This window comes from Myodes glareolus, chromosome 15, assembly GCF_982192425.1.
Source record: "Myodes glareolus chromosome 15, mMyoGla1.1, whole genome shotgun sequence".
NCBI classification, from domain to species: domain Eukaryota; kingdom Metazoa; phylum Chordata; class Mammalia; order Rodentia; family Cricetidae; genus Myodes; species Myodes glareolus.
In genome coordinates, this window is record NC_142040.1 from 43,474,575 (window position 1) to 43,762,932 (window position 288,358).

General features: G+C 41.1%; 1 protein-coding gene across 1 annotated transcript; it reads right to left on the reverse strand.

The window, feature by feature from the left end:
• Nucleotides 1–26,919: 26,919 nt before the first annotated feature.
• Nucleotides 26,920–196,622, reverse strand: Parp8 (poly(ADP-ribose) polymerase family member 8). The gene is made up of 27 exons (XM_085676702.2): nucleotides 196,285–196,622; nucleotides 196,096–196,197; nucleotides 195,132–195,186; nucleotides 107,704–107,741; nucleotides 98,503–98,592; nucleotides 97,969–98,039; nucleotides 95,924–96,001; nucleotides 93,163–93,257; nucleotides 81,766–81,826; nucleotides 81,270–81,360; nucleotides 76,375–76,441; nucleotides 67,891–68,016; nucleotides 66,865–67,423; nucleotides 65,437–65,487; nucleotides 65,239–65,334; nucleotides 51,644–51,736; nucleotides 50,034–50,159; nucleotides 49,061–49,126; nucleotides 44,778–44,845; nucleotides 42,495–42,543; nucleotides 41,433–41,545; nucleotides 41,130–41,202; nucleotides 39,907–39,976; nucleotides 37,022–37,095; nucleotides 35,880–35,949; nucleotides 35,150–35,234; nucleotides 26,920–27,294 (listed from the first exon to the last, which is right to left on the reverse strand). The coding sequence occupies exons 1-27, from the start codon at nucleotides 196,388–196,390 to the stop codon at nucleotides 27,192–27,194; spliced, it is 2,676 nt and encodes an 891-aa protein (XP_085532828.1). The 5' UTR covers nucleotides 196,391–196,622; the 3' UTR covers nucleotides 26,920–27,191.
• Nucleotides 196,623–288,358: the final 91,736 nt, after the last annotated feature.

A 288,358-nucleotide genomic window follows, 5' to 3' on the forward strand; every position in this document is an offset into this window, starting at 1 on the left:
CCCCAAAAGTTCTACCAAGGAACTTCTACAACTCATAAACATTTTCAGTAACATAGTAGAATACAAGATGAACTAAAAAAATCAGTAGCCCTCCTGTACATAGATTATAAATGGGCTGATAAAGAAATCAGAGAAATATCACCCTTCACAATAGCCACAAATAGCATAAAATATCCTGGAGTAACTCTAACCAAACAAGTGGAAGACTTGTATGACAAGAACTTTAAATCTTTGAAGAAAAAAATTGAAGAAGACACCAAAAATTGGAAAGATCTCCCATGCTCTTTGGTAGGTAGAATTAACATAGTAAAAATGGCAATCTTACCAAAACCAATCTACAGATTCAACGCAATGCCCATCAAAATCCCAGCAAACTTCTTCACAGACCTCAAAGGAACGATACTCAACTTCATATGGAAAAGCAAAAAATCCAGGATAGCCAAAACAATCCTGTACCATAAAAGAATATCTGGAGGCATCACAATCCCTGACTTCAAACTCTACTATAAAGTTACAGTACTGAAAACAGTCTGGTATTGGCATACAAACAAACAGGAGGACAAATGGAACTGAATTGAAGACCTGGATATTAATTCACACACCTTTGAACACCTATTTTTGACAAAGAAGCAAAAGTATCAAATGGGAAAAAAAAGCATATTTAACAAATGGTGCTGACATAACTGGATATCAACATGTAGAAGAATGAAAATAGATTATATCTATCACCATGCATAAAATTCAAGTCCAAATGGATCAAAGACCTCAACATAAAGCCAGACACACTGAACCTCATAGAAGAGAAAGTGGGAAGTACACTTGAATGCATTGGCACAGGAGACCACTTCCTAAAATATAACCCCACTAGCACAAACACAGAGAAAAAATTACTACATAGGACCTCCTGAACCTGAAAAGCTTCTGTAAAGCAAAGGACGCAGTAAATAAGACAAAATGACAGCCTACAGAATGGGAAAAGATCTTCACCAACCCCACATCAGACAGAGGTCTGTTCTCCAAAATATGCAAAGAACTCAAGAAATTGGTCATCAACAGAAAAAATAATCCAACAAAAATATGGAGTACAGACCTAACTCTCAACAGAGAAATCTAAAATGGCTGAAAGACACTTAAGGAAATGTTAACATCCTTGGTCATCAGAGAAATTAAAATCAAAACAACTCTGAGCTTCCAACTTACACATGTAAGAATAGCCAAGATCAAAAACACTGATGACAACTTATGCTGGAGAGGTTGTGAGGTAAAGGGAACACTTATGCATTGCTGGTGGAAGTGTAAGCTGGTACATTTACACAGTGGAGTACTACACAGCAGAAAAAAAATGACACCTTGAATTTTGCAGGTAAATGTATGAAGCTAGAAAACACCATTTTTAGTGAAGTAACCCAGACTCAGAAATATATCATATATGCTCATATATGCTCACTCATAAGTTGTTTTTAAATATAAAGCAAAGAAAACCAGTCTACAAATCACAATCCCAGAGAACCTAGACAACAATGAGGACTCTAAGAGAGAGATACATGGATCTAATCTATATGGGAAGTAGAAAAAGACAAGATCTCCTGAGTAAATTGGGAGCATGGGGACCTTGGGAGAAGGTTGAAAGGGGAGGGGAGAGGCAGGAAGGGGAGCAGAGAAAAATGTAGAGCTCAATAAAAATCAATAAAAAAGTAATATTCCACAACACACACACACACATATGTGTATATATATAACTTTTTGAGAATTTCACATATTGTATTTGTATCATATTCATCCTCTCTCCTAATTCCATATCTGTTATCATTCCATACTTACCCATTAGTTCTAGCTATACACTCTTGGGTATGTGATCATCCCCAGGAAAATGGTCAGTTTACCAGGGAACATAACATTAAAGAAAATTTAGCTTCCCCTCTCCCCACAGCTGTTAGTCACCAGTAGCTTCTCATCCAGGGGTGGGGCCACCTCCCCTTCTCTGCTGGGTTTTTTCCTGACTGGGGTTCACACAGCCCTTGTCCGCTGCCACAGTTGCTGTGACTTCATTTGTGCAGCTGCCCTGACTTGTCTGGAGAACACCATTTGGTTCTAGTCTTTGTTCAACTCTTCCTTGACTCTAGAGCACTACCCATTTCTCCTTGTCAAATATTTGTTTTTAACTTCCACGACCGTTCAGCTTTAAGAGCGCCCACCATAACCCACAGCCTCTGTGTGTGTATTTGCATCTCTCTGTGTGTATTTGGTGTGGTGTAGTGTGGTGTGGTGTGGTGTGTGTGTTTGTTTGCAATAGCACCCACGTTCTCGCTTATTTCTCTGCGTTGCTTAGAAAGTTTCTCATTTATGTCTTGCAGCTATTAGACTTCCGTTCCCAACATACCAAGAGAAATCAAGCTCCCTGTTTCTGTGGTGAAGAAACTCATTTGCCCTGGAGTCACACATGTATGGCCATAGATCAGCCCTCTGTCCCTCTGTCCGGACCAAAATCCATCTTTTGAAGGATGCAACTCTCCTGGGAATTTTCATCTCAACAAATTCTTGGCATGGCTGAAGGTGATAGCTGGCACTAAATAAGCTCTGCCGCCTGTGTTTCTGGCACGGTGCCTCTGTGAAAATTACACCACAAGGAAATTGCTAGTACTTTCTGGTTTCATTGGGCTTTAGCAACCCTCTCCAGTCCAGAGACCAGCAACAGGCTGCGGAAGCATCCTTCATCTGGTGCCATCTTCTCTCTGGGAATTTCTTATTAGGCAGCCCTGGTATTTATAAAGCATTGTAATATTTGACTTGTTTCTCTAAATCCACATTTGGGTTGTGCAACAATAAACATGCCGACAATGACAAGGCAAGTTTCAATAAACAGTATTTTATTGCCTTAGAAGTAGCCCATATGAACTCTACTCTAAATTCAGTGTGTCTATAACTCTAGGGAACTAACAATAAAGGGTATCAGATAACTTCTTTTATGCAGCTCTCTTCCCTAACTCATAAATGCTGCAAAATATGACTTTCAGATATTTCCTAAAGTTGCATTATTATATAAAGTTTAGAAATAAAGATGGCTAAAAACTGATTGAAAGCTTTTAATGTCATTTTTGTTTATTTCCTGAGAGTGAAAGCATTATTTTTCACATTTATTCTGTGAAATTATTTGTAATTATTTCACTTAAGCAATAAGATTCTATTCTGAGATTTTGTGAAATGTTTTGCTGTTATATTTGTTTGTTTTCTTTTGTTTAGAGATAGACTATAGCACAGACTGGTGTCAAACTCATGACCTTTTTGTCTCCCCTTTCTGATTTTGCTTCCATTTCTTATATAATTGATTAAAAAGAGTTCTTACTACATTTCATCAAGAATGAAAGAGAGGGAGCCGGCAGTGATGATGCATGCCTTTAATTCCAGCACCCAGGAGGCAGGGAAAGATGGATTGCTGTTCAAGGCCAGCCTGGTCTACAGAGTGAGTTCCAGCACAGCCAGGACTGTTTCACAGCAAAACCCTGACTCGGAAACAAAGCAAAACAAAAAGAACAAAAGAGAAAGCGCATGCTGTTTGTTTGGGTCTTTGGTTTTGAAGATTTAGAATCTTAAGGAGAAGAGAAGTAGAGGTAGGCAGTTTAGGACTTGTGTTCTGTGCTATGTCAACTGCCAAGAATTGCTACCAGGTGTCCAAAGATAGCAACACTACTCTGGTTCATTTATATCAGAAGGACCGTCATATAGAAAAACTTGGTGTCCAAATAAGTTGAAATAATGGCATTGGCCCAGCACTAGAGTACCTAGAAAAGACTATCCCTTGAGAAGCAGGGTGGAGGGAATAAATTAAAAGAGTTACAATGCACCCTTGTTTGTCTTTCAAATCTTACCTAAATCTGAATCAAAATGATTTAAGCAAATCACTTCATTAATATTTCAACAGTGTCGACTTGCATTTCTGACCTTGGAAGAGCATGCTGAATGACAGGAGACTTGGCAAGGGGCCTCAGCAGTACTCTTTGACACTCCAACCAAAGGCAACCTTCTTCATCATAATGGGCTTTCATTTTTACTCTTGGGGCATTGAAAAGCATGACTGAAGGTTTGTACCTGTGGCCTTCCCATCATCTTCATCTGGGATTGAGAGAAAAAGCAGACACATTCCCAGGAAGGACCTGACACGGCTGACTCACGTGGCCCGAGGAAGGTGCACTTCTAGTGGCAGGATCAGCATTTTAAAATGCACCGAGGATACTTGTGTACGTTTTCAGGTTTTGAATGAGACCAAGAATCCCTGCCCTGAAACCATAGGTCAACAAACAAGCAAACATAAATTTCTCTTCCCTGATATCACAGAACACACCCATTTTAAGTGGATGAAGCACTGAAAGTGGAAGAAATGGCATCACTGAAAACGTAAACAACCTGGACAATATTTTTCTCATATGTGAACAGGAAGAACTTTTTTTTTTCAGTTTTTAAGGGAGGAATTGCAAAGATTTTGAGTATATAAATGCTGAAAGTTCTTATAGGTGTGGTGGCATATATCTATAACCCCAGCAAGTGGATAAGGAGTTTCAAGGTCATAGCTACATAGTGAGTTCCAGTCCAGTCTGAACTACATAAAGGAAAGGAGGGAGGGAAGGAGGGATGAAGATAGGAAAGGAGGGATGGAGAGATGGAAGGAGAGACAGAGAGAGGGAGGGAAGGAAGAAAGAAATCTCGAAAATGAAAACTTAACACCCCAAATTTCTAAGTTTCAAATGAAAATCACTTGTCATACAAGAACCAAAAACATCTGAAACACAATGAAAAGACAGTGGATGTCAACATTTAGGAGACATAGATGCTAGAATTCTTTGGCTAAGATGTTGCTGTATGTAGTCCTAACTGGATAGCCTGAAACACTCAGAGATCCCCCAGCCTCTGCTTCCCAAACGCTTGTATTAATGCTGTGTGCTGCCATACCTGGATTTTTTTCGTGTATGTACCTCCTGAAAGCTAGGATTGCAGAGAAACACCACCATGTCCATTTTATGTAGCATTGGGAATCAAACCCAGGGTCTTCTGCATGTCAGACAAGCAGTCTACCGATTGAACTGTATCTGTAGTTCCTGTTGTCAGCTTCCATGTCACCTTTTGTGATTGGCAGTATCCATCACATAAGCACTTCCATGGATATGCCAGAGACAAATGGAAAAAAAAGCAGACACCTTACACAGAGACTTCCTCAGCAAAGACAAAGAAAACATAAAGAAAGAAATGCAAGGACTTGACCCGGAAAACACAATGGTTGAAATAAGAATCTCAACTACAGAATGGAGACAGAGCAATCAGTGATCTGGGAGATCCATTCCACACTGGCAGGAAGCAGTCTGACTCTACAGCAAAAGGTTCTTCATTTATATCCTGAGGTCTCTGAAGGAAGGTAAGTGAAGGGCAGGCTTAGAAAACTACTCCAATACTTGGTGAAAATTTTTTAATCTTTTTCAATTGGGCTCCAAGCACAAAGGTACAGATTTGAATGAAGCAAACACAAGCAGGGTAACCTGAGAGAAATGTATGAAGAAGCAGGGCATGGTGGGTGTTGCCTGCTTTTCCTCTCAGTACACCAGACAAGGAGATCTTGAATTCAAAGCCAATCTAAGATACATAGGAGCAGGACATAGAAACCCTCACCATGACCCTGTATTCAAACCATGCTTCAGAAACAGAAAACCAAAAGGCCTCAAAAGTAATCGGGGAATGGCAGCATACACCTGCTTCTGAGAGCCATGGGAAGAGAGGCTTTCAGAGGAGGATCATTTTAGTTCAGGAGTTTGAGGCCATTCTGGGCAACACAGGGAACTGTCCACATACAATACAATACAACAGCAACAAAAGTAAGAAAACCAGTATCTTTACTGGTAGCTGTCTCTCCTTTTCCACACCTCCTCTACACTGCCATCCCATATTCGACCTCATTTAACCCTTCCTGTCCCATTCCTCCCCTCTGCCCCTTTATACCACCTGCATTCTACCATCCTCCCGCCCTTGAAGTCCTCTCAATACCCACCCTCTAAATTCTTGACATTATGAATATTCCACTTTAAGCACACATATTTAAAAGATTCAAAGCCGGGCTCCACACCTGAGAGTGAACCTGTTGCCTTTGTCTTTCTGAATCTGGGTTATCTTCACGTGGAGTGATTATTTCCAGATCCATCCATTTACCAGCAAATTTCATAATTTCACTTTCTTTACAGCTGAATAAAATCCCCTTTAGGCACATATGTCACATTGTCATTATTTGCTTATTAGCTGATGGGCAGTTAGTCTCTTTCCATTTCCTGTCTATTGTGATGCAACTAGAACAATAGTGAGCATAGATGGGCAAGTATCTTCATAGTCGAATACAAGGTCCTTTGTAAACATCCCTTCCATATAAGGCTCAGAGATCATTTCAGAAGATATGGTGGAAAGAATATAAGAGCCAGAGATAGCAGAAGGTTGTTCCAGAAGGTTGTTCCAAAACATTGCTTACCAGTTGTAACTGGGCCATAGCACACATGAACTCACAGCAGCTCTGATTGAATGCATAAGACCCACACAAGAAGAAGCCATCCAAAGTTCCAGCATGGACACAGGGGAGGCTCAGGGAAGCCCGCACTTAGCTCAGGAGCTAGTGGTGATGGATGAATGCTGGTGTATGTTCCAGGGGCCAATGACCCTATGTCTATGCACATACTGACTAAGTAGACTCAGTAGAGTACATGACACTGGGAGGCAAAGGTGGGAGAAAATGTTTAGCAGGAATTAGAGGGCAGAGAGTGGGACAGATTTCCTCAAAACACATTATATTTACACACAGAATTGTGAAACAATAAATTTAACAAAAAATCTGGGTATTTAAAAGAATTCAAGGGGGCCAACAAGATGTTGCTCAGTGGGGAAATAAACTTGCTGCCAAGCCTGGCAACCTTAGCTTCATAGCCTGATCTCCAGTACCCATATGATGGATTGAGAGGTCATATGCCATGTGGGCACACACAGAGACTAAAATATAAAAAAAAAACTTTTCTATAGAGGAAAAGTCATTCAGAGGACAGTAGAAGTTCTAAAATCGGACAGAAGTAGCAAACACCTTCAAGTTCTGAAAAGGAAAGAAAAGAAAACACTGAAATGAAATGGAAGGGAAGGAAAGGGAGAGGAGAGGAGAGGAGAGGAGAGGAGAGGAGAGGAGAGGAGAGGAGAGGAGAGGAGAGGAGAGGAGAGGAGAGGAGAGGAGAGGAGGAAAGGGGGAGAGGAGAGGAGGGAAGGGGGGACAAAGGAAAGGTCAGGAGGACAGAGGATGGAATGAAAAGGAGTATTATGTGTATTCATTAGGGTACAAGTCCTTTAAGAATGAAAAGGAAACCAAAGCATTCTCAAATGAAGAAAATGAGAGAATCTGTCACAAGCCAGAGTGTCCTTCAATAAAGAGATGCTTTCATAGCCTTTCCAAGAATAACAAACAAGCAGGGCCTACGTAGCAGTGCAACTTTTCTACCCAGAACGCCTTCATGAGCATTCTGAGGCTGATCTAAAATCAAATTTTAGAAAATCCTTTAACCGTTCAATATTATATGTATAGCCTTGTTCTGCAAGTTGACTGGCTTGATGGGACAGCACAGTGTTTCTATCACATTAGGAGGCCTTTGCCCCAAAGGGATCCAGGACCTAAAGATGCCCATATAATAGTACCATCTCCATGATGAGATCATGTGTGTTGAACCCTCATAGAGACTCAAGGTCTTTCCTCATTGATATATAAGGCATGTAAGATGGAAGAGATAGGTTTCCTTAGTCAACTAAGAATGTGAAATTTAATCTTTAAATTTCTGAAGTATAGAGGACTTAGAAAATACTGGCATATGTGTCTATAAAGAGCCAGGGAGGGGATTCCAGTGACAGGAGGCTGAAAAGACCTTAGAAAACATGCTTCAAAGAGAAGCAACTTGCTTGACATGTGTGCCTGAGTAATGATATGTTCTATGCTCCATAGAACCTCATAGGAACCAAAACAGCACATGTTGGAAGTCATATACTCTATACGAATATAATGTACAGAAACTTTGAATCAGCCTCTGAATTCTCTGATGACATACACTGAGGCATTTAAGTCAACCACAAAAAACCTCAAGAGGGAAAAAGAAGCAATGCAACTGCTTAAAAGAATCTTTTCAAGCAGATGTTGCAACATCCTCTCTGGGTGTCTAAGGCCCAAATGATCATGATTTGCTCTTACCCCTCAGCACAAGCAATAGTCTCAGCTTTTCTTCTAGCCATCAGAGATATAAGGCAGCCTTTGCAAGGATCCCAGAGTGACACTGTTGTAAAGCTCACATCTGCCCCACATCCCTGTGCATTCCTATTCTCTGTACAAATGTAGCCCCTCAGTTGGTTTATTGCTGAGTCTTAGGCAACTGTCACACAAAAGCCATCTGGTACCTGGGACGGGGGGAGCACACCTCTGACATTAGAAGACAAAGCACTGGTGGTTAGAAAGAAAACAAAAGGTGTCTCATGTTTACTGTAGTGAAGCAGCATAAATCCAGAGGGCGTTATCCAATTAGCATTCCTCAAAACACTCACGGTGAAGCATTGGTTGCCAGTGAAAGTCGTTTTTAACAAGATGAAGCATTACAGTGAGTTGGGATTTGTAACAAAATAAACAAAATTTTGACATTAAGAGATCATAAAAATGTGTGTTTTTCTTACAGAATGGCATGTTGCAGCTATCAGAAATTTTTATGTGCATTGAATTTCCTTGCTTGAAATTTTTAAATAATTCTGCAACATAAATCTAAATGCCTTGGTATAGATATGGACCCATTTTGTAGCTCAGACATTATGATCTTTTGTTGTAAACTTCACAGTCCTCAGACATCCAGTTTATACCATGTTTATGAAGAAACAGCATACAGTCCCTAAGCTCTTACACATTTCCCTTCCTCATCTTTGTCTCTATTTTCATTCATTCTGATAACTGGAAATCACATTGGCTACCATGTGCCTATCAATTTCTCCTCTGAATCTCAAATATCCCTGAAATATTTAAACATATCAAAATTATTTCCTTCAATGTCTCAGTAGTTTGTGTCCATCTTTTCATTGTAATGCATCGATGACAAGTCCTAGGCTACAAGGTGAGAGGATGATCTACCTTCTTTGCAAAGAAACAAACAAATAAGCGAAATGAAAATAAGAGAGAAAAAGAGGGAAGGAAAGAAAGAAAAGTAGGAAGAGAGGAAGGAAAAGAGAGTGGGGGATGGAGAGAGAGGGAAAGAGAGGAGGGAAGGAGGGAGGAAGTAAGGAAAATTTGACTCAAGGGGACACGTTGCACCTAGAGAAGATCTCTAATCCAAACTGGACATCAGAAGTCAGCCTACAAATTAGTGATTTCAGGAGAGTGCTTTCATGCAAGGAGAACTGAGGTTGGAGGGACAAGTATGACAAGAGACCAAGGGCAAGGGTCACCGATTAGAAACTGCAGCCATGGTGATCTGCTTCAAGACGCTGACTGGAGCCGCTAATGAGAAACTGCTCGTATTCTCCAGCTTGACAGAGAAATAGACGCCAGAAGGCAAGCTTAGTGTTATGCTCACCAAATGCTGAACTCTTCACCTTCAGGAAGAGGTCTTGGGAGAAGCTGCATCCTACAGAGGATGATGGCAGAACAGTCCGTGACAGCTGTCAAGATAATTTCCACCACCTAGGATGCAGAGATACCATAGAAATACCTTCTCCATTTCTGGATCTTCAGCCTGTAGTTCCTGCCTTCAACCATTTGAGTCCATTGGGAAGCTGGCCAATGTAAACACATTGTGCAATACAGTCTGCAGGTTCCATCTCCCCAGTTACACAGCAGAGCCGCTGTGAGGGTGAGAAGGGAGCTGGAGCAAATGTGTCAGAACTAGGGGAGTAAGAACCAAATCAGAAGAGCATTCTCTCTCCTAATGAATGCTATATGCATTCCCAAGTCCTATTTGGTGACTTATCTGATAAAAGAAGTAAGTCCCACTGTTGGGAGATAATCTTTTTGTGCACTGTGAAGATGTGTCTTTGCCTCGATGCCTTCTGATTGATTTGGTAAGGAGCTGAATGGTCAACAGAAAGGCAGGAGAGGGATTTCTGAGAAGAATGAAAAAGAATAGATGAATCTAGGCACATGGAGATGCCAGTGAGATGCAGAACAAGTCAGGCACACAGAATACATGAGAACTTTAAAAAAAAAAGACACATGGCAAAATGTAGATTAATAGAAGCAGGTCAGTTTAAGTTAAAAGAGCTTGTGGGGGCAAGATTAGGCCTAAAGACCAACGCTTCAAAATTAATAAGTCTCCAAGTGTCTATTTGGGGGCTGGAGATCCAAAGATAGTATGACAACAAAACTTGCTATATGATACAAGGTAAGCCACCTTTGTCATATACTGGTTCCCTCTACTGGACATAGTGTTTTCTGAGAGAATGGGGTGGTGGGTAGATTTAGAGCAGGGTAACAGATAACGAGTATAACTTCTGTTCACCCCAGGGTATGAGCTCGCTCTATGCACTGTGTTCTCAGTGGCATTTTGCTTTAGACCTTATCAATCTGGTATCTTTCCTAGGCTTCCCAGCTCTGAGGATGATCAGAATCCCTTAGCCCAGGGAACAAAAACAAGGACAACATCCAGGTTTTGTTCTATTATATTTCAAAGGTGACAGGGCTTCAAATCTGTCCTGCAGATGATATCCAGAGAACTGATTTGAAGCTTTTCTTTAAGACACTTCCAGGATTCTACTGAACTTGTTGGCCATGCTCAGCAAATGTGAGCAACATGTATATTGATAATCGCTTCCCTGTTTTCTGTCACTCTCCCACTGTAGAATGAGGGCTTGCTTTTTGGGGTTTTTGTCCTGCCCTGTTCCCGCAACTAGTAAGCACCCCCAAAAATCACACAGAGAGTCTATATTAATGATAAACTGATTGACCCATTAGCTCAGGCTTCATATTAGCTCTTATAACTTATGTTAGCCCATTATTCTAGTCTGTTAGCCACATGGCTCGGTACCTCTTTCAGCAGGGTAGGTCATATCTTGCTTCTTCTGTGATCTGGGACTGTGAGGAATGGGCTTCCTCCTTCCTTGAATTCTCCTGTTCTCATCGCCCCGCCTCTACTTCCTATCTGGTTGACCCGCCTATACTTCCTACCTGGCCAATCAGCATTTATTTAAAACATGATTGACAGAATACAGACAATTATTCTGCTCATCCCACTGACAAGGTCTTTCTCTGGGCCATTCTAAATGCCAAAAGAAATTCAGAAAGCTGCATACAAGCCATCTTATTTTGGGCACTTGGACTGTTCTGAGCTGAAGATGAGGAAGAGGAAATCACAGAGCAGTTTAGTATATAAACTTGGATTGGATAGCAATGAACTTATGACTCATTGAATATGTGACCTAAGGCAGGTCTCTGCATTTCCAGCCTTGGTTTGTTAATATATAGACTACAGGCAGTAATGGAATCAATCACAAAGAGTATTTGAATTAAGATATATGAAATAGTGAGAGGAATGCACTGCCCATGCCATAGTTACCATCATCCTCAATTTTACTCCTGAGCGCTCTAGACACAAGGCACTGCCAGCGCTCAAGGATACGATACCCCCGCCTTCCAATTCACTTGATGTCAGCTATAGTACCTGGGCCATGATAGTCATTTGATTCTGTTGTGAACACTATTCAGATGCAGCATAATTCCTCTGACTGCTTACAACAGCTGACTGCAAAATACCAAAGCTAATTTCAATCAAGGTACCAGGCATATTCAGGTGGAAGTGGAAAGTGGGGAAACTGAGACAAAAAAAAAAAACCCAGGCTCTAGAAAAGAATGAAGTAACAAAAAACAGCTCAATATTTCTACTTTCCTAGGGGTTCTCTTGAAGTTCTTGTCGCTTAAAAGATCCCTTTCTTTCCTCCATATGTCCAGATCCTAACCATCCTAGTTGGAAGAAGAGTATGTTTCTACAGGCACCCACAGGACATTGTCAGCATGATATATGATTAATTCCCAACAGGCCTCAGTAGATGTTGTTGACAGGCTCTAACTGTGATCTTGTTTTCACTAATTCATTTCCATGGTGTGTGACTAGCTCATTTAGAAGAGAACAAATATGTCGCAAGTATGACCCCAAGGCACATGATAAATATAAGGAACTCTGAGGGTTTGACCTCACAAGACCCAAAGAGGCATCAACATAAATAAGTAGATTGGCAAGATTGTTTATCAAAGCAGAAGTCAGTTTGGATGCTCTACAGACAAATGAGAAACAGCAAAATGACTTCAATGTGTTGTTGACCTTGAGCTTGTCTTCTTTAAACCTAAACTTTCTCACGCACTTGGCACTGATGTTCTGAGTACTTCAATTTACCTAATCAATAAGTACCTGTAGAGTGCTTGCTCTATGGTAACCTTTACAGGGGTGGAAAGGGTAAATACCTCTTTCCATCCGAGCGTATTTTTTTGTCCTCTCTTAATCTTTTATTGGCAAGGTGCCAAGAAACATGTTTATGTAATGCACACATTTTATATTTGCTAAGTGATATGGATGTATTTAAAGAGCAGTGTCGTGATCTACAATTTGTAATGTGTAGCACATATATGTGTATGTATGTATAGACAAATTGAAGGTTTAAAACTCAAGTATACAATTGTATGTCATTAAAATTTTTAAAAATCATAACATTAGAGAAAAAATTTCTCATCCTGAGACACTCTCTTGACTTTTCTTAGTAATTAAATGCCTTTTCTTCAATAATAACTGATATGCTGAGATCTAACTGTTTAAATTAGTTTCACATACATTAAACTGTACAGGAATAAATCATACAGTCTATATTAATTGATGTTTTGTTACATTCAGTTGTATTTTTGTTACAAAATCACGAGCTAAAAAAGTGAATTTGGTTACTCATGGTGAAAACTGCCTGGCTCACACTAAATTTTCGGGTTATAGCTTTTGCCTTAAAATTTAAATTTTTTCCTTAAATCAATATCATCTTAATTTGTATGTGAAGTCATATATGATATTTAATTGTTATTGGCAACACCCACGAACCTGGAACCATCTGATACACTCACAGAACAGATCTATCCAGTCTATCATTTTTAACAGAGCATTAAGAAGTGGAAGAAACCAAAACCTTTCAGAGCACTTGCTAACGACGCCAGCAAATCCAGAAGAGAACGAAAAGGAGACTGATCTTAGTGTGGACCCCCAAAGGATAGAACAGGTGATGGGGACAGGGAGGGCAAAGACTGGGAAGACTGTCTGAGCAGTGAGAACACAGGTACTTCATAAACACAAAAGGCCTGTTGGTGTGCTGATTGGACATGAGCAAAAAAAAAAAAAAAAAAAAAAAAAAAAAAAAAAAAAAGGAAAGTGGCTAAATTCAAGGTACCAGGAGGAGGAGAGGTGGTTGGATCGATGCCAGGTATCATGTTATAAAGGTCTAGAAATCCCATGGGGGTAGGAGACACAGCATTAATTAAGAGCCTACTATTACATACAGGGTATGCACCCCATTCTCCAAACTGTGTTCTGGGGAACATTAAAATGCTAACAAATTAACTGGAGGTTTTCTTTGACAAGCTGGATGCACAGGACATTTGTTCAGTTGTGAAGCGATGTCCCTATCTTGTAGTCTGAACTCAACATTTAACACTGAGTCTTTGCCAGTTATTTTTAGACACCGCTTGCTGTCAGTAACTTTAAACATTTCCGTTTGATCTCTCTGCTGCTGTCAGTGGTCCTGAAGAACAGAGTGCCGCTTACCTGCATTCCTAAACTCTGTTCACCTCGCTTTCCTATTGTCTGCAAACTCTTGGATGACAGAACCTTGTCAACGGTATCACACAGACTAACCCTTCACTTTGTCACCTACAGAATGCTGTTTGTAACAGTCAGTCAGCACACATCCTTGGAATGCAACTGTAGAGATGGGCTATGGACAAAAGTATGCTGGCAATCATACTTCAGCAACATATCACTATATAGATTATAAACAAAATGAGAAACAGAGACCAAATGTGCACTTATTCTGATGCCAATAGCCAGGTTATAGAAACACAAAATTATGGAGAAAATCAAAGAAGTTATTGAGTTTCAAAGTCAAAATGGTAGAAAAGTGGGGTACGTTTGGGTCCCTAGGGGCTTCTCTGCTACGAGGCTAAGAAGTAATGCCTCTTGGTACTCTTGCTAGTTGCAGAGGACTCCTCCATTATTCCACAACTCCTCATTTCCCTCATCCCCTGAGGACCTGGGTCCTTTTGTTTGCCTGTTGTGTCTGGAATGGAACGTAGTAGATTTTTAATATAATTACATCATTTTCCACTTCTTTTTTTTTCTCAGTGCCCCTCATATAGTCCCCCTCAAAGATTCCCTCTTTCAAATCCATAGCCTTTTTATCCATTGTTTTTTAGTGTATGTGCATGTGTGTGCACACGCATGTATCCAAACACGATTTGCTCCATTTACACAATGGTCCTTGCCTGTATGTTTTCAGGGCTGATCATTTGGTATTGGACAACCCATCCCTGTGCTCTTTCCTGAAGAAGGCAATTTCTTCAGCTCTCATCATTCCTCAGCTGCCTGTAGTTCTTTGGGTAGGGCTGAGGATTTATAAACCTCCCCCCATCTGCATTAACATGCCTACCGGTAATATTGCTCAGTTCGTGTTTAGGTGGTTATGTTGACAAACACTTATAGATGTAACTTCTGATGTTCAGAGGAGACAAAGTCTCACAGTCAACTCCTTGTTCCTCTGATTCCTACAATCTCTTAAGAACTGCTCTGGCTCTCTTGTGTTGTACATCTAGCATCCACTTATGAGTGAGTGCACACCATGTTTGTCTTTCACACACTTATAAGGGAGTACACACCATGTTTATCTTTCTGAGTCCGAGTTACTTCACTCAGGATGTTTCATTCTAGTCCCATACCTTTGCCACCAATTTTCATGATGTCACTGCTCTTCACAGCTGAGTAGTAATACTCCATCGTGTAAATGGACCACATTTTATGTATCCATTCTTTGGCTGACGGACATCTAGGTTGTTTCCAAATTCTGGCTGTTATGAAAAATGCTTCTATGAACATTGTTGATCAAGTGTCTTTGTTGTGTGATTGGGCATCCTTTGGTATATACCCAAGAGTGGTGTTGCTGGGTCTTGAGATAGGTTGATTCCCAATTCTCTGAGAAACTGCCATAATAATTTCCAAAGTGGCTGTGCAAGTTTACACTCCCACAAGCAGTGGAGGAACGTTACCCTGACTCCACATCTCCAACATAAACCTGTCCTCTGAATTTTTGATCTTAGCCATTCTGACAGGTGTAAGATGGTATCTCAGAGTCATTTTGATTTGCATTTCCCTGATGATTAAGGATGTTGAGCAATTCCTTAAATGTCTTTCGGCCATTTGAGATTCTTTTGTTGAGAATTCTCTGTTTAACTCTGTATCTCATTTTTAAATTGGACTATTTTGTATTTTGACATCTAGCTTCTTGAGTTCTTTATATATTTTGGAATTCAGCCCTCTTTCAGATGTGATATTGGTAAAGATCTTCTCCCATTCTGTAGGATCCTGTTTTGTCTTATTGACTGTGTCCTTTGCCTTACAGAAGTTTCTCAGTTTCAGGAAGTCCCATGTATTGATTGTCGCTCTCAGTGTCTGTGCTATTGGCATTATATTTAGCAAGTGGTCTCCCGTGCCAATGCATTCAAGGCTACTTCCCACTTCGTATTCTATCAGATTCAGTGTAACTGGATACTAGATGCAAAACAAAGTATAGCCAGGCTACAATTCACAGCTACAGAGAAGCTAGGTAACAAAAAGTACCTTAAGAGGGATGCATGGATTACCCTGGGAAGGGGAATTGGAAGGAATCTCCCAGGTAAACTGGGGGCAAGGTGCACAGTATAGGAGAAAGAATTGGGGGGGGGTGAGAATATGAGTGAACAGGATGGTTGGGGAGAAACAGAGTGGAAGACCAATGAAAGAGATATCTTGATAGAAAGAGCCATTGTGGGGATAGGGAGAAATCTGGTGATAGGGAAATTTCCAGGAATCCACAAGGATGGTCCCAGTTAAGACTCCTAGCATAGTGGAAAGAGTGCCTGAACTGGCCTTCCCCTGTATTCAGATTGGTGAATATCCCAACTGTCATCATAAAGTCTTCATCCAGTAACTGATTGAACCAGATGCAGAAATCCACAACCGAGCACCAGGTTGAGCTCCAGGAACACAGCCAAAAAGAGGGAGGAGAGGATATATGAGCAAGGAAGGTCAAGCTCAACGAGGAGAAATCTACAGAGATAGCTGAACTATGAACTCTAGACTGACCGCTGTGGAGCCACCAAAGGACTGAACTATGCCCTCTGCATGTGGGAGATAGTTGTGTAGCTTGGTCTTTCTGAGGGACCCCTGACAGTAGGACCAGGATCTATCCCTGGTGCATGAGCTAGCTTGTTGCAGCCCCTTCCCTAGTGTGGGATGCCATGCTCAGCCTTAATGCAGGAGGGAGGGGGATTGGTCCTACCTCAACTTAATGAGCCAGGCTTTGTTGACTCCCCTTGGGAGCCTTTACCCTTTGGGAGTAAAGGATGGGGGATGGGTTGTGGGGGAGGCAAAGAGAGGCAGGAGGAGGGGTGGGAGAACTGTGGTTGGAATATAAAATGAAAATAAATAAGTAAATGGAATTAATTAATTACTTTTTAAAAAAGAACTGCTCTCACTTCTCTCTTTCTACCATCTGGGGAGAGGGCACGGAGTAGCCCTTGGATGCCAAAGGTGTGTTGTAGCTTCATCTAATATCAAGATAAATTTGTCTTGATGAAGCTCTGGAGAATTCCATAACAGAAGCAGGAAGTTTTGCTTCCGCACGTGAGAAAGACCCATGACAGCAGACTCCAGGCTCCATAGCTGTAAGGTCAAGCAGTCAACAGGCTTGCTGCTAGCCTGGTGCATTTCACTGTGTAGCTAACAAACATGCTGATCCTCTCTGTAGTGCCCAGCATTTGGCATAGGAAAGAAGAGGTGCAGAGTCATCAGACAGCTGTAGATTCTAGGCTAAATAGGACAGAACCCCAAGGACCAAGTTGGGATTTAATTCAGAGGTTGTCGATTGTTACTAAACTCACCAAACAGAGTGGAGACAGATTACTTTGGCTTTACAGTTTACTAGTATTAGAGTAGAAGGGAATACATCACTTAAGAGAGATGCCTGAAGCACCTGGGTTGTGGCTGAGCAGTAGAATGCTTGTCTGTTATCCATGAGGTCGCTCTCATTCTTGGTACTGCAAAGGAAGAAACAACAACAGAAAGTGGCCAAAGCATACATCATCATCACCATCATCATCAACATCATCATTTTGCCCCGTTTTCAAATGATATTTGTTCTACTCTGTTTGAGAAGATTTACTGCTAACTTGCAGTGTTAGAAGTTACCAAGGAGATAAAAACATCCACAATTTTTTCTTCAGAAGAGTTCAACCTAGTGCAAGAAACAGACAAATTTGTTGCTGTCACTGGGGAAAAGTGTAATAGGGCATTTGTTTAGAACAGAACCCAAAGGTGGGCATGGGAAAATATTTGAAGAATTGGGGAGAGATGAATACTACCAAAACACACACTACCAAACTCTCAAAAAACTAATGAAAAAAGAGAAAGAAAAAAGATTAGGGTGAAGGGGAGGATAAAGGAAAGATAAAATTAGGATTACAGAGTTTGCTAGGCTCAGGAATTAATGATAATCCTAGCTTGGCTAAGACTGAAGGGTAAATCAGGTGATTTTTATCATACACGGACAGAGAGGGAGAACGGGGATCACAATACGCTCCATACAAAGCTGAGATGCTATGGAAGGTGTGACCCATTTGGGAATTAACCCACAGCATCTTCTGAGCAGAAGAGCACCTAGAGGTTTCCCATCCAGTGTCTCACCTGTAATAGCAGTCACGATACTAGAAGGCAACCACTTGTAGCAGGAAGCTTCTTCTGACCTCTAAACTCTAGAGTCTTTTCAAGCAAAAGCCTTGTCTTGAAGGTGAAAGACAATCTCCCAGAGAATACTTGTCATAACCCAGTACATTCCATAGATGAAAAACAGTGTTTTAGACAAATAACAAAATTTTAACAACAACAGTAGGAATCAGAAATTCTGAATTTAATCTTGTCAAGTTTGAGCTGACAGTGGCAAGAGACACACTTTCCATGGTGGCTTTGGGAAGGGAGTTGGCTTCAACAGAGATAAGGATTCAGGAGAAGACTCAAGTGGTATTTTAATGGGAAAATGTGCTGGCAGGCTTTTCTAAACTTTCATAACCAGAACAATGTGAGTGAACAGAGTACACTTGATCACAGTAAGCAGGTGATATCAAACTGATTCTAAACATCAACTCATATTTGTTTGTATGTGTGTTTTTCAACAATTTGTATTGAAAGGTGAGTTGTGCGGTGTTCAGATGCATTCTGATGTTAATGCACAGCTTCCTACCATGCGCCATGTTCAATGAATAAGCAATATCTTTCACACCCAACAAACTAAGCAAATGCTCATAAAATGGAAATCATGGATCAACTGTTATTCATTAAGTCGTTATGGTATATTACACAGTAGTGAGCCTCACCTCCTCTTCAGAGGTATTCTTATAGGAAAAAGAGAAGAAAGTATTCCTGAAAAGAAAGGAAAGAATCTGAGACTGGACTCAGTTTCTTGTCATGTTCCTCTCTAACATTAATGGAAATACAAAGCCATTGAACGGTGTTTAAAAATTAAACGCTCAACAGAGTAAATATACACAGTGGAGCATATTATGAACACAAAGACTCTATTGCAATTGATAAGTGATAGTATTTAGGGGTGCAGTTTAATGTTGATTTATTTGTTTGTTTTACAAAAGAGTCCTAGAAATGGTGATAATTCTAAGCTGAGACTCAATAAAAACTACAAAGTGTTATAGATGCAGAGTATGGAGAGTTTTTTTATGGTTGTATAAGCCAAGAAGCGTGCATGTACTTGAAGTAGTGGCATGAATTCAATCTTAAACTATGAGCATATTTGCACCAGGCAACAACTTAGAGAAAAACTTTTCAAGGAATAAACCACGGAAAGATAAATCACTCTGAGGCTGCTGTATAATTGAAGCAGAAAATTAGCTTTGCTGTAACTTACAACTATTAAATAGACATTGAGAAGTCAACCAGGAAACACATAAAGAATGGAAATGTTGCCAATTATATAGCTGCAAAATTAAGTTGGATGTCAGAGTACTATGTAATAAAATTCAGATTTGTTACAACTTATAGCTTGTCAGAAAAAAGCAGTTCCTTTGGAAGCACCCTTAATTACTCACTGACTTGTAATTACAGATGTGTTAATTCCATTACTCATTTATTTTTATTGATAGATTAGTGGTATAAAGTATCCAACTTTCTTGTATGTCCATCAGTTAATGACCTGTAAATGAACTCTTAAATATGTCAGGGATGGACATTATTTAAGGTGATTATTTAACAAAGCAATGATCCTTCCATTATGCAAATTACTATCATTAAATTATAAACGTGCAAGTATCTGATTTTATGTTTTGTTCTGGGTCCTCAAAATGACCTTTCAGTTTGGGTTTCTTTAATGTATAGTTAATATGAAAACATTTTCTTCAGGAATGACAGGGAGAGTTGATAGACACTTCCGGTTCTCAGATTCCTGTACTTTGAGCTGTAATAGAGCTGGAGGAGGATAATGGTGATGATGAGGATGATGATAATGACAGGTAACTTTGTTGTACTGTTCAAAGGGCAAATTTTTTAGACTTATAAATACAATAATTTATATCAACTATAATGTCTATTCTAAATACTTTTAATTCTGCTACTTGTTTTGAAAACTATTTCTAGCATATGGACATTTGTAATTATATACAGTATATATGTGGTCAAGTAGGAAAATGCTGTAAAAAATCTGATTCTGGGGCTGGAGCAATGACTCAAAGACAAAGAGCACTGGCTGTTCTTCTAGAGGTTCCCCAGGTTCAATTCCCAGTACCCTCAAGGTAGCACACAATGGTGTCACAATGAAGACAATTATTTTGTATATTAATGAAAATAATAAAGCAAAATAATTTGAGCCTGGTGATTACAGGGAAAGAAGCAGGTGTGCTTAGAAAGATGAACCGTGATAATACTGAATATGAAGGAAGACTTTGGAAAAAATGAAATGGCCAATAGATGTTGTAGATAAAAGTTGGGACTGGGAGAAAGAGTGTGTGTGAGGATGCTGAAAACAACAGGCTCTTCAAACTGTAAGTGAACCATGCAGTCCCATTGGGAAAGGGTGATAGGGAGCTGGAGGGAGGCTGGGGTCAGATCTTCAATGACCATATGTAGGAAGACAGTGAGAAATTTTTACATGAGAGAATAAGAGAGATCGAAGGTGTTTGGGCAGGGGACTCACAAAATCAGAGTTAGATTTTAGAAAATCATCCTGGTTTAGGTGTTGGGAAAAGCAGACAATTAGGAAGCTCTAGGTACCTATTATCTAGAATTCATACTGTGGCAGGAGGGTCTAATGTGTGCTATGTCAACTGTTCGGTTGCTTCATCCGAGTAATATGAGACTTCAGGGAGCATCTGCAGAATATGAATATTATTCATGAGTTGAGCCTATTCTGGCTAACGCTAGTGGGTTCTGTCATGCAGAGCAGTTTGGAGGACATCTGGATAACCCACATAAAACCTAACCAAGGAAGTTATAAATATGGCAGGATAATTGAGTACACAGTTAACACATAGAAGGGAAATTAACAGGGCATGAGAACTTATTAGATGGTAGAATGGAATAAAATAATAAGGAGTTGATTTCTCTTCAGACATAAGTCAAGAAGTAGGTAGTCAAACTATTTCTTGGTTCACTGGTAAGAACTTTGGTTACTGCCAAATGCCCTTGAACATTCAGTCAAAAAGAGATCTATGCTGGATGGTTTTTGAATCATATGATATAGAAGCTCGATGGGGACAGGGGAATAACATATTTGTCTTCTTAGACAAATTATAAGTATTTTGGTCCGGATTAAAGGACTAAACTATGGGAACAGAAGCAGAAGCCAAATAATATTCAGTTTTCAGTGAGTGAATCTTAAATAAACCATCCCATGTAAGTTTTTAAAAGCAAAGATGATTTTTCACTGAACTAGCCAGGGATCATTACATGAGCAGGGCAGCTGAGAACTAGGAAAAGTAAATGAAGCGACTCTAGAACTGAGAGCCACACTCTCGAATAACTCCTAAGAAGAGTAAGCCAAGCAGATGTTGGAGAGACTGAAAGACCCAGAAGTTACTCAGGGCTATCAAGTAAAAAAAAAAAAAAAAAAAAAAAACACCTTATTGAAAAGTTAAGGGCTCAACAAAATAGAAACGTAACTAACATGTGTCTTGTTTATCTCAAAAAAGGCAAAGGTGTCTTGATTTCATTTACCTAGGAATTTGTCAAAGTCTCAAGAACCTGAACAGCCCAAAGGCTAGAGTGAGTACGAGATTGTGGATGAGAACTGTGAAAGTATTTGATCAAACAAGTAGATAGAACTCTAATTCCTGTACCAAGTTAAAAGTTCAAAGCACCACTTGGAGTGCAGTTTTCTCTTCATTTGATGTAAACTTCTTTTCAAGACGTCTGTGGGGTCACCTAAGTCCTTTACAACTTTCGAACTATTTTCCCTGTGGTATAATATTTTTTTTTCTTCTGTCTCAGCCGTGAGTTGATCCAGCTAACCATGTGGGCATTTGGTGCTATTTTCCTCACTACTCTGATGTAGCTGATCTGTTCTTTCTCCAGCAGCACCATTATTTGACTTTTCATTTAGCATCATTAGGCTTATGTTATTCTTGAATTATTCCCAAACCTTCTATGGTTTCACAAGTATTCTGAAACTCATGAGCCCCAGATCAAATCCAACCCTTTCCCATTTTTCACTGAACACCAACCAGCATGTGGCATTCTTATCAGCTGTTTCTAGAGGTACTGAAACGAACTCTACTAAACAGAAGTTTGCTGCTTAAAATTCTCTCAATAATAAATGTACCACAAAAATTATTAGGAGAATATAAACAGGTAGTCATTATACTGTTACTGTCCAGAAGGTCATATTTATGCAAAGACTAATCTCTTATTCAGTTAATGAGGTGATATATTTAAAAAAGTGATGCTTTGAAAATCTGTGTGCTTACTTCTGCAGTACATATGCTAAAAATCTTCTTGTGTCTCACAGTCAGTAATTACAGTATTCAGAGGTTGGGGTAGAAGGACTGCTGTAAATCCTGGGCCACCCTGGGTTATATACCTGAGTCTTTGGCCAGCCTAGTTGAAGGAGGAAAACCCTATCTCACTGTCTTCCCATTCTCCCTCATAAAAAAACTTGCCATGATTAATCAGTCTACAAAAAAAAAAAATTCAGCTACATTCAGCTGAATTGCTTCTGATGATATTTACCCAGACACTATGAGCAGAAGCATATAGAATGTCTAAAAACCTCATTTCAACACAATACATCTGAATCAGAACTGCTAGAGAATCAGAAGCTGTCACAACAATCGCATCTCCAAGTATACCTATTGCAACCATATTGGGAATAATAGTAAGGGCTTCTTTGCCCTCCTTTTTTAAAAATAAATTTTTGGCCCAAAGGGTAACATCATGTTTAGAGTTTATTGAGAACCATCCTTTGAAGCAAGATGACTAACAGGAGTCATGAGTGTCTCCCTAAGTCTTGAAAACAGTGCCCACATATAGACTGGTTGAACAAATGTAGTTTTATTGAAAGTAAACATTTACATTGGCTACAATGTCAGAACTATTACAAAGCAGGATAAAAGAGGCTGAAGGAGCAATAGAAAGCAAGTGCAATAAAAAGGGAATAGAGAAAATATTTGGCCTTAGTGATCTCTTGGCAGTATTTACATTATGTACATATTGTTAAATAGTTATAATAACTCTAAGGCACCAAAGGCTAAATAGCAGGTTGCAATACTATTCTGTGCACAAAAGTCAAGAAATGTATTGTAAAGAAGGTTGTATAGTCAAAGAAACATAGGCATACCTTAATGTTTACATAAAGGAGTGGCTGCAGTTTTTAAAATCTCAAATGATACATTAAATATTGGGCAGATTGAAGAAATTGTTTTTAGAACATTAAATTATGTTGACTATGTAAATAAGCACTATTTTTTTATTGACTTGCTGGTAAATGTGTAATGCAATCTATTCTTCAACACAGCTTTTTCACACTCATGGATATGTTTTGACTACAAGCTACTTGAAATACTTTTGACCTACAAAAACTTAAGTCTATATTTCATAGTGTGTACAAAATTCCCAAGAAAAAACTACTGGGTAATAATATACACCAAATTCATATGTGAGCTGACAAAAATTTTGTAGGCATTAATTGTCAAAATATTTGAATATTCAGGTTGGAATTCTGGCACAGCAGTCGGGCTTATTTTGTGTTGTTTTGCTTTGACCTCTGTAGTGTGGGTAATTGTTTGTGACTCTTAAGTGAGTGGACATGAAATCAGCCCAGGTAGAAAACAAACTTTCCAGTGAACTAATTAACTTCTCATGCTACTAAATCCTTCAAATAACTCACCTCAGTGTTAACTATGTCGTTAATCACTGTTGCCTACATTCCAGAGTAGGGAAGCAGTTGGCAATGTCTGTGTCTACCATGGTCTTGATGTTGAATTATTTGAAGACTTGTGTTTGCAAAACTGTATTTGTTTCTTATTCTGGAAACCAAATTGCCTTGACAAGCAGTCTCTCTTTAGTGCTGAGGTAGTGTTAGAATGAAGAATACAGCGGGACAATAGACTATTATGTTTCTTTAATGTGCTTCAAAGGCTACTGTGAAACCTTTACTTGTTTGGGTGAGAGATGATCCAAGGTTGAGCGATTCTTTATGATATTAAATTACTATCTGATGAAAGTTGTGAGTGAGTTTTTCCTGAATGCTTTCTGAAATCTCATGTCCTGAAGCAAATTATGATTAATGAAATTATGATTAATGTTATAAGTACTGCTAAAATTCTTCAAGAGATATTAATTTTAAAATTATATACTTCCATATTAAATGCGTGCTTTCTTTCAGTAGAGGAGAGGAAAACTGGAGTATTTCTACTGCAAATTCTTGAAATTCCCAAGCAGAAACATTCATAGAAAATTGGATTCATGGCCTACAGTAGTTCACAGCAACTCCAAGGATATGGCACTCTTACAATTCAAGTTTAAAATGTAAAAAGCTTCAAACCCAACGTCTGCTGAGATTAACCAACAGCATCATTCACTCCTGGGCACACCAAAATGCTTCACTATGATACACTCTGCAGTAATGAATCAATTCTGTATTATTACATTTTCCTCCTCTTCCATTTCCAGATATTTCATCTATTTCATCTCTTTTGTAATGAAAGAGGAAGACTTTTTCCTAATGAAATGTTCCATAAAATCAGCCAGGCAGGAAAGAACGTCTTCACACTCTACTTCAAGAATGAAGCTTCCTTAATAAAGTAATGCTGAGTTTCAACAACAACAGAACTAATATTACTGTTATAAAAGGCAATGGGTAGATTCCAATAATTCTTACTATGTAATGCTATCTCAACTGTCTAGAATCATCAAATACTAATACCAGAATGGCGGCTGAGTCATAGGAATGATAGAGGTGGTTGAATCTCTTAGAGACCTGCTTGAGTTTTGGATGTAAGATATTCACATACTAGTGGTATTAGTAGAAATTAGATCCTTTAGAAATATAAGCATTTTCATTAGTGTATCATAGCAGTTCCAATTTCAAAATTTTAACAAAAGTTTATTCTTTTGAGAATATGTGCTTATAAAAGTTCTGATGCAATTTTTGGAAACTAATTCTGGGAAAGTAATACAACTTGATGATCATTATAAGACATCTCATTTAATTGTCATAAAAATGCCTATCACTATGTGTATTTAGTGGGTATTAAACTACCATTTACTCTTCTACTTGGATAGGGAAATTTTCCTGTACTCTTAAATTGGCAGTAGAAGTTCTTGATGCCAGTTTTCCCTCCTCTAGATTATCTCCCTTGAGTACAAGCACAGGTTACCCTTCAGATTCTAGTCCTCCACTCCCTACAGGTCGCTCACCTATTAAGCAAAGGCATAATTGATCAGGTCAGTAGTTTTCCAGTTAGGCTTGGAAGCATTCTATGGCCTTTCTGGAGGTTCCTCACAGATGGCCTAATAGGAGGGGATTCTAAGATATCCCCCCCTTTAAATTTAGGAGTTACATCTTTCTATTTTTATCATGTGTAGAATGTCCCATAAAATTATTTCTTTGTGTTGTTGTTGCCTAGAAAATATCTCAAAATATTGTTACAATGACTTAGGAGATCTGGTAGAAAGAAGCAATGGTATTTTCATCCCACAAAAGTCTTCCAATACCTGGTCACTGAACACTCAATACATGCTCTACCAAGGCTAATGTTACTCCATAGTTTAGAGGCACAAGTCAGAACAGGTTGATGCATCTTTAAGTAGACACTATTAAGCTGATTAGCATCTTAACCTCTTCAATTCTGTATTTTTGTAGAAGTAGTAGCATTTAAATTATTTACAATAGAAGAAAAACAAATGATCAGTAAAATCTTCCTAAACTGTAACCCCTGACAATAAGCATGGCCCGTCTCCCACCTTTTATGCCAAAGGAAATAAACACACAAGTTATCACACCGCACTTGCAAATGATGACACGCTTGTATTTTTTTCTGTCCACACAAATTAAAGTCAGATATAAGCCTTGATTCAGGATTTGAATAGAGTGGCAGACTCACTAATTAAACTGCTTTCACGAATGCCCTGATTCCAAAGGCCATCCATTGCGTAGCAAAATAAACACCGTCAGTTAAAACTTGAAATGCCTATGACCCTCAGACTCAACGTAACAGAGAGGGTTTTGATGAGCACATGAGTCAAAGGAGACCTGAAAGCTGGGGCGAGTTTCTTTCTGTACGCCTGTGTTCTTTTAATGTAAAAGAAGCTAGAAAGTTTATCTTCTTTCTCAATATGAAGAAAATAAGCAGAGGTAGCAGATGAAAAATATAAAAATACAGATATGGTACAAATGAACTCCACTGGAAGAAATAAAAAGTGTGCACTTTCTGTTTCTTAATTCTGTGCCCCCCACTTTTTTTTTTAATTATATGAGTGTGTAAACACAGATTTTAAACCACCAGGGACATTGCTTTTTCCGAGTTGAATTTCAGATAACATTTTAAATTAGTTATATTAACCAAATGGGATATTTCTTCAAACTAACTGAAAGAAAATTGGGTCTGCGAATATTTGTGTGTCTGTGTGTGTGTGTGTGTGTGTGTGTGTGTGTGTGTGTGTGTGTGAACTATAGCAACTTTGGCTCATATTGTGGTTTATGACCAAATTTACTGCTTATTGTTTGTGATTTTTGTTCATTACACGACAGCACGATGAAGCTATCCGTCCTTTGTCAAAGTGTATGTGTGAACAAGCATGCATATGCACAATCACACATTCTGACACGTGAAATCTGCAGACAAGTGTCCTGCATGCGTTCTGGCATGGCACTGCCTCTGACTCTAGTTGCTGCCTTAGAAGGGAAAACTTGAGAACAGGAATATCCTTCCCACAGCATTCAAATGCTTGTGTGACTCATTCTGAACACACCACAATGTGCAGACATTGTACTTATTGTGGACTGTCTGGTAGATTTAAAAGCCATTATAAAATGACCTTGATTCTATTTCAGTATCCTAAAATAGCAGTACATAATACCAAATGTCCAATTAAAGGATTTAATATAAAAATATCAGCACAAAACTGTTTTTTCAATCTGTTTATTGTATATGCAACCCAAACTTGAGTTTAAGTGCTGTTTAATGTTTATTACTAGATTTCATAACCCTACAATTGGTAAATCTTAAACCGTTTTAGGTATTTAATGAAATATTTAGAAATACTAAGAAAAGAAAAATTGGTATTCAAAGGGTTAATTTTGTTTATAATAACAATAAATTATTTTTCTCATCTTCTTCAGTTCAAAATCCAGCTCTGAACCCGAGGAAGCTTTCAAATTCTGCCCAGCGGTGTTCTCTAGCCAGTAGCCGTCTGATTACCAATTACTCGGAGGATCTCTTTGTGAATCCCTCCTTCCTGTGTGTTGATATTAGCATCTCCCACCTGGCCGTCTTCATAGCTACAAGAGAAAGCAGAAACGGGAAACATGGATAAAGATGGCAGTGTTTGTATGGCTTCAAAATGTTGTTTGATTCCTAGAAGCAACACAAGGAAACCAAAAACATAGTCATTTTTTTTTAAAGCAGTATCTAATGTGTGTTCAAGACGAAACTCGGCATAGTTGGTCCTTTACCACGATACCTTAATTTATTCCCTTCCTTCCATTTCAGAGTGAAGTCCTTCATCCCACCTAAAACATTGCCAGACTTGCAGGAGCACCCGTGTCTTTGTCAATGCGAGCATCTCTCCCAACAGCAGCCAGCTGCCGTGATGTCAACTGCAGAACAACCCACTGCCTTCACCTTTCTGTGCCTTGGGTTCTGGACATCTCCACTACGCTGCTCTCTCAGCCCTCCCGTCCCAACTGGCTGCACTGGCTTCACATTCTATCCCTGTGTCCTCGTCATGCCCGCCTTCTAACTGCTGCTTTGCATGACCAGCACTCCAGTGTTATTTCTTAACTGGTAACTCGTTCTCTTTCATCCGTAATATTATTTTATTTATGCTGCATAAGATTGCAAGCCTGTTAAGCTCAGCCTAGCAGCAAGAGTGAAGACATGATCCTAAAGGACAGCAATTGCTAAGTGCTTGAGAGAGAAATAATTACATCTTAGATGATTCATTTCCTCAAATAAGCTGACGTAGGCAATAAGAATTTCCAAAGAGCAAATTTTCAAACTTGAAACGATAATATTCAGAGTGAAATAGGTGATGAATTAATCTTGTGACTGAAAAATGCCTTCAAGAAAGAAGCTGCAGAGAAGTGGTAATTACTGCAAAATAGATAACCAGGGGCATAAGTACAGTGTCCCGGAGATTAATGCGTGCCTCTGTCTTTTCTTCACCGTACTTAAATTCTCCTGAGACAGCACGAGGTGGGGAAATAAAACACTGGCACACAGAACGAGAACTCAGCTCATTACACAATCCACCGCTTAAAGACCAAGAGATGATTCCACTTGAGTCCAGTCCAAGTTTCACGACTGGAGTTGTTCCAGGATATTGATAAATCTGTTTAATTCTCACCATACAATATTACTATTCTAGTTACAACATGCCCTTTTTCTTCTAATCAGCGTTGTAACATTATTGGAAGATTGGAGTTCTTAAAATATATGGTACATAGTCCAAACGCTAATATTTTCTCAGGAAATCAAACCGTAAATGCCACATTAAAATTTATTAAAGAACAAACACTGCTTTTGCTTAAGACTCAGGTGTGGTTCCCAGCGTCCACATCAAGTGGTTCACAAACAACCACCTGCATAAAACGTCACTTCCGGGATATTTGATGCCCTCTGGCCTATGAGAACACCTACATACACATGGTACACATACGTTCACATAAGAACATACATACATATATGTATATGTATATATGATAATTTTTTTAAAAAAGAAATTAGAAAATATGTTACAATTCTTCATACTAAATCAGATGTCTGGGGGCAGATGTTGTATCCTTTAAGCAAAACATAATGTCCTGTAATTAAGAAAAGAAAGGGGATTAATAGGATGGGGAGAGGATCTGAGAGTGCCAGGGTAGAATACAATTGAAATGCATTATTTACATGTAGGAAATGTTGTAATGAAATTTGTTACTCTAATAGAAACACTAAAAAACTATATTGACTTTGTTTTGGCATAAGTGAGGATGCTGTGTCCTTATTTCTTAAAAGAAGGAGGAGGTTGGCCTGGCATATAGATGGGTAACCATGCTTTATTGTGAACACACCAGACAAGCTCTCCAGACCTTGAATCTGAAGATTAGAGGCTGAGAGGAAGAGAGTTGAAAAGGCATAGAGAAAACCATCCTGCCAGGGGAGAGAAGCAGAGCAGCAGGTTTCAACTTTTCAGGCAGTTGTGACCTTCCAACTGCAGATCACTGCCTCCACGTGACTTTAAATTGTCTCATTCAAGTTGGTTTCCTTTCGGTTGCAGTTTTGGCCCACTCTCCACACCTACTGCACGTTATGCAAACTGGACGTTCAGCTTAAACACTATTATCTCTGCTCTCTGTGCAATGTGAAATTGACCTGTGAACAGGATTTGTCTATAAATCATGGTAATGTTCCATTTTTGGCTCTCCTTTCTACATTTTCTCTCCTGACCTGAATGTTCTACTTTCAGAGTCAGGAAAACTCTGCCCAGGCCTCCTGGTTGATGCATTCAGGGGATGTTATCTCCTCTGAGTATAACATGTGACATACAGCTCATCATCATACTGCTTGCTTGCATCTTTATCTGTCTCTGTCTCTCAGCTACATTGTTTCTTTCCTTAGCTACCTAGCTTCTGATTATGATTTTTAATCTCTTTGTCTCTTCTTCTTCCGTGTCCCAGCTTAATGATTTCCAGAACAAAATGAAGTACAGTTCCTTTTCTCCTGATTATATCAAACTTGCTCAACCCTTTCAGCCTCTCCCTAGTTTTAACTACCAATTCACGTGCTGATTTTTAAAACTTCATCTCCAGACTTCCAATTCTTGCATCTTTTTTCTGATATCATTTTCCATAAATGCCACCTATGTAATACATCTAAAACACATTATATTCACATATAATCTCTTCATTAAAATAGATCATTCTGTAGATTCTTCCAACCGATATGCACTCAATGCTTCTGTGTAAACCATCTGTGACGTGAGTGCCCAAGCATGAAGAAAACTTCGTGAGGGAACAGAATATCACTCACACACACACACACACACACACACACACACACACACACACACACACCCTACAGTGGCAAGGCAGGGGTGAGGCAGTCTAGGAGTACAGAGACAATTGCAAATCTAAAGGTTAATTTTGCATGTGATTTCTGACAAGGAAGTCAGAGAAGGTAAAAAAAAAAAACACTGTGTTTGAGTTTGCTCTGAAGAACAGGAACCAGGAATGTAGCTATGGGTTTGAGAAATTGCTTAGCATGCAAATGTCTTAGGGCTTCAACAGTAGACGAATGTTTCTCCTTTTTTCTCTTGTCTTACGTTTCTGCATATTAAACCTGCATCATCAGTCTAAGAAGTGCAATACTTAACAAATCTCTTGTTGCACAAAATTGGTTTTGAGAGCAATGAAATTAGAAGCAGGGGAAGAAGAGCTTTCTGATGAACCCTGTGGGAGACAGTGATAGATCTACAGGGATAAAGGTATTGATAGGAGAGAACAGTAAAAAGATAAAACTTCGGAAGGGAAAGAACATGAGAAACCACAGCTCAGCTTTTAGTGTTTGATATATGAAATTACTGCATAGACAGGAGTTATTGAGGAGTTACAAAGGCGGGGTTAAATAATGGGTTTCACTTTGTATATACTGATTTTTTAAAAGGTATTGTTAGGGTATTTGAGAATAAATAGTCACTGAGCCATTAAAATGCAGGTCTTCACTCTCCTCTACCAGATAAACACCAGGTACCAAAGACAAATGGACTCACATAGCTCGTGACTGCAAAGAAGCAGAGCAAGAAAGAAGGTCATGCTTAAAAATGGATAATACAACAGAAATATATCCTGGTCATTACCCAGTTCACACCGAACAGAAGCACTGTGAAGCTTCTGGAAGGAGGGAAGCATGAAAGAAGACTTGGATGAGGAGTGAGAATTGGGCACACGAATGTGAGTGTGGAGGACAGAATCAATGCTTCACAGGGGAAGAACAGAACCTCGACAGTGAGAATCACAGCGCACGGCTGCGGGAGTGAAGCTTGGCAACCCAAGGAGTGAAAGCAGCAGCAATGGTGGGTCAGAAACTGTACATCAGCCTCCTTTACCCTTACAGTGCATGGCATTGCAGAGACGAGAGGATGAAGGTATCAGTGTGTGAGTCACCGAGACTCTCACGGGTAAGCGGCAGCCGCAGTGGACAGTTTAGAGGGTGGAAAGTGAGCCTGGGTAGGGACAGACTGGGTTTCTGATACATCAGAGATCCAGCACAGTTCCTTGACCCTTTTCGTGTTTATGATTCACACACAGATGCCTTCACTGACAAAGGCGATGTTCTGTCTTCTAATTTTGTAACTTTCTATTTTTCCTGTAATGTCTACAGTTGAGCAATGTCTACCCCTTACAAACTCATAATTAAAGATGATGTTGATTTTACCTAATGGTCATTATAAATTTCTTATTTTATACATTCTTCTTGTATGTGCCTAAAACGTTTTCACTTTTTAAATGCTATGTCAATATAATATATAATCTCTGCATTTAAGAAGCTGAGGCATGAGGGCCATGGCTGAGTTCAAGGGGCACCATTGATCACATAATAAGACCCTGTCTCATGAAAAGACAAAAAGAAAAAAGGAAGAGTTACTGAAGAGTAGGTCTCAGACAGATACAAAATGCTGCAGGGATGGGTGTGGGGCAGAGAGAGACAAGTGAAGGAAACTCTATTTCAAGAATTTTCATTTCATCTGAAGAAGAATGAGCTAAATTTTAAGCGCAAGTCCTGTCATGAGCCACAGGACACCAAGACACCATAGTCATCTAGTCTAATTTTCTAGGCATTTTAGGGAAGAGGAACTACCCCTTAAAAGGTAAAATGAACTAAAGAGGAAACCCTGAAATTTATATAGAACTACATAGATCTGCTTGGTTCAAGGACCTGGCATGTCTGACCCTATTTTCTGCAGAGAAAATGTTTCATGTGATTCTTCCCACTGTTATGCTTTGTAAACTTGCTCAAGTGTTTTCAGAAATAGTAGTGGCTCCATACTCTACATTTATTTACTAACCAAAGTACATGGACCATTCACAATTGACTCGGCCAACTGTGGAGACGTTGGGAGCATTGGGGCCCCAAGCACGTAAGCTCTCATTGCCAGACCAAATCTCACCTTGGGCCCTGCACTGCCTAGAGACAGGGCATCCTCCCACCCTTCCTGGCATTTCCTGGGCAGTGATGGAAACTGGGGGAGCCCACACCTGACCATCTGCCAGGTCAATTAACCACCCTGATTTTATTAATTGATCCTAATTATGAAAAATTACAATTGCAAATTTTCAACTCTATCTTTAAAAATCATCTTGTTCATTGTGAAATAACTTACTAGGTCTGGAGTATAGATTTACTATCTTAGTACTCAGAGGGCTGAAGTAGGAGGATTGCTGGAAGCATGAGACAAGCCTGTGCTACACAGTGAGTGTGAGTCAGGACTGAGAGGGGGAAAAGGAAAGAGAGGAGGGGCTGACACTTCACTACGTGTGCCCTACAATTCTGTGTGCTTGGTCTTCTCTTTCAGCCCACCTTATGGCCCCTTGGAAATCAGCTCTCTCAGTTTTACACATAAAAGGTCCCAATATGTTCGCACACGGATCTCCAAGTTGGTGGGAAATCAAACTTTACAATTTTTCCTACTAGAAATGGCCTGGGGTCTGGTCATAATATCTGAAAGATTGACTACATTTTGCTTAAAATTTTTATTCATGGTCATTCAGGAATTTTCTGAAAAATAGTTTTCAAACTTTTATTTTTCCTCCCCAAAGCAGTCCCGTTCTTTTAGTGTTATTTTAATACCTTGTTACCCACTAGTCTGTTTCCTAGCGTGCCTCTCTGCTATGCACCTGTCTGTCCCCTAGGGTGTCCCTTTAGTTTTCTCTTCTATATTGCTGAGATGCTGGATGGATTTTTGAGTAAGACACTAAATGACTATCTTGCGATCACCATAGTTCTGGGAAATCAGAGTAGCGGGAAATTGAATTTTCAGCATTTTCATTGACTCCTTGTAAGAAATGCATATTAACTTACATCTGCATCGTCACGCAAAGCTCCTAATGTCAGCGGTCACAAAATGTAAACAAACAGAAAACTTTTGAAATAAAAATAACAGAGACTAAGCTTTTGCCTAACGGTTGCTTTCTTTCATTTTCATCCACTTACTCTTTTTTTAGATGCTACACTCCTAGGGGAGGTGCGCCCCACAGACCTGTGGCTGTGTCCTTTATGAAGAAAGAGACTAAAAGCTGTAATTAGAACGCAGAATAATGACTGAATATATTCTCGCTTTGGTGTGCTCTGAATTTATCAGTCTTATCTAATGAGTCTTGTCTACTGAGCTTGCAAAGAGAAAGGATGACATCTCATTTGTGTTGATAAAGCAATGAAAATGATCTTAATAAACCCCCCTTTGTGTCATTTTGAAAGCATATGGGTGCACCGTTTCCATTGGATGGTTTTTTTTCTCCCTCTCTTCGCTTCTTAGGAGAACAGGCGTTCTCTTCTCCCATAATTAGTACCTTACGTGTGATTTATGTATTGCTGATGAAAGTATAAAAAAGACATATTGGAAATTGAATGACTTAGGTATGCAAAGCTGTCATGCTCAGCAAATGTTCTGTATTTTTGTAAGTTAAAAAAAAAATCACACAAAAAGACCTGAAGTTATCTTCTTATCAACATCTCAAGTCTATTCAATGAGGTAATTTTGTAATTGAAGGCTGCTTTCCAGAGGGCCAAACTTCTAACAATGGATAATAACTAACTAGCCAAGATAAAGAGAGAGAGAGAAAGAGAGAGATAGATAGAGAGAGAGAGAGAGAGAGAGAGAGAGAGAGAGAGAGAGAGAGAAGAATGTTTTATGAGCTTTGCAGTGGAGACCTAATTTGGCTTAACTTAATCTCAGATTAACCATATAAGGTAATGTATACTGACAGCTTTCCTGGTAGTCACGGGTCCTCAGAACCCTTTTCTGATGTCGTTCGACCCTCAAGGATTGACCTGAGTGGCCTTTAGTCTTGTGCTCCACTGGCTTCCACTTTGAGTGGGGTTTGGTCAGGTGGATTTCGGCAGGATTGCTTCCTGTCTCGGCCACCTGGACCTGAGGATGTCTAAGACTTCTACTGCTATTAGATCCTGCTGCCCCACAGTTACACCTTTGCAAACCATCTAATTGTGGGTAATAAAAGCACCATGTTCTTTGGGAGCCATCTGCTTGCTGCTGTTGAGACTCTAATTGATGCAGGTAGGCACACTGTTCTCATTTTGTCAACGAAGCTTTGAGAGGTTATGCAGCCTGGTGAGATTGTTCTTCCTAATTTCTGTTACATTCTAATTCAAACTACCTGATTAAAAAAAAAACAGAGTTCTGGCTGCTATATCCATTGCTGTGAAATCTATAGTCAGTCAGTAAATGCCACAAGAAAATGATAGTTTCCATAGAATCTGTCCCAGTGAACAACCTGGCCACATGCTCATGGACCAGACACAAAGCACACAGGGTTCTGTGGACCTGTAAGGGTGACCGCAATTTTGATGCCTTCCCTTTGACATGTTTATCAAATAACTCACATTACTTTTCACCATGTTTCTAGAAACTCCATAAACGATAAAACCAATAACTCAGTTCTTTCCTGAAATCCCTTCTGTGCTAAGGTCAGGGAAGAGGTGTAGCCAGACGGGGGAGTGGGGCTGCAGAGGTGAAGACGGAATAAAAAGTTAGACTGGCTTACTGCAGCCGTTGATTTGGAATGAAAAAAAAACATTTGTCTTCTTGTGTGCCAACACATACCCTGGCCAACACGCAGCACCTTGCCAGCCCATAGTATGTGAAACGTACATCAGTTTTTATAGAACATTTTCATTATTGCCTTCTCTGTCCCCGGTTCTAAAATCTGTCATCATCAAAGCACATAATTCCAGATTAGCAGCATGCAGCCATCGCTCTCCTAAATAAGCTTATTGAAATGCTACAATCATTAGATTGATGAGAAGTTCAATTAGTTGTTTGTTCTATTTGGCAGTTAACGTGAGAAAATAATACTGCGACCACTGTTTCATTTGTAGAAGAGTAAGCAATTAATAAATGTGATCATTTAGACTTACACAAAAAAGAATCGTGTGCAGACATGATCCGTGTTTGGGACAACCCATATCTCTCCATGTTTGTGCAGGTCGGGTGATGTGATCACTGCAAGGCGAGATGAAATCACAGAGCTATTTAGTTCCAGAGGGATAGAAACCCATATTAAATAACTACCTTCCTTCTCTCTGCAATCTAAACACAAAAATAGTGGTCCAAATGAACATATAATGGATGCCTGACCATACCAGTTTTCAATAAATGTAAGTAAAATCAACCAAAGGCCACCGCTCAACTAAAGAAATCATTGGACTGTTATTAGAAACACACAGGTCCTGATGTAAGGCGGACAGCAACTTTGTGTCCCACGGAACAGCCTTCAGGTGTTGAAAATCAAGACACTAATGGCAGCTGACAGTCCTGACACAAAGAAAAGGCAACTGGTAGCCTTAGAACAAGAACAGAGAAAATACAATCTTGCAAACCACCTCTCAATCTGTCTGTACTGAGTTGGGAAGAATTATACCGTCTGAAAGTTGAATTACATTCAGGAAAACCACCAGGAACAACATGGCGCCTTCTGATCCAACCTAGTTCTGCACTTAGGTTTTAACCTCTGCAGTCCCAACTGCGCGCATTTTCCATAGTGCATGCTGGAATGGTCTTAAGGAACAATACCTCACTGACCCATCATGAGCACTCTGCCACTACACTTCAGTTCAGACACCTAGGGTCGAAGGCGCAGGCACTCACCTTCACATAAGGCTATGCATTTCAAGTTACGGCTTTGCAGGAACTGCGATTGCTGTCCCTTCTTCTGAGACTAAATCATAAAACAATTTAAAAACCACAGTAAACATGGGATACTCTAGCCAACATCAACAAGTGCTCATCATTAAAGGGCAAGAGCTACTAAGCTAGCTACAATACCTATTCATTCTTTTAATACCCAGCTATTTTTGTTGCATCCTTTCATTTCTGCAGCTAATCATTATCAAATCATGTATAAAGCCCGTGAATTTAAACAATGTTAAAATGAAGCTCAGTGGTCTCAGGACATATGACTAGAATTCAGAGCTTAGTTTACAGATGAGGCTGGCAAGCTTCTATCAAGACCAACAGAATGAAATTTGCGGGATCTTTTCATACATTAGAACTAATAAGCACTCCCGATTAGCCAACCACCAAAACAAGCCACATTCCCAGCAATATTTATGAAGGCATGGAGGTGTCGTAAGCACCTCATGTGGAAGCTGGTTTGTCATTCAGATATTTGATTAGCTAGATTCATTCATTATTCATCAGATGGGTTTTCATTCGCTCGGGGTATTCAGATTTAAGAACCTGAAATTTGCCTTCCTTCTTCTCGGCCTAGGACAATCTTTCTCTCAAGAGTCACATGGCGCCTGTCCTCTTCACCTCTGAGGCTATTCTCAAAGGTTAACTCCTCAGAGGACTTTCTCCTGACTGGGTCATTTAGCAACTGTCCAGTATTAACTTCCAGACTACAACACTGAACATCTCTTTCTGCAAGGTATTTTTCTTGTCATTTAGTACTCGCAGTAGAAGGTAATGTTAAAGAGGACAGAAATAGGAATCTGGAATTCCCTGGAATCTATGATAGACTCTGGTGACACAATGGGAGACCAGGATATGTATGTGTGTGCATGCACACGTGCATGTACGTGCACATGCATGCATACACATGAATGCATATTAATTACTACCTATAAGCTATGTAGTTTTTGCATTTAAAGTGAGTTTGATTCTTGATGGGAAATGACCACTTAAAGTTAATTTTTTGGCTTAATAATCCTGAGTATTTATTGACATCCTGTAGTCTAATGAGACTGCAATTCACTAATCACACACAGTCTTGCGAGCGGCCACGGCACCTGTGATGCATTGCTGCTTTTACTACTTGAAGCTGGCTCGTCCTTGGTTGACACCTTCTGCTTCTTGTTCATCCCTGAAAAACATCAGCACAGTTGGAACTCAGGGACACAGCTGATTGAAGCAAATGAAAGTACAATACATCTATGTCAAAAGTTGTACTGTAGGCAGAAGTCTAAGCATACCAAGCTAGACATGGTCATAACAGACTCCCAAGGGAGCAGCTGATTGGGTCCCAGAACTCTCAGGAGAGTAAGACCAGGAATTTCGGTTTGTTCTTGGCACTGAAAATGGGGATAGAAAATTTCCTGGTATACACTATAATTAGAAAATTCTAAAAAGTTTGTTTAAAAATGTTTAGCTAATTAGAAGTAATTTTCATCCTTGCTGTCTTCTGAGTACAAGCACAAGATAGAGAGTGAGAAATGCAGGTAGGAAGAAAGATATTTCACTGTGGTATTGTAAAGCACTAATATATACTCACTTCTGTGTAGAAATTACAGTTTCTAACTCAAAGCACTCTATGTTCTTTTGTCTATACTAAATCATAAATTTTAGATTCTGCTCTATTAAAGTCATGATATGATGTCCTATTGTGAAAGATTTTAGAAAAACCAAACAATATACATTTCACTGTACAATATGCAGAACTAAATCAATGGGAGTGTTCAATGTACTGTCACACCAGAAACTAAAACATTCTTTAGTTTCAATATATATCTTGGCGGCGGGAGCAAAGATGCTAGACAATTTGTAAAGTATGTTTGTCTAAACCTTTCCAATCCAGACATTCCTCAAAAATCACACAGTTAGATAGGTAGGAGCAGACATGACAACCGAGGAGTCGGCAGAGTACTGCATAAGACTGTTCCACCGTTCAAGTTCTACTGCATAGGGCTGTTCCACTGTCCAGGTTCTATGTTTTCAGACTTCAAATCCAACCTCAACTTCATATATCTGTGGAGATTTTTTTACACCCCTGCCTCCTGCACGAACCTGGGCTAGGCACAAAAACCAGGGCTTTTATCACCTAGCTACCTTCTGAGTCCTTGGTTTCTTTTATAAAATATCTCAAAAGCCCTTAAAATTCTGATACAAGTTGTAGACTTTCTCCAAGATAAATGCACACACAGAGACAGAATTTCCCACTCGTTCACAGTTTGTACACATTCCTCCTCCTAACCCTTTCCATGAACACATCTAAGGAATCTATGCACTGGCATAAAAGGTAGAAATCACAGGGCTTGACTTTTGTTGTCATTTTTATTATCCATGCTGATGATATATTATTTTTTCTAAAAAATATTTAGCTTTTTTTCTGTACAGTTTTAAGTCTCATTTTTATAATTTTACATAGCCCATCTCAATGTAATTTTTTCCTTCTGATATTTATCCTTAATGTTACATTGATATCTGACCATAACAGTACTTCTTAGTGTACATGCTCTGTTACAATGTAACCTGTCATTCCTTCCTTAACAGATAACATCAACGGAGATAGTAGGAGGTCTTGTGATGGCTTTGGCTAGGTGTACAGACAGGTATTGATCTCATGCGATTTGAGAAACAAGATTAGAAACGCTCACACACAAGCACCTGATGTCATTAGCACTCCAGAAAAGTCCAGGCCTAATGCTCTGGGGTTCACCAAACTGGATCAGCCACATCCAGGAGCTTGGGTGTCCGTTCCAACTCATTCCCACCTACCATGTGTCTGGCCTGAAGTCAGGCTGTCTTAGACCAACAGAACAACTCACCCACCAACTGTGTGCTACAGAGTGGATGCTTTGAGAATCAGAAAAAACATGTGGCAAACCGATTCACCAGATTCCTGATCCAAAGACATAATAAAGAGGTTGTTTTTCCTTTATATTTCAGTCAATTTGTGACAAAGTAGTAGTTATGTGATACCATCTCTGCCTACCTACTCTGCTTACTTAAAATTTTTCATTGTACATTTCTGTTTCTATTACCATTTTTTGCTATCTTGTAATCTTCTAAAATTGTGTAATCTTCTAAAATTGTACATTTTTCTTTCCTTTGTCTCCTTTTTTTTTTGATTTCTCAAAGACAGGGTTTTCTTGTCTTGGAACTCATTTTGTAAACCAGGCTGGCCTCGAACTCACAGAGATCCTCCTGCCTCTGCCTCACAAAGTGATTTTTTTTGGTTCTTCTTTCACTGATATTTCTAATTAAAATCTATTTTTAAATATTCCAATTATACTTCATCACTAAAAAGTTAACTTATTGTGGTTAAATATGCATAAACCTTGTTTAATGAACAGACAGATGGGCCAGGTTAATGGCCTCGCACTTAATGAGTTTATCTAAATATCATTTCTTGCTATGTAGAGATACTAAGATTTAGCATTCGGGAACCATGTGTATAACATCATCTGGAACTGTGCAGTGTGATCATGTAACGCACATGCACTCACACACACACACACACACACACACACACACACACACACACACATATATACACACCACCACCATAGAAGTTAAAAGTGAAATAAAAATGCATCAAACCTGAGATTTTAGGACTAGTGAGAAATTGTAATTTGCTTTTTAAAAATTCTGTTATTAGAATCTGTTTACGAAATATTTATTACTTTATAGTTGAAATTTTAAAATGCAAAGGAGTGCTAACCATAATTTCACTACTCAAAGAATGGGGGACCATTGTTTCTATATTTTGTTTCATAGACTCTGTACAGCATATGTTTTCATTTTACCTCCAACATCCCCCATCTCATTAAAATATTAGGAAGAAATTTCCTTTGGACATTATGACTAGTGCTAAATGAATTTAATACAAACATATCTAATCTATTCCAGTCATGAAAGTGGTAACATTGAGATTAAGAGTGAAATACAGGATTACCTGAGTAACCAAACGATATGCTTGACATTGGACTAAGGTAGATCCCGCTCCCATACATCGCACCGTGGAGCTAGGTCAGATGTAAGAGAGAGAAAAATGTCTGTCAATGGTCCGAATTAATATCATACAGAAGAGGGTAATTGGTTTCATGTTGGAACATTATGTCTTATAAAAATGATAGTTCACTTATGTCGGGTCTAATGTGAAAATATTGCTACTATCATATTTGGAATGAGTTGATAAAAAAAATCAGATGAAAAAGAGACAAAGACTGTTCTTCATTCTGCCAGTATAGAGTCTCTCATTACAAAGGACTATAGCGAGTTCTTCTTTTAATGGATCTAAAATTCTAACAACAAGCCTTGTTGAAGTGCATGGAAACGCATTTTTATGAAACCTCACAAGCCACAATATGAACGAAATATCAGCTCTGATTGGTTATATACTTCACCTGCCATTCCACTCTTCCCTTGGATTTTTCAAGTTAGGAGCTTTATTATTTGGAGCATTCAGAGTGGTCTAAAGAAACTACTCACAACATTTAAAGTTCTCTTTTTTCATTTCTAAGTTCTAGGGCCCTTACACACTAGTCGTAAAAACATGGTACCAAGTCAATGGGCTCATGCTGGCAGGCATGCATAGCTAATTCTGTCTGTCACCCTGTGGTTGCTGCACAGTGACAACTGCCTCAGGCAACTGGGGTGACTTGCTTTTTCACTGGTGTCTTTGTGCTGCCTAAGGAACAATTTTGGGGGGCGGTTGAAGAGAAACAAAATGAAGAGTATAGCAGAGTTCGGGGTTCCAACCATAATATACTGATAATACCAAACCCTGTGTCCATGGCTGAGAGACAGGCACCATGCATCTTTGGTAACCCACATCTCCTCTGCTTATGACTTCCTTTTTCCCTAGAGGGCCCATACTGAGGCACAACACCAAAGAAATGTACTTTGGAATAATGGATTGGATGCCTGGAGGGCTTTACTTCCTGCGGCCATATTTCAGTGCTTACTTTCAAAGTGTGGCTTTCACTTTCTCTCCTAGAGAATCCTTCATTGTCAAGCATAGATCAATTTGCTTCGGTTATTTTATGAAAATGTATTTATCTTTCTTAGAAATTCCCTCTACTACCTTAAATAAATGCCTTAAAGTTAACATCTCCACTTTAAGAAGAAATGTGCTCCTCCTATTAGGGGGGGAAAAATAGCATGCAAAAGTCTTACCTGCAGACGCGTATTAGAGGCAACCACCAGACCATTCCTCAGGATCGAGTGCCAGTTTTCAATGTGAGAGCCACTAAAACACAGATGCGGGGAGGGAAAGGGTAAGGCCAGAAAGTCGATGATCTTTAGAGCTGGGCTCAAATCTTAAGAAGTCGTGATACATGTGAAAGCTCTGAGCCTCCCAGTTAGATAATCCTACAGTTGATTCACTGAGGTCAGTGCCAGCTTCGGGGACAGTGCTTTCTTGCCCCACACCCTGGAAGGCGAACCGGAGCCCACCCTGTCCCTCCCAGCCGTACTCACTGAAATGCGAACGTGCTCCCGAAGAGCTTTTTAGCGGCTCGGAAGTTGGACTCTTTGGCTGGTGGGCTGCTGAGAAGGAGGAACTGGTGTGGGGTGTGCATGAACTTCAGTTGCTGTCATCCAAGGAGGTAACAAATAATAGTATGTCAGAATCTGACCAGCTTAAGACTCACCCAAGTTATCCAATTTCCAACACACTAATAACCTTTCCAGACTAGTTCAAAAGTTATGTGATTTTTAAAACCTTCCTTAAGCTATACCTCACGTGGAATTACCCGTAGAAAACAACTTCTTTAGGTTAGTGGGAAAGCAATAGCTAACAGGTAAACAGATGGATGTCGATATTCAGATTCGACTATGCTGTCCTAATTTTCTTGATTTTATTTCTTTGGGGGGGCTTTTATTAGACTTCCATGGGTAAGTATCTGCCACTCCACTGAGAAAATAGTCTGGAATTTGCTAAGCAGAAAACTTAATTCCCAGTCTTAAAATGAAAATCAGCCTTCCGCTTTATTTGCACGCTTTCGCTCTTTAACAGTGAAGAGTGATCAGGGAAACGGCTTGAGAAGACCCCCTCATCAGTTCCCTTTCACCTCCGCAGTCTCCCAGGCGGAGATTCGAAAACAGGGAGACAAGAGTTTTAAACGTTGCTCTTAGGCGCTGATGAGGACTGCAATCAGGACCCATTAGCTTCTTAAAAGCATTGTTTAAACACCACTTAGGCTGATAAGCAAGGTGTTTGATATTCCCTCTCAAATATGGGAAGGCAGACCGGTGATATCAAGCATTCTCCCCGTCTCTCCCTAGACACCACTCGACAGACTCTTGCAGGAAGGCTACACTCTCTCATGCTGATTTCTTTGTATTTATTTAAAAGGCAAGGTGCAGGCTGAATATGGGTTTGAGTCTTGGAAGGGTTTGCAGCTGATACACAAGCTGAAGCTGAAGAACGAAACTAGTCCTAGCCACCCTTGGACAGGCTGCCTGCAGGGCCACAGTGGTCAGCACTCTCAGCTAACACCTTCTCTCATTTCTGGGAGCATATAGGAAAATCAAACTTACCCTGTTAACCGGCAGTTTCACGATATGTGACCTATTACTTGAGATGACCCTGAAAAGGAAATGATCAGCCGGTCATGACTAGGTGGCAAACGTATTGACTGTTTTACAGGCTAGTCAGCAAGGGATTGAAATGTGGTTTGGCTGCACCACCGAACTTTCAGCCTCTCAGTCGATTACATAAGTGTGGTTTACTTACTAGCGCAATTTAAGGAGCTTACATAACAAAAAAGACACTTTCGTCTGAGAAAACTCACCGGGAAGCAGCTTCACAAAACTTGTGAATATGTCATTTTTAATAAGCACAATCCCAAATATTAGCAAAGTGAACATATTTAGATATTCGATACTTTCAAGTAATGATAGTTCAAATGAGAAGTACATTCAGGCACCTGGTTGCTTTGATTTCTACATCTCCTACATTAAAAATGTGTTTCCACAAAGATTCTGTTTGTTGAAACTCGTAAGGATATTTTTGAGTTGAAAGTGGCTTATACACAAAAGTCAACATACTTAGATACTGAAGTTGACCATTTAATCCAGGTATGTGAAAAAAAGTACAAAATAGCAGAGATGACTACAAAATGTTTGATTAAATTCTTCTCCCTGAACTGGAGAAAAAGATAAAAAATTAGTGAAAATTTGGAATTGGGCTGACTTTAAGGAGAAAAAAAAGAATTTCATATATGTGAAATTAGTAGATTAAAGAAAAAAAACAACCATCTAATTGAGAATATAATTCCTGGCCTGGGTTGAGAGCTTGTATTCCAGCTGGGCATAGTCATTCACTTGGCCAAGAGACCACTGTTAGGAGGGCAGGCTAAAATATTTCACAGACATAGGAATAACCAGTGTTTTAGTGAGATACTGCACTTTCATTCCCAGAATTCCTGACCCTAACGCAGTAGCTTTACTGGGCCTCAAGGCACTAAGATACAATTGTATCTCATTCAAAAAAGTGTAACTTCTTCCTGTCCCTTTCTGAAGCATGATTTCCTTAACATCTGTGCTTTCCCCCACACCATCTGAGCCTTCTTCATCTTTCTCTAAAGCCACCTGCCCATCATATGATTGCTTGTCTGCCATGTATGTGACATCAATGCCAATAGAAATAGCAAGGCCTTTTTTCATTTTGTCCTCCATCCCCATACCCGCACCCACCCAGGTTGCTGCTGAGTTTTACAGCTTCCCAGAGGTCCTGTTCTTTGCTTGTTTGTTTATAAGTTTTTGTTTGAGCCCCTTTTATTCCTTTATTAATGAGTCTAAGAACCCTAAGACAGTTACCAGATTTCCCTTGTACCAAGAGGACACCCCCAAATTTCTGTTGTTTATTTTCTCACTTTAACTCTAATATGATGAGAAAATGTGAGACTTTAAGAAAGAGTGTCATTTTTCTTATCTGTCAGGATTTTAGTAACAGATACTAATGGATACAAACAAGGCCAATCTCATTCCCTAAAGTTTGTCACAGTCTTATCAGACCATGTGTTTTATACAATTTTGACTAAGTAAAGGTAATCAGAAACCCAAGGATTCTGGGCTCTTTTCCCTTTAATAATATTTATAAAAACTTCCACTGCTTGTCACCTGCAGCGTTTATTTAGACCAATCTCTTGTAGTCTTTGCACTGGTACTGCTCTAAGATAACCATGGTACGTCTATGTAAGTGATTTCCAAGAGTCATGTACACAAAACCATTATAAACTCTTATTGTCTCCACTTTGCAAATGAAAGAGGACAAATTATTTGACACAGGCAGCAAAGCAAAGTGTGTGCTTAGGCTCCCTCTCCTGTCTGCTGTACAGTCCCCTACAATCCAGGCTGGATTGAATGCTGTGACCTCACTTCTTCAGTGACTCTTCAAGCAAAGAGCCAACTGAATTTTACTGGCCTTGTTAAGAATGCAACATACACAAAGCATACTTCAAGATCTTCACTGAAAAGGTTTAAATTTTATCATGGAGTCCTCACTGAACTAGGAAATTAAATGAACCAAAATGCTTTCCACACATCATGGAATGAAGCAGATCCTTGAAGACTGTAGACCAGCCGCTGTCAAGTGCATTTTATGCTCCTACTTGTGCACAAGGCTGCACCATCCTCCTCTTGTGATATACAAGTTTTAATTAAAGTGAGAGTCATTAAGAACTCGGGTGGAAAAAAAAATCACCAAGTTTCACAGGCTTGTAGAACTGTAGCTTTGCAGGCTTATGAAATACCCCCCCCCCCTTAAAAACACAGAAAATGCGGCTGATTTTTATGTAGAGGCAAAGAACAATTTTATACCATTGCAGAAGCGGATGAGCAAGGGGGTCCTGTTTATCCATCTGCTTCTTAATTTCCAGATAGGGTGCCTGCAAGACAAAATTACATCCCTTCATTTGTCTTTCAAACTCACTTTTTTTTTCAACAAAAAGAAAATCAGACTGAAAAGTCTCGTTTATCTAAAACAAAAACCATAAACATACAGCAGAGAATAGTAAATTTCCTTCTTCACACTAGGGGTAGGGAATGTATTTCAGGCAGCATGTGAAAGGTCTTGCCTGCCCGATTTAAGAGTCTTGACCAACAGGGGAGCCCAAGAGACTCCTAAAGCAATGCAGGCTATTACCGCTGTCCTTGGTTACTTCTTAGAAGTTGAAGGTTATTGCTGAAGACACGATGCACTTTGGACAAAGGACTCTGAGGACCTGAGCTGGATCTGACCTGAAAACCACCTCTCCGAGGACTGGCTCTCATAGTGCCAAACGGTGCAATTAAAATTGCCAAAGGAGAAGAGCAGTCAGTAGTCCTACACAGTTATGAAGCCTATGAACTACAACAATAGCCAGCAAGATAAGATATCCGTAACGGTGCAATGTCTTGATAACACCCAATAGCTGTCTAACTGGACTTAAACCCTCCTCAAAAAGAGGGAGGCCTAGTGAGGCCACGGACCTTAGAGGCAAAAGTACGACTGCCACCTTCCTAAACCTGTCTAATATTGTCTAATTGCATCATGAATACTTATACCCTTATGTAAGTGTAGCTCTCGCCAAAAAAGCTTTTCTTTGCAACAGATGGAGATCACTAAAGAAAACCACAATAGACCAAAATGCAGAGGATAACTGATCATGAGGACTCCAGCCCCAACTGATGAATCTACTACACAACCCCTACACCTAAGGCTCAGGGTACATGGTAGGAAAAAGCTCAGGAACCTGCTGAGAGATTGTGCCTCCAGAAATGGCGGCGAGGAAACTACATCCACGAAATCGCAACAATATGGCTGCCTAAACAAGCCAGTGTGGAAGAAGGAAATCTCATGGGATCCCACCCGTTGGTGGAAGAGCCTCAGGCAATTAATATTTACTGAGAGTGGGAGAATTAGTCTTTCTGGGGATGAGTCACCCAAGCAGTTTTCCAATACCAGTGGTCAATCCTACAAACATATACACAACACTAAACAGACTCAACAAGTTGTATTCATATATTTACATGTGTGTGTGGGGGGGGAGATGTGCATATAAAACAATGGTAATTGAAAAAGAGGTCATGATTTGAAAGGGAGCAAGGTTGGGGTGGGACATAGAAAAATTGGAGAGAGAAGGGAGAGTGGGTTATATGATGCAATTTTGTTTAAATTAAAAATAACAGAAGATTAAAAACAAAGACTCGATCCAATTTTAGCCTGGATTCCACCTTCACTAGAATACTAGAGGTGAATGAACCCCTGCCCCCAACGCCCGTGTGTGTACACACACACACACACACACACACACACACACACACTCCTCTGTCTCTCTTGAGGTGATGCAAAGCTACCACACAGCACACACTGTACCCTCCCACTTTGCCGTACTGTTTCCAGTGATTTCCCCCTTAGCCTCTTCCATGATCTTCCTTCTCCATCTCTGCCCTCACCCCACCCTTCTGTGCCCACAATTTTCTCTTCCTCGTGACTCCTTCAGTTCCTTTCATAAGCCTCGCTCCTCTTGGGGTTGAAGGATAATACTGAAGTTCAGCTTAGACTTCAGCTCCTTGCCTACTGTGGTGCTCAAAAGGGAAAGTACCCACTGCTCAGCACAGCACCCTGCAATGTTTCTTGTTGTTGTTGGACACTTTTAATTTTAATATTAAAGGAAAACGTACAGACCTCACGTATTTCTATAGGAAAACTGAGCACAATTTATGTAAGAACCTTCTCCAAGAGAAATTAAATGGAATTTACTATCAAATTAAACATTTTATTACAGAAAAAAGGAACAACTTCTTTACAACAGTTTAGAGCTAGCTAGGGCTTTAAAACACTGGTTAGTGTGTGACTGAGGAAAAGTATAAAGAATTTGATTCCATAAAATCTGACAGCATGCCGATGCGGTCACTTTGCAGGAGAAAATGCCGAGTGACTTTTCCTAACTGGATACTGAAGACATTGAGGCTCCAAGTAACTAAACAACTTGCTCAAGGTCATGGGCCACATCACACTGAGGCAGTTATGCAACTCTGGCCTCTAGCTTCCTAGGCTGATCCTTCAATTTCTCTATTGCCTTCTGCTAAAACAGCTTACACATGACCCAGAATAAAGAAAGCAATTTTGGGCCATGACAAGATTCTAGAGTCAGATTTTGTAGCCATGAAGCCCTGACTGCTCTTCGGGATGGAGAGGGAGGAGGAGGGGGAGTGGGGGGAGTGGGAGGGTGTTGGGAGGAGGGGCGGAAATGGAAACTTTTATAATTTAATAAACTTTGAATTTAAATATAAAAAAAAGACATTTTCAATTTTAAAAAAAAACCTAAGAATGATATATGGGTCTAGACACTAGAGTGTAGTACAAATACCCTATATCAAACTTTTATTATGACTTAAAATATTTATCTTCACATAAGATGTGGCATTATTTCTTGTTTCTTATCCCTGTGAAAAATGCACTTTATTCTTTTCTTTCCTCATAAAATAAGTGGGGTTTTTTTTTGTAAAATAATCCAGAGGATACTGCAAACTATGAGCCCAGAACAGTCACTAAAAGAAATGGGAGATTTAAAGCAAATATCACCCGTGAAGTAAGAATCCCATATGGGTCACTGTCTAACATAGACCGTTGAGTGAATGGAGAAAAGAACAGAAGAATGAACAACTTAATATATAAATAATGATCATCATGAATAAATAATGACCAAAGGAATCAAGGGCAAGAATCAGAAGTGTGAAATGTACATTTGAGAATGTCTCCAGTAGAGGACCAGAGAGGGGGTGAGGGGTAGAGCAGGGAGAAACTCAGGGAACCTGGCCAAGAGACGACTTCTTTCACAGGGAGAATAAATGACCCCAGGTTATTCTCATCATACACCTAAAGGTGTCTAGCACAAAGCATCCTAGAACGGACACATGTAAGCTGTGTACAACATGTACTATAAATTTTGGATTATTCATTTTGATTCATGATGATGATTTTTAAACGTCTTTCCAATGTTTGAACAGTGAAAAGGTCTCAGTACTTCAACAGTAAGAGTTTTTCCACATGCTAGGCTGTAGCACAAGGATGTGTAAGTTTTCATAACAAATCTACATCTTCATTGAGCACATCTTTCCACCAGAGCCTATCTGAGAACAAGAAACATAAGCTCATACTGCTACGCTGACTGTCAGTTCCAAAATGGCTATAGGTTCTGTGTTATACCTGTATTTGATAAAATTTTAATTTTTTAGTATAATTTTATGTCCCTTAATATTTGTTTTGCATTTATTCCCTGTGAGAGAGTCAGATCCACTGGACCTTGTATTACAGACAGTTATTAACTACAATATTGATCCTGAGAGTTGAATCCAGGTCCTCTGGAAGAGCAGTCAGTTCCCTTAACCACTGAGTCATCTCCCCAGCCCTGAAAAATGGATCTTAAAGAATAAGTCTAAGGACTGAAGAAATCACATGAACACACACAGGAGGGAGCAGGAAGAGAGAGAGAGAGAAAGGGACAGAGAGAGGAAATTTCTTGAGCTATTGTAGTGGCATGTCTATGTTGATAACCCCATCACTTAAGAGATAGACAAAACAAGATCAGTGTTCCAGGTATCCTTAGTTACAGAGCAAGTTCAAGGTCACACACACACACACACACACACACACACACCACCACCACCACCACCAACAACAACAACGAAAATTTGTAGGCTGATGTGATGATACACATGCAACACCAGCCTCTAGTGTCCCAAATCTCTGTCTATTTTAACACTCAAAATAATATGTGAAATTACTAGCATCGGCTAATACTTAAGGTGGTACTTATTAGATTTAGACACTGTTTTAAAAGATCCTGTTGAGTAACTTCAAACACTCAAGGCTTTTACTCAAATTTAAGAACAAAATATTAAGATTACAACTATGCATTTATTCTTTAAAACTCAGTGTTAGCACAACAAGACACTAACAGAATTGAATTAAACCATCCTAGCACATTTTTATGATTTTAATGTCTTGTAGAGGAGAAAATTGAACATTCTGTAACAGTGTTGTTCTGAAGATATTTTAAGATGAGATTTTGCTCATGTGGACTGAATGGCAGAGGAACGTAAGACCAGATTGTTACCTGTGTCATTTCTCTGATGGAAGTGATGCTGTCCAGAGCTTTCATTACTCGGTCATAGTTCTTCTTCTGTACGACAAAGGAAAAAGCATTCTTCACCTACAAGCCTTTGCAAGTTACATATCGCTAGAGAAAAATATTATTTCTATACACGCATTTTCCATCAAAGCCAGTGTGAAAGCAACAATGACACATAAAAGAAACCTGTGATAAGGAGAAGAGGGGTGATATCTAGAATCACTGGGAAGAAAAACTAAAGCGGTATGCCTTACATAAGGGCACAAAATCACGTTCACGTCCCTGGGACAAAAATCTTCAAATACAGAAAGATTTGGGGCCCTTGAGTCTGGCTTTCACCATGCCAAAGCAATAAGCAATAAAATAAGCCCAGAATCCTCTGAAAGAAGATATACTTCAAATCTCCCAAGTGCTTTAATCTTAGATTGGAACACTGTCACCCAAAGAGCAAGGTGACAATATGTGCTCAAATGATCCCTCATTTCTATTCAGAAAGCTAACAAGGGAGGGCAGGTCGGCTGAGGTACATTATACAGTCATTCACCTAAAAGAATTTCGAGATGAACAATAATATAAACTAAGCAATTTTGGCTCTCAATCAATTTGAAATTCTGTTATTTCAGAAACTCTCTGCCATAAGCATTCAGGAAATGGTTTTCTTAAGAAATGCGCGTCTTTTAACAGTATAGATTTAACTGTTGTTAACTTCTGAGGAGAAGGGTGGGAAGACCAGCAGGAGAGGTCGAGGAGATAAGGAAAAAAAGGGAAAGTGGTCCTCTGAATGATATTCCTTATATTCTGAGGAGATTACAGAATCCCCAAACATAGGATATGACCTTGAGCTTACCGTGGATACACTCAACAAGACAAACATTCAAAGGGAAGGCAGTTATGAGACTAAGGTCTCCATCCTGGTTCTCAGAAGCTCTGGGCTTGGTGGCTGGAGCTGCCCACTTACCCTGGGGTTGAAGGCCAACATCTGAGGGTCGTTAGGATCTACCACAGAAGGATATGGCTCGAAAATGACCACTTTTCTAGGAGATTCCAACGCAGATCTACACATGGACACCAATAAATCTACCACCTTGAAAAACACGGGAGATGAGTCACTGACAGATTCAAGTGGATGTCTGTCCTGCTCATGGTAACACGATATAATTAGGAAGTCCCAGGTCTGTCACCCTCCTTTCAAGTCTGTTCTTCATGACTTATACCAAACTTGGCCAAACGGGACCACTGATTCAAAGTGACAGGCATGTGTTGCTTCTGATTGCTCATAAGTATATCTGTTTCTGTCATGAGCACACAGTGTGTGACGGTATTGCTCTGGATTATATGGTAAAATGAACAAGCCAGGTCTGGAATAGGGTGCTGTGTATGGTCTAACGGACAAGACATATAAACACAGAGCAATTGAAGAAATGCATGCATCTTTGCAATCTCCGGCCTTATTAAATGGAATGATAGCAAAATTAGACCATAGTGAGTACGGCAGTTCTGGAGCTAACACAGAGATCTGAATATGAGGTTGGGGAGAGGCGCCTGGTTCTATAGGGGAGGATATTGCCCCATGTTAGAAAAAGCCAAATAGCCATGATGAGTTTGCCATATTCTAGGAAAAACAAATTGCTGGAAGTCACCTCGTCTCTCGTTTCTCTCCTCTGTCAAAAGCTATTAATGATCATTGTCAACTTCAATGGTTTGGCTGCTATGTATTCAATGATCCCTCTGCTGATTTACAAAGAGACAGTACTGTCTATGCTAAGCTGCCTTCCTTCTCCAATTCCCAGAAGAGCATGCTGTTTCTGGAAACGGAAATGTCTGGATAGAAAAAACTCATCGGAACAGATGAAACTCACTGTGGATATGAACAGGGAAAGCTATGTCCACAAAAGTTTTAGGCAGGCATTTTTAAATGCACAGTAAATGGAGCATGATGGTACGTGGCTATAATCCCTGCCCTGGAGACACCAAGGCAGTAGGTAGGTTTACAAGTTCAACTCAAGTCCAGTCTGGGGCATGGAGTAGGTTCCTGTCTCAATGAACATGGCCTCATGTAACCCTGTATTCAACAACAACAAACAACGAAAAGATGGGTCCAGTGGGGTACACCCTCAATACCAGCATTTGGGAGGCAGAGAAAGGTGAATCTCTGTGAGTTGGAGGCTAGCCGGTTCTACATAGCAAGTTCCAGAACACTCAGGGCTACATAGTGAAACCCTCCTGATAGAAAAATAAGTAGGATAAAATAAATAGACTTCTATTTTGTGGAAGTATAACTGTACTGAAAAACAAAACCAAACAAACAAAACTATAAAAAAAAAACCCACACACAAGGCTTTTTTTTCTATACAAGACAATTATTTTTAAAAGAAAACTGCTTAATTTCTCCCCCAGGCCACTGCAAAATGACAAAACACAGATTTCAAAGGGGAGAAAAAAAATCAAGTGACAGGTCTTTTTCAGCAAGAAGCTTTCGGGATTCTCCCCTGAAGAAGAGCATAGAGAAAACAGCAGTAGGCTGGACCAGCTTCTCACGTGAAGATAAGACTCAGTTAGCAGGCCTACCTGAGCTCCGGTCGCTATCTCATCGGCGGCTTCGTTCATCACCCCCAGGGTTTGAAAAGCAAATACACACAGCTCTCTCTCACACACCGTGGGCTAGGAAAGAACAGGAGGCAATTAGAGTGGATGTCTTCATCGTTCACGTCATAAACGGAAAGTCGTTCTATATAATACGTGGAAAGGACGGAGACGTAGAGCGCTTTAAGAGACGAAATCACATCATGTTCCTTAATAATAAACAAATTCTTACACTGAAGTAACAAGACTGTCTTTGCAGAGGCACAGCTATAAGGATAAATGATCCGTTTCAGCAAGTTGTAGACATTTCCATTCAGGACAATTTAGCAATCAATGAAAAGAATATTAAGTAGTAAGGTACATCTCTCTACCCAATATACAATGCATATTACGTATATTCATTTTAGAAAGTATAACCCCTAGTTGGGTATATAGTGAAGCTACACACAAAAACTACATTTAAAGAGATATAACGGGCAAATCTCACTTTTCCTTAGGAAATTCATTTAAAAGAAGCAAGCCTGACTCGACTTACTTGCTACCTAGCTCTTGAAAGATTGGTTATGTTGCTCAGACTCTTGACTTCAATAACCTCCTGAGGTCAACAGCGCTGAAATATACACTCTGCAATTACTCTGGAGGAGCTCTCATCGTTCACATCTAATATAGTGTCATCCCCTTGATTTATCTTATCTCCCCAGTTACATTGCATTAGGTAGCTGATGAAGCCTAACACGATGCAATCCACTGTGCCTCTGCACAGCAGACAAAAGGCATTTGTTAGCGCCACTGCTCCTGTGCTAGCTGCTGCCAGAAGATGACTTGGTCTGTTGCTTAGGCAGTGGGAAAGAATGGCTCCTTCTGCATTTCCTTTATGTTCCGACGCAGCCCATATGTGTGGCTTTTCGGATAGGAAGCCTGACTCATCACAATTTCTGGCAAAACCCTGGATGATGATGTAAAAAGAAAGGGGATTTGCTGTATTTCTTTTGTTGATCCTAACAGGGCAAGTCTGATTCTGTTTCAGAGATGTAGAAACTGTGGGAAGAGATTCAATGGAGAGGCTCTGCAGACACGGTCTACACGCAGGGCTCTGTGTCTGGAGAAGCACAGAGCAGGCTATTCAATTCTAACTGTCTTTCTTTTCCCTTGAAAGTTTGCCTTATTCTGAAATCTTCCTCAATCTTTTCTGAGTATCAATGGATATATGCCTCAATTTCCCCCCAAAGACATGAGTTATTTTCTTTTGTTCACCTTGTGGTACGTATAATATGCTGTGACCTGAAGTAATAGGAGCAATCATTATTACATATTAAGTATAAAATTCAAAATTACATCAACATCTGAATATTAAAAAATTGTACATGAACAAAAATGGAGGGAGAAAAAGCTTGAAGACCGTGAAGGACTGCGGGAACTCAGCTGTGTACCAGTCATTCACCCCAGTCAACAGCAGCATCGTAGAATAATACACTAGCCAAATAACTCACCACCCTTTTAACTACTAAAATAATCTCCAAGCTGAATAACAAAGTATGGCTTGTTTAGTTATTTCAATAATTATCAGATTTACCTGAATCTTTACAATTAAATACACATACTTAACATGTGTATATATGTGACACACGCATACACACATGACATATTTGTGTGTGTGTGAAATTTTTCATATGTATAGTATACTATATGAAAGGTTTCAGAATAAATCAGACAAGTAAAAGGAAAAAAGGTTATATAATATATATCATGATCAGAATATATTGCATGAAAACATTATTTTTAATTTAAAAAGGGAAAAAGGTAACAGAAAATATTTTTCTGTATTATACTACTGTTTTAAACAGAAATAAAATTTCACTACATCAGATTTAAGAGTTCTTCTAAAATTACAAGGAACATTTATAAAAATTTATGATAGATGACTATACATTGATATGCCTCATCATTGACAAACCGGAATTCATGAACTATTCTGACTTTGTCTAGCATGAATTTTGGTAATTTCACCCAGTGAAAAGTTTTTCTTAATGCTTTCTTCTGCATTCACTCTCCTGGCCTGCACCTAGAAAGTTCTGAACCCCATAGATTAGCAGTCTGATCTCCTCAAACAATAAACCTGCATTCTAATGAATGAAACCATGGCATCATTGCTTTATGGGCACGTTTCCCTATTTTGTACATGTTTATCTAAAAGTAACCCCTCTCTACCTACTCAACTGTGCAAAGCTCATTTCCCCAAACATCCTAGTGATCCATCAGCTAGAGAAGGGACTCAGGCAAGCTAAGAAATATGTTTTCTGAAAACAAAAACCAAAACAACTTTCCGTTATTCTTAAAATTTACAAGTAAAAGTGTAATTACATTCTTACAAGAACATATATCCCATTTTGTAACGTAGCAACTGGACAGTAAGTGTTGTTCCTGATCTATTATCTTACTAACACCACACTAAATAGGTACTAGTGAAGTGTCAAAACACTTCAAACTGGAAGATACAAAAACATTCAACTTTCGGGTAAATACTTCTACGTCTACATCTCTATTGTGTATAGTAATACCCTCTTCTTCATCTACATTATATTTGCAAATTCAAATTTTTAATACAAGATGAAACTAAAAGAAAAATTTTAAATTACATTAGGTTACTAAAATTAGGTATCTGTCCCACAAGTGGTCAGAACGCACAGACTGAGTAACTATGAAATGTCTATCCCAACATGACACTTCTATACCCCACTCCCTCCCAAATAGCGCAACAGACATTCCAGAAGAGGAAGGGGCAATATTTCCTTTCTTTTTACTTTTATTGAAAATAGACCTTTTTCTCAAGTAATATATCCTGGCTACAATTTCCCTCCCAGTTTCTTCACGCCTCCCCAGCCATATAGATTCACTCTCTTTCTGCCTCTGATTAGAAAACAAACAGGCACTAAAGGGATAATTAAAATAAAATGAAATGGAAAAATACAAAAACAAACACATTGGAGTTGACCAAGACAAACAAACAGAAGAAAAAAGAGCCCAAGAGACGGCAAAAGAATCAGAGGCCAACTTTTTCACATATTCAGGGTTCAATAAAAACACTAACCTGGAAGCTATAATATATACACAGAGACTGGTGAAGACCTGGGTGGGCCCTGTGTATGCTGCTTTGGTCTCTGTGAGTTCATAGGAGCTTTGCTCATGTTGATTTGGAGGGATTTGTTTTCTTGGTGTCCTCCCTCCCCTCTGGCTCTTACAGCCCCGAGGGCAGAAGGACTCTTAAGAGAAAGAGCTAGAGAAGGATTGCTAAGAAACTGTTTTCTGGACATGCCAGAGCCATGACACTCATGAACTTGCAACAAATATAGATGCTCACACAAGACCTGCACAAGATAAAACCAGCCAGAATCCCAGCACAGACGGAGGAGAGTGTGATGAACTCCCAGCCCCAGCTGAGGTGTTTGGACAACGGAAGACAGCTGGGGTAGCAAGGTCAGCGTTCTTCAGGGAAGCGGCCTCCGCTAGGATGCACATACCCTAGGGAATGGCTCTGCAGACACGCATATATAGACAACATGGATTGATCTTAGGGGCAATGGAAGGAGGACATGAAATTGGCAGTGGGATACGGGGGTATCATTGGAAGGAGTTGTATGAGGAGTATGGAATTGATATATGATCAAAGTACATTTTGTGCAGTCATGAAAATTCTAAAGCCATAAACAATAATATCAGACTTTTCTGCATCCAGAAAGAGTGTCATCCTCAAAGAAGAGAAATGGAGTCAATCTCCCTTGGCACCGTGCAAAGAGTCACACGGTAGACTACCTTCTTCCCAGTCTGAAGTGATTCTTGTGTACTCCTCATGAGAAAACTGTAATGATGGACAGTTACACAGAAAACACTGTTTCAATTCTAAACCCTATATAACCACTTAGCATTTATGAAGATTTTAGTGTTATAAGGAGTTTATCTCACATTCTTTCACAGAAATCATATACTAAAGTCTAATTATTAATTTTTTCATTTTTTGTTATAGTATGTGCTATTAAGATTTAGTAACTGTGTGTTGCCTTGGAGCAATCAACTCCCTCCAATTTAGATTATAAAACCATAGCAAGTCCCTCTATTGGCAAAATGTATTTATTTACTACATGATATCCATTATTTACCAACTTAAAGGCATGAAAAACTTTTATATGTGTCCTTAAAATAGGATTTATTGTAGATCTTTCAGCTAAGATGAATACATTTAAATTTTTTGAATCAAAAGAATTTAAATGTGAGCGATAAAAACATATTTGAAAAATTGTTTCTAAGCCTCAAAGAATATTTTAGAACCTAACTCTATTTTAAGAAATTTGAGTTTCCAATGAATTTAAATTACCCTTTACTGGGAATAGAAATGTTACAACTCTAGAGGATTTTGCTCTGCGTTTATGTAGAGAGTAAAGCGTGGTGTTGGGAATGGTTTCCAAACACGTCTGCTATGATCTTTTTGTTCAAACTAAATATTTCACGTAAGCCCAATGTATAAAACATACAACTGGATCTCATTGACCCTGGAGCTTATATGCAGCTGTTTTCAAATCTGGAAAACAGGAAAGAAAATAACACCCACCTCTGGAGTTGATAAGAAAGTTGGACAACACTATGAACATTTCCTTTAGGAATGGAGAGCTATATTACTGGTAAAGTAAATTAAATTACTCCACCTGTCCTCACCATAGCTTCATGTCAATGTATATAAAAGTACTGAATAATAATACTAAAATATTTAATAAGAACTGTTTGTAGTATGTCATATAGCAGTTTATACATTTAGTGAATCAAAAATGTTAAAATACTGCTGAAGTATTTCCAAATAAAAAGAGAAAGAAATCAGTTTAAATGTAAATTCTTGACTTAAAAATAGCGTTGAAAGAATGAGAATAAATGTTAACATGCTAAGAACGACATCCTTATGCTTTTATTCACTGTATTTCCTGTTTCACAGGCAAGGCTTGGAGTGTTTTGCAGTTGAGACAGATGTTCAAGTGGGGGAATTTTTACTCCCCATGAACAGAGACAGAAATGACACAGGGCTCAGGGCAAGGCAGGCTTGGCTGCTGGATGGATGCTTGGTCTCCGGAGCAGAAGTGGGGGGTGATTTGGAAGGCTTTTAAGAGGTGATTAGATGAAGGACGTACAACCAAATCAAAGGATTAATGAACTGAGTGGTTATAACTGACCAAACTGTTGAGAAGGACTGAAAACTAGGCGTCCTAACAGACTGGGAGAAGAGGGACTCCCGGCCTTGCCTTTGAAAAGTATGTCATATCCTCTCCCTCCGCCTCTCTCTGTTTCCTCTTCTGCCACATGCTGCTGCCCTATGAGGCTCTACCTCACTACGACCCCAATGCAGCAAAGGCCACCGACTGTGGCTATAACTCTTTACCAGCATGTACGGTAGTGTGGAAAATGGGAAATGTGCCTCTTAACCCAGACACAGAATGACAGCCAGTATCAGTGAGTATAACCACACTACCCCACACAGATGGACGGTTTTTTTTCCTGCAGAGGTCAGCAGCTTCCAAGGAAAGGTCAAGAAAGACACAAGAGCAAAGTAGCAAGGTGAAGGCACTAGAAAATAGAGACTTTCAGGCACCAACCCCTCACTTTCCTGTTTTCTGTAACACTTGAAGGCATCTCTAAAACGCATGCTATGCTGACACTCTAGTGCATGCAAGGAGGACAGATTTATCGGTAGCTTTGGGTTGGATTTCTGAGAGCAATCCACGTACTGTCAGGTTATCCCAGACTGTATGTGTGAACTCTTGGGTGTTATTGCAAGCCGTTATACAGATTCTGGTGTTTTTGCCAGGGCTTACCAGGAAGTGTCATTTAGAAACGTTGTGACAAAGAGAAAACTGGAGCGCTGGAACACTTCCAAATAGCTTCCACTGCATCTCAGAAAGTATGCAATGCACTACTAACCGAGTCCTCTGAGCAGAGTAACAAGAGTGCAAGTAGGGACCAACACTTCAGGACTCGGAAGGCAGATTCACAAAGGACATTTACAACGTCTTAAGAAAACCAGACAGACTTCAAGGAAAATATGAGAAATAATCTAAGCAGGGAAGGTAAAGATCTTAGGCTTGGAAATCCATGAAAGGCAAGTGTGGTTTAGTCTCCTAAATAGCCAGCTGTGTTATACTGCACCCATTTCGGGATTTATCACAGCTGGAAATATGTCAATGGTCAGTGAATCACGCTTTAAAATTCCTTAAGAAAATATATGTAACTCTTAAATTTACAGGAAAATGTACTGAAATGTAAATACAATAGAAATACAGAAAAAATCATAAGATTGCCTAAATTAAGAAAAGCAACTGTTAATGGGTTTAAGAAATGGTTCTTTCTATTTATCTCCCTTCAAACAGGAGAAATTTCATTGATTTTAATTACGTGATTTGATTTTATGTCATTTATATCATTATTTAAAAGGCCAAAGGCACTTGTCTGATTTCTTTAGGTTATGTCAGAGCAACATTAAACCACCTAATTACTAGCTACATAAAATATTTACTTAGAAGATGTTTCTTCTCTCCAACCTTCACTGATGCAGGAACAAATCAAACAAAATTTGGAATGCAATAGAAAGAATATTAAGAGTAACTGTGGTGTCTTCACCACTTATAGGACTGAACTGCCAGCCATTAAATCACAGAGTAGAGACTGCCAAGGATAAGCATGGTCCTCAACGTGTGCTGGGATTCTGTCCTGGAGTCACTCTACCTGGCTAGAGCCCTGTCTTTATCACTTACCAGCAGAGGAACACTGAGTAAAATGTCTCTTGCCTCACCTGTGAATTGGGGATAACTCACAGAGGGTTAAATACTGACAACCCACATAAAGTGCTTTGCACACATAAAAGGTACTTAAAGAGTGTCTGGTATTGATGAATTCCTGATGCTTTCTGCAGTGGAGCCAGCACTACTATGGATAAACTCAAGGTCAGAACATGGACGTTGGCAAAATAGGAATGCAGTTTCTAAGAGCTGCGTGTAGAGACAACAAGAGCCCTGATATTTAATGAGTCAAGTGGACATTCTTCTTTTATATCGCATAACAATTTAACAAACACATGCTGCTTCAGCTCCATATATTTTATTCTGAGGAAAAAATAAAGGTAGACTTTCAAAAAATAGTGTATGGCCCATAAGAATGATTTTTCATCTGTTTTCCTTGAATAAAGTTAAATAAATAAATCATAAGATCTGACAATTATGCTAATAGAATGGTTATTTACCCATGGGAATCTTGAGATATTAAAAACCTCTGATAACATCATTTATTTATGGGCTCGGTGGTTTATTTTTTTAAGCATATTCTGAAGAACAAGATGATCTTTTGTGATTCCCCGGAAAAAGTGGAACAGAATCTGCCACCGCACCTTCAACCCACCAATTCTTTAATTAATTTTTAAGATGGAGATCACAGAAGTCAAACAGAATCAGGTTCAAAGCTCAGCACACAAATACGCTATCTGAACAGTGTTTAACAAATTATTTAATCCCCATGAATAAAAAAGAAAAACCCTTATTTGACCCACAGGAGTAAATCACTAGAGTTTTGCATGAAAACATCAATTAAGGGTTCACTAAACAAACTATCCATACACAGTGCCTGTCCCACAATGGGAAACGACCTCCCCTCCTCAATGAATAATCAGGGCACACACTAGGTCAACTATTTTCTTCATATTTATCCACATTTAACTGTTTCTCAGGCTAAAACCAGTTTTACTACACAGATGTAGTAGAATGCATATTTTTAAACATTGAAATGTGGGCCGATATCAACAAAAATGGCTTAGTAATAACCCAACCATTTGTCTCCCTATAAAGCTTTAAAAAGGAAAACTAGCAAAGATTGCCTCAACCAACTGAATTAAACACTGTAGTGAGGCGAGAAGCACTTACTCCAAGTAGTTACACCTTGGTAAGAATGTAAGCCATGAGAAGCAGCTCACATTTCCTGAAACTGGAACAAGCAGGAGGGAAGTCATTCCCAAATGGCTATGATGGACCCCATCTGATGGCTCTCTGACGTCAAGCTCCGAACAATTGTCTGCTTCTGCCTGATGGAACTCAGCCAGTACTCAATCTAATCCCCGGGATTAGGACCTAACATTAATCAGTCTTTTGGTCATTACAGAGGCAGTAGGTAACAACCAGGGCAAACAAGAAGCTAACAAAACTGCTTTGGAGGAAAGACTAAGTAAGAAAAAGAAGCATGAGAACTATGAAAGGCTTCTAGGCATGCCTAGGAACACAGAAGGCCACATTCTTGGCCGGGACTCCATGTGCTGAAGAAAAACTTGTAGTTAGTCATGGTGGTGTATGCCAAGACTCAGCATTTGAGAGGCTCAGGCAGAAGAAGGATTGCCACTAGACTGAAGCCAGTTTAAATAGAAAACTCTTGGCTTTTCGAGGAAGAAGAGGAGGAGGAAAAAGAAGAAAAGGAGGAGTAGAAAAGAAAGCTAAGCAAAACTCAGGAGATGGCACTAAATATCATTTCAAGCTGGATTTGTTATTACAAAGAGGAAACACAGGCCAGTCTAAGCATTAAAGGAATGCTCAACAAATACCTTTGATGATAATTCATCACGAAATAAATCCTAGAAAGGACAGAGACCTGATTCCAAAGCTGCTGCATTAGTGTATTCAGGACGTCTAGCTTCCCATAGAAGAGAATGAGGCATGCAAAGAAACAATAAGGTAAGGACAAGGTACAGGAGATAGGCAACTGATACACAGCGTTCAGGAAAATGCACAGATGCTGGAGTGTGAAGCTTTTACAAAATGATTAAAGAACCAAAACAAACTCTAAATAAAATATTTCAAAAGAATAAATATATAGAATTTATAAAAAGAAATAAATTCTGGGGCTGGCAACATAAAAACCGAACTAAAATTCACTGAGGGACACAATAAATGCCTTTGAGGAGACACGAACGTTTGATTATAGGGCAAGTGAGAAGTGTAACTTCAGTAACAGAACAGTGAAGGAAGTAAACCAAGGCTAAGAGGTCTACTCAGCTATTTTATACAAATATATTAATGATGTCATCCCAAAAGAGAAGAAAAATATGTAGGAAGAATACTTAATGAAATATCCCCCAAAATAACAAATTTGTGAAAAAAATTATTAACCTACACATCAAGACAGTCCAATGAACTCCACTGGGATAAACACATCCCTTAATGAAAATACTGAAAGCCCTGGTGATGCACACTGTAATACCAGCACAGAAGAGGCTAACACAAGAAGCTCCAGGCTAGCCTAGATTCCACAGTAAGTTTCAGTCCCATCTGGGCTACAGTGAAAGCTCTTGTCTCAGAAAGCCAAAGATCAAAACAGAAGTACAGAAATTAGTGAAAAACAACGATGGAAGAAACATGCGAGCAGATGAGAAAACTTAGACACACACACAGACACACAAAATTAATTTTTCGGAGATCATCAACACTCAAAGAATGAAGGAAAAGAGTCAACAAATAACTCTATGTGCAACATTTCTGTCCTTCAAACTTGAAAACAAAATAAAAATACATTTAAACAAGATCTGAGAGTCCATCGTTAGTGCAATCCTCCCTCAGGAAATGATGGAGAACTTTAAGCTGAGACTCCAAGAGCCTTAGACAGGACATACAAAAACATGAGCATGGGTAAGAACAAGAAACGGCAAAACACAAACAAACAAACTGAACCAACTGTATGCATGTTCTAGCATTTTGATCAGTTTCTGTCTAGTTTAAAGGCAAACTAGATAAGATCATAATTTCTGCTCTATGTTGGCGGCACAGGATGTAGTGTCTTTGTGCTTAGTGGCATAAGGGAGAAAGACAAGACATGTGGAGCGAGACACACTGCCCAGTGCGGGGCTTCCCTCCAGCCTGATAACTTTCAACCCCGGACCTCACTGAAGGGGAAAGGAAAGGGAATGATACCGCAAAGCTGTCTTCTGATCTCCGCACATGCGCTATGACGTGTGTGTCATTCCCACACCGTAATGACATGCACAATGATAAATAATTTACTAAAATCAGGTTGGCATTCATCTAAAACAGATTTTTCAGTTATGGTTAGCATAGAAACAGATTACTATGTACTACTATAGGAATTAATATGAGATCCTAGCTAGTATCAAGGAAACAGATGAATTGGGAGAGACATAATGCACATGGATAATAAATAGCAAACCAACACCCTTTTCTTGTTAATAGAGATGGAGGAGAGAGGCAGAGGTACGAGGTGACTGAAGAGTTTTTAGAGATTACAATAAAGGGACAAAACTGCCAACAGAGGCAGCGGATACAAAATACCACGAATATGTAATATAATTGTATAAATGCATGCTAAACAATACATTCCTCCAAAATACACAATGGAAATCATGGCAGAATTGTAGGTAAAAATGAACAGCTCAACAGTAGAGAATCTGGTACTTATAATTTTAACAATAGTTAGAAAAAAGAAATGAAATAAAATAGGAATAAACAGGTCAATTTAATGAATGCCCTGCTATATTTTTTTAGATCCATACAACCAGAATACTCTTTCTTGAAAGAGACTGCTGTAGTTCAGATTTAAGAGCTGCTCAAAGCCCCATATGCTAAAGCCTTGCTCCCTAGAGAGGTCCTTTGGGAAGATAGTAAAGCTTTAAGAAGTGGGGCCTCGAGTGGAATTACTAGATCATTAGTATGTGTGTTTAAGAGGCAGTATGGGATCTCAGCCACTTCTGTTCTTTCTTGCTTCTGCGACAGGAGGTGTGCAGTTCTGCATCTCATTTGCCTGCAATCATACATTGCCACAGCATATGTCAAAATAATGTAACCAACTCATTATGGGCTAGCACCTCCCAGGTTATGTGCCAAAAATAAGTCACTTCTTTTTCCATGTTGATTATATCTTAACCACTGGGCTGATGAGCCAGTCTTCCTAAAGTACCTCTTAACCAATGGGCTGGTGACCCAGCCTTTCTTAAGTATCTCTGAACCAAGGAGTGGGCTCAATATTCTTTCTGGAGTATCTCTTGATCATGAGCTGGCTCATCAGCCACCATAAGTATCACAGCAACAGGAAAAAGAAGCTAAGAAATCTTCTATAGAGGGTCGTTAAACGAAACCAAAAATAAGTTACTAGAACTAATAAAAAAATTCAGCAAACTTACAGAATAATTCTCAAACTGATGCACAGGCTAAATGCAAACATATACAAATACCAACTGATTTTATGCTTTGATTTGCAACAATGGACAAGATGATTACAGTACTGGTAGAGCAAAGCCAGGGAGACCAACTCGCCAAAACTATCTTAGAAGAGGAGAACAAAGCTAATTATAATTTTTTGATTTCAGTCTTACTACAAATCTATCTATGTAAACCAAGACAGTGTATTCCTGGCATAACTGCAGACATTAAGGTCTGTGGAAATAAAATGCACAGTCCAGAAAAATCTTAATATATTTATGGCCAAATGATTTTCAAAGGACCACAATTAATAAATAATAGTTTTTCAAGAAATACATTAGAGAAATTGGGTTCATACCGGCAACACAACATATCTGAACCATAACCTCACGACTGTGACAAAAATTAACTTCAAAACAACAACTCACTTAAATGTGAGACCAGGTATAAGACTCGTAGAAAGGGCATGGAGCGGAGCAGAAAAAAAAATGTAGAGCTCAATAAAAATCAATAAAAAAAGACTCTATGAAAGAAGCATTTGTACTGTTGTGGCTTTTAATTAGGGGGTGGTTTCTTAGACACACATCAAAGTATAAAACTTCACTGAATCAATGATATTACCAAGGAAGTGGAAAAAAAGCACAAAAATAGGGTCTTAATAATTCATATATGATAAAGAGCTAGTAATGGAGATATGATATCCAGAAGAAAGAACAATTGCCACTCAGTAATAAAAATTAAAATAACTCAATATAAAAATAAGGAAAGGTTTGAACAGACATTTCTCTAGAGATATACAAATGGCCAAAAAGCATGAAAACATTCTCCAAGTTATCACTCATTATGACAGTTATTGCAAAAACCAAAGAGCTAAATTCATATACACTGGACTGTCTACACACACAAACCATTACACACTCCTTTGAAGAAGAAAGAAGAAGGAACAGAGATGTGGAGAAAGTGAACTGTTTCTGAAAGGAAGGAGGCAGTCAGTACACAGATGATTCAGTCATTCCTTAGAAAGACAGCAAACGTAGGTCCAGGAGATTCCATCAGCTGATGAATGGATAATCCTATCGGCAGTGTCCACCCATAAAATGGAATATTGGATGCTAAACGGGAACAAAGTATCAATCCACACTGCAAGGATGAAACTTGGAAGCATACAACCCCATGGAAAAGGAGACGAAACCAGTGGTTGCCAGGGAACCAGGAAAGGAAGAGAGCGCAGAGGCCTGTTAGCAGTTCAGGGTTCTTCTTTAGGTCATAAAAATATTATGGAATTAGTGATGATGGTTAAAACCATGATTATATCAAACATCACCTAACTGTGCACATTAGTGACTTAGAAATTGTATTGATTGCTTTCCTTCTGCTGAGATGAAATACCACTCCGGAAAGCTCCTTCGAGAAAGAAGAGTTGATTTTGCTCCAGGGGACTAGATGGGCAGGAAAGGCATGGCAACAGGGGCAGAAACAGGAGGCTAAGAGGCCACATCTCAACCCCACACAGGAAGCACAGAAAGACAGCAGTAAGCAGGGCAAAGTTCTATCTCCACAAAGGCCTTCCTTAGTGATGAAGTTCCTCCTGCAAGGCCCTGACTCCTAAAGTTCCGTAAGCTCCCCCAATTCCATGGCCAGCTGCAGACCAGGTGTACAAATACGAGAGCCTATGCCTAACAGTTCTCATTCCTACCACCCCAAGTATTACATAAACGTGAATTTAAAAACTGGCTTTTTTGGCAACTTTTTATTGATTAAAATTTTATTAAGTTATTATTGTGAAAAAAGCGAGTTTTAAAATTGGGTAATTCACCCTCCAAAGCATGCATGTCCCTTGATTTCCATTTCCATACTTCACTGGTGATTTGACAACTATGGCATTGACTTGGCAGTTTCAGATTTCCTTCTGACTTTCCCAGCGCTGCTGTGTGCCTGCTCACACTTGCATAAAACCTCTCTGTGTACTAACCACATCACTTAAACTTGGGGGTTTTGAACAAACACATCAAAGCATCTTAGTTTTCAAGCATTATTAAATGCTGTTTCCAGAAGCTACGTGTTATTAAATAAACATAAATACACAGTTTATGAGACTTGTCGCCAATATAGAAATAGATGCAAATGAACCCAGAGATGACAGACATAAGGAACCCGATCTTAATGAGAAATCACTTACTCTTTCACAGACACTTCCAGAAGCAATACTAACTCCGTTCCTTCCAAATGATACCACTTAGCATATATTAAAAGTTTGCCCGAGGGAGTATTTATTTTAAACTACATTTATTTGTGTTTTATATTGGGATGTTTTCACTTAACTTACATGTTAAGACAGGAATTCAATCAGTAGGTACTTACCCTCAGCATGGGGCCATTCTGAAACACATGTGGCTCGTCACAAACCACACAGTATTCATTCAACACAGGGATCCGCTGCTCGGCAAACTCAATCGTCTGAATAAAATGATACAAGGAAATAAGCCAGTAAGGTTCTTGAATGACGGGAAAACCCAGCCAGGACTAGGTGCTCCCACTGCGGGGGATCTTAACTCATACCTGCACCAAGAAGCCGCGGTCTCGGATTGGAATGCATTTTGCACCATTTGTCTATAAAAAGCAAAGTTTTTTAAAAAGTAATTTTTTATTAGGGACAATATGGAAATTATAGCTTCTTCCTTTATCAGAAGTGAATGCAGACGATCACGCGAGTATCGTCAGCTATTATGATTATTAAAATATTAGATTTCATTATGGACTAATTTTGTTATATTTGTATAATCAATTATATTTGTCTGAACAAAATGATATATTTAGTTTCTCATCCTTTAGTAAAAATACCTATCATCGTTACACGAAAAGAAAGTTAGTTTATTCTATTACTGATCAAAAAAGTCCATACCATCATTAGAATTTTCAAATACTATCAACTTCAATGATTCCTCCAAGGAAAATTAAACAGCGCTAGCAAAAGGCCCAGTACTAAATTGATTAGCAGGCTAAGTACATGGGGGAAAAGTCTGTTTTCTTTCACAAATTATCTGAAATTATTCTTCTGAGGTGAAACTATCATGGGAACCATTCCTTTATGGAACTGATAGGTATAACTTTCTTCATGTCATTAAGGCACACCTTTAAATGAGCGTCTAGTGTATTCATTAAAATTATAAAGACTGTCAAGTTTTCCTCAAGCAAGTATAATTCTACAGCAGTATTTGTAATCAATTGTAGAGAGAAATCTACGTAAGGATGACTAAAATCAGTCTCTTGTTTTGTCAACTAACATATGGCTGGGTTAGCATATGAATCATTAAATTGACGCTCACCACATGCACATATTTAAAACAGCAAACAAAACCTTTCGACCATATTTGAATATGTAACTGCATGTGTAAGTTAAGTCTGTCTGAAGCTGGCTGTGCCAATCATCCACACTCAATATCAACCGTACAGACACCAACTGGACCCACAGCCTCCCACTCCCCCCAAAAGGAACTGCTTTAGCATCAAATGGACACTGAGCAAATCTTCATGTGAAACTCTTGAACGCTATTGCCAACCAAATGTTCACAGACAACATTCTCTAATATATAACTAAAATATTATTCTTAACTATAAGACAAGTGGGGTCCTTCACTACTCATGTGGTTGAAGAAACGATAAGTAACCTACTGAACACAGATCAAAAACTTTGCAAATCTAACTGAATTCCTTCCATCCTTAATAGAATTCAGTGGTAGGAACACAAACCAGACGGCCAATCAGTGAGTACACTTTTCCCCGGAACCAATACTAACTGGTCTGTGCCAGCTGTAAATATCCCATACACAAAAAATATGCCCCCCCCCAAAATACCCAGCAAATTTAAAAACAAAACAAATAAAATGGATCTTGTGTTTTCCTCTCCCAGGTCTCATAAAAATGCATATAAATATCCTGCCCTTTAGCTACATTTAAGAAGGCAAGGTGAAAGAAGTGTTTACGCACAGGAGGCTGGGAAGAAGACGACGATGGTGTTAAAATACCAATAAGCCCTGAGGTAAGCGAGAGCCTCCTGCCCTCTGCGCTGGGTTCCTTGAAATGCTCGGTTTTCGATGACTTGGGAGCGCCGGAGTAAGACTTGCTGAGCAATTTGTGGTTTTTCAGCCCGTATAACTCTTCCATTCTGAGATTGCTGGAGTAAGACCTGCTTAGCAGTTTGTGGGGCTTCAAGTTGCTGCTGTGCTCACATCGCGGGTCTCCAGAACAAGAGCGAGTCAATAACTTATGCGACTTGAGCGTGAGGCAGTCCTCCTGCTTGCCCGCTGTGGGGCAGGGCCGGCCCAAGAGTTTGTGCGATTTGAGGGTGGACATCGCCTGCTCGGCCCTGGGGTCGCTGGACAGTGAGCGCCCGAAGGTCCTGTGCGACTTGGCGCACACGTCATCAGCTTTGACAGTGCTGGAGCAAGTCCTCCGCAACAGCTTGTGCGTTTTGGAGATGCCGTCTTGTTCAGATTTCAGTTTGGATTTGCTTTTGCCACAACCGGGGGGAGGATAGCTGGGCGACCTTGGAGATGAGCAACAATTAACACAGGACGAAACCGGACCTAACGTCAGTGCCCCAGTTCAACCAGGGTACATATGCTGTCACCTCATCAACAGCCCCCATTAGGACCCAAAACTAAAGACGGGAGGAGAAAGCGTCACTGGAATTAAACCACACCTCACAAACACAAGAAGATTCCGGCATGGTTCCTCCCCCTGACCTATCCCAGAACTCCATGAAAGACTGAAATTTGGAGGACTCTTTTGGTCATGTGCAAACAAAATCTAACTTTAGTAAACTTTACCAACACTGATTTAAAAAAATAAATAAGCACACCTATGTTTTTGACGGGACACCTGTAATTTTAGTCTTTTGTTGGAAATCATAACGAAAACAGACAGGTAGGCGAGAAAGAATCCTTCGCACTGGGTTTAGCGGGGCTCTAAGGGCTGAGCACTCAGACCAGGAAAAAGTCGCCTGTTACCAACCTGCGCAAGGTAGAAAACAAATGCAGAGGCGACTTCACCTTCTTCTCCGACAGCTTCTTACCATGCAGGCAACTGGACTTTTCCTTGCTCTGTTTCCACTGCTGAGTAACAAACGTCTGCATGATCCTGTCGAAGCAGAGGCGGCTCTGTTAGCACAGTCCCAACGCCATCTACACCAACACTTCCAGGCTTTGCTTGTTTGCCAGTTTGGGGAACCCGGGGTGCTGTTCTTGTTTTGCTTTGAAACCGAGGTCTCACTATGCAGCCCTGACCTAGAACTTGCTACGAAGACCAAGCTGGCCTCAAGCCCCCAGAGACCAGACAGCCTCTGTCTTCCTAGTACTGGGTTTACCACCCTGTCAATACTGTGCCCACCAATGCTTAGGTATTTATTGCGATAAGAACACAATACCAAAGGAAAATAATACAACCATTAGTAAGATGCTAAGTTAGGGTTGTGTAAGAATTTTCATATTAAAGGAGCCAGAATGTAAGAAATTGCCATGGCTTTTTATGACAAGTTACATCATAACAAGTGATCAAGAAACGTATTTATTAATAAATTCAAATAAAATAGTGACATATTCTAATTACCCAAATTATCAGAGAGTTTATGAAAGAATAGATTTAAAGAGAATCCTGGGAATAGCCTTCAGAAGCAGTAACTTTCACATGAATTTTTTAAGTGAAGCTAATTTTTCGCTTGGTTGTTCCATCTATGTTTTTTTCTTCATGAAATAAAAAACCAAATTGCAAAACTGTATGTAGAAATAATTGATGTAAAAATATATGGTCTTCAAGCACAGACCAATCACCTCTATACATGCTAGTCTGTTTTTTAAAAGTCTATATTCCTAAAATTTCTTAGTTATTATCATAAGATTGGAATGTGGTAACTTCTGGTGTCAGGATTTTCCAAAATATCTGCTTCCTTTGGTGCTTCGTGGAAAAGAATTCTGGAGAGCCAACTATGGACTATAAGAGCATGCTATCTGCAAAGGACCTTAGACTACAGGACAGAAGGATGCCTTAGTGCTGGTACCTCAGTAGATGTGAAATTTTACAACTACACATTATATGTATAATACATTCGACATTTTAACTTTCTTTCAAAAAATCCCTTTAAGTTTGCCTGGTTGTCCTGTTCTTTTGCAACTTCTGCAAACTGCTTCTGGGAGGGAAAACTGATACCAATATTTTATATTTCAGCTATACTATGCCAGGGAAAAAAATGCAGCTTTGTAAATGAAAATGAAGCAGATGGAGGGAGAGCGTGAGCAAGAAAGGCAGGACTAGAGGGAACCCTCATCTGACGATAGATGGAGATAGAGACGGAGACCCACATTAGAGCACTGGACTGAGCCCCCAAGGTCCAAATGAGGAGCAGAAGGAGAGAGAACATGAAAAAGGAAGTCAGGACCGCGAGGAGTGCGTTCACCCACTGATACAAGGGGACTGATCTAATGAGAGTTCACCAAGGCCAGCTGGACTGGGACTGAACAAGCATGTGATCAAACCGGATTCTCTGAATGTGGCTGACATGGGGGCTGACTGAGAAGCCATTGACAATGGCACTGGGTCTTGTTTCATCTGCATGTACTGGCTTTCTGGGATCCTAGTCTGTTTGGATACTCACCTTCCTAGACCTGGAGGGAGGGGGAGGAACTTGAACTTCCCACAGGGCAGGAAACCCTGACTGCTCTTAGGACTGGAGAGGGAGGAGGACAGGGAGTGGGGGGGGAGGAGGAGAGGGAGTGGGGAAAATGGGAGGGTATGGGGAGGAGGGGAGGAAGTGGAAATTTTTATAAACAAATAAATAAATTAATAAAAAAAATGTTCACCTCGGTTCTAGAAAATAGTTATCATCGCACACACTGAAATAAGGCATATGCCCAGGGGAGAAGGTGTGACTCTTAGCTAGAGGAGCAAACTCTTCAGCATCCTTCAGGGCTCCCCTAACTCAGCTCACCCTGCCTTTCCTGTCGGGCTCTCCTCTGATACCTTCCATGGACTCAGAAGTGTCAGGTCCGAATCATTTGTGGTCACTCGGGTAGAAGACGTTGTGGGGAGAAGGAAGATAGGCTCTGCATGGACGGATGCTGTGATTCCAAATTCACAGGAAATTTAACTTGGATCTTAAATACATGGGATTGCTTTATTTAATCTTTATTTCATGTCTGAAGACTTTATTTACTTGATATTTCAAGAAGATTTGAGTGTACTGGATCACATGAACATTATTTCTCCTTGTCGCTAATAAAAAAAAAACCTCATTGAAACCATTTTGCACTACTTAGACTTAGATTCCTTTTCTCCTATGATGGAAATGGTTCCTATTCCTGTCACCTGCCGCCTATGAACGCTACCAAATGTGTGCAGGAGAAGCTAACTGGAACCAAAGGACATAGCAGATTCACTTTCAGGTTATTCAGTGTTATTCAAAGTGTGGCTTTACCACACTTTACCACCTAACATCAGTAGCTCTCAAACAACTCCTGGTTGTCCTTGGTTGAAAAAAAAAAATTCAATGGTTTCATGCAAGACAATTAATGTCACTGCTGATCCAAAGTGTGTGCAAATGTATACATACACATGTATATATATATATGTATATATATGTGTGTGTGTGTGTATAATGATCATGGATATGCATGTTTATATATGTGATCATATTGTGCTACGATCACACGTGCTATAATGACCACTTTCTCATAACACAGAACCTCTAGAATATTTAAGTATTCGTTAAGAGAAGGAAATATAGGCAATTGGTGTGGCAGCCACTTTCTGATCAAGGGTTCAGGGGTCACCTGGACAAAAGAGTAAATAAAGGCAGCATCCCTTTCTCTGGATTTCAGAAGAACAACACCGAAAAGTAGTAACAGTTACATGTACTGGAGGCCAAAGAAGACTCACATTATTTTCTTACCATGGACAGAACTTAACTTTGATCAAGTAGGCATGAAGTCATACATGGCAGACACGTCATCATTTTGATTAAAACTCTGTGTCACATCAGCCATGGAAACTCATTTAAATATTTTCTCTTCAGCTTTTCTGTTCACTTGACATTCACACAACAGTCACTGGATGCCAAACACATTCCATAATACGGACATGACAAAAGGGTACACATGTTTATGTGACAGATAGACCAGCACATGGATCAAAAGGCTTGAACTAGAAACAGATTCAGACTCTAGCATTTTCTGGTTGGCTGGTAGTAAGGAAACTGTTATGTGCTTTGGACTTTGTGTTCATCAAGAGGACATATGAAAAATCCGTGTGCATCACAGAGGTACCATGAAGACGAAGACTAAGTAACTAAACATGTCACTCATCTGTCAGTATTTGGAATGGCAGCAAAACACACAAAGCACTCAGTCCTTGTACCCCAAAGCACCAGGAACGGATCACAGAACACACTGAATGTACTTATTTATGTAGTAAAGATTGCTCTAAGCAATAAGTAGCCTAGATTCCAAACGAGCATTCTTTCGTAAGCTTCAAGGAAGATAAGCTCTTTGCACCTGAATTTTTTCTTATGAATTATCATGGATATGAGATGAAAAATGTTAAATTATGCTATTTAGGCTAGATGGCACCTAAAGATCCCAGTCAAAAGCACGTATAAACAAAGAAATTTAATCATATACTTGACAGAAATTCATCAAAAACGTGAAAATAAGCTGGCTCTTATTAAAAAATTCCCTACATAACTAAAATTCGTTCATAAAAGCAACTAATGCTTTTGAAAACATTAATCACCAGGCTGGATCTATGAATAGAACATGGTACATATTATACTAGTCATCTAAGCGCAAACCCCAGCACACGCTTTCTTCAACTTCTCAGGCTTATGACTATAGATGCTGTTTCTTTGTCCAAACTCATGAGATATACTCACGGGCTACTACAGGCAGAAAGTTATTTATTCTAGGACATGATTTAAAAACAAAAAAAAAATTTGCCTTGTTTTGATCAACCCCATCCCCCTCCCCCCACACACACACAGAAGTTGCTTCAAAAGCAGTGTCACAATAGGGTGGTGGATGTGTGGGTGAACCAGCACCAAATTTGTGAGTCTGGGAAAGCTGTCCCCATTACTCATCCATCACATGCTGGCATGGGCAGGGGGGAGATGCGCATCCCCATCAATGCCTGAGGCAGGAAGGAGAGCTGCTTCTGCCTGCACCAGCTGCAACACTTGAGAGAGTAGGCCCTGCACCTTGCCTGGCAGCACAAGAGAGCCAACCCCATTGGCAGAGGCAAGGCGAACCAGCACCAATATGGTGAGCATGGAAGAACTGTCCCCTTGACTCACCTGTCACGTGCCAGCATGGGAGGGAAAGAGAGGTCGTTCCCTCACCCCCCCATACACACCCATATATGCCTGAGGCAGGTGAGAGATGAGGCACTGAGGTCATAAGGGCAGGAGAGCTGGTCCTTCCCCTCATTTGCTGCAGCTAATGGGAAAGTGGCCCCTAGGCCTCACCAGGGCAGTAGAGCCAGTCCAGAGGGACCAGGTGTGGGAGATCAACCCTGAGGACCTGGAAGCAGGAGACTTGGCCCCACCCCATGCTCATAGCCCCAAGCGGGTGAACTCCCGGGGCAATGCTGGAGAGCTTACCCTGATAGTGAGGACAAGGGAGAGCTGGCAGGCTGACCAGTTCTGCAACTATCCAGGCCCAGAACGAGTGTTACAGGTTGGCCCACCTCAATATCCATCCCATCTGTGATCTGCTTGCGGAGTCAAAGCTGCAGGATCTCTACCACACAGGGCAACCGCAGGATAATCAAGAGGGATCCTAGCGAGGGCCCAGCATCAATAGTGTAGTGGAAATTTAGAGGCCTCGAACCAGACCAACGACTCGCTGTAATGAACGCTTGCAAGTCAAGATGTATGGCTGAAGGGTTTACTGCATGATTCACTGTGTCACACTACAGCTTCCAAGGCGAGATTTTTCCCTTCCTTTTTTTTTTTCTTTCTTTTCTTAAATTTTATTGGGGGTGGGGTGCTGCAAGGGTAGAGGGTGCATACACAGGGACAGGAAATGAGTGGGATCGAGATGCGTGATGTGAAACACACAAACAATAAGTAAAAAGAAAGCTTAAAAAAAAAGAGAGAAAAAGCACTGCCAAAGTAACATAACATAAAGGTGCTGCCACACTCCTCTCCAAGATGGGTAAGCCATGGATTCACGTAAGAAACAAAGACTAACTGAAAGAAATAAAAGTAATTGTGTTGGAAAAGCCCCCTAAGTCTAAAACAGAAATTTAAAGATGGCCCATGTGAGTCTTTGAAAGAGAACATTGCATGGTACAATGTGCTAAACATTCCTTGTAAATTACATTTATCTTTCGAGCTACAGAATCCTAAATGCTAAGGGTGGATTATCTGATGCTGCATTTGTGTGCTGATCTAGACTCAACACTGAGCGCCTAAAAGAACAGTTTCCCCCACCACTTCGAATGCAATCGTCCGTAATTCATATCTGAGCAAAGTCACCTTCGTGTAGTGTCATAAAAATTGGGACAATCCTAGAGGTCTAAGGTATGGGCAAGCCCAGACATCGCATAAGGCCTCCGGCACCAGGGAGAAGAAAGCTGACACAGAAAATTTAAAATATTTTCTCTTAGAACATTACTCAATAAAGGCTGACATATGATGAAAATGAAAATTCATTAAACTGAAAGGGAAAGGCGTGGGCTGCATCCTGATCAAGTAACTAAACCACTGCATTAGCGCACAGGATCTGACAGGCTCTTGCTAAATCAAGTTTATGGATCTGGAAGAATAAATAATCCTTCAAGAAGTCTCACAAATTCTAAAAGCTGAAATTCTGACAAGTACAGCACTTATTAGTTCTCTCCCGACCATAGTGAACTGGGGTATATGTCAATATTTTCAGTCAGCTTTCTGGTCCTTATCAGAGAATAGAAAACAACAAGGAAGGATGAGAATGAACACAGAAGGGAGCCCATGATGCTGGTTAAACTAAGGCAGTCACTATGGGAAACAGTGAGATGGTTCAGCAGGTAAAAATGCTTGCTGTGAAGTCTGACAACCCCAGGACACACATGAAATTGTAAGAAGAGAACCAACTCCACAAAAATGCTCTCACACACATGCATAGAAAAATTTAAGAAAAAAAAGATGACAAATTGATAGATAGATGGATAGATTGGATGGATGGATGGATAGGCAGGTAGACGAACTATAGCATCCTCAAACTATTAAAATAGAACGAGCAGGTTATCTAGCAAGGGCACCCATTAGCATTTATTCAAACAAATGAAATCTGTAGAGAAGAGATTTCTGCATGCACATGTCTGCTGAAGCACTATTCAAATTAGACCTGAGCTAGAAATCAACTAAGGACCCATCAGAGATGAATATGTCCGCTGGGAGTGGTGGGGCAGACCCGCAACTCCAGCCCTTGGGAAGCTGACTGACGCTGGAGAAGTCAGCCTGGGCTACATAGCAGGCTCTACCTGAAAGAAACAAAACAATGAAGCACGGGCAAGGAAAAATGAAATCCGACTCCATAAAAAAAATCAGAATTCTGTCATTTGCAAAGTCAGGGATGGATCTGAGGGCCATACTAAGTGACAGAAGCCAAGCAGGGAAGAAAAGTCCCACACGCTCTCATTTATATGTGGGATCTAAAAATACTGATCTTATTCCTGAGCACAAACTAAACACACTGATATTACAGGTAAGCGTGGTAGTCAGATGGTGGAATAGGATAGAGGTGTGCAGTTGGGAGTTAGAGCAATCTGTGGTCACTTATAAAAAGATAGGAATTGGAAGTTCTGTGTGCCTCTGCCTAGCACTGTGACCATAGGTAAGGACTTTGTCTGTGTATTTCTAAAAGCTGATTTTGAATATTTTCATCACAGAGATGTGATGCTGAAGAAATAAATATGTTGAACTTGTGCAGAATCACCACGTGCTGTCAAAAGGCTGCATATAATTTTTATGTGCTGCTAAAGAGATAGATATCTTTAAAAGAAAACAATGAGGTTTACCAGACAGCGCCAATTTGCATTTTTGGTATTGTGAACAAAAGTTTTAATTTGTAAAGTGACCCATCCCACAATGTGTGTGTGTTTGTGAGTTTTTGAAATATCATGTTGTAGGTTTACATAATAAATACGTTATCTTTTGGCATGTTTTAGAGTTAAAAATCAATGGATAAGAAAAGAAAAGTTCTCTCCTATTTGATTGGAGTAGTCCTATATCCTTTTGGGAAGGCAGAGGCTCATCTAGATCCTGTCTGAAGATAGAACTGCGTTCCCTACGCAAGAAAGATCAGCAGAGGAGATCATGTGGACAGCATAGTTATTTTCCCCAGGGAAACCACAAGTACTTGGGATGCACACAGTCTCCCCAACCCAGCATCTCCATCCTCACATATATCAGCTTGCAACTGACTTCAGAGAAGCTGAAAAGTCAACTCCGACCTCTGTGATTCCCTACTGCACTTTTCTACTCAAAGACATAACGTGTGCTGCCCTTGTATTCAGCTCTATCAAGGATGATTCCTTTCCCACTTATTTTTTTTAAACCCAGAGTTTTAGGTAAATCAGACTTAAAAATCAGAAAACAAAAGTGAATTAAAGCTTTTATTAAAAAAGCTACTATCAATAAGCCCCCTTGAGATTTTACAAGTACAATAAACAAAAGCTAGGTTCATCTTTTCTCAGTACTTTCAAACCCACCATCATTTATTTCTACTTCATGTCTATTATACCAAAGTATGTCAGAATCTTAGTGACTATATAAATGATAAATCATAAATGCTAATGATAAGAGAGTAAAGAGCGTATCTGCTTACTGAAATGAATTCTAAGCACACTATGTTTTGGGGGAACCATGTCCATTTACAAAAAGATAAACAAAGATTAACAAAGTACCAAGAAATAAAGAGAACAAAAACTCATGAAGGAATGCTTCAAAGGCAAAGGCATGGGACATAGGACTGGCTCAGAGACAGTGGGGATAACCAGCTACCGTGTCCAGGACACATGAATAAGCAGTGGAAGCTGCCAGCTGAATATTGGGAAGGGGCAGATGTAAAAGGAGGTGGCTCAGCAGGACAGAAAAACAAACTTCAACAAACCAGTTCAAGATGAGTCCTGCAGGGGAAAGCTCGGTAATCACTGATCCATCTCCTGCCTTTGCTTTCTGCTGGGCACATTAAAGAGAAAGACTCCAGGTCCACAGGAGCAAGAAGGGCATAGTGCGGGGTGTGGAAGGGTGAGTGGATGTGGACAGGAAGAGGGAAATACCCGGGAATCCAGAAAGGGAGCTCTGTGGACTAAAACACAGATCCGGATCTTCGCACCAAGATGATGCCCTATCCCCAGGGACACGCTTGAAAAAGACGTGGGAGAATAGAAACTGAGCAAAAGAGCAAAATGAAAATTCAATTCCCTTGAAAAGCAATTCATTTTTGTTTAACTCTTCAGTAAACTTACTTCTTCAGCTGATGTCCCAATCCAAATCTCTCTTTTGTAGAAATCTGAAAGACGTCGACCGTGGGCACTGGAAAGAGGGGAAACAGAGTTCAATATTGACTTGAAACTCAGTCACAAAAGATGACTGAGTTATTAATTGTGTGCGTGGGCAGGTGCACCCACACACATCCAAAGTATGCACACTCCTCTTGGCAGCATTATTTAAATTGCACAAGGGTTAAATATAAGATCACAGCAGGTTGTGAATTAATGTAGATGTCTGCATATGTTAATAAATAGCACATATATGAAAAGTAATCTCAAAATAAGCAATTGTTCCAGCACCCAAACTTAGGACAGTTCAGACAACATTTTGAAATTAAAAATAAAACATGCTAGTATATGTCACAACTTTTTTAATCAGTGGGAGATAAGGATAAAGCATATACTTAATTTTCACTCTACATCCTCTTGATATGGTGCATATTTCACAAGATGCATGTGCAAATACATACATAGACACATACCTACATTCATGCATGCATCCATAATACATGCATCCATGGGTGTGTACATCTAAATACTTTTTGAAATTAGTGACATACCGTAAATAAATTATTTGGAGAAGTGGAATTCGTTTTTTAATTTTAAGGGTTTTAAATGTGAAATGCTTATTTGACATTCAAGTAGAAGATTGAAAATGACAATACAAAATAAAAGGCATTCAAGGAGAGGTACGCATCAAGCCTGTAAATCTGAAATAGCCATCATGTACACATATGTAAAATCATAACACCAAAACTACTCAGGGAGGAGAGAATGCTGGGAAAGAGGTTGTACATGCCTGGGTGTCAGGCATCCAGCAAGGACACCTGGTGAGGGACAGCCAAGAGGGTGGAGCCTCCAGAATGCATGCTCACTAAACGCTCTCATGGAAGGGAAATAGCAGACTAACAGTGAAGATGAGTTAAGATGAGTACTCAGAACTGGTCACGGGACTATTTAGTCATGTCACGGCCGTGATTGATTTGTCTGTGCAGTGATGGCCCCCTAATCCGGTCTGAGTGGATTTTAAGAGAGGAAAGGAAAGAAACGAAGGGAGCAGAGCAAACCCTCTAGTAATAAAATCTGACCAGAAAGAAAACAGTACTTCAGGGCCAGCTGAAAGGGAATTTGAGGTCAAGGGTTTTATTTAATTTTCCAAATTGAAAAAAAAAAATGTTTCTTGGTGAGACTCCTCTGGGAGGGGAGAAATGTTCTAGTGCAGAGAGGAAAGAGACAACTGAGGAGCAGTGTGATGACAAGACGGGGAAGGAAAATCAATGCACAAATCACAGTGACACCACACGGGCACCAGGTGTGCCAGGAACAATAAGGGTTGGGTTGACTGGAGCAAGTCCCCCCCTTCTAAAGGCCACACTCAGATGACATAGGTTTCACAGTCCTCAGCCACGCTGTCCTGCTCAGGGCTGGGAGCACTGAATTCCCAGGCACTCATCAGTTCTATCCTAAATATGGTCTGATCTTTCCATAAGACATCAGTCCAGTCCCCTGTGTCCAAACAAGACATCACTGTATTAAAAGAGAAATCCTGAAATTCAATGCAGGGTTTTTTTTTTTTTTTTTTTTTTCCCAAAGGAAAAGAACACGAGTAGCTAGAGAGATGGCTCAAGAGCAAAATGCGCTCACTGCTCCAACAAGGGACTCGGGTTCAGTTCCTCACACCCACATAGTGGCTCAGAAATGTCTGTAGCTCCAGCCGCAGGAGATCCAATGCTCTCTTCTGGCCTCTTAAGGCACCAGACACGCACACGGTGCTCAGATATGTATGCAGGCAAAACACTCATAAAATAAGAATAAATCTTTAAAAATTAAGAAAATCAGACACATGTGTCTCCCTGAGGTTTCAAAGGTATAATCTTCTCACAGGCAGATAAAAAGGGACTAAGAAGAGAAGGGAGAGAAACCTAAAGGGCATGGGCCTAGTTTTCAAGTGTAACAAGGTCCAAAGACACTAGAAGAATTAAAACACTTGTGGGTAGAAAGTGTGTAAACCACATAGAGAAAATGGCAACATTTGACGATGATGTTTATCCAGAATATATTATAGGTAATTCTAAAACAAAATAAACACAACGTTATAACCTAATTATTGCATAAAAACCAAGATGATAAATTTCAATACTTTATTAAAATATTTAATTTTAAGGAAACTATAGATAATAAATATTGACTCAGTCTCTAGCAATACAATCTAAATGGCCTAAAAATTTAGAGTATACGAAACAGCTCATAAAATGTTACTTTAAAAATATTTCAAAGTTCAAGAGATGAAATGACTAATACTGTTAAAATGAATGCTATTAACTGCACCTAATTCTATTTAATGCATTATATAAACAACAGTCAAGAAAATAGCATGGAGGACACAGAGAACCTCAATCCTATCTGCAATTTTCATTAACTCTAAAAGCATTTTATAAAACATTTTAACAATGTTTTAAAAACTTAATAGCTTTCTCAAAACCAGTAATAATGAGCTGAGAAAATATCGTGAACTCTAAAGTCGGACTAAGCAAGCCAGTACTTGTGGATGAACTCATCTGAAAGAGTTAAGCTTCATCAAAAGAGAAGGGGGAAGGAGGGCACACCCTCACTAATACATAAAACTAGAAACCATGACAAACATCCTTTTCTAAGAAAGGTAAATGTCACAACTTTAGAAATGCCTGTGACATGGTCATTCCTAAACAGAATTCCTACAGCAGTACACCAAAAGCTCAGGAATCATGACCAAAAAGGGATGGAAAGAACGCAATGGGGGAAGAGAGCCATAAGCAAGTATTCAGGACAAGACATGGTTGGCCACTGGTCTCGTGGACTCACTGCTAGCTGCAAAGGATCCTCGTAAGACTGAGACCCTGCTCAGAAGGCCTTCCCGTCACGGAGGGTCTACAACAGTGTTCTCAAGCAAGCGGGTCATGATCCCTTCAGACCTTTTGGGGTCCGAACAACTCTTCACCAAAGTTTGTCCAAAACCTTCTGCATATCATATATTTACATTATGATTCATAATAGTAGCAAAATTCCAGTTATAAAGTAGCAATGAAAATGATTTTATGGTTGGGGGGTCACCATACCATGAGAAGCTGTATTAAAGGATGGCAGTGTTGAGAAGGTTGCGAAGCACTGGTCCAGAGGCATGTTAATGTTTCCTTCAGTGTTGTAGCCACTGATAAGTTGCCTATGTTCCAGTAAATAACACTATACCCATGCTCATCCAAAGAACCATAATTAATCTCAGTGGGAGACATACACATACACACACACACACATGCACACACACATACATAGACACACATGGACACACACACATGGGACATCAAAGTAGGAAGGGTTTGTTGTCAGAAGAAGGGCTTCAGCAAAACAGTGAGGGAGGTGAGAGAGGATAATGGGAGTGAAAACTGCTGGAAAATTCATTCTACACACTCAGATCGTGTAAGCATCGGCGTAGAGACACCGATAATGAGATGCTTTAAACAAAAGAGCTTATTCATGACAACTGTTCAACCTTTTCAACAAAACAGGGTTTGTGTCTTTAATCAGGAACTGGACTTACAGATCAACAATTCTATGTAACACATATTATCATAACAAATGTATTCTTGTTTAAAGCACATACAATAAAAATTATTTCTCTTTAATTTCAAATGGTAAAACGCTTGTCTCTTTTCTTTTATTCACAGAAAGATTAGCCTCAACTAAATACTATACTTGAAATTAGTGCTGTTCGTACATTTCTAGAGCATAGAAGTAAATACTTTTCAAAAAAGAACTGCTAATTAGGTCAATCTAAATCTTGGATTAGTCACAAATTTTTACAGGTTTCTTTTACTATAAATATCGATATCTTCCACGAAAAGCTACAAAACACCCCTAAAGAAATAAAGTCTCATTTAATCACACTCCCACCTCCCAAGGCTCAGGATAATCTCATAAGAGTGGGCTGAAAAATTGTAAGAGACAGAGGTACTGGATGCAGACAGCAAGATGAAGATGGTGTTTTCTGGTCATGGCGGGCCTATTGCACACATGAATTCACAGTTGCTGTGACTAAATGCACGAAGTTAAGCAAACCAAAATCAAAATGGATGGGAGAGACTCACTCTGTCCCCCTTCTAGCTCAGGATCCTAGCAGTTGATGGCTACTGTCAGAGAGAAAGTGAGTTTTCTTCAGGGATTTGAGAAACTACTCAGTCTCCAGTTGATGGCCCATGCACCCAGCAACTAGCAACAGCATTGAGTGAATTCAGAAGATTTTAAAAGAGAGGAACAAAGAAGAGGAGGAAGGAGAGATTAAGAGGGAAACTTCATCAGGGGAGGAAAGGAAGGGATTAGAAGGGAGTAGATGTGACCAAAATACATTGCTTGCAAATATGAAATTCTGAAACAATAAATAAATAATGTAATTGTTGTCAGCAGTATAACATCACCTTCTGAATAAAATTTAATACAAAGTTTTTTCACCATTTTACCTGTTTGCAATAATTAAAATCATAAGTCAAGATAAAACCTAATTATTTGCCCTGGAATAATTGATTGCCTCCTTTCAAGCACAATATCTTTACTTCTACTCATATATTATACATAATAATCTCCTTTAAATCCAATTCATTCCCAGTTTTCAACAAGAAAGTTGTGACTGTTTTAGAAATTTACTATTAAGATAGATATGTAAGCAAAAATTCAACAAGCCCCCAATTTAACTAGTATAATTGAGAGAATTATAAGAAAATTAACCAAACCAGGCCTTTCTTATGTTAAATGGAGGAGCAGTAAAGAAGAGAATTTTACTATAAAACGAAGAGTATAGACTAATGTCCTACTCTCAAAAACAATGGAGAAATGAGACTAACCTGGGCCATTTAAATACTGTGTCAGTGAACAGTGCAATCGGACGATAATAGGTTCTGTTCGGATCACTTCCCAAGCCACAGCAATCTCCTCCTGCACACACACACACAAAAAAAAAAAATTGAAAAGATGAGTTTGGCATCTTTCAAGCCTTAAAATAAAAAACAAATCATGGCTTTTAAACTTAGGCTAATGGAATGCATAAATTGTAAGGGCCTATAAATTATTTTAAAAAAACAATGTTGTGTAGAAGGAGGTCAAAGTATTCTTTCATTTTTGCCTTTCTGTATGACAAATAAAAATGAGACCTTATATAATGAAGTACTATAACTTAAACACTGACGGTTCAGGACATATGGGAAAACAATGAGAACAACGTATGATCTCAGCTTCATTGATCAGTCTTCATAAATCACTTGAACAAAAACACAGCATGATGGTGCTAAAAAAAAAAACCCAAAGCTGAGCTTCTTATATATTATAGAAATTGACACTTACATCCAGAAAGCTGACATCAATGTGCAGATCAATATCTACGTCATCAATAGCTCCATATTCCCTGGAAGCAAAGATTAACATGAATGCTTTCATTTTCTTTAGTAGTTAGAATGCGGCTGGTTATTGTAATTAGAAATATAGTCACTAATTCAGATTGTTGACTTTTTTGTTTGTTTCGTTTTTTCGAGACAGTATTTCCCTGGTAACATCCCTAGCTGTCCTGGAACTAACTCTTATAGACCAGGCTGGCCTCGCACTCACAGAGATCGGCTTGCCTCTGCCTCCTGAGTGCAGGGATTAAAGGCGTGAGCAACCATGGCCCAGCTCTAATTGCTAACTTTTAAATTTAGAAATGACCTTGTATATGAATAAACTAACTCAGTCTACTTGGACTGTCATCCTTTTGTCTATTTTTACAATAAGACACACATATATATTATGTATGCATTTGCATACATAAATTCAAGAGTTGCTTGGTCCATGGTATCAAAGAGTCCCAGTTCCCTGAGCCACAATAGTGTCCCCATGTGACTGCTCCAGTATCCCCACCCACTCACTAGACAAGGGGCTGACTTTAAGGGAAGAAAGGAGCTTCTGATATGAACAAATAAGAGGGACATGCAATAAAATGCTAATGGATTCTTCTTCTGCCGTGGACATGGGTGGCTTGGAAACTGGTCCAGGTGCTTTTACAGGCACAGCTCCGTGTTCTTTGTATAGGTAACCCAAACTACGATGCAGCGACATGCAGCTAAATAACGACTACATGATCCTCATAAAGGCATTCCAGTCAATACCCAGCGTGGGATTTATTTTTCCCTTGTTTTTCTTTCTTTTTTTAATGCACATGTTAAAACAGCACGCTGCCTGCCTGTGCATTCTATCCCGGGGTTATATGAAGGCATTATGAAGGCCAACTTATGTACAGCATGGTTTTTAATTTATGTAATTTATTTAATTTATTGAAAAGAAAACAAAAATAATATTCTTAATATACGTGTCCATATTTTTATGTGCACATATAATTCTTATGAAGTTGTGAATAGAGAATCAGGGATAAAATAGAGAAATAACCAAAATTAAAGAAATTAATAGACAATACTTAAATTGAACTCATAGCTGGTAGAAAATATTCTCAGGATTTTATATATATTTGATAAATTAAGGTCCACAAAGCATGGCTAGAGATTTAGATCAACTGGGAGAGTGCTACATACATGAGACCTCAGGATTGATTTCCAGGTACTGCATAAATTCATGAATGGTGGTGCATACCTGAATCAACACTCTGGAGGCAAAGTCAGCAGGATGGTAAGTTCAAAGTTACCCTTAGCTACATAGTGAGATCAAGGCCACTCTGGATTATGTGAGAAATAAAGGAGGGAAAGAGAGACGGGGAGGGAAGATGGGGTCGACAGAGAGGAGGGATACATAAACATTACAGATACTATATACTATTTTCACTGTGTTTGAATATGACTTATAAAGCAATAAAGTGACATCCATCACAGCTCTGTGGCAGTAGTGGTACTTGAATAGAGGTACTTGTCGGTCGTTTATACAAGAATTAAACTGGCCCAATAGTCAATAACCACCATTATAATATAATGAATACCATTTTAAATAGCAACAAGCAATATCATTAGGTACTCATGATAAGTGTGTGAAACAAACACTTTAACATTAATATCAGGGAGGAAATTGACAAGCAGGGAAATTTAAAAAAAGGTTGGAAATGAAAAATTAAGGAGTCAGTGGTGCTACACTGCATAATCTGTCACCTCTGCTTGGGCAAGCAACTCTTACTGGACTTAGTGGGACACACACAAGAAGACATCAGTGCAGGAGGAGGGCTTGTTGCGAAGGGCTCCAGGAGGAGAGGGAGGGAATGAAGGAGGATGAAAATAACTAAGATTCATTGTATGAATATACGAGGCTACGAAACTACTTAAACAGTCAATGGGGAGTTTGCCCATATAGACCCAAACCAAAGCCTGTGTGAAGTAGTATGTAGACACAGAGAGATACTCGATGAAATTGCTGTGCATTGTACGCACTAATTAGTGCAAATACAGAAAATGACATGTTTGCAGGGTTCTAGGTATAAAATACAGAGAATAACTGTGGTATGTTTGTAGGGTTCTAGGTATGAAATTTTATGACTGGATGATCATATGGCTTAATTCACATAATTTGCATAGATTAATTAAGTAAAGAAATCTAGCAGGGTCTTTTGATATTTTTTGTTTCCGTGACCTAAGAGGTATAAAGGTAGAAGTAATAACTTAACCTCACCACTTTTTCCCTCAAAAACATGTCAGACCATGGAACAACACATCTTTATTTTTTAGGAAATATATTTCTCTTTTGGTTTTTCAAGACAGGGTTTTTCTATGTAGCTTTAAAACCTGCCCTGGAACTCGCTCTGTAGAACAGGCTGACCTCGAACTCACGTAGATCCTCCTGCCTTTGCCTCCTGAGTGTTGGGATTAAAGGTATGCATCACCACTGCACAGTTCATGCTAACATTTTAACAACTAATTATTTACATGGGAATTAACTTTTAAAAACAACAGCATCATCATATCATTGATGTTTTCCATAAAAGAAAATCATGAATTTTATATGAATTATACAACAAATATAACAAAAATAAGGACCAAAATAAATAAATTTTCTTTATGCTTCTGAGTTGCAGGTACAGAAAACTTTTTCTGTGAAGGCAGAAAACAAATATTCCAGGAACTTTCATGCACTCCCATTCTCCCCTGCACACTGTCCTGTGTGGTTTTGTTCATTCTCCTACCTCTCTGCAACTCCTTTGAAAAGTAAAATCCATTTTTATTCTGTTGGATGAGAAACAGGCTCAGTGGTCACAATTTAATGACCCTGGGCATAGGCAAATAGTTCATGAAAATCATAGGTTACCTAAGTCATACATGGAAAAAGCTGGTCAAGGCAGGTACAAGGTGTGTGTTGGTTTGAAGGGGATGTCCCCCATAGTCTAAGGTATTTGAATACTTGGTCCCCAGTTGGTGATGCTGTTTGGGGAAGCTTAGCCTTGTTAGAAAAAGCATGTTGTTGCTTGGACTTTCAACGCTTGAAGTGATTTCAAATTCACTCTCGGTCTCTTGCTTGTGGCTTGAGGTGTGAGTTGTCACAGCCTGCTGCCTCCATTCTACATCATGAACTCTGGAAAACTAAGCCCAAACACAGGGTTTAAATAATCGCCCTGGACACAGTGTTCTACCACAGCAATAGAAAATTAATTAATATATGATAATCGAGTATGTTCAAGAGAAGTTTCTGGGGAAGAATTGGCCTTGGCAATAACTATTCTACTGACAAGGGTTAATCTTATGAAAATAACAAGACATGGATGCAAAACCTTACTGGGATCAAGACATGAAGGGGAATTATTGGAAATAATTCAACTGAGTAACAAATAATAAAGAAATACTTACACAACAGTATGCTGATGTTAAAAACTTCCGTTGGGTGAGCAAGACAGCTCAGTGGGAAAAGATCCTTGCTAACAAGGCTGACCTGAGACTGTTCCCTTGGACACATGTGGGGGAAGAAAAGAATCGACTCCTCCAGCTGTCGCTTAGACTTCTACAGGGGAATGCTCACCAGCATACTCTCTTCTGTGTACACACACACACACACACACACACACACACACACACACACATACACACAGAGTTAAACAATGAAAAATAAGCACTCGACCTGCTTTTTTGATTGCCTCTTTTCTAGTTTTATTAAATCACCTTAATTTTCATGTTTTTTTTTTCAAATGCTCAGTAAAGAGTATATCTGGAAGACCACCTCTACCCCAACCTCACAAGCCTGCAAGGCTATTGTATAATAAATACAGTGTCCATTTTAAGTTGATTTTATAAAAACGTATGCCTAACCACAGACTAGAAAGGTGACACTAATCTACATTTTAGAAACAGAAAAAATGTACAAAACTCACTCTTAACAGCATCATTAGAGAGTATGCTTCTTGAGAGAAAGGGTCTTACTGTCACCACGGTTGGTTTCAAACCCCTGAGTCTTCTGGTTTAGCTTCCCAAGTGTGGGATTACAGGCGTGAGTCCCAGCGCCTGGCCAGACAGCATTAGTTTTGCCGCAGCCTCACTCTAGTCTTTCCCATATAAAGTACATTTCTTCTTGTTATTTCTCTGCTGCAATAAAATTAGTGCTCTTCTCTCTGTGGTGCTCTTCAAAATCAGACATCTACACGGCAAGAGTGAAGCCACTGTGAAATAGCCAAACCACTCCGATGCACTGGGTTCTTTTGCATCATAAATACTGACAAAATGCTTCCTCAGAAAGAAATCTCTACACACATGTCTTCTCATAACAATAGTTTCTGTAATGATGACGTCAAAGGCATGGAATGACTTATCTGAGACAGTCAACAGATCACTTAACTGTTACTCACAGGGTTGGAATGGCCTATAATCACAACAGCCAATTTATCAAGATTGCTACTTCCCTCTTCTTCGTCATGATGCCTTCTCTTTCTCTCCTGTTTATAATTGCATTAGTAGAACGTCTTAATTTGAAGCATGTGAGTAAGAGGCAGAGAGGAAGGATTCAGACATACACAAAATCCTAATTCTCTGTAAGTAGCTTAAAGGACCCAAAAGAAAGGGATGATCAGTATATGACATATTGTATTTCAAAACCATTCATTGTGAACATTAAAAGTATTAATAGTGCATGGATGATTTCTTTGAGTTTTTCCATCAATAGTTTCTTCCCTATTTCTAGTATGATATTTTTCTAAAGAAAGTGAGATGCTGGGTTACAGGCCCTCTTCTTCAACACGGTAGAGCATTGATACACCACTTTAAGGGGGCAATTAGCAGTGCACAGATCTGGAAACAGTTACACTCCTCTTTGTTTTTAATTCAGAGTTCACAAATGGCACTGTGCAGATACAAACTCATTTTGGTGGTGATGCCCATTTTACATAATGCCAGTAATTTCATGTTTCCCACTGAGAGACACAAAGCATGATTACAATTTGTCCAGATGGAGTGACCTAGTTATCAAGACCACTTCTGTATCCAAATAACTGTCCACGGCTCAGATCGGCCACAGAGACGCACTGAATGCTGATGGACCAAGGCAATTCGAACTGTGACTGTGATCTGGATGCAGGACTCGGTATATGACGAAACAATTTTGTGGACAGCCTCAATTTATTTGCTGTGACAAGACCACGCCAAATTGAAACTGAATACTCCCCCCTGAGTTTTGAGATGAGGGAAATTACAGAGAAATAATTTAATATGGTTGGTTTACCCTGCAATGGCGGGTCTAGGAAGACCTGCAATATAATGGTCCTCTCTACCCACAGCCTGGCTTCTGGCTCCTTAAAGAGCTTCTCCTTAAGTCGACATATTTTGAAAATTACGTGATTCTTAAGATAATGACAGGTGATAGTGATTACCCGAAAATATCTGCATACGCCAGGATCAATGACAGGAATGAAGAGTTGACGGCCCTGTCTGGGCTTCATAATGGGTTCAAGACACCTGCAGCGCCCCAGGACAAGGTAGGTGTAGCAGCTTAGTGATATGATGTATCCCAACATGCCCAGGACCCTGAGTCTAATCACTAGCATTTTAAAAGCAGAGATGTGTTTCCTTGTCAATAATCAGAAGTTTATGAAGACACTGTGAGAAACCGGTTAATGCCTTTTCTTGTTTTGAAGGGCACCAATCAGGAAATGCTCCTTAGCTGGGCAGGGGTGGCACATGTTTTTAATCCCAGCACGTGGGAAGCAGAGGCAGGTGGATCTCTGTGAGTCTGAGACCAGCCATGGCTACAGGGGAAAAACACACACACACACACACACACACACACACACACACACACAAAATGACAGGGGGGATAGAGGGACAGAGGGAGCCATGGGGAACAAATCAGTAGGTAGCATTCCTCCATGGTGTCAGCATCAGTCCCTGCCTCTAGGTTCCTGCTTTCCTGTCATGTTCTGGCGTCCTTCAGTGTTGGACTATAAAGTGGAAGCTAAAATAAGCTTCCCCCCAAAAAAATAAATGCTCATGAGACATTCAAATATTTATTAATATATTTAATGTGTATACTATACTGAATATTAGACTATTCTGGCTTTTCTTTCTCTACAGACCTCAGATTGTTCATTTTAGTGTTACTAGAGTTAAACAACTTGATCAAGATTATTTGTGAGCACACTTATTAACAAAACATTTTAAATATTTAATTTTCCCTTATCAACTGTCAAAAAGCTATAGATGTATATATACACAATTCTACCCAAGGTTCTTGAGAAATAAACATTTACCGTTATGTTTCTACTTTCAACCATGAGGCAGTGACACTTTGAGAGGATCCGTAGGAAGAGACACACACCTTGCTGTGACATCTGAAACTCCGCAGCTTGCCTGTCTATCTCTGCATGCCTACTCGGTGTGTGTTTCTGCCCAGTGTGGGAGAGATGTTTGTGAATGGGCCAAGAAATATGCAAACTCAGTCACCGGGAAGGAGTCTTGGCAAGATTAAAGCTTTTCCAAGACTGTTATCCAACACAGCTATAAATTGCTCAGAGAGAGGAGCTGAGAAGACTTTAGATGCAGACGAGAAGGCAATGCAGTCTTTTGTGAGACAAAACAATAGTGCAGAAGAGGACTAGAACAGAAAGTTGTTGGGATTTTATGGTCAGCTTCGAAACCGTTACTTTTGCCTGAACATAGTCCAGGCTTTGGGAGCAGGGATGAGCACGCAGGATCTGATGGACCAAAGCTTACAGCTCAATTACTTGTGTGTCTGGAAGACCCTTCCCCCCTTTGGATACTTTGCACTGTGCATGTCCTCTCAAGGCTTCCCTGATTTTGACTTACAGAATGTTTTTTTAATACCCTCAACTCAGAGAGACTATCGAGAATCAATATGCTAGATAGGACGCTACACACCTGCAGCTCAACACCTTCCTTTGATGAATAAGAGAATTCGTTGTGGGCTCCCTTGTGTGGTGAAGCAGCATCCTCACGATTGTAGTGGCTCAACACTAACGGTCTGTACGTCACCCTACAAGGGACTGAGGGAATGGGGGCTGGCCATGGTCATGACTGTGGTGCCAGGGGGACAGAATGCAGTGGGCACAGGACTAGAGATACTCTCCAGCACATATGTACATAATTCGCTGGCCAGGATTGCTGTATGTCTATGCCAAGTACCAAAGGGGCCAGGCAAAAAGAACACAATGGCATGACAGGACGGGGAGAAATGAGGAGAAGGCAGCGCTTCCTAGGAGTGGTGTAAATGGAAAGTTATAGGATCAGAAGAACGGACGTGGATGTCCTGAGTTAGACCTAAGGTTTTTTTTCCCCTTTGCTTTATGTTTATTTTTTTTCTCTTAGGAGGTGCTGGCCTCATGGTTATCAATCTAGTGCTATTCATTTGTTCTCCAAGTATAATATCTTCAGAATACTCTTGTTCTCCAAATGTCAAATCAGAAAGACTAATTCCGGCCATCCATCAGTAAAGACAATCAAAACCCGCCACTCCCATGAAGCTGGGAGCACCCTGCTGCATCAGGCCTTAGCTACAGTAAGAGGCTGGGTACTTCAACAATGCCAGTATTTTAAAAAATGAAAAAATGTCATCATAAACAAAGGATCAGTTATCTAAGATTGAAGTTTGACATTTCACAAGGTGACTACCAAAGCCATCTCATTCCAGGGGAATGAGAATTTCCTTCCATTTCTAAAATTCCTCAACTCAGATTGTTTCCAAATGACATTTATCTACACTAGTTTATGAACACATGGCTGGAGAACTATATTTACAAGAGAAACACGCGCATGTGCAAGATGAAACACATTTATTCCAACCAGCAGATATTTATCCTATAGGATCTAACTCACCTCCCATTCACAATATTCTGCATCAAAATTATCTTCAACCCTTACATGCATGGTTCCATGCAGCCACTGTTTTGTTTCTCATGTAAGGATGGATCGAGCTTCCATTATCAATTTTAGTAATCTATTACCACTTACTTTTTTCCATATCTACATTTAGACTGCAAAAAAGATTTGCTTCTGCCTAGGCAATCAGCTATTTCTATCTCCTATAAAGAACTCAGATGTGGTTAGCTGCCTTTCTCATTAGATGTCACATAAAAAAGAAAAAAAAATGACACCAAATAGCCTATTGTGCATATTAAGGTGCTTTTGCTCTTTAAACCCCATTAAGTTCCTTATAAGCCTCAATTAAGTGAAAGAACAGTTAATTAGAACATTCTGGTTTCAATAGACTTGGAACTCTGCAAGGAAGATTCCAAGGCCTTCTACCTAACTACCCATTTCCCAGTGTGTCTGGGGCCAGAAGAGTAGGCTAGGCTGTAAATTCATTTTATCTATTTAAAATAAATCGAACAAGTTTTGCTGTGGTTTACTTCATGTCAAGAGACTTCTAGAGATTATTTGTTCAGCAATCATCTTCTATATCTAGAAAACAATCTGAACAAGGCAAGACTACAGCGTATATTGAGATTTAAGTGGGATCAAAACAGTTGTAAGGGAAATAGACAAAGAGGAAAAGAATTCAAGTCACTTATGACTTTTAGGTATTTCATTTGGTTGGAACTCCAAGCACTTTTATGTAGCTGTAACACATAACTGTCAATATCATTGCTATTAATAGAAAATACTAATAGGGATCAGCAGACTTGCCAAATCATACTTATGAATATTTGGTGAGGAAACAACGCTTTCATAGTCTTATGACAACTCAGAAAATATGGAAACGTGTTTTAGAAAAATCTTAACTATAAAAGACATCTACTAAAGCAATCCTCTAAGCAACAATGTGCTTTAAGTGGAGGATGGAAAGCTGAATTCCAGATTCAATCATATTTATATTTCATAGCCTTCTTTTAGTGAGGGAGATTATTGCATTCAAAATTAAAATTTTAATCCTTAGCCATCAGAGAAGTACAAATCAAAAACAACTCTAAGATTCTATATTACACTTGTAAGAATGGCCAAGACCAAAAAGACTGATGACAATTTATGCTGGAGAGGTTGTGGGGTAAAGGGAACACTCCTGCATTGCTGGTGGGAATGCAGACTTGTTCAGCCACTTTGGATTTCAGTATGGTAATTTCTCAGAAAATTAGAAAGCAACCTACTTCAAGACCCAGCCACACCACTTCTAGGTATATACCCAAAGGATGCTCAATTGTACCACAAGGACATGTCCTCAACTATGTTCATGGCAGCATTGTTTGTCATAACTAGAACCTAGAAATAACCTAAATGTCCCTTGACTGAAGAATGGATAAGGAAAATGTGGTACATTTACAAGATGGACTACACACCAGAAAAAAATAACAACATCTTGAAATTTGCAGGCAAATGGATGGATCTAGAAAACAATATATTGAATAAGGTAACCCAGACCCAGAAAGACAAATATCATATGTACTCACTCCTGACTCATAAGTGACTTTTAGACATAAAGAAAACAAAAAACAGCCTACAAGTCACAATTCTAGAGAACCTAGACAACAAAGAGGCCCCTAATAGAAGCATACATGGATCTAATGTACATGGGAAGTAGAAAAAGACAAGATCTCCTGAGTAAATTGGAAGCATGGGGACCATGGGAAAGGGTACAGGAAAGGGAGAGGAACTGAGGGGAGTGGAGAAAAATATATAGCTCAATAAAAAAAAAAACAAGAAAAAAATTAAATTAAAGTTTTAAGTTTCCTAGAAAAGTTCTATTACTGTAGAAAAAAAGAAGCCATAGTTTTAAATAATTTGCAGATGGCCCCTATACCATCCTCATGTATACACTATGTAACACTGAATTCCACAGTGCTTAATCTGGACCATACAACAGACCAACTGTGGAATGATCACAGCTACTTAACTAAAATGTGAACAGCTGTAAAAACTTCATTTACTGAGTATAATCCCACCATTGTCAGCCTCATGCACCTCCAAAACTGAGAGAGATGCTCTGGGGACTCAGTCCTCACTTATTTAGGCTAGAGGTGGCAGTGAACTGTTATTTCCAAAATCGAAATGAAATATTTGACAATTACAAATTATTGATGTGAAGACTTCCAAGGTAAAAATATTTGTTCGTCTTCTCGAAATAGGGTACGTCCACTGAAGAGTGACAGCCGGATAGTGTGTCCTTTTCAGACTCGGCCACTGGAGACAGTCAAGAATCCACCATGAAATCTATCTTGTGCCATATACCTATATGATGTTGAGTTCCAGAATAATGATTTAAAAAACAAAGAGCAACTCTAAGATTAAAATAATAAATAAATAAAAAATAAAATAAATAAAAAACAAACCAAAGCAATACCACAAATAAAAGATGGTTCCACAACTATCACAAATCTCAGTACATTCAGTAAATTATTAATAAACTACAGAAATGTGATAGTGCTGGGTATACAGAACACAGACTGAGCCGTCTATGCTGAGATCTGAGGAGGGTTTAAGCAGCTGACCTTCTCAGCGGTGCACACAGGGAGTACTCCTCGACAAGAGGCAACCTGTGCAAGCGCTGGGTCACCTGGTCCAGCTGGGGTGTTTGGTAGGTAGGGCTGGAATTGAGGTCAGGCTGTTAAAGGAGCCTAGAATTCCATGGAGACCCAAGAGCCGACACTATATGCAAAGGAAGACTTTAAAATAAGCTAACCTGACTTCTGGTTGCCAGCGTAAGGACACAAACGACATCTTACACTAAACAGAAAAAGAGCATAGGGAGGGGAGTTCCCCAAAGCATTAAATATCATAAAAAGTAACTAGAAAGTTTGGTGCCATCTATTAATTACAAACTAAAGCACACTATCATTCAAACTATATGTATTAAGTCTCCCACCCATCCTTCAGTGGGCACGTAACCCGTGTCCCAGTAGTTCTGCATTATTTAATTTCATTGTTTACAATGACGCAGCCCAGACTTAGAGAAACGTCTAGTATAGTAAACAACAATGGCACTTTTTCTATTTTTGGTAAAGGATCTTGCTATACAGCCCCTCATGACATCAGACTGACAATCTTCCTAGTTCAGCTTTACAACTTGTGAAATGAGGAGTGTATGCTGCCATACCCAGATAATTATACATTCAAAGACTGCTGCTTTTTAAAACTCACCCTCAAAATGAATTATTTCTTTAAGGGACTAATTTAACTTTAAAATAATATGTAACAAAAAAAGTCAGAAAGCTGTCATTTTGCACCAGGAGAGACACAATACAACCCCTCAAACATTTCCAAATACAATCACAAAAAAGAATTTTCCTTGAAGTTACTCTAACAGAAAATGCCAGTGGCTTATGACACAGTGTAACACACTGAATCTGTTTACCTGAGAGAAACTGCATGTGGTCCATAGATCTCTCTCACTGCTGACAAATCAGCTTCCAGCTGAGGATGCTTATGTAGTTCACCATCATAGTTCACCTGCCGAAAAGGAAAATTCAGAACTAAGAGACCCGACAACCTGGGCAGGAGCCTCCTGGCCTTACAGGTAAGCTGACAGCATCAGCACAAAGTTCTTTGACCCACATTTGGCTAGGACAATTCGTTATGTTTTAAAGTTAGAATCAGAAGTTCTAAATTAACTTTAACAAGATTCTCCCTGTAATTACAGTCTCCTTTTTACTCGTTTATTTTATATTCACACATACAGGTGTTGTGTGTATGAATATATATACACATATTCTGAGCATGTCATGCTTTCCTATATAGCAATACATATGTATTATAGCATTAAAAATATAGATCTATTTGTTAACATAGATAGTTAGCATGCTGATTTCAATAGGAACTCAAACATTTTCTCCTTCATTTCTTCACAACTTTCTTGCTCCTTGTATACAAGCCAAGAGCCAAATCAGTATTTATCTTCCCTCTTATTCAAATATGTTAAGTAGGAAGCAATAGATCAACATAAACATCTTGAATAAGAACTCCAGAGAGTATGGTTGGTTGACCAGAACTCTCTTTTACCCAAGCATAGATCTAAAGTCCTAAAGTTGATGAATCACAAGAACAGTTCTATCATGGTCCGTAAGAGGTGATTTATCAAATTGAAAAACTTATTGTCAAACTGTGATGTCCTTCTTAATCTGTTACTCCAATTTGCTTTTCTTAAATATAGTCTTTTATCTCTTGCGGTGGTATTTAAGCTTGAAAGGACATCCTAAACACCAAAATGTGCATTTCAAAGGCTATGGCATACTAGCATATCCTACAATGGACACTGTGGCTTTTGTCTCTCCATTTCTCTTATTCTAGCCTATTTACTGTGCTGTGAAACAATCCTTTATATGACATTCATTTCTGCTCAGTATGACTTATATCTTCTGTTTCTATTTGCATTAGGTGTTTCAAATATCCATCTGCGTGATGGAGTATGCCAATACATAATGCCTTCCAATAGCGAGGAACCAGGGACCAGATTATTCCTTTGTACTTCCACTGCACAGTTACATCCCAGGAGATACATTCTTTCTACATCTAACCTTTTTGTGTGATCCGCCTTTCATTTTCTAAATTCATTTTATAAAGAATACAAATGTTTAACAGGAGAGAATGACTGGCAGATAGTCTAGAAACCTTTTAGAATGAACAGCTAGATGGAAGAAAAGCAGCAAATTCCCCTCTGGAAGAAAAAGTAGTGCAAACGAAAATCAGACTTGGAAGGACTCTTTCCCATACTAGATACAGTGCTCTCTAGCAAGGTAAGTGCCCAGGAGCTAGTAAGTTACTCTGTGGAAGAAAGCCTAATTTACTATGGCCACATTTCTATTGCCTTGTCCATGTCTGATTTAGCAAGTACTGATTTTTTTCTGAATATATGCCATATGAATTCTTTTCCATAATAAATTCATCTTTAAAGATCTACTTAATCATATTATGGTTCCATCATAGGACACAAACTACAATAGCATTTGATCAAAGAGGTTATAGAAACATAATAATATACTATATGCTTATATGCTAAAATCAAATGCTCAATTTTAAATTTAAACATTAGTCAGGAAAGGTCCTGTGACTTTTTATAACACATATACCTAACATAGACATGTTATGGGATATTCATACTGTGTGAAAATGTATTGCTGTGATTGGTGTAACAAAAGGTGAATGGCCAGTAGCTAGAGAGAGGTTAGGTGGTACTTCTGGGAACAGGGAGGATGCTGGCAAGGAGATGCAGGAGACATGGAGAGGATACGGGAGGTGCACTATGGCAGAGAGATAATGCCACGTGATAGAACGTAGATTAATATAATAGGTTAAAGTTACTATAAAAGGATTGGAAGGTGGCCAAGAGAGGGAGGAGGAACAAGAAGGTAAATGCGGGATTTACATCCTTCTGTATGCTGCAAATGTGTTGCTTTTATTAGTTGACGAATAAAGCTGCTTTGGCCTATGGTAAGGCAGAATGTAGCTAAGCAGGAAAGCCAAACTAACTACAGGGAGAAAGAAAGAGGGGTCAAAAGAGATAGCAGCAGCTGCTGGGAGGAGTAAGATGCCAGAGAATTATCGGTAAGCCACAGTCCACAGATTAATAGAAACGGGTTAATTTACATGTGAGAGCTAGCTAGCAATAAGCCTGAGCCATATGCCAAACAAATATAGTTAATATGAAGCCTCTGTGTGATTACTTTGTAAGTGGCTGCTGAACTGGGCAGGACACAGAAAAGCCTCCAACTATAAGGAGCAATGGAAAATACAGACTACGGTGAAAACGAAGGGGAACTATTTGAAGGAGGAAGAAGACCAGAAAAAGGGCAAGAAAGGGCACATAGCAACAGAGTAGAATGGTATCTATGTGTGAAAATGTCACAGCAAAGCCTGTTTTCTTGCATGCTAACCAAAAATGTAGTAATAAAGAAGGCAGGGTGAAAGCCCAAATGATAATCAAAATCAAAGTGCAAATGAGCGATCACAGTAGAAAGATCTGCAAAGGAAATCTCAATTTCTGAAAACGTGTAGAAAGTGAAAACCATTTATTCATGTTTTCCCCTTGCTTACTGCAGCCTGAACAACTGCTAGGCTGCCTCCTTCCACTAGGACCCTACAGCTGTGAAAAGGGGAGGCGGGGAGGCGGAGCGACGCACCTGCCCTCCATAATAAAACTCTTCAGAGTCGTTGTCGCCCTCCGAGTCCTCTTCCACCGTGCTGTTCTGCCGCGACTCCTTCAAGTGAAAAAAGAGACAATTCCAGTGGTCAGACAAACCAGGAAACAGTGGTAACAGACGCATCCTGGCAGACAAGGGTTGTAAATGTGGTACGCTGTTGGCGCCGTACAACTTCAAAACAGAAGGGAGTAAGAGAGCTAACCTTGTAGACGCACTTCGTTCCCTAAGAGAAGTTGACTAAAAGTGAACCTTCCCGCAGTTTGCTTCCAGGGAGGCAAATATTTGCAGCTTCACATTTAATGAACATCAAAAGCTCTGTAGAATCAGCTATGCTCTAGGCTTTTCTCTGATAGAATGCTTGACAGGCTCACACTAATTCAATGCTTATTAAAAAGCTTGTCAGCATTATTTATCCAAGATGGTTTCCACTTCCACTGCCAACACAAAGCAACAATATGAAAGAGGAAACTTGGAATGAAATAGTGGAAAAAAAAAATCAAATCACGCAACTGAATATGAATCATAATACAAAGAGAACTTCTAGCGTACTGAAATGATTTGTTGGGGAATTCAAATTTCACGAGGGTGTTTAATTTAATATGCTTTAACTGGATGTCTGAGTTTTTAATTAACTGAGCCGAACATCTGTCATATATCTGAAGCACAGTGAAAATCCACGGTGGTATTTCTATCACTGTAATGGTTAGCAAAATTTGTTTGTGTGCTTGTTTGGTTTTTAAGGAAAAATTTTGAGAAGAGAAAAAAAAGTAGCATTTCCTTCAGATTCAGATCTCTATTCATCCATGTCGCTAATAAAATGTAAACTTCAGTTGTTAAGGCAATATGACAATCAAGAAGAGGAGCTTTGAATGAGGTGGCATTATAACAGGTTTGGGTCAGTGACAGCTTTCTTCAAGCAGCAATTTTCAAGTGGCTGTAAGGGGGACTCTCAAAGAACGGTGTGACACTAACAGCAAGGAAGGGTCATATTGCAAACATGACTTTCTTTTTTACTTAAACAATATTTTTTCATTTATTTTGCATACCAATCAGTTTCTTCTTCTTCCTCTCCTGTCCCCTCTGCTTTCCCATCTACCTCCCTCCCCATCCACTCCGCCTCCATCTCCATTCAGAAAGGAGCAGGCCTCCCAAGGGCTTGAACAGAGCATGGCATGTGGAACTGAGTCAGGACCTAGCTTCTCCCTTTAGGTCGAGGTAATTGAAAGGTCAGGTAATCCAGCATGGGGAACAGGTTACTAAGCTAAGCTAAGCACCAGGAAAAGGTCCTGTTCTCACTGCTTGAAGCCTTACTAAGACACCAAGCCACATGATTATCACACATACAGAGGGCCTGGGTCAGTCCCATGTAGGTTCCCTGATTGTTGGTCCAGTATCCATGAGCTCCCATGAGCTCAGGCCATCTTGTGGGTTCCCCCATCATGACCTCCCTGGATGGTACAATCCCTCCTCCCTTTCTTCTGGAAGACTCTCAGCAGAGTGCTTGGCTGTGAATGAATCTCTGCCTCTGTGTCCATCGGTTACTGGGTAGAGTATCTCTGATCGCAATTAGAGAAGTTACCAATCTGGTAAGCATAACTTTCAATCCAGTAACTGCTGTCCCATTGTACTCTCTTTAATGTCCTGGTAGCTATTTGTATATATATCAACGTAAAAATATTTTTAAAACAAGGCTATGAGACAAACTTGTTTGAGCATTTTTGAAAACAATGAATAAATAATAAATAAATAAAACTACTGGAATATAATGTTCACCCTTGTGTCTATGCTACTTTGGCTTAAAAGATCACACCTTCTACAAACAGAATTGTAAAGATCTCATCAAAATTATGCATAGCGTTCCGTGGAGTTAATTCTAGGTCAGTCTTAGCACAATACAAAAAGTTGTGAGTCTCCCTTTCATTCACCATACATTGCTGTAGCAGAAACAAGACACTAAATGCAAACACCTGGTAAATTTCAAACACTGCCAAAATAAAAAGTCAAATGAAATGAAATTTACATACCTCCCCATTTTCCTTTTGGAGTTTGGATCTTATGGATAAACAACAGTTAATATCATTTGTTTTTCTTAATTCTGCAAGAAAGAGGTTTTTAAATTACTTTGGACTTTAGCATATTGTTTGCCAAACATTCATGAGTTTCTAGATAAAACCGGTGTAGGCCTTTCTCTCCTTTTGTGAAGGAATTGAGAGATATTTTGAAGACAGATCATGCAAGTGCTTCTGGTTTTTCGTTGTGCATACAAATGCTAGTAACTTAAAGAGCAAGCACACAGATTTTTTTCAACTCTTGCTTATTTCAAGGCAGCTTCAGTGCCCCAGGGTTTCTGTGTTCAGTTTGTCTGCAGTGCCATGACAGAAAAAAAAAAACACTTTCAAGAGTAATGTTGACATGATACATATAAACATTACTAAAAAACAAACATCCTTCAGATATAAAAATTATATGAACAGACTTATGAGAGGTAAAGACTTGTGTTTGCTACTGAAAATAAAGAGCATCAAAGTAACAAGTATAAAAAACAAAATTACTATTACCTGTTGCTATTCTATGGAAAATGACAGGAATTGGGTCTGTAGTAACTAGTACATCTTCATCATTTTCTGAACTTGACACATATGTATTGTCTGCAAAGAAATATGAAAAAGACACCATATATTGAGTATATATCCTCTATAAAAGCAGCATATCTTCACTTTAATCCAATTCTCAGAAGTAACACATACTGCTGTTCTCATTAACTCAGAGAAAAAGGAAGCAAACTTAATGTGTAAATTAAGCATAAAGTTGCAGCCTTCCAAAGGAGTCCACGGCTTTCAACAAGAATAAAGATTTTAGATAGAAAGTATTCAAAACCACGCTTTCCTTTTACTAGAGAGAGGGTTTTAAGATAGAGTTCCCCAAGTAGCCTCCAAATTCAGCATCCTCCTGCCTCTGTCTGTTCAGTGTCAAGTTTACGGAGGCCTCTCCACCAGACCTGGCTCCTCATACAGTTCTAATAAAGCCTAAGGCACCCCAATCATTTGGATGCAGGTGCTTGCCTCATGACGCAGGACAGAGCGCTGCTCAATATCAATCCATTTCAAAAGGTGGAGTACTCGGCTGAGGAGATAGCTAAGGGACGTTTGATAGTTTTTAATAACTGCAAACCCAAACATGCTGGCAAGTCACGTGCAATCCCAACACTTGGGAAGTTGACAGAGCAAGATCACTGAGTTTGAAGCCAGCCTTCTTTTGCTTAGTGTACTGGTTAGATTTGTCAACTTTACACAAATCAGGAGTCATGTGGGAAGAGAGGACCATATTTAAAGAACTTCCTTTATTAGATTCATCTGTGAACATATCTTTGGGCATTTTCTTGATGAATAATTTATGGGGGGGGACTCAGTTTAGTGTGGGCAGTACTACCTCCGGGCAGGTGGCCCCCGTGTTACATAAGCCAGCAGGCTGGGCAAGCCATGGGAAGCAATGCAGTAAACAGCTTCCTTCCACAAGCCCTGCTGCCTCTGCTCCTGCTGGAGTTTCTACCCTGCCTCCCCTCAGTGACAGACTGACGTGTGACATGGAAGACAAATAAACCTATTCCTCCCTGAGTTGCTGTTGTTTGCCACAGCAATAGAACACGAACTTGACACACGGGAAGAACCTATTTAAAATAAAACAAAACCAAAAATATTAGTGAGGAAAGGAGACAGAGGAGGGAGGACTGGAAACTCTGGGCTGTAATTCACCGGCATTGCACCCTCCAAATTGCTGCTAGGTAACCTGCCATTGAGTCTCACCAGAGTCATTCTTTACAAATTAATTTTAATTGAACTATACGCTGAATTATAATTTATACTTATATAAATTAAGTTTATATAAATATAAATTATGTTTTAAGTCCTCACATTTCTTATTCACTATTTTTATCTCTAGAAAAAAAGTAAATAAGCTTGCTAATTTCTCCAATAAGGATAGATTTTTACGTATGGTAAAATAATGTCATTTTATAATAATGTTAAACCCAGCTGTTTGTCTGCGTTTCTCATTAATAATTGAAGGGCATTTGGTAAACTGCCACCTCACTAACAAATGTCCCGGAGAACAGACCTTCAAGATGGCTCAGTGAGTAATGGGACTTGCCACCCAGCCTGATGCCCTGGGGTCAATCTCTCGGACATCCATGTTGGAAGCAGAGAACTGACTCCTACAAGTTGTCCTCTGACCTCCACATACATACACAGTGCATGTGTGCACACATACACACACACGAGAGAGAGAGAGAGAGAGAGAGAGAGAGAGAGAGAGAGAGAGAAATACATCTATACATAATACACACACACACACACACACACACACACACACACACGCTGGGTATAATGGTACATATCCTTAATATCAACAACCAAGAAACAGAGACAGGCCAATCTCTGTGAGTTTGAAGCCTGGATGTGGTAGCTTGTATAGGAATGGCCCCCATAGACTCATATGTTTAAATGTTTGGCTCATAGGGAATGGCACTATTAGGAGGTGGCCTTGTTGAAGGAACTGTGTCACTGTGGAGGTGGCCTTTAAGATCTCATATGCTCAAGTTATACCCAGTGTGACATATAGTCTCCTGCTGCTTGCAGATCAAGATATAGAACTCTTTTCCAGCCTCATGTCTGCTTACACATGGCCATGTCCCACTATGATGATAACAGACTAAATATCTGAAACTGTGAGCCAGCCCCCTTAAATATGTTCCTTTACCACAGTTGCCCTTGTCATGGTGTCTCTTCCCAGCAAGGGAAACCCTAACTAAGACACTGGGTGTACACAGTGAATTCCAGGGTAGCCAGGGAAGCACCACGAGACCATGCCTCAAAAAATAAACTGAAAACAAAAACATGAGGTAAATAATCTAAAGGCAAATTTCCTATAACACAACTACTGCTAACTTGCTAAATATAAAACACTCTCAATAAATAGAAACACAGATCAATTTCTGCTCCAATAACTGAAAGAAAACTATCTTAAAAAAATATAGAGACAGGTTGTAATAATATTATGTCAGTACCATGAGAATCTGACTTTTAATTCATAGACTTAAGACATTATGGTTCCCCTCTCGTTCAAATGCAGTATTTTTAAACCTTAAAATTAAAGGAAAATGTGTGTGTGTGTGTGTGTGTGTGTGTTCCACTGAGCAACAGAAGACTCTCTGAAAAGAAGAGGCTTTATTAAGTTATCAAGTGGGATGAGGGGGTGGTATATATGAGAGTGGAAACAAAGCGAGTCTGCCTCATCGCCCTTATTAGCACTAATCACAAGTTAGGTGTTTGTAATTTTCAGGCACCATTAGGGACAATGCAGCATAGTCACGTCTATGATGTGGCTTCACATCGCAGACCAAGAAGCAGACTGGGTGCAAATGAATTGTTCTTACATGAAGAATATTGACCACTTATCTGAATTTCCTTCTGTCAGTAGTTTCACGCATTCAGATCAGGAGTTTAAAAAGAGGGGGGATAGGAGGTGAACTCTATTATGACTGAAACTTTTGAATTTTTTGGTGGTGTTGTGTCTATTTTTGCTTTCAGACACAATCTCCCTGCATAGTCCAAGAAAACCAAGAACCCTTCGTGCCTGAGAACCCCCCACCAAGGATCAGGATGATAGGCAAAGGCTAGTATGGCCAACTTCAGAGCAGATACTTTTCTCTTCAACTTATTTAGTCTTTCTGATGTGAAGCTACTTGCTACCTAATAAAAGTAATTCTGTTTTCCTCATAAACAGGGAAGGAGAGGCTGTTTACGTAATGTGCCAGAGGTAGAGCAGAGAACTGGATCTCATCACAACCTGAGGAGAGCAGGCCTAATAAGACAGCATTTAAGAGTAAGGACAGTGGCAAAGGCATATACTCCCAGCACCTCAGAGATGGTGGCAGAAAGACAAATTGTAGGCCATCCTCAGCAACAGGAGAGACTGTCTCCACAATGTAAGAACAAGACAAAGGGAAGGAGGGAAGAAATAGCAGAGCAACAGAAGAAAGTGACGGCTACCAGGTAGAAGGAGAGAGAAAGAATCCACAAACTGGAGAGCATCACGTCAGCCACAGGCCACGGAACAGCAGTTTTACTCAAGTATCAGTAGTTGGCCCAATAAGACATTAGGCTAGGCAAACGAGGAAGGATACTATGTATAACTCAATTGGAAGGATTCTCTGTGGAAGTGGACCTTTCCATTAAATAATAGATAAAACTAGTCTCTAATTCTTTTTTAAGGAAACTGAAAAAAAATTGCTTTAAGGTTGGTAAAGTGTTCAAGTACCAGAAGACAATAAGATTTGATTCAAAAACTTAAATCTGTTTATTGTGTGTGGCATGACATTAGAGGGCAGGACTCCGCCTTCAAAGGATCTCTAAGAGATTTTCTACATATGTGAGCTTGGATTTGTCATACTTTCAAATTCTGCTTTAAATCAGTATACGCCAAACAGAATGTTCTTGAGTTTTAGAGCATTCGGTGTTAATTCTTTATTATGACGTAGTAGGCCAGACACATTTAATTCATGATCAGAAAAGAGGCAGAGTAAAGAGCCCCTCAAGTGTTGAACACCCCATTTGGGAGGTTAAGAAAGGACTAGCAGTAACGCTTCCTTGAAAGAATTATGTTCTCTGTTGAGAAGTTCATAATTATTGACTCAGTCTCTGTACTCTACCAGTCTGTTCAGAGTTCATCAGGATTCTGTCTGAGTGGCTGCATTGGTCCACTCCTTCTACGTTATCAAGCTTAGCCACCCGCTTCTGAGATGACATCAGAAAATCTGAATTCACCTGTACCTTGAAGCATTTATTCAACAAGATGTGGAAACAATGTAAGTATCCATCAACAACTGAATAAATGAGGAAACTGTCATAAATATGTATGAAGTTGTATTCTACCCGTTAAAAGAAGAAAAAAAGGAAGGAAGGAAGAACGAGAGGGAAGGAGAGATGGAGGGAGGGAGGGAGGGAGGGAGGGAAGGAAGGAGGGAGGGAGGGAAGGGAAAAAGGAGGAAAGAACCCTGCAATGAATTGAGTGGACCACATGGGCAAGCTACAGTAGTAGGCCCCTTGCATATGACATCTAAGGACATTGAAGAGAAAGAAGCTGAGAGCATTGTTGGAACGGTAGTTGCCAGGAGTTGTAGACAAAGAAGTGGAAAAGTCTTGGTTAAAGGGTCCAAACATAAAGATGCATGATGAGGAGGTTCTAGGGGATCTAACACACAGCATACAGCATAGGTGATGATATACATGTTAACTGATTGATTGTGGCAATCGATACACAATGTGTGTATGCATATATATGTAGCACAAATAAGAAAAACCCAGAGACGGATACTGGGGCTCAGACTGAAAGAATGGAGAAGCAGAATAGTCAACGACCAGAGAGCTCTTAGATCTATGAAATCTTCAGTCTGAAAATACAGCCAGTTCCTGTCTCATCCCACCTTATATTAAAGGTGTGCATCACCACCTCCCAACCTCTATGGCTAACTTGTATGGCTGATGGGGTTAAAAGTGTGTGCCACCACTGCCTGGCCTGTATGGATGACTAGCATGGCAAGCTTTACACTCTGATCTTCGGGGCAAGCTTTGTTTGTTAGATCATGAACAAAATATCACTATATACATACATATACATAAATATGTATGCATTCAGCAAACTACCACAACATACTATCTGAATATGTTTGAACTGGATCTGACAAATATTTTTAAAGTTTTAAAAAAATATAGATATTGAGACCAACCAACTATAGATTCCTTTTAACCTAAGTCGCTGTCTTAGATATAACATTAGGAAGCGTGCTGACAAGCACCGTGCTATCTGTCCATCGTCACTCTTGTTGTTTAAATGGCCACTTCTTCCCTAAGCTATGTCACATGGGTGCCAGCATCATTGTTTAGAGATGGAAAAGTCAAACATCAGTAGGACTAAAGGCTGCATTTAAAATGACAGACTCCTGGAGACAGAACAAGAGTGCGGAATCTTGAATTCCCTCATTGGACTCTTCCCCTTGAGCGCTGCACTTGGCTTTCCTTTTCTTTGACGGTTTAGGCTTTGTTTTGTCTTCCTCCTTCCTTCAACCTTGGAGGAAGGTTCTTTTCATTTTTTAATTCATCTATTTACATTCCGCTGCAGACCATCCCCCATCCTCCCCTCCCAGGCCCTCTCCCTCAGCCGCCCACTCCCCTGTTCCCTACTCTTCCATCTCCATCCAGGAAAGGACCAAATAATCCAGCAACTACCACCTCACTCCTCTAGATGCAACAGAGAAATGGAGAAGAGAGAGTTCAGTCACCACAGTGGCCAAGCCTCCTAATTTAGGTGAGGAAACCTGAGTAGAATGGATGAGCAGTTTGGTCTTAGCAAAGCCAACCTATGATTTGCTGTGTATATACCATTTCAAATCCATTACCAAAAATGAAATCTCAGTAAGACTTGTAGAAGACAGAAGATGACTGCACATTTTTCACTTGATTTTAAAGAGTGACCTTGTATCTATGGCATTACATGTGCTCGATTCCACGAAAGACTTCAAACCTTCATTGCACAGACACAGACTATGAAATGAGTGTTCATCAATGGCACGAGTTAATGGAACAACGCTGCAAACTGAAAACTGTTCCTAGGGAAGTGAGTGGGTGCAACACACTGTTCCTGACTGAGGGGGACAGTGAGGACACAAGCAGAATAAAGAAAGCCCTACACTAACAAGATTAGATGATCAGCTAATCCTGGGGTCACACCATTCTCAAAAAAGGGTTAAATAAACCCATAGCCTTTACCAGAAGGAATTAGTGAAGACAGTACCAAGATTATTGAATTTAGCAACTAAAAAACAGTAAAAGGAGCTATTTGTTTGAAATGATTTTTAAAACATAAGCAAAGGTTCTGTAAAATAAACCAAAGTGTAGAAAGAAAAGAGCAAAATATGAGCTACATAAATGAGAATGGAATACTTTACAAGACACCAAACAGTATAAAATTCTTTTTTTCTTAAAAGAAACAAAACACACATTTCATCAACATAGCAACTTTTCAAAAAGACATATAATAAAAAATATTGCGGAGACAAAACAAATCCAGAATTATGACAGGAAAACCATAAATGTCCTAAGCCTCTCTCACCACATCTAAAAAGACAGGCTCGGCAGGCTTGCTTGCTAGCTCTATGAACGCTCAAAGAGCCAGTCGGCTCCATTAGCATCTTGTAGTCTGTAATACCAAGTACAAAACAACAGGCACGCAGTTCCAGCAGATAACATCAAGATGCTTAGTGTCATAGTGTGGCACCTAATTACTTAAAGGAGGATGTGATTCCTCAGCAGTGGCCCGGCAAAAACTCAATTGGTTCAACAGTCCACATGGACTTTGACATGTTGACATGTCAAGCTTTTTTTGACAAGTAGAAACATGCTACTTTTGACACAAAGCTGCCAACTTTTCTATTATTAAAAACTATTCCAGAAAAGTAGGGGGAGGCAATGTTTATCAGAAAGGAAAAACAAACACATAATTTTATGCAATATTGTCAGTCTGGAAAAGTGAAACATAGCAACTAACAAACCTCACATTAATCTGGTTTTAAGTTTAATAAACGGGAAAGTACTATCACACTAATGGTTGGTCACTCTGAGGTCCCAGAAAAGCAAGGACGGCACTTACTCAGAGGCAAAAATTGTCAGAGGTGAGACACAGATTGTCACCAAGTGCCACGTCCGTACAGAACATCCTTTGGTTTTGTTAGCACATATTCTTTAAGGATGAAAATGGTTTTTAGTTGGGGGCTTCACCCCAGCCCCTTGGCATCCATTTTGGAATGTTGGGCGGAAAATTCCATTTTAAGTCATCTCCCCTGGAAGTTGCCTCAATCCAACTCCACCTCCAAGAAAGCCCACCAAACGGTAACCCCTCCCCAGGGAGAGTCAAGAAAGCCCACCAAATGGTGACCCTTCCCCAGGGAAGGTCAAGACCACTCACACAGGCTATTTAAACTGGCCCCCGGAGAACGAAAACATGGTCTCCAGTTTTCTGTGGTCCTTTGGTTCTCTGTTCCCCTCTCCGTGGTTTCCCTGGGGGAGCGCTGGCATCTATTAGACCTGGGTTTCTTCTAATTTGGTTTAGTTTGGTTTAATTTGAACTATTGCTTCGTCATGGAGACTTCCTGGGCCAAAGGTGTCAGCAGAGAGGTTTGTCAGTCTGAGAAATACTTAGCAATGATTGCCACTTTTTTTCCTGTCACCCACAACGACAGCGTTCGGGATTAGATTCAACTGTACAGCTGGAAGCAACTGGTACCTGTATTCGGCATGGTGTATTTGACGGACCAGATACATCAGCCAATTCAAACCTCAGCCTCAGCATTAAACCAGAATATGCAAAGCTGTTTCTCCCTCAGCAAAATAACACCTATCTAATCAAGTAAATCAAATATGTATTTAAATTCTATTATCTTAGGGAAATAAAACTATGTTGGAAATTTACTATAAACTCACTCCAAGGTGAGACTTTTGTAAATAAGACACGAAATTTGTATGGAAATTAAGAAATTTCAAATTTTAGGGGCTGGAGAGATGGCTGAGTGGTAATGAGCACTGGTTGCTCTTCCAGAAGACCTGGGTTCAATACCCAGCATCCACATGGTTACCCACAACCATATAAAACTCAGTTCCAAGGAAAATGACGCCTTCTTCTGGCATCTGCGGACGCTGCAGGCTCATGATGCTCAGATATGGATGCAGATAAAACAATCATACACATACATTTAATTTTTTTTTCCATTTTGACAGGTTAAGCATTTAACTCAGTGGCAGAGCACTGGTCTAACATGCTCAAAGACTGCGTTCAATCCCAAAACTGAAGAAAAAAAAAAGTAAAACTACATTTTAAGGGCCTGGAGAAATGACCCAATGGCAGCTCTTTTCATTCAGTCCCCAGCAAACAACCATCTGAACTTTAGTTTCCGGGGTTCTAACAAGCACACACACGGTGCGCATACATGCACACAGGCAAAATACCCATACACATAAAGTAAAATAGATATATCTTACACAGAACCAAGTTATATTTCCAAGCACCACTCCAATGAAGTGAAAGGATAAATAAATACATAAATACTACCTCTTCGCCACCAGAGGGAGCTAAGCATTGGGGCCACTTGATTTACTACCCTACACCACTACAAGTAATAAAAGATTGTCTGAACTGGTCTAGCTGTGCTTTCATCCAGAAAACATACCTAAGAGTTATTTCTTTAGTAATTTCTCTGCGGGTGTGCACATATGTGCCTGTGAGATATTTTTGTTTATTGCAAGAGGGTTTCTCTATAGCCTTGGCTGTTCTGGAACTCACTCTGTAGACCAAACTGGCCTCGAACTCAGACATCCACCTACCTCTGCCTCCCAAGTGTTAAAATCAAAGATGTAGGCCACCACATCCAGCCTGCATGAGTTTAGTTTAAAAAATAAGCAGTTCATAATTTGGCAGGAAGATATTGCCACATATTTCCTTAGAACTTAATTATTTTTGTGTTCGTTTGCAGTGAGTACTGAATTTGATTTTTGACCAGGTGTCCGAGGACCTCACGATGAAGAGGATTCTTCCCTGTCTTTACGCCTCCTCTGATAGAGTGTCACGGTTCCATGCGCACACACATATCTCAAATCTCCAGAGGATGAAGACAGTCAGAGGTGCTTAATAAAAACTTTAAAGGAAAGCCTTACCTGGATAATCTTCTGAGACGTGGACTGAGTAGGACACACTGTAAAGACACGAAGAAAAGAAACGGCTTAAGTTACTATGGAGAGAGCCATGCTTTTGCACAAGAAAAATCCAACCCACTGTTGCGCATCTATTGGTATAAGTGTAAGCACACAGCACATGCAGACCGGAAGGCTTATTTGAAAGTGGCAAAGGAAACGCGAGTCTGTGAATCTGGACTTCAGCAGGTCTTCCTGAGCCTTCCTGAAATAATCACTCTCCCAGAAGATACTTTGCCCTCGGCTTATCGGCAGGTCTTTTCATTTCAGCAATACATGAAGGCTCGCCACAATCGTTCAGATTGCCCAAAGCCTTCTTGCCATGTTAGCGAGGATGCTCTGTTGCTCAGACGGTACTCAAGAATTTAAGTTGCATGTGGATGTGTCTGGGAATGGGACTCAGGACCTTGTACACAGCAGACACTCTGCCTTCAGCTGTCCTCCCAAGCCCAACATCGATTCTCAATATTGCTTTTCCACAAGTGCTTTTTAAGAAGTGTCATTTTACTTAAAATTAATGAATGATGGATGCAGGTAACTAAGCTATTTCTCTTCATTCAGCCTTTAAAACCATTAGATATAACAAGCAAAATGTTTTCAGTTCTGAGAACTGCATTGCTTCAGATAAAATGTTTTGATTGAATGTCAACAATTTTTCAAATCCTTTCTCGGGGACCCTGATGCTTCTACAAACTTATTTCAGGTGATAGGAATTTAGATAACCTATTTGTTCATTTTTCTATCTCTGTCAACAAGACTGAACATCTCTTGAGATTCAAGCTCCGTGGCCATTGATATCTATAGCATGACCAACTGTCTTAGCACATGATAAACAAGACTCATATATTACTTATTTGAATGGGTTAGTGGAGTAGTACAGAAATTGTATGTCACTGTTTATAAAAGACATTTGCTGTTTCATTAGTAAGTCAAGAAACCAAACATGCTAAAGTGAAATCATATTTAAGCAGAACAATCAAAGCAGATAACGTGGATGGCTAATTCAGAGAGGTACAATACTAAGCAATGAACATGGTAGAAAAGAACCTGGGCAGTAGAAAGTTCAATCATTTACTTTTTAACATGGAAAAAATGATTCGCCTAAGACTGCAAAGAATGTCCAAAGATTCACATAGCGTCCATGACGTTTACCCTACTGCTTACAACTTACGTACACATAGCAGAACACGAAAACCAAGAAATAGAAGTTGTCATAGGCCGTTCTGTGTCATTTTGTCATGCATGAAACACATATGTACCACATACTCATGACCCAGAACTATTTACTCATGTTGTCTCATCAGGGTGACATTTGTCACCCCTCCATCTTAATGTTCCCAGCTCCATACGCCACCAATGCAACCGATGGAAAATCAGTTTTCCAGTGGGTCTCCAATTCTGTCATCTCAGGAGTGTGATATACGTGTGTGTGTGTGTGTGTGTGTGTGTGTGTGTGTGTGTGAGCGCGCATGCGCGCACGCGCTCAAGTGCACAAAACTATAGAGTAAGGATCACAGTGGTGACTTTGGAAGGCAAAACTATTATCTCAAAAATTACTCTAGTCATAGGTGATATTTAGGATGGAAATAGGAAAAAGCAACATAGGACCCTATCACAGCAGTAAATTGGGAGCATCTCTTAAGGGGGTGTATTGTGCAGGAAGGGAATGAGAAGACCCAAGCAAGTAGCTGATGCTGAACCCCAACCAAAACTCCAGCTTTGGGAATCAAATGCCAACAAGGCAAAATATCCACGTCACCAGTGCCTCAACCTTGAGAGGGGAATTAAACACTATAACTGAATGTGAATTTCCTTTCTCATGATTCACTTGCTTGTACAATGGGAAAATTATACATAGCAATAAAATTCTTGTTGATCAGTCCACCCTTTCTTATCCGGCAGTTCCTTATGACAGAAGCCAGGCACCTGGCCAAAGATTATATACAATTCCAAGATGAATCGATTTACAACGTGCTATGTTCTCTGACAACAGTATTCGGCCTCATTTTTCACTCAAATCAATGTCAAAATGTCAAATGAAGCCTTAATCTGTTTCTTTGTCTTCATCCAGGCAGGGAGTCTGCTATAGACTAGCAGAAGTCTTGGAGTTAATTTGGAGACTTACTAGCTGAGTAACAGTGAAAAAGTCACACATGCAGTTAGTTTCGGCCTCTTTCTAGAAAATCAGAGAATCCACATCTACGCCCTACAGGTCTTGTGTGATGGTTTGGTGAAAAGTTCCTGTGACACTACCAGTCACAAAGCAATCTTAGCCAAACTCCAGCTTTTTTGTTTGTTTGTTTGTTTGTTTTGTTTTGTTTTATTGAGACAGGATCTCAGGAAAGTCAAGCTAGCATAGAGATCACCATGTACCCCAATCAGACTTTTGACACTGACCCCGGTACTTGCCCCCATCTCCAGAATGCTAGGATTACATGTGCGCATCACCACACTGAGCCTCAAGCACAATTAACAGGAATTTCGCACGAACAAATGTGCTCTGGAGAACTCAGCTGCATTGATTAAAAAGATACAATCAATACCTCACATTCATCAGTACTCAACGCTAACTCTGACCATTTTCCTTTACGGAGCCTTATGTTCACGACCATACCTAATGTTTCTAGAATCAAACAGAAAACAAGAGCCCTGTGAAATGATTCCTTGACTCCCTGACCTAAAGTGTGTTTTGGGAGTGAGCAGCAGAGGAAAATCACCAGGCCTGTAAAATCTTAATCAGTCCCACTCTGAGGCTGGCAGAACACGAAGGGATGCAATCCAGTACAAGCAGACTTGGATGATTAAGCTCAAGGCTCTAAGTGGGTAGGGTCAAAAAGGGGGGGGCGGGGGCGGGGTGGGCAGAGAGCAAAGCGTAAGTAGCTTTCAGGGGAGGGTTGGGATGTGCTGCACATAATAACCACAACACAGCAGGCCAGTGACAAACTGGAGAACTGAAGATAAAAGAAGGGGACATGAGAAAAGCCTGAAGCTCTAGATCCTGTTCAGGAAGGAATGCCCTCATAATACTGGATGATGCCGCATTGTGAGTAGATTAACGAGCTTTAGAGAAAATGTCAGGGAAGTTGATACGTGTTTTGTGTATTCTATATGCGGACCATGGCATGGGGTACTTCTTTCTGGTCAGAAGTGTTAACTGGAATTCATAAAGCACTCCTATCACCTGTGGGATTCCTCCAATATGATTTGGCCTTAGGAAAGACCTCCCCACAACAGACCCAGAAGGCCATCCTAGAGGAGCCACCTGGCAAGCAGCCTATGCTGGCCTACAGCTGGACTTTACGGCAGACACTGGAATCATTCACAGGGCCATTCACCCTTTTAACCTCGTGCTTTGTACCTTAGACCCTTTTCCTCCCGAACCACGTAAACGAGAGCCAGATGAAACACATTTGTTCCTCCTTCCCAAGTCCTCAGCTTTAAGAAAACCATTTGAGAATGGTGGAAAAATGACAGAAGGTGGTGGGCAAATTCAAAGCCAGGCAGGAATACGTAGCAAGACCCTGTCTCAAAATAAAAGTAACTATAATAGCTTATAAAATTTAAAAGGATAGTAGAGAGGTATGAGGATTTGAATGAGCAATGTCCCCTGAAGTCTCAGGCATCTCAATACTTATTATCCAATAAATGGCACTGGGAAGGTTTGAGAGATGTATCCTTGTTGAAGGAAGAACACCACTGAGAATGGACTTTGAGTGTTGAAAGATTCGAATCAATTCAAGCTCTATCTCTCTCCTTTATGCTTACAGTTCAAGATATGAGCTGTGTGGAGCTGCTATGGCCACCGTGACTGCCACTTGTTTGTGTGCCCCCTTGCCATGATGAACTTTTATCTTTCTGGAACCATAAGGCAAACAAAACCTTTCTATTATAAGCTGTCTTGGTCGCAGTGTTTTATCACAGCAATGGAAAAGTAACTAATACAGGGGATAATGGAAGACTGCGTCTTAAAATAGAAGGGAGAATTCAGAAGACATTTCAGAAGAATTCGATACCTATATTTTATAATAGACCCCAAAGCACTGTGGCCAGCTGTGAAGCAAAACTCCCGGGTCCTGAGCTCCTTTCATTTTCCCATAACACCCAAGAATCTCACAGAACAAACGAAATCCGGTATTGTTCCATGTGATGCCTCTTTTGCTTCACTCCCTAAATTTTAAAACACGATTCCTAAGAGCAGCACCTTTAAATCCCGAGGCTTTCCTAGTTAAATTAGACTTTTAGAATTCACACAAGGAAAAGAAAAATACAGAAACTAATGCAGGCCCTCAGGTTCTTTGTTCACCCTCAAGTGAGACACTGAAAACTCCTTACAGAAAACTGCCCTGGTTGCCTCCATGCAGCCGGGAGCATCTGCCCCTCTGGAGTTGCGGAGGGAAAAGAAATTATCCTAGGACTCTGCCCTCGGGCTCATCTCCCGTGCCTTTGGGAGCATGAGGCGCTCAGTTTGCTAGTTTGGTCCCATTCAAGACCCACAACATTCACCTTTATGTTCACTATCATGTTTCATTTCCCAAAAACTATTTTCTAATTATCTGGGTCAACCAGCTAGTGTTCCCTCATTCTTCACTGATTATTAGCTGCAATCTCCGAGTCACTTCGGGATTGGAGGACTCTAGTGCCCTTTCCCGCTTCACTAAAATCCTTCCCTCACCCCCCATCAATATTGACAATGTTAAGCTCTGTAGAGTTCCAAGGCCTTGACCTGGGATAGAATCTGCATCTCTTGCAAAACTTGCAGCCTTTGTGTTATCCTCTTTAGCCCTGACTCTCCCAAAGCTTAAGTGTTTTCACTCCTTAGACCTTCACAGGTTCCTCCAGACACCAGTCCCTCCTCTTACTGGATCTAGAGAAATGCTCTCTCTCTCTCTTCAGCACCTGCACCTTCTTCACTGGGAAGCCTCAACCTTGCCCCTGGAGACTCGAAGAGCTCAAAATGGCAGATGCAGTCACGCTTGGCACTGCCCTCTAGATCTCTGAAAGTTGCTCAGAAGACAGTGAAGCTAAGAGTTCTAAGCACAGAAGGACACGCAGGGTCCTCGGCACCAGATATAAAAGACGCAGAACCTAAAGCTCAGATTCCTCTTGTTTTTCTTTTCTTTTATAAATCCTGACAGCTTTCCAAAACCTAATAACAATTTGTCCTCTGGCCATCAAATTCTTTTATTCCACAATAAGTTAAAGGAGATTGCCATTTGGCTCTCGGGCACTGAACCATTTCTCCCGCCAGCCACCCGCATATAGACTTACAGTACCGTCTTTCCTGCATCCACAGTAGAAAAGACAAACATCTGTCCTTTCTAGCAAGTCTACCGTACCAGTCTGCTGCACAGATTCCATAAACCCACACACCATTCAGGACTTTTGTTCTATTAGCCTCACAGTTCTACAGTTTATAGTATCTATGCCAATACTGAAACAGGAAAGTTTCACTACAAAGATATGGAAGAAAACATTATTTAAGATACACAAATGAGGGCGGAGAGAGCTCACAGGTAAAAGCACTTATCATCAAACAATACAAGCTTAAAAACCTGAGTTTGATCCCCAGAACCCACATGGGGGAGGAAGAAAAAAAAGTTCTGACACCATGCTGTTCTCTGAACACTATACTCATGCTGTGGTACATATATTCTCCTGCGCACTGATGATGAAATTTTACAGCAAAGGACCAACTCTCCTAAGTATTATATTGTTATATTGTTATGTTAAAGAGTAATGCAATAGAGTTTTTTTAAGGATGACCTTGAACTTCTTCTCTTTCAGCCTCTACCTCCCACATGCTGAGATTACAAACATGGGCCCATATTCAGTTTTATGTGATGCTAAGGATTAAACTCGGGGAATGCTAGGTAAACATCATCACCCCAAGAATAGTTTTAATCTGTAATCCCAGAATTTGACAGGCGGAGACCAGAGGGTCTGAGGTTCAAATTACCCTCAGGAAAATGGTGAATTTCAGGCCAGCCTAGGCTACATGAGACCCTGCCTCAAAACAAAAGAAGAACTTTAGAAACTAATAGCAAAAGGTGTTTCTGATACAGTAACGGAAACCCATTTTGTCTGATGAGACATGTTTCCTTTCATATCAATAAACACATACCAACTGCAGACATATAGCAATGCTGCATGTAAAGAGTGAATCCCTCTACTACTCCCTAGAATTCTGAATAAAATTAGTCTTCCTGTATATCTGAATTCTTTCGATCAGTATAGCTACGCCATGTACTGAGACGCTGTGCGGGTGCCGCTTATACACCCTATTTACACACTGCAGTCACGCTAGAAGACGGGGATTGTCCCATGGCAGGGGTAGCTGCAGGGACACCATGGACACCTCCCCCACCAGAAGCAGGACCCTTGACTTCACCAAGAAAGCAGTTCAGGATGAGTCCTTGTGAAGCAGAATTGGAGGTTACTAAAAGGGATTTAACATGAGTTTTGCGTGGGGTTCTGAAGAGCAGAGTCCTTCAGGAATGAGGCACCCAGGGCGCAAGTGTGGGCTTCGCAAAGGAGAACTGTATTTCATTGCCTTTATTTACAAGAACCAAAACCATGGTGTGTCTGGGTTTTAATGTTACCTTTAGAGAGCTGTTATGGAATTAAAAGATCTCATGGGGTTTGTGAGGTGCACCGAGTGAGATGACCGGAAACACCCTCTCCCACAAGAGTTCTATGCAGAGTAAAGATACCTTCACTGTGGAACAATCTTTTTGTACACTATGAGTATGTATTACTCTCATTGGCTAATAAAGAGCTGACTGATCTATAGTTAGGCAGGAGGTTAGGTGGAAAAAACAGACTAAGGATGCTGAAAAGAAGAAGGACTACACATTAAAGTTCTTATGTACACGACTCCTTTTGATAGTGTAAAAGACGGATTGTCAGTTTTCCAAAACAGAAGGGGCAGTAGGAAAAACCGCCAGTGCCAGGTGAGAACATTGGACAGTGAACTGTTGCAATACCACTTAGCATGCTACTCCAGCCCACTAATGGCAGCCCTAAACAAACGCCTGGCTAGCCCCTGAGCAAATGCCCGCCCAGCTGTTCCTCAGCATCCAGACCAGGGACACACACTCTCACTGTAGAAAACACAGCCAACTAGGAAAATTATCAGCCCCTGCAAACAACTGGAGATGCTGAGCAAACATTAAGGTAGTCAATTATATATGTTCCCATTTCCAGAACATTTTGATAATTTTTCAACCTATTATGCTTTGAACAGATAAAATAGCCATGACCAAAGGTTTTTTTAAAAATGTTATTTCTGTTTGTGTTTAAAGCCAGGGCCTAGTCGGCGGCTTCTATACCTCAGTTCTGCACCACAGGTCAATACTTAGACTTCTAAGTAAGCATCTTCTGAGCTGGCTTGAACTTGCAAGAGCCTTCTTCCTCAGAATGGTGACGCTACTGGAATTAAACATATTGCTTTTGTGAGGGCAGGTAGTTTCTTTCCTTTGCCATGGTTGCTGTCACAGGGAAGAGTCGCCAGGTGTAGGAATGGAGATGAAACAGACACAAACCCATACAAGCTTTCTGGTAATGGTTCAGTCTCTGTGAGCCCTGATGGACCCAGGTTACATAATTCTGTGGATTTTCTTGTGGTGTCCTTGGTTCCTCTGGCTCCCGCAATCCTTCCTCCCTGTCTTCCACAGGATTTCCTAAGGTCTACCTAATGTTTGGGTCGAGTCTCTGCATCTGGGTGAAGTCTCTCTGATGACAACTGGGCTAGAACATCGTTGGGAATCATTTCGTCGGCCATTTTGTCTTTTTTGCCAGTCATGTTTGGTTCTCTCCTAGGTCTCTGGGCTGTCCAGCCTCTGGGTCCTGACCCTCCAGACTGTGTCAAGGGTGGGCTCCCTCTCATACTATGGGTCTCAAACTTGACCAGTCATTTGTCGGTCACTCTCATGATTTCTGCACCACCTTTGTCCCAGCATATTGTGTAGGCAGGGCAAAGTCTAGGTCAGAAGTTATGTGGCTGGGTTGGGGTCCCAAATCCTCCACTGAAAATTTGTCTCGTTCCAGAAGATGGCTGGTTCAGGTTCTGTATTACCCATTGCTAGGGTCACCTTCATAGATTTCTGGGAGTTTTCATTGTGCTAGGTTTCTTGCTCATCCCAGAGGCGTTCCTGATGCCAGTTGTCTTTCTCAGAACCGCCAACCAGAGAGCTTGCATGGGATTGACCTAGGCCCTCTGCACACATATTACACTTGTGCAAGCTTGGTCTTCTTGTGGGACCCCTAACAGAGGGAGCAGGGGCTGTGCCTGTCTCTGTTACTTGCTTTTGGGACCCTTTCCACCTACTGCATTGCCTCGTTCAGGCTTAATAGAAGAGGACGTACCTAGTCTTCTTGATATACCATGGCTGGCTGATATACGTGGGAGGCCTGCCCTTTTCTAAACAGAAAAGAGGAGAAATAGATTGATGGGGAAGAAGGAAGGTTGAGGGGAGGGACGAAGAGGAGAGGAGGGAAGCAGGGGAGCTGTGACCGGGTTGGGGATAAATTAATTTCTTTTTTAAAATTAAAAACAAAGAAAGACACAAATATAATTTCATCAAGATAAATCTGTCTCAGCTGGGTGTGGTGGTTTACACTTTTAATCCCAGCACTCAGAGGCAGAGGCCTGGGCTACATAATGAGAGCCAGGACAGTCAGAGCTCGAGACCTTGCCTGGGAAAACAGAACAAAAACAACAAAAAACACAAAAACTAAACAAAGACAGATCTCTTCTGTGTGTGTGTGTGTGTGTGTGTGTGTGTGTGTGTGTGTGTGTGAAACACACACACAGAGAGAGAGAGAGAGAGAGAGAGAGAGAGAGAGAATATAGTTTTAAGATGCATGGATGCATGTAATATTCCTGTAATAAAAATTCACTGGTATTTACAAGTCTTTACCTTCACTGTTTTCCTCCTGAAATTTCAAGCGGATGTGAAAGCACAAGAGCCCCTACACACACAACACAGCAAGATTTAAAGACCGAATAGAAGAGAACAATTCCATAGCTGAAGTCCAGTGTTTGCATTGCGGGAAAAATTACTGGGAAAATACTATCAACACTCAAGAGAGAAAAACACCACAGGTAGTATAATACTGTCTTAGTCGGGGTTTCTATTGCTGGGAAGAGACACCATGACCACGGCAACACTTATAGAGAAAAACCTTTAGTTGGGGGTGCTTACAGTTCCAGGGGTTTAGTCCATTATCATCATGACAGGACATGCCAGCCTGCTGGCAGATGTGGTGCTGGAGAAGGGGCTGGGAGTAGAGAAGAAGCTACATCTTGATCCAACAGGCAACAGAAAGTCAACTGTCTCACTGGGTGTAACTTGAGTAAAGGAGTCCCCACTCAACAAGGAGGAGTCCCCTCCAACAAGGCCATATCTCCTGATAGCACTGCTCCCTTTGGGGACCATCTTCATTCAAACTACAATGTATATACCATCTGAGCAGATTCCTCAAAGAGTTAAGGCACATAAAGGGAGTACTTGCCACGTTCATTTCTTGTGGAAGAGCAAAACAATTCTATAGAGCAATTAGAGGGCCTGGGGAGCCCTGCCTACTAGTGTCCCCCTTAATTGTCCCACACCACTGCCCTGTGTTCTCTGTCTGTCCCAGTCAAATAAACAAAACAAAGCGGGGAGCTGGGAAGATGGCTTAGCAGTTAACGGCATGTACCACAGACTACTGACCCAGGCTTGGATCCAGTCCATAATCTTCTGTGACTCTAGTTTCAGAGATTTCAATGCCCCCTTTGGCTTCTACAGCCACCAGACATGCATGCCAAAAACATACATATGTGCAGACGAAACATTTATATACAGCAAAATAAATACACATAAAAAAATTCCATTCAAGTAGTTTATAAATTTTAATTTACTGTTGTTGACTGTCCATAATCAGGACCAAGGGGGAGGGGGCTGTACCCATCCCAAGGCATGCAAGGGAAAGCCAAGGACAACTGTGTGAAGCCCATTCTCTCCCTCCACCTCTATGTGGGTTCCAGGGATCAAGTTCAAGTCATCAGTCAGGTTCTCCAGGCAAGAGCTGACCTGCTGAGCCAGCTCTCCCCGACTCAGGTTGTGTTGGGTTTTTTTGTTTATTTGCTTGTTTGTTTCCCTAGGCAAGACCCAGCTCTTGAGGATGCCCTGTCCATGTCCGGAACTCTCTCTGCATTTTGTCTTCTTGACTTCCTTTTACCCCCTCAGATGCCAGCTCAAACGTGTCATTCTGGGGAACGCTTTCTGCTCTCCTCCCAGGCTGGTGGATCTCAGCCAGAGCAGTCAGAGTTTGAAATTACACACCCATCTGCAGAACTCACTCCCACCTGCTTCCCCGTAAGTCTATGAGTGCAGAAGGCCCTGCTTCCTTCCAGGTGATTAATACGACTGATGCATACTGTTCTGTTTTCAAACAGCCAATTTTTGTTTGGATTTTTTTTTTGGTTTGTTTGTTTTACACTATCTCTGTCCCATGCAAAAGTCAACAATATATTTAAGTTAAAGAGTACCATACACTTACCGCAGAGAGTGCTATATTTGTGGAATTAATGTCAGTTTCTAGCAAACAAATCCTTTGCTCCTTCCATGCTAAATAAACTTAGCACAAATGATTTCACAGGTAATAAAAACCATTTAACACTTGAAGAGACAAAGCAAGGGCTTTAGCATACGGTGAGCTGGAACAGCTCTCTGTGCTCCCTAGCTAGACCTGCCGCTGGTTATTTAGATAGGGAGAGACTATCTACCTACTGCTGAGTGTTGTCAAGGGGGTTGCGTGAAGACGGTGTGCAGAAGAAGGCTGCTGTGTGATGAGGCACGATCGTGAAATGATTTCTCCACGTCCTGCCCACACTCAAAGGGGAAGCAGAAACAAAATTCAACGGCAACAGCTAACACAAGGCCTCCTCAAAATTACTCTCCTCCTTTCCCTCCCCTGCTTCCCTTTAAATGGTATAAGAGAAAAATCCCCTCCAGAGGGAGGAGAGGAAAGCCGACTGAACAAGCCAACGGAAATAACAGACCACAAGGGCTGATGATGCGGTGGAGGTGCCAAGGCCCAGGTGTGATCCCCAGAACATCATGGATCAGGATGTGGCAGCAGTCTCTGGAAGAAGGGACAGAAGGATCACAAGTTCAAGGCCATGCTCTACTACATAGGGGTTTGGACTCAGTCTGGGCTATATGACACTCTAACTGGAAAAAAAAAAAATAAAGAAAGACAGGAAGAAGGAAGGGAGAAAGGGAGGGAGGGAGGGAGGGAACAACAAGATTGCTCAGCAGATAAAATTGCTTGCTGTTCAAGCTTGACAACTCAAGTTTAACCCCTTGAACCCATGGAAAGGTAGAAGAAAAGACTAGCTCCAGAAAGCTGTCCTCTGTATACACAAACTTTAAATTAAAAACATAAAGGAAAAAGAAAAGCATATTAGATCTCTTTCCCATGACAGAATTTTCCAGGCATTTGTTCCATGCCTCAGCCTCAATGGCTGGTTCAGGGTGGCTCACCCAGAGTACAGCTCGAACTTTTAGAGAGTGGTAATGAAAGAGTAACTCACTCCTCCTGCGTGAGAATGAGGAAGCCCTGTCTCGTCTAGTGACCTTAAGACACCCACGAGCAAGTTGATCTAAGGACACATTGGTTACATAAAAAAAAAAAATGTAGAAAAGTTCAAAGATGGACACAGATCCCTCCTCAAATCTCATTTTAAACCTTTATTACACGAACCCTGACTTTCATTTTACTGGGTTAATTCAGCATAAAATATTTTGGTTTAGTAGAACTGAAAGCTTCTTAATTTTACAGATTTACTAAACACAGACATTCCAATTTACATTGAATACTAAGTTTACTCTATAGTTTTAATATTATGTGTTATGATTAATGAATTTGATGTATGGAGTATAGCAGTGATTTGATTTAGAGACTCAAGTAATATTTTGAACTTTCATAGAAAGTTCATACATTCATAGAATATATTTCAAATTCTATAAAGTAGAATTATAAAAATTAGAATATACTTCTAATTTTGCAATTAGAGATAATTGTAAAAAAAAAAAAAGTAAGTACATATGTTACCAGGAAAAAAATGCAGAGGTACATATGTCAATGTCTTTCAGACTTTCTGTGTGTGTTGAGTAGGCTTTGGAAAGCATGGCCTCCTTGCCACTTCCCTGGCTTTTTTTTGAACCTTTGGGTAAGACATCAGATCAACAGGGGAGTGCCCCAAACTTTCAGACTCCAGATCAGTTATCAGCTCATTACTAAAATCAATTGTCCTTTTACTCGTGTTAAGACTTTGAAAAACATTTTATTCTCACAAGAGTAAGGCAGAAATGAGAACAATTACACTGACAGATTATGATCATGAAGTTAACTGATGAGTTTTCAATTAGTGAATGAAAGCCATTCTTGAGTTAACATACAAAGCCTCAAAGCCATAAACAACTAAGGCAGGCGGCTGTTTGGTTCCAGGAAGGAGAGGCAAGTTCCGACAATGCCCTGAGTATGTCAACAGTCGGGATATGCATCTCGGTGGAACCCGGACAGGTAGAGTTCTCAGGGTGGAAGCAGAAAATACAGGGACCTGTAGAGTTCTCAGGGTAGAAGCAGAAAATGTTCTGTTGATCCCAGAGCCAAGAAAACAAGGATGACACGGATAGAAGCAACTGGTGAGGGACATCCAGTTGTGGTTACTGGTTATTGTGTTGCTGCTTGAGCAATGCTGTCTGAAGCACAGTTGAGGAGGACCTAAGCTATCTCGAAGCTTCAGTGGGCACAGCCTTTGCACACGACTGTGAAACATTTTGAAGCAACACCTGACTCTCCCTGATCACACCAGAATTCACCAACTCCTAGTGATGGTTTTCTCCTCAGGCAACACGGTGAATATCACTGGCTCAGCCTTCCTTTTCTCTAAGAACATTATTGGTTATGTTGATTTTATAATTAAAGCTATCCTTATAGGATCTGAGGATAATTTTCAATTAATTAGGAATGATAAGCAATTATTAAAAAATAATGGCTGAATCTCTTAAAGCCATGTTTTCAAACTCTCCCAAGGAATCTGGCTACAGGTTCTCAGTTTGAGGAGGAAGGGGATGTCCTGTGAGCTCCAAAGGATGAAATATGTAGATACTGAAGGTGAGATGTGAATAATCCAGGCTTATGAAAGGCCCATGGCAGAACTCAGGAGGCTGAGACAGGAAGACCACAAGTTCAGGGCTAACCTGGGGTAAATTGTGAGGCAAGGCGTTATCTACAGAAAGACAGACAGAAACAGCAAATCCATCCAATATTTCCTTTAAAATCGTTGAAAAGTTAACTCTGTTGTGTTGTTCCATCATTGGTCCACAGTAGGTCTGCATACTCCAGACCTTGGTTCTAACACTCACTGTTTCTTTGGGTTAGTAATTGTTTGTTTCTTTGTTTGTTTGTTTGATGGTTGCCTTCATTTTCTGGAATAGTATCTAAGTAGCCTTGCTGGCCTGGATGTAGAGCTGGCTCGCCGTGAGCTCATAATGACCTGCTTGCTTCTACACTAGGATTTTGATTAGTGTTTGTTGTTCTTGTATCGACATAATGATTTTCGATATTTGGAAGGAGGGTCTTACTCTGTAGCCCAGGCTGGCCCTGAATTCAGCCTCCCAAGGGCTGGTATTATGAGTGTGCACCATCACTCCCTGTCCGACAACTACTGATCATCACAGAAGACAATCAATGGAAAAATTAAAAATTTGAAAATTGACAAAAATCTTTGTTTTTCTGTTGGAAAACTGGCCATAAGCTGTAAGAAACTGGTAACAGCATGAGTGAGTCTGTTAACGGCATTTCAAATGTATGTTAAAATATGCATCTCAGTAATTGCAGCTCCGATCCTCACATGAACCATGCAAACTGCACAAGCATTACAGCTGCGGCATTCAAAAGTCAGTGTCTCCTTATTTCAGGTGAACTTGGGTTGTAAACAATTAGGTCAACCACACAAACGCGGTAGGCACCACTTAAAATACTTCTGCTTCTTCTTAAAACTTTTTTTACGTGCGTGTGTGTGCACACACACACGCACACAAATGCACACACACGCACAAGCACAGATCTGAGGACAACTTGTGGGTTCTGCGGATTGAACGCAGGTCTTCAACTTGACAGCAAGCGCCCGCTGCGTCAAGGCCCACTTCTATTTTGAAAAGCAAAAGTAACTAAAATGTTCAGGAACAGAGCTGACTAAATAGTAGTATTCCACAACAAAAATGTTAATACCAACACAAGCTATGTTAATCTAATCCTATTCAGGTTACAATCCCATTTCTGTTCAAAATAAAACATAAAGAAATAAATGTCCTCTTGTACAAGAGGGTGTTATCCCAAGATTACCACTACGGCAGATGCCATGCTGTCTGGATTTAGGCTGTAACGAAGACTGGGGAGAAACTCTGAAGAATTTAATTGGTTGTTGCTAAAGAAGACAGTGTTTGCTTTCTTCCATTATTGAATGAATGATACATTATGATTACATTAACCTTTATTAGTAGTTATTAAACATTGTCATAAGGGAAACCACTAAATGTAACACTAAAGTTACATCCCATAGTTCAAGTGAGAATGTGTACCCTAATAAAATAGGGTCATCTTCTGGCTTCATGTGATTCAACCTTCAAGTATGAATTCACATTCCCTTTCTTGAGCATTCAGAACTTCCACTCTGCCTATCTGTCTCAATAAACTTTTCCAAAAATTTGAGGTGTCAAGCCTGCCTGAAACGCTCCCTTTTTATTTATTTATGTACAGATTGGCTTAAGTGTTTGTAAGATTTGGAGTGCACACTCATGGCGCACGTGCACCCCCGCCCCCAGCAAGAAACCAAGGAAGCCAAGAGTGATAAGCATTTGTGAGTCACCAGATGTGATGCTTGGAACTGAACATGGGTACTATGGGAGAATAAGGTGTGTGTGCATGTGTGTGTATGTGTGTGTGTGTGTGTGCATGTGTGATGTGTATGTGTGTGTGTGCATATGTGTACTTTTAACCACAAAATCATCTTCCCAGATCTCAGAAACTATTACACAGATTACTGTTTATTTCCCTGATGAAATCTCATTTCTCTATGTATCTCATTGTAGTCCAGAAATGTATGTGTGTACATGTGTATATATACACATCCTAAAAAGTGTTTAAAATATGAAAATGTATGGCTCCTTTGCCATGCCATTGAATGGTTCTTAAGTCAAAGTAGAAAAAAAAGATATTTTATGCCTTGCAGAAGATAAACAACCTAAATCCAATTATGTTCTGTATGTGTACTCTGATTTTAGATGATTTTAGATGCTGCTCACTCGTTTGAACAGATGAAGGGATATCATTTGGCTTCTAGTGTACATGAAATAAATCATGATAACAGAATTTTATTACACTCTATAATGTGAAATATGGACAAAGGAGTCATGTCATCTGTTTATAAATCTATATATCTATAATTCAACATCCTCAAAATCAGGAAAACACTACACTTGATATTTGCAGCAGTATAAAATCTTAACATACAGAAGGAGTACTTCAAAGCCATAATGGTCAATATTTGTAGGTCACACAAATTGCGGAAATCCTTTGTTCTAACAGGAGCCGAGCAGATGTACACTGGAATCTGATTACAGCACTGCCTCAGCAGAGAGACACCCAGCAATTCATCGTGCCTGTGAAAGCATTCTTGCAGCTGGGCATGTTGATGCTCACCTGGAATTTTGGCATTGGACAGACTAAGGCAGAAGGAGCCCAAGTTCATGAGGAACCTGGGTGGCACCGTCAGGCGGCAAGGGAAGAAAGGGGAGAAGGAAGGAATCCTCTCAACAGTCACATCTGTCTGCCCAAGATGAGTTTCTATTATAACAATCTACCATAGTGAGTATTGGTAACAGTGACACTTGAGACTCTAGATTAATAATAGCATTACCCTAGAATGGATTTATCTGGCAGTTAATTGTGCATTTAATTATCTTTGTTGTGGTCTGAATTTTAAGGTAAGCAATAATGTCCCACTGTCTCAGCTTCCATTTTTACGCACTGCAGGGTTAAAGAATGAACCCATGTGTTGGTGCCCTCGACTCTGGCAGCACAAACTCCTTCCTAAAACAGGGAATTCCAAAACCCATGCAAAGTCACCCTTGATTTCCAAAGACAGTGCTATCTCTAGCACCAGGAAACTTACTGAAGAAACTTCTCAGAATAGAGAATATCAAAAAAATCAAAGAATGAGAAAGCTAATACCCCTCTCTCCACAGGTGCCTAATATTTAGTTTTTCAGTTAATCTGAGACAGAAAACACACCCTAGCATCCCGGAGATGGGATCTGAGAACAAACCATGTCATTCTCATGCCATGGAATAGAACGGGATAACCAATGTGTGTAACAATAAGTACACTACTAAAAAAACTGATTTGTTTCAGCAAACCACCCTGTTAATCATGAAGAACCATGCAATGACCTCATGACTTAACATGCTGGAGGCAACCCAAAGGGAAGAACTGCAACTCCATGTCAGGCTGCGCAAGCTTTCCCTTCTGTTCCCAGCAGGGTCACTGAGCCTCAAAGACAATAGAAAGATGAATGTCCCCCATGAGGCTTCCCAGTCTCGGTCCCTATCCCAAAAAAAGATCTATGAGGAAACATGTTGAATTTCACATGAACCAAATGATAAGAAGATAAATATCCAAATGCGGTCAAAAATAAAATCTTCAGGGAAAACAGAAGCTGAAGTTTGAGGTTTAAAAACCTTCTGATCACATCTCACTATGCTTAGATTAAATACTATTTAAACCACAAACTCCTTTCAGACTTCTAAATACCTGCAACAGTATTTACATAATAAAGCAAATCACCTTCCCCTTCCTCCTTGGCAAAGGCTGCTAGTTACCCCTGAGACTATAAGGAAAGCAGGGAAAGGTCTATGTGGACAAAGACACTAACAGAAGGGAAGAGGGCGGCAGTGTCTGAGAACTCTTCAGACATTGGCAGCGAAGCAGATGGAAGGAAACAGTGAAAGAGCGTGGGAGCCACATCTGTATGGAATGTAGGGTCTCTGACCCGCTGAGAAAATAAGTAATCACACTGGATATTAAAAGAAGCCTCCTCTGATAAGAGATGGAGCAGGGGGATAAAGATATTACATTGTTAATGTGGTAACACACATGAACAGATTGCTCTTGTAGATTAAGCAAACTGTGAACGTATGTCAAAAAACATTTGTTGTAAATGATTCAACGACCACAATGCCTGTCCCTTAGTGTAGTCAGAAATGTAGCAATAAATCGTGCTTTCTACATCCGGGCACAGCTTTCAAAAGTTGACTTCGTGTGACAATGTCATTAAAGTCAACCAATCACAGAACAACTTCAGAGCTTTAAAGAAGACTCCCTATCCAGTATTTTAAAACGTGAAGTCTGTGGGTTTTCTTTTCTTTTTTGCTTTTCTTTTAAGTAAAGGAATATATTTTACAAAGTCCTCATAGTGAGCCAGGGGTGGTGGAGATGCCTAAAAATCTCAGCACTTGGGAAAGCTGAAGTAAGCTTGAATTTGAGGCCAACCTGAGCTACATAGCAAGTTGGAAGCCAGCCTGGAATATAGAGCGAGCTCTTGTCTCAAAAGGCAATTAGACAAAATGAAACAAAAGTGTTGGAATTAATACTCTGGATTTTCCTTTGCCCATCAGAGAGCTGAACTAACATGCCGGAAGCCAGCTTTCCACACATTGGGAGTCAGTCGTCTATGGCCACAGACCAAAAATAAGAAGGCATTGCTCTCCAAGAGCTATTCAGCTTCAGTCTCTACAGCTTCAATAACAACAAGAAAAAGTGGCCATAATCTGCTGACTCGGTGCAATTTTCTGTGATTTATGTTTGTCTATAAAATGACACCTTACACTGCTAGGTGTCCAAGGACAAATAATCTAGCCACATACTTAGTGACCCCAGCAGTGCTTTGATTAGTTCTTCATGCAAGCACTCGACTGGTTTCTACTCATAATTTTTTAAACCATTTCACTGAATGTTTACAGAATAGTACGTCCACTTATAGCTTCAGCAGAAACATCTTATAAAAATTACAAGCCATGTTCACTGACGTCTGTAAATAAGAGTTACTGCTTTGCGTTCGTCAGTTGGCCCTCACATGGAATGTGGTCACTTTCCTAGATTCTAATTTCAACCTTTCTTAGGAGTGATCCCTCAGTAGTTAGTCGTTTAATTGTGTGCCAAGCTTTGTTTTCACTGCTAGCAAGGGATAAGGAACATTCATACTAAGGAAGTCGATGCTGACGAAGATCATCATTGTGAACCACAAGAATCTCTTGGATGTGACATCTAGTAGCCAGATGCACTCAGAAGAAGCCAAAATTTTCATATTTTAGAAAATGAATAGAGTATCTCTGTTGCATTCAAGTCCCAGTGAGTCCTGGCAATTTCAACAAATGTGAATGGCAGTGATGCTGCAGGGGTGAGGCAGAAGAATTAAGAGTTCAGTGCAAGGGTGAGGCAGAAGGATTAAGAGTTCAGTGCAAGGGTGAGGCAGAATGGTCATGAGTTCAGTGCAGGGGTGAGGCAGAAGGATCATGAGTTCAGAGCAGGGGTGAGGCAGAAGGATCATGAGTTCAGTGCAGGGGTGAAGCAGAAGGATCATGAGTTCAGAGCAGGAGTGAGGCAGAAGGATCATGAGTTCAGTGCAGGGGTGAGGCAGAAGGGTCAAGAGTTCAGTGCAGGGGTGAGGCAGAAGCATCAACAGTCTGTGCTATCCTCTAGGACACATTGGATGTGGAGACATCAGGGTCTACATGAACCCTGTCTCAAAGGACAAAAACAAACAGACCAAAGCGAACTAAGATAGTAGGTGGTACATACTTACAATCTCAACACTTGAGAGGTCTAGACTGAAGAATCGGCACAGGTTTAACAGTGATCTGCTCTACATAGTGAGTTCGAGGCCAGCCACAGCTACACAGCCAGACCTTGACTCTAAAGAAAACAGGGATCCACAAGGAGATGTATGACTGATCACTTACAACAAACTTGGAATGACCTCGGGTTTTTTTTTTTTTAACACCTATTTGTCACTAAATATCTTCGGGCAAAACTTACAAAATAACTCTGTTTTAATTTTCAGAGATTTTCCAGTCAGAGATTCTAGAGGACAAAGTATGTGATCTGTATGTCAAAATTGTGGCTGATGAGGCCTACTAGTGTAATTAAGGGGAACTGTGTTCCTGGTTACAGTAAGAAAGCGATCAGTAAAACCCCGAGTTCAGAGTGCGGCAGCTGGGGCTTTCCAGCACCTACATCCACACACACGGGAAACATCTATGTGGAAAGTCATTATTAGATGACTCTGTCTTCACAGCGGCAACCACAAAGAGCTGTCTCCTGGCCCTTCCATTTAGGCTACAACAGAGCAGCTCATTTTTGCATGCACAAAGAGACTATCAAATTTTCCCAGCTACACAGGGTCCAGACAGTACACTGTACACTGCTGTGGATTCCTGCTTTACACTTTCATCAAACTCCAGCCCACCCGGCGATTCACTTATTGTTTTGGCCATAAGAGTAAAAACTAAATCATTGTGAGACAAGAAATCCAAACTGGAGTGACTCCATGTTCTGGTTTTGCTCTCTTGCAGTTCAACCAAAAAAGGTTTTATCAATGAAGGGCAGAAAGTCCACATTACAACCCTGATTTCAGAGGGTTGGGGCAGAAGAGAAGTCAGAGCCGCTATGCACCCTTCATTGTACAAATGTGAAATTTATTCTGTTTGGTTTTTGAGACATGCCTAAAAAATGTTGGCATTTCAAAAGTATGCCATCATGCCCACCATGAGCATGTAAAGAAACATCCAGTTCCATCGAGAAGTAGAACCAGGTCTCCTGGCATCATCCTAAATCACAAGGCTTCTTGTGATTTCTCATACTGATCTCAGTATGATCAAGAAACTTCTTTCCTACTGCTAGAGAATCTTAACATTTCTTGCTCAAAAAAAGTCCCTGCCCCAAATGATCAAAAGCCCATGGGGCAAACCTCCCTCAGGGTTACTATCCTACAAAATATCTAGGCAGATACAGTGATTTCTTTATCATTATTTTTACCTTTGATTAGTAAACAAAAAAAACAAAAAAGAAATTCTTGCTCATATTCTAAAGCACAATGCCATTTTTAATTCCTGTACTAAGGAGGTGGAGGTTTCCAGCCATCCTTGGCAACATCGTGAGTTCAAGACTAGCCTGGACTACTGAAGATCCTGCATCAAAAAGAGGGGGAAGCACACACAAATAAATTTTGTTCAGGAAATGTACATTCAGTAAAAGACAGGAGATGGTTAAAGGCCTGGCTTTCTTGTTGTAACACACACTCTTCTTTTTATGCTTAAAGTTTGCAAGCTACCAGGAAAACTAGAGTCGTCATCTGTCAAGAGGCATTCCGAGTCAATTGGTTAAAAAGTAAGCATTTGAGACAGCTAATGGGGAAGAGCTAAGATGAAAGAGGCATGTGAGCAAAATAATATCTAATTGAAAAGTATGTAGGAAAAGTCATCTACGCAAAAGCAAGGAGGAAAACATGCTTCTCTACCACTCAAAAAAATTATATTGCCAAAGGACCATTCATCTTTCGTGTCATCATCTAGTCAAGAAAATTAGAACCTGGAGGGGGCTATCACTGTGTCCTCCATCACCTTGCACTTGGTTCAGAGCTTAGATCTTTGTCCAGATGACCCCCATTCGTTTACCATGTACATCACTGTTTAGATTTGCACAGCACAGGTGAGCAGCAAGCAGCATCATTCCGTTTAAACCAATTGTGAAATATATATAAAAGCCAAATATGAAGAAAAAGGCTTTCCCCACTCTGCTTTATATCCTAATTAACTTTCATAAAAGGAGACGCCTGACTTCATTTGGTGCTAATTTTTCAAAGCAGCTAGTATCGAGGCCGAGTTCCTTCAAGAAGGAGACGATTCCGCTTAGTTTACAGTTCTCAAAACAGAAGGACAACAAAAATACATTGAAAAATATTTTGTCAATTAAATGAGACTGGGAATTTCATTTCAGAATATTTGTCAAGAATTAACAGAGCATTAATGTGTGACACAGACTGAATACTAAAATATCTGGTGTCTAGGATATATAGATATATGTGTGTGTGCTGTGTATATACGTATAAGTGTGTGTGCGTATAAATACATGACACATTTTCAGTGATGTGTGCAGGGCTGCATACTTGTGCATGCATGCTGGTGGAAGCCAGAGGATGGCTTCAGGAGTCCTTTACAAGCCACTGATTACCTTGGGGCAGGGTCTCTCATGGATCCAAACCTCACCAACTAGGTAAGGTCAGGGAGCCAGAGTCCTTGTCTCTGCTTACCCAGTATAGAGATTGCAAATGTGTCACTATGCCTGGCATATGCATGTATTCATATGTGCATATACAAATATTTTATGTGTGAATGTACACACATATATATGTATATCCATATACACATTTATATGGGCATGAGCATATACACACATATAAACACAAACAAGTATAAATGTTCTCAAGATTCAATTCAGGTCCTCAGCATTTACCAACTTACCTGTCTTCCCAGCCCTCATATTTAACTACATCTATGAGAAAAATCACTTAGCTTAAGGTAGTTCCAAGTAAGTTGAGCTGTTGCTTTGCCCTGTTCCACATCAATGAACACCTTGGACACTTCCAATCTATAACTGCAGTCCTAAGACATCCCATGCCCTCTTCTAACTTCTGGGGACACTACATATGCATGGGGCGCAGACACACATACAAACAGAGCACACACACATACAAACAGAACACACACACACACACACAAATTTTAAAACAAAGCAAAAGGAAAACAAGATCCTTCTGCCTCAGCCTTCTTAGTACGGGAATTATGGAGGTGTGCCACCACGTTCAGCTCATGATGTCATTTTGCAAAGCTCATATGAAAATGCCAAAATAAAATTATAAAGTCTCTGAAAAGTCAAAATGAGTCCGATGTTGTGGCAAACACCTGTGATCCCAGCACCATAGAGGCTGAAGCAAGAGACTCCTGAATTGGAAACCAGCATGGGGTGCACGGAAAGAGTCTACCTAAAATAAAATAAAAATAAATAAGAAATAAAACAATATATCATTGAAGCTTCTTTACCAAATGACATCATTTAAGAATGGAACCAGGATAATGGTTTAGAAGGATTCATTAGAAGTCAAAGGAAAATACTCAACTCATTTTTTTTTTCCACCTAGAGAAATGACCCAGAGCTAATTGATGCAGGCCCTGCTCCTACCTACTGCAGTCCAGACCCAGACTTTCCTCTTCAAATATGCCCCACCCAGCACGTCCCAAGAACAAACGAACAAGACTCTGGAGAAGCCTTCAAAGTCACTGGCCCGCTACTACTAAAAGCAATCCTTTAAAAAAAAATCCTTCAAAAACTAGGTAGGGTGTGCAAAAATGATAGAAACGGAGCCCTTGAGAGAAATGACACAAGACAAAAAGAAGTAACAAGACATTAGGTTGACTAATTGGTTTTCACCAGCCGTTAATGGCTGGGATTTATAAACTCATTGAAACAATCACTAAGGAAATATTTACGGAAGACCAACTCTGCACTAACAAAGAAGCTGGTAGATAAAATAAACAGGACAATAAGCTCAAAAAATTTGTAGTGCAAGTATGAAAATACAATTAAAATATCACCCGAGTAAGTGCAAGGTATAGTTGTGATAAATGCTCTGAAGGAAAACCACCAAGAATCTGCGCAAAATAAAGACACGAGACTTGTCAACGATGACGTATTCCCGGAAGTGGTGTGAACTGGATAGTTCATAGGTGAGTACAATAAAAAGACTGGAGATGGGGTCTGAATTCAGAACAACTCTTGTTCTTCAAATGTCCTCTCTTTAGCCTGATTTCCCAAATCAATGCAGAATCTGTCTTCTTGAAGACAGTGTGGACTAAACTGCTGATACCAGGAGGGACATGGAGCACAGATGGCCTTAACATATTTTGTTGAAATGCACTTAAAAACAAGCCTGGAAGGGACATGACTTGAACAATTTTACTTCACAAAAATACAGTTTCTATCTACCCTGACCAAAAGTCAGATTCAAACACTTGCCCCAGCTCTAAATGAAGCATGCTGTGGAAAGGGGCAGTGGCTAGAGTGCGGGAGCATCCCTTTTCCTCAAGCAGAGAGGAGCAGGAGCCAGGTTTGGGGGGACTGAACAGACTCAAGCCACAGAAAGCAGTGTCTGGCACTGGGAGCTGTCTGACTCCGGATACCTAAACGTGCCAGCAGTTCCTTGCACAAGGGAGGGTTTCAAATATTCACCTAGGAAAAGGGATGGAAGATCACAAAAATACTATACTCCTGACAGGCGAAAGCTAGGAGTAAAATGATTACCTGGAAAGTATCATAGCAGCACGCTCACATAGAATGCTACAACAGGAGAATCACCAGTTTCTTCACAAGCTCCAACGGCCCCCAAAAAACTAATCTGGGACTACAAATGCCATGTTTACCATACAACAATGAGAAAGTGACTTTTAATGACATTGGTTATTGCCACAGAAAGAAATGTTACAGGAAATAGCGAGAGGCATTATTCTGAAGCTCAGTTCTTCACCACCATCATACTCCCATACCAATAAGGGACTCGCTGCTAAGCAGAGGGGTCCTGCTTGCTGCCGGGAACAAACCAGAGCAGAGATGGAGATAACCTTCAACATCAAACAATGGCAGTGCCTTTGGCACTAGCAAGCACAGAATCTGCAGAACTTCTGGTGGTTCTGCCCATCTCAATAAACTTTCAGGAACCAACAAGCCTATGTGAGACAGCAACGTGCAAAGTTACTCCTTCTGGATGCTTCTGGGCCATGCTGAGGGAACTTCCTCAATCCACTGCGCCCAAGCCAGTTTTGTTAATGGAGCTTTCGTCCAGAGGATTTTTAATTGAGACACCATTGGCAATCTACAATACGCTTTACAGGGGTTAGCGATGCTAATCATTGTGGTTCAACAAGAAAAAGCAGCTTCCCTGCTCCATCAGATTAAATCTGAAGTTCTCTCAGTAAAATGTATTCATGAACTGTGCTTGGGGTGGGGCCGAACTTGCAAAGGAGTCGGGAAATGACTGCACACAAGTCTTTCAGTGAGTTTTATTTAGCATCTTTTATTGACATGGCACTTAATGATGTCATTCAATAAAACAACATAGTCTCTGCTGCTAGATAATCGAAGATATAGAGGTTCCCAGGTTTAGAGAAACCCTCATTCGTTGTACTCAATGAATTAAAGAGATGCTTTAGACCCACCCAGCAGGCCCAGGCCACAGTTAACTCCCGTTGAGTAGAGGGTGTAACTTGTAGCAGCCGGGGAGAGCCCCAGACTAGCCACAGGAAAAGCAATCCGGTTGTTGGTTTCGGAAAAGGAGTCATCCAAGCCCCAGAGAAGCATGCGGCAAAAACAAGCAGCTCAGGTGAGGGGCTCCTCCCTCGCCCTGATTTGCAGGAAATGTTGCATGTACCCTCCAATTACAGAAGTAACTGTGGACACTGTGTAGGCAGGACGGCTTCCCAACTGATAGAGCCAACAGAGGCAGCGCCATTTTGAAGCACAAAAACCAATACACAAAAGCTCACTGTTCATAACTTGGAAAAACCAGCAGAGATCTGGCAGACTGACTGCCGGCCAACTGAGGGAAGCCAAAGACGCCCGGGATGGAGTGTGGCAGAAAATATCATTTTGGTGGAAGGGGAATTTACTTTTTTAGGAAACTAATAATTTTTCAATGTATCTTTTAATCAACTAATTTTGTTTTAATTAACAGCCACATTAAAAGTGAGCACTTGAAATCATGCTTGGATTTCAAATACAACCAAGCATGTTAATATGTATTTGCGCTAGGGAGATATATTTAGCTAATACTTTCACAGATTAACAGTGAGAAGGCAAATACAAGATTTTTACTTCAATTTGTGCATCTCTTGTTAAATGTACAAACATGTGAAAATCACTGACTTTTATACATATCAACCAGTAATCAACGAGAGCTAGTACATACACAAACATCAGATTTCAGTTGTTAACAGACTACATCAAGTATAATTTATCATTGATGAAAACACCAAAGTCTGTTTGAAGGTCTCATAATATAGCTAGACTATATTGCTTCCAAAATTTTTGAGAGAAAACTAAGTTTTCTGTTAATAAAGAAGCGTAGACAGATGGGCAGAGGAGGGAAGAGCTGTTTTCCATGTCACCATGTGCTACAAGCAGAGCTTCTGACACACTGGGATTCTTACTCATCTACACATCAACTCATAATAGTGACAAGCTCTCTTTTGAACCAACCAACTTTAGTTTTCAGTGAAGGAAAAATATACTGGCCTTCCCCCTTTGCTGGGCTGGAATAAAGCAACCCCGTTGATTAGATCTAAGTGATGTCTCAGGCCTCTCCTTGGAAGCTCGCAATATGCGTTCTTAAAAGAAGGCGAGAGAAAAGAATCAGCGTTCCCACAGACAACATTTCACTGGATTGTATTTGTTCATCCCAGGGCCGAGAAAGAAAGGCGTGTAGTGTGACTAGACAGTCACCATTTCCAGAGTTTCTGCTGTTGACTCTGGCATTTACAGGCATATCATGTTACACAAATAGATGCTGGTCCCAAATTAAAAAAAAATCCTCAGGATACTTTGAACCATTGACTTAAGACTTAAAATGGAAACAAAATTCTTCAAAAGGAAATTTTAGAAAATGATAAATGTCTCAAGAATATAAATGCAAGGTGCGCTACCTTGCCGATGCGCACGGTAATCCCCGCACTCAGAGGGCTAAGGCGGGAGGATTGTAGTGTTCCACGGCATCTGGACCACACCGTAAACTTCAGACCCAGCAACGCTACTTAAGGAAAACTTTGACTTAAAAAGAAAGGAGGAAAAAAGAAAGAGAGGGAGGGGGAGGGAGGGAGGAGGGGAGGAAGGGAGGAAATGAAATGAATGGTATAAACAAAAGAAAAGATCTCCTCTGGACTCTGATACCTAAGAGTCGATAATATTGTATTATAATTATATCAAAGTCTTCAATTTAGTTTGTCATTTCTTCATTTCTTCATTGATTGTTATTTATTTTGAGACAGGGTCTTACGAAGCCAAGGCTAGCTATGAATTCGCTATGTAGCCAAGAGTGGCCTTGATCCTTTTGCCTTGGCTTCCCAAGTCTGAGACTGCAGGTCTGTTGTTGTGTAGGTCAGATCAAAGCCTTCTGAGAGAGGATGAATGGGTTCTCATTGTTTTCTGACTTTACTCCAGGACCCCAGGAAAGTAAGGCTTTTTTTTTTCTGTTTTTCTCTTTCATTTTTGATACAGTATCTACCATATAGCCCAGGATAGGTTGGAAGTTAGGATCCTTCTGCCACCATGGTGCTGGGATTGAAGGTTTGCCCAACTATGCCAGGTTGCAAAGTTGATAAAACATCGTATTTTCAAAGAGCTAACTGATAAAAATTAATTATTCATTAAACACATTTAAGTTGATTCTCTAATAAAAGGAATTGCAATCATAATATTTTAATATTTTCATGTAAAGGAAAAGCTATTACCATATTTAAAAGGCAAGAATAACATTTGAATATTGATCAACTAGAAGCTGGACAAGTATTAATAAGTTACTGCCTATTATCAGTAAACTATTCTAACTGGCATCTGATTATTGTCCACTGCTGCCAAGCTGCATTACAGATCATTTTAGTATACTGGCTATAAAACAATACAATCACCAAAGTTAATCATCTGCTACAGAAATAGTCACGATTTAGAGTTAACGAAAGTGCTCTCAGTCCGACTGCGCCAAGCCTTTCTGGTGAGTATGCATAGAGCTAATATCACACTGCGCTGTTAGGAAAGAGCTGGGGGAAAATCAATTGTATGGGGTTTGCACATAAATCCTTGTACTTAAAACTATTGACAAAGTCTCTCTGCTGGAGAAAATGCTCAGCATTAGCCGAGTCCCATTCCTGCTTCCTATAGAGCACGTACCTGGATTCCAAAGCCCCAAGGGGCCTGGAAAGAACAAGCCTCTAAGTGGTACCAGTTCTGTATGAAAGCAAGTAAATACCGTAGCAATCCAAATCTCAGGAGCTTAATATCATCAAGGCTGGCCTGTCACTCACATGGCAGCATTCAGAGATTTGGGGCTAGTGCTGCTCCACAGTTATTGGGTGAGCCAGGCTTACTGACTTGTCACCAAACATTTGCTAACGCGTGGTCCTCCTCAGCATGCAGTCACGTGCATGAAAACCTGACATAAACGATGCAAAGAAGGAAGTCAAGCACGCACCCTTTTCATCTTTATCCGACTGCCTGGAACACAGTCAGACCTACTAAGGTAGCTGGGAAACACAGGCTGTGTGTTTAGAGAAAACGAACTTGGTGATGAAGATAGCCCCACACCCATGAATACATGGGCAGCACAAAGTGAACTCAGTGGGTTGTTTTTAAAGAAGAGAAGGAAGAGGAGGAGGAGAAGACAAGGACATGAAGTTGGGACAAGGCTGGGGAGGGAAGAATGGATTTGGGAGCCATAGGGGAGGAAAAGGGGTGAATAGGATCAAGACACATATGCAGGTATGAAATTCTTGAAGATAATAAAACGATATTAGAGACAGAATTTGGTGAGTACACAGAAGCCTGTAGCAATAGTCATAACTGATTTATTGTAAAATCTAATTACTATGAAAACTCTTCCCTAAACTCCAGAAATTCAGTTTTGCTGGCAGTGCCAATAATTAGAAGTTAATGGAAGAGAAAAACCAAATATAGATCATATTAGAGCCGATTTCAGCAATTAGAAAATAAAAATGTTGTGAAAAACAGCTGCTCAGTCCAGTTAAGCCTCGTCATTCCAATGTTACACTGCAAGACTCGCCTGTGGAAGCTGTTGCGTGTTTTAATTGGCTGAAAAGAACAAGGAAACAGCTTAGATATGAAAACTAAAGTGGGCTCTGTGCTCTGCCACACACTTCTGCGCTGCTAGGAAGCTGTAGAACTTCAAGGCACAGGAGCCGTGCAAACCAGCAGAGCGGCAGAGCCTACCAGGAAAGGCTAGATAGAGTCCTCAGGCCCTGCTTCAGGGCAGGGAGAAGTTCACCAGGCGAAAGAGAAAGGAAAGAACAGACTCTGCAATCCACACATGTGTCCTGACATGTGCTCCATCAGCTCCGTCCTGAAATCCCCACCCTAGCACACACATGCAGTAAATTTTTAAAAAATGGTTTTTTTTATTTTAAATGCAGCTTGAGTATTTCCAAGGCATTGCATTTTTGCATCGTGGATGACGATATCTTATCAAATCGTAACTTTTCTTCACTAATGAGGGCTTTTCTATGGATGCCTCGTCCTTGTCTTTTGAAAAAAGACACCTGTGTTCCAAAGCCGACTAAAGAGTCACTAGACTCGGCGAGGGCCCCCGCCACACACAGCGATCCATCTCGGTGTCAGACGTGAACAGCTTGCTGTGGCCATATATCACTCAGCTCGGCTGAGCTACTGAGTCACAGGCCATGCAAGGCTCCAGCAATGCAACTGGAAACCACCCTCCCCTGGCCTTCGGGATTAAGTGGTAGGGGGAGAGATTAACTTAAATATCCTTTCTCAACTAAGCCAGTCTATATGCTGGGATAAATTACCAGTCGCTGTGCTACAATAAATGTCATAATTAACTCACTATTTCTTAAATACCAAGCCAGCTCTCCGGTTCCAATGAATCAAGTATCGCACGTTACATTACAAGTCCTGACTCTGCCTCTGCGGGGAGGGCAGTCCTGAGTCCTGCTATGGGACTTGTTTACTTTGGGGTTTGGTTTGATAGAAAGAAACAGGTGCTTGCTTTCATGGCCAGCCCTAAGGACGAAGGACATGGCCAACTCTCCCAGGGTCCAGAGTGTGGGAAGGGCATTCTTGAGGGCACAAAGGATGACTGGACACCACAGGTGGTAAATCCCAGGGGTGCTGAGCAGAGTTTTCTTCCCCAGTGATCCCCTCCTCCTCTCCCTCTTAAGCTGGTCTGAATCTCAGACTTCCTAGGCCAAGGCCTGCATTTTCTTCTTGGATATGCATGAGAAATCGGTATCAGAGAGAATACCAAGTGAAAAAAGCAAAATGTTAACAGATTATGGGGAATTATGGAAAGGAGACCAAAACCAAAATCCTAATACACCACCTCATCTCCTACTTCTCCAAAATAACCCTTTTCAGAAGTCTGTTGCTCCGGTTATTTTTCCAGAATTTTCACATTCTTTACACTATTGCTTCCACCTGCTTTGATCCGTTCCCACGGTCAGTCCATGACATGTCCATGGGTATGGAATGAAGGATTGATTCTGGCTGCGCCCTACCGAGTGGCAGCAAGGCTGGCGATGTCTGAATCGCAGTTCCTGACATAAAAGGATCCACCCAGGTCCACACAAATCTGAAAGGTGCCAGAACTGCATTCCCCTGGAGAATAAGCTCACAATGGCCTTTGCCTTCCCACCGCTGGTGTAGATTTCCCATCAGGAAAAGGTTCAGGGAGGGGCTGAAGACTGAGGGGAAACGGAGTAGCAGAGAATGGTTTCCAATGGCCCTCTGTCCGATTCCCGCTTTGTGTTCCTCCATTCCTCAGGCAGAGGATGCTGTGCTGCCTCACTAGCTTTCTATTGCTGGAATGGTGTGCAGACTGAAGAAAGGATGGCCACCTGAGAGAAAGGGAAATGGAGCGTAGAGGTGCCACCTCTGATTTCAGAGAAGAATTCGGACCTTTGTGGGAACATCATCTACTCCATTCTGGCTAGATTTGCCTCCCAGGTGTTCATGTCCAAGTATGAGGTCAAAAATTAACCCCTTTGTTCCCTACTGCTACTGCCAGTCAGGTCTCTTCAGGGGTTGCCCTCGGGGCCTTCAGAGACTTTGGTGCCTTTAGTCTCATCCTTCTCAACCAACTACCAACTGTGCCGTCTGGTAGGGTGGATGATAGTCTTGCTGAATGAACTCGTGTCTTCTCTGCTGTATCCCCTTTCTGCAAAACACAGTGACAGCCCAGTCTCTGGTACCCTCACAAACTCTCTGATCCAGAGGACAGTGACTGGCAGGAGCCCCCAGGATTATGTCGAGAGGGGTGCTGTCCCCTCATCACCTGGTTCCTGGCTGACCTTAGAAGAAAAGGGCCAAAATATTAGTTTGTCTTTCTTTGTTTTAACATCTAATCTTTGAGGTTCACCAACCTGAACCAGGAGTGGTAGATTTCAGTGTTATCTTTTATCAAACAGGAAGGTTATGACCAGGCTCAAAGGATACAGACATAAATTTTTGCATCTATTTAAGTCAATCTTTTTTTTCTAGCATGGTGGCTATTATGTTCACCTCACAGACTTAAACAGTCTGTCCTGTCCCTATAAAATACTGTTAATATTTTAAATTAACAGTAAACAGTAAATTTAAAATTACTGTTAATACTGAACTTAACAACAACAGATTATGTTTGTCCAATGACAAAATATTGAGTGGAAAAAAGAGGTCCCTAATTTTAATTTACATATAAGCTTCCTAAAGTGACTGTATTTTTTACTGTGCTTGTTGTTATAACAAAATACCTGACAGGGAGCAATTTACGAAAAGATGGATTTGTTCTGGCTCACAGTTCAAGGAGAAACATTCCTCCCCAGCAGGAGTGAAAGCCAGCTGGCCACATTTTACCCACAGTCAGGAAGCAGCCCTGGAGCAGCCTCCCCACCTCCACCCTGTGACCCACTTCTTCTAGAAGGGTTCCACCCCTAAAAAATGCACAAGTTCCCTGACAGTGCCACCAGCCAGGATCCAAGTGCTCAAACACAGGAGCCTTGTGGAACCATTTACATTCAAACCACAACAGTGATCGATGTCGCTGAGATGCCGGGTTCAGATGGGAGAGGAAATTTAGGTGACGTGGTCAGAACACCCGCTCTAAGCTTGAATACTGCCACCCTTACAGTATGAGAGACACAAGCTGGGGGAAGTGTCTCCTAAACAAATGACTTTAAGCCTCTTCCAAGTTCAAGTAATGGGGCTAATGACCGTAGGAGGAGGGCTACTTAATACATAAGCAACCTCACACACCAACTAAGATGCATGTCACTGGAACAGAGGCATCACAGAGCTGAATTGACAGGACTGACACAAAAGTGGTGAAGTTGTGTTTCTGTTTTTCCCTCTTCTGAAAAGCAATGAAAGGAAAGACCAGTCAATTATTTTATTGATCATTTGATATAATTAAGGTCTGGATATAGTTGGGTGTGGTTGCACAGGCCTTTACCCTCAGCTCCTCGGGAAGCTCAGGCAGCAGAATTGCACGTTCAAAGCCAGTGTAGCTACAGAGTGAGTTCAAGTCCAGCCTAGGCTATCAATATCAATGTATTTAGAAGAATAAGTAATAGAGGCCTGGAGGATATCGCGCACTGGAAGAGCACTTATTTAGCATCCCCCCCCAAAAGGAGCACAGCTACAATGCACCCTGTACAAGAGAGAGCACCCACTGTTTGTTGTGCATGCATCAAATCTTTGACAAGCAGTAACACCAGCCCTAGGCACAGATGCCCAGGATGTCAAATGTACTAAAATAACCTTAAAAGAGTTTAATGGCAGCGTTATTAGCAAAAACTAATTATGCATATTCCTGCAATCCGAGATTTTTGTTATATAGGCATCAGCTCATTTGGTCAGCAGGCAAAAATGTTCAGTGAATGGACACAGGTGTCCAGCCATGTCAAATAAAGCCCATGAACTGGTTTGGAACTAAACTCCTATATAGAGCCAAAGATTAGACCAAGGCAAAATGGAGCCGCTCACAATAAGTACCACATAGTCAAACTGAGTTTGAAACATAGAGTTTTCCGAAAGGCAGAAAACTGACACCAATACCCAGAAAGACACTTGTCTACCTAAAGGACTCCTCTGCTTGGCTCCCAGAGTGTCTTCCTGTCTCTTAGAGGGTAACCTGCCCAGCTCATGAATGCTAAGAAATGCCAATTACATTATTAAATGTAATTTGTCCAAACTGTGTCCTTTCACAATCAGGACTACCTTCAGTCATATAACTATTACTTCATCTGAAAAGCCCCATGCCAGCTTACCAAGCCATCTCCCTCGGCAAGCCTGTCTCCTTGGGACTGTAACCTAAGGAACAGCCAGTCTCTTGCTTTCTCTGCAGAAGGTGCCAAGATAACAATTCTTAGTCTCCATAGAGAAACACTGGGGTCTACTGATGAGATTTTCAAAGACAGGGAATTTTATTTCACTCTATTATTCATAACAAATTCAGGAATCCTGCAGCAGCAGCATTCTATCCATGCAGGTGTACTTTTGAGAGCTTGGGAGGATTTTGTTGTCGGGTTTGTTTTTGAGACAGGGTCTTGCTACTGATTTGAACCTCACTAGGTATTTTAGATTAGCCTTGAACTCATACAGATCCGATTGGGACTAAAAGTGTATACCACCATGCCTGGCTTAGGTGCAGTTTTTGCAAATGGGTATGAGAAATTGCGATTAGAGAGGTAGAAGTTGACTAGAGAAATCATTCCGTGGTTCAGAACACTTCCTGTTCTTTCATAGGACCAGAAATCCATTTGCAACATTCCTATCAGACTACTCACAGCTCTGAGGTATCCAATTTCCTGTTCTGGATTCATCAGGCAACAACACACAGTGCACATACACACATGCAAATACACACACACACACACACACACCATCAGGCATTTGCACCTGCACAGGCAAGTATGCACACATGTGTGCACATGCGCATACACACACACACACACACACACACACACACACACACACACACACAACCAGAAACAAATCCTGTTGTAAAAAGCTAAAAGCATTAGGAGCTAGAGAGCTGACTCAGTGGTTAAGATCATTGGCTGCTCTTCCAGATGTCCCAGGGTTTGATCCCAGCACTCACCTGGCAGCTCACAACTGCCCAACTCTAGTCCCAAAGTAGCCAATCCCCTTCTTTTGGTCTCCTCGGGCACCAGTAAAGAACCCATGCACATAAAACTAAATCAAAAGGGGGGAAGAGCTGAAAATAGAACGTGTAAACAAGAATCCAATGCAGTGTTTAATCTTTAAACCATAATAAATAACTATGGACCAGACAAGGGGAAGTTATTCTCTTTGGTTTAAGTATTTTTGTTTTTCAAAACATGCTACTCCAGAGAAGTCTCAGTCACATGATTCCTCACTCAGTCTCTGGAGTGTCGTGATTGCAAGTATGCCCTGCCAAAAAAATTCTGAGTTATCAATGTATAATAGAGAATAAGAGACTCTGGACATATGTCTGTCAAGATGTAGCAGTTGAGATTTCTACTTGAACAGAAACTTGCTCACATAATTTAAAAAAAAAACCATGGTGCATTGTAATTTTAATGCTAGTGTTTATACTCTTTGTGTGTTCTCTTGTCATTACTGCTAATAACAGGGAAACCTGAGAAACAACTTTGTAAAATCACAGCATTGGGGCCAAGGGTGTGGCTCAATAGTGGAGGGACCGCCTGGCATGTGAGAGGCCCTGGGCTCAAGCTCCCACTAGAGAGGAGAAAAACCAACTCAGGTCTTAAATTTCTGATGATATTAAGTATATTCCTTACTAAATGATCAATTTTCATACCCTTTATATGCAATAAAACGAAGCTTTTATAACAGTTCTGGAATTCATATCAGGATACTAGGGCATATATTGCCACTCTCGAATATTATACATTCCTTCATCAAATGTAGGGCAGGGGCTTGTGAGAGCAATAAATTCCTGGAAAGTTCATAGATGTGCATAGAAATTCACAGGAATTTCTCTAAACTATGAAACGCATTCATTAAGTCTGTCTTGGCAAAGCACATAGGAACATTTTGCCTCCTGCCTACTGCTCTACCATGATGGCCATAAGGGAAGAAGGGGAGAACTATAGAGGCTTTCATAACGACCTTGGGAGTGGTGCCTCTCACCAGCCATCCTGGATGAATTTCTTACTGTTTGCAGTCTTTTGAGGGCAGACATCAGAGGAGGCACTGTCCTGAGTCAAAAATTAGTATGCTGCTTGGGTGGTGAGTGGCTGAGAGAACACCGGTTGTGTTTCCTGATGAAATCCTACCGAGAGTAAGGGAGAGGAAAGGAGCACATAGATGCTCAAAATGAGGAACGGGAGAGTTCTAACTTCTAGTAGAACATAGTGGTAGGTTATCTTGCCAAGGCAGTCTGAAGGAGGAGAGAGTCGGCGTGTGGGCTTCAGCCCCGGAGAGGCTCAGCTCAGCACCCAGGATAATCCCAAGAAGCGGACCAACACCAGCAGCTGGTGCGAAGGTAGCACAGACCCACGAGGCTCCGAGTCCCTCCTTGGGGGACTGTTGGATCATAAAGCCGAAGATTTCCCAAGCCCCCCACTTCTCAGTGTCCAGTAATCCTGATTGTCACCCAGAACTTATTTCCTTCTCCGTGAGATTGGCATGCCTCCTTTCTGCTGCTGCTCCTGCTGGGAGAAGTCACCGTGAACTCAGTGGCAGAATTCCAAATGGATGTGACTAGGACTGAATGCTTCATTAGGAATACATTCCCCATCCCCACCCCCGATGCTCTATGAGAAAATCTTTGCTTTTCCCATTTCTAGAGTCCACCCATAACCCTTACCCCACCCCTTTCCATCTTCATAGATGGCAAAACAATATCCCTAAACCTTGGTCTGTCCCTTTCTGTAAGCATTACTCTGACTCACATGAACCTAGAGGAGGGTTCTATAATTCCCTCTGCTTGCCCTAAATCTCCAAGATAATCTTACCATTCGAGCACAATGGCGGACTTCTCTCAGCCTCACAGAGTAAGAACCTTTGTAGGATTAGGATGCGGCCATCCTTTGGCCTACCCCTCAACCTAATCCAATAAAAGCTTCAAGCGAGGTTATCCGAGCGTGTTTACTCAACGATCGACACATAGAAGCAACTAAATCCTTTAGAGAATTCACTAACACTGCCCTGCAGATCTGCAATTCACAATCATCCTTTCCATTTTATAGATAGAACAAATGCAGCATGATGGAGCCTACATGGAAGAGCACAGCAAGGACTGGGTGGAAGTGGGTTGAGAAGCCAAGCAATCCAGTTCCCTCCTAGCCTCTGCCTTAACAGCCAGGGGAAAACCAGAATGAGGTCTATCTGTCATTGTCATATCTCTAGGTTAAGTTTACTGATCTCAAAACATCAACATACAGAGTCGGGAAAGCTAAACACGATGATGATAGTCAAACCTAATATTAGGAACAGAACTTGGGAAAAGGATGGCCTCAAGTTCCTCCCACTTTGCTATTTTAAATATTCCCTACACCAAAATATCTTTCTTTTCCTTCCCACCAGATCTGAATTTGGTTCCCATCCGATGTGCGCTCACACCTCCCTGCGCCCATCTTTACTGTCACACCGGCGCTTACAATATTAGAACACACACAGTCTGCCCTGCATCCCTGGCCTGGGCTGCGCATGCATTTCTGGACTTGGGTGGTCGGCACAGCCTGGTTCCCAGGGTTTACTCAGTAACCAAGGAAATAGTGAAACACACAAAAAACCCATAAAGCCCTGTCAGGTTGTTCTGCCAAGACATTTCGAGAAATGTAACCACTAAATGTATATTTCTTAAAATAAAGTATTGCCTGATATTAGCAAAAAAAAAATGAGTCTGAGGTTGGAAAGACTCTAAACGTCTTATTTATTTTGGATGTAAAGCCATAATACAGTAACCAAAGTGAAACAGGATGACCCAGTGTGTTGCTTTCGAAGTGCTTTCCAACGTACTAGAAAAATGGAACACCACCCACAAGTGTGTTTGTTTGTTTTTTAAATATAGTATCAGACATCATTTTCCAAATATATGTAGCTGGAAGAAGCTACAAAATGACAGTCAACAGTCAGGTCAGTATATACTATCATTACTTTGAACATAACAAAATTTAGTTTCTGCCATATTCCTTTCAAATCGTATTTAATGAACTGAGGATTAACAGACATATCACTCTGCACAAAGGACACCTTTGGAGGTCAGGTCTACCCTCCCAACATGTGGGTTCCAGGTACTGAACTTAGGTCTTCAGGCTCAGCAAAAAGTCCGTTGACAACAGTAAAACCAGTGAGTCGTCCCAAGAATCCTTTAAATTTGTGTGTTTTCAAAGATTGTGTGTGTGTGAATGTATGCACATATATGTGCTTCCGTGTGTGTGTAGGTGCCCCAGGGGACCAGAAGGGGACAGAGAAACCCTGATGATGGAGTTCCAAGTGGTTATGAACAACCTTACATGAGTGCTGGGAAGGAAACTCCATTCCTCTGGAAGAGCAGGACACACTCTTAACATGGAATCAACTCCCTGTCCCCGAGAACACCAGTTTTTAAATAGGAATCAAAAGAATTACCTGCACAGCTGACCATGGGAAGACCATGTTCAGAGGTGGCCAAGTGTGTGGAAAGGTTCTGACGAATACAGTCACTGTCTACCAGAGGAACACCTGGACAGATGGGCAACAGCAACGAAAATGCACTTTCCAGAGCTTGGTTAAGCGCACCATATACACTGAAGCTAAGGGAGTATTCAAGTGCACACACCTGAGTAGAAACACACAAGGCTGTATATTTATGTATATAGACAATCCATGGAGAAAGAGAGAGAGAACAGACAGGTAGAGAGACGATAGGTGATAGAAAGGGGACAATAAGGCGAGAGGAAGGGAGGGGTTAACTTTATTGACAGAGGTGCAGCCCGGTGTAGCAGTTTAGATCAGTTGTCCTAGCACTTTGGAGGCTAAGGCGGGGCTGCCTTAAGTTCAAGGTGTCTGAGCTACAGAGTAGGTACCATCTGAAATCTGCTTACTTCCAAAAGTAAAATTCAAAACGTAATGATAAATAATAAAATTAAAGATATAAAAATTCAACAAAAGAAAAGACATTTAATGAAACCTTAAAAGAAATGAAATGAAGATTTTTTTTTTGGAACATAAAAAAAATCACAATGGTAGAGCCCAGAAGAAAGCATTAAAGGAGAATGATGTAGGTGTTGATTTCATTGGTTAATTAATAAAGAAGCTGCTTGGCCTGATAGGTTAGAACATAGGTAGGCGGGGAAGACAGAACAGAATTGTGGGAGAAAGAAAGCAGAGGCAGGCAGTCGCCATGACTCTCCTCTCCGAGACAGACACAGGTTAGGATCCTTCCTGGTAAGCCACCACCTCGTGGTGCTACACAGATTATTAGAAATGGGTTAGAACAATATGTAAGAGTTAGCTAATAAGAGGCTACAGATAATGGGCCAAGCAGTGTTTAAAAGAATACAGTTTCCGTGTAATTATTTTGGGTAAAGCTAGCCAGGTGGTGGGGCGCAGCCCCTCCCCACTCCTACTACAGAGGAAAAGAAATATTATCAAATATTCGATAAAATATTCCAAAAGCCAAACCTGAAGAATATTTCAAAGTCTACACCAAGGCATATCATTGTGAAATTTCAAAACTGCAGAGATAAAACAAAACTCTCAAACATTTCAAAAACACACAGACAAGATCCATATGTAGAAATCAGAGTCAGGAAGGAAACGGCGTAACACGGGACACTAGACTCTTGATTAGTGTCTTCAAAATTAGAAACACCAATGCACTCAACCCCAGAATTCCCTACCATCTCAATCTGGCAATTAGAGTGACGATCACAGTGGAATGGTATGTCCCTATAGTGCCAGCACTCAGGAAGCTGATGCGGGATGGCAAAGTCATGCTGGCAAGCTTCAGCCAACACCAGCTACACAGCAAGACACATCCTCAAAACAGATGCAAATTAAACTGAAGAAGAAATTGAAGATATTTTAGACATGCCCATATTATGGAGAAAAAGAAGGTCTTTGACAACATTTTTTTTATTGGTAGCACAAGTGCATCCTATCAACAAAATAAGCAGAACACAGCACTTAGAAAATAGAGCGTACAACTGGAGGCTACACTCAAGGATCAGACCTCCAGAGACATGGCTCAGCCTAGGGGGAAGGGGAAGCTCTAGAAACATCTTTAGCGTGGGAGAGAAAAAGAGAAGTAGCTCTGCTAAGTTATCTTGTGTATCTGGCCATATGGGAAAACTGACAAAAGTTTTTAAATTATTGGAAACAAACAAAAAGAGTTTCAGTAAAATTCAAAGCTAATGAGGAATTATGAGCAATTTCCAACGTTAGGGGGAAACCCAAAACTTATAGGAAGAAAATGTGCATAGTAAGGCTGTGATGCTGATTGCTGATGCAGCCAAAGGCACTATGTGAAAGCGGGAAAGGAGTTATGGAAGGGACGGAGACCAGCAAGACGGGAACTCAGCAAAAGCTAGCTAAGGTTGATGCCAATGAAAAGCAAAGTGAGTGTGTTGTGTTAAAACATGGCAAATACAGCTAAGTATAAGCCTCTCACTGCTGCCTGGTTTTCAAATACATATGCACACATTTGAATAAACAGCTCGCTACTGAGACTAAGCGAATACACTGAACAGAAGCTTTGCTAGTGTTCAGAGAAATCTGGTCGAGCATTCCTCAGCCTCCCTTACTCCCGCAGGAGCATCCTTCAAAACAACAAATCTTCAAACCATCCACATGATTATATTTGGATCTTAAAAGACAAGTTCTAATGATGTAACAACTTCAATCAAAGTTTCGCAATTTGTCATATTGTTTCCAAGAAAAGAATTACATGTTCTAGGTTGCTGTCAAATCTATTGAATTGTTACCATAAAGTCAGCATTAGGAAATCTAAGTTTAAGATGTCTAAAGAAACACAAATGCCTTCTGGGAGAAGCATCCAATAGGCGTCTACAATTTCCCCATATCAAAACTTCCCTTCCTGTGGGAGTCGGGCCTGAGAAGATAAACTCCTGACTGATTATATATTTATGGTAATTGAATGATGACTTATGGAGTCTGTCTAAAGAGCTATGCTTACATTACACACAAACAACAATTCACGCTGATGCATGCCTGACAAGTGCGTGATTTATTAAATCAATAACTGTTCTTACAAATGTGCACAGAAAAATTTGCCATCAGTTTCCAAAGAGCATAATGACTCGGTGAACTACATAAATAGATGCAAATCTAACATGGAGACAAGTCTACCAAACAAAAAAATAGCTATAATGATTTCTGTGTAAATTACAAAGCCCATGAGTAGCAATTTCATATGCAAAATATGACAACCAGTATGTGAAAATTACAGAAATCAGTCAATATATGCAAGAATTACAACGCACTGCCAAAAAAATAAATAAATAAAAGGTATAAATTAGGTAATGCTCAGATGAACCAGATTTCACTTAAGGAGAAGCATTCTGAAAATAGGAGACTTGGGGAAATGAGCATGGTTGGTACCGCTCTCTCAGTACTGGGTCTTCTCATTGCAAATGCACGCTGAGCCCTGTCACTCCCTGTGCGTGAGTGTGCAGGGGGCCAGGAGAGCACATCGTCTCACCCCCCCACTCTGCTCCCCATAGCAAATAACTACTGCGAGCCTAAATTCAAATAAAAATCTCTAAACTCTTAAATTTTTCATCTGAACCGCTAAAATTACCAAGCCAGCTTGATTCTGGTATTAACCATCACAAATGTTTAGAATCCAAAGGTTCTATGTGGATGGCCAGGTGTGGAAGCCTGGGACATCTGGGGCCTGCCAGGGCCACACAGTAAGAACCTGTCTCAAAAGAGAAAAGTGGAGAGGTGGAGAGAGGGGAACAGATACAGTCAAATGAGACATGGAGAAAAGTAAGCAATCTTTCATACAAATAAAATAAAATAAAATAAAGTCGAACCAGACACCAGAGGTTTTTGCATCAAAAAACAACCATCTAGAAGTAACTCCTAAAGTTTACTTCAAAATGTGTCCAGAGGATATACAATTTCCCAGAAACAAATTCTTTAAGAAAATGAACTAGTACCCGTGGGACACAGTTGCACATGACGAGTATACTAGTATTCAAGGGACTGATGCTAGATTACCCTGAATTCAAAGCCCCAAAGAAATGATGTTCAAAATCAAGCAAGTAGTAGAGACAAAATATCTAAAGCATATGACTTAGAGTCACAATACTGATATAAATTTTGAAATGTACAATCAATTACAAGGGAACACAGAGTATAGGACTAATTTAAGGAGTAAAGACATTTCTGCCTGGAGTATGAATTGGGAGAACCAAGTTAGGGAGCAATTGTTAATTGTGACAGCCCACAAAATGCACATGAGAAAAATCTAGAACACCTAGAACAAATGAAGACTCCAAGCAAAGGTCACACTGGAGGGTTTTGAGGAATCGTGGGGTGCATAAATGAACTCTGGCTTATTCTCACAATTAAACTTAATGGGCTAGATATATAAGAAAATTCTAGACAAGGAGGGTATGTCTGTAATCCCAGCACTCACGATGCTGAGGTTTGGAGACCACTGTGAGTTCTAGGGCAGCCTGGGCTACAGAGATAACTCCCAGGTCAAGCTTGGTTACAAAGTGAGATCTTACCTCAAAAAAGGGAAAAAGTGAGTTTTAACCAAATCTCAAAACTACTTAGGAAGAAAATGCATACAGCTGCGGGGCTGTCATTACACAAATGCAAGCGTAGAAGTTTGTGTTGTCTACTTAAAAGAACCTAGAGAAACATCAGAAAAACTCCATCTGAAGAATGGCCGCTATCAGACAGGCCTGCGGATATGCCTTTAAGAGACTGTCAGGATTAATAACTGATGTGCAAGGGCCCAGGCCACTGTGGACGGCAGCAGCTGGCACCTATTTTTATGACTGGTAATTACGTATCTAGGAGGGTAAGGGGTGTGTACACATGTGTGCTGGCGCCTGTGGCAGTCAGGGGCACCAACAAGGTTTCTGAGAACTGCATTTAGGTCCTCTAGAGGGGTGCGGAACATGCTCTCCACAGCTGAGCTGTCTCTCCAGCCCCCATGATAGTTAGTTTTAAATGTCAACTTGCCACAACTTAGTATCACATAGCAGGGGGCCTTCATGGGAGAACTGTCTTAACTGATGAGGGAGGACCCGCCTCCAATGTGTGGTGCCTCTGGTAGCAGGCAGAAGGTCCTAAATAAAAAGGGCGTGGAAAAGGAAGATTATCTCACCTGTGTTCACTTGGCTTCCCCTCTGGCTGTTGAGTTACGTACTCATTTGCTGCTGATGCTGCTGATGCTGCTTCCTATGCTAATATTAGAACCAGCTTATCCTCTTCCAATACAGACTGAGGGCCAGTGGTTCCCTGGGCATCCTCCAGGACATTGCGTCCCAACTGAGACTACAGAGCATGAAGTCTTGTGGACCAAGCAACCACTGGGTTCTTGGCTTCACAGGTGCAAGATAGCTGTTGTTGGACTATTTAAAGCATATTTACATAAATCAATCTAATAAATACTGTTGTTGTTCTACCAGTTCTGTTTACTCTAGAGAACCCTAATATTAATGGCCAATGTTAGCTGCCCTCGGTGTGCCTTTTTTATAGTCCTGAAAATCAAAATCTGGTTCCCTTACCCATCAAGGCTGCATTTCTTTCAAATCTTACAGTAAGATGACCTATCTCTAACTCCAAATTGACCTAATAACAATAATAGGGGAGATCCAGATCTGTGGCCTACTGTCAAGACAGATATCTCACTCTGACAAGAAAGCATTCATAATGCTAACTGTACATGGCAAACAACTTGCAAAATGGCCAGACAAAGATTTGGGACAAAGCCTGCATCACCAGGTTCTCGATGACACTTAACCTCTGACATATGCCCTTTTCTTGCTGTTGTTTTGTGTCTTTTTTCATTTGAGATAATAAATGCCCTCATATTTAAGCTGGTTTGAGTACTGGTTTTCTGATACTTATTGTCAAAGGGTCACCAATCAAGCAGTATATACCAGTGTTTCTCTATAACATATGTAACTTCACAGAGACAAGTCTGTCTGATGTGCCCACAGCAGACACATTACCATAAGGAAAAATATTTTGTTTAGCACATATGTTTTCCAAATTACAAATCCCAAGAAAACACCCCAGAAGCCAGGAAGGAGATCTCTCATGACATATTTTATTGACATAAAGCTGGGTATCAGTCAGCACTACCCAAAACTGTTATGAAACCATGTGTTACACTGGCGGTGGAGAGAGGAGGGGTTTGGGTAGACTTATATACTGAAAATCTTTCAGTGCCACTGTATTTCGACTGAAATGTTTTGCCTATAATTACATAGATCTTTATTGGGGTGGCTTGGTATCATGACTCTACTGAGGACAAGAGTTTGATCTTTTCAGAGGACCCACATGATGGAAGAACAGGACCAACTCCCTCAAGCTGTCTTCTGACCTCTACTCATGAGCTGCGACACAAACATACCTATAAATATATAAATATATACCTACCTATAAATATATGGATGGATGGATGGATGGATGGATGGATGGATGGATGGATGGATGGATGGATGAATGGATGGTTGGGTGGGTGGATGGATGAATGAATGGATGGATAAGTGGATCGCTGGATGGATCAATGGATGGAATGAATTTTTAAAATCTGGGTGTGATGACTGCAATCCTAGTTTCATCCTGAGTAATCCTACTCTGGAGACAAAGGCAAGAAAATCAACCAATGTTTATTGCCAGCATGGTGTACATAGTAAAGTTCCAGGCCAATCAAGACAACAAAAGAGAGCCCTGTCTCAAAGAAACAAAAAGCCAATGTGTAATGGTGGTCTTATTGTGAGGCCAGCACTAGACAACTATAAGTTGGAGGTCAGCCTGGACTACACTGAGAGACCTTGTCTAAAAAACAAAACTTTTAAAAAAAATGGTGAAAGAAAGGAAAAAAGGAAGGAAGGGAAGGAGGGAGAAAGTGACCCTTGCAGAAACTCTCACACCTATCTACAATCACAAGAAGGCAAGTGAAGTGACAATAGAGATTTCCAGGTGTCATACTCTGGGAAGGACATCCAGTTGTTCTGGGGTTAAAAGAAGAAATCTGCACTTCGCATGCACTTTAATACTTCTGATGTAAACCAAACCCTGACTAACACTTCACAAAACAAGACTCAAGCAAACTGAAGGTATTTATCAAATAAACACACAATACACCATAAATGGGGGACTAGAGAGATAGCTCAGTGGTTTAGGACACTTGCAGAGGAGCCAAATTCCATTCCTAGCACCTACATGGGGGCTCACAACCAGCATAACTTCCAATTCCACGATATTCAACACCCTTTTCTGACCTCTGAGGTCACCAGGCACTCATGCAATATGCATGCATACATGCAGGCAAAACACTCTTCCATATAAAGTAAGATAAACCTAAAATAATAATAAGGTAATAGATAATTTGTGCAGTTTTTGTACGGACTGACTACCATGCTTAGCTCCTAAGCTGATTTTGTACCTTGGTTTCTTGAAATCACATACCTCAAACTTATGTCTTACTCAGCCACTCTTGCTAATGACCTGACCTTTATCTGGGCCAGTTATTACTCATAGCAGTTCCCAGAAATCTAACGAGGCATCACCATGTTCATCTTTGACCTTAAAGTGACACACCTTTCTGATCCATAGTGCCTCGATAAAGCAACTGTCTTAATCAGTTATGTATTTTTAACAATAACCCAAGTGCTTGCTTTAGAAGTTTCATTGAGCATTTTTCTTCCATATAATTGTGTTCATGTTTTTAAATACTTTGTTATAATCTTTGTCAGATAGTCTTAGCAGATCAGTATTTTTTTTAATTTCTCCCTTGTGTATAAAGAAATAGAGATGTAAGGAGGAACAAGGGAATTGCTACTGTGATCGGTCTTCTTTACTCAAGTGAGGAAAACATAATTCCCAGGCAGAAAACCTCTCGACTATCTTTACGTAGGTCTGTGGAAATTCATCATCCACACAAAGCAAACCTCACTACAAGACCATTTGTGTCAACAGACAAAACTTTAGCGTAATGATTTTTTGATGTAAGGCAAATTACCACTAAAGCATAGTCACTGTTTACATGAATTCCACTTATACTAAGTAGGGAGGCAGACAATCAGGATAGCAATAAAGACATGGGTTTGGCCACGTTAAAGTTTCCCCATCTGGAAATGCTAAATCCCTTCTACATGCAATATTAATACTTTCATTGAGTCTACAAGGAAGCAAGTTATTGATCGTGAAAAAGGTCCAAATTTACACTTTACATTGCTCTCAAGTAATCTCACAGCTCCTCAAATAGACGAACAAATCCGGGCTTCTAAAACCATTTTGAACATACGGTACATATTTCTATTTTAAAAGCAGTGCTGTCCAAAAGGAGTATGCAGCAAGCCACATTTATAATTTGAAGCTGTCATATTAAAAAAGGTAAAATGAAATTGGCCATGGTGATTCATATCTGTAAGCCTAGCACTTGAGAGCTAGAGACAGAAGGATTGGAAATCCAAGGTCACCCCTGCTACATAGCAAACACTATGATCACCCAAATGTATTTCAATAATATATTTTATTATTTGGACATAGTAACACTTTGTAAATTGGTCATGGTAATACATACCAGTAACTCAAGCACTTAGGGGGGAAAGGTGGAGAGGAACATCATGAGTTGAATGTCAGCCTGGGCTACATGCTGAGTTCAAGGCCAACCTGAACATAGGAAGACCCTCCATCAAAAAGATAAATAATGACAATTTCATTTAGCCCAGTATATACAAAACTTATTGTTCTAATGTCATCAACATGGAAATTACTAATGAGATCCTACACTATTTTCCTTTTACTAAGTTTGTGAAATTTGGTGTAGTCTTTTATACTTATAGCATATCTCAACTGCATCACTGTTTCAAGCCTCAGTAACCCCTTTGACTAGTCAGGGGTTGCCACAAGCATGAAGGCAATTTAAAGGACTAACCTTCCAATGTGGAATGTTGAAATTACCACTCCAAGTTTTTAAGGGTAGCTAGCCAGGTATGGGTGGAACATAATTGTAATGCCAACATTCAGGAGACTGAGAAAGAAGAGTCTCAAGTTAAAGGCCAGCCAAGGGGAAAGAGAGATGGCTTAGTGGTCAAAAGCACTAACGGGTCTTCCAAGGACCAGGTTCAATTTCAAGCACCCATGCTGTGGCTCAAAAACATCTGCAAGCCCAGTCCCAGGACATCAGGAGGTACCAGGTATGCATGTGGTTGCTATACAGACACACATACAGACAAAACACCCATACACATTAGAGAAATAGATATATGATAGATAGATAGATAGATAGATAGATAGATAGATAGATAGATAGATAGATAGATAGATGATAGAGAGAAAGAGAGAGAGAGAGAGCAAATGAAATGGCCAGCCAGTCTGAATTACCTAAAAAGGACCCTGTCTTAAAAGAGTAGGTTTAGTGATAAAGCCTTGCCAGACATGTAAAAGAAACTGAGTTCCATTCCCAAAATTGAAAAATATAAAAATAAAAAAAAATGTCTTTAGATGTAACCACATAGGGAGTAAATAGTCAAATAAAGTCAATGGTTATGAACTCAAGCAAGTAATTAACTCTTCAAAGTCCACTTTCAAAGCAGCAGAACAATAAGCATGTCATCAAGTTGTGCACATTTCATCATGAAGAGTCACTGAGAGACGAGTAACCAGGAGTCGGTCATAGGAGGCCAATAAAGACCAAATCCCAGAGACAATAATAAGGACTTTGATGTGTCTCCAGTCTCAAAGGCTAAATAAAATAAAACCGCCTCTTCGGCCTACAGCAGATTTGGCAACCTCTGCACAGTGCTTGACAACTAACTGCAGGGAAGATTTAATGTGATTTAAGAAAACAAATTAAGCCAATGCTAAATACAGTTCAAAGGAACAACAAAACCTATCCTTTTAACACGTAGCGGATTAAACCTATTTTGCTTTATAATTAGGCATGCAGCATGCACCTGCAACTCCAGCATTGGGGAGGCTGAGACAGGAAGACCCCAGGTTTGAGCTAAGCCTAGCACACATAAGAAGACCCTGCCTCAGAAATAACAACAAACAAACAAACAATAAAACAAAAAATGACATAAAGCTTTAGATAGCGTTATATGATAAATACTTTCCCCTATGGTTCAGGATAAAAAATGGAAAGTAAATGTTCAAAGAGCAATACTTAGACTTTTCTACGGCAACTGGAAGGACGTGCTTTTAGTCACTTACTTTTTGTAGGCTTTAAAAGTGACTAATTTGGGAGCCAGGGAGGGCTTGGCAGCGGAAAGCCTCATAATCTGAGACGGACTCCTAGATCTCACAGTGGAAACAGAGAGTAATTCCCAAAAGCCGGCCTCTAGCTTTCACATGTGCTGTGGCGTATGCAGATCCATACTCACACACACAACATGCACACACAGTAACAATAGTAACTGAAAGACACTAATATTGGGGGTCAGACTGCTAAGCAATGTACTAAGCACCTATGAGTCTCTCTGCAGATCACACCTATCCTGTGGGTCCTGAGGACAGTCACTTTTCAGGAAGAGCACAAGTGTCTGATGGGTGACTCATTTCATAACCACATTTCTGACCATGCATTTCATTAAAAAATCCAAAGGCTAATCCTGCAGGCACAACCCATTATTGCATCTCCAATCACCTCTCTATGCTTTAAGACATCCTGCTCCTCTTTGCCCCAATATATCAAGTCCTGCCTTTAAGACTTAAGATCAGTACTCCAGTGTCCACACTTGGTTTCTTTTTCAATCAGCTCACTTTTGCAAAATCCAGCGCTGAGTGACAGGCATACAATTCAGTCAACAAGAGATACCAGAAGTTACAACGCACAGAGGCAACCATCCATGCACATAACAAACACTCTTTGGTTACTCCAAATAGTGGCTCGTTTCTTGCTGAGCTACATTCCAAGTACTGGGGAGAGGAAGCAGAAATGTACAGAAGAGGCTTGATCTGGCATGAGAACCATTGGACATAAATGACCAGAGCAAGTGCACCCTGTACCTGGTAACCACCCACCCAACCTGAAGACTGAGGACCTAAGAGCCATAAGGAGCCACCACTGCTCAAGAGTGAACTTGCAAATGTGACCTTAAAATCTAAGGATCAGTGAATGTTTGAGTCTTCCCTCTACTTCCCGGAATCTCACTTTACCAAGAAATTGAACTAATTTAAAATGACCTGAACTATGCTATTCACAAACGTTGGGATTTTTAAAAGGTTTGAGTAACGTGAGAACCAAAAAGACTATGATGAAATAATTAAGTCTCGATAGGGGCACACACAAGACAATTCAGTCAGACTCCCTATGTGGATGAGTGTGCTAAAAAAGACAGAGGGCCAAAGTTGATACAATACTTAATAGTAGGATGGTTCGGATGACATAGGGCTCAGTAAATGCCTTTTTGGTCCTAGACATTTGTGGAAACCATACAAAACCATGACTGGTTCAAATAAAATCTAAACAGAGAGGCCACATCGCTAAACAAACGTCTCCAAACTAGACATTTTCTGGAATTCAACAAGTTATTTTGAACAGGCTTCTGAATTTTCTCCAAGGCTCTGCAGCGCACCTTATTAGAACACTCTCTACTCTATTACAGAAAGGCCATCTTGACAAACCTGTCCGGGCAGCTGCAGATTTCGGTCACTCTCCAGAGAGAAACCTCAAGACCAAATGAAAGGAAAATGCAGTCCATTCCAGCTGAACAGAAACAGGTAGCGTGTCTACAGAGAGAGCTTCCGGAGACTTTAGGACCTGAAATTCAGTCCAAGCTTCCAAATACAGGCTCCTTACAAAGGGCTGTCTCATGCCTTTCAGATGCAAATGTCCACACTAAGAATTATCCCTGAGAGTGAAAATTTAGGGCTGTGGAGCTAACAATTGCTTAGGCAAATAGAGGAGGTAATTGAAAGGCCAATAGTCTAGAGAGAAGAGAAAACATTTGGAAATTGTATTAGTCAGACTTTGTGTTTCCGTGACAAAACGCTCTGCCTGGAGGACAGTTATGTTTGCTGTCTCTGTCAGCAGATACGCCAGGGAGACCAGGCCAGCTGACATCACAGTGGCTGGGGGCAGAGAGAACGCCAGCATTAGAGGGTTTCCTCTCTTGCATGCTAGCCACAGCCTACTGAACAGTACCACCCACACAGAGAGCGGGTCTCCCCCTTGGTTAAGGCTCTCTAGGAAATGCCTCATGATGCACAGAGACGTACTTCTCTCGGTTTCTACGTGGCTCTCCCCCTATCGAGTGGACAACCAAGGAAGGCTTCATCAGGTAGTCTCAATATACAGTCTAGGCCAGCCTGAAATTCACACCATCCTGCTTCAGCATCCTGAGAACGGGGATTTCCAGGTATGTGCTACTCTAGCTGGCTTCAAGTACAAAACAGTTCAATGAAAGCTAAAGAGTCTGCTCGTTTGTGGATGGCCACTTCTGTTACTTTACTTTGTATGATAGCTCATACCGCAAAAATAAAAATAAAAAATAAAAAAATAAAAATGGTGGCAACACATACTACTCCATTTAAATGGCGTGTGCATGTGAACGTAACACAACTTAACAAACTTTTTAATTTTTATGAATTTTCTCCCTCTCTTTCTGTGTATGAAGTGGGGGGTGTACATGTAGACATCTAGCGGCTGTAACTGTGCAATGAATGTGAATCACATTCAATGTTGTCATTGATGTCTGCCATGATGCTTCTAGGATTGGCCTCAATCTTTAAAATCCTTATACAACTGTCAATAATCTGTGTTCTCTCCCTTCTACCAACTATTTCAATGCAAGGAGTCAATAAAATAGAACTTACATTTGCTAAATACCTTTACTAAATTTAAGTGTTACCAACAGTCCCTCCTAAGTTTTCTTAGAAACAGAGTGCACAATTGTAGTTATTATATCACATTTTCTACAACAGGGCTGTAAACATTTCAATGTTTTTATTTTTCTTTCTTTATTCTGGACTGCATGCTGAAACCAGTGACATTTGCTAGGTTTGTAACGATACCCCAGAATCTTACTAAGTGCCTGCCATGGAACAAACGCAGTAAAATCCTACGGGATCAATAAATCAGAAACACAGTTCATTATTCTTTTCTGGAAAACTCTGCCAAATGTCTTCCCCCTCCTTAAATTGTAACTTAAATAAAAACAAACTAGAGTCCAAGTTCTAACTTTTACTTTGGTTTTTTGGCTTGCTATATAATCCGCACTGGCCATGAACACAAATCCAGCCCAGACTATCCTGAAGCTCGTGGTCCCTCGGCCTTAGCCTCCTATTCTAATTATTTTTCTGTTTCGGCTAATAAACACCATAACCAAAAGCAACTTGGGGAGGAGAGGATTTGTTTAATTCTACACCTTACAGTCTATCAACCAAGGAACTCAAAGCAGGAACATGAGGCAGGAGTTTGAAGCAAAACCACAGAAGAATGCTGATTACTGGCTCATTCCAGCCATGTTCCATGTTCTAGGTTCACCTTTGTCTACCTTTCTTACACATCCCACCAGGATGGGTTAAGGATGCCTCTATCAATTAGCAATAAAGAAATTTCCACACATACATATCCACAGGCCGATCTGTTGGAGGCAAGGCCTCAACTAAGGTTCCCTGTACCATGCATGTCAAAATGACAACCAAAATAAGCCACCACACCTTCCAAGAGCTGGGATTATAAGGATGCACAACTACTCCTAATCCAAGACTGTGACAAAAACTGTGTATTTGAGAAAAGGATTTTTCAGAATTGGTAAAAGGCCAGACAGAGTGGTGGTGCACACCTTTAATCCCAGCGCTTGGAAGGCAGAGGTAGGTGGGTCTCTAAATTCAAGGTTTCCCTAGGCTACTTAGTGAGTTGCAGGACAGACAAGGTTACAAGAAAGAAATCCAGTCTGAATAAAAGGGGAAAATATGAATAAGGCAGGCTGGGTGCAGTAATACAGACACATACACACACACAATCACAACTGTTCCTGTTCTCAAGATGAGAAGAGGCAGTGAATAGACACCGTCTGCCAAATGATTGGGTTTTCCAGTTCTCCACTGTGCTTCTCTTTAAAGAGTTAAAATCAGCGTGTTAACAATGCTTGTGACACTGAACCTGATACAAAAGGAAGTGGGGATGGTCTTGAACACATTGGCACAGGAGACCACTTCCTGAATAGAACATAGACGTTAAGATAGATAATAAACGGGACCTCATGAAACTGAAAAGTTTCTGTAAGGCAGGACGCTGTCAACAGGACAAAACAGCGGCAGACAGAACTGGAAAAGATCTTCACTAAGCCCACATCTACCAGAAGACTGAGCTCCAAAATAAATAAAGAACTCAAGAAACTAGACATAAAAAAACAAATAATCCCATTAAAAAATGGGATACTGACCTAAATAGAGAATTCTCAACAGAAGAATCTCAAATGACAGAGAAACACTTAAAGAAATGTTCCTCAACCTTAGCTATCAGGAAAATACAAATCAAAACAATTCTGAGATTCCATCTTATACCTGTCAGAATGGCTAAGATTAAAAACACAAATGAGAGTTTATACTGGAGAGGAAATGGAACAAAGGGAACATTCCTTCGTTGCTGATGAGAACGCAAAATTGTACAGTCACTCTGAAAAACAACATGGCACTTTCTCAGAAAATTGGGAATCAATCTACCTCAAGACCTAGCTATACCACTCTTGGGCATATATCCAAAGGATGCTCAATCATGCCACAAGGCCACTTGCTCAACTATGTTCATAGCAGCTTTATTTTTAATAGCCAGAACCTGGAAACAACCTATATATCCCTCAACAGAAAAATGGATAAAGAAATTGTTCATTTACACAGTAAAGTACTACTCAGCTATTAAAAATGATGACATCAGAAAATTTGAAAGCAAATGGATGAAACTAGAAAAAAATCATCCTGAGTGAGGTAATCCAGACCCAAAAATACATAGTATGTACTTATTCACAAGTGGATATTAGCTATAAAGTAGAGGATGACCATGCTACAGTCCACAGACCCAGAGGGGCTGGGTAACAAGGAAGGCCCAATGGGGGCAACACATGGATATCCCTGGAACAGGGAAATAGAGATCTCCTGGTTGGACTAGGGGCAGGTAGGCATGAATCTTGAGGGACTGGGCTGGGGGATGCTGAGAGATGACTGGGAAGGGGGCTTTACGGAGTTGGATAGAAACCTGATGCAAGGGAAACTTCCACAAGTCTACAATGATAGCTCTAGTTAAGACACTGGGCAGCAGTGGATGCCCACACAGCCTGAATTGGACATCCACTATGATTGGATTGGTGACTAACCCAGTGGTCACTGGAAATTCTTCACCCAGTGACTGATGGAGGCAGATTCAAAGATCAAACATTTAGCCAAGGTCAGGGAATCCTGATGAGGAGAGGAAGGAGTAACTGTTAGAAGCAGAGAGGTCAGGGACATCAGAGGAAAACTCACAGAAATGGCTAGCCTGGCTTATGGGATCTCACAGAACCAACAACCAGGGAGCCTGCACCAGACTGAGCTAGGCCCTCTGCATATAAGTGACAGCTGTGAAACTCAATCTATTTCTGGAACTCATAGCAATGGGAGCATGGGCTGTCCCTGGTGCTTTGGCTGGCTCTAGGGAACCTATTCTTCATGCTGGATCGCCTTGCCAGTCTGAATACAGGGGGAGGTGCTTGGTTTTAGGACAACTTGACATGTCATGCTTTGCTGATGTCCATGGGAGGCCTGCACCTTTCTGAGCGAATCCGAAAGAGGGGTGGGTTGAGGGGGGAGGGGAGAAGATGAATTGGGAGAGAAGTGAGAGGATGCAGTCGGGATGTAAGATAAATTAACTGATTAATTTTTAATAGTTACAAGAATAAAAAATTCTTATCAGCAATTCACCAAACACTCGTTTTTGCCATCATTATGAGTCATTTTCTCCTCCCACTAAGCTACCAAGAAGTTATTACTGCAATCATTTTATAGTCTAGACTTGATATTACTGTGGGGGAAATTAAGTGACATGTTAAGATCTAAAAGCTAAGATAAATATCAAGATAGACTTTAACATGCTTTTAATCCCAGTGCTATGCTTTGAACAGAGTCTGTAAGTCCATGTGTCAGATTCTTAATACCAAATTTATATGGTAGTGTGTAGCGCGAGGGGCCGGCTTGTTGGGGTTTCTGTTCCGCCCAGTATCCCACACAGGACTCCATAAGATTATAAACTGATTGGCCCATTAGGTCAGGCTACTTATTAGCTCTTATAACTTATGTTACCCCATTATCCTTATCTGCGTTAGCCACACAGCTCAGTACCTTTTCCAGTGGGGCAGCTTACATCTTTCCTCTCCTGTGGTCTGGGCAGAACTGCCAAAGGGAGCTTCCTGCTTTCCAGAATACTCCCAGTCTCTTTGCTCCACCTCTACTTTCTGTCTGGCTTTCCCGCCTATACTGCCTGCCTGGCCAATCAGCGTTTTATTAAAATATGATTGACAGAATACAGACAATTCTCCCGCACCAGTAGTGGTATTTAGATACTGGGCCTTTTGAGATCAATAGCATTAGATGAGGTGATAGCGTAGGATCCCAATATGTCATTAGCATATTCACTTAGGAGTCCTCATAAGAAGGTATTCAAGTCATTTCCTCTGACTCTCCATGTTATACCTTCTGCAATGATATGATTCAGCAAGGCCTGAGCAGGTACACAGTAGATGCAATGCTCTTGGGCTTCCCAACCTGCAGAATCATGAAGCCAAAAAGCTTCTATTGCTTACAGCTAATCTGTTATAGCAAAAAAAAAAAAAACCCAAAGATCTTAAACTCCAACCACTTCTCTTTGTCATTTTTAAACATAGAAAACTGCTGTACACATATAAAAATCAGTTCCTCACAGAGAGTGGCTCTAAGTATCCCACCCAAGGACATCTTCCCCTAATGGCTTTTCTTCTCCAAGGCAGAAGACTGGGAGGCACTTGTCTCCCTGGTAGGTTTTTCCAAAGGAATAGACCAGGTAGTGAACTCAATTAAGATCTCAGGTTCAAACAATTATGTTCTCCACGGTGAAGGATGCTGGGCATGCAACAAGCTCTCAATAAATACTTGGGGAACAAAGATGGATCTGTTGCTTTGGAAACATAAATCCTTAGATATATTATACATATTTATATAATGTATATCATACTATATTATATATATATATATGTTTATATATAAAATACAAATTCTTAGAAGGTCAAGTCAAGACCCCTTATCAACTTCATGAATGGAAGTCTAAGCTAGACAGTTCAAACACACGAAGCTGCTCCACTCCAAATAGCCGAAGACAGGAGCAGTGCTATGGACAGCCACATCCTGACAATCTGCTCTTACTTCGCTGCCCTCTTCAGCCACCTCCTCAATTTGTATGAACTTGTATCTGTCAATCTCACTCAGATGAGAAGCTCCTTGGCGAGTGGGTCTGGCTACCCCATCACCGACACAGCCGCTGTCTGGCAGGGAAACCTTCAGGGTACGAGTTCCATGAAGGAAAGCCACTGTGTATTACGTTTCTTCCTGTGATCGCCTAGTCCCACTGCCGCACTAAACACCACGCGAGCTAAAGAACTCCGGCACCGCATTCATTTAAAAGTCTTCCTGCTGCTGTTCTGGAAGTCAGAAAAACACTGCGTGGAAGGAGGGAATAGCACTGCAGCCACAGCTTTGGTTTTGGGTTTTCAATACTCCCTTGTGGGGTAAGATGTCAAAACCAGGAACCTAACTCCTAAGCACTTAGTTTACAATAAACCAGGGTTTCGCTGTTGTCTTGCTTGAAATGTTTTTAAAATATAAAAAAAATTCATTTAAAAATCATGTAATGAATTAAAAACTGTCCGTAGGGATTACTTTGTCTGAGTTGAAGTTCTAGAGAGCGTCACTAAACATATTACCCAACCAAAAACCATTAGTCTACTCTGATGCTTTATCAATGACCACAAGTCAAGTTGTTTATTGTTGTACAATAAATAGGTCTAATTATTGCAATGGTATAAACATGGATAGTATCACACTTAGTTTTAAAAATATCTATTGTCCTTTTAATAGGCAAAAAAAAAAAATTAAACAACATAAATCTAGGAAGTCAGGTATGGGGCCCCATGCCTTTAATCCCAATCATCTGGATGCAGATGCAAGAGGATCATGAGTTTCAGGTCAACATAAACTACACAGATCAACTGTCATTTAAAAAATAAAAGTGTAAAGATCCAGTGTGGGAGGAGTAGGAACTGAACAGCAAGGCACTTCCCTACACTTCCGACATGCCTGATGCCCTCGGTTCAGTCCCCATCACTGCGATGATAACAGTTAAGATGCAATTGATAGAAAATGTTACTTTTTAGGAGGTAAGAGAAGATAGGTCTTCATTTCTGGAAGGAGCTCATATATGAAAATGTACACGACTTACACAACCAAAGATGAATGTGTTGTCACCATGTTCCAAATTACCTGTTCTGCACACTGGAACAAAATGTATAAAAGCATGTTACTTCAGTTAAAAAGGTCACCTGTCAAAATAAGAAAAGTACAGTCACTTCTGTTCCCACAAAATAATCACAGCTCCGAAATTAAGCCCATTATTTCTGTGAGTCAATCCTGAAAGCACAAGGTCCACTCTTGCACCTGTTAAAATAATGACAGAAAAAATAAGTCCTAGCTGGTTTGTCTCTGGCCGCGTCACTGAGCAACAGCAAACCTTCCTCCTTGCTGGCTGAGCCCTGACGCGGAGGGCAATCTGTCAGAAGAATAAACAGCTTGTTTTGGAGTCATTAATCAACTTGTTCTTTCATGGTCTTCAAGCTAACTTTATCTCTTTGACAATCTCATAAACCATCTAAATTTAAAAGAACCAATCACACTGATGAAAGGCGCGGAGGAAAGGATGTTTCCAACTTTAAATAGAGCCACACAATTAGGATGCCATGCGTACTGCGCGACACTGATGAACCCGGAGCCAACAGGAGCAAATTAAGATTTAAGGGAAGACAAATAAGAAGCATATTGTATTTGCTAGGAGAATTAAACATGTTATCCTAGGTAGCAAATTCACTTGTGTACTGAACCACATGCCACATCCCCTGTGAAAGCAGCCTCGCAAACCCTGCTGGTTCTGCATTCTTCCTCATCTCCTCCACCAGATCCTGGATCCACAACAACCTCCTATGATTAAAGAGGGGACCTCTCTGCACTTCATCTTCTAAAAAAAAAAAAAAACATGGCATGACATAGACAGAAGCCCTTAGATCTTCAATCAGTATAAACTCTAAAATTAAAAATCCATACTGTGAATTCAGCAGGTTTTAAAAATAAATAATGGGAGCCCTACTGTAAATTAGTATTGGAACAAGGAAGACTTGAATAGCAATTCTTTTTTAATATAAATTGTAATATAAGAAAAAATTCTCCTTGGCACCAGCTGGGGGATTTCCACCGACTCCGAGACAGGAAAATTCACAAACTCTAACGACATCAAAAAGCGTTCCTGTGAGTGGTCAGAGAGACCGGGGGTGCTGCTGCAGGCTTGGGAGTGAGGATTATTAAGTGTAATGATTACCCAGAGGTTTTTACAGGAGAAATAAGGATCGCTAGACATGCAGAAGACGGTAGGCAAAGGAGCATTACCACTAACTACCACATCCATTTAACATCGCTCCCATCCAGAGGAAACCTAAAGTGTTAACAATGATGACAGACATCACGTCACTCAACATAAGAAACAGCCAAAAGATTTCAAACAGTTGAAAGAAAAGGAAAGTAAATATGAACTCCGCTTATTTCTCATTTAAATAATTGCCTTAAAGCTTTATTTGGTAAATTTACAGCTCAGTTGTTTACTTCTTTGTAGTGGATCCAATTAAGTCTCCAAACTCACTGCAATACAGGAGGGGGGGGGGGGAAGCAAACAAAAATTTAGGCTGGGAAATCATAGAGAGCTCAAGGAAAATGATTTTCATGTGTAAACTTACGGGGCCTCCAGCTGTCAAAGTCACCCACTGGGCTGTCAGGGGCCAGGTGGACCTGTAGAGACCTTGCCTCTTGCAGTTAGGTTTGAAGAGTTCAGTTGTCTTTGTCACTTAGAGACAACATATTTTAATGTTGGTTTTTGTCAGCCTGGACATGCAATTCCCTCTCCTAGAAGCCAATGCTGGTGCATGTGTGATTTCCTACGGCACAGGGAGGGTACATGATGTAAGACTTGAATAAAGCATCAAGTTATTTTTTCAAACCTTGAGCCACTGGCCGTAACTATAGGCATCCTTGTGACTGCTCTCACAAGGACGCCTGTAGTTGGACGTTTAGGAATTGATAGGCTTTTAGCTTGGTTTATTTCTTTAATTTTCAAAGCTGACAGATTCCAAGAGTATGCTGACGGCCTCCCAACACTTCTTTAATAAAACTTTTTGAAGCAAATGGTGACGTTATCCTATCAAGAAAACCAGTCCATGAAAGCTCAGTGTTTAGTCTGAGCTGCCTCTGAAGACTTTGCATCCCAAGAACTTAGCATCACCCAAACTATACTCTACAGTCTATCCAAGAGCTATCCAAAGTAAGTCCCCCCACCTCAGCCCATCACAGACACTCCACCCCCTGTACCCCCCCACCCCGCTAAGAATCTGAACCTGCATCCCAGTATCAGATGAGCTGACTCACAGGACACTTGAGTCTGAGATTCTATGCACAGTGTGCACGTGGCTTCTTGCGATGATAACGCTGCGGTAACCTGGGTGCCCACGTGTTCTCCAGGACTCCTAGCAGAGTCCCAAGTGGTGATGAATCTTAATGGATTAATGGGATACACGCTTTTCCTCATCTCGCTACCTCTGTGCTTTCCTCCGCTCAGACTAACTGGAAAACAGAGGCAGCTATGTGCATGAAGGACCTTGAAAACCCTACATGGCAACATTCTGAAATGGTAAAGTTTTAAATAACCATTGATTCTAGTGTTTCTGACGAAGCCAGTTCTGACAAGATACATATTCTTCAAGCAACTGCTGCGACTCACTCAGTTACTCCACTCGCACACAGTTCCTCTGTGCCATGCCCTGGAACAGATGAAGTCCATGCACAGCGAAACAGACAGGACTTAGCTACGACCCTCTTCCCAGGGGACACTCAAAATCCGAGGACATCTGTGCCCTGGTTTCCAAACCAAAAGAATATGGATAACCTTTTGAAGAGTGTGCAGAAGAGGCAAAGCTAAGTAAATTTCGGTTGTAATTCTTATCCAAGGCAAGGGAGAAAGGCTTGGAGAGATGCACTTGGTCTATGTGAACTCTAGTTAGAAGCTCTTCTTGGCTTCAACAACCTACAAAACCTTCCCTCTTAACCTTTTCCTTTCCCTGAACTTCCATGGAGGCCCTGGCCCCTAGAGATTTCAAGATCTTTTTGTTTTCTTTTGTACTATTGTCTAATGCGAGAGAGAGTGAGTGAGAGAGAGAGAGAGAGAGAGAGAATACTCTTTACTCTTACTGGGCACGGTGTCACACCACTGGAATCCCAGAACAGCAGAGTTGGAGGCAAGGGGAGCTTGGAAAGTCTGAGGCTAGTCTTGGCATACACCATGGGTTTGAGGTCAGCCTGGGCCCCATAACAAGACCCTGTCTCAAAATATAAACTAAAGAGAGAAAAAAGAAAAAAAGAAGATTAATTATTCTTGTGTCCTAGGCCTTTTTCTTTTTCTCCTTTGTGCCAGGAAAGGACAGATACTCAGTCTTTCCTCAACATTTTACTGTACCTGGTACTCCCTGGTCTAACTTCAAGCTTTAGGGACTGGAGAGATGGCTTCTCAGACAAAAACTTTTTCAGGAGTCTAGTTCAGTTCCCAGCACCCACAACAGCTGCCTCACAACCTCCCGTAACTCCAGCTCCAGAGGGCCCCACTCCCTCCTCAGACCTCTTTGGACTTCTATAATCATGTGCATTTGCCCACAAATACACACACACACACACACACACACACACACACACACATACAAACACACACACACTCGTTCTAAAAAACATATATTTTGTAAATATCTACCCTCAAATAAAACAGTGTCATTTATCCCAGTAGTTGAAGGGCTTTCTGACAATACTTCATTTACAGGTATCTTAATTCTAACATTCATGGGTCCTCCAGGATTCTTAGGAAGCCTGAGAACAGTACAGGGAAACTGAGATTAACACGGACAATCCCAGTGCAAAGATCAGGTTGATTCCACCAGCCTACTGAACAGGAGATATGGAAATTTTCAGATCCTCCACACATTCTGTACTCGGCATGTTCTTTATGTAAGCCTCTAACTGTGCAGCATCAAGGCATCCATGGACTTACTTGTGTATTCAGCTTAAATTAGTCCTTGAGGGCTGGAGAGATGGCCCAGTGGTTAAAAGCCACAGTGGCTTGCACAGACCCGAGTTTGGTTCCTGACTCCCCATGGGGCTCACAACAGTCCGTAGCTCTGGCTCCTTAGTGCCAAGTGCAGAGAAGCTGCAGTGGTGAGAAGATTTACTTCCTGTGTTTTCACACAGTGTCATTATAGGTTCACATGTAAAACTTAAATGCTTCAGACTTTAATGTGCATTCTTTTTACTCCCTTCATAGAGCAAGCGAAACGATCTACAAGATGACCACACCGAGATAAATGAGAGATGATCCCTCAGTCTGCTCTCCCGAGCCCTCAGCTCCATCGTGTATCTGAAGCCCATTAAATGCAGCTGTTTCTCACTTCACAGAATGTTTACTCCTCATCACAAGCATCAAGCCCTCCAAGGGCTGTTCTGCTGATTTAATGTATAAGATCTGCATAATTCACAACAATTAATAGCACACATTTTTCGTCTAAATCATACCTTCACTTAAAAATATAATTTAGCTAAAATATATCAATATAGCGCCACACTGAAAAATAATTATGAGTCCACCCAAGGGAAATTTTTTTGAAATCTATAATTCCCACGGCAACTCTAAATCACAAAATCTTTGCCCAAGCACACTGAAACTTGGATTTTTCATATCGAAAAGCAAATCAAATTGTGATTCGGGCAATAACAATATGCATGCAGAGTTACTTTTAAATCAAAATAATTTATGACTAAGGAAAAGATGTTTAGGGGACTGTCGAGATGGCTCAGCAGTTAAAGAGCACTGACTCTTGCAGAAGACCTGGGTTCAATTCCCAGCACCTACACGGCAGCTCACAGCTGCCTATAACTCCAGTTCAGAAGGAGGCTGTTGCCCTCTTCTGACCTACTCGGGGAGCCAGCATCCATACGGTGCACATAAGCACATGCAGGCCAAATACTCATATACATAAAATAAATAAATCTTTTTAAAAATTAAAAAAGAAAGAAAACATGTTTAGAAGTGGGGTGTGGCGGCAGATACCTGTAATCTCAGCACTTGGGAAGTTAAAGAGGGTCAGAGGTTCTAAGCTACTAGTGTAGACTTCATGAGAGTCTGTCTGGCAGAGAGGGGGACGCTTAGGGCTAGTGAGATAGCTCAGTGAGTAAAGCTCTGGCCAAGAAAGCCTGCTGATCTTAGCTTAAATTCCAGGAACCCATAGAAAAGGGAGAGAAGAGAACAGACTCCACAAAATTATCCTCTGGTCTACACACACACACACACACATACAACTACCCTTTGCATATTCATATGTGGGTGTGTATATGGAAACACACACACAAACACACACACACACACACACACACACCAAACTTCTTGAAACTTAAGTTTAGAAATAATACAGTGAGTCAGGAGGTGGTGGCGCACACCTTTAATCCCAGCACTTGGGAGGCAGAAGCAGGTGGATCTCTGTGAGTTCAAGGCCAGCCTGGTAAACAGAGTGAGCTCCAAGTCAGAGATGTTACACAAAGAAACCCTGTCTCAGGGGGAAGAAAGAAAGAAAGAAAGAAAGAAAGAAAGAAAGAAGGAAGGAAGGAAGGAAGGAAGGAAGGAAGGAAGGAAGGAAGGAAAGAAAGAAAGAAAGGAAGAAAGGAAGAAGGAAAAGAATGCAATGAAATAGACACAAACATTAAAAATAAAGTTGGGCAACCACCAATAAAAAGGTATAACCATATTTATTTGTTTAAAAAGCCATTCAGAGATTAGCTTATATAAATTTTGTCTCTCTTATAGAAAATAATAATCACTAATTAATTAGTGTACATTAAGAGCACTAGTTACAGACATACCCATTTGCTTTGATGAAATGCACCTAAAAAATACTCGATTTGCTGAGCTGCTCCAACCCCAGCGACCGCTTACAGCGGAGCTCATTCTGTCAGGAAACCTGGGTTACCACTATAGAATCAAATTACCTTTGGGGGTTTTGTTGTTGTTGTTCTTCCAAGTACAGGTGACACTGCCCCAAAATCATGTTCCCACCACTAATTCTGACCTTCCTGAGCACTTATGTTCTGTACCGTGGTCATTGTGGTGTGGAGATCACAATGTGATATGCTAACTCCACTTCTGTATGTGGGAGCTGATTTCTTCATGGATAGCATATACCCTGGTAAATGCGGTTCCAGTTTCCCACAAATCTCAAGTTATATTGTCAAGGCACGGTTAAAACCAAGGTTCCTGAAGCCACGTTAAGGAAACTCCTGAAGAACACAAAGTTTGATGCAAATGAATAAACACGAAGTTCCTCATTTGCTACAAGGCACTGCAAGCAGCAAAAATACATTTAAAAAAAAAAAAGATGTCAAACATAAAATGTGGTACACAGAAGATTCTAGGTAATTATTTACTAAGAAAGTGCTACTTGTAAAATGCCACTTCAGATTAGTGGTAATCCCTTTATGATTTCTTGTTGTGTCTTTGAGACTGGATCTTACAATACGGCCATAGTTGGCCCTGAAACCAAAGTAATCCTGCTTCAGATTCTCGGGTGCTAGGATTAGAGGTAAGAGTCACCACTCATTACACATAGCAAGTATAAGAATAATACTTTATACATGACAGGAAAACGCATGAGAGAGACTTGAGGGTATATGTGGGGGGGTCTGTGAGAAAATACTGAAAATATGCAGTCAACAGTCCATATATTACCTTTGGGTGCTAAAATCATAATAAATTTTACTTTCTTCATTTCCTTCTGAATTACCAAGACTTTTAAGAATAAGTATGGGTAACTGTAAAACCACAGACAACATAGACACAAATATAATAAACAAAAAAGTAGCTTAGAATTATTCTGAGATAGTTCTCTCGACACTGAAAGTATTCTCTATCTGTCAGCATAGTCATTATTACATGGAGAGACTGGATTGTCTACTGGCTTCCAAATAAAGCTAAGCTTCCAAATGAGGGCTAAGTGTAATCCATCCTGCGCCTGACTGGAGAATCTTGGGACTGCAGTGTTAAATTAATAAATAAAAGATGAGAAAGTTGCCTGTGGAAACTCAGGATTGTATCCCAGGGCTGAGAGGTCAAGGGAGAAGGATCACTGTAAGTTCCCAGGAAGCCTACACTTAATGGAAAACCTTCCCAGCACGCTCTACAGAGTGAAACACTGTCTTAACCCCCAAAAGTAATAGACGGTGGGGAAAGACTGAACCAAACTAGCCTTTCACTCATTCAAATCTTGACACACCTTTTAAAAATCAGTGAAAGGATCTATAGTTACTAGGAATAATTAGGATCACAACAACAGAGAGGCGTTTAAAATATGGTTCAATATGGTATGGCACCACCAGCCTCGGATCCAAGCACTTGAGAGGCTGAGGAAGGAGGATTAGGCAGACACAGCAAGGCACTATCATGAGAAACCAAAAGGAATTCAAATATTCCTTTCTAGACAGGTATGATGCTCACACCTGCAATTCCTGCACTTGGGAGGCAGAGGCAAGAAGGCGACATCAAGTTAAAGGTCAGCCTAGCCTACAGAGTTCCAGCCTTCCCTGTCTCAAAAGTGGGGATAAGGAACCTACGTCTAAGCACTTTAATTTGATAATCTCTTTAGGAGCATTGATGTTTAAAGTAAAGGAAGAATCTCTAACGGAGGTCCCAGACACCTTTAAACTAAAAAATCTTAGGCGCTCCTGATTCCTTCTGGGCTAGCAGTCCTGGGTCAGGCAAGTTACAGTCAAGATGAACCCAAACGGGAAAACAGCAATTTTAAATAACTGCTTTAAGTTCTGTGCTGGGGTGAAAAAGCTCCCAAGAAGGTGCCCAGTTGGTGTTTATAGGATAGGGGAACAACCAGTCAAGTTACACTGAGTTTTAAAAGACGTTAAGACATGGGTCAATTGATCACAGAGCTAGAGACGGTATTAATTTGTCCCCACCTGTCCTATCTCTGTGATAAAACACGATGACCAAAAGCAACTTGGAGAGGAAAGGGCTTGTTTGGCTTATTCTTTCATATCAATTTTCATTGCTGGAGAAAGTCAGGACAGGAATTCAAACAGGGAAGGGACCTGAAATCAGGAGCTGATGCAGAGGCCATGGAAGAGTGCTGCTTAATGACATGTTCCTCATGGCTTGCTCAACCTGCTTTCTTATAGAACCCAGGACCATGAGCCCAGGAGTGTCCCCACCCATAATGGACTGCCCCCACCACGTCCACCACTAAATAAGAAAATGCTCTACAGGCTTGCCTATAGCTTGAGCCTATGGAATCATTTTCTTAATTGAGATCTCTTCCACTCAGATGACTTTAGTTTGTGTCAAGTTGACATCAAACTACTCAACACACCATCTATGAGAGAACGGAAAGTAATCATGAGGTCAAAGAGAATCATGTCGGAGGGAGACTTGTCTACTGACGTCCCTCTTGTAAGAAGGCCACTAGTTAGTTCCCGGCCACTTAGCCCCGAAATAATCACACAGAAACTATTAATTAAATCACTGTTTGACCCATTAGCTCTAGCTTCTTATTGGCTAACTCTTGCACATTATTTAATGTAACCCATTTAACCCATTTCTTAATTAATTTAACCCATTTCTATTAGTCTGTGTATCGCCATGTGGCTGTGGCTTACCGGTTAAAGTTCCAGCGTCTGTCTTTGGCAGGGCTACATGGCTTCTCCCTGACTCCACCTTCTTCCTCCCAGCATTCAATTTAGTTTTCCCCACCTAGATAAGTTCTGCCTTGCTATAGGTCCAAAGTAGTTTCCTTATTATTTAGTGGTATTCACAACACACAGAGGAGAATCCCACATCACATCCCAAGACCACCGTGCCTTCAATAAAAGCTTTGATGAAATAAATATAGGATTTTGGTTTTCATTTCTCTCTTTATTTAATGCGTATAGATGTTTTGTTTGCTTGCAGAGTTGTGCACTTTGTGTGTGCCTGACATAAATGAAAGCCAGAAGAAGGTGCCAGATCCCTGGAACTGAAGTTATGGTGGTTAGGAACTACCATGTAGGTGCTGGGATTTGCACACAAGTCCTCTGGAAGAGCAGTCAGTGCTCTTAACCCCTAGGGCATCTCTCCAGCCTCTTTCTATTTTTTTTATAAAGAGGACACTGTGCAGAGAGAAAAGTGAAATCTTCCCTTCACAGATTGTTCCTGCCAGCTTTGTGTTACTGTTGCAGAGCATGTGAGACGGAAGAATCTATCTGTCTGGGGGATGTCACGACTGGTAAAATCAAGGTAAAGTGGGCATCTAGTGAGGGCATTCATGACACATCACCCCCTGTAAGGAAGAGAACGCAAGAGTCTTAAGAAAAAGCTCAACCTGCATTTGAGTAATTCTGTGCTCAGTAGTAACCCACTCTCGCACTGATGTTGGTCCCGTCGTGAAGATGAAGCCCTCACTTGCTACTCCTCAGCTCTGGTCTGCAATCACCAGCACTGTGGAACTCGGCACACAGCACACATTAGAACAACAGAGGTGACATCAAAAGCTGATAATCTTCTCATCAGGACTTCATCCCCAAAACCCTCATGGTAAAAGAGGAGAGCTTTTCCCTCAAGTTGGCCTCCACACGTGCACCATGGCAACGGCCCACATACATCAAAGGGGATGTATGGCTAAGCTGGACCACAAAGGCACATCTGAGCAGCATGACAAAGAATTTGGATTTGACTCTTCAGTTATAATCAACTGGGAAAAGTCTCAAGAGAAGGAAGTAACATGTATGTACCTAAGAAAGACTGTTCTCCCATGGCTGGACTGAAATGGAACGAAGCAAACCTGGATAAGGAGAGACTAATTTGAAAAGGACAATTAGACCAATCAATGCAAGAAGTGGTGGTGACGGTGAAGGACCTCTGTTACTGGTAGTTGGCTGTGATCAAGAAATTAAAACCAATAAGCATGTGATAATTATTTGTGCTTCTTTGGTGAGAAGGGCAGGCATCTTGGACAGCACCAGATTTTGATGTGGGTAAAGGTAGGTGAAGACTGGAGACATTCTCCACTCTGTTTCTTAAGACAGAAAAGAGCTAATAACAAGAAGCTGAGCAAAAGACGGATAAATCAGAGAACAGAGTCCAGGATTCAAAATCAGTTTCAGGCATTAGTTTCTCTATCACTCAGACCTGAAGGAAGAAAGAAAAGCTCACTGATGGGTCATCTGAGTTGTAAGTATCTGGCAAGAAGTCACCAACTTCTAGTAACGTATCAAGCTTCCGGCTTGGTGTACTTACCGAGGAGAAGGTAAAGGAACAAGAAATTTGAGAAACAGAGGAAGAAGAGACAGGGAAAAGATAGGACATTACATGCAGGGAGCTAAGTGGTACATGGTGCTTCTTTCTCATTGTTCCATATTCTCTCTTCAACTTAGTGTCTGATATGTGAGGGCCCCATTGGAGTTGCTTTATACATGGGAATATTAATTGTCAGGACTAAGCTTCTGTTTCCATCAATGTCAAGTAGCCTGGGCATTGGGAGTAGAAGATATGAATGGACCTGTGGATGCAGTTTTATGTCCCACCGCAAACAAGCAGCTGAGTGGATCATGACAAAATGATCCTCTAAAATGATGGAACACAGGGGGCTGGAGAGATGGCTCAGTGGTTAAGAGCATTGCCTGCTCTTCCAAAGGTCCTGAGTTCAATTCCCGGCAACCACATGGTGGCTCACAACCATCTGTTATGAGGTCTGGTGCCCTCTTCTGGCCTGCAGACATACACACAGACAGAATATTGTATACATAATAAATAAATAAATATAAAAAAAACTTGAAAAAAAATAAATAAAAATGATGGAACACAGCTTAAAAAAATAAAGAGGAAGGGTGAAACTAGACATTACTAAAAAGCAGAGGAGTAACAAGCACAGTGGCCTTGATGAAGCAGCAGTAACTATGTGCGTTGGCATTAAAGAACGGGATGGCCAGGTACTCAGGCTCACGGTGTAAGCTTTACTGTAGGTGAAGCAATTGCAGGGGACAGCGGGTTCCAGCGTGTGGTTACAGGGGAGTGGCTGGAATAGTAAGGCTGCAAAATGAGTAGCCTTGGGATAGACAAACAGTGAAGGAACACCTACCTACTAGCCTTTTCTAAGAGAACAGAAGGAAACAGATGATCAGAGCTGCCGATACAGAATGGAAACTAAGGATGAACTAGAAATGCCAGCACTTGCAGTCTTAAGCCAGAATCCTGCTTCCCAAAGACTCCTCCTATAGAGAGCACATGCAAGCTAGGTGCACCGTGTAAAGTATGCTCCAGGTGTTATCTGAATCTGTGGGCACTGAGCTCCTTCTAACACCTGAGGTATTAGGCAAAGAAATGAATTCTTCTTCACCAGCCTTACAAAGTATTCAAAAATTAGAAACTTTTTGGCTAGTATCAGATGGAAAAATGCTGACCACATGGTCTTCTGCTGTCTTTCCTACAACTCTTAGAGTTGCACACATCTACACGATAATGTCACCCCTTCGTCCAGAAATGGAAGAGGAAGTAGGGTCACTTCTAGACTGAAATCATAAAGGATGCACATGGAATTCTCTCATTTGTTTCCCTGATGGAGACCAAAGAGAGAACACGAGATTGTCAACTTGAGAGGATCTTAAGTCATCTACAAGACAAACCTCCAAGCAGGTCTGTAAGGGAGTTTCTCAACTAGGCTAAGAGATGTAGGAAAACCAACCCTAAACTGGGAGGTACAGCAGCATACTCTGGGGGCAGCATAAGCATTCCTCACATCTGTCACTCTCTCGCTGACTGCAGACATCTGCAGCTACCTCACATTCCTACCACCATGTCTTCACGCCATGATGACTGTATACTCAAACTACGAGTCAAAATACCTTCCCTTCCTGTGTTTCTTTGGTTGGGCGTTCTGTCGGTTTTGTCACACCGATCAGAAAAACAGCTAATGTGGTGTGGACGGATTAACACATAGGTGTTGCCTCAACTGACTCCATGGATGGCTAAATGGTATAGAGGCCCACACCTACATGGACAGAAAAGGGGGAAAAAAAGTAAAGCTCAGTTGACCTAAATGATTTAATTTTGGACTTGTTTGCTTGTCACAGCATAACCAAAGGTATGCTCACTAAATGCCAAGGAAATCAAATGCTCTGAGAGCTGACGACAGTGGACGGGGTAAGGAAAAAGAACAAGTAGCCAGAACACAGTTCAGAGAACACATTCCGGGAAGACGATGTTTCCCTCAAGAATAGCATAGCAACCCTGCAGAATAGCATAGTATCCCTCAAGCATAGCATCCCCGCAGAACTCATCAAGAAAACATGATTATATTCAAACATCTTTTCTACTTGTCACGAACAGGAACAAAGACACCTGAACCACCATTCTCTTGTCTGAGTACTTTTGCCCACAGTTCAACCGGTAATACATAATGAGATCCTTCATTTTCTTAACTGATTGCTACCATTTCCAGGCCAACCTGGGTCACTTAGTTACTCTGAGCCCATCTTGAACTACACAGCAAGATACTGTCTCTCCCACCATGCCCTCCTCCAACAAAAAGAAATAAATTATACAACTCAAGTTATGGTTATTCTCACAGCATTACATAAACTATAACTGAGAACTTTCATAACTTCACCTTACCCGAAAATGAGAATTATCTCATAATTTAATTCATATCACATCATCACACCCTTTAGAGTATGTAAATCTGTGGGTATGAAATCTAAGTCAAAGATACTATAGGAGTTTTATGTGATTTGTAGAATTATGCAAAATAAAACCTTTTCACATCATTATCCTTTAGACATGAGTTGGGAAGGGGTGGTTTGTTATGCTATTTCTGATGAAACTCCCTTATGAAGCTTGTTTTTTTTTAATGTAGTGTTCTGCCCACCACAGGCTTCTTTGAGACCTGCAGTAGACTCACTCACTGGTGCTGGTTACAAATGTCTCCTGAGCAAACTCTAATCAGGAAGCGGGCTTTATCTGAGTTGAGATATATTATGATGAACTATTCTCACACAGCACAGGATAAATCCCGTGGCTTTCTATTGTTCCCCAAACCAAGAAGAAATACTATAAACCAGAGACGAGGAAGCCCTCACTGTGGCTGGTGTTATATGGCTGCACCACCGATATCTACCCTTTAGAAGGATAGGAGCGTTCCTGCTAGTCTGAGCATACTAATCCCAGCAATTAGGAAAGTCAAACAAGAGGACTGGGAGGCAGGCATCAGCATGGGCTACACAGCAAGAGCCGGTCTCAACATGGGAAAGGCGAACTTAGGAATGGCTCGTTTCAGCCCTGACCTGATTCTAGGACTGGGACAGGGAGCATCTGGACGGGGAAAAGGGAGAGGTCTGAGGGCTGGAGGCAGCTGTTCTGCGGTCCCCCAGGGAAACAGCACTAGCTGACATGGGAGGAAAGAGCTAAATAAACTAACAAAAGCAAAATCCTTGAAGACAAGGGTAAGCCCCGAGCCAATCAACCCAGAAAGCCAACGAACTAGAGAAACTGGAGTCAGATAAACAAGAAACCTATTGCGCTTAAGACAGAGTGAGGTTGGATGCCCTGGCATTGGCTAAGGGAGGTGCTACTAGAGGCACATGATAGCACACACAAGCAGGCTGCTATCCCCCAAACCAGGGTCTTGTTCGCTAATTTACTCCAAATAATATGTTGACGCTAAACACAAAGAGACTGAAGGGGGCTATTATGAAATGCATATTTCTGAGGAAGGGGTCTGCAGTAACTGTAAGTGAGACACGGAGCTGAAACAGCAAAGACTACAACCATCAGGAGACAGAAATACGGCAGAACCAGTCACTGGGATGGCTGAAAGGCCTAGCACCCCCACAAAGAGACGGCATTCGCTCCTGTCCCACTTCCCATGTCAGAGACAGAACCAAGAGCAAGTCAAGCCATCTAGAGCATGGCCTATGTCCCTGCTTTCCCTAGAGCAGGCCTGATTAACAAGAATTTTCTTAAGGTCCCTGCAATGGCTACACAAGGAAAGCTGAGTTCTAGAGACTGGTTCATTAAAACCATGAGATTACGTCTAAAATAGTGCCCGAAGTTCTCTGCAGACCACACGATTTAAGCAGAAGTCAGATGCCAATGCTATCAAAACTAGACTGAGGCATTTTATCATTTTTTGTAACATTACCAAAGTTGAAAACAAATAGAATATATGAATACCTAGGAAGTCTTGGTTGTCGTTTACCGTTAGTCTCAATATAGTAATTTTGAGCCTGTAATTTTTATTTTGTTCCAGCATTATTAGACCTCCACAGTTATCTCTCTGTGACGAGAAGACCAAGAGTTGCTTTAGACACCCAGCACTCCCAGCCTCAGCCCAGTCTACTGGACGGTGAAGAGGTAACTGGCCTCAGAACCTCTGTTTCCATTTTCCAAAAGCACAAGTGGCAACGTACATCTCTGACTCCATTTTAAAGCCATCCCAGGCTATGTAGCAAGATCCTGTCTCAGTAATAAATAAATGAATAGCACAAACTAATAACTAATCAAGGAAAGAAATTCTCCTCCTTCCTCCTATACTTAATTCAGGGTATCTCTATGTCTTTTCAAAGCTATAAGGGAGACTCAGACATACCCTATCAACTTAGCTCCATGTGCTTAACGAAAATGAAAGACTCACATATTCAGGCCCATAGTCCAAGTCACTCATTCAAATGCTCATTTAATAAAGCCGAAGCCAGGTGCAGTGGCTCACACCTCTAAGCCCAGCTCCTCAGGAGGCTGGGAGAGGATGTCCGGCCCCCGGGAGTTCAAATCAGGCGGGGCTATACTGAAAGCAGCTTATTCCAAACAAACAATTAGACAAAGAAATAAGTAAAACTATTAAACTAACATAAGTCAAGTTCTAAGTACCAACTGAAAAGTCACCCACGCCTTCCTGGGAAATTGGATACATTCTTCTAAAATAGCTTATTGTTTATTGAAATAAAACCTTAGATAATTAACAAGTTTTAACTCAGTCTGTAGATTAGTATATGTCTACTTTAATGCTAAATTAGAGAGTTAGAGACTTCTTTTTCTCCAAATTTGTCCTAGTGATTTCTCAAAAAGCCTATGACTTGCTGGAGCGAGGCCTCAGCAGTTAAGAACACATACTTTTAGAAGACCTGGGTTTGGTTCCCAGTACCCATGTACAGCATCTCTCCACTGCCTAGAACTTCAGGTCCAGAGGATCCAACACCTTCTGACATCCGGTCACTGGAGCTCACATACATATATGCCCACACACAGATAAACATGCATGCCAATAATTAAAAATAAAATCTTTCTTTAAAAAAATTTAGGGTCATAGTGACCAAGCTTGGCAGTACAGTCCTGTAACCCAAGTGTTAGGAATAGGAAGGCAGAAGAATTAGTTCAGGGGCATCCTCAGCTACACAACAAATTCAAAGCTAGTGTTGGCAACATGAGATTCTACCTCACAAACTAAAGCCTAATGTGTCATGCAAAATAATACTAGATGTATCTTCATTGTTTTGGCAAGAAAAGGTTCATACAGCACTGACTAAAACACAGAAGAAAAAGAGCATAAGTTTATTCTATGCATATTTTATGGCCTGAAAGAACATTAAAATTTTAAAAGAAAATGTGAATATACAAAGTGTAGACATGTCACCACGATGTCAATCAAAGACCAACTCTTGCTGATACAAGCAAAGCTATAACCTTGTATACCCATGTCCTAGGGGCTTTAAAAATAAAATGAGGAAGGGCCAGCAAGGTGGCTCTGTTGGAAAAGGCACCTGCCACCATGCCTGACCATTTAAGCTTAAGATAGCTAGAACATGCACGAAGACAGAAGAAGAGAAATAATTGTCCAAGTTGTCCTCTGACCTCCACACACACGTGTCCCCACATTCTCACACACTTACACAAACAACAATAATGAAGTACAACTTGTAAAACTTTAAAATAAAAGAAGAACACATAAAGAGAGCAGAGGCCATCCTAGGCCTTCATCTTTGTATCTGCAGTTAGAGCATCCGGTGCCATTCCTTTATTACAATTTGAACTCAACACATATTTGTGAACTGGATGAATAAGGAAAGAATGATGAGAAAATGATAAACAGCCCTGCTGTCTCCCGGGTGTTCGCTGCACTAGTTTCTTTTAAATTTAATTAATCCTCAATGTCCTTGTGAAATAGCCAGAGGGAAAATGTATTTACAGTACTCAGAGATCGATGGGCCGTCGAAGAAGGGTTAAAGACTTCCTCGCAGTAAATGAGTGTTCCCAATCCAGGGCGACTCAGTGTAAGGCATTGCCTGTGTGGATGGACGGCTTTAATCTGAGGCCCTGCTGCATGAACCACAGAAACTCCCCAGGCTCGTCATAAGGGATTCGGCATTTTGCAGCCACTCTGCACTCGGTACCTTCCGGGGCATCCAGGATGCCCATGCAGCCCTTCCCCCTCCCAATCCACAGAAACTGGAACCAAAGCTTTTCCAGGTCAGTCCTGACTTGAAGCCTTCTATCTCGCTCTCCCCAATGTACACAGGCTTATTAGACCATATGTTCCAATATTCGTTCGGGAAGGGGGAAAAAGCAAGCTGCCATTCAGATGTAAGAAATGGCAGCGAAACAGTTTACTAACGTCAAAATGACATTATCACTCTGTGTTCACCTCTGGTCCACTAAACAATTAGTGGAATATAAATCTATCTCATCATTCACTCTTTGTGAGGAAGATTCTTCTAAATTCAAAGTCTGACAAAACATTTACATGACCTAATTTGAAATTTTAAATAGTATAAAGCCTCTGGGCTTAATTTTATACCAGCAAGCACATAACATCTCCATGTTTTTGAAGGCATTTTTTTTGCACGTGTGTCTTAGGGGAGTGTGCATGTGTGGGTACAATAGCTTGCACATGTCTGTGGAAGCAAAGGGGTGGCAATGGGTGTCTTTTTTCAATTGCTTTCCACCTTAATTTTATGTTTGAATTGGGGGCGTTCTGGGGGGGGGTTGTCAGTGCAGTGTTCACAAAGGACAGCGGAGGGCATCAGATCCGCTGACGCTGGGGTTAGGTAGCTGTAAGCACCAGACATGTGTTCTGGGAACCAATTCATGTCTGCAAGATCAGCACACGCCGTATCCCAGCCATGTCTGTGGCCTTCCACCTTATGTTTGGAGGCAGGGTCTCCCACACTGATAAAGTTCCGGAGACTAGTTTGTTTGTGACTCCTCTCCCCTACTTCCAGCACTGGGGTTACAGGTGTGTGTTCCTGTACCTGTGACTACTGGGATCTGAACTTAGCTCCTCAGCAGTTTACCGTTGAGCCACCTTCCCAGCCCCAACAAATGGTTACAAAGTTACAAAGCTTTTTAAAACTTAAAATGCACGCTATTTAAAACAATGGACTGAAGAGATGGCTCCGAACTTAGAAAGGTTTGTCTTGCGAATCTCACCAACTGAGCTTGATTTCCAAGTTCCATGGTGGAAATAGAGAACCAGTTCCCAAGAGTCACCTTCTGATGGTCACACTGTGCGCCCTACCCAAACACAGTGATACAAGTAAAGTTAGTGAAATGGCAAACCTCATTTCTACAGTAAGAAAGCCATTACCGCATTAGACACCAAGTCCCTTCTATCCAGAAGGGAAAGTATTAGCACAGAAATTGAAAATGGTAACAACGAAAACATGCAGAGGTGCTCATTAAAATTTAGCTTAGCAAAATGTTACTTTCCTATTCCTGGTGGAAGAGCTTTTAATTCATATTCAAATGAGATAAACAATTTACAAGTGAAGGATGTGACATCAAACTACACATACAACCACGGTCCTCTGTGTATTTCATCAAGTCCTATAATAGGTCCTGGTTTCTCCACTCTAGAAAAGTCTAGACGGTGAGTGGTGGCCAAGCCCGTGAACACTGAGGCAGAAAGAGTGTTATGAACTCAAGATAACCCTAGGCTATACACTGAATAAGGTATAGGGTGGCTGCAGCTACTAAATAAAACCCTCTCTCCAACAGCCATAAAGGCGAATAATGTAACCAGGGCTGGGGAAAAAAAAATGAGTTTCCAATGGCATAACCTTGATCACATGGCAAACTCTAGCCACCTAAGCACAGTCATCGGCCAAGATGACAGATGGCACTATGTGTGACACTTAGCTGCTTTGTCAGGACAGAGCCATCACTATAAATTAGGAACAGGAGAAAGAAATTAAGGTTTGAAGCTACCACATTTGTATATATGCATCACAAGGGCCAGCAAGATGGTTCAGCCAAAGGTAAAGGCTCTCGCCTCCAAACCTGATGACCTGAGGAGAGGAGAACTGATTCCCACAAGTTGTCTTTTAAATACACTTGCTGTGGCAGACGTAGACACACATGCATGGGATGGATGGATGGATAGATAGATAGATAGATAGATAGATAGATAGATAGATAGATAGACAGGTGACATTAGACAAATAATAGATAGATAATAAATAATTTTTAGAACAATCTCACAAAACTAAATCCTGTTAATTTAGAGCCATCAAGAAAATCTACCACTTCAAGGAACAATTCCACCAACCTGCTGTTCATTAACACTGCAATCAGCAGACTGGGCGAGCAGAGTGAAGGAAAGAAGGGAGAAGATGGGGCCCAAAGGCTGTGTGTCTTCAACCAGTAGGCATGGAAACTGTAAGAAATTGTTTCCAGTCAACAATCACAGAGCAGCTTCGGTTTTTTGTTTGCTTGCTTGCTTTTTGTGTTTGTTTTATCTGTTTTGGGTTTTTTTCTTTTCAACTTAGTCCTTTACCTCACAAAAGCGTAAAGGATCCGAGAGGGCTCTAGGTTGCAAGAGTAACCCTCACATAAGGGCAAGGGACACAGAAAGGGCGAGGGAGCCCAGACTTGCAATCTCAGTAATGGGGAGGCTGAGGCAGAACTGCCTTCAGATCCTTGGCACCTGGACTACATAGTGAGCTCTCAGTGAGCCATTATTAAATAGTATATTTCTTGCAGGTCAGCTGATAGTAAACATTCAGGAACAGATAAGATATTTAAGGTAAAATTCAATTCATTTTAAGCCAGATTTAAAAAAAAAAGATACGGGCAGGGAGAGATCTCAAGTGCTCTATTGTGTTTTAAGGGTTATTAAGTTATGATTAGTAAAAATATTAAGGAAAATATTTTATGTATAATGGGATCAGATATTCATGACTTGTTCATTTCCTCTCACAGCCGTAATACACAGTTACTTTTTTTTGTTTTGTTTTGTTTTTAAAGCTGGAAGTAGAACTTACTTCTGCTCTACTGTGGGGAATTACCTATAAAGTTAGTTTGCAGGATAAGTAGCCTAACTGTTTATTCTCTGGGTATTTTATTTCAGCCAGTGGTGACATTCCTAACACTCAAGATATCTGCATGCCTTTAAGCGGGCTACAAAAGTAACTCCTGCTTGTATTTTTACAGCAATGCATAGATCTTACGAAAAACCTGGCAGAGCTCAGTGCCAGCAGCGTTCAGGGCTGACTGGATTGGTGCCACAGCACATTTTACTTCTTTACTCAAATCCAATTTGATGACTCTGTCTTGTTTTGCTGAGATATAGTCTTAGTAAGATATAGTCTTACTAGGTAGCCCAGGCTGGTCTCAAACTCATCATTATCCAGGATTCAAGGTGTGAAGCATCGGGTCAGATTCATTCTGGTGTATTTCTTTCCCACATGGATTCCCTTTCCGCTTAGAAACTACCCCTGAAAGTCAAGCGCTGAGGCTGGGGGACAGCCATGGGTAAAACTCTTGCTGTGAAGGCATAAGGTGAGGACAGCCACCTGACACTGTCCCTGAAACCCAACACATATGCCTGTATTCACACACACACACACACACACACACACACGCACGCACGCACGCACGCGCGGTGAGGTATATCTAAGTAACAACAATATGAAAAGCTAATAAAACTGGAGTGTATTTATATCAAGTCCATGTTTGCTTGTTTGTCTCAATGTTTGTTTTTGAGGGAAGGACTGGGGCTCACGTAGTCCAGACTGGCCTTGAACTGGCTGAGGGTGACTTTGAACTCCTACCCTCCCTGTCTCCACCTCCTAAGTGCTAGGATTCCAGACTTGTAGCCCATGCCTGGTTCCAACAACGCTCTTCCTCACTAAGTGCATGAAACAAGCATAATGCAGCAAGCTCTTGAGGAGGAAAATGAATTCATAAACCAGGCATATGAATAACACCTAGATGCCAACACTGCATAAAACAAGGTAGGAGGTTTGCAAGGAATCTGAGGAAAGTCAGGATTGCCTGATGAGACTCTCCATCTGAAATGAATACCTGCAATTAGATAAAGGCACTGATGCTATGAATTAAAACTGTGTGCACATAGGTTTATTACATCATTTGTTCTTACTCAGTGATTGTCCCTCCTACATATTAATATATTTCCTAGTCACGGTAGGTGGCCCACAGAAGGATATAGACTTTTTATAAAGGTAGATAGTATTTCTTATAATACTAAATAATTACTTATTGTTTAGATTAGAATCATATATGAAGATAACCAGTAGTGGATTTCTATTAATATAAAATTGCAATTCATCTCCATGTACTTAACACAGATTATCCATTTTAGTTTTACACTAAGGTACTTTTATTTCATAATAATTGTTTATTTTATATTCACCTGATTCAGATTTCTATGCTTTGCTAATATTTAAAAAGCCTTAAGGCTGGAGATGTGATTTGGCAGTTATAAGGACTCACCGCTCTTATAGAGGACCCAGGTCCAGTTCCCAGCACCCAGTTGCAACTTCAGTTCCCAAGGATCTAATACTCCCTTCTGGCCTCTGAGCACTAGACACACATACAAGGTGCACATACATACCTGCAGGTACTCACACATGCACAAATAAACCTCTTTTAAAGGTTCTATGCCTAGAATCTTTACAGATTGAGGTTGTACTGGCTTTGGATCAGTTAAAGATACAATTAAAGTGTGGTATTATTCAAAATGTCCTCAGAAACTGCAGATCATTTTGTGTCAGACACGAAGACTTTAAACTCCTGCCACAACTCGGTCTTTTGTTCACCCCCTGAAAACTGCCCACAGTTAGAAAGGGTGCTGCGTGCATTAGATATCAAGAACTGAGGGGCCAGGAAATGTTAAACTCGTGGCATGGGAAGTCAACACAAGACGCACATTTTAAATTAGACTAGTACAATTTCAAAAAATTAAGTTTAAAGTGTTTCTTGGCCCAAGTCCTACCAGTCTGGAGCCAAATTCAACCAAGAATAGCAATCTCACTGAAATCACCTAATTAAGTCACACTGAAATCACCGTCCCCACTGGGCTGCTTTTCTCCCTACAAGAAAGAATTTGGCTCAGGGAATTAGTCAAACTTTTCCTCAGTTACCTAAAAATAAATCTGACCACTCATTACAGAAATCATTTCAAATTGTTATGGTAATAAAATAATAACTGCTTTTCGTGGCGGTTTTTCTTTCCCCGCTCATGTCAGTTGTGATGCATTTTTAGGAGAAATGATTTCTATATCAGCTTTATCTACCTGGCAGATTTTAGCATTGAACCTAGGTAGACAGTCAAAACCTTAAGACTGCTCTTAAGATCAATGAATGACAAGGTACAAAATTTAGCCTTAGGTTTTGGTTGTTAACATAGTCTAGATCATAGGTTCTCAACCTTCCTAATGCTGCAACCTTTTAATGCAGTTCCTCATATTGCGATGACCACCAACCATAAAATTATTCTTATCACTATTCCTGTCATTTTGCTACTGTTATGAATGGTACCATAAATATCTGATATTCAGGATATCTGATATGCAACCACCAAACGGGTCAAGACCCACAGGTTGATAACCGCTGACCTAAACTAGTCTGGAATAAAATCTTGATAAGAGACTATCTAAACCAGAGTAGTGTGTGGGTGTGTCTATCTTTTGGGAGTTGTCTTGATTACTTTAACTAAAATGGGAAGACCTGCCCATTGTGGGTGGCATCATTCCCTGGGTTTGGATCTGGAGAAAGTGAATACCAGCATTCACGCATTTATTCATCAATTCTCTCTGCTCCTCGCTGATATAAACAGTTGCTTCAAGTTCCTACTGGCTTTACTTCCCCTCAGTAATGGACTGTAACCTGGAATTGTGAGATAGAATAATCTTTTCTTCCCTGAGGTTTTATTTTTGCTGTTGTTGTTGTTGTTGTTAGGGTAATTTATTACAGCAATAGGAAACTAAATTAAAGGGTGTGGGAGGGATGTGTGTGCATATGTGTGTGTGTGAGTGTTTGTGTACATGAGAGAGGGAATGTGTGTATGTGTGCCGACTCATGAGTTGCAAAAAAATTCATTCAATTAAAATTTTGCACACTCAAATAAGAAACCTAGAACGAATGGATTTTTTGTCATTGTTAGGTGCCTGTGGTTTGACTGAATCATAAAAGCCATGGAGCATTTTTTCATGAAGACACTGGCCATCATCAAGAACTATCTAAAATACCTGTGAATCCCTATGCCCACCACAGTGTACGGGAAAGGGCTTCCGGGCTCCAGCCAAGTACAACCAAAGTGGCACAGTGCTTCCTAAGGTTAAATACAGGCGCTACCATTTAAAGGGGCACATGACGCACTGTGCACTTGTACTCTCAGCACATGTGAGGCTAACATGGACACATCGGGAATTCCAGGCCAACCTGAGCTATGTAATGAGATCCTGTCTCAAAAACACAATCAGTCTGGAACTTAAAACATGGTCATTTTCATCCCCATTAATGTTAAAAGGTCTTGAGAAAGGTTTTTAAGTCCTGCACGAAATTTCCCAATTGGTGGCTTGAAAGAAATGATTTTAACCAAACAGATATTTTCCCTCACAGCTTGGCTGTGGGGTTTTTTTTTCCCCCTCAAGGTAATTTATCAAAGAGAAGAACTATCTGGACAAATCCCAGAGTTCCCTCAACACGAATGTCTCCAAAGGATGTTCCACTAAGACATCTACTGCAGCCACAGAACAAAATTGAAAGGATGTAATGAGCGCTTCTGCTCCGGAACCATTATCTGCTTCCAACACTTCCTTCTAATCACACAAGAAAGATGTCTCTACTAAGCTCAGGACTTTGATAAGTCAGAAGAGCAGAGAGCCCTCATCATAAATGAACTCTGCACAATTAGGGAGAGGAGAAAGGACCACGGAAATAAATCTACGAAAAGCCAGATGCCTTTTAATCAATACTTTCTTTGTCATAAAGCAAACTTCGTTAAGATGCTACAAAACCATTTCTTCGGTGTTCAATAAGAATCTGCCATTTCCATGCACAGCACACGGCTGTTTACCCAAAAACTAATTTTAATGAATACGACTCGGAGGCTGCCAAAGCGTTTTCCATAAACCCTACTCTGGTGAGACAGTCTAGATCCGTAATCAAGTAAGTCTGAACAACCCTGAATACTTCATTCACCTCGTGAATGGATGTAATGGGCGCCATTATATAAAAGTTTCTAGGACTCTAACCATTAAAATGGTTTAATAACAACTAAGTTGGCATTTCCCTGACATATCTGGCCACAGCCCTAACACTGCATAAAACGGTTTGGAAAATGCTTTCATATAATATAGGAAATAATATCACTCTGGCATAAAGAACCATTAGAAAAGATTCACTGTATCTGGGCACACTAATTGGAACTAGAACAACAGTGTCTACACAAAATATCGACGAGTCTCTCTGGAACCATTATGACTTGTTCTGGTTTTGACTTATAACTAAGCCTTTGGAGGCCATATGTCTCAAAATAACATCTGATCGGGTTTTTCTTTGGTATTCCCAGTATTTTTTCATAAATATGAAAGGCCAGAAAATATAGTTATATTATTTCTGTGCCTCCGATTCCACATTTCAAATTCAATTATTTTAATAAATGATTTTAAAAGGAGTTGCTATGGTAGAAATAAAATAAGAGAATGACATAAGTTCGTGTTTGTTGTCGCTTGGTTGGTTGGTTTGGTTTTTTTGAGACAGGGTCTCAATATGCAGCCAAGCTTTGATGCCCCTCAATTTGCTACACACCCCGGTCAGGCCAAGCAAGAACCTGGCAACCTTCAGACTCTGCTTTCTGAACACTGGGACCATAGTATACCCAGCAGGAGCCAGCACACTCTACTATCATGGTCAAAATACACAGAGCACTTCTGAGCTGGCTGAAAATTCATCTTTCAACCTACATTTTAAAGTGTTGAGAAATAAACTTTTGAGTGCAGTCAGTCCTGCTAATTCTGTCCAAAGAGAACTGACCTGTCTGCCCTATGTTTCAGTAGCTGGCCCCCCTCACCCATGTTACACTGGGTATGGAGTCATTTGTCGCCCTGCACTTAATGTCTTCAGTGTTGGTCAGATGGAGCATGGGAGGAAAGGGCTCTCTCTGCCACTGAGCCATCTTGTAAGGCTTGGTGATCCTGCACTCAGTATCTCAGCCAAACTCATTCTCACCAATATGCAAATACTAAGACACACTCTAAAACTTTCAGTGTTGAGGTTTACAGACAGGCGGCAGCGGACGGACACAGGTAACTATGTGCTTGCTTAGCCTATCCCATTTTATTCTGTCCTCTCACGCTTACTCTGTTCGACTCAGCTTTAAATGTGTCATGTATTTGAACAAGTGGACATGCTGCTCCTGGGCAGCGAAATCAAAACGACCTCCTCTTTGTGAAACTGAAATCCACAATCTTGATATCCAAACGACATTATGCAAGTGAAATATTTTTTTTACTATCAATAAGCTTTGAAGAGCGGCTTGCTGAATTCATCAAACTGCTCTTCAGTGTGGAGAGATGGGGGTCAGCGAGCAGACAAGAGAAAGTTAGTGTGTAGAAGCCTGAGACATCCCAAATAGGGCTGGATATGATCTAGAAAGCAGTACTCGAAAGGCAAACCAGGAATTTAAGTTTGGTGGGATGGGGGTGGGGAGCCTATGGTCGCATCTGAGAGCTGCTGAACACACATGTATGATCAAATTTATGCTTACGGAAACATTTAAGAAAGCTAGGTATAGTAATGCATGCCTGGCATCCCAGTACCCTCAAGAGACAGCAGGATAGCACCAAATTCCACACTAGCCTGTATTATACAGCAAGCTCCGGACCAGAGTTACATAGCATGATTCTATCTTCCAAAAAAAAAAAAAATAAGAAATAAGTAAATAAACAGATAAATAAAAATTAATTTAAATCGATTGGTAAAGAAACTGAATGGGTTAGAATATGGTAATCACGATTCCTAAAGGCCACTCTATTAAAGTGCTAGTGGTCTAAATTGAGGTCAATGGGTCAAGGGAAACTGGAGGTGTTGGTGGCAAAGGCACCTCCTAAGTAGAGGTGGGTGGGACTTCAAGGATGTCTGACGGTGTGAAGTCGGAGACTAGGACTCCCGTTCCTGGCTCAGATAGGATTTTGTTCAGGAAACGGCCAGAGGAAAAAGCTTGTTCTAAAGAGGAAATGGTTTGTTTTGACTGCTGAACCGAGACGAAGACGACAAGGGCTCAGGGGGCAGTGTCAAGCGTCCACGAAGGTAAGTGCAAGAGGAAACCTCGATTACAGCACATACAAAAAAATAAAAGTTGGGATAAGGGATCTGGACAAAAGGACATTAATACATTCTGTGGCCGGGACATGGGGCCCTGGTAGAGTCTGATGGCCTGACTGCAGATCCCTGGAACGCAGTGAAAGCCAAAGGTGGTGCCACATGTTTATAATTCCAGTACTCCATTGGGGACGTGGGAGGTAGAGTAAGGAGAAGCCCCTGGTAGCTCCAGGCCAGCCATCCCCGGATGCACACTGGAAAACAGCAAGGAGACGTGTTTCACCCAAGACAAAAGACTGAGAGTCAACACCCGAGGCTGTCCTCTGACATCCAGACATGTACCCCAGCGTACGAGCACCTTCACACAGAACTCAGGCATAACCCACGCTGCTCACACACATACAAAAATACATTCCTAAAACTATAATTTTTGGCAACTGTGGTAACATGCACCTTTAATCCAGACTCTTGCGGGGCTAAGCCAGCTAAGCTAAGCTAGCTGAGGGCCTAGACTGTGCCTTTGAGTGAGACCTTGTCTCAAATACTAAAATAGGTATCATTATTATCACATTTCTTACCAGTGTTCAACGAGGTACAGGCAAACGGTGTTTCGGGAATGAAATATCCCATGTCAATACCTGCCTAAAATAAACTGCCTAAATCGGTGGCCATTATCTTACAGCAAGATTCACCTATTAGTGCACAAGCTACAGAAAGAATTACAAAATATTTTCAAAATTGAGGAAATTTTATTTAGATTTTTTTAAAATGCTGCAGAGTATGATGGGGAATTTAAAAGAATTAGCCTAATATTTGCCTGAGGATTCCAGAGCCATGGTACATAATTTTCCAACTATTACACTTTGCACTGGTCCCTGGCACTCTTCTCAACTGGTAGATTTTTTGTTTTTCAGTACTGACCCTGGAAAACATCCCTTCAGCAATCCCTCCCTGTCCACAAATATTCCCAACCACTCTGGTCTGGCCAGTTGAACCAATGTCCTTAAACCTTTCGTAAACATTGACTTGTACTGAACTATACTCCTACTGTCTTGTGCAAACGCTAACCTACTTTAAATTGCCCTATGCCCAATTCCTTCAGCAGTAAAACGTCAAGTACCCAACAAAATGCCTACTTTCCTTTAGGGTAAACACGGGGGTGAGAGAAGGGAGGCATGAGCTCCGCCAAGACTAGGTTCGGCAAAATAAGCATCATGAACAGCATTACCTTAATCCACAAAATAAAGGTTAAATATCTTAAATATATACGCACCAATAAAGTCTCATTCATGTTAAACCGCAGGTTCCTTTAAGTCAGCGGCTTGAAATTCCATTTAATAATGAACTCTTTTGGAAACAAGTACACAAGACGGAGCCACCGGAGGAGAGAGGGTGCTAGTGCTGCTGCTGCCTTTTCTAAGTCGGAGTTCACTATGTAGCTGCCCCACCCGGAACGTGCAGAAACGCCCCTGCCTCTGCTTCCCAAGAGCTAGGATTACAAAGGAGCATCACCCGACCAGATGAGCAGCTAGAGATTTAAGAGTTATAGCTCAACAGTAGAGCACTTGCTTTTTGCATGCATAAGGCCCTAGGTGCGATCCCCACTCGGGGCAGGGATCACTTCTTAGCTTTCCTCACACTCCCATCCCCACTCACTCCAGCATCTGAGGCAGCCTGTCAGCACTTTAAGGAAGACGCTTTTAAGCCAGTCATTTGGATAATAACTAATCTAACATTAAATCATGGAAAGCAAGAGCCCCCACTACCAAAGGAAATATGCTAATTATCTATATTAAAGAGGTTATTTCTATAGTAAAGAGTTCGAATCTCTGTTCTGTCAAATAACCGTGGTGTTATCTTAAACAATGGCACTATGTGTCTGTCTGCCCCCTAAATGCAATTTGAATCCAGAGACAGAAAACAGGAATTGTAACTCGGCCAGGCAACATTCAACACTCTGGATTCATAGGAAATTCTGTCGCAAGCGGCAGTGTGTATGGGGGGGTGTCTCTCAAGTGTCCGAGTATTGCCATATTTGGTCATTTAAGTTAGAAAATTCCTTCTGGTTGGCCAAATTTCTTAGCATTCATCTCAGAATTCATAAAGCATTTACTTGTAGATAAAGAATAGTATGCAGTGCACAGTGAGCAGGACAAATTCTCTTCTCTAAAAGTCTTACAAAGAGATGTAAGCAAGCAATTCATTTCAAAACAGACAGTCCCAGATGAAAAAAGCTTTACCCGAAACTTTCCACTTTATAATAATGCAAAAGCAATATGCACTCAGCAGCAAACTTCCTTCGATTTTTAAATTTTTATCTTTCCCCAGATTAGCCCTAAGGTATTAGATACACTCCTGTGATGCTTGGCGATTTCCAGTCAGCCCTTCCATCACGAGAGGAAACCCAAACTTGGCAGTGTACTGTGTTGCTAAAACAGAGTGTTGGGTAGGTTAGGCATCACCAATGCATATCAACCCACTGTTACATCATCTTACTGTGGATGGATGGAGACATCACCCCTTCTTGTGTAGGGAAGCATCTATGTATTATGACTCAGCTTTAGAAACACCTAGCAGAGTCCTACAGGGAAGGGTTCCAGGAAAAGATTTCTGAGATGAAAATGTTGTCTTAGCAAGCACCTCAACAATGAGAAGTGCCCAGGAATTCGATGGTAAAAGGATAGAGGGCAGAGTGTAGACAGAAAGGTCCAGGGAGAACATTCCGAGAGACAGTAGCGCTACTCCTATGACCCAATGCTCCAAAGCATTTACCTGGATAAGGAAGTATGTTCCAAGAGATATGTCAGTCCACCTGGGATGTTATGAAATAGGGTTACTCGTAAACTGAGGATGTACATGGGCAGGCAAGTGCACAATTTCTGTCGAATGCTGCACTTCAAATTCATAACGTCTAATACAAATACTAGGATTCTTTTTTAAAAGCAGGGTTTCAATACATCGGCCAGACTGGCCTGAAATTCTTAATTCTCCTACCTCAGATGCCCAGCTGTCGATAGTTTTGGTATATAGTATACCCAGCTTAAATATTATAGTTAATATTAAATATTAAGATGCAGACATGTTTTCTGACAGGGAATCTCTCCATTGAATACACATGTCATTATTTTCATGTCCTTTCAGAAGGAAAAGAATTAATGCTATATTGTAAAATGTGACTTTTTAGCCAGCACCGGTGACTCAAGGTTGTAATGTCAGCTCCTCTGGAATATCACGAGGGCAAGACTTGTCGGGGCTATAGAGTGAGTTCAAGTCTAGCCTGGGTGGTGAGACACCATTTGGAGAGTAAAGCGAAGGTGGGGCGTGCAGCTGAGTGGTAGGATGCTTGGAGAGCACGTGGGAGACGTTCAGTTCAGTTCCTTCAACCACACACAGATACATGACCTCTAGAAGAACGTAATCCAATCTTTGAAGGTGTACATTTATATGTATAAAAACACAAAAATTCCAAAAGCACAAACGAATACGTTAACCAGCTTTAGATGAATGCTGTGATGTATTTATTTTTCTTCATTTGGGCATGTCTAGTTTCAAAATATTTTTAACTTATTTTGTCTGCACCTGTGAACACATGCACACAAAAGCATGTGAATACCCACACACCTGCACAGACACAAGCGAAAGGGACACAGGCCTAGATCAGAGGACACTTTCGGGGGACTGGTTCTTTCCTTAGGCTGTGTGAGCACCAGGGACTGAACTCGGGTCATGAGGCTTGAGGCAGGTGCCTTTACCAGTTTAGCCATTTTTCCACCCATTCAAAACATATAGCAATCAAAACTGTGATTCTTACATCTCTAAAATCTGTTTTAGTTTCATAGTCTTTCATGGTTAAAAAGCTCAGAAAGTCAGACAGCAATCTGCAGTCGGGACAACTGGGTTCTGGCCTAAACTTTAATAACCTCTGGCCCCAGGACTTAGTCGGCCTTCCAATCTTGTTATCTAGTACCACACATTTCATCCCTTCTTTTTCTTCTGACACTAATTCCATGTCTGACCACAGGCAAGAAGCAAAATCTCTGAGCCCCAACCCTTTGAGGTTTTTAGGAATGTCCTGTTCATTCCTATAGGAAAAGGGAAAAGCCAGGAGGCCACAAGCGTGACAAAGTGTAAGAGAAAAAAAAAAAAGATTTTTTTTTTCATGAGGTCTAACTCGGGGACAATTGAGGCCTATTAGCAAATGTCAAAATCCAAGCAGCACTGAAATTGCGGGGTGGGAACAGGGAGTGTTTTAAGGACCGCCGCTAGGATAAATGAGTTAAACAGTATTACAGTCAAACAGGGGTGGATGACAGGAAAACCAATGCTCACGATAGTTAACACCTTTTCCAACCAGCAGACATTAAACATCACAAGTTTCTGAAGCTCTGTTGTGTTTGTGTGACACTGTCTGCATTCTCAGGAAGGTCACAGAGCCTATGGACAGGACGCAGGGTGTGGCCAGGAGTGTGACAGCACAGGGGTTCACACCATGGCTCCCACAGTTAACCAAGTAAGCAAGGCCACACTAAATGAACCATCTCCGACTCTCAGCAACCCAAAGTGAGCAAGGAATCCCCATGCACTCACCCACCAGGCAGAGCTGTGAGCCAACCATTTCCTCCTCCTCACTCCTCACCGGGAGTACACCAAGGTAGGATACCTAATATTAACAAGTACTTTGTCCACAAGAGAGCCACTTAATGAAAGGCGACAAGGCTGCTACTCAGGCCTAGCAATCAAATCACCTTTTTGCATTTCCTCTTATCTACAGAAACACTAAAGTTTAAAAAAAAAAAAAGCAAAAATGAAAGTTCAGTATTCCCTCTTTTTGTGGAACCAGGGATGATCAGCTTTTATAATGTTTGGAACACGTAATTCATTTTTAGAAAGTGTAAGATATTAAACGGTATGTTAAATTTTATCTACAGCTTGAATTGGAAATTATTTCTAATGGTTTAAATGAAATAGCAGGTGAAAACAATCCAAAATAAGCATGTCCTGTTCTCTATAGAAGGCTTCCTTCAGTGGTGAATGTAATTTATTTGCAATGACCACATAAGTACAATGCTATAAGTTGGTAAGCACATTAAATCAAGACAGAGCTGGTGTGGTTGATCGTGTCTATTAACTCCAGCACACAGGAGGCAGAAGCAAGACAAACAACAGTCCAGCCAGAGTAGTTAATATAGTGGGTCCCAGGGCAGCCGGAGTTACAGTGAGACTGCCTCAAAAACAATTCTAAAAATACAAAAATAACTCAAGATCCAGCAGGGTCATTTTAATTTGCAACACCTGATGGATATTTCAGGCTGGGTAGTGGATAATAACTGTGGGTTTCTAATATGGCTAAAGAAAAAAATATAATTTCAATTTTTTAAAAAAATCTGCCCTTGAGTACAAACATAAGGAATTTCCTACTTTCCTGTGTTAAGCAACTTTATATGAACAAGCCTCGAGAAAGCAAAGCAATCATACAGCTCTACTTTATTCTTCTTTCCACATTATACACACAAGCCCCAGATATTTAAATAGGCACAAAGTAAAAACATTACTTCTTAATAAAATGACATAGGAATAGAAATATGTCTTACTTTAAGAGCAGCCTTGGTACTTGTTTCTACAATGAAAACTGATGTCATCGTGATTAGTTAATTATTCATCCCAACACCTTAGCCTTGATCCTGGGGACATTCATCACTTCTCCACCTTGCGCTACTGAACCCTAGCTCAGTAATTACTGATAAAGAATCTTAACTGCAACATCTCGCAGATGTAAAAGATTATAGTCACAGAGTGCCTCTCTTGGTACAGACACTGGGGCCACAAGTGTCTTATCATAAATCAGAGCCCCTGGGAGGCTGAGGCAGGAGGACCTTGAGTTCTAGGCCAGCCTGTGTTACAGAAGAAACACGTGCACACACACACACACACACACACACACGCAATTCCTCAAAGAAAGGCCCACTTAGGGTATTCCTGTCCCCACACTCCACTAAAGGGGGATGACTCCACCTGACTGTCTCAGAATGTTTTCAATGGCCACAAAGCATGTTTTAGCCCTTACAATACTCTAAGAGGACATTCATATACAAGTGTCCTCTGGATATTAAGTGTAGGAGCAGCGCTAATTTAATCAAACATCCTCTAATTTAATTGGATCCATAATTACAAAAATGATGGTACTCTCAAAAATTAAGAAATAATGTAATTTAGTCTCTCCCCCAAAGACAATGAAGCTTGATAATTCACTGATACATTCTGAACTAGTCAATCAGTGTTATGCGAATCCTGAGACTTAGGGTCGACTGTATTTGGGTGCAGGATAGGCATACCAACTAAGGTTTTACTTTTTGTATTTTTGAGATAAGGGTACGATATAAGTTATAAGTATTTTAAAGGTATATATTAAATTAATCAAGCTTTTGAAAATACTTACAGATGAAAGCTTCCTTGCAATTTCTACATTCATAAATGTTTCCATTAGTTAAGAGTTATTTTGGAATGTAGTCAAGCTATTATGAATGTCGACTCCTAAAAACTGGGCTAGGCTAAAGAGTCTCCATAGACTAAGTCCCTGACAATACCCAAAGCTCTTTTAAATCAGTTGTCCCTAAAAGAGTAAAGAAAGAAAAACCCTAACCACGAAAAAGTGTGTTTTTATTGCAACTTTTGATGTTAATTCTACTTCCTCAATATAACTGGATTAGGGCGACATCAAAGCCTTGACAATTTGACTACTCAAATATGCATTTCTCATTCTTCCTCAGAAGAAAAAGTCATCCATTCCAGCTACATAAAACTCTCCAAAAGCTTTCCTACGATAATGTGAAAACCAAAATACCCACTCCTTGGGGGTGAGAAACACACACACAACACACACACACACACACACACACAAGCATGGAGAGCTGGCAGACCGCACGGTTATATCAACCTTCAGGAAAATGGAAACAATACAGCCCCAACTCATCGGGAAAAAAAATCACCACTGGGGATCAAACTATTTTATGTCTTTCTCGTATTCCACTCCAAGCTCAACACTCCAATTTTGCACCGGTTCGCCTGTGTCAAATCCAGATCGCGTAAGGAGCAATCTACTACGGGAGCAAAACAGTTTCTTAACATGAGAGTTCTGCTCATTGCCTGTAGCGTAGCTTTAGAGAAAACAAGAAAAACCTTGAAACATACTCATTTTCCTCCTGCTACATAAAATCGGGAGACATCAGTACAGGAATGCAACCAGAGAGCAGCCCCAAGAATTAAACAAACAAGCAAAAATACCCAAACACGGAACACGCTCTGAACAAAGGAAACACAAGCGTGTGAACAGGAAATGAAGCAACTCTATATACATAAATACCTTTTGGGGCCGCCAACGTAGGTGAAAGTAAAGGTGGAGTCTGAGTATCTGAAATCTGAAACGGAAAGTACTGTTAAAAAGCCATCCTGGGTGGGTTGTTTTTAACCCCAATTCTGTCTTGAACCTGCTATTTCATCTGAGCCAAGAAGGCCCGATTAGGAGGGAATAGAGGGCTAGAAAACGAGGGGTGGGCACAACTACGGTGCGGGAGGGGATGCCGAGCACCCCGCGGGGTGCAGCGGGAGTCTGCCCCCCGCAACAAGTGCCGGGTGCCATGGCAACGGCGGGAATTTCCCAGCCAGGCGGCCGGAAGCAGCCCCAGCCAGGCTTCGGGCTGCGAAGCCCGAACTGCTCTCGGCCTCGGGGGAGCAAAGATGGACGCGAAGGGACCCCTAGGCTGGGCCTGCATAGCTTGGGAGCCCCGGGAATCCATTCGGTCTCCGGCGCGGTGTGTGTGCGCTCGCCGAGGAGCGGGTGCAACCAAGGGGGCGGGAGCTCGGCCCAGCGCTGCCTTCTCCCGGGGCCTCGGTGGCGCCGAGCGGAGCAGCGCAGCGCAGCGCAGCCGGGTCCCCTCCCGGCCGCCGCCGTTCGGCCGATGGCGCAAACCTGCCTGCTCGGCCGCGGCCGCCGGAGCCGGGAGGATGCTCTGGGCAGCGCTGGTGGCTGGAATCCAGCGCCCGGCCCCTACGCTCCGACCGCGCGGGTTCTGCTGACCCCGGAGCCCGAGGCTGCCCTGGCCTGTCAGAGCTGGGGGGCGGGGGAGAGGGGGCTCGCGCCCCCCTCCCCCTTGGAGCTCCAGCTCACGCCGCTGCAGCTGTTTCCAAATGCACCGGGAACGGGGACTTGCAGCCCCACACTCCCCCCCCCCCCCAAGCCGCACGCGTCGCGGTCAGAAATCTGGGCAGGGGGGTGGCCAGAGGGAAGGCTGGCTCCGGGTCCCAGGAACCAGGAGACAAGAACTCACCTGCAAACAGGCAGTCTTTCTCGGCTCTGGACTTCTGGATCACGATGTCGATATCCTTCTGAATTCTCTCTTGCCTTGAACACATCCCCATTAAATAAATCCCTGGAAAAGAAGCAGCCGCTATTTCCACCCCACCCCACCCCCCTCGCACGCTTCCAGCTTTCGTAAATATTCAGTTAAAAATGAAACCTCTGGCCGAGGCAGGGGCTGAAGGCGAAGTGGTTTCGGAAGTGATCCCGGGTGAGAGAGGAGGAGGTGGAGGAGGAGGAGGAGGAGGGGGAGGTCGGCTTTGCATTCCCAGATGTGACCGCCCAGCTGCTGCTCGCCGCTGCTGGATTCCAATTTCCTCCCCTTCTGACAATGGATGGTGATGACACCGAGTCTCACTTTCTCCCTCCCCCGCCCGGACTGACGGCCGTGGGGAGCCGAGGGGCCCAAAGGGGGCCGGGGACCGCTGGAGAGCGAACGACAGCCTTGGAGCTGCGGGCGCCGGCGAGGGGCGAGCCCCGCTCCGACTCACGCGCGCACACCCCTCGCGGCCCGCACGCCGGCCTTCCCACACCCGCGCACACTCGCGCCCGCGGGCGGCGGCCGTGCCCAGGCTGCTGCAGCGCCGCCCGCCCGCCGCAGACCCTCCCGCACCCGCCGCGGGTCACCGAGCCCGGCTGCGCGCCGCTGGGGCTTTAATAGTATTCGCCATCCGCGCAGTCTGGATTTCCCCACCCCCGACCGCCACTCGCGCTGGGAGCTGAGTGACAGTGTAGGTAGTGAAGACTCCCTGGGGCTCCCAGCCTCTCCCGCACCCCCTCCCTTTCCACCACTTTTATGAATTCGACTCCACTTTCAGAAGGAATTATGAGTCATATGGAAACCCAAGCCGGAGTGGCTGGGAGGGAGAAAGGAGGAAAAGAAAAATCTTCACGAATTAAAAATAAATAAAGTGAACAAATCTTTCCTTGTAGTCACATCAGACAAGGAGGGGAAAGCCTAGAGATTACTCCAGAATCACTCCTATTTCCTTAATGCCTTCATTTTTTGCTGGTGGTTGTGATGGGGTTTTGTTGTTATTGGTTGGTTGGTTGGTTGGTTTTGTTCTGTTTTGTTTTGTTTTGTTTTTTTCTCCCAGGTTGAAGTTCAACCGCTTTGAGGAGCTCTTTAGAAAATGAAACCCTTTCTACGAGACTCCAAAGACTCCCCAGTTCCTCCCTCTAAGCTGTTAATAAGAAATTGACAGGCACAGCTGAAATGTGCCAGGGTCTCCCTAGAAGAGGGGGCTGGCTTGTGACCTATTCAAAAGCCACGCTTCTGCGGGCTACTAAAGGGAAAAGCTTCTCCAGCCCTGTTATCCTTAGCAGAAAGGGAATACCGCTGAGATCCTCGCTCCTGCACTGCCTCAAGCTTCTGGTAGCTGACCCATCCTTATTGCCATACTTAATGTGGACAGGGTTCCACCAAGTACTTTAGCATCTTTACTGGGAACTTTCCCTTGGCAAACCAGGCTCATTTTGTTTTGCATTCCAAAACCAAACAGTGTCTGGAATAAAGGAGGCATTATCAATCAGCTAGCTGGTCCGGAGTCTTTTCATCTTCCAGATAGGAATAGTGCGTAGGAGAGAGGTTCTTCCTGTGCTAGCAAGCCTGGGTGAGCGCCCCAGGCTTCGGGACTGAACAGACAAACCCAGAGTATTATCATCTCAAATCCTGTAGAATCCAGACAATTACTGCTCTTGATACTCAGGTTGGAGGCTAACCCCTCTCCAGCCTTTTAGCATCTGTCGTCTCAGCGTCGTGGGTGACAACAGAAGACAGCATCCTGCAGCAATTAGGTGGGGCTTTCCAGTGTTAAAGTTCTCCCACAGGCCTTGGACACAAGGATCCTTAGCCCTGCCCTGATAACTGATATGAGCCCCAGGCCTACGATTGCCCCAATCTGCATCCCTTGAGGCTTGACAATACTCAGAAACTCTTCCAGAGACCAACCAAGACCTTCAGTTTCCCTGCACTACCTTGCTTGAGAAGACTTCTCTAAAGGTTAAAGTTGCAATGAGGGTGGGGGAGGGGTGCAGAGGGGCGTGTCTCCAGGACTAAAGTGAGCCAAACAACCTGTTTATATAGCCAGAAAAGGGGTGTGGTGATAGTGTTTGAACCAATCTTGGTAGTTCCTCACCAAGAACCATGCTGGCGTCAATCATAGGCCTTCTGATGGATTACTAGAGAAAGTCTCCACCTGGTAGGGGTGGAGAAGTCTTCAAGGTCACCTAGAGTTTACCGAGGTGGTGGGACAACATCCCATGCTAGCTGTTTGAAACACTCATGTCTGAGACAATGACATTAGCAGTTGGAGTTATACTTCATTGCTTCTTCCATCCCAGAGGGGAAAAGCCATGGTGATTGCAGTATAGCTTCCTCAAGGCCCCTGTGGGGTGTTCAGAATGGCGAGTAGCTAGGGTGAGAGTATTTGGGCTGGCTACTTGATTGATAATCCTATGCTTAAGGCAGCCAAGGCATCAAGCAAGGGTGGTGGAGCTTACAAATTTAGGTATCAATTTACCCTTGTCGGTAACATACCACTAAAAAGGATACTTTCAAGCTACAAAGAAACCCTGTCTTGAAACACACAGAGAGAGAGAGACACAAAAAGGATCCTTTCAATAAAGTCCCATTGCCAGAAGCATTTATTTAACAGTGCTTTAATGATGCTTGACTCCTGCAGCAAGGCCTTTAGAGAAGCAGGTTGGGTCTTCAAGACATCAGTGCTGGCTGAAACAGGAGGGGTTGTTCCTCCCAGCCTTTGTGAGTAAGATACATAGCTCTCTGTCAGTGTCTCTATCAGCCTAAGGTCCCAACAGTAACCGAAGTGGCTCAGACCGTTCCTCTCTCTGATTCCTGACAGTGGTGGCATGATGTGGAAGAGGAAGATCAGATTCAATTCTGCCACATCAAAAGTAAGAGATTGCACCCCACCTCGCCTAGCAGATAAGAAACGCTGCGTGCGTGGCATATTCAATCATCCCCTTTGAACTTAAAAGAGGGTGATCCACATTCTCTAGATACACTGCACCTACAGCTGTATCGCAACTCTCTGCCACTGGATGCATCCTGATTAGGACCTGGTGGGTTCTAGTACCCCCTAGCTGCTTTGCTGTAGACAGCTCAGACGACAACAACAAAACTTTCTCCTCGTTCTTGCCCATTCCTGTAGCACGAGGGCCGGCTTGTTGGGGTTTCTATCCCGCCCGGTACCCCATAGCCAGCAAATCCCAAAGAAAATCACAGACAAGACTCCATAAGATTATAAACTGATTGGTTTCTTGTTAACGCTTATAACTTACGTTACGCCATTATCCTTATCTACATTAGCCACATGGCTCCATACCTTTCTCAGCTGGGCAAGTTACATGCTGCCTGCCTATTCGGTGGTCTGCGCAGGAGTGGCAGAGGGAGCTCCTGCTTCCAGAATACTCCCAGTCTCTTTGCTCCACCCCTACTTCCTGTCTGGCTTTCCCGCCTATACTGCCTGCCTGGCCAATCAGCGTTTTATTAAAATATGATTGACAGAATACAGACAATTCTCCCACATCATTTCCCTCTTTTTTTTTAACAAAGAAAAATACCCATAGTCCATTTGTTGGGAATGTGGGTGTAGTATTTCAGGCTACTTCCTGCTGGTTGGGGGGTGCTGATAATCTTATGGGGACCTAAAGAAAATTTAGAGTTATATTCATGTCCTGATTGGAGTATCCTGTGAGTCTTGATCATCTCAGGCAGCACCTTGAATCCGTTCTGGATGTAGAACTCAGACATCTGGGCCATCTGTTCCTACCGGAGATTGCTCAGGTGGTCGCCCTTGGCCAAAGATGATTTTTCTTAACTCTGAATAAATCCAGAGCCTCTCATTTTCTGTGGAAACAAAAGCAAAATCTCTTCTCCAAAGTAACATACCTTTTGACTTCAATTTTGAAGCCAAAGTATTTTCAAATACCTATCTTGGATTAATTCTGCAGCATTTATAAGCAAATGTCTTTTGGCGACTGTTGCTCATTCCTCAGCATTCAAACAATTAAAAGAGAGCATAATAATATACAGTATCAAGATTCTCTGTGTATTTTCCATCTTTATGCGGCTTTATTTTAACCTCTATTTCTTTTAATTTCACTTTTAACTTTTGAATCAGGTTCCCTGTATATCTTTGTCCTGGAATAACACTGTAGACCAGGCTGTCCTTGAACTCACAGAGATCCTCCAGTCTCTGCCTCCCGAGTGCTGGGATTAAAGGTGTATGCTACCACACCTTGAACTCACAGAGATCTGTCTCTGCCTCCCAGGCATTGGGATTAAAGGTGTGTGCTACCACACCTTGAACTCACAGAGGTCAATCTACCTCTGTCCCTTGAAGTCTCAGAGGTCAACGTACCCCTGCCTCCCAGGCATTGGGATTAAAGGTGTGTACCACCACACCCTATTTCTCCCTTTCTTTCTCCTTTATTTTTAATGACTTTAATCTTTAGCCTGCATATATTTTTAACATACTGTATACCAGTTAGAGGTTTTCTTCCTCTTTGAATCTCTCTTTACTGTATCTCTCTCTCTTTTTCTGACTACATAAGCCTTTAATTTACTAAGCAATATGGAGAGCTGTGGCTTTGACGGCAGCATGTAACTTGCCCAGCTGAAAAAGGTACAGAGCTATGTGGCTAATGTAGATAAGGATAATGGGGTAACATAAGTTATAAGAATAAACAAGAAGCCTGACCTAATGGGCCAATCAGTTTATAATCTTATGGTGTCTTGTCTGTGATTTTCTTTGGGATTTGCCAGCTGTGGGGTACCGGGCGGGACGGAAACCCCAACAAGCCGGCCCCCTCATGCTACACATTCCTAAATTCACAAGTACATCATTCTATTATAAGCTAAACATATACATAGAGGAATAAAACTATTTAGTATAAACGTACTCTTCTCCCCTATATACAACTGACAAATTTCTCATTGTTTTGCCACTACATGCAGTAGCTTTCTAGCATATTGTTTGGATGAATTTGTTACAAGTAATTTATAATCTCAGGACTAGAGCTATCCTCTAGTTCATAGTGGTAAGTCCTATGTGCCTGGCACTGTTTGGAGACCCTGAAGGTAACTGAGGGGGCTGTCAAGCAGGTGCCTCTCCCTAGGCTCACTGTCTTTTTGTCAGCAATCACAGTCTAGCCTTACCTTTTGGAAGCCTCCTTCTGAGTCACTCTATTTGACAGGCACCATTTGGTTGCATGGAAGAACTGTAGCTGAAAGCCGAGAAGACTACATGTCATTTCTTGGCTTGTGGAATGTGGAGGCCCAAAATTTGTGAGCCTTTTTCCACGCTGAACAAAGGTTAGAGAGTTGGAACTTACCTCTAGTTGCTTCAAGGTTATCGTCTATTTCTACATCAAACAAAAATCCCACCTAGTTGTTGCTCAGAGAGTTCTCTCTCTCAAGGTTATTGTCAACAGGGGAGATTTGGGGTTTCAAGAATAGAGAAGTAGATATGTTTTCTACTTCTTAACAAAAGTCTATGGACCCAACTAAGTTCCAGTTCCCTTAAGGAAATAACTTTGGATTCCACCCAGTGAGTGGTTTGCCTAGAGAATGTTTTGGTCTAGGGTGTGAGCATGACTTGTTTTGTTCTAGCAACAGAATGTTGAACTATGGACGTTTCCTTCTGTCATGTTAATGCAATTTTTTTTTGTCTTACTCCTACCTTTTGGGGTCAGGGTATTTAAAGCAATTGGAAATTAAACGCGGTCAAATTTCTGTACTCACTGGAATTCTCTCCTGATACTATTCTATGTTTCTCCATTTTATTATTTTCATCTTCATCTCCATATTTTTATTAATATTTCTAAACCCCCATGCCTCTACCCTGGCAAGAGGTATTTCTGTCAAGGCTGGTCCCTGACAGTGGAGCTGGGAAGCCTCCATGAGAGGAACCAGGGCCTTCAGGAGCCAAACTTCAGGAACTCACTTCAATGAGACCTCACTTTCCTCCTCTTTCTGCAGCTCAGCATTGGTAGCCTTTTAAATAATGGATAAATTGTCCTCTGCTAATCTCACACATGTACCATATGGATACATTGGGGAAGGATTGTCTGCCCACATCACATCAAGGGCCTATTTCCTGAGCAGCCAATGTTGACACACAGAAAAAGGACTGTGATAATTTATGCTATATCGAAGAGTTTAGTATCCACTCCCATGTTTAGGGAACATAGGCTTATAGGGAGATTATAACACAGCACTTCCTGATGGGTTGCTAGTCTGGAAGAGGAAAAAGTCATTTAAGCCAGGTGTGGTATTGCCTGCTTATGTTCCAGGAACACAGCGAGGAAGGGAGGTTGAGGAAGGAGACACACAAGGATGAGGCAAGACTGGGCTAAACAGTGAGTCCCAGGCCAACCAACCTGGGATGGAGGGTAAGAACCTGTTTCAAAACAAACAAAACAATGAAAAAAACAAAATCAAAATTACCCAGTCAGCCAACTGACTCCATTTCTCAAGACTTATCGTCTATGGGACGTGAGTCTTACAAAGGAAATAAAGTCTTCAATCTGCATGGTTTGGTCACAGAGTGATAGATACTCACAGGGACAGGCTGTCCTGACTAGCGCATGTCCTCTGGGCATGCCCCAGCAGCAGCACCTATCATGCTCACTATTTGTCTGCCTTTCTTAAGTGGCTCTGAGCCTGAGTAATTTGCTCTCTTCAAAAGCCTTTCTCCCTTATTTCAGCTGATGTGTGAAACACAGACAGTACTCCACAAGTACTTGTTAAAAGACAGGGGACTGTAACCTTCCATGGAGCAAAAGGGAAGCAGCAAAGAAGAGCCTAGGGTTCAGAGCCCTGGAGATGGAGGCTGGATTGCAAGGAAGACCCTGTGTGGGAAAAAGAAAGTCAGGAGTAAAGAAAGTGTGCAATAGTGTTAAAGGCAGCGGGAAGATCTGAACATAGTGGGGTGCTGCGTTTGACACCCATAAACTTTCAAATCTACCTGTTCACTTCTTTCCCCAGTTCCACGTTCAGTGACTCACATGCAGCGATTTTATATTAGTATCATGAAATTAGCTATAGTCAGACTATTAAACCAGGGAAGTTAGAATCACCACTTAGCCGGTCTTTCTTCTGCACCAGGAAGGTGAATATTAATCCCTTGTCAGGCCACTACATGGAAATAGGGAGAGAACAGGGCTATGGCTATAAATGAAACCTATAACTCCAGTAATAACGGAATCAAACACTTCGATAAAGACTCTGTTGGGCATGACACCATATGCCTGTAATCTCAGCACCCAGAGGCAGAGGTAGGAGGATAGCTGCAAGTTCAATGCCAGCCTAGTCTACCTAAAGAGCTCCAGGCCAGCCAAAACGACAAAGCAGGACTGTACACACTGATTTCTCTGCCCCAGGAAGATTGTGAAAGAGAAACACATGGCAAAACTTGCTCAGTCCCTACGGGTTGCCGTCTTCAATAGAGTTTTGCATGGCCAAATTGGCAGACGGCAGCCTGAATAGTTGCCCTACGTTAGAGGCTTGCAGTTTTAAGGAAGTGATTCAGGAAGTAGATCAATCTTAGCCTGTGTCATAGGCTGGAACCATGCCAGGCCCAATCGCAGCTGCATTCCAGCAGGACCAGGTGTGGCCATGGCAGCAGCACTGCCTTAAATCTGAGCCAGTAACTCATCTACCCCCACAGGGTCCAAGTCTACTTTCTCATACCACTTGGCACACCAGCCTCCTGAAATGTTGATATTAGCAAACTTCCAGCAAAAAGGTTGCCAACCCTCGCATATTTTTCTTTACTGTCTAGGTTATTTTAGGTGTAGGCCTGCCCAATAGGAGAGGTATGAACTAAATTGGATTCTATATTGTCTCCCAGTCTCTCGCACACACATTCTATCCCCCTCTTCATCTTACAATCTCTCTCTCTCTCTCTCTCTCTCTCTCTCTCTCTCTCTCTCTCTCTCTCTGTCTCTCTGTCTCTCTCTCTCTCAAGTTTATTGATTAAAGAAAGGAGAGAGGGCAGGGTAAGATGGATCAGTAGGTAAAGTTGCTTGCTGCCAAGCATGATAAACTGAATTTGATGCCTAGAACCCTCATGAGTGGTGGAGAGTACTGACCTTTGAATGTTGTCCTCTGACCTTCACAGGCATCCCAACACACACACACACACACACACACACACACACACACACACACACACACTAAAACAGTACAAAAGAAAGAAGGAAGGAGTTAAGGAAGGAAGAACTGAGGCTGTACATCAGTTGGTAGACACCCAGTTATGCTGTCACCCCAGTGTGGGGGATACAGAAGCACAGGATTCTGGGTTTCAAGGCCATCCTCAGCTACAAAGAAGTTTGAGGCCAGCCTGAGGTACATGGAAACCTGCCTCAAATACAGGAAGAAAAAGAGGAAGGGATCTGGGGAGGGAAGTAGTAAGGAGGAAGGGAGAGACTGGATGTATGACTTAGTGGTTGTGATAAGATTAGAAACAAAGGCTGGTGTTCTAAAGAATGGTAGGCTTAAAATGGCAATGTTGGGAACATGGAATGAGAACTGAGAGGATTTGCAGCTGGATGTGAGATTAAGCTGAACAGATAAGAGGAATAGAAAGACTCTGAGCCAGTGTTGGCAAGTTAACTGGTTCCCCCTCCTTGAAGAACATAACAAGGCATTATTGCCCTTCCTTATAATGGTGAATCTAATAAAGCCAACTGCAGCAGACTACCATCAATGCCTTTGAAAAAAATCTCCACCTCTTTCAGGAGGGAGACTTCCTCAGATCACCCCAGACCAGGAGTAAAATATGAGGTTAAAAAAATGAATTAACAACAGTAGCTTTATCTTTGGATCCGTAGTAGGAATTAGCTCCATGGTAAAACTCTATGCTGATCACATAAAGAAGAAAACAGAGAGTATAGAGTGATTAACAATTAGCAGATCCCCACATGAGTTAAGTAAAGGCTGTGGCATCTGCAAGGCTAACATGACCAGCTATGCAGCCTGGGTTAGTGGCCAGCAGAGAGCCAGTAAAGACAAGTCTGAGGTGGAGAGAAAAGGTCTTCAAGGTATGGCCACTCCCTAATGAAACTTGAAGAGAACCTGATCTACTCTGCAGTTGGGTCAGGGGGACATACAGTAGAGCATGTGGGTCTTCATTGGCTCAACTAGTGAAATGCTCAGAGGGTGAACCAATATCAACAGAAATTACCCAGGCTTCATCCTGTTTCTATATAAAGCCCTTAAATAAACAGCTTGGGTCCCCCTACACCCCTTGGAGCCCCTTCCAGAGCATCGCTAGCTTTCAGGGTTCTCCAACAGACCAAGCTTCCTCCTTCATGGCTTCCTCAGTGGAATAAAAATTCCCATTTAAATGCATCCTTCCAGTTGCCCTTGAGTTTCAGTCTTCAGATTCCCAGGACAAGGACCCAGAGTCGAGCCGCAGACTCAGTTGAAGTTCTGTGTGACCCTGATTGTGTCAAGTCCTAACTCCTGAGTTACCTGCACCTGAGATGAGACATCTTCTGTCTCAGGAACAACAGTCACACACACACACACACACACACACACACACACACACACACACCTCGTTTCAGTAGAAAGGCAAGTAAAAGAGATCTGGCTTGAAGACAATGTTTTTGAGCAGGAACTACCCCCTCTGAAAAGTAAGCACGGTTCTTTCCAGGTTGCTCAGGAGGAAACTATAGAATGGGGGCAGCAGCAGTAGCAACACTGTCTCTTTGGATGAGTAAGACACAGGAGAGTTCTTTGCAGAGTGACTTTATTGTGCAAGCTTCATATTTAGGAAGGCGTAAGGGCCTCCGTGGACAGGCGCCTGCCAACTTGTTTGGCATCAGAGCAGCCCAAGCTCCTGCTTCCTCTTTTCCAAGTTCCAGATCCTTAACAGCAGCGTCAGTGCTAGCACAGCCCTAAGCCTGACTCTCTTGGTGTCTTTAGCCTTTCCATTGTGTAGAGAACACTTCAAACTTAAAACTATCACTCCGTATGGGTTTTCTTGAGACTGGCCTTAGACTCACTTTTTATAGTTAGCCCACGATGACCTTGAATTCCTCCTCCTCCTGCCCTCATCTTCTGTTTCATGGACTCCCAAGAGTGCCCTACCACGCCTGGTGTGTTGAAACGTCTAGTCTATGAAGGGAGTTAGTAATGAAATGAGGATTTAGAGCTAATATTGCCACCACTGTTGCAGACTAAAAATAATCAGTTTCAGAGCAACCCGTTGACGTCCAAAGCTATTGATAACTTTTCTTTTTCACCTTCTTATTTTTCACTAGAAGGGAACTGAGACAGGATCTCGCCTTGTAGCCCTGGGTGACCCAGAACTCACTATGTTGGATAGACTGGCCTTGATAGATTGGTCATGACAGTCAGGCCTGGAGAGATGGCTCAGCGGCTAAGAGTTCAGACTGCTCGTAAAAAGGACCAGAGTTTGGTTCCCAGGATCCCCACAGTGGAGGCTCACAGTTGCCTCTGTCTCCAGCTCTAAGGGATCTGGTGTCCTTCTCTGTACTCCACCTATATACACAATTAGAAATAAAAATATCTTTAAAAAATAAAACAAAAGAAAAATTCATGGCAATCCCCCAGTTTTTGCCTCCTCAGGGCTGGGGATTATAGTCGTGAGCCATCATACCTAATCTTTTCCGTTCATCTTATGAGAAAGTAAGTAATTCATGGAAAAAAGTCATAGGGGAAATATCTGTGAATAAAATGTAATTACATAGTATCAATAGACCATAATTACTTCAAACATTCATAAAACAAACTATGCTCTGTCATAAAAAATTGAATCAGGAAGATTACACTATTCTTCAAAATTCTTCCTGGCTATCAATCTGTATGAAAGGAATTTGCTGCTCATTTTTTGCTGCGTATGGGATTTCCTTTAGCCTTGTATCCAGAGCAGTAGACATTACTGACTTCTAACTTTGGGTGTACCTCATGACTCATGTCAAGCAATAGGTCCTATGCAGGTACATAAGAAGTAGAAGCTTGGTCAGGCAGTGGCGGCACACATCTTTAAACCCAGCACTCAGGAAGTAGAGGCAGGCAGAGCTCTGTGACTTAGAGGTCAGCCTGGTGTATAAGAGCTAGTTCCAGGACAGGCCCCAAAGCTACAGAAAAACCCTGTCTCGAAAGAAGAAGAAGAAGAAGAAGAAGAAGAAGAAGAAGAAGAAGAAGAAGAAGAAGAAGAAGAAGAAGAAGAAGAAGAAGAAGAAGAAGTTTGAGAAGAAGTTTGAAGTTTGAAGTGGGCATTTTGTGGCCTAACTTGGTGCCTTCTACTTCTGCCAACACAAGGAGAAAAACAAGATTTAAATGATTTACTGGATCCCAGAAGAAAGATGGATGCACAGGACAAACTGGACCCAAGTTACAATTGGAACCAAGACCAGACTAGACCTTCTCAGATCATGTGCTGGCACGGGAGAGAAGACTGTGTGAAGCTGCTGAGTTCAGGAGAACTTGTGATTCAGCGTTACCGTAGTAACAAGTAACTTTCCTGATAAACAGTAAAAACAAAGGAAATCAATCAAGTGCTGCCGGAAGTCAGCAAGACCACTACCGCTCCAAATAAGGTAAGTTTCGCAAAATGACTCCATGCCTTCATGCTCCTTCCCACTTTGTCATGCTTGGTTTATGTCTATAATTATAAGCTGAAGAGATAATATAAAAGCAAATCATTATAAAGTCAGATTCTTAACATATGAAGAGTTGTATGTCATTGTGTGGCAATCATAGCAAAGCACTGAGTTCTAATCTCTGGGTGTGGATGTCTATACTTCTTGCTTCTTCGTTTGTAATTTTTCAGTAATAACATAAATTATTGTCATATTTCTTTCTTTTCTTTTTTGGTTTTTTGTTTGTTTGTTTGTTGATACAAGGAGGTTTTTCTGTGTAGCCTTGATTGTCCTGAAACTCAGTTTGTAGACCCGGCTGGCCTTGAACTCACAGAGATCCACCTGCCTCTGCCTCCCCAGTGCTGGGATTAAAGGCATGCGCCATTACCGCCTGGCGGCCAATTTCTTAAAATAATATATACATCAGGTTTTATTGACAAGATCTGTTTTTCTTCTTCTGGAAGGTTTGAGGACTAAACACGCAGCCTTCTGTATGCTATACTGAACCTCAGCCCAACCTCAGCTGGCAGAATTTGAAAATATTTCAGCATACTTTAAAAGAAATTAACCTCCCAATTTCCCAATAATAGATTTTTTAAATGATTACTTATTTCTCCTAATGAGAATTTTATACCACAACAAAAATGAAAAATTAACATTGTTGCACTTCACTAATTTCAATATTTATTTTATAGTTATTGTATTTTCTCCAACTCAAAAGAATAATCTGCCAGCTCCTGTCTCTTGATGCCCGATTAGATGCTGTTTACTGGGTACCAGTAGAAGCCTCTGCAAAACCCCAGAGTCAACTTTATGGCGAGCATGGATCAACAGTAAGGAGCTCTTCTTCCATATGAACTACTTTGGAACTCTTTTATCCTGCGACATTTTAGGGAAATCACTGTCTACTGGCAAGCACAGACACACTTCAACCTCCTGCAAAGGGTTGATGGGCACGAAGGCTGGAGAGGAAGTTGACCCTAAGGAGAAGTTGGGCAACACACTCCGCAATGTGCACAGACTCAAGCTCAGCTCTTGAGGGCCCTCAAGGCTGCTGCCTGATGCAAGCCTTTTCTGCAGCATGTTTTATTCTTGAAGAACCAGGAACTAAAGAAACTTCTGTTCTCTTTCATGGCGGAAGTGGGGGCTACAGGGACTGCTTACATTCAGAGTCTCCTGCCTCTTGTGTGTCTCCTGCATGAAGGGATTATGGCTTTAGGAGTTGTTTTCTTTTCTAGATTTAACTCATTTTTATAATCTAACCCACACACACTCTCCTTTTGCTTTCTAACTTAAAGGATTTTAGATTTGTTTTTCTTTGTGTGTGTATGTTTTCGTTAAGAACGAGAATCTAGGAACTGGGTTGAGTGGCCACACTTGTAATCTAAGCTCTCATAAGATGAAGACAGAAGGTGTAATGGTCTGTCTTATCCTTTTAAAAGACAAGCCCTGCCCACTCCTACCCTCAGCCACTGAGACAGGCGAATCTTCCTCCTGCTTCCAATCTGATCTCCTTCCTTTTCTGTCTCCTTCCCAAAGAGGTAACTGTTGTCATGGCTCCTCTCCTCTTCCCCTCTCCACCCCTCTCTGTTTCTCTCTCTCTCTCTCTCTCTCTCTCTCTCTCTCTCTCTCTCTCTGTTTCTTTCTTTCCCTCTCTCTCTGTCTGTCTCTCTCTCTCTGTCTCTCTCTCTCTCTGCCTCTCTGCTCTTCTTCCTTCTCCCCTTCCTTTCACTTTCCCCTCTATAACCCACTAAATAAATACCCACTTACTCTCCTTGGCATACCTATCTGGCTGTCTCTCCTTGTGGAACTGGCTACCTGGCCAAGGTCTCTCACCCACCACGCAGCTCCCTGCTTGGGACTCAAAGCCCCTTGTGGTCTGTGGGCCACTCTGGGGCTCCCTGCCTGGAACCAGGCTGTCTTGTTGGGGACCTCGCTGCCCCTCATGGCCCACAGAAGGAGGAGAAGAATGGAAGGAGGAGGGCAATGGAAAGAAAATTTGTTCTCCTGTTGTGCACCTTTTTGCTACGGAAAGAGCATCAGTAACGGAAAAAGAAATTATTCCATCTAGTCTAGCTTGGTGAATCAATGAGTTTATTAGGGTCATTTACAGGAGCATGGATGACTCAATGACAAATGTATCACCAAACAGCCTACCAGAGTATAGGGGATGATTCTGGAAAACCGCATCCCTGGAGCTCCCAACACACAAGCATCTCACCCAAGTCCCTTTCTTGCTTATGAACCTTGGGGAGAGTTTGTAGTAAGAAGGAATGGAAGGCTGTGTTCCTGCCCAGATACCAGCTAGCTTAACCCCCAAATAATCACAGAAACTATATTCATTTAAACACTGCCTGGCCCATTAGTTCTAACGTCTTATTGGCTAACTCTCACATATTAGTTTAACCCATCTCCATTAATGTGTATTGTCACCTCACTGTGGCTTACCGGCATGAGTCTAACCAGCATCCGTCTCAGAGAGGATAGCCATGGCATCTGCCACCCTGCCTTCTTCCTCCCAGAATTCTGTTCTGTATTCTCCACCCATTTAAGGGCTGCCTTATCAAAGGCCAAGGCAGTTTTCTTTATTCAACCAATGAAAGCAACACATAGAAAGAAGACCCTCCTACACCAAGAATCATGAACCCTTGTGAGTTCATGGGCTTCCTGACTCTTATGAGCCCCTTTCCTCCCTCCAAAAAAAAGTTACAGTTTGGAGAAAAATAGCTGCTCATACCATCTAGACACTGTAAATCTAGAATTTTATTTTCCAAACAAGTTAATAAGTAAGCTATATGTAATAAACCAGTAGACAGCAGCATGCTAAGTGGAGAAAAATTCTAGTCCCTGCTTAATCAAGAAAAAAGGAGAGTGCACACTTTCTCCTGCTCAATGTAGTGTTGGAGTCTTAGCTAGAGCAATAAGACAAAAGAAAGAAAGAAAGAAAGAAAGAAAGAAAGAAAGAAAGAAAGAAAGGAAGAAAGAAAGGAAGGAAGGAAGGATGAATATAAAAGAAGTAGTCAATTTATCATCTCTAGCTGCAGATGAAATGATTCTTTGTAGAAGACTACTTCAACAAATCTTAAAACTGATAAACTTGTCTAGTTCAACTAGCCTTTCTATTACTAATTACAAACAGACTGAAAAGGCAATCAGGAAACAATCCCACTCATAACAGCCTTGATAAAAATTAAATAAATAGAAATAAATAGAAATGGCAAGGAAGCCAGGTAGTGGTGGCACATGCCTTTAATCCCAGCACTGGAAAGAAACATTTTGTGGAGGGACACATTAATGGATAGAGGATAGAAAAATATAAGCATATGGAAAGTAGTGAGGTAGAATATTGGGGGCAGAAAGGCTTAATTAAGCGGGGAGGGATGTGGGAGTCTGGACAACATTAAGGGGTGTTTGAGATGGTAACCTAAAAGGGAGGTCTCTTTAATTACAACCCAGTTTATTTTTGGTTTTGGTTTTGTTTTTGTTTGGTTTTGGTTTTGAGTCAGAATATCAATTTGTCACCCTGGCTGGTCTGGAACTCTTCTATGTAGACAAGACTGCCTCAGACTCATGCCTGCATCTCCCTCCCAAGTGCTGGGATTAAAGGCCTGCACTGCCACACTGTGCTAGGCACTGTGCTAGGCAACTTTAAAAAGAAGTTGGAGGACGATAGAAGATGTTTAATGAAAGAATAGAAGGATATTGAGATTTAAAGAACGAAGAGGGGAATCAGTTGAAAGAAAAGGGGGAGATAAAGAGGAGGAGATAGTAGGTTAGTTGACCAAACTAAGGGCCAACAACAAAATACCCTTATGGAAACACAGTAGTCTGTAAGCTAATTTTAAAATACAACTTTAGCAACAACAACAAAAAGAGTTTGAATGAATTGTTATGTGTGGGTTATAAAATAAAAATTTCAGTGTAAGCCCCTACTTGTTATTGATCAGGAAGACCCCAGAGGTCTCTAAAACAACACTGGCTATTTCGATTGCCCGTCATTTACCACCATTACCACACAGTAAGAATCTATTGCTGAGAACACCATATGCTTTGACTGACACATCCGTCCCAAATGACTGGGGCATTTCCTCCCTGTTGGCTGGTTTTCATTGTAATGATTTAAGACCCAAAGTGTACATGGTTTCTTCTGAAACTCGGGGAAAACCTGACCAGCCCCCACCCAGTTTTAAGTTCTGGCCACCCCCCATTCCTGACTGCTTGAGGAGTTTTTATGACTAAACAAAATGACAGACCCATGCCAGATTTTCTGTGTAACAAGGGCACACACCTTGGTAATGACTGTTTTAAGTTGCTTCTTCAGAGGTGATTCAAAGTAGCTAAAGCCACCTACCCTCTCACTAGAACCTAACACAATTTACACAACTCTCAGACAAGTGACCTTTAGGTGTGAGAGGGTTACAAACTTCCCCCAAAGTTCACTATGACAGCAGCACTTTCTGAGCATGGATTCATAGAGAGCTAGGAGGTCTGATGATGCCCTAGCAGTAGGCCAGTTTATCCACCTTTTCACATCTCTGGTTATCTTCATATCTATAGTTGTCTTTCCTTTGTCCTTTCTTTCTTTCTTTCTTTCTTTCTTTCTTTCTTTCTTTCTTTCTTTCTTTCTTTCTTTCTTTCTCTCTCTCTCTCTCTCTCTCTCTCTCTCTCTTTCTTTCTTTCTTTCTTTCCTTCTTTCTCCCCCCCCTCTCTCTTTTCAATTTTTCAAGACAGGGAGGGTCTCTTTGTAGCTTTGGAGCCTGTCCTGGAACTAGCTCATCATAGATAAGGTTGGCCTTGAACTCACAGAGATCCGCCTACCTCTGCCTCCCAAGTGCTGGGATTAAAGGCACACACTACCACCGCCCAACTCCCTTGCTATTTCTTTATTCAATAAATACCTTAAACCTTAAAACATTTTTTAAAAAATATTTTGTGTTCAAATGTCTGTGTGAATGTATGCGATGAATGTATGGGTACCTGCAGAGGCCAGAAGAGTATCAGATCCCCTAGAACTGGAGTTAAGATATTGTGAGCTGTCTGACATGGTCCTGAACTGAATTTGGATCTCTTATAAGGACAGCTGGTATTCTTAACCACTGAGCCATCTCTCTATTGCTTAAAGTCTAGCTTTGGGGAGGTGGAGTTGAACCTGAAATCCCTCTCCCCTCATGTTTGGCCACCTTCTAAATAATCTCTTTTGTGAAAGCCATCGCTTAAACACCTGACATACTGCAAGGGGGGTGCAAATCGGGCCTGCTTGGGTGACACAGTCCCTTTATGAACTTGTAATATGGCCACAGAAGAGCAAATCTGAGTAGACGATTTACTAAGATTTCCTTTCTTTTTAATTAGATTTATTTTGATTGTCTTTAATTATTCGTAGGTGCATGGATCTGCAAGAAGGTGTGTACGAATGAGTGTAGGTGCTTTCAGAAGCCAGAGATCTTCAATTCCCGTGGAGCTTGGGGCACATATATAGTTGGGAGTCACCCAGCAGGGGTTGTGTGAACATAACCCGGGTTCTCTGGAAAAGCAATCCACTGCTGTGCCATCTCCGCAGCCCTTACTTTAAATGTCTCAACAGCAAATGGTTAAAGAGTTGTGTGGAAGGATGGAGGAAACCTAGAGAAAAACCTTTTCAATACTCCCTGCCTAGTGCTCAGGTTAAGTTTTCATTCTGTTTTACACAATGTGGAGGCTAGACTCCAGGAGAGCAGGCCTCAGTAGGTGGGGGAAGGGTTCTTTGTGTCTCTGAGGGATTGTGAGATTCTTAGACTGTTTGCTGTGTGTTTGTGTGTGTGTGTGTGTGTGTGTGTGTGTATTTTAGATGTATCTGTACTTACCTGGACTGGCTTTGAACATTTGGTCCCGCTGCCTGCCTCAGTCTCCCCAAAGTACAGGGATCATAGGAACACACAGGCTGACTTGTGAAATTCTATTTACAGGGTTGTTTATTAAGCAGGAAGCGCACGTCACATAACCCAGGGGACTAGTCTCAGGGAAGGGAAGCCTTGCGCAGTTGCTCTAAGGTAAGATGCAAACGAGGGCACTGGAGCCTGAGGATATACACCTGGGGACAGACTACAGCAGCCAGGCTGCCATTTGTCTGCCAGGCCCAAGGCCCTTCCAGTGCTAGGATTTGCTCCACAGTCAAGTTTTAAAAAGTGAAATGCCTCTAAAACGTTTTATTTGAGGGAAGTCTGCAAGTTCACTCCCATTTCAGCCCTCCCCCATCCATCCATAACTGTCTATTCTATTTCCCTTTCCTGGGAAGCTCTCCATATATCCCTTAGTCCTTACACTATATCTCACATCTGGTTCTATGAATTATAGCTTGGTTATCACTGGCTTAACAGTTAATAGCCACAGACAAGCAAATATGTACCCCCCCCCTTTTTTTTCCTTCTAGATCTGGGTTACCTCACTCGGGGTGATTTCTTTTTCTAGTTCCATTCATTTACCTGAAATTTTCCTGCTTTCATTTTTTTAATGGCCAAATAATACTCCATTGTGCAAATGGACCATATTTTCTTTGTCCATTTGTCTGTGGAGAGATATCCAGGTTGTTTCCAGTTTCTCACTATTATGAGTAGAGCAGCAATGAGTCTAGCTGAACAAATGTCTCTGTGGTTGGATGAAGCAGCCTTTGGGTATCTGCTCAAGTGGGACAGCTGGATCTTGAGGTAGAACAATTTCTGCCTTCTTGAGGGACCACCACACTGATTTCATAGTGGCTGTACAAGCTAGAACTCCCGCCAACAGTGGATGAGTGTTCTCCTTCCTCTCCGATCCTAGCCAGTACGAGCTGTCAATTTGTTTTATTGACCTTAGCCATTCTGACATGTGTAAGATGAAATCTCAAAAAAAAAAATTGATTTGCATTTACCTAAGAGCTAAGGATATTGAACATTTCTTTAAGTGTTTCTCAGCCGTTTTGAGTTTCCTCATTTGAGAATTCTCTGTTTAGATCTGTAACCTATTTTTAACGTTGTTCGTTTTCTTGCTATTTTGGGGGGTTCCTTATATATCTTGAATATTAGCCCTTCACCAGGTGTATAGTTGGTAAAATTCTCTTTCCATTCTGCAGGGGAAAGATCTTTGCCCACATCTTTGCTATACAGAAGTATTCCAGCCTTCTGGGGTTTCAGTAATTGTTGGTCTTAGTGCCTGTATAAACTGGCTTCTGTTCGGAAAAACTTCTCTGTGCCAATGAGTTCAAGGCTATTCCCTACCTTTTTCTCTGTTATGTTCAATATATCAGGTTTTGTGTTGAAGTTTTTGATCCATTTGGAGTTGAGTTTTATGCAGGGTGATAAGTATGGATGCGTTCAGATTATTCTATATGAAGTCATCCAGTTTGACCAGTACCGTTCATTGAAAATGTGTCTTTTTTCCAGTGTGCATTTCTGCTTTATCAAAACTCAGGTCCTCATAGATATGTGTATTATGTTTGGGTTTTCAATGCAATGCAATTGCTCAAAATGTGTGTTTCTGTGCCAATGCCATATTTTTGCTGTACCTTATAGCACAATTTGAAATCAGCGATGTGATATTTCCATAAATTGTTATTATTCATGATTGTTCTAGCTCTCCTGTTTTACTTTTGGAGTTGGTTTTGTTGTTGTTATTATGTTTTGTTTTGGGGTGTGTGTGTATGTGTGTGTGCTTGTGTGTGCATGTACGATTCCATATGAAGCTGAAAACTGTCCTTTCAAGATCTATGAAGAATTGTGTTGTACTTGTAGAGGTTATGTTTATGGTAGAGATTGCATCGAATATGTAGATTGTTTTTGGTAAGATGGCTGTTTTTACTATATTAATTCAGCTGATGCCTGAGCATCAAAGATCCTTCCATCTTCTGATAACCTTCTTCAGTTTCTTTCTTCAGAGTCTAAGTTTTTATCACACAAATCTTTTACTTGCTTGATGAGAGTTCCCTCAAGATATTTTGTATTACCTGAGACTATTCTGAAAGGTTGCACCTTAAATTCTTTTGAATTCATTTTTATTTAATGTGTGTTTATGTAAGTGCGTGTGAGGATACATGCACGTGCATGAACACTCAAGGCCATAGCATGTGTGAAGATAAGATCAGAGGACAGCTCGCAGGACTTGAGTCATCACAGGCATCAGACTTGGGTTTTCAGGCTTGGCAGCCTTGGTGGCATAAGCCTACCAAATGAATTATCTCACAAACCAAAGTCAGATGTTTATTTAAATAATTAAATATATGTGTGTGTGTGTGTGTGTGTGTGTATTATCTCACAAACCAAAATCAGATGTTTATTTAAATAATTAAATATATATGTGTGTGTATATACATAGACACACACACACACACACACACACACATATATCACGGGTATGTGTCCTGATGTGCCTATGGAGGCCAGGAGACAACTCGATAGAGATGGTTGTCTTTTGTCACTGCTCTGGACATCCCGGGGATCAAACTCAGGTGGGTAGGCTTGGCAGCAAACATCTTTATTATGTGGACTTGACTACCTTGATGGCCATTAAAAATATTTCTTAAAGCAATTTTGTTCTTGATATATTTTAAAGAATATTGTTGTTTCCTGGTTTTTCTTTATCTTTTCAGAGTGATTAGTTCCAATAGATAGTCCTTTGAAATTTGTCTTTGAAACTGTCTTTGATGGTTGGATTTAGGCTACAATTAAAGAACATATTCTGATTTCCCATCCTTCTTATCTATCTATCTATCTATCTATCTATCTATCTATCTATCTATCTATCTATCTATCTATTTTATGCATGTGTGTGTGTGTGTGTGTGTTTAAGACAGTCTTAACATGTAGCTTGTCTGTCCTGAGGCTATGAAGTACAGACTGGTCTTGAACTCGTGTGATTTTCTTGCCTCACCCTTCCAAATGTAGGCATTATAGATATATGCCACCTTGCCAGACAAATTCTGATCCGTTTTATCCTAGAAAACCTCTATAGTAAGTTGAATAAGATATTAATTAAACCTTATAAAATCCCAGCATAGGTCCTCTAACTCAGACATTTCCAATAGCTGAGATGGTGATTCGTTCTTTAAAACCAGCTATTTTTCTTCTGAACTACATTACCTTTAATTCTGTAAATTGGATGTCATATAGCACCAGGCAAACCGCTGTGAGTAATTATCATGCTCACTGCTGAGTAATGTGACTTCATCCTCAAAGTCAGGCCACGGCTTAGGAAAATTGTACGACTAGGTCCCTAGGCAGGACTGCTTCTTAAGGGAATCACTGTAACCCTTCGGAGAGCTAATGCATCTTTAATTATTTACAGGCTCACACGAGACCCATTGGAGGCGTAAGCACATTAGTTCAGCGGCTAAGGGAACACTTAAAGACAGCAGCAGGAGACATGTCAGACAGAAGAAGGTGAAGAAACCTGTGGAAGCTAATGCAAACTCAGGCACTGGCTGTGTTCTGCAGTGTGCTGAGCTCCCTGTCAGACTTGGCAATTGGAGACTATAGTGCATAAGTCCAAGCCCACATTAGGTTGATTGTGAAATGTAGGGGCCTTTGGGATTTCAGAGTAGAAGTCTGGCGAGTAGCTCACATTCAGGACATACTATGGTACCTTTTGGATGAGAGTCAGGTTTAGTTTGCAGTAATTATTTTTTTGCTTGGTTTTGGTTTATTTGTTTGTTTCTTGGGGATTATTTGTTTTATTTCTTCTTGATTTTCTTCTTGAGACAAGGTCTTGCCATGCTAATTAGGCTGACCTTGAACTTGGAACAATCCTCCTGCCTCTTCATCTCTACTGCCAGGTTTTCAGACATACATTCTCAAGTCCTGCTCCCACATTTGCTGAATATAAACCAGCTCCTTGTTTTGAGAACTATAGCAATGATGATAGATCTGCAATATAAAATGATGCAAACCCTAAGAATGTAAATATTATGTTAAATATTTATGCATGTTGTGTCTTATGTATACTACACACAGGTAAAGATAAAAATAGAATCCCCCAGTACCCACGTAAAAGCCAGGCGTGTTGACATATACCTGTACCCTCAGCACAGCTGTGTAGATACAGGTAGACCTGGGGACCCTCTGGCCAGCTAGTCTAGCAAAAATAGTGAGCTTCACATCCAGTGAAGAGCCTTGTCTTGAAAACTACAATATGGAGGAGAGCAATAGAGGAGCATACCTGAGCTCCCCACGTGCACACACACACACATGAGCACACCGGTACACATGCACACACACAGAGACAAATGTGTGCTGGGTATCTGTTCTGTGTGCATTATCTCGGATCATTTGTTGCATGTATTTTGCAAGAGGCATGCTACGATGTATGTGCGCAGGTCAGAGAGCAACTTGCTGGAGTCATTTCTCTCCTTTCAGTATATGAGTTCTGGAGATCACACTCAAGTCATCAGGCTTGCGTGGAAATGCCTTTGCCCACTGAGCCGTTTGCTGGCCCTATTGTGAATGGTTAAATGTAAAAAGCACAGTAGCCAACCCGTCTGGCTTCAACGGTCAATGCATTCGTCCCAGAAATATCTAGTAATTGGTGGAACTATCAAGATGGCTAGAAAGCCAGCCTCAAAACTCAGCAGCCAGGAAACACACCCCAAACCGAGTGAGGAAGCCACTGCACCGCTAGCGAGAAGGAAGCAGAACAGCAACTGTGAGGTTTGCTCAATCCTGAGCCAACTGCTAAACCACCCTAACCACTCCCACTTGTTCTGGAGACAACAGAGACTTCGGCAGCTGCTATACTGCCTGCACGAGAAACAGAGAAAGCATAACTGAATCTGTTTCATTTTTATTAGTTCCCAAGTCAAAATTCAGCACAGGCAAACAGATTGACAAAAATGAAATCATATGTTTGTACCCTAGCTGCAAAGGAGGCCGGGGGAAGCAAGCATTTGGCATTTTAGCTTCTAAAGCAGGCAGTACTTTCTAAACTGGTGCACTAGGGAATTCCTCAGGCAAGAAAAAGCCTCAAATGAAAATAGAGCTTCATGCTTTGGGTTGCTCGATATCGATACGGGCCTTTCCTTTTAAAATTGAACTTAAAAGGCCTGGATTTTCTCCTAACAGAATGAAACCATTTTTTTTTCTAGCAACTAAGTATCAAGTTCAAATTCAAGAACTCTGGGTGACTTGGCAAAGTATGTCAACACACGCAAGAAATCCTGGCAGTTAGAGGTGGGAGCTGGAGATTTGGGAGCCCAAAGTCATCCTCAACTGCGTGGGGAATTTGAGGCCAACTGAGATACTTGAGGCCCTGACTCAAAACATCAAAACTGAACAAACTCAACTTCTAGAGAATGTCCATTTCTCTATGTTCATTGCTATATCACCTTGATATTCTAGCATACATTCTATAAGATTAAATTAATCATTCATAATGTGCCCCATATATTAAAAAAAGAGGCAAACAGAAAGGATAAAAGAGGGGGATATACTGGTTTCTTTTCTCTTTTTCTTCTCCTTTTTTTTCCTCCTTGGCTTTTGCTTTTGCCTTTTCAAGACAAGGTTTCTCTGTGTCACAGTGCTGACTGTCCTGAAACTCACTCTCTAGATGAAGCTGGCCTTGATCTCACAGAGATCTGCTTGCCTCTGCCTTCTGAGTGCTGGGAAGAAAAACAACAGAGGAACACAAATGTTTGTCTTCCTTCTCACTGACTTAGCAGTTGGTTTGGCATGAACGATCGACCATTTGCCTTTAGCTAGTACCTCTGCTAATCAGAGCTACATCTGATGAGACACCCAAATCCTTATTAGTGTTAGGTAACCCTATCCTTACTACTGGTGGGCAACCAAATCTTTACTAGTGGTAGATAACCAAATCCTTACTAGTGGTGTGCTTGATCGCCTATAGATAGGAACCTGCTGTGGTCACTATCAATTTATTCCTTAAAACAATAAATAAATAGAGGGCTGCTGAGATGATTCAGTGGGCAAAGATACCTGATGCCAAGTATAATGACCTGAGTTTAATCCCCAGAGCCCATATGGTGGAATGAGAGAGCTCACACCTGCAAGCTGTCCTCTGCCCTCTACACTCACACCGTGGCAGACACAGTCCATGACAGGAGCATGCCAGCAGGCAGGTAGACATACAGACACATGTGTACACAAATAAATAAATGTAATAAAAGTAAGCAGATTTTGAAAATTATTGAGACAGGGTCTCATGTATTCCGAGCTGGCCTTGAACTCTCTATGCAAGAGAATGGCCTCAAACTCCTAATTCTTCTTATTCCATCTCCCAAGTGCTGGGATTACAGGCTCTGCCACCACACCCAGTTGTAGACTCCCCCCCCTCTCTCTCTCACACACACACACATACACACACACACACACACACACACACACACACACATTGTGGTTTGTATTGGAAATATACTTCACAGGTTCGTGTGTTCAAAAACCTTCATTTGGACACAGAGGCTATAAAACAAATAGTATTAAGGAGGACTTGAAGTTGGAAATGAATAAAGATGGGGGAATCAAGGAGGAATTGGAGAGGGCGTTGGGGCTGAATATGATCAAAGTACATTGTTGTATTATGACATTCTCAAAGAATAAATAAAATATATTATCATTAATTTTCTTCAGAATGTCTTGGTCCACTCCTACCTTCACCCTTCAACACCCGCAGCAGGTGGGGGACTTGACCCAACCCCTCACCAGCTGCCGCTCTGGGAAGATCAGGTCCTGGGTTTTCCCTGGGCAGCACAGTGGAGTTGACCCTGTAAACAGGTGAGCCAGCCCTGAGGGTGTGAGAGGAGCACAGCTGGTCCAGCCTCTCTCATCTGTGGTCTGGTGGTGGGGGCGAGCCCTCCTCGCCAGCCTCTACTGCCTCCAGCTGCAACACCCAAGAAAGCCGACACAGCATCTCCTCTGGACGGCTGAGCAGAACGAGCACTGCTGGTGTGGGCACATGTGAGCTGGCCCGAGAATGTGAGTGTTGGAGATACAGCCCGACCATATGACGACATGGGTCAGGGAGAGATGCCCCTCCACCCCCCTTCACCCGAGGCAAGTGGGAGAGCTGGCCCTGAGGTCATAAGAGTGGCAGAGTCTCATTAGCTGTAAGAGCAAGCCCTGCACCTCACCTGGGCGGCGCAACAGAGCCAACCCTGTCTGCTGAGGTGTGGAGTGAGCCAGCCCCAACTTTCTGAGCATGAGAGAGCTGTCCACGCTATGCATACGTCATGCCATGCCGCGCTGTGGTCTCTCGCCCCTCAATGCCTGCAGTGGATGAAGGAACTGACCCTTCTTAGGAGCTGCAGCACTCAGGAAAGAAGGCCCTGCTGCTCGCCTGGGCAGCATGGTAGTGGTGACCCTGTGGGCAGAGAAAAGCTGACCCTGTTGACAGATACGAGGGTGAGACGGCCCTGAGGGTCTGAGAGTGGGACTACTGACCACCCCCCCACACACACACACCCGCCGTCTGCCATGTGATGGTGGGGGCAAGGAAAAGATGCCCTCTGTCCCTTACCCCTGCCACCTGTGGTGGGCCAGTAAGTTGACCCTCCCTCTTAACAGCTGCAGAGTTCAGGATAGGGGACCGTGCACCTTACCTGGGCAGAACAGGAGAGCTGACCCTATTGATGGAGTGTTGGTGAACTGGTCTGAGAACGTGAACATTGGAGATCTGGCCCCACCCCACACGTGGTGCTGTCAATGAGGGAAAGATGCCTCTTTGCCCCTCTACACCCGAGGTAGCTGGGAGAACTGGCCCTGAGGTCATCCAAACAGGAGAGTGGTCCCTGCCACTCACCAGCTGTAGCGCCGTGGGCTAGCGGCTCCTGCACCAGGCCTGGGCAACACAGTAGCGCTGGCCCTGAAGGTGTAGGTGTGGGATAGTGGACCCCAGGGGCGTGGAAAAAGAACTGGCCCCGCCCCTTGCTCATCTCTGCAAGGGATGAAATAGCCAAGGCAATGCTGAAGAGCTTACCCTCGTGCTAAAGACAGGAGAAGAGCTGGTGGGCTGACCAACCTTGCCCAGATCCAAGGTTATGAGTTGGTCTACCCCAACATCCACCCCATCTACCATCCGCTGGAGCACACGAAGATGCTGGTCCTACACACCCAAAACTTCAGGATCTCCACAACACTGTGCAGCAACAGGATGCCCAAGAGGAATCCCAGTGAGGACCCAGCATCAATAGTGTAGGAGAAACGCAAGGTCTTGAACCAGACCAATGCCTCTTTGCAATAAACACTTGCATATAAAATATATGGATAAAAGGGTTTACTGCATGGCTCACTATGTCACACTACAGCTTCCATGAAGAGAATTTTTTTCTTTTTTCTCTTCATTTTTATTTTATTTTATTTTTTTGGGGGGGGTCATTGCAAGAGCAGAGGGCAGATACAAAGGGACAGGAAATGAATAGGATCAAGATGCATGACGTAAAAGACACACAGAATACATAAAAGGAAAGCATAACATTTTTTTAAAAAGCCTTGGTTCCTATGTGGTAGAGAAGAGGTGGAAATCTCAGGTGATGCGGTCTGGATGGAGGAAGCCAATCAATGGGTGTGGGTGTGGGTGTGGGTGAGCCTTTGGAAGTTAAACCTAGGTCCTTCCTCACTCTGCTCCCTCTCCCATTGTCCCATGACATGACGTCAGCTCCCTTATTCCACCACGGGCACGTGCTCACCACTTCCCCACTACCCATCAGAAACGAAAACAGCCAAAAGGAAACGCTTACAATTATGCAGCTCCATATTTCCTCTGGGATAGAAGAGTTCTAGAATTATCAATGAACCTGATAAAAGTGAAGTGACTCATTCATCCCAGATATGTGTGTCTGTGCGCTGAGTCGCCGTTGCTTGCATGCTGGACACCTAAGTGCGTTGACCATCAGTCTTCTGAGCAGACAACCAAGTACCCAGGGACTGGGGATGACTCACACTTATACATCTGATAGGGACTTTTGTTGCTGAGTGGTGAGCAGGACTCAGTCTGGAGTGGTCCTCAGGACTATTAGCACTATAGCTGGGAGGCTGAGGAGGAGGAGGGTGTAAGTCTGAGGCCAGCCTGTGCTACATATCAGACCCTACCTCTAAAAAAAGAGAGAGAGAGAGGTGTGTGTGTGTGTGTGTGTGTGTGTGTGTGTGTGTGTGTGGAGGGAGAGAGAGAGAGAGAAAGAGAGAGAGAGAGAGGAGGGAGGGAGGGAGGGAGGAAGAGAGAGAGGGAGGGAAGAAGGGAGGAAAGGAGGAGGGAGGGAGAGAGGGAGTGAGTGAGAGAGGGATGGAGGGAGGGAGGGAGGGCATGTACTCTGATTCATTCACAAGGATTCATCCACATGGTTCTTTCCTGAAGCCTGCCCCAATCCTTTTTATTCTTTCTGGTTCCTTAATCATCTAGACAAATTATCAGTTACCATCTATAAACATGACCACAAGAAACACCCCTGGAGGACGCGGGTCTGGACTTTATCGTTCCCACCTTCGGAAGGAGTAGGACAGTTGACTGGCTAGGAGTCCTTCATGGTAAGTAGTCTCTGCTTTGTGTTTTGCTGTTTTGTTAGGGCTTGAGTTTCTGCAGTGGCTAGGATCAAACCAAGAGTTATGTCTTTAAAGAAGAATTTTGTTTTGCTCGAAAGAAAGAGAGCTTCCTTCAAAATCCTAAGAAGTACAGCAATTGTAAAGTGTACCAAGACTTAAAACCAAGGGGTATGGTAGTCAGGTCTACTTACAAATCATTCACTTCATCTTGGAAGCAACAAAAGGTGGCAGTGTTACAAGTCACAAAGAAAAGACTAGGTGAAAAAAGATTCTCTGAAACCTAGAGACACCAAAGTTCACATGCAACATTTTAGGTGGACGTATTTTGTGTGTAAATACCATCAGTATACAGAATGTATGTTGGGACCGAGACTGGGGAGATGGTTCAGTGGATAAAGTGACTACCATATAAGTGTGAGGACCAATGCTTATTTGATGCCTAGAAGCCACAGAAATGTCAGGTGGTGTGGTGGTACACCTGCAATCCCAGTCCTTGGAACTCACTGAGCAAGCTGCCTATAGCCAGACAGCTGAATTGGCAGCTCTTAGATTCCTGTACATCTTGCCTTAGTACACAAGGTCGAGATTGCAGAAGTAGATAGGAAGAGGCACCAGATGGTGACCTCTGGCCTCCTTATGCCCACACTCATGACAACACTAATGGACATGTGCGCACAGGCAAACAATACAATATTTTTAATAAATTATGTCAAAAGGGTACATTATACAAGAAAAGGCAACCATGCGGTTTTATTGAACAGTGGGACTATTAACAAAAGCACCATAAGAGAAATGAATATGATGCCATTTTAATGGAATAAAAGACGGCTCCGATTAAAGTAATAACAATATAGAACTATTGAAAAAATGGAGAGATCCAGGTGTGATAGCTCAAGCCAGAGCACCTGGGAAGGTGAAGCAGGAAGATTGGCATGAATCTGGGGACAGCCTGGGCTACAGAATAGGAGACCCTCTGTCAATTAAATGACAAAATCAAATTAAACCACCAGCAATAACAACAAACACTGTGTTTGGATGAAACAGAAGACCTTACTGTTAGGTTGAGGTGGACGTCAGTAGTGGGGTCTTGATGAACATGTGTGTTAGCCTGGGCTTGATTCATCACACCACAGATGAGGAAGAGGAGGAGAGGAAGAAGAACACAGAGGAGACCACCATACTGATGTCAAGGTGTTTAATAAGAAATCTTACGATTCTTTGTCCCAGGGTTGCTTTTTGTGCCTGGCACTGTCTTTAAAACCGCGTGTCTTTCTTTTTTTGCTCTGCCTTCTTCATCAGGTTGCTTCACCCTTAAGCACAATCCCCCATGGCAGTAAGTAGCTGCGGCAGTTAAGACTGGACATCTCTATTTGCAAGTTTTAGAGGAGGGGGGAGAGGTGGGCAATAAAGCTTTCATTTTTGGAAGGAGCGAGACTCTTTCCCAGAAGCTCTCAGCCTACTTCCTCTTCTGTCTTTGAGGTCAGAAATAAACCTGCTTCTCGAGCAATCATAAGCAAAGGGGAAATGATAAGTGGTTGGTTCAGACCCTTTCATGACTCATTAACTGCAACCAGCTCCTAAATAGTAACAGAGCCATCCTCAAATAGGCATGAGAAATAGCTCTTCAGCAGACAAAAAGATTCTGCCTCAACTATAATTTTTTTGTGGGGGGCAGAGTGAGGTAAAACTTTGCTGGCAAACATATAAAATGAGGCAAGCTGATTCTTCCCACGATCTCTCTAACCTGCAATCTGAAATCACTCCACTGGTGTCAGTTCTAGAAATTAGGCTGGGTGAAGATAAATTGAGATTTCAAGATAGCCATTATATGTTTTCCCGTTAGGTGTACTAAAATCTTGCAGACATAGGTACAGGCCAGTCACGAACTGGTCAGGTAACAAAGTATCGTAGATAAAAATAAAGTCTTAACAAACAGCTCTGCTTGCTTGTGACCTTCCAACAGTAACCGCATATGCAAACCAGACCCACACAGCGGAAACAGTAGATTAAAGGATGTGGTTAAAAAGAATAAAACACTGGTAGTATTAATTCCTAGGCGAGGTTCTAAAATTATGGGGGACCTGGTTACTCTTCCAACCTACCTTGGATGGTTTTGAGATAAGCACACACACACACACACACACACACACACACACACACACACACAAATAATAATAAGAAAATAATTTTGTTGTCTTTTAAAATACATATATATTATTCAGCTAATGGTTTAGGTGACTTGAGTTTGTAGATCCCCCTCCCTCTTTCAAAGTATATGCATGTGCTGTATGTGTGATGATAATTATGTGTCAATAATCATATTTCTTTTTATAAGATTTATTTATTATATTATTCTGTGTTTTATGTGCTTGAGATATCTATCATGTGCACGCTTGGTGCCTGAGGAGGTCAGGAAAGGGAATGAGATTCCCCAGAGTTGAAGTTGCAGAGGGTTGTGAGCTGCCGTGTCGTGCCAAGAATCAAACTCAGGCCCCCTGGAAGAACCGTGAGTGATGTTCTGCTGCTGAGCCGTCTCTCCGGCCTTTGTTCCTCTTGTCATAGATGTCTTTAAATTAGAAATTGCTTTTTCTTGATTCCTGGATTTACACAATAATGTCAAGGGTGCAGTATGATGAAATAAAGGAAGAAAGATTTCACACTTTGCTCGCGGGCACCTGGTTCCTCCAGTGCTGAGGGCCTACTGGTCGCTAGTCACCTCAAAAAGAACAAAGAAATGAATGGACTCCAGTTGTTCAAGTGACTCAGCCACAGTAACTGTGCCACAAGAAAACAAAAACAAAAACAAATCCTTGATAGCCATCTGTGTCGCCTCTGTTCTTAACTGGGACAGAATAACCTGTCTTACCACCCAAAATAATAGTCAGTGTCTCTTTGTTGTCAATAAGTCACTGGCACCAAAGCGTAGCCAGGCTGTGGCGAGAGTACTTTAGAAATGGATGGTGTATTCGGATGACCTGAGAATCCTTGTAAATCATATACCCTGGTGCTATGGGTCTGGGTGGAGCCTAATACCCTGCCTTTGTAGCAAAGTCTTGTGTAAGACTTTCAAGGTTTCAAGGTAGGTATCTGAACAGCAGATTACAGATAATTAAAAACAGACAACTGGGACAGCAAAGAAAAGGAGAAAACTTGATTTCTCAAACGTGATTATGCTGAGCTTGGTGAAAACAAAACCCAAGAGGACCCAGGAATCCCTGACTCTGCTCTACTCGTGGGCCTGGCCACAAGATCCCCACTTTGTCTTCAGAGCATCCGTTTCTTGTTTTCAAGTTGGAATAATTTTTATACGAGAAGCCTAGCACATTTGATTTCTTTCCCTTTCCTAAATAAGGACAAATAGGGGTAATAGCTACTATTTGGAGAAACGCATTGGAGAAGAAAAGTCCGAAAAACTTGCATTACTGAAAAACTCGTTGAATGGGAATAAGCAAAATCAAATTGTGATAAAGAATGAGTCAGTGGGATATAGACAGTTAAGCCTTTGATGAGATTTCTCAGGTGTTGGCACGCTGGTAACTCGAAATAAGAGCAAGAGGAAAGGTCAAGTTGAATCATTAAGCCGGTGTGGAAGGCTGGGGGGAAGGGAGACAGCATCAGAGTCTGCTTCTAGAAGTCTTGTGTTATAGGAGAAACAGTAGCCAGCAACAGAGCGGAAACAATAGGAATGAGAGTCCATCTGCCATGATTAATGCCACGGGCCAGTCTTCAGCGCTACTTAGCAGGCTGATCAAACGTAGGTTTACAAAGAGGCTATCTGATGAGGGCAGTGTGCATGATCAACTGTTCACAATTAGCATATAATTCCAAATGTTTTTCAAGAAATAAAAATAAAGGGGAAATCTAATTACATATATATGAACTGTGTGGTGGGTGGTATTTTGTTTGTGCTCTAACAAATAAAGCTGGCTTGAAGGCCACAGGGCGGAGCTAGCTCCTAGTTAACCATAGGGGTCAGGAGGCCTGTACAGACAGACAGGAAGTGATATGACTGGGTGGAGAGAGGAATATAAGGCAGGAGGAGACAGGAGCTCGGCCCCTTTTATGGCTGAGGAGTTAACAAGGTAAAAGTTGGCTATGGCTTGCCCCTTTCTCTCTGTGATCTTTCAGCATTTACACCAATGTCTGTCTCCAGGTTTTTATTATTAAGACCAATTAGAACTTGTGCAGCAGAACTGAGCAATATGTACTATCCTTTCACATTGGTAACTATTTTAGATGATCAAAATGGTGACAGTTGCTTTAATACAAGGCACAGTAAAATGGTTTTGGTTTGCTTGAAAAGGATGATAGCGTATTGAGTAATTTAGTGTTTTGGTACCCAAAGAACCACACACTGAAGTGAGACGCCTTCTAAAATCTTTGCCAAACAGAAAATATAGTTCAGATATAAAAATGGATAGCTTACATTAAAAAATGGAAGTGCAGTAAAACAATATTTTGTACCAAAGTGAACTTGTTGTAAAATGAGCAGCAGGCCACTTCCCGCCAACAAGCTCCCAGCTTGCTTTACACCCGAAATAATTACATGGAAACTGTATTCATTTAAACACTGCCTGGCCCATTATATCTAGCCTCTTATTGGCTAACTCTTACATATTGATTCAACCCATTTCTAATAATCAGTATCGCCACTTGACTGTGGCTTACCAGCATGAGTCTAACCAGTATCCGTCTCAGGAAGGAGAGCCATGGCATCTGCCTAACTCTGCTTTCTTTCTCCCAGCATTCTGTTCTGTCTGCTCTGCCTGTCTAAGCTGCTGTCCTATCATAAGGCCAGGGCAGTTTCTTTATTTGAACAATGAAAGTAACACATAGACAGAAGGCCCTCCTACTCCATGAACTAGAATCATTAGTTTGGGAACACAATATAGGCATATTTGTGCTTTCAGTCTCAAATGGTCATGTCAATGATTCTGGAATTAATTTCTAGGAAATTGTCTTTAATGAATATATAGTATAGACTGGAGCATATTGTGGTATTACTTTTAAAAAGAGTCAGGTACAACAATACTTGTAAAAACCTCCAAGTGAGTTTGTTAGTATAGGGTAACAAGGCTGTGCAATTGCTTAAAAGCACATTATGAAAAATTTTGCAGTTAATAAAACGTAATTGGTTGGAAGTTCATGAGCCAGCTATACTGAATAGCAGAAATAACAGGAGAGACTCTGCTCTCTACAAGGTAGACGCTGAAAACTGACTGCTAACATCGTCCTCTGACCTCCGCTGGTGCACCATGGCACATGTAAACCCAAACACATACACACACACACACACACACATACACACACACACAGACACATAAACACAATCTTAAAAGAAACATCTAGATATGGAAAATATAAAATGCACATTCTTTACACAGAATTGTATTATTGTTATTGTGTGTGTGTATGTTTTTGTATATGCATATAGACACATACATGTGTGCTGTGGCGTGTGTGTGTGTTTATGTCAGAGGACAACTTTAGGGAGATTCTAAATATTTCTCCTTCCATGGTGGGTTCTAGAGATTGAACTCAAGATATTACAAGACTCACAAGGCAAGCACTTTTACTCAATGAGCCTTCTCCCTGACCCCCCAAATATAACAACAGTTTTTAATAAAATTAGACATAAAAATGGAGAGGTCAAAGAGATAAAAAACCAAATTCTCTTTCTAAGGTTTAAAAAAAGCTTACATTTTTTTTCCATTGTTGTGTGTATGGACCAGGGCAAGAGTACCATGCCTGTGAGGATTAGAGGACAGTTCTGTGGAGTTGTCCTGTCCTCTGTCTGTGGGTGATGTTTTGAATGAGAATGCTCCCCATACGATTTTATAGCTGAATGTCTGTTTCTCAGTTGTTGGAGCGTTTACGAAGGACTAGGAAGTGTGTCCTTGTTGGAGGAGGTGTCTCACTGGGATGAGTCTTCAGGTCACAAAAGCCCACACCAGGCCCAACCTCTTCTCAGTTTCTGCTCCTGCTCCATGCCTGCCTGCATGCCACCACAGCCCCTGCCAAGACGATCAGGAACAAACCCTCTGAAACTGGAAGCCAGCCCCTACTAAATGCTTCTTTTATAAGTTGCTTTGGCCATGGTGTCTGTTCTCAGCAACAGAAGAGGAATATCACAGAGATCCCAACATCAGCTCAGGTTGCTAGGCTTGTATGACTGGCCCCTTTATCCTCTGGCCCAAGTTAGTTTGAATATAGTAAATGGAAGGAAGGAAAATGAACACATACACAGAGACAGAAATAATAGTGTCTCTCTAAACAGGTTTACAAAAGAGAAACAGAATTGGGGAAAGGTCACACTCAAGAAAACAGGAAACTGCATAGCTCACATTTTAAGGTGAACAGAAAATGCACACAGTTCCTCACACAGTACAGAACTTTGTTTTTTTTATTTTAAAAAAAAAGTGCTTGTTTTTTTCCTCAGGAAAAAATAGAACAGGCAGAGTCAGATATTTTGCCTGTATATTTTGCCTTATGTTCTCAAAAACTGGATTATTTTATTTTAAAAAATCTTGGAACAGAAAAAGAAGGAATACTTGTTAATAAGACAAAAATGCAGTTGTGATAATAGTGATATATAATACAAGACATACAGAAGAAAACCATAAGACAAAGCCATGAACTTATGGCAAGCATTCTGAACTAGAAGCTAGCACACAACGTATAGCAATCTATAAAAATTATAACTTAGTATGAAATGGGGGATACATTGTATTTATCCCATGAATACAACATTTTTGACAAGAGGAAGAATGTTCAGGTTTATGAATACGGTTCATCAAGTTAATAAGTTACAGGAGGAAAAACAAATCACGTGGGGAGGTGTACGATATGAATTCAATAAAGTTTAAGCATGATAAATGTTCTTCGTAGACTAGAGATAAAAGAGCTTTTAGCATCCATTTATAAATCAGAAACTATTCTTGCTCTTCAAAGCAGGAATGATTTAATATAGATGATTGGCTATCCTGGTGACAGAAGCCAAACCAGGCATGATGAGTCAGCTACTCAAGAGAAGACAGTATGCCCCGAGGTCTAGAAGGATCATATGAGAAGTTATCGGAGCCAAGAGGCTAGACACCAGTGAGAGGTAAGATTAGCACTGCCTGGTGGGAGCTGGTCCATGAAAGGAGGGACCCTCTGGCAAGAGTTGAACCTGTGGAGAAGAGATAGAATTGCTGGAAATACCAGGAGAAAAAGGGATAGTCTGCCGTCCTGGTATACCCGGCTGTCTCCCAAGAGTTATCCCACTGTGAGGTTAGAGATCAGAGAAAACTGGAAGTGTTATTTCAAGGAAGCACAGAGCAGAGTAAGAGAAAGATGGGAAGGCAAACTCACTGAAACTCAATAAATGATCGAAACAGAGATGGAGAGAGTTTCCAGTTAAGGCACATGAGCTTCACGAGTATTTCAGTGACCCAGCTTAAAAAGTTGGAGGTAGATACATTATTATTTCATGGCTGATCTGATATACATATTTTATAGACATTCTTCCACATATACTAAATATTTTACTACACCTCCAAACAACAGGATACAAATTTGTAAGAGCGTTCTAATCTCTTTATTGTTTCCTGTATAATTGCACGCAGTGTGCAAACAGAAAAATACACATGAGCTTTGAGATGGGAGAGAATTTTAATATCAGGTTTTAAAACACACCCCCAAATTATAAATATTATTATTAGAATTACAGTTGATGAAGAAGCCAGTCTGAAGGTGTAGCTGAATGATGGGACATTTGCCTAGAGTTCGTGAAGATCTGGCATCAATCCCCAGCATCACCTAATTAAATAACTACATAAAAGGAACCAGAAAATTCTAAGGTATGAAAGCAACTTTTTTTGAGACAGGGTTTTTCTGTAGCTTTGGAACCTATCCTGGAACTAGCCCTTGTAGGCCAAGCTGGCCTCGAACTCACAGAGATTCTCCTGCCTCTGCCTCCCGAGTGCTGGGATTAAAGGTGTGCACCACCACTGCTGGCTGAAAGCAACTATCTTTAGTGATAATCATTTAAAATCCAAATACTGCCCTTTTGGGAAGGCTTGTATAATGGGTTTCAAAGTCAATGATACCAGTATCCACATCTACACTATGTGAAGAAATGATTTCTTTTGCAAAAGTGATTTTATGTATATGTATGTGTGCCAGGATGTATTTATGTGTATCATGTGCTTGCAGGCGTCCATGGAGGCCAGAGAGCACTGGATCCCCTGGACCTGGAGTTACAGGAGGTTGTAAGCAAGAGGTGATGTGGTTACTCAGTACTGAGCCATGATCTTCTGGAAGAGCAATAAGTGCTCTTAACTTCTGAGCCATTTCTCCAGCTCCGTAGAAATGATTTCTGAGTAGAAGACTGCATAGTCTCTTAAAGGGAAGTGTGGTAGACAAAAGCTGTCAAGAGATAAAGCACTTCTACTTCATAGGAATAAACATCTGATATGTTTCTTTCTTGTTACTAAGTATCAACATAAATCAGATAAAAAATAATGGGAAGGGAATATGTCAAAATGTGGTGTTCATTCAGATTCTTCGCATTTGGGAAGAGCCAGAGCCAGTGACAGCAAGAGGATAGATGGAAAGCTCATGACCAGCCCAGGATACACAAGAAACTCAGAAAAACCAAATGCCAAGAAAACAAGCAACCCAATTAAAAACTGAGACATGAAACTAAGCAAGAGTTCTCAAAAGAAGACATACAAATGGCTGAGAAGTATTTGTTTTACTCTTTAATATCCTTAGACATCCCAGAAATGCAAATGAAAGCTACTTTGAGGTTTCATCCTATCCCGGCCAGACAAATGGTGGTGTGGATGTGGGGAAAGAGGGAGATTTATTCACGGCTGTTAGGGGTGCAAACAGGGACAGCCATCATGAAGGCAAGTGTGGGGGTTGTTCAAGAAGCTAGAAATAGATCTACAGTGTGACCCAGGGATGCCACTTGAGCATACTCAAAGGACTCTCTATCCCACCACAGAGATACTTGTACCTGTGAATTTCTTGTTAGGTTCAGAAACATCACAATTCCAACATGGAAGGGTTTGATTATGATGTTGCCGGAAAGAAACTTGATCTTTCCAGTCCCTGATCTATTGCACATAAATACTTGTATGTGTTTTGAGAGAGTATTTGGCACTTTTTAAAGCTAGTTAGCTCCATGCAAAGCTCTCTAAGACTATGATGAGATTTCTGGATGTCAGTGAAGAAATCAAGAACAGAGAAAAAGGAAAGAGGAAGGACAGAAGGTGGGGGTGCAGCTCCGGTGATAGAATGCCTCCTCAGCATGCACAAAGCCCTGAATTAAATTCACCTCGCCTCATAGGCTGGGCATGGTGATGAATACCTGCCTATAATAATATCAGAAGGCGCGAGCGCGTGTGTGTCTGTGTGTGTGTGTGTGTCTGTGTGTGTGTGTGTGTGTGTGTTGAGAGGGATGAAGGAAGTGTAAGACATTTTCTAGTAAGTATTTTTTTTTTATAGAATCAACCTTCTATTGAAGAGTGAAAAATACTTTTCCTGGAGCTAGACATCTAGAAATGAACACTAAAGTTGAAGAAGAGAGACAGCGTGTATATGTGATTCTTGTGGTTTATGCCCTTTTCTGTCACTAACTTTGGTTCTGTAGCCTCTGGAGTCTCCGAGAAAGCTGGGTACTCACTTGACAGGTCTAGAGATGAAGTTTAAGCAGCATGGCCCTTTAGAGATATTCTTAACCTTGGCCGTGCATCACTACCACCTGGAAAGTTTTAAAAATATCTTGATCCCCAGCTCACATGCCAGATGCCAGGAGAGGACAGATCGCGAAGCCCCACGGGACTGTAAGGAGTACGCGCTGTTGAGTCTATTGACACTGCTGTGCAATGACTTGGGGGAAGTACCTTTGAGGAGCATGCACACTGTGAGTCCCTTATCACAACTCTGATCTCTCAGGGCAGGTCATTCTATAGAAATGTGACAGTATTAGGATGCTGACTAAGTATCAGGGAAGCCTAATTGAGAGAGAAGTAGTGTTTGGTTCTTCTTTAAGGGCCAGGGCATGCACACTGTAGTGAAATGATACTGGAGATTTTTAAATGCTTAGGCACCATTCTGTGTCGACTGAATCAGAATCTCTGCTCATGTGTGCATGCCGCTTCTATAAAGAAATGGGAACTCTGGGGCTGGCAAGACAGCACAGCTGGGAAAGGCTGCCAGACCTGGCAACCTGAATTCCATTCCTGGGAATCGAACCACACAGTGGAAGGAGAGAACCGACTCGCACCAATTGTCCCAAGACCTCCACATACACATTGTGGTACTACCACATCAAATAAGTAAATGTTTGTAGTAAAAAATTATGATTCCAACCTGGGCATAGTTACACACTGCTACACTTCTAGCATTTAAGGGGTTGAGACAAAGGATCACTTTGATTCGGGGGCCAGTGTGGTCTACCTAGTCCACACATTAGGCCCCATCAAAACCAAAACCGATCAGAGTTTCAGTTGTAGTTCAGTTGAGGAAGTACTGGAGGCAACCCCATCACCCCCACATTGCACACTAATAACCCCAGCCTTTGGGAGGCAGAGGCGATAGGATTTGAAACCTAAGGTCGTCTTCAGTTGTATGATGTGTTTAAGTTAATCACCTGGGATACATGTCTCAAAAGCAAACCAAAAAAAAAAAAATTACAACTAATAAAAATACAGGAACCTAAAGTTTTAAAGAAAAGACAAAAGCAAACGATAAAGCTGAATGTGTTTGTGATGGTTCAGAAGCAGTGTCTGGAGGAATCGTTGATGTGAAACAGCTGTTTCCTAAGCCACGGTATTCATGGTTATTAAAATACGAGACAAGGCAAAACAGCAGTGTGATCAATTCAAGGGCAGAAGGGATGGAAGACAGTTGGCATCGACTACAACTAGTTTGGCCATTTAGAGAAGGTAACCGTCTCTACTTAAATAAACCCCAGTTAGGCAAAGGAACTATGGTAACTGTCCCTCTGTAGATGCCACATTGTAACTTTCAGTAATTTGGAAGAGAACTGGAGTCAGCAATGAAGTCCATCTATTTTGCTCCCCGGACAAAGGTTGGGCTTCACTTTATTTATGCAATGTGAAATGTTTGGCCACCTGGAGGAGCGCCTGAGAGTGGATGTAAAATGGAAAACACAGTCAGTGAGACTGATTAATAACCACAGGCAGAAAAATAGGCCAAGTGGAAAAACTTATTCATGTAATTGCCTCATTTTGCTGACTGAAAGAGGATTTGTTTTGGAAGGGATTTCAGCTGTTTAACGTGGTGAATTGATAGATCAGAGAGAGATCTAGAAATGACATCATACCATTTTGTTCAGAAGATGAAATCTGAGCCAAAATTATATGCCTCCTTTTGTATCGCCCTCCCAAGAAAGACACTGTCTTATGAAAATGATGACTGTACAATAGCAGCAATCCTAGGGGAAAGAAAGCAGGCTGACAGGACGGCGCTTTTCTTGAGATCATGGACTCAGAATTATTCAGATTGAAAAAAAATAAGCCTCAGTTTTCTTTATCTAGACACAAAAAATAAATAAAAGACTACAGAAATGACCCAGAATTTCATTTACCTGATAACTCACACTGACATAAAAACACAATTCATGTATATAGTAAGAAAATTCAGTAATTAAATGAAGGTAAACGTGAAATTGTCTCTGCTCCGGTCTCCCGCCACCAGACAGTTGGAATTTCCCGGAAGACACTTACATCAGTCAGTTTCCTTCTAAGACTAGCTTTAAAGCCCGTCCCTCAGGGTGGAACGTTTATCTTAACTTTTCCAGGTGTTCTCTCTATTTCTTGTGTGGAGCACACCTTGCTATGTGTCCCAAGCTACTCTTGAACTGTCTACTACATAGGCTGTCTGCTGCAGCAGCCTTCCACATGCTGAGATTAAAAGTATAATTTGTTTTTTTGAGACAAAGTTTCTCTGTGGCTTTGGAGCCTGTCCTGGAACTAGCTCTTGTAGACCAGGCTGGCCTAGAACTCACAGAGATCCACCCGCCTCTGCCTCCCGAGTGCTGGGTTTAAAGGCATGCACCACCACTGCCTGTTTTTAAAGGTGCAATTTTAGTAGTCAGGTATGGGATTCAGAGCCTGCATTTCCAGCATTTAGAAGGTGGAAGAAGGAGAATCCAGAGTTCAAAGTCATTCTCAGCTACATAGTTTCAGGCAACCTGAGCCGCATCAGGACCTTCCTGAAAACATCCAAAATAAAATACAAAAATATCTTAATTAGCACTTTCAGTAAGCATGCAGAAATGTTATTTCTTTATGCCATGTTCATGTATGTAATCACTATGTTTTGCTCATATCTATCCTGCATTATCCCTCCTTAAAATATAGTTTTTATCTTTAATATTACATAAAATATTTATGCTATAGGCTATATAATTTTGTTTCTGTTTAATCATTTATTTTCTTCTTTTTCCCCAACTCCCCCCCCCCACACTCTCTCTCTTGAGACACGATATTACTGTGTAGCCCTAGCTGGCCTAGAAGTCATTATGTAGAAACCATGCAGGCCTCCAAGACCTGCCTGCCTCTGTCTACCCAGTGCTGGGATTAAAGGTGTGTGTCACCTCAACCGGCTAATCATTTATTTTCAAAATTCTTTTACTTGCCTTGTATGAATGTATCACATTTATTTAAATAATCTTCCATAAATGGTATTAATAATGCATCATGGTTTATGTACTTGTTGAAGATCATCTGGGTAATAAATTCCTTCTAGCGAGATTGTTGCCAGAATATGAATACAGCATTTTTATTGCTGTGGTTTAAATGCTCTCCAAACGTGGTCCCAGCTCATATTCAAATGTCATGCTACATGGCTTAATACTTGTGATCTTGCTAACATTATTGCACTTTTAAAATATTCACTAACTTGGTTGGATTGATGTCTTGGGTAGCACCATTAGTTTCAATCAGTAATAAAAATGGAGGAAAAAGAAACTCAAATCCTCTAAGATACAATATTTTGTGCTTTAAGTCGATGTTATGTCTTGAAATTTAATCATTCTTTCTCTCTCCTCCTCCCCCTCTTTCTTTTTGGAAAATGGGGTTTTATATTACACAAGTTGGCCTTGAACTCTCTAAGTATCTAGGGATGACCTTGAATTTCCTTTTAAAAAATATTTTAGTATGTGTATATGTGGACACATGCAAATGTCATGATACATGTATGGATATATAGAGGTCAGAGGACAATTTCCTATGTTGGTCCTTGCCTTCTACATTTTTTGAGATATGATCTCATTCTCCATTGTGTATAGCAGGCTAGCTGGCCCATAATCATCCATGGCCAGTTTTCTATCTTCACCTCCCATGTTGCCATACAAGTACAGGATTACAGACACACACTACTGTGTCCAGGTTTACATAGTGTCTTGCTTTTGAATTGTTGTGACAAAATGCCATGGCTAAGGCAACTTATAAAAATAAAGCATTTGATTTGAGGCTCACAATTCCAGTCCATGATAGAGGAACTCCAGCCCATAGAGAGGAGCATGGCAGCAGGCAGGTAGACATGGTGCTAGAGCCGTGTCTTTTTCCAGAAGCACAAGATAAAGAGAGCTAACTGCTATGGGCTTTTGAAATCTCAAAGACTGTCCTTAGTGGCATACCTCCTCCAACAAGACCACACCGTCTAATTTTCCCCAAACAGTTCCAATAACTGGAGACCAAGCATTTGAATGTATATGCCAATAGGGGTGGGCTCATTCTCATTCAAATCACCACATGTGGATTCTGGGAATCTGAACTCAGGTCCTTATACAAAAAAGATTTTATTCACTAAACCATGTTGCTAGTTCACTTATGCGCTCTCTCTCTCTCTCTCTCTCTCTCTCTCTCTCTCTCTCTCTCTCTCTCTCTCTGTGTGTGTTTATATGTGAACAGTGAGTATGCATGTCAAATTCAGAAGTCAACCTCTTATTTTGTTTCTCTGGTGTTGTTCCTCGGTCATTGTTTACCATATGTTTGTCTGAGACAGGGTTTCTGTGTACCCATGGCTGTCCTGGAACTCTCTATGTAGATGTGCCTGCTTCTGCCTCCAGAGTGTTGCGATTAGAGGGGTGCATCATGATACCTAGCTGTTTGTTTGTATGCTTGCTTGTTCATTTTTTGAGACAAGGTTTTTCTGTGTAGCCCCGACTATCCTGGAACATACTCTCAAACTCACAGAGAACCCCTGCTTCTGCCTCCTGAGTGTTGCTGGGATTAAAGCCATAGATCACCACTGCCTGGCTACCTTCAAGGTAATATATATATATATATATATTCATTTTACATACCAACCACCGTTTCCCCTCCCACCTACGACCACTTTTCCTTATCTAAAAACCTGATGACTTAAAAATTTGAGAACAATCATTCTAGAAATGTCTTTTTTATTTTAAATTTTTTATTCATTTTTACATACCAACCACAGTTCCCCCAGCTCCCCTCCTCCAGACCACCTCACTTACCCCACCCCCACCCCCATCTGCTGGAAAGGGTAAGGCCTCCCATACTGAGTCAACAGAACCTGGAATATCAAGTTGAGGCAGGATCAAGCTCCTTCTGTCTGCATCCAGGTTAAGTAAGGCATCCCACCATAGGGGATGAGCTCCAAAATGTCAGCTCACACACCAGTGATAGATTCTGGTCCCACTGCCAGGGTCCCCTCAAACAGACCAAGCTACATAACTGTTGCCCACATACAGTGGGCCCAGGTCAATCCCATGAAGACTCCACAGCTGTTGGTCCAAAGTTCCCACAAGCTGGGGAGCTACACATCAACAGCTATCTCTGTGGATTGCCCATTTGTGATCTTTGAGCCTCCCTTGGTCATATAATCCTTCCTCCCTCTCCTTCTGGACTCCAGGAGCACCGCCAGTTCTTGGCTATGGATCTCTGCATCTGTTTCCATCAGTTACCGAATGGAGGCTGTATGATGATAGTCAGGGGATTCACCAGCCTGAGTGCCGGGGAAAGCCAGTTCAGGCACCCCCCCTCCACTATTGCTTAGAGCCTTTTTAAGCAGAAGCTTGACACACAGGAAACATTCCATGTGTAGTAAGGAGTAGACTGCCTCCTAGACTGTGCCCTCTGCTTTTTGTCATATTTACCGGCACCAGAACACAATAGAAACAGAAACATGTAGCCCGAGGAACGGAGAGAAGAACCAGGAAAGGGAGAAGCAATGAAACTTCACGCGGCTAATTCTCCAGTTTGTCAACAGCTTTCACGAAAGATTTGCTGGTTGAAGAAGTTGAACCTATTAGCTTAAACGGGGATTAGCTCTGCCTGCTCTGCCAGGGAGTTGACAATTAAGATTTTATTGGGAATTAATTGAAAATAATGCAGTCCGGGAGATGGGAGAAAGAGAGTTGAGAGGCAGTTGCCTGCATGCCTCGAAACAGACAAGGAAAAACAAGCACAAGCCATCGCTTGATAAAAGTTATTGTTAGCTGATAGGGAGACTCGGACCCTGAGAATAAGAATTGGGAAGGTGAATGAACCTACACAGACAGGCAGCGCAGTGCAGAACGGGAGGTGTTTTAACCGAGTCTTACTCTGTTTGGGCAACTACAACAGAAAGACCCCAACTGAGTTGCTATTAAACCACAGAGATGAGTTTTGTTTAGCCACTGAGGCTATGAAATCCAAGTTTAAGGGCTATTTCAAGTTGGTTGACGATCCTTGGTTTTTGGATTCCACATTGTACCTTCTTGTTGTGTCTTCACTCAATGGAAAGGGGCAATGAGCTCTCTGAGTTTGTTTGTTTTCTTTGTCCTTTTAAAAAATCATTTATTTATATCGATTATTTTGTTTTTAAGGTTTATTTGGGGAGGGATCACTGACTTTTGTTAAGAGTGTATACTGCTCCTGCAAAGGCCAAAATTTGTCACCCAGCACCCTTGTCAGACAGAGCACAATGGTCCATCGCTCCAGCTCCGGGGCTCTGGTGCCTTTTCTAGACTCTATAAGCACCTACACTCCAATGTGCTCATAGACACACACACACACACACACACACACACACACACACACACACAGAGAGAGAGAGAGAGAGAGAGAGAGAGAGAGAGAGAGAGAGAAAAACGCTCCTACACATAATTAAAAATACAGAGCTACAGATTGCTGTGAGCCACCTGACATGGATGCTGGCAACCAAACGTAGGCCGTCTTCTAAAGCACTTGAAGCTCTGAAATGCTGAGCCATGTCTTTATATCAAGATCGTGGTTTTGAATTAAAGACAATAATCCCATACTTTGGCCTCTGTTATCATAACCTAATTATCTTCCCATCTCTTCTTAATCCCCTCACCTTGCGAATGTGACTAAGTTTATAAACTTGAGGGGACAGAAACACCCAGACCCTTGCACTGCTTCACCTGTAGGGATCTCATGAACTCCCGATAAATGTTTTTCTTAATTTATTTATTTATTCATGCATTTATTTAATTTTTTTGAGAAAAGTCTCATGTGACTCGAGATGGCCTGGACCATTTGATCCACCTGCTTCGACTCCCAAAGGCTAAGACTACAGACGTGCACCCCATGGTAGTTTCTCGCTTTACCATGGTGTTAGTTTTTGTCTGTGTAAAGAGTCAGTAGCCAATTAAATCAGGAGGAATATGTGTTGGCCAGCAAAATATTTAAGTTATTTCTAGTGTGAAGCCACGCTGAGGTCATTGAGAGGGCAGCATTCTGCTTCTGTCCCACTTGGATAGGATTTACTCAAAGTCCTAGAGAGACCTTTTGTGGAGACGGAAAGGAGGTGGCAAGCCCATGTGATTCAAGCCCAAGGTGATTGTTGCTCACTTCAGGCTAAAATTGTGTCGAGTTGTTGTTCCTCTGTCTTCATCAGAACACCCCAAAATGAAAGGAATTACTTTGTCTAGTTTAGATAATAGAAACAGAAGCTTAGAAAAATTAAATGATTTGCCCACATTTGAAATACTACTATCAGGCAGACTTGGTATTTATATAGGAAATTTCCAGCTCTATGGTTAAAGATGCTATCCACACTATGAGCATTCCCTTGATGGTTCTGATGCTACATCTAACGCTATTTAATAGGCAGCTAAAGCCTCTACCTTACCCTGGATCATGAAGTCTGATAAACAGCCTTCAACCTGATATGCAAATTTCTATTCGGCTACTTAGCTCTATTTAAGTTCATTAGACTTGATGAATAGATGTTTTTGGCATGTTTTATCCCCAAAGAGAAGACTCGAGTTGCTCAGTTACGGACCTTTAACCTTTAAGCCAGATAGTATGTAAATGCTAGCGTTGTGGGAAAAAATTAAATTGGCCAAATTTAGCTCATCAGGTTCTGGGTAGTTCAAAATATGAAAGAAAGATAAGGCACGAGGTAGAACTATTATCTCACACGGTTGCACACAGGCAGGCTGAATTCAGCAGTGACCAGGAGTACACAGAGCCAGCCAGCTGTTCCTCCACTTGAAGGATTGGGGTGCAGTGTTCAAGCATCTGTTTGTCTACACTTCCTTCTCTTCTGCTATATTTGAAACACTCTGCAGACGCAATGACTGGAGATGCCCTGTCCAGGTGCCTACGACACCACTTTTGGGATTTGAGTTGTAAGGGGAAAACGGTCTTAAACTCATGTGTCTACCTTAACTGCTCTGGTATTAGTAAAAACTTAGGAGTCAGAAGTTGAGACAGAAACGTGATAACTCCAAAGAACACTGGAGGAATGGATCAGCTGACCCTACTCTGCATGTTTCTGAGATTGAAAGGACTGGGAACTTTTCTGAGCCCCTCCTTCTTCCTTCCTGTATCTCTCTATCCTAATCTGAGTCCTCCAAGAACTCTATGAGCTTGTTCTGGACAGATGGCCATGAACTCCACCCTCTGACTCAAGATTTAACTTTATTGGCAGTCTTGGAGTGATAGTGTGAACAAATCTCCTTCAACATTTAGCCTCACTAGTGATCAGGAAATTTTGAATTGGAGAAAAGCTATATTTAAAATTCTTCACTGGTGTATAATAGCTCCAATTTGTAATACTAGGATTTGGGAGACAGAGGTAGATACCTGCAAATTTCAAGCCAGACTGGGCTACATAGAATGCTCTAAGCCAGCCAGAGCTGTACAATTGGATCCTATCTCAAAACACCAGGAAGGAAAGAAAAAAAGAAAAATTATGTGCTGGTGATGTTACAAGAAAATTGGTATTATACAACCTTAGTATGAATGTGAATCATATTTTATTTATAGCCTGGCAATAACCATTTGAAACAAGAGAGCCAGCAAGATGGCTCAACAGATAAAGGCACTTGCCAGCAATCCTGATGATCTGAATTTGAGCCCTGTGACCTATATGGTAGTAAGGAACTGTCTCACACAAGTTGTTCTCTGACCTCCACACACGCATTATGGAATGCATGGAACCTCACACAAGCACACATATCATACATACACATATAAAATAAATAAACAAATCTAAAATTTGCCTTAAATAAGACAGAAACTCCCTTTGATCTTGCATTTTCTCTTTTAAGTCTTGAATGTATGAAAATTAAGGAATTGATGAAAATAAGCCTTTATAAAACTCTGTTGAATATTAGACCATTTCGTGCCCCTTTTCTTTTACAGTAGTCAAAGAAAAAAAGAATCATAATCTTTTTCCAATAATGATTTTATCAGTAATAAATTAAACAATATTAGAGTATTTTTTGGTTGTTGTTGTTGTTTCTTGAAACAGGGTTTCTCTGTGTAATAGTCCTGGCTGTTCTGGAACTAGCTCTTGCAGACCAGTCTGGCCTCGAACTCACAGAGATCTGCCTGTCTCTGCCTCCCAAGTGTCATAATAAAGGCCTGTGCCACCACCACCCTGCAACAGTAGAACATTTATACAGCATGTACAAGGCCCTATGCCTAATCTTTGACATAAAAATAGTTAAATAATTTGTAAGAATTAGTCATTTACATGTTCATATATGTCTGTTTAAATTAGTGATTAGCTCTACTTAAAAACTGCCTAGTTAAAGTAGTTTTATTTTTGAATATTTATTTTTATTTTAAGTTGTGTATATGTTTGGGGGTCTGTGTATGTATATGAGTGCAGGCACTTGTGGAAGCCAAAGATGTCAGATTTCCCTGGAGCTGGACCTACAGGTAGATGTGAGCTACCTGATGACGTCAGGGCTGAAAAACAAACTCAGGTACTTCACAAGAGCAGTGTATGCTCTTATTCCCAGAGCCATCTTTCCCGGCCCTATTTAAAGCAAAAGTGAAAGGTTTACTTATTGACTCAGAGGAATACTCACACTGCACTGATGAGGAAACCAATTTGTCTTTGGGGGGTAGTACAAGAACGTTAGACTTTTGAAGAATACTTTAAATTTTACATAAAGGAAAATATTTTACTATGAATTCATTAATGTAGCTTGCCCAGCTGAGAAAGGTACGGAGCCATGTGGCTAATGTAGATAAGGATAATGGAGTAACATAAGTTATAAGAGTTAACGAGAAGCCTGACCTAATGGGCCAATCAGTTTTATAACTTATAGAGATCTCTGTGTGATTGATTTTCTCTGGGACTCGCCGACTGTGGGGTGCCGGGCGGGAGCAGATACCCCAACAAGCTGGCCCCTCATGCTACACATTAATTTTGTTTTCAGTGCGAGAACTGAAGCCAGGGCCCTAGACATGCCAGGAGAGGCGAGCCCCCATCACTGAGCAACACTGCTAGCTCTAATAATTCTTAGCACAGAACAGCGAACACTTTGTGTCACTGACTTTTGACAGTTCTAAGGATATTGGTACCAATTTATCTTCTGTGATATTAATAAAACGATCAGTCAGTTTTGGATAAACCAATCCATCTTTGATTTTTGCGCTACTGGGAAGGAAAGTGTGAAATTCGGCAGGCATCTACTCTGAATTGAAATTTGCAAGGAAATGGGATTAAAAATCTCACTAGCCAGCAGATCTATTTCATAAAATAAATGGAAAATTTTTAAACTTTTAGAATTCTTGAATAAGAAAAATACAGAAAACAACAAAATACCATTGCTGTCAGCGTGGCCTAGTGTTGATGGGTTAGGCTGTAGAGACACCCCACACACGTGATATTATTTGAAACTGAATAATTTGTATATTCCCATGATTTGGCTTCTGGATCCAAGATTCACTTTCTTATAGATTCATTGTCAAGTTATAATTCCTTAAAAGTAATTTACTCAGAAGGAAAAAAAATCTCTTAAAAAATAACATGGGGATATTTCTAAAGGGTTTGAGGAGGTGGGTTTTAGATTAGAGTTGGGACCATCAAAACATCTTGCTTAATATGTCATCAGAATTCAGTTTATCTGAGCCTGCAGAGGAATGCCTATAACTTTGCTAGTTATAGGAGGAAAATGAACTTCATTTTGTGGTAAGATGAAGCCAAAAGAGTACCCTATAGAATAGATAAAGACATATGTAAGAAATTGCTACATAGTCTCCTCTGAGTTGCATTTTTGTTTTATCCTTCTGGGATTTCAGGTGATCTTATTAAATAAGTAGCATGTTTAACTCAATTCTGGGAAGAATAAGCGGGGAGAGAGTATCTAACACCATTAGGAAGTAAAGAGAGGTGGCAGAAGAAATACTGAGATCTTAGCCCCTTCCCGCCAAATAGGTGGCTCATCTGGAAGAGTAGCAACCGTGGCTTCAAAACCCTAGAGAAGTAAACAGGACATTACCCAATCACTAGGCTTACCCGAGACTGAACACTGGCATCTTTCTGTACCTGCCAGAAGATGGGTCCTGATATGAATTTTAAAAAGTACAAAGTAGAATCATAAGCTATTGTAAGTCAAGACACATGGGTATCATTAGCAGGTGAATATGATAAGCATTAGGAAAGAAAGTAAGAAACAGGGCAAAGTTCACCCTCAAAGTCACAGAGTTGGCTCCTTAATGATGGACAGATATTCTGGCACCTGCTCCTTGCCTATTCCCTTGTTACCTGCCATTTATGTATTCCTTTGTGTGATCTAAAGCTCATCTTTGCGACTGTCAAGTTTTTCTCACACCTACAATCAAGTAATAACTCTCACACATCTTGTTGAGATTTATAATAGCATAAGAGTGAGTTATGATGAAAATATAAGCGAAGGAGAGATGGAGAAGCTATATTTTATCTAGAGAGGGAACATGAAATTTTGGAGGCTTAGAAAAGCAATGCTAAGAGAAATTAGTTCCTTGCAGCATCCTTCTGAGGACTCCTTACATAGCAAAGGAGTTATAAAGATGAAGTTTATAGAGAAAATAAAATAGTTTAGTGTGTACTGTAAATTGCTAGGACATATAAGTGTAACCGAGGCAGAATGACAAGCCAGACTAATGAGGGAGTGTAGGAGAGGCTGTGCAGAGAAAGAAAAATGGAACATTGGATTTAATAAAATTTAGATGCCAGTTCATAGTATTAGGAAACTTTTGATGAGATTATTCTGGAAATACCTTCAAGTATTATCCAAAGTGTACTAAGTCACCTGTGTTCTATTAGTCACAGGAAAATGGCTTCATGTTAATACACAATTTATATACATGTATATATCTATATTTATCTATAATATAAACACATGGCTAGAGATGTTTTCCTCTTTTCTTCACTACCTCTTGCTGTATTAAATAATTCTATTTTTTTGTGAAATCTAGATGCTCATCTCCATCTTGGGAGGCTGGAAGATATTTTAGTGCATGAGTTCTCTTCTGAGAGACTATGCCTGGAAGTGAAGCCATTGCAAGTTCCTTGGTTTTCATAAACACAAACACTCGATTGCCCTGTGTTGGAAACTCTGATCAAGAAGAGTTACTTCTGTTCCCTTTCTTATCGCCAGAAGAGCATGAAAGTGCTTGCAATGCCATATCTTTGTTAATAACAAACTCCATGTTGTTGCTGTTGTTTAACTGTCAGCCTGGCAGGCAGCAAAATGAATGACAATGTTCAATGTCATCTGTGCTTCATTCTTGAGTGAGAGCAGCCATACTGCTATGCTTGCTTATGTGGTGGCTTGAATGAAAACGTCCCACAGAGGTTCATCTATTTGAACACTTAGTCCTCAGTTATGGACTCTCTTCTTCGCAGAGTTCTAGGCGCTGTGGATTTGCTGGAGGAAGTACCAAACCCGGGGACGGGGCTTTGAGGTTTCAAAGCCTCAAGCCATTCCCAGTGTTCACTTTCTCTGGTTTTGAACAAGGCAAAGGATGTGGGCTTTCAGCTCCAGCTACTCTTCTATGTATTTTGAGGATATTCCCCTCATACTTGTTTGCTTGTGCGTTAGTTTTGAAGCAGGGTCTCCTGCAGCTAAGACTGGCCCCGAACTCAGTGTGTAGCCAGGGTTGGCCTTAAACTATTGATCCTGCTGTCCCTACTTCTCAAGAGCTGGAATAACAGACGCGCACCACCACCAGCGTGTATATTACTTGAGATCAAACTCAAGCTTGGATGACTAGATAACCTCCATGACCTAACCAATTCAAGGGTCGAGTCTAACTTCCGTGCTAGCAAAGTCACAGACCTGAGAAGAAAGGGGACAGCAGCCCGTGGCGTTGATATGGGTAAAAGTACAAGGTGTTCTGCATCAAGATGGTAGCGGACACGTGGGACTTTACTGAATTCCCTAAGTAACGTAGACATTGGAAAGAATTCTGTCAGCACATGTGATGTGATTACAGGGGATTTCTAGAGCATGAGACGGTGAATGCTTGATAGGCAGACAACAGAATGAAGAAACAGGCACTATTGCAGTCACTGGGGACCACCGTAAAGATGTCTGCACACTCTGCGGAGCCAGAGCAACTCCAACCTCCAGACTGTCGGTGAACAAGTGCAGTAAGAGGGCAAAGGAAGAAGGTGCCAAGAGACCCGCCAATTAAATCAGTCATTTCTCTTCCCGCTCTTTCCTTTCCCTTCTTATGTATGTGCAGGATGCCGGCTCAGCGTTCCCGGAGAAACGAAACACATGACAAGCGCGAAGCCGATCCCCGGGTGCTGATTTCTGTAAGCACCTCCTGGTTCTTGAATTTAGAGATGTCAAGCTCAGTATAAAGTGCTAGTCTTTGCTTACATACTTCTGGACTAATTTATGTATAGATTTACACTGTGGAGGCCTTTTGTTATTATTTGCATGACAGGATCCCAGTAGGAAAGCAGGCACACCACTTCGGATTCCGATCTCTGTGTGCCTATTTATTTCCCTATGGGTAGCAGCAAAAGTGAACCTGGCCATGGCCTTCATGGGTGACATGAGTCACAGAACATGTTCTTTGGGTGAAAGGGATGGAGACTTTATTAGACATTTTATCATGTTTCTGGCTGGGGGTGGAGCCTGGGTCCTCACACGTGCTACACAAGCCTGTGCTACTGTTGTGGAGTTCAAGATCCTCTAGGAAAAGACCACAGACTCAATCTGGATTATAATTAGTTATGTTTATTGAGGCTGCTAAAAAGACAGCCACCTGGGAGACTGCTACATCAGAGACTGCCACATGAAGAGGAATTGGGGAAGGCTTTGTAGATGTGAAAACCACAAGAAGGCCTCCATTATCTGCACAAGCAAGCCCAGAGCTGTTTTGCTCTGCCAGGATTAGGTAACCAAGGTGACCTCAAAAGAGTCAAAGATAGTCCTTGAGTGTCTGCATAAGCCAAAAAATCAGTCAGTCCTATCATAACAAGAAGATGGTCATGACTGTACAATTTGGGGTAAGAGGCAAGGAGTAGAAAATCCAGGAACTTGAGTCAGAGACAAACAGCTAACGATTAGGAACCAAGATGGGTGCCCAGCATGAAATGGAGTTTCTTTAGCCTTCACACTACCATGGAGCAGCTTCTTCTTTTAAAATTGTTTGTCTGTAATGAGTATTTTAATACCTTCTGACATCCACTTCACCTTTTCTTCTCTCTTTGCACACCAATGTGAACTCAAGAATTTTGTGCTCTGGAGAATGTGGAGCCACTCTCGAGAGTCAGTGATTTCTGAAGATCTGTGCGTCCTTCTGGCAAGTGAAAACAACTGTGAAGGCTTTTATGGCTGTGAAATGAAATACAAGTCCTGATTCCTAAGGAAAAAAAATGTTAATTAACCTTTATAACGGTGTGTTGTCAAGTATGACTTCTGTGTCCTCGCTGATTCTCTTACCTTCTCTTTTACTTGTTTCTGTGGGGGAACAGACGAATTGGATGCAAAAAAAAAAAATAATAATCAGAAGAGTGGCTGTTAAACCCACCTGGGAACTTATTAGAAAAGCTGTCTTTGGGCCTGATCTTACTTACTGACTCAAAGGCTGCCAAGTGAGGCCCTAGGGATGTGTTTACCTTTTTTTTTTTGCCTTCCAGGTGACCAAACTGTAACTTTTAAGAAGGTTTTGCTTGACTTCTTAAAAGCAAGCATATATATATATATATATATATGCATTAATATATGTGCACACATATATATATTCCCTTTCTTTAAAAAAAAGGAGCAGTAAAATCTCATAGAAACACAAAAGTGAGTTTAAATAAGATGCATATATCAATAAAATGTATTGACCTCAAACACATTGACCCTAATTTAGCCTGTAATTGAATTAGATTGACACTATCTATGAACAGGCCTTTCCTAGTGGCACAGCCTATATGAATCCCAGGTTTGGGGGGTACAGGCAGGAAAATATAGATATCAAGGTCATCTTTGACTACTTTGTGAGTTCTTAAGGTCAACTTGGTGTATAGAGGCTCTGTATTAGTGGTTTTCAACCTGTGGACCGGGACCATCTGAAAACACATAACTTCCAGTGCTCTTAGGAGCCTCCAACCATAAGTTTATTTTCATTGCTACTTCATAACTGTGATTCTGGTACTGAGAGGTGCCTCAGTTTTTCCAGTGGTTGTGACCACAGGTTGAGAACCTCTACTCTATATTAGCCCCAGTCCTCTGTTAAAGAAACAACCAATGTGACCCAAACCTTTAATCCCAATCAACATAAAAGGCAAAGGCAAGTGAATCTATGTGAGTTCTTTACCAGCCTGGTCTACATAGTAAATTTTAGGACAGCCAAGACTATGTAGATAGAGAGACTTGGTCTCATTAAGGAAATCAAAACACAACAACTGCAACTGACACACCAAAGAATATAATTCCAGCACTTGAGAGGTGGAGGTAGAGCCTATCAGGAGTTCAAAGCTAGCCTGGAGCATATAAAACCCGTCTCAGAAAATGGAAGTAGGCACTAAGAAGGAGGAGGAGGAGGAGGAGGAGGAGGAGGAGGAGGAGGAGGAGGAGGAGGAGGAGGAGAAGAAGAAGAAGAAGAAGAAGAAGAAGAAGAAGAAGAAGAAGAAGAAGAAGAAGAAGAAGAAGAAGAAGATCATCATTGGACAAGAACTTGATGGTGATTTGGACAAATGGTTGTTCATTTTCCTGCCTCTGAAGAAATGATTATCTAAATGTCATAGATTTCTTGTTTTCATTGGTTTTGTGTGTGTGTATATACTTGCACATATATATATATATAATATGTATATATACTTATATGTGTACATATAGACATACCACATATTGTGTATATACACACATATATTATGCTAACTGGCTAAATTGCTGCCTATTAAAAGACCTGTGCATAATTAGTTCTGAATTGAATTAATTTTGGACTTGATATGTCAGAACTTAACAAAGATAACAAAGAAAGAAAGACAGATGGATAAGAGAGATGCATAATGCTGAGGATGGTAGTTACTTTTAGCAAAATTTCAGTGATCTCATATAGGAAAACAAAGTCCAGTAGTTTCCCTAATCATGGAAGAATCCTTGGCGAAATACTAAAGTTTGGTATTTTTTAGTTTAAATAAATTCTGTATTTTCTTCCAGAATTTCTACATCATTAGAGATTTGGCTGTCTTTTTTCTCCACTGACTTATAAAAGAGTTTCAGTAATCAGAGCTTGCTGGATGCCCTCCATTGATTTTATGTCTCAACTGAATTGAATTATAAAGATAGAAAATTTAAAATTTTTGATCTTGTAACCTGAGACAAAATGAAAATTGTGTTGCCTGTGTTAGAATCACATTTCCTCTCAGGAAAGAAAATGTCCAAATCTTATATCAAACAAAATTTTAACAGTTTATGAATTGATTTTTCTCTAGTATTTCAGTTTAAAATACATTTTAATATACTTATTAACTTTAAGAACTTTCTAATATTTCACTGTGATAATTAACGAAATCTTTGGGATCTAATGCAAAAATATTAATTTTTCTGTGTTCGTATTTTATCTGCATTTAGGTGAACTAAAAGCAGTATGCACAAGCACCTTCAGTTCCTACTAACGCTTTGAGATACTTTGAGATAATTCCCAAAAAGGAAAATTACATGCAGGACAATTAATACACTTTTTGTTATCAAGAAAAAGAATAATTTTTTCATAAAATTAATATATCTCTGCCATAACTAAATAGATTTTAGAAGGCAAAGCCTTGAACCTTACCTGCTCAATCATATACCACATGTATACCATGATGTGTTTACTTTGGTCTTCTGAATGGCTGAGCACTAATATTGGCGAATGTATGCATATAAGTTTTTATACTTTTAAAATAATATTCTTCTAAAATTAGAGAATAATTGCATAGTAATTTATTAACTCTATTTACTACAGGTTATGATACATGTAAATCAGGAGTTGACGTGGGAATCAAAATATTTAAAATTTGTTTCTGTGTTGGCTCAACATTACTGAGTTAAAATGAAAAATAAAAAGGGACACTTGAGAATTTCAGTGAGTTTAGAACCTAACAATATAATATTGATATTTGGGTTTTATACTAGGGCATGCTCCACAAAAACAGTAAAGAATTGTTTCTCAGTGGTGGAAGTTTTCACTTATTCAGAATCCTGGATTTTGTTTAAAGAAAGGAATTTCAGTTAGTCCCAGTGGAAGAGGGTGGCAGGATGGAAGAGCATCGAGCTGCCCGCCCAAGGTCATCGGTTCTGCTATGCTCGTCCATTGGACCTTTAAGAAAATCTTGTTTTCCCATTGTATAATATTTTTTAACCATTTTATAAAAAAAAATCAGGTGTTTATAGGTGTGTGGATTAATACCCAGGTCTTTGATTCAATTCCATTGTCAACCTGTCTATTTTTATGCCAATACCAAGCTTTTTTTATTACTGTAGTTCTGTAATAGAGCTTGATGTCAGGGATGGTGATGCCTCTGTAAGTTCCTTTATTGTACAGGATTGTTTTGGCTATCCTGTTATTTTTTGTTTGTTTTTATTTTTCCATATGAAGTTGATCATTATTCTTTCAAGGTCTGTGAAAGATTGTGTTGGGATTTTGATAGGGATTGCATTGAATCTATAGATTGCTTTAGATTGCCGTTTTTATTATGTTAATCCTACCTATCCAAGAGCATGGGAGACCTTTCCAATTTGACATTTCTTCAATTTCTTTCTTCAAAAACTTAAAATTCTTGATGAACAGTTCTTTCACTTCTTTGGTTAGTGTTACCTCAAGATATTTTATTTGTGTCTATTGTAAAGGGTGATGTTTCTCTGATTTCTTTCTCAACTTCTTTATCATTTGTATATAGGAGGGCTAATCATACTATAAGAACATTTGTTCAACTATTGTTTGTCATAACCAGAACCTGGAAACAACCTAGATGTCCCTCAATCAAAGAATGAATAAAGAAAATGTGGTACATTTACACAATGGAGCACAACACAGCAGAAAAAAATCACAACATCTTGAATTTTGCAGGCAAATGGATGGCACTAGAAAACATCATTTTGAGTAAGATAACCCAGACCCAGAAAGACAATTATCACATATACTCACTCATATGTGGTTTTTAAACATAAAGCAAAGAAAACCAGCTCACAAATCACAGTTGCAGAGAACCTAGACAACAATGAGGACCCTAAGAGAGATATACATAGATCTAATCTACATGGGTGGTATAGGAGGTTCTTCTGTCTATATGTTGCTTTCATTGGTTAAATAAAGAAACTTCCTTGACCTAGTTAATAGGGCGGATCTCAAGTAGGCAGGGAAGACAGAACAGAATTCTGGGAAGAAGGGCAGTGTGGCAGATGCCATGAAGTTCCGGCCTGAGACTGACAGGGGTTAGAATCTTTCCCAGTAAACCATGACATCGTGGTAAACACAGATTAATAGAAATGGGTTAGATCAAGATGTGAGAGTTAGCCAATAAGAGGCTAGCAATAATGGACCAGGCAGTAATTTAATTAATACAATTTCTGTGTGATTATTTTGGGTATAAGCTAGCTGGGCAGGATGGAACAAGGGGTCCCGCTCCCTTCAACACATGGGAAGTAGAAAAAGACAAGATCTTCTGAGTAAATTGGGTACCTTGGGAGAGGGCTGAAAGGGAGGGGAGAGGCAGGGAGGGGGAGCAGAGAAAAAATGTAGAGCTCAATAAAAATCAATAAAAAATAATAATAAAAGAAAAGAAATTTTAAAAAAGATAAAGAAAGAAAGAAAATCTCACTCTCAGTCTCCTTAATCTGTTTTGTCCAGTCACCATTGTCCTTGTCATTTGCTATCGTGCTAGTCTCACTCCTTCCACTGAGGACATTCATTACTCAGATGCCTAGAGACTGGCTGGTTATTTGAGGTGTTTTGATCAGTTATTTGAGGTGTTTTGTTTACCTTTTATTGAAACATTTTCACTCTGTTACCTAGGATGTCCTGGAACTCATTTTGTGGTCCAGGCTGTCTATGAATTCAGGGCAATTCTCCTGCCTCAACCTACCAATTGCAGGGAGTACTCCCAAGGTGTCTGTCACCATGCCTGCTCTTGGTACTTTTTAAAAAATGTGTTTCCTTACCCCAAGGCTTGACACCTTAGAGAAGAAATCTGAGCATGATAATCTCAACGTCTGTCTAACTAAAAATCTAGTTGTGTTTTAGGAACCTAAGGTTGTTACAGAGGAGTTTGAGACTACCAGGTATAGTTAAAATTTAACATCTACCTTGGCTTTTTATGTCCTATATAGTCTTGTCTGAGAACAGGGGTATATCTGGGCTGATTTCATCCACACCCAGTAAATTGTTGCCATCGGGGAAAAAAGACTAATAGTAATTTCCAAAGTACTATTAGAAATCCTTTCAAGATGTATGTAAAATGAAAACATAGCCTGGCACTTTGGCTTGTATTTATAAACATAGCACATGGGAGGCCAAGGAAGAAAGAGGGCTGTGAGTTCAAGACAACCCTGCGCTGCACAAAGGCTGCTAGGCCAGGAAGAGCTACACTGTGAGGCATCATGTCAAATGATAGTAAATAAATAAACAAAAATGAATACATAAACATCTAATGATAGACACTTTCTTTATAGTAAAATTATGAGATTCCTGTGTAAGTTAAATTCACCAAAACAGAGGTTAAATAATATTCAAAATAACCCATCCATTTTGTATCATTGTTGATCATTCTAATACCCTGTTCTAGTTTGGAAGAATTAAGCAAAAATAAAAAATGTATTGTTACATCTAACATGGATGCAGAGAATTCTTTTATATCTAACATACAATGAAATACTAATATTTGAATTGATTTGACACCATAGAGATCATTTTCTGTCCTTGACTAGAAAATAATACATGAAAGTCAAAAAAAAAAAAAAGATAGAAAAGAAAAGAAAATGTTTCCTCGGTTCTGAAGCTCAAGGAGTATTGTTGTGTTGAGTGGGATTGCTGACTGGAAAGCATACTAAGGCTTTGACAGTTCAGCCTGATATTTATGCAATGCTATTTGCCACATATTAAAAATTCATCCTTTGTAATAAGTAGTTTTCAGAAATGTTTTTTCTTTCATGCCTGCAGCAAGCAGCTTCATTTTCTGGTCTCAGTGAGAATTTGGGTGTAACATAATTCTCCAACACGGAGGAGCGGGTGAGTCACCAGGAATTTGACACCAAGTTCTCGAACAGCGACTCTCTTCTCGATGAAAGGTTTTCTGATCCTTTCCCTATCGTGAAGAACATTGGCTGTTAGAGTCGGACAGCCTGCCATCTCCACAGGGACAAAAGGAGAGCGGCTGTGGAATCTCCTCTGCTGCTGGTATAATTGGCTCACACCCTCACTTGCTGACCACAGGTGTCTGGTCACATTTTGTTCTCTATCACCTATCCCTTCACCTGCTGCGTGTCCCTAGGAACCTGCATATCAGAATAAACACTATAAACCAAGACATAAGATACCTGGCATTTTCAACTCATTGTTAATAGAACAACCCAGAGAACTTAAACCCTGGAGAGTAGCCAGCTAGTCTTGGCCACAAATGCTAAGTATTTTTGTTGAAAACTAACTGGAGGCAGCATCTGCATCAAAACCATGCTGAAGCCTTGGGAGGAAGATGCATTCGCTTAATTCTGCATTTTACAGAATCCTCTCAATTTTCTTCTGTGATCGTGAGCTCCCAACCAAGATTCATGGACCCCAGTTCAAGAGAAGACTGGGTGCAGGGGTTGTACTAGTTGCTTTTCTGCTGCCGTCTTTGAATAACTTGGCATAAAGCAAGGTTGGGAAGAAAGGGGATTTATTTAGATTTAGAGTCCCAGAGAGACAGAATTCATAAGGTCAGGGAAGGCAAGACAACTGGAAGGGAAGTTCAGCCTGGCAGCTTGCAAGTTGAGAGAGACATTTCTTCCACAGAGGAAGCAAAGTGAGAGAACAGGGAGAGAGGAGGCTCTACAACCTCAAAGCCTACCTCCAATACAGCAGGCTTCCAGCAAGATTGTGCGCGCCCCCTCAAGGTTCTCTAGCCTTCCCACACAGCGCCACCAACTGGTGCCAAGTGTTAAAATACAAGCTCATAGGGGGCTATTCAAATCAACCCCGGGATACAATGAAAACTTGTGAATGGGAAACAGGTTGAGCTAGCTTGGTTCCAGATTCATGCCCTGGAGGAAGCTGGGCTTTCCCAGAAAGATATTCACCACTGCTGGGATGGAAGGAGCTAAAATGATTTCTGAATTCACATAGCTGCTTCATACCTCTGATACTGTGCTTGTTTGATACTTCCTTTCCAAGATTTAAGGTTCAAAGCTCAATATGAATGATGCTATCAAGACGCCTGCTAGACCACTTTTTAATCTCGTGGGTGACCATTAGCAACAACAACAACAGCAACAAAATTCACCTACCAGACATTAACAAGGCATGTTAAAAATACAAGTCAGGTTTGGCATTTTATAAAATTTCAGTGAGCTCATTATTGAAGTGGGAACTGCTGTGTTTTCATGTCTGTTATGGGAGAAATACTGATGAATTAAAATAGTCCTCGGCTAATTAAATCTAATAATTATGTATGGCTGGAGTGGCTATATTAGAATATATAAATTAGAATTTGTGTACTTTCGGGATCAGATATAGTTAACTTGGTTATTTACAAACAATGACTGGTTTACAATAAATGCCAGCCAACTGGCTACTTAAAATGTCTAATGCGTGGGTCATCACAATCATATCTGGTGGGGTAAATTTTTAAAAATCCCAGAGAATTATTGGAATGGTTTTATTTTCGAAGCTTTGTTGTTGTTGTTGTCTTGTGATCACTGAGTGAAGTTTTATTAAAGCAGTATGTACTCTCTGTCAACAGAGAGTTCTACTGACCTTTAAGATGCTTGCTATGAAAAACATTAGTCAGTCCTTTCAGCTTTGTACTAAACAATAGCCCCCCCCCAACACTCTGTATTTCTAAACAATCTAAACCTAAACATCTTACAACCAACAAAAGTTGAATCGTCTGGAAGAAATACCAAAAGAGCTTTGGTCATAACTGCGCTAAGCCCTGTTGATAACATTGATCCCATAGGAAATTAACTTAGAGACACTCACTTCCTAAATGAGGTGGACTCATCCTCTGAGCAATATTCCCGATATAGTAAGTGCTTGAGTCAAGATTTTTAAGGTACTCCTAGTGACAAAGTCAACGAAGTCAGGAAGGTAGGTTACTCAATCAAAAGAGATAATTATATAAGATTACATGCTCTAGAGATGTTTGATAGGGGTTAGTTCTAGTTTCTATTTTTGTGAGAAGAAAATAGTTTCCCTTCTCCCGTTCCCCAGTGCCACCTCCTCCTTTCTCTGTCATGCTAGGGGTCAAAACTAGGGTCTCAAGATTGCTCGTTCAGCATTCCATCCTTGAGGTACACCTCTGCCCTCTGGCTTCAGTCTATCTGTAACTCTCAATTTTGATAATTGTAAATAATGACTGAAACACGACGAATCTGACTCCTCACTCACAAGAAAAAATACTATGAAAATTCTCTCTCTTCTATTTTTTTTTTTTATTTTGAGATAGAATCCCACTTGCAGATAGGGTTAGCCCGAAAATTACCATGTATCCCAGACTGGCTTTACACTCATTGCAATGCCCCTGTCTCATTCTCCCATGTGATAGGACTATGGGATGAACCACTATACCTGGCTTAGAAAATCTTGATCTAAAATCACAGGTAATAATCTTTTATCTCCCTGAAAATTATACTAATATTTATCTCACAAAATAGTATGCAATATAATATTTTGCTTTATCTACAATAAATTTAATAAATTGATTATACTTATTACATATCATGCAAGATTGCTTTTAATAAGTAAAAACCTTTGTTTCCATTAGTACATATACTTGTATTTAGCAAGTCGATTATCCCTTTTACATGAATATAATTTAAAAATAAAGTTTTTAACATTACTGTGTCAGAAACTCCATTTAATCAGACAAGAAAAGTCCCACATTGCATGTACAAGTGTGCCTTCAGAGGAAGAAGATGAGCAAGGAAGTCAGGACTGCGAGGGGTTGGTCCACCAACTGAGGCAGTGTGCCTGTTCTAATGGGAGCTCACCAAATCCAGCTGGACTGGGTCTGAATGAGCATGTGATCAAACCGGACTCTCTGATTGTGGCTGACAATGGGGGCTGACTGAGAAGTCATTGATAAAGGCACTGGGACTTGTTTTTACGGCATGTTCTGGCTTTTTGGGACCCTAGTCTATATGGATGCACAGCTCCCTAGACCTGGATGTAGTGGGGAGGGCTTTGGACTTCCCACAGGGCAGGATTCTGTGCCTTCTCTCAAGCAGGACAGGAGAGGGAAGAGGGGGTGTGGGGGAGTGGGAGGGGATTGGGAGGAAGGAAGGAAGTGTAAATAATTGAATGGAAAAATAAAAATTAAAAAAAAAAGTGATGTCTTCCATACCCCTCAAGGAAACTGATCTAGTACCAACTCTACGAAATAGATCATCTTGGCTTCAGAGATGAGAAAGAATGCCACTTCTTGGTAGGCTGAGACACTGAGAAATCTGAGTATCATTTCAAAAAAGGACATTCTTTATAGTATGGCAGATGAAATCAGGTAGAGGTGAACTGAATGCTTTGGTCTGAGCTTAGTTGAGCTGAGCTCAGTTGAGTTGATAAATACTTAAACATTAAATACGACGATAGGATTTTACAAAGCTGAAGGTGAAAACAAAGTCAGCCTTCAGATTATATTATTCAGTTGAAAAATAAATATGCGGAAGTAACTCTATGTCGATCAATACTTCTTATTACATTGACACAAACAGAAACGGTTCTAAGTAAAATATACAATCAATAGTACTGATTGAGGAAACTGCTCAGCAAATAGAGATGGTCAACACATCCTATAAGGAAGAAATGTGACTTCAAGGACGCTAAAAACAGAAGTGCCATCTGGAGATGGCATTTTTTTTTTTTTTTTGCTGTTTGATATGAATATTGATTTTTTTAAATTTATTTTTTTATTTGTTTGTTTATAAAAATTTTCACTTCCTCCCCTCCTCCCCATACCCTCCCATTCCCCCCACTCCCTCTCCCCCCCCCCCACTCCCTCTCCTCCTCCCTCTCCAGTCCAAAGAGCAGTCAGGGTTTCCTGCCCTGTGGGAAGTTCAAGTTCCTCCCCCCTCCCTCCAGGCCAAGGAAGGTGAGCATCCAACCAGACTAGGATCCCAAACAGCCACTACATGCAGACAAAACAAGACCCAGTGCCATTGTCAATGGCTTCTCAGTCAGCCCCCATGTCAGCCACATTCAGAGAATGCGGTTTGATCACATGCTCGTTCAGTCCCAGTCCAGCAGGCCTTGGTGAGCTCTCATTCGATCAGTCCCCTTGTATCAGTGGGTGAACGCACCCCTCGCGGTCCTGATTTCCTTTTTCATGGTCTTCCTCCTTCTCTTAAAGTCCAGGCGTTATATACCATTGCAGAGGAGTAGGCAGGAATAACAGTGGGGGTTGGGGGGGATTACTTTCCACTTCCATATATTTAAAAAGTCTAAACTGGGCATGGTGGCCCATGATTTTAATCCTAGCAATTGGGAGACAGAGGCAGGTGGATCTCTTAAGTTTGAGGCTAATCTGGTCTTCACAACAGTCAGGACTTCACAGAGAAACTCTGTCTTATAAAAACAAAAACAAAAACACCAAAAAGTTCTTTTTTTCCCATTTGTTGTCCTCTAAAAAAACCACAACCTTGAACATCCCCTGTAAGACTCTGTCTCCCTGATGAAAACGCCTGACTTCAGCCCCGAGTTTCTTGATGCTCTTTTCTGAAACAATGCTCTGAAAATGGCAAATACGCTGTTTGTTTAAAGAGACATGTAAACTTCAATACTTTTTTGTAACTTTGTTTTTTAAAAAATTAGGTTTTAAAATTTTGTTGGCCCTTCATTTTGAAATTGGACTTCCTTAACTTCCATTGCAAGTAAATCTCACCTGCCATCTTTTCTGCATGCTTTTGTTTCTGAACCTTCTTTTCATGCCCTCTACCCACACATCAGCAGGAGATGAGACCTGAAGCTATATGTAGGATTTAGTGCTTCACTGTTCATTTTAAATGGAAAAGGTTATTTTTGTTCTAGCTTTTGTTAACCTGAAATTCCCTCTGAACCAGCAAATTGTCCTCTGCGTTTGTCATCGACAAAAAGGATTTTATATGTTCCTGGCTCCAAGGTTCAAGATTGGCGCTTATACTGCACTAGCCTGGTCTTTCTCTTCTGCCTGGATTTATGTCATGTGGTTGGTTCATTGATTCAGCAATGGGAGTTCTTTATATTATTTATTTATTTATTTATTTATGACTATGGTGCTGATGCTGGAGAGAAACACTGAGCCTCATATGTATAGGCAAGCACTTTACTATAATTACAATTCAACTATTTAAAAATTATTATTACTATTTATTATTATTATTATTAATCTATTGATTTATTTAGGGTGGGGATGAACACACCAGGGCACTTGTGCAGTAGCCTGAGGATAACTTGTGAGAGTTGGTTCTCTCCTTCCACCAGGTGGGCTTCATGGGTCAAATTCAGGTCAAGAGGTATGGCGGCAAGACCTTTTACCTGCTGATCTTGCATGCTCTCTGGTTAGTTTCTTAACAATGTAAGGCATAAGTTAGTTACTCTTATAGTGTCTTGCAGTTTTTACCCAGTAGTATTGTCTGTCTATTGTTTCTCTTATTGGAAGGCTCATTCTATTTACTAACACAATTCCCCATATTTATTCATCTACATCTAGAGTTTTGGGCTTGTCTCTGACTACCTGGAGTCCCATATGTTTTAACTTATTGCGCCTTTGGATTTCAAATAACTCATCGAGAGCTTCCAACGCCTGCAGTCAAGTACCTTAAAGAGCAAACTTGAAGTCCTATGTACTTCTCATTTATTTCACTGCATGACAGACAAGTCAGACAGTTGCATATGACTAGCAGAGAAACATGTTCTTTTAGGTAAGTTCAGAGCAAGGTTCAGCTAAGGAGGCAACTCAGTTAAGATCCGTCCTAGGATGGAGAGTCTATAGAGCATACGGATGATGGAACAATGAGGTGGGCACCTCTGACTATTCTAGCTGGTAACAGTGTGACACTAACCCAAAGAACAAGTAAGATGGCCCTCGCTGACAAGGCTGGATAAGTAACTCAGGTTTGTTTGATTTACCATTGTTGTGGGTGGGGGAACTGGCCTTAATGATAGATCAGAGTGTGAGCCCTGTTGGAAAATGTGCTGTAGGCTGGGTGGCTCATGTCGAGGTGAGCCACAAAAGGAGTGACTGGTTTCTTGGTTACAAACATCAGAAGTCACTAGCCATCATGGAAATTCTCTAACTAAACCTTACTGTAATTAAATGACCCAAGAGATGAACTCAAGGGAGCTCCAGGCCACGGAATGAAGGTAAAGGAAATTGGAAAAGTCTTGGGGTAAATCCATGTGAATCCCTGATACGCCATGTAAGAATTTTTTAAAAGACAAGCCTGACTCCATCTTAAGATTTAAAAAGTCATCTTTTTACAAGCCCAAAATGAGTTCATTCCTGTTTTCTGTGAAACTTAGGTTTGACCATGTCTTGACCTATTTTCTGGAATTTGACATGTTCCACACCCTATGCCCTAACCTCCACCCTAATAAGATGTTCTAACAGATACTATTGAAATTTTTGCCAAGTTGCTACATAACAAAAACGCTTGAAAACCCCATAACCTTGCAGTTTGGGGGCTAATATAAGCCCCATCTTCCATGTTTAGCATTATTTTCTCAAATCCAGCTTTAGAGGAAAGATGGCCCAATCTGACAGAAAATAAAACTTGTTTGATTCAACTAGGAGAATTTGGGTAATGACCTTCATCTCATTTGGGGGATTAATAATTTCAGTAAGATCTGGTAATTTGTTTGTTCTGACTATAATAAAAGTTCTAGAAAGAGCCCTATTGAATGATAAAGTTAATCATAACAAATGGCAGAGGGCATTCAAGAAGAACCAAGAAGCAAACCACATTGTAAGCATAATGATGAACGATATGAAGTCTTGCCTTGCTATGTCTTTACTACTTTCTTGCCATAGCCCCACCCTACTTCCCTCCATCTGGATGGGCAGTTTCTCTTTACTAAGCCAGTTCTTCAACAGTGACTCCCTGATGGCCTCTTCTCAAGGTGAACTCTTTGAAAAAAATGCCTTTTTAAGTGCTCATAATAGTTAGAAAAGAAATGGGAGTTTTATCAAATAGATGATTTAAGTCGAAGAATAGAATAGTGATAAAAAAATTTATAGACTTTTCCTATCTGGAGATTAAATATGACATTATATAGGCCAGAAGAAATCATATTTATATTACAAAAGAATATATAAATAGTGGAGTCTAGGGATTAGGTTTATCAATTAGGGTTATTAGTCAAGGTTCTCTAGAGGACAGACCGATAGAATGAACAGATTTTCAAAGAGGATTTACCAGATTGTCTTACACAATAGTCCTGAGAGTCCAATGGCTGTCACACATGGCAGCAGCTGAGACTCGAGTAGTTGCTTAGTCCACAAAGCTGGATGTCTCAGCAGTCCCAAAGTGGTGTTGAAGCTCTAGAGCAATTATTCTCAGGGTGTGGGTTGTGACCTCTGTGGGTGTCAAACAACCCTTTCATACGGTTACAGATCAGATGCCCTGTTATTACATATTTACATTGTCATTCATAACAGTAGAAAATATAGTTATGAAGTAACAACAAAATAATTTTATGGTTGGGGTTCAGCACGACATGAGAAACAATGTTAAGTGGGTCACAACATTAGAAAAGTTGAGAACCACACAGCTCTAGAGGATTCCTGGAGAGCTTACTTGTTATCAGTCTGTGTTGGAATTTTGAAGAAGCAGGTTCTAATGTCGGTGAAGCAGTGTTATGGCAACAGGACAGTTGGACTTGCCAGCATGGGAGGGAGCAAGCAGGCAAAAAGCAGTTTCCCCTTCCACATCCTTTTGTGAATACAGGCACCAGTATGTTGTCGGGGTTTCTGTCCTACTCAGTTCCCACAGTTGTTAAGTCCCAAAGAAATCACACAGAGGTCTACATTAGTTATAAACTGATTGGTCCATTAGCTCAGGTTTCGTATTAACTCTTATAACTTATATTAGCCCATTATTCTTGTTTATGTTAGCTATGTGGTTCGGTACCTTATTCAGCAAGGCCGTCACATCTTGCCTCTTCTGTGGCTGGGCCAGGACTGCAGAGAGAGAGAGAGAGAGAGAGAGAGAGAGAGAGAGAGAGAGAGATTCCCTCTTCCCAGAATTCTCCTGTTCTCATTGACCCGCCTCTACTTCCTGTCTGGTTGTCCCGCCTATACTTCCTGCCTGGCTGCTGACCAATCAGCGTTTATTTAAAATATAATTGACAGAATACAGACCATGTCCCACACCACCAGTAGGTGCTGCCCACATTTCGGATGGGTCCTTTCCCTTCTTTGCTTTACTTGATTCCAGATCCCAGCTAATCCAATCAAGATTAGCCATCACATTTGCTAAGTCAATTTTTTCCCCTTACTTGTAGAGCAAGTCATTTTAAAAAAGGTTTTGAATTTTCATTATAGAGAGAAAAGGGCAATGCTCATTTTAGAAAAAAAGAACTGATGATAATGTCTTCTAGTTACAGGCTCTATTTTCCATCAATTCAATGTGATTTTGGTAAACTCCCCTAGTGTCATTGTAAAAGCATTTTTAACCGTACTGCATTAGGTATTGCATCAAATAAATAGTCATACCCTTCCGGGAGTGGGTAGATTAGAGGCTCATAAGTGAGAATCAATATTTCATTGAATAATAGCTAAAAAACTATCCCAAATGGTCAAAGTCAAGGAAAGATTAACACCGTGGCAACGACCCAGAAGATAAAGTGGGGCAGAAGTGTGAACCGAGGGAAATGACTAAACACATTCAGCAGCATGGAACTGGCCTGAGTTCAGCCTGACAGCTGTTAGGCTGCCTCCTGCTGCCCACATAAAGTAATCATATAAACACAACCCACGAGGGGCCCCGGGAGCATATGGTCAGAAGCTCTCTCTGCAATATATCTGTTTCCATAGTATCTTCTCAGTCACACTTGAGTTTGGAGAGTTTCATGAACCTTGTTTGTGTGCTTTTAGTAAGCAGCGTGATGCAAATGAAAACATCAGTGGACTCTGAGCCAGAGATTTAGGTTCAAGTTCTGGATTTATCTCCTAATTCTCGGTGATTTTGGACAAAGGCTAAACCTTCCTCTCTCCTAACCACTTAATAGAGCAAGGCTCACATCTCTGACTTCCTTCAGCATCTGTCCTGAGGATGAGGGCTCATGAGTTGGAGGAGGTGACTTGGTTTCAGTGGTGCTAAACTGAATAAACGGATAGAGCAACATATTGGGGAGAAAGCTGAGATGCTTGTAAAAGGAAACATGAAAAAAACCAAAAATCCCCAAGATCATCTTCTTCAGGATCTGCACACCCGGAACACCCACACACCCTGAACACCTGAACACCCTGAATAACTGCACACCCTGAACACACCTGTACTCCCTAAACACTTGTACTACCTGAACACCCACACACCCTGAACACCTGCACACCCTGAACACTCGCACTCCCTGAACACCTTCATACCCTGAACACCTTTACACTCTGAACACCTGTACTCCCCCAACACCTTCACACCCTGAACACCTGCACACCCTGAACACCTGCACTCCCTGAACACCTGTACTCCCTGAACACCTGCACTCCCTTAACTACTGTACTCCCTGAACACCTGCACTCCCTGAACACTCGAATGCCATCAGTCCAATGCTCTACAGGGTGCTGATGATTCCCAAGTGACAATATTGTCTTTGCTGTGGTGACTTTGCAGGTTTGGGGACCAGGTGGGAAGCTGTTTGGCTATTACCACACCCAAGCTCTTCCTTTCCTCTCTTTAAGGAGAAGGAAGAAGAGAAAAAACCAAAAAACAAATACCAAACAAAAAGTGCCCCTTTCCCTCCAAAAAAAGGATGTAACTCATTTCGAGGAGGAGGGGAGAAGTAAAGGTATCTGAAAAGTTCAAGTCCTACAGGCACGGTGCAATTGTATACAACTGTGATTTCTGTTCTGGAGACAAAACAGCGTGCAGGGGGAGGGGAGATCTATGCAGTTTCCCAAAGGACTGGGCACGCAATGCAATATCAGAGCAGCACTTTCCCAAGGTGTGACTGATGGAGAGCAAGAATGACCTAAACTATAGACACAGTAGAAGACAGATGTGAAAGCCCATTGCAAAAGCAAGATGATTATGCAAATAAAAAGCATCAATTTAAAAATGCTTACTGGAGTCAAGTACAGTGATGCATTTGTAAATTTGTAATCCTAGCCCTTCCGAGGCAGTGAGAAGTCTACTCAGAAGCAGGAGGGCCAACTGTGTCTATACAATGAGTTCCAAGCCAACTGACTCTACATAGCCAAGATCCTTTCTCTGAAAATAAGCAAGATTAAAACCACAACAAATAAAAAGTACTTGGATTATAGATTAGTGGTGGATGGATTGGTTTGCCCAGCAAGCATAAAGCTCTAAATCCAGCATCCAACACTGCGAAATGAATGAAGAAACATATGTATTTTTATATGTTATAGATATGTTTATATATATATATATATATATATATATATATATATGTAATAAAACCAAAATATATGATGAGTGTTTGGTATATAGCTAGGGCTTGCCTAACATCTACATAATCCTAGGTTCAATTCCCAAATTGAATTATAGTGTTAGAAAGATGTCCTGGAAATCTAAAAATATGAGCTTCTGATCTCTCACAGAGGAAGGAGGCTCCCGAAATTAAAAAGAGAACAAGGCTTGGGAATTTCTGGTGACAGAGGGGCTCTGAGGACCCTGTCATCTCAGCCAATATGTGTAAGGGAGCAAGCTGCAGAGCCATAGCGTTGGTCCTCTTTAGTAGAAGAATGTGTCCTAGCTTGCCAGTGGAAAGGCAGAAAGACGAAAACAAGCAATGGATAAATCAGCAGCGAAAACCTACCCAGGAAACGGGGCCAACAGATGCGGCGAAATGGACGGCAAGGCTTGGACCAGTGTAGGAGCAAGCAATAACAGCAGGACTCAAGACCCGGGGAAGAGCAGAAAATGAAATTGAAGAGAATGGAGGGGAAATTTTATTATCATGGTGATTATCCTCATTATCACCCAATGTTTCCAGTGCGCCAGAATATTCAGTCTTTAAGGAGGATGCTTTCTCCTAAGAGCAGAACAGTGAGAACTCCTAAGGGCTGGGTGCGTAGGAGGAGTCTGAGGAATTACCTGGAAATCATTTCTCTGCACAGCACAGCTCCAAGATGGGCACCTGGAGACCGAAACTGGAAAGTGTTGGTGCTCCTTTTGGGCTTCGAAAGAAAAGGCAGGAGGGAAGCCTGGCATTTCTGCCTTCACTTTGATTCTGTCTTTTCCTTTGGGTTTACCTGTTTACTTCTGCACAGGACCTAGGGTGTACTTACCTACCTCAACCCGCCTCAAAGCCCGAGACACAGAGGTAAGTCGTTGCCCTAAACCAGCAACTATGTTGGAGTTCGGGAATCTAAACAAAACCCTCCCTGTACATCTGACCTCGGCCACTCTCTGCTCAGATGAGAGTAATTACCAAAAATGGGACTCCGCACCCTGGAGAACTGATCACCTTGCAGGAAGCCCGTTCCTGCCATCCTATAAGTGACATCAGCTAGAAGGACGTCTTCAGTTTACAATGCAAAACCAGAGCTGAGACAATGAACAGGATTACACACTGACCAAGACTGCTTAATTAAGTGTGTCTATTGCCCTCTGCCTCATGTCTTCCTCTGTGTGAGCCTGAAGTTCATGTCAGCGACCCAAAGATGGGCTTCAGATCAGTGGATCCCTTAGTCTGTTCTTCTTCCAGAATGGCCACGTTGAACGCCTATCTTCTCCCCACTGTTCAGCATTACTCATTTCTTTAGTTGATGTGATGGGGCAGGTGACCAGGTCTAGCCTGTCCTGTTGGGGGAGGCTGCTCATTCGTTCCCAGATGTGCAGATCCGAAATAATCACTCAGAAACTATTATCTGCTTGGCCAACTGTTGGGGACTGAGGACCTCCAGACCCTGAATTTTCTATGACCGCCTTGCCTGCTGGAGTAAAACAACTTATTATGTTTGCAGCTGCTCTGAGCACAAGACGGGAGTGGTTTCTGGTGGATTGCAGTTGAAGGATCCTGAGAGTTAGGGCATGGCTGTTGGTCAGGGAAGGCACTATATAAGCTGCCCTGGAACACAATAAAGGGGGCATTCTTGGGGAATTCAAGGGTGACCCATGTCTCTGTCTCCGTGTTTGTCTGTGTCTTTCAATCTCCAGTCCCTTGCCTGGCTAGCAAATGGTCCACAGTACAGTGGGTACACTACAGGCATAATATACATAATACAGGTGCTCCAGGACTGTAGTACAGAGTAGCAGGAACGTTACAGCCAATGACTCTAGCATATTCCTAGCAAGCTCTTACATCTTAAATTAACCCATTTCTTTTATTTTATATTTTATCACAAGGCTCGTGGCTTACCAGCAAGGTTCAGGCTATCAGCTCATATCTTTCTCCTCTGGCAGCTCCATGACTTCTCACTGACTCCACCTATTCTCTCTCTCTCTCTCTCTCTCTCTCTATATATATATATATATATATATATATATATATATATAAAGGCAACACATACAGAAAGACTTCCCACAGCACTCTTTGGGCTGCTGGAACATGGAATTGCACCCATAAAACCTGGAGTTACAGTTTGAAGGAGATTTGAAGCTGAGTGTAATGGTTCATGGCTCTGATTGCAGTGCTTGGGAGACTGAGTCAGGAGGATGTCTGTCAACTGGAGGTGAGCTTGGGCTACAGAGTGAAACCGTGAGAGACAAGTCAATGATAAACCAGAGCACAGTGGGCAAGGCTCTGGTATTGTGTTTTTGGAAATACAAACTCAATGGGACTTCAGAACTGCCTTGTGCTGGAGCATGGTGCTCTTCCTTCCCACCGATGTCAAAGTTCACTCCATGGAACCTGGAAGCTGGTAGCAGCAGACGCAGGATGTGACCACACTGCTAGAGGTAGGAGAAAATTTGAAATATTTGAAACATTCTCTGTGGCACAACTACCGTGTACTCCTCATCATCAGAAAGCACTGAAAAGATAAATCACCTATAAACTCACCGCTCTTTCTATGAAGTTCTTCAGATACGCAGAGCTTGCTGCAACTTGCCTTTCTGTTCACTCAAAGACCAGCCACCGTCTGCAGGCTAGAGGGCACAGGAAGCTGCACTGTGCGTTTCCCTCTCCCTCTCCCTCTCTCCTCCCTCCTCTCTCTCTTCCCTCTCCCTTCTCCCTCTCTCTGTCTTTAATTTTCTACTTCAGATTTTATTTTAATTTTTAAATGTTTACATTTACCACATGACAAGTATATACATACAACTGTTTACATCGTAGAGATGTGTTTGTTTGTTTGTTCCTTGAGACAGGGTCTCCCATAGTCCAAGCTGGCCTCGAACTCCCCATACAGTCAAGGATGACTTCTTGCTCCTTCTGCCTCTGCCTCCCAATGGCTGCAACTACAATTTAGGGTCACTGAGCCCGCTGACTAGAAAGACTTATTTTAAAGCTTTGAATTTCTAACAAAACCCCTAACCCAAGAAGATCAAGTCCAAAACCATGTTTCAAAAAATTAGGTTGATTTACAAATACAAAATAAAAAGCGGTCCATGATACGGCAGGGCGAGGACACCATCTGGTAAGGCTGCTGCTGAAGGATGCTGAGGAGTCACTAAGGACCTAGAGATCAGTCAGGCCTGGGTGTTTCTTTTACAGCAAGGTTAGGAGAAGCAGCCAGATGTACTTAGACACACCTGTAATCTCAGCACTGAGGAAGTGGAGGCAGGAGGACCAGAAATTAAAGGTTAGCCTTGGCTACCTATAGAATACCAGGCTTCCCCGGGCTACATGACACCCTACCTCAAAAACCAAATAAGCAAAAACTAAAAAGTAAACGAATCAACATCAGGACCAAAACAAAAACAAAGCAAAAAGATGAGGAGCCACGGGTATTAACCAAGGTTTTCTGTTATGAGGTGAAGCGGCTGTTCTGGTGTCTGCGGTTGCTACAGACTTTGGAAATACATTCCCTGTCCCTGGCCTTCCAGATTAACAGCAAGGCAAGAGCTTTCCATTTCAGACTTTGGAGGCATGTAAATATAAATATCAGTAGAGCCATCTCAAGCTTGGTTGTGTTTGTTAGTGCTCCAGAAGACAACTCTACCTATTGATAACCCCCTTTGCCTTTGACACTCCATGCACGTGCAAATTTACGTTGGTATTCAGAGTGACATGTTGATAATTAGACTGTCTTGCTTAGGGTTTCCATTGCTTTAAGGAAACAGCATGACCAAAAGCAAGCTGGGAAGGAAAGGGTTTATATGACTTATACTTTCACAGCGCCGCTCGTCACTAGAGAACGTCAAGACAGGAACCTGGAGATAGAGGCTGATGCAGGGGCCATGGAGGAACACTACTCTCATGGCTTGCTCAGCCTGCATTCTTATAGAGCCCAGGACCACCAGCCCAGGGATGACACCACCCACAATGAGCCGGGTCCCCCACCATCAATCACTAGTTAAGAAAATACCTTACAGCTGGGTCTTTTTCTGTTTGTTTAATTTTGCTTTTTCAAGACAGTGTTGCTCTGCAGAGCCTTGACTGTCCTAGAGCTTACTCTGTAGACCAGGCTGAGCTCGAACTCACAGAGAACGGCCAGCCTCTGCCTCCCGAGTGCTGCGTGCCACCATTGCCCGGCTCTAACAGCTCCGTCTTATGGAGGCGTTCTCCCAACTGAGGTCCCCTCCTTTCACACAACTCTAGCCTGTCAAAAAGACATAAAAGTAGCCAACCTTCAGGCCAGCTCCGTATAAGAGTGCCCTAGAGTTTAGAGTTTGGATCTAAAGAATAGAGACAGTGGGGGATATCGGAGATGAACACTAAGGTTGATGAGCTCTGTGAACAGGGTTTTAGTGTGGGTTGGAGCAAGGCAGCAGGAGGGAACGGGGAAAAACTAAGCACATCATATCCTGCCTTTTTTTGTTGTTTGCTCTGTTTTTTGTTACCTTCCTTGAACAGCTCATCTTCTGGCTAGAGTGAAGCTACAGTCCTCAGTTTCATAAGGCCCCTTCTAAGGTAAGAGACTAAACTTACCCTCTCTGTCTTTGCAGCATTTGGAAATGGCGCATTCTTAATAATGTGCTCAAAAGAAGCAACATTTGGCAACTTTGTGACAATCTCCTGCCTCCAGCCCTCCAGCCACATTGCTTCCTCTCCTGGCTTCCAGCTCCTTGCTAGGTTTCCATTCCTTTATCTCCCCGGGGAGGCGGGTGGAATTAAAAGATAAATACAAACGGAACCCAGAAGTGACCCTGCTACTTGGTGAGAGGGTAGCTAGCACCTTTAAGAGGTTGCTGAGGCTGGAGGTAGAACAATGCAGAATCGGCAGATGCAAGCGTTTACATAACGTCTGAAGTCAATGAGAAATTCTTAGGTAAGGAGAAAGCCTTTGCCCAAGAGAAGGGTATATATAGACTAAGCAAAACTATCTGGGAAGCTCAGGGACAAGATGTTAGGGTGTGAAAGGCGGATTGAGATGGACAAAGAACCTTATGAGACACAAAAGAAAGCTGTTGGATGGGGGAGGGGGTAAGTAAGAAGGAGAGTCTGTCCCCTGCAACTTGGTCCTTTAGAAAGTGTAGCTATAGGTTGGAGAGAGGCTCAGTCATCAAAGGCTAAGGCTTCCAGGGATACTAGAAAGCACAGCTACATCCACCACTTGGGAGTCAGTCCACCCTGAACTGTGAGCTACCTTAGGGAAAGCAGAATGAAAAGGCAGCAAAGGACTGTGCCGATTTCAGTATCGTTATGACATTTTTGCTGCTTTATATTTGTGGAAGCTGTGTTGATTTGGTGGCGGGAAGAAAATCATGAAAGCCGAGTTAACTCAGTGATTAAGGGCACATAGTCACTTGGCTATCTTTCTTAAGAATTTTCCACATTTATGATTTCATTAGTATCATAGAGGAAGCCAATAGTTCATATTATGAAGAAAACATTTTGAACTTTTTGCTATTAATGGGAGGGGAAGAAAGAAATAAGGTACAAAAAAATGTTCTAGAAATGGCTGAAAAAAAACACTAGCGTTTTCCTGATGCAGTGGGACAAAGGGAACTTGCCTTTTGAAATTTGGATAAACACGATCAGAAAATGGTATTAGACAACCATGCTGAGAGCTAAATTGCAATTCTTATATACATATAGAAGCAACTTAGGTCTAAGAAAAAGTAAACTAGAAAAGTTCTGGTCTAACTTTCTGATCCACAATAGCCTTTCCTTTCATCTCAGAGGGGTACAGTCAGAGTCAGGAAAGCAGGGTGGAGTGTGTTAAGATTCACGAACGGAAATTATTTTTAAATGACTCGAATTTTCCTACCACAAAGCAGTGAGTAAAGAGAAACAGTCGGCCCCTGTGGTACAAGAGGCAAACCTGAAAATCTTAAAGATAGTCATAGGTTAAAGCTGAATCTTCTGATATTTTAAAAGTGAGCATCTGGTATAAAACCAACTAAGGTGCACACACCTCTAATTCCAGGACTCAGGAGGCAAAAGAAGGAGGGGTGAGACTTGGAGTTTAGTGTGGGCTACATAGTGAGACTCTGCAGCGAAAACAAAATGAAAGCAAAAACAAAAGCAGAAACAGGAACAAACCATCGTGATCAAGAATTAGACATGAGATGAGGATTTGAATCACATTCCATCCGTGAAAATGGAAGTTTCATGTCATTCAAATTAATGTGTAACTTCTAACATTCAGTACTAAGATACCCAATGGTGGGCAATTTTATCTTTAAGGAGTAATATTTCTCATGTATTCTTTATAACCATTCATCCAAAATAGTATAAAAATAAAACGATACAGCTTGACTGGTTTCATAAACATTGAGGGAAGACAGATGAGTAACCATTGGGAGAACGGAATGAAGCACAATTCTTCCTGATGGCTCTAAATGCATTTTCCTTTGCTGATTATCACTTGGTATCTTCTGGGGATTCCTTGAGTATTCACAAAAGATATCGACAACCTTCCTGATTTCACAACGGCTGCTACAGTTTCATTTCTGCTACTGACATAAAACACCCTGACTGATCAAAAGCAACTTAGGGGAGGGAACGGTTTCTTTACTTACAGCCCAGGTCACAGTCCGTCATTGAGGTACATCAAGGCAGTACTCGCAGTACCTGAGGCCGAAGCTTGGAGACATTTCTGCTTGCTATCCCACACAGCATTACCCCCAACCAAGGCATGCACATCACAGCCAAGTAAATGAGGCAGGAACCATGGAGGATTCTGCTTGATGGCTGGGAGACAGGTTCTAGCTCTACCAGATTTCTAATGCAGGTCAGGACCACCTGCCTAGGGAATGGTGCCGCCCACAGTGGAGTGCACCCTCCTGTATCAACTAAAATAAAGCCAGTCCTCTACAGACATGGAGCAGACCACTCTGATGTAGAGAATACAGCCGAACATCAACTGGGATTCTTTTCCCAGATCATTCTAGGATATGGTCAGTTAACAGTTAAAGCTAACCAGGACATCACGCAGCCTGCCTTGCTTGTTTGTTGCTGTTTTTCTTCTTGGTGGTGCTGGGATTTAACCCAGAACCTCACACACGCTAAGCAAGTGCTCCACTCCCGAGCTACACTCCTGATCCTGCCGTGGATGACTTTTGGAATTTTAATATTTATATTCCACTTGAAAATCGCTTCTCTGAAAAGGCATTTTTGAGAATAAAGATTTTCTGTGTGTGCGTATGTGGAGGGAGCAGTTGCTGTGGGGTCTCTGGGGAAGTCTAGGGCCTGCTTCTGCAGAGCAGCTGAACAGCCTTGGGGCAGCAGGTCCCCGGGTGGCAGGGACTGAGGAGCTGAAATCTCCCTGGGGAAGGTAATAAGGACAAAGACTGAATTTTTATTTTGCCTTACGAAGTGACAAAGATTCCGTTTGGAGTTCAGAAGCTTAAACATAATACAAGCAGCCATTCTGCCTTAAACAGCCTGGGCTGCTTGGGAGAATTAACAGGAGCAGGGTCCACACATTGTAAATAGGGATAAAAAATATCCAGGCATTATCTTTGTATTTCTCTTGCGTTTCCGTGATCGCTGTGAGTGCCCAGCACATCTGCATCTTAATCAACTTTCCTTTGTTTTCTTTGGGTATGGATTAATACATGGTAATAGAAATGTCTGCCTTTTCACTTTGTACAACTCTATTTGATTGGAAAATTCAGGTAATCAATAGAAGACTGTGGATCAAATTCATCACTCATAAATAACCAGAATGAAATATTTTGTCTGGATAATTATTAATGTTCTACAGTTTTGTAGATGTCCAGCTGAATGTTTTCTTGTTCAGCCAAATACTTCAAGGTCATGTCCAGCAAGCACTTAGTCCTTCATCCTTTTGACTCATGAGGAAAGTGAACCACAAATTGGTTGGGAAAAAAAATAAAAAGCCAAAGAGAGAGAAATGTCGAATGAGCAAGTGTCCTGGCTCCTTGCCTCAGGTTCAGACCCCCAGACGGTTCCATGATGCTCTTGTGATGCCCCTTATGGCAGGACACCCTGCAAAGGTCACCTGTGACCTGTATTCGATATGAAATTTAAAAGTTACATGGAGACCTGGATACAGCAGGAACTGGGTCAGTGCCAGAGTGAGAAGCTGCAACCAAGACACACTTGAGCTCTCCTTTCTCCACAGCCTTTGTTACAGACCTCAGGGACACATGAGACATGGCCGTCATCACCTTAAACATTCATTTTGAGCAAGAGCTCCCCCCTCCCCTCGGTGTATTAGGAGACTTAGCTGCAGGGAGATTACCAACACAATCTCTAGGTGCTGAGTCAATAAATATTCCTGCTGAAGTGGTGTCCTCCAATTTCTTGAGACTTCCACATTTGGTCCGCAAGAAGCCTTCCAGCTTCCTGGCCTCCAAATCGACCCATGGCTTCTTCTGTCTAAACCAATACCTCGTGTGCTTCAGATCCGTGTCTTTTTATTATCCCAGAGGAAAAATGAAAGCGGTGTTTTATTCTCTCTCTGTCTTGAAGAGAGTGTGATTATCCAAGTAACAATTTTCAATATTGACATTTTAACATAGCCTCACCCAAGGATCCCAACCCAGAGATTCTGATTTAATTGGTCCCCAGCATCCATGCTCCTTGAAGCCTTCTAGTGATTTCAGTGTGTAGCTGTGGCTGACAATCATTATTCCTAGGAAACCACAGTCAATAGAGGTATTGCCAAGCAGCTGCAGAGAGAAGATCAGAGGCCCCACAAGAGGACGTGCCTTTAAAACCTCACAGAACATCCATTTAGAAGACATTAATACTAGGTGAACTCCAATTGTGAAAAGGTTTCAGAACTGTGATGTATATATATATATATATATATATATATATATATATATATATAATAACTGTGATATATATTCATTATATATATTAATATTATTGTGAGTTTTTAGTTTGGTGAGTGCAAGCTTTTGTTTTGCCTCAAGTTAAAAAGGAGGCAGAATGCACAAGGTGCTTTGATAAAGATGGATCCAGTCAAAATTGTCCAGAGGCACAAGAAATCTTTTAAAATGGCTGAAGTGGGAAAGGCAGCTATTTGGGTTGTCCATATATTCCTTGGACCAAAGATCAGAGAGGAGGGGCAGCTGAAGCACTGTGATCAGAATCGAAGCTGGGGTCTCCTCGCTTGAAATAAAGATGTTCCTTCAATCACCCCTCCATATTTCTTAATAGCTTGTCTTCATGTTTCCGGGTACAGCTCTTGCCAGATGAATCAATGATTTTGCTACTTGGAAACTGAAGAGCAATGGGTTTATTCATCCAATTGCTTCCCCAGATAGCTTACATTACTTGGCAGTGGAGTAGAGTTGGGAGAGAAAGCGCTTGGGAACCAGTCTCGTATGGAACATTTAATGGTGTGAGAAAAACTAATCTCGAGACATCAGACTTGTGACTCCCTTCTTTGGGCATCACCTGACCACGGCTTTAGTCAGCAGAAGCATAGACACACCTGAGAAGAATTAAGTAGAATAGGGAGATAAGGAAACACCCACCTTAGCAATTAGCACTTTGTTTTTAATCTGAACTTTTCAGAACAAGAGAAAACTGTCAACTGGGGGTTACTTCTCCATAAGGTTTGCAGGCTACAGGAAAAGCAGGAACAGAAAGCTATGGGGTCTGCTTGTGAGGTTCCGGGGCTGAGGAATTCCTACAGGTAAGCAATGTGCCATCTACCTCCTGAAGAGCTTTGGAAAGGTTAAGTAGACCCTCCAACAGGGACATGGCTGTGCAGCGACATCCAGGGTGCAGAGTGGGGGCACCCATGTGCTTTCCGATAGCCTTCCTGGTGTTTTGACGCGCAACCAGGGTAGCGTGAAGAGGAATATCTGATAGTGAGGGCTCCATGAACCCCACCTCTAGATGTTTTCCTTCTCTTTCCGCCATTACATCTCACTGCAAATGTACCCTCAGCCTCCAGCCCTTAATCGTCTTGGAAAAAACCTTTACTTCTGCTTTTTCATCTATGTGGCTAAAAAAGCCACTGTTGACGTTACTCCCACCTCTGAAATAAGACATGTTCCGAGACTTGGAACTATTCAGTAAGCTCATATCTACATGCCTTTCCTTTCCTAACTGAGCCCTTCCATTCTCTGCCTTACGTCAATTTAGCAACAAAAAAATTAACCTTAAGAGATGATGGCTCTTTTTTAATCCTTTAATAGACCTTATAGTTTTTATAACTATCTCCTGTCCATGGATAATTATGCATATTATATCATCTATCCTCAAGAACTCCCCACATATTGGGTAGTAATGTTGCTTATCAACTTATGCCTTGTAAATTGTTAAAGAAACAGAAACCTGTCAGGGTCCAGCCTTGATGAAATTTGCACATTCCAGGCTAGGAGGCTGAGGATTAGAATTATCCTCTAATCAAGCAAAAGGAACAGAGATATGAGAGGAATAAAACACAGAAACACAGAAGAGCGTTGGGAGGGAAATTCAGTGACTACTGAACCGCCTGCATTTATTTTCCACATGCTTATATACTTCACTCCGAAAGGGGAGGGGGAGGCAACAGACTTCATTAACATGATGTAAGGAATAGACCAAGTATCCTGCAGGCAGCTACTCCCTGGAACGTCCTCCCAATCTCCTTGGAAGGAGCAGGAATAGCAAGGTGGAACAGATCCACCTCTACACTCAGAATACTAATTGACCACATCCTAGGTTAAGATCTCTTTTTTGCAGCAGCACCTGTTGTCAACAGCTTTGGAAGAGCAAAAGTAACCTCATACTCTGAGCATCTGGCAGGGTGGAACAGGCTCACAGCTGCGGGCCTCCACAGAAACCCACGCCATTGAAGACTTGCTCCTCTGATCCCAGTCTGGATCAACCACATCACTTTGGCAAATACAGGATTTCAGTCTGGTCTCCACCCTAGCCTCATTCGATGTGAAATTCAGCCAGGGTAGCTTAATCATATCCTCGGGTGATTTTTTTTTTCTTTTGCGTGCTGAACACTAGGAAGTACAGCATGTTAAGCACTTTCTTTACTCATAATTACTTATAGAGGGATAAAACACAGTTTTCTGATTGAAAGAAAGGACCAGGGTGTGGAACCACTGGGCTACAGAACTTAAGACAGGAATGAATGCCTTTGGTATTTTCTGTGCCTATTATCTTCCTATCAGATAGCAACAAAAATGTTAGCTTTATTCACTGGCTCATTCTGCATAAATAATGCTAACAATCCATTTGATGACATCAGAGGCGTGTCCAAGTGAAGCATCACTAGACTGGAATTGTTTCAGGGATTATCACTGAAAATTTCCATCAGGTTCTTGTAAAGAAACCTCAAGGATACCCTGGAGAGATGGCTCACTAGTTAAGAGTACTTGCTGCTCTTACAGAGTACCTAGGTTTGGTTCCCAGCACCCACATAACAGCTCACAACCATCTGCAATTCCAATTCTAGAGGCCTCAGCATGCACCAGAAGAGCATGTGGTACACTTATGTCTATGTAAGGAAATACCCACATGAGAGAGAAATTAAAAGAAAGAGCTCAAAGAGAAAATTTAGCAAAAGAGTCTCATTCTTCTCTGAAGATTGAGAAATGATTTGGTTAGCAAATTTTATTTTGCCTCTCTAGTGATAACAATCTCTCAAACAAAGCTTTTAATGAAGCTTTTAATCTGACCTTGAGAGACGTGCATTGATAATAGTGAGACGGGAGTTAGTGGCTGGGCCCAGGGTCCAGGGTTGGTCCCGAGCTAGTCATTCCATGTATGTGACCATAAGGAAAACAGGGCTACATGTATGTAGTAATTTCAGTTGGAGATCTCTGAGTTTTATAAAATGTACTAACTCAAAGTTGTCTTCAGATCACATGAGAAGTTCCTTAGAGTCCCTGCACATGGGGACTTGTTTCAGTCTTACTCCTTGAACAGATAATTTTTTAGCAAGTTTATTTATTTTATTTTACCTCCTATCGATCTTATGAGAGATTTAAAACCCGAAAATGGGCAATATATTATAAATGTAGTAAATTCATATACCTTAAGTGACCCAGATTTTGGCAGAACGTTATTATAGGAAAGAGATCCATAAAATCTAGCATATAGCCTGTCACAAAAACTCCACAGTGTAGGGCTCATATCCTCTGCTCTAGCAGAGCTTGGCTTTATGTCGGGAAAACATGTTCATTCTATGTTGAATTGATGGCCACAGATTGAGTGACACAGTAAAAACTGTTGTCTCTTGAGGGTCTACACTCAGTTATATGGAAATTTTACAGATATGTGAATAGAGGGCAAGATCTCAGTTCTTGACTATTGTGTTTTTAAAGAAGACCTAATTTTGGAATGTCAATCATGAGCAGTTATTTCATCCAGGTGATGTTTTTCTTTCTTTTATTGGGGGACACACAGTACAAACACACATTATAAAAGTCTACTGTTCCTTCCGCGAAGTTCTTTAACCAGCTAATGCTTTCCCCAGTGGCAAACAGAACTGTTTGTTTCTTTCTTTATTCTTTCCTAACTACTATTAAATGCAAACAAAATGTAATTTCATTCAATTCCTTATTGTTTGGAGGATGTTGCCCTAAAAAAGCAGGTGTTCTTTCTTATTAGGTAAATTTGTTGTAATTAGAATAATTTGCATCCCACAGATGAAACACTGTCCAAATTCAATGATCCAGAAATCTTTGAACATTAAAGCAAAAATGTGTATTGTCCTCTTGTAACTCCCTGGTGAAATTGGACTTGGCAGGAAAAGAGTCTGGGGCAATGCCAAGTTCATCCCCAGAGTTTGCAACCAGCAAGCAGGCTGCACAGGAGACCAAAGAGGTAGCTTGGTGCATGATCATTGAGTCAGCCCTGGTCATCACCAGGGACAGAACACAAAAAGGGACTAGTTATTAGAAATAATCACTACAATGTATCATAGAATGGCCGTCGTCCTAACTCAGGAAACCTGAAAGAGTTTATAACATGGCTTTCTTAAGAACGACATCTTCTGGAGGAATCACCCCAGTTTCTCTGAGAAGCATTTGCTTATAAAATAAAATTTCAGAGGCCTCTGCTGCAAACGGACTTGCTTTAACCAAGTCTTTTCATAACCACCATCTTTTCATTGACTTTTACTTGAAAGTAAAATGCAAATGAGGACCAAAGTCTTTGTTAGGGCTTCTGTTGCTATGATAATCACCGTGACCAAAAGCAGCTTGGGAAGGAAAGGGTTTATTTCAGTTTCCGTGGCAGACTCCATCCCCAGAGATTTCCGGGGAGAAACTCAGGCCAGGAACCTGGAGGCAGGAGCTGGTGCACAGGCCAGAGGAACATTGCATACTGGCTTGCTTCTCGTGGCTCGTTCAGCCTGCTTTCTTATAGCACCCAGGTGGTATTGCCCACAGTGAGCTGGGCCTTCCCACATTAATCATCAACCAATACAATCCCCCACAGGGCAATCTGAGGGAGAATTTTCTCAATTTCCTGCTTCACGAATGGACTCTGACTTGTGTCAAGTTGACGTAAACCTAGCCAGCACAGTCAATAAAATGTTTATGATCTGTCTCCACCAATTGTGCTATTATCTAGCTAAAAAAAACAAAATCAATATCATGGGATCATTTCTGAGCATGCTGAAAAAGGAAGATAGTTACCTGATTGACAAAATCATTTAAAATGTATTGAATTTCTACTTGATGTCAGACATTGAGCAAAATGTTCTTCATTTGATTTCATCCATGAAAGCGGAAGTGAGGTCACTGTCTCACCTTATTTGCTGTTAGGGTAGGGGAATGTTGAGTAACTGGGCCATAGATGAAGGTGGGCTTTGTGATACAAATAAACGAGTGGCATGTTCTCTTAATGACAGTGACTGTAATGAGAAGAAGCATTGACCAGAATGTGGGACAACCGGAACTCTCACATGTTGCATCTGGAATGCAAACCAGTGTAAACAGTGACTAGAGACCTCGGTAACCTAGCAATTTTGCTTTTAAGTATTTACTCAAAAGAAATGAGAATGTCCATCCACAGAAAGGTATGTACAAAAATGTAGACAATAGCCTTTTTCATCCCCAATATTCAAAAATAAGAAACAACCCCAAATCCCTTCAATGCACAAATGAAGAAAGAATCATATGACTATGAGTCAGCATTAAAGAGATACAAACCAACAATCACGAAGAAGTCTTAAGGAAAGTATTGTGCCAAGCCAAAGAAGCCAGACACCAAAGTAAATACTGTAAAATTCATTCCTGTGGGTATCTGGGTGGGTAGCAGATTTTTTTTTTCCTCCATTGCTATGATAAAATACCATGACTAAAAGCAACTTACGAAAGAATTTGTTTTGACTTATTGTTTGGGATGGGACATCCATTATGGGATCAAGACTCTGCAGTAGGCAGCCAGTACAGGAATCTGGTTAACCACAATATATTACACAGGAAACAGGGAGAATGGGGGAGAGAAGGAGACAGAGAGACAGAGACCGACAGGGAGGGAGGGAGGGATGGAGAGACAGAAGTAAAGCAAGCCTATAAACTCTCAAAGTGCCTGCTCCACCTCCCCTCACCTCACGCCCCCCCCCTCCCCGCAGTGATGTACTTCCTCCAGCAAGCTTCAGTTTCTGAAAGCCTGGTGACATCTCCAGGCATACCATCAGGTGGGGACCAAGTGTTGAGCCTGCCACTGGGGGGCCATTTCTTATTCAAACCTCCACAATGGGAAAGAAAACAGAATCAAGAACAAACTGTGCAATGGAACTTTTCTAAAATCATGGAAAAAATCTCTGTATCTGTGCTACCGACTAAATGGAAATATGCCCTTGATTTGAAAAAAAAAAAAAAGCTACTGACTTGCACAATTAAAATCTGAGCAGTGTGTTAAATATTAATTATATTCCAGTAAAGCCTATTAAGAAAGAGGTATGTAAAAATTCAAGTAAATCCCCTAAGTTGTCTGCTGTTAACTATTAATTTTATTATTCTCCTTAACACGGAAAAACAAATCCATAAAGAAATGGAAACAAACTATATATATACATACATACATACATATATATATATGTATATATATATATATATATATATATATATATATATATATATATATATAACTGGCAGTCAGACAATAGTGTACTGGAGTTATGGCCCCCTGTGCTGAGCAACATTACGCGAGGCAGTTAAATTTCTAATTATTAAGACCATGTGGCCGCGTGGAAATTGCTTTGCATGAAAAACATAAACACTTAACTAGGATCCCTGAACTACAAAGCTGACCTTTTATGGATCGCTGACACTGAGATGAATGAGATTCATAAATCTAAGCTCTACAATCTTAAAGAAAAAACAAACAAACCAAGTAGCTGATTCTCCACTTTCCTGTTGATGTGCAATTGCAATAACCAGAGTCGTTAGAGAGAGTAGCGTCAGCAAAACTCAGGTAGTAGAGTTGATCAGACACATCTGGAGCAAGGGAGGCTGTTTTCAAAAGCCCTCGTCATCCTTTCTCTGAGCAATAAAAGGCCCTGTGAAAACTTGGCAAGCTGACCATGGTTATTGTTAGCCTTATAATAAATATTAATGCTTGTTAAATATTTACCAAGTCCACTGTATTACTAAGTAAAGCCTATGTCTTTGATATCTTCATATATGATTTTTCTATAAATGAAAATGCTGTTAAGGTTCAAAAATCTCTTAAAGACAATATAATAATGTATTGGTTTATTTTATTTTCAAGTTTAGCACCAGCCTATGCTCATAAATCATGGTCTTTATGTATTATTATAGTTGATCAAGTTCTGTTTATATCTAATGTCTTAGTTAAGGTTATTATTGCTGTGATGAAACATCATGCCCAAAAACAATCTAGGGAGGAAAGGGTTTATTTCGCTCAGAGTTCCATATAACAGTTCATCACCAAAGGCAGAAACTCAAGCAGCTTAGGACCAGGAGGCAGGAGCTGATGCAGAGCCCATGGAGGGGTGCTGTTCACTGATTTTCTTCCGCTGGCCTGTGCAGTTTGCTTTCTTATCGATCCAGGACCAGCAGCCCAGGAATGGCACCACCCACAATGGATGATCCCTCACCTCCCATGAATCACTAACTAAAAAAAGGTTTAACAGTCTAGCCTACAGCCCGATCTTTCGGAAACATTTTCTTTATTGAGGTTCCCTCCTCTCTGATAACCTTAGCTTGTGTCAAGTTGATATAAACTATCCAGTATACCTAATAATAATAAAACTTTAGTGGGACTGAAAAGCATCATATGACTTGGAATAAGAACCTATCCTGATTTGGGCATAGATCTAGGAAGATAATATTAAGACACTCAAAACATTTCAAATGAAAATTTACAAACGGACGTCTACTAGATTTGGGTTTCTAGAGACAATAGCACTAATAACTTATAACATGGACTGGTTTGTAAAACAGATCTGGGAATCTGTATCCCAAGTCTTTGGGGTATGGAATGTTTGCATGGAGTTTTGTGTGGGACACGCTCACGGGACTCTTTCACATGTTCCTAGAACCTACAAGTTCAGTTGCATTTGTACCTTTAAGCTGTCCTGCTTCCCCAATACTATGTTTGGAAAGCAGCCTTAGGTGAGGCGATCCAATCTGCATAATTTTAGTTTACATTTTGACATTCTGAGAGCTAAGAGATACAAGATCCTACTTGGATTTCAGCTGTTGGGAGGAGTCTTCAGAAATCAGAGTACACGTGAGGTTTGAGATGGTTCTGAGGACGGGGAAGGTGCAGCGGGATTGCATCACAGTGGGGTCACTTTATAAACAACGGAGATTTAGGAACTGTAAAATACAAAATGGCCCATTATGATCCCTCCCATCAAGAGACGGTGAAAGAGAATCTATTTTCATGCACACTAGAGACTTCTCAAGTCTACGGGGGGTTTTATAACTATTTACGTTTTTATTTGTGTGTATCTTAGTGAGTGTGAATGGGTGTGTGAATGTGTGTGCGTGTGTGTGTGTGTGTGTGTGTGTGTGTGTGTGTGTGTGTGTGTGTGTATTGGGGAATTACATGACTGAATGAGGCCAGAAGTGGGCAGTCATTGGATTCGTGGGAGCCAAAGTTACAGGCATTTGCTGATGCCTCGATTGTGGTATGAGTGCTGGGACCCGAACTCCAGGCCTACAATTGCTAGCAAGTGCTCTTAACTGTTGAGTCATCTCTCTGACCTGGCCTGGGAGTTGTTTCTGTTTTGTTTCTGCTTGATCTATTTGAGATAGAGTATCTCACAGTCCAAGCAAACCTGGATCCTCCTGCTGCCAAGTGGTGGACCACAGGAAGCCTCTGCTTCTGCATATCTAGGCTTAGTATTGGTTTTTTTCCACTTAAAATTTTAATTAATTAATAAATCCTTTAAAAATAATTAGTGTAGCTTTTTGATGTATAGCTACTGATGTTTCTAAGATGATCTGATAGATGCAGCCGTATGCGAGGGTTTCTGTTTTTTCTAATATGTTGTTTACATAACTCAGACATAGTTCTAGCAATGCACACTGAATAAATGTCTCCACAACTGGAGAACAGCTATTGTTGGAATCACTTGTCGATCTATGCATTGTTGTGAGTACAATCGGAATACAATCTTCTACTTTGCTTGGATCAAAAATTTTTGTGAATATTGTTTACTTTGTAACCGAAAGAAAGTGGTTAGTCAGAGGATCCCTAATTGGAGGTATTGCTATGGCAGATCTGTATAAAGGATTAAAATTTTAAAAGCAAATTTTAAAAGATGAGTTTCTGTTTTGTTGTTATACATGACTTACACAGCATATGACTTACAGAAATTCAGCTAAGAATTTGTTAAGCATGCACCCCACACACACACATACACACACGCATATACACATGCTGGTCTGCAGTGGAGAATTCCTATATAGGTAGAGGACAGAGATTTGCACCAAAGTATAAAGTTTTATGTATAGTTACAACCAAATCGAGACTACCTTCGAAGGACTGCTGAAGAGCTCCGTATCCTGATTTAATTGAGTCAGTCTGATGGGGTGAGATGCACGTTGATGTAATAATTACAAAAATAAGCCTCTAATTAATAAATTGCTCAGAGAGAGAGATTTGATTGCTTTTAAACATGAAAAAAAAGACATGGCTATTTAAAAGCCGACACGGTTGTGACAAGGAAGATAGCGGTTGATAATATTAAGTTCCCAAGATGATTAATGATCTGAAGTCGAAGGGACTGCCTCCGTCAGGAAGTGGATCCATTTTTGTATTCCAATAAAGTGAGGAGATGAATGTAGGGAGCAAAACTGGATATGTTCTGAGGAAATTGCACTGGGCTCAGTCTAATGCTTTGTTTGGCTTTGGGGGAGGGAGGCGAGGTTTTCAGCAGACATTGAGCCGCAGACAGTTTTCTACATTGAAAACAGAATGTCTTAAGGCTTATTTGCAGCAGCAAACATGAGAGAACTTGAGGTTGGAAGCTATTATTTATGATAATTGGTTTCATATGGGTATAGCCTGTGCATTTGGATAGTTTTCCATTCTCTTTGGTTTGGGGGTTGTGAGCCCAGTCTTTCACAACCGAGACGTCTCTCCAGCCCTCCCTACATTCTTTAAGAACTGAAAGATTGCTCCTTTCCACTTCTCAGTCATGTTTCTGAATCCTCCATCAGGTGGCCTGCAATATTTGTCCCCTAAAGACAATATGATAATGATAAAGCATTTGTGAGAGAGTCTACTTTGCTTTGTAGATAGTCTGCATAGCACAAACTCAAGAGGTTGATTTTGTGAAGCAGATAGTAGTTCTCAATTATCAGTAGGACACCACCCTTTCCTTAGCATGGAAAGTTAATGATGCTGTATACATGTCCAGGAGTGGGTCCAAGGCAGCAACTCTGAGAGCTTTAAAACCCCCTTCTCGTATGTAGCTCCGAGTGACTAGTAGCGCCAGCCACCCTGCTATCCTCTGCATCTTACCCTTTCCTCTTTAGAATCAAGGTGCTTGTGGTTTTGCTGCTACTATGTTTCTCCATTTGTTGTCAGCTAGAGAACATACTCAGCGAATTTCCTTTTTATTTATACTTTTAATTGACAATTTCATACATGAATACTCTATTTTTATCATTTCTAACTGTCTTCTTTCCTCTTCCAACTCTTGTCTTCCCCCACTCCTTCTCAAACTAATGACACCTTTTAGATTTCTATTGTTTTACACACACACACACACACACACACACACACACACACACACACACACATGCGCATGCACGCATGAGTCCATTTAGTGCTTCATATGCATAAGTATGGATGGCTTCACTATGTGAGGTGAAAAAGAAGCAGTCTACTTTGGTCATCTTACCTTTCTTTCTTTCTCGTTTTTTTCAAGACAGAGTTTCTCTGTTTTGCCTGAGTGTGTTGGAATAGACCAGGCTGCCCTTGAACTCAGAGGTTTGCCTGCTTCTGCCTCTAAAGCCATAGGATTAAAGGCGTGCTCCACCGCCACCACCACCCATCACCAGCTTGCTTTGTAGACCATATTTACATGCTTCTGGAAGCCTTCTTATAAATCATATTTTGGGTTAACTCTTACTTAAAATACACTTATTCTCTTTTCAACATGTTTTTAAAGGCTGTGTTTCTGAATAGGTTTAGCATTGCTGGGCATTGTTCTAACTTAGTAGGGAACTCAAGTATAATATTAATCAATTATTATGTATAATTTCTAAAAGAACTTCAAAATCTTAAGGTATAGAGCACAGATAGGATACAATATATTTCTATTTTCATAAAAATTTAATCTTATGTTCACTTGAACATGTTAGACTCTTGGGAATATCTGAAATTAATTATAAATTAATATATATATTAATGAAAGCCAGGTGGTAGTGGTACATGCCTTTAATCCCAGCACTTGGGAGGCAGAGACAGGAGGATTTCTCTGAGTTCAAGGTCAACCTGGTCTGCAGAGTGAGTTCCAGGATAGTCAGAGCCAGGATTGTTGCAAAGAGAAACCCTGTCTCAAAAAACCAAAGGAAAACAAGCAAACAACAATAATAATAAAAGTCATTTTTATTATCATGTCTTTCTTCAAAGGCACAGCCACCATGCCGTGTTATCCACTTAACCTGCTAAATTTTTTTCCTGAGCACTTATCAGATACTAAATGTTAGTACCAGACATGCTGGGAAATGTCATCAGCAATATTAAATATGTTTGTATTTGTGCCCCTCATAGCACCATATGTGACAGAAACATTGTGGTTAATAATCCAGATTCACTCCATGTCTTGCTGGAGCAAGGGGTGTGATAGGGAATCTTAGGGCCATCCTGGGCACATCACAGAAGGGAGTGATGTCTTCTGGGCATCCAGAACATTCTTTCCTAAGGGTGTGATGCTTGGGTTCCACTCTGAAGCAATGGTATCCAGAAAACTGGTAGAGACGTCAACAGAAAGCCAGAAGCACAAAAGGACTGAGCTCCAGGTACTAGGGAACTTTGGTGACACTGGAAAAACCATTGTGCCCTCATGAATGGAACAGAATCATGTGCTCTTCATGCAGTCTTTGTTGAGTAAACTTGCCCTTGAAAGTTAACCAGGAGGGTTTCAGTTGAGAAGAAACAAAAGGATTTATCCTTTGAAACAAGCACTGGGGGCGGTGTATTGGAAGGCAAGAGCAGATGACAATGGTGTCCAAGGAGTTTCTGTTAAGTTTAAAGCAAAATCCCAAATGCTGAGAAATATCGAACTATTTTGAAATATTTTCCTTCTGCTTGACTAATAATATGATACTGCAGACTGTCTGAAGTGCCTACCAGAGAAAGCAGAAAATGGGCATCAGGCAGAGGCAGGGAGATTTGTTTCAGTCGGTTACCCTCATCGCCATTCACATCATGTATATGTGTTTCTCAGAGCACAAACTAGAAGCTTCACTATTAGAGAAAGATAAAACAAACCAAGGCCCAACAGCACATCTATATTGAGAGTACAATGGTTTCCGTATCTGCCAGTTACTGCATAGCTAATTCTTTCAAAAACAATTTGGAGAGTTGACGGTGTGGCTCAGTTGTACTGTGGTTTTCTGGCTTACTGCTGGCCTCAAATTCAGTTCACAGCACAAACCAAAACCTATGTATATATAAAAAAAGATACTTGAGCTATGATGTCTTTGCCTCTGTTCATGAATCACAAAGCTACGATTTCGTCAAAATAAAGACAGGAGGTTTAACAAAGAAGAGAATTTCAGTGGTGCAATTTAAAACAAAAGCGCCACTAACCCTCTGTTCTCTGCTGGGTCCTTTCTCCTTTTCCTCCATTTCCCTTTTGGTGTTGCCTGGTATTTGCTGTTCTTCTTGTTATTTGTCATTCTCTAGACACTTTTCTTGAGCAAAGTATATATACACATACTTATATATGTGTACCTGAGCCAAGTATACACAAAACCTCATACCCATATATGTATCCGCTTATCTATATCATTTATCTATATCATCTGTCTATCTATCTATCTATCTATCTATCTATCTATCTATCTATCTATCTATCTACCTCTACCTATCTATCTATCTACCTCTATCTATCTATCTATCTATCTATCTATCTATCTATCTATCTATCTATCTATCTATCTATCTATCTACGTCTATCTGTCTGTCTATCTATCTATCTATCTACCTCTATCTATCTGTCTATCTATCTATCTATCTATCTATCTATCTATCTATCTATCTATCTATCTCTGCCTATCTATGTAGTAGGAAGGTTGTTAATTTGTTCCCGGCTGCTCAGCCCCAAAATAATCACTCAGAACTATATTATTTAAAACACTGCTTGGTCAATGACTCTAGCATATTCTCAGCAAGCTCTTACATATTAAATTAACCCATTTCTATTATTTTGCGTATCGCCACATGGCTGTGGCTTACTGGGTAAAGTTCCATCCTGCGTCTGTCTCTGGCGGGGCTACATGGCTTTTCTTGACTCCACCTTCTTTCTCTCAGTTTATTTTTCCCTGCCTAGTTCTACTCTGCCCTATCAACAGGCCAAGGCAGTTTCTTTATTAACCAATGGTATTCACGGAACAGAGAGGGGAATCTCACATCATATCTATCTACCTATCTATCTATCTATCTATCTATCTATTTAGATATAGATATAAATATCATTTATCTGTTTTGTGTTGTGGGAGTAACTTCCGCTGCCTCAACCAATAGTCACTGAAATACGAGCCCACAGTGCAGCGGGGAGCGACTTCCGCTCCGTCAGCCAATAGCTGCTGAAATACCAGCCCACTGGGGCGTGGTATATTTCTCTTTTAAAAAGAGAAGCATATCCGGAATAGGCTCTCTTGGTTCCGGCTCTTGGTTCCGGTGCTCGGTCTCGGCTGCTGCTCCCGGCTCCTGCTCCAGCGACTAGGCTCCCTTCCTGACGGTTTATGGTGTATGTAAGTTTTACCCCCCGCCAAATAAATAACCCCTTAAAACATAACTGGTGTGGGATTGATTCATTAATAGTTTTGGTTTTGGCATCTCATGAGTCATCAAAATCTTCTGTATATGATGATCATCAATTAATACATCTTAAAATCACATTTAATTTCCTACAAAACCTTTTTAAAACATAAAACTCAGAATTCAATGGAGCTCTTGCTTATCAAACACAGCAACGCTATCAAATATGAGATTACAGACGGGAACATGCTCTACAAGCCTCACTCTCTGAGTTCAGCCACAGTGGAAGAAGAAAAATGATCCAGGAAGTTTTTTTCTGGCCTCCACTTTGAATCAGGACCTGCAGGTGCCTGCATTCTAAAGTTCACAGCGTAAACACATATGCACACACACAATAATGAGTAATTTAAAATAATACAATTTCTTTGTCATTTGCAACCATTGGTAAAGAATTGTTTTTTAAGATTTATTTATTATGTACAAAGTGTTCTACCTAAATGCATGCCTGCATGACAAAAGACGGTACCAGATCTTATTACAGATGGTTGTAAGCCACCATGTGGTTGATGAGAATTGAACTTAGAACCTCTGGAAGAGCAGCCAATGTTCTTAACCTCTGACCATCTCTTCAGCCCTGGTAATAAATTGTTAACAGGATATACTTTGTGTTTGCTTTTTGCTTCTATGTGAATGATTCGTTTTATCTTTAATTCATATTATATAGTGTGCTGGTAAAAAAATTATATAAGAATATGTGCTTTAATAAATTTGCATCAGTAGTTCTTTAGGTGACACAGTCACATTGGTAGGTATTGCATTAGATGCCCGATTTTATTATTTCATTTTATTTTGTTCTCTCGGTTTCCCAACCCACAGGGTTGAAAGTCATGGCAGTATACATGGACAAAGGCATGTGTTAGGAGAAATGAAGTTGGACAGATTCCTAAGTTTTCCAAGTGATTCATGTATGACAATAGTAGGAAGCTGGATTATGATAATTTTTCACTCCCTAAAGCTAACTGTAATATTTAACTGCTGGGAAATGAAACCATAAATTATAATCTAAATGGTGAGGAAAGAAAAGCTGTCAAAACACATGCAAAATTGTTAAAAATATAAGTGAATGTGTCTGACTTAGCTCGATTTAAACCTCTTAAGACGTCTTTACTTTTAGAAAGGAAAGAGAGCTTGAATTTCAAAGTCTAAAGAATGAAAGAAAATAAATGAAGCATTAACTTAACCAGTCTCCCAGCCACTGACTTTAACAATCTCTCTGCCATTAGTTATTTTGATTATTCATCCAAAATCCTTGATTAAATTATATATAATTTTGACAGGAAGAAAGAAATTTTCCAGGAAGAATACATTTTATAAGTAGAGGAAATTAACTGATAGAGGTTAAATAAATAAATACTTTATTAGAAAACTGTAATTAACAATGATAATAGGAAGACATCAAACAAATGATGAGAATAAAGTGATTTTTCTTTCTGCTCGGCTATAAAAATGTTTTAAAGGGCACATTAATACCGTTTCCCCTCTTAATGCAAGTGTGGGCACCCGCCCAGGTGCCGTTTCTAAACGCGGTAAGCACTTACCAGGCTCTCCTGTGGCAATATATCAGGGGCATTGCTTGGGGGGGGGGGAGCTGTGCATTCCTGTGGAAGCAGTGAGCAGTCACTAGCAGCTTGTAACCTTTATGGCGACTTCTACCTCAGAGCAAGGAGGATGTTCACCACGCTGCTCAGGAAAGTTAATTTCACGTCAAAGAACCATATTTGCAGCTCAAGCATTGGAATTGAGATAGCAATTAATTCAGGTCTCCACTAGAAAATTGGACAGGCGTCACAGACAAGATGGCAGAGGAGCACGTTAAAGCGCCCCATCTTGTGTGCATTTTCCGTCTCTTCTGTGTATGTGGCACGATAGATAATCATCATTCTCTCTCTCTCTCTCTCTCTCTCTCTCTCTCTCTCTCTCTCTGTGTGTGTGTGTGTGTGTGTGTAAGAGAGGGAGAGAGAAAGAGAAGTAGAGGAGGAAGAATCACTCTAAAGCTCAAACTGCCCTCTAAGTTTTAGCAATGCTATTACTTATTCCTAGGAGATTACACATATGTTCCTTAACACTTTCCTAATTTTTTTCACTATGACAAAGA

Excerpts from the sequence above, each read along its gene's own strand:
- Parp8 (XM_085676702.2), bottom strand. The coding sequence starts at position 196,390 with ATGCAAAGCCGACCTCCCCCTCCTCCTCCTCCTCCTCCACCTCCTCCT. Across the intron at positions 41,546-42,494 it reads TGAAACTGCCGGTTAACAGG|CAACTGAAGTTCATGCACAC; the intron begins GTAAGTTTGATT and ends CTTGGATGACAG. Across the intron at positions 35,950-37,021 it reads AAAGCAGCAATGCATCACAG|TCTCAGAAGAAGGGACAGCA; the intron begins GTGCCGTGGCCG and ends TTTATGATTTAG.